At 38.2% G+C, this 288,358-nt stretch overlaps 10 protein-coding genes and 5 long non-coding RNA genes across 26 annotated transcripts; 7 read left to right on the top strand and 8 right to left on the bottom strand.

Moving 5' to 3' along the window:
- Window positions 1–7,669: 7,669 nt before the first annotated feature.
- Window positions 7,670–21,202, bottom strand: LOC141358793 (uncharacterized). 2 transcript variants are annotated; one of them, XR_012365217.1, is made up of 6 exons: window positions 20,614–21,202; window positions 19,214–19,394; window positions 18,308–18,469; window positions 18,161–18,212; window positions 10,266–10,360; window positions 7,670–7,923 (listed from the first exon to the last, which is right to left on the bottom strand). It is a non-coding gene; the product is annotated as an uncharacterized lncRNA (long non-coding RNA). The 2 variants fall into 2 exon arrangements; XR_012365216.1 differs by lacking the exon at window positions 10,266–10,360 and having other exon boundaries at window positions 20,614–21,194.
- A 16,030-nt stretch (window positions 21,203–37,232) lies between these two features.
- On the top strand, window positions 37,233–39,517 carry LOC129416408 (uncharacterized). Of its 2 annotated transcripts, none has more exons than XR_012365235.1 (3): window positions 37,233–37,415; window positions 37,533–37,631; window positions 39,379–39,517. It is a non-coding gene; the product is annotated as an uncharacterized lncRNA (long non-coding RNA). The 2 variants fall into 2 exon arrangements; XR_012365236.1 differs by lacking the exon at window positions 39,379–39,517 and adding an exon at window positions 38,545–39,091.
- A 3,039-nt stretch (window positions 39,518–42,556) lies between these two features.
- LOC129444012 (NACHT, LRR and PYD domains-containing protein 3) lies at window positions 42,557–77,007 on the top strand. 6 transcript variants are annotated; one of them, XM_073860279.1, is made up of 11 exons: window positions 42,557–42,733; window positions 42,873–42,961; window positions 55,940–56,044; window positions 56,265–56,375; window positions 69,760–71,562; window positions 71,667–71,840; window positions 72,188–72,358; window positions 72,721–72,894; window positions 73,258–73,428; window positions 75,405–75,578; window positions 76,218–77,007. In XM_073860279.1, exons 3-11 carry the CDS (start codon window positions 55,950–55,952, stop codon window positions 76,225–76,227), a joined length of 2,883 nt encoding a protein of 960 aa, XP_073716380.1. In that variant the 5' UTR covers window positions 42,557–42,733; window positions 42,873–42,961; window positions 55,940–55,949; the 3' UTR covers window positions 76,228–77,007. The 6 variants fall into 6 exon arrangements, with proteins under 6 accessions (XP_073716380.1, XP_073716384.1, XP_073716378.1 ...); XM_073860283.1 differs by having other exon boundaries at window positions 42,557–42,752; XM_073860277.1 differs by having other exon boundaries at window positions 42,558–42,733; window positions 42,866–42,961.
- Window positions 77,008–85,394: 8,387 nt separating this feature from the next.
- On the bottom strand, window positions 85,395–86,512 carry LOC141353267 (uncharacterized). The gene is made up of 2 exons (XR_012360286.1): window positions 85,964–86,512; window positions 85,395–85,618 (listed from the first exon to the last, which is right to left on the bottom strand). It is a non-coding gene; the product is annotated as an uncharacterized lncRNA (long non-coding RNA).
- Window positions 86,513–113,111: 26,599 nt separating this feature from the next.
- Window positions 113,112–125,183, bottom strand: LOC129444010 (uncharacterized). Its single transcript, XM_073860253.1, has 6 exons — window positions 125,138–125,183; window positions 116,105–116,302; window positions 115,044–116,000; window positions 114,819–114,888; window positions 114,554–114,592; window positions 113,112–113,605 (listed from the first exon to the last, which is right to left on the bottom strand). The coding sequence occupies exons 2-6, from the start codon at window positions 116,298–116,300 to the stop codon at window positions 113,536–113,538; spliced, it is 1,332 nt and encodes a 443-aa protein (XP_073716354.1). The 5' UTR covers window positions 116,301–116,302; window positions 125,138–125,183; the 3' UTR covers window positions 113,112–113,535.
- On the bottom strand, window positions 120,935–123,518 carry LOC141358748 (uncharacterized). Its single transcript, XR_012365155.1, has 2 exons — window positions 123,439–123,518; window positions 120,935–121,194 (listed from the first exon to the last, which is right to left on the bottom strand). It is a non-coding gene; the product is annotated as an uncharacterized lncRNA (long non-coding RNA).
- Window positions 123,669–125,261, bottom strand: LOC129444009 (uncharacterized). The gene is made up of 4 exons (XM_073860029.1): window positions 125,146–125,261; window positions 124,435–124,656; window positions 123,931–124,329; window positions 123,669–123,775 (listed from the first exon to the last, which is right to left on the bottom strand). The coding sequence occupies exons 2-4, from the start codon at window positions 124,640–124,642 to the stop codon at window positions 123,669–123,671; spliced, it is 714 nt and encodes a 237-aa protein (XP_073716130.1). The 5' UTR covers window positions 124,643–124,656; window positions 125,146–125,261.
- A 7,090-nt stretch (window positions 125,262–132,351) lies between these two features.
- Window positions 132,352–134,948, bottom strand: LOC129444008 (uncharacterized). The gene is made up of 3 exons (XR_008644268.2): window positions 134,071–134,948; window positions 133,527–133,855; window positions 132,352–132,619 (listed from the first exon to the last, which is right to left on the bottom strand). It is a non-coding gene; the product is annotated as an uncharacterized lncRNA (long non-coding RNA).
- Window positions 134,949–138,190: 3,242 nt separating this feature from the next.
- Window positions 138,191–155,473, top strand: akt3b (v-akt murine thymoma viral oncogene homolog 3b). 2 transcript variants are annotated; one of them, XM_055204331.2, is made up of 15 exons: window positions 138,191–138,509; window positions 142,904–143,155; window positions 143,699–143,824; window positions 144,137–144,248; window positions 144,393–144,537; window positions 144,731–144,862; window positions 144,968–145,033; window positions 145,152–145,220; window positions 145,317–145,439; window positions 145,511–145,639; window positions 147,534–147,632; window positions 147,743–147,858; window positions 148,089–148,176; window positions 150,611–150,713; window positions 150,958–155,473. In XM_055204331.2, the coding sequence occupies exons 2-15, from the start codon at window positions 143,110–143,112 to the stop codon at window positions 151,035–151,037; spliced, it is 1,434 nt and encodes a 477-aa protein (XP_055060306.1). In that variant the 5' UTR covers window positions 138,191–138,509; window positions 142,904–143,109; the 3' UTR covers window positions 151,038–155,473. The 2 variants fall into 2 exon arrangements, with proteins under 2 accessions (XP_055060306.1, XP_055060307.1); XM_055204332.2 differs by having other exon boundaries at window positions 142,822–143,155.
- Window positions 155,474–156,803: 1,330 nt separating this feature from the next.
- pus10 (pseudouridine synthase 10) lies at window positions 156,804–166,407 on the bottom strand. 2 transcript variants are annotated; one of them, XM_055204329.2, is made up of 18 exons: window positions 166,268–166,407; window positions 165,358–165,484; window positions 165,045–165,275; window positions 164,761–164,847; window positions 164,642–164,676; window positions 164,402–164,513; window positions 164,022–164,083; window positions 163,782–163,827; window positions 163,146–163,210; window positions 161,105–161,190; window positions 160,856–160,981; window positions 160,722–160,778; window positions 160,564–160,640; window positions 159,859–159,914; window positions 159,664–159,781; window positions 159,429–159,571; window positions 158,279–158,378; window positions 156,804–156,928 (listed from the first exon to the last, which is right to left on the bottom strand). In XM_055204329.2, exons 2-18 carry the CDS (start codon window positions 165,481–165,483, stop codon window positions 156,890–156,892), a joined length of 1,566 nt encoding a protein of 521 aa, XP_055060304.2. In that variant the 5' UTR covers window position 165,484; window positions 166,268–166,407; the 3' UTR covers window positions 156,804–156,889. The 2 variants fall into 2 exon arrangements, with proteins under 2 accessions (XP_055060304.2, XP_055060305.2); XM_055204330.2 differs by lacking the exon at window positions 166,268–166,407 and adding an exon at window positions 166,060–166,261.
- Window positions 166,408–166,485: 78 nt separating this feature from the next.
- cct4 (chaperonin containing TCP1, subunit 4 (delta)) lies at window positions 166,486–172,293 on the top strand. The gene is made up of 13 exons (XM_073860355.1): window positions 166,486–166,627; window positions 167,117–167,169; window positions 167,249–167,341; window positions 167,462–167,567; window positions 170,173–170,437; window positions 170,516–170,648; window positions 170,743–170,882; window positions 170,964–171,060; window positions 171,171–171,281; window positions 171,385–171,515; window positions 171,608–171,842; window positions 171,939–172,052; window positions 172,157–172,293. Exons 1-13 carry the CDS (start codon window positions 166,519–166,521, stop codon window positions 172,169–172,171), a joined length of 1,602 nt encoding a protein of 533 aa, XP_073716456.1. The 5' UTR covers window positions 166,486–166,518; the 3' UTR covers window positions 172,172–172,293.
- A 240-nt stretch (window positions 172,294–172,533) lies between these two features.
- fam161a (FAM161 centrosomal protein A) lies at window positions 172,534–182,133 on the top strand. Its single transcript, XM_055204327.2, has 7 exons — window positions 172,534–173,131; window positions 175,783–176,018; window positions 176,099–177,370; window positions 178,329–178,496; window positions 178,775–178,874; window positions 179,017–179,180; window positions 181,667–182,133. The coding sequence occupies exons 1-7, from the start codon at window positions 172,976–172,978 to the stop codon at window positions 181,968–181,970; spliced, it is 2,400 nt and encodes a 799-aa protein (XP_055060302.2). The 5' UTR covers window positions 172,534–172,975; the 3' UTR covers window positions 181,971–182,133.
- A 671-nt stretch (window positions 182,134–182,804) lies between these two features.
- On the top strand, window positions 182,805–196,392 carry xpo1a (exportin 1 (CRM1 homolog, yeast) a). The gene is made up of 24 exons (XM_055204326.2): window positions 182,805–183,334; window positions 183,815–183,944; window positions 184,024–184,125; window positions 184,880–184,952; window positions 185,439–185,500; window positions 185,820–185,864; window positions 185,968–186,149; window positions 187,367–187,415; window positions 187,501–187,620; window positions 188,033–188,161; window positions 188,313–188,471; window positions 188,553–188,750; window positions 190,986–191,124; window positions 191,384–191,565; window positions 191,680–191,836; window positions 191,959–192,257; window positions 192,414–192,597; window positions 192,680–192,786; window positions 192,866–193,060; window positions 193,215–193,383; window positions 193,644–193,778; window positions 193,875–194,034; window positions 194,111–194,207; window positions 195,457–196,392. Exons 2-24 carry the CDS (start codon window positions 183,819–183,821, stop codon window positions 195,601–195,603), a joined length of 3,216 nt encoding a protein of 1,071 aa, XP_055060301.1. The 5' UTR covers window positions 182,805–183,334; window positions 183,815–183,818; the 3' UTR covers window positions 195,604–196,392.
- A 2,367-nt stretch (window positions 196,393–198,759) lies between these two features.
- usp34 (ubiquitin specific peptidase 34) lies at window positions 198,760–255,542 on the top strand. Of its 2 annotated transcripts, none has more exons than XM_073860229.1 (76): window positions 198,760–199,166; window positions 208,062–208,149; window positions 208,316–208,781; window positions 210,028–210,078; window positions 212,012–212,161; window positions 212,281–212,348; window positions 215,123–215,315; window positions 215,396–215,457; window positions 215,561–215,642; window positions 215,858–215,950; window positions 218,108–218,233; window positions 218,388–218,517; window positions 218,665–218,795; window positions 218,880–219,640; window positions 219,718–219,932; window positions 220,008–220,123; window positions 220,214–220,341; window positions 220,428–220,517; window positions 220,701–220,796; window positions 220,878–220,960; window positions 223,158–223,312; window positions 223,399–223,512; window positions 223,606–223,705; window positions 223,834–223,993; window positions 225,568–225,715; window positions 225,910–226,057; window positions 226,141–226,241; window positions 226,328–226,537; window positions 226,624–226,749; window positions 227,240–227,362; window positions 227,452–227,535; window positions 227,622–227,708; window positions 227,799–227,999; window positions 228,078–228,201; window positions 228,281–228,405; window positions 230,289–230,441; window positions 230,532–230,692; window positions 230,795–231,099; window positions 231,183–231,346; window positions 231,425–231,490; window positions 231,617–231,763; window positions 231,841–231,898; window positions 233,283–233,359; window positions 234,142–234,236; window positions 235,175–235,347; window positions 235,450–235,600; window positions 235,691–235,769; window positions 235,883–235,936; window positions 236,016–236,111; window positions 236,201–236,265; window positions 236,344–236,419; window positions 236,526–236,573; window positions 238,060–238,125; window positions 238,312–238,392; window positions 238,487–238,572; window positions 238,928–239,096; window positions 239,264–239,338; window positions 239,416–239,567; window positions 239,679–239,832; window positions 241,552–241,596; window positions 241,680–241,784; window positions 242,104–242,251; window positions 242,426–242,730; window positions 242,876–243,205; window positions 245,347–245,504; window positions 245,706–245,784; window positions 245,862–245,988; window positions 246,144–246,251; window positions 249,155–249,259; window positions 249,550–249,674; window positions 249,753–249,876; window positions 249,955–250,034; window positions 253,250–253,390; window positions 253,478–253,624; window positions 253,700–253,859; window positions 253,960–255,542. In XM_073860229.1, the coding sequence occupies exons 1-76, from the start codon at window positions 199,124–199,126 to the stop codon at window positions 254,646–254,648; spliced, it is 10,905 nt and encodes a 3,634-aa protein (XP_073716330.1). In that variant the 5' UTR covers window positions 198,760–199,123; the 3' UTR covers window positions 254,649–255,542. The 2 variants fall into 2 exon arrangements, with proteins under 2 accessions (XP_073716330.1, XP_073716338.1); XM_073860237.1 differs by having other exon boundaries at window positions 198,761–199,166; window positions 225,568–225,702; window positions 225,918–226,057.
- Window positions 255,543–258,633: 3,091 nt separating this feature from the next.
- Window positions 258,634–283,229, bottom strand: LOC129443991 (protocadherin Fat 4). Of its 2 annotated transcripts, none has more exons than XM_073860209.1 (30): window positions 283,075–283,229; window positions 282,377–282,445; window positions 281,660–281,823; window positions 280,279–280,323; window positions 280,114–280,203; window positions 279,938–280,027; window positions 279,671–279,778; window positions 279,470–279,583; window positions 279,291–279,384; window positions 277,669–277,781; window positions 277,320–277,493; window positions 275,468–275,596; window positions 275,228–275,383; window positions 274,943–275,123; window positions 274,733–274,863; window positions 273,709–274,659; window positions 273,484–273,609; window positions 273,020–273,265; window positions 271,747–271,845; window positions 270,328–270,500; window positions 270,086–270,234; window positions 269,528–269,832; window positions 264,404–264,514; window positions 263,974–264,165; window positions 263,550–263,644; window positions 263,303–263,467; window positions 260,571–260,801; window positions 259,472–259,579; window positions 259,360–259,387; window positions 258,634–259,280 (listed from the first exon to the last, which is right to left on the bottom strand). In XM_073860209.1, the coding sequence occupies exons 1-30, from the start codon at window positions 283,148–283,150 to the stop codon at window positions 259,212–259,214; spliced, it is 4,782 nt and encodes a 1,593-aa protein (XP_073716310.1). In that variant the 5' UTR covers window positions 283,151–283,229; the 3' UTR covers window positions 258,634–259,211. The 2 variants fall into 2 exon arrangements, with proteins under 2 accessions (XP_073716310.1, XP_073716311.1); XM_073860210.1 differs by having other exon boundaries at window positions 259,360–259,384.
- Window positions 283,230–288,358: the final 5,129 nt, after the last annotated feature.

Genomic DNA, 288,358 nt, shown 5'->3' with positions numbered 1-288,358 from the left:
GCAAGTACAATTTTGCCTGTATTATTGGTGTCCCCTTTAAAAATTGTTCTTGAAAAATTTTATGTTTATTGTCCCCCCCAACATTTAGATGAGATTTTCGCCCCTGGGCCTGACAGATTTTGGCTTTTCGGCATAAAACAGGAAGTTGTTCTAACTCAGGCTTATAATGTCCAATCTGACCCATGCTTCACATCTTTGATAAATGTCCTGGCCTAACATGGAATTATTCACATACAGTCTTAGCGCCACCTGCTGACAGCAGGAAATGTCAGATTTTACACTGTGATTTACTGCTCACAGAAATTTAATTAGATCATCATCTTATTTGGTCAGACAGATCGGACTTTGCAATGGTATTGCCATCGGTTGGCAGTGCACATGCGTGCGAGCTCTTCCATTGCTGCTTCCAGCTTTAATTTCCTTGGTATTTTTATGTATTTTATTTCTTGTGTTATGTCTTCTTGTTTATGTGGTTGTGACTATGTATGTTTACTACTCTGTGTTCTCTACGTTCTTTGCAATAAAAAACACTAAAGATCAGTGGTCTCAAAAGATAATTCAGATTTTAGTATGAACTCTTGAAAGTTTAAAGACACCATAAAACCTCTAACAATTCATTAATAATATGAGAGCACTTTATTTCTATTTGTAAATAAAATTAAGACTTATTATGGAATCTGACTAGCCGTATACACCATCCAGCTATAAACTAAAGTAATGGCTAGTGAAAAAAAGGCTTTTCAATCATGCGTGAAAACTGAAAATTTAAATGAACAATGGCAGGACTGACCAGAAGGACACCTCCTCAATACAGTCATGAGTTAACTCTCACATCTTTATTATCATCTGCTCTATGCTATTTTATCAGTCACATTAAATAACATTACATATGAATGTGAGAACATTATATTTAAGATTGCCAACTTTCTCACTCTGAAATATGGGACAAAAGATCACCTTATTTTTCACGACAACAAGGGCGGCGCCATTGTGCTCATTTTGTCAACGTGCTTCCGGCCGCATAGATGAGCAGCTGAGGCAGTGGCTGAAGGCGACGTGTTAAACTTAAAAAGCTCACTTAAGCGCCTTTATGTTTGTTTCTTACCAATTTTAACGGACGGGAAGCCGACTGAGGAACACCCTTATCCCAAGTAATGGTTCGACAACGATGTTCCGGTAACTTTAAACCACGTCGGGTGTTGAAAAGGAGGTCAGTTTCAGGTAAGATATCTTCGCTAAATGTGCTCGTTCGCCTAACGTTAGATTTTTGAAGTCCGTTCTACGAATAAACTTAAGATCAGTAACGTTAGTTTATAAAATGCAACTATTTTTAATGGTTTTAATTCTTGTCCGCCTATATTTTTATATTTACGATAGTACAACGAGTTAGTACATTACATTCTTACAGTAGCCCACGTGATTCTTAAAAGTTACTGAGATTTCAGATGCTAGAATGTCAGTTCATTTCTCATTCATTCAGATATTGATAATGACCTATTAAACAACGTATTATTTAACACTGAAGTTAAAGGCTGTGTGTATAATGTTACTGTCTCTTTTTAATGCATCTCTCTCTTACACTCTGTTCTGTTTAAGTATGGGTGCCATTTATATATTAATTCTCATGATGCAAGTTTCTTTTTAAATGCTAACATAAAAATGTTTATGGTTATATTATTTTCACAGATGCATTGATGTGATGCAGTGGACAACTGAGGATGATACAATCAACATGTTCCTAAACTGTGATGCAGAAACACAATGGGAGGATCCATCCGTCTCTGACCACAACTACACTTTAAAATCACAACTCAACCTGAAGCAACCTACATCTGATATGGGAAAACAATGGTGCAGTTTCCCTGACAGGGCTTATGCTGGTCCCAGGCTAAAATGCATATTTGAGCTACAATAATTTAAAAACACCTTGTACTCACATACCTCAATATATATGAGTGCCATTGTTTTGTCACAAGATACGCACCAGTCTTGTTTTTTGTAGGGTTTGTTTGTAAAAACTAAAATGTCCTAATATAATTAAGGCCTAGTCCTGTAAACCCTGTCTGAGAAACTGCTTCAATGTGTTGAGCTGGCACAAATGCACATAACACTGCTGAGAAACAACCATCTTTGTCAGTTTTACACAGGGTTGACACAGTCGCCAAGCACTTTACCAGTACATACACCAACAGCTTCCAGATATACGCTTGGGATCAGCTCCTGATGACTCTGATGATAAAGCTGTCTCTTAATTTATTGCAGGGTGTTCTTGCTGAAAAGTGAGCTGTTTCTTAGTCCATAGTTATTTTTATAAACCTTTACAATGTGACCTGATTTTACCTGTTGTAAAGTTACATTAAACCTTCATATGTGATCAGATGTCATGCAGTGATATTAAACATTTACAATGTGATCTGTTGTGCATTAATATTAAACCTTTACAATGATCAGATGTTACCTCCCATGCAGTTATATTAAACCTTTAGGTAACACTTTATTATAATGTTCATGATTTAACATTAGTTAATGTATTAACTAACATGAACAAACCATGAGCAATACATTTGTTACAGTATTTATTCATCTTTGTTAATGTTAGTTAATAGAAATAAAGCTGTTCATTGTTTGTTCATGTTAGTTCACGGTGCATTAACTAACGTTAACCAAATTTTAATAAAGTATTAGTAATTGTTGAAATTAACATTAATAAAGATTAATAAATGCTGCACAAGTGCAGTTCATCATTAGTTCATGTTAACTAATGTAGTTAACTAATGTTAATTAATGAACATTATAATAAAGTGTTACCAACCTTTACTATGTGATCAGATGTCATGCAGTTATTTTAAACCTTTACTATGTGATCTGTTGTGCAGTTATATTAAACCTTTACAATGTGATCAGATGCTGTGCAGTTATATTAAACCTTAACTATGTGATCAGATGTTACCTGCCATGCAGCTATATAAACCTTTACAATGTGATTGGATATTATCTATAAGGAATTTCTTAAACCATATGTGAGCTTTTTTGCTTCCACTTAAAAGAATTTAAAGGGCGTTTTGCAGGTAAAATTTTTCAACGAATTTGTGCAATTTGCTTGTTGATAATAAACATTTAAACTGTTATCAATTGTATTTTATGTTGTTGGGTATCACAAAACCCGAAAAAGTATGAAAAAGTACAGCAATTTGCAATGATTCTCCTTTCCCTCACAACGCACTGTATGACGTCACGCTGGGGAGAGAATTGACCAAAGCCGCCTTGAGAGCATTGAGAATGACTATAGAAAGACGAGTAAAGTACAGTTCTGATAGCGCAGATAATAGATAAATACATACATACATACATACATACATACATACATAGATAGATAGATAGATAGATAGATAGATAGATACATAGATAGATAGATAGATAGATAGATAAGATAGATAGACAGATAGATAGACAGACAGACAGATGGATAGGTAAGGGATAATGTAGAGGCAGCCGGTAGTTATTGGGAAATAAGCCCCGACAGTGTGATCAGGACCCGACGCGAAGCGGAGGGTCTTGTATCACACTGAAGGGGCTTATTTCCCAATAACTACCGGCTGCCTCTACATTATCCCGCTAATTACACGGCTACTTGCCACATAAGAAAAAAAACTGGACATGAATATGAATTTGAAACATTTTATTGGCATATTTGTTTTAAATTAACATTTTTATCCTTCCGCGAAACTTTGCACAGATGCATAAAATGATCGTAATACCTTATAAAGATCCTCTGCTTCATACTTGTCTCCATTTTTTCTCTTTGAGAAGTTTTAATCCCCATTCTGTATTTTTTTGTGTGTTGGCTTCGTAGCTGTCATGCTCTATTTTGTCAAGTTCAGTCTCAGTAAGCTGTCTGTCTCTTGTCGTGGTTGTCGAGTGTTTGTCACAAGATGGCGCCACACAGACAGTAATCTTTATTGATCTTTATTGGCGCGGAGCGATATTACTCGTGCAAGTAGTCCGGCTATGCGTTATTATTTTGGAGCGGTTATTATTCGAAAAGAACGAACCTGCAAATTAGACGGTGGGCCGAGGGGAGATTTCGTGTTATCAGACGATCTCTTGTGATGGATAACCCAGTTTTTTTTATGTAACCGCTACGCTTTTCAACAAAGCAAATAAAATTTGTTGCCACTTACACACCTTGCACATTACTATAATATCGCTAACTTTCTCCAGGTTATTTTCCCGGCGAATAGAGCAAGCAGCTACGTTTGGGGTCCGAAGTTCATGACGTATTTGTTGCCTTCATCCAATAGCGTGCGTGGAAAAGTGATGACGCGTGTCAACAAACTGGCGAGTTTCGCTGGAAAGATTGAACTTGTTAACTAATTTTAGCCACTAATGCAGTTTTAATATTCAGTTTGACACAAAATGTGAATGTAGAGGTAACGTTGCCCATTCTTACTGTTTTTATTTTATGTAACCATCTTTGTCATGTCCTGTCATTTTTTTTGTAATCTTTAATAAATACACCGTTCTATTTTTTTACACCGTTCTGATATCTGTTATCGATTGGAAACACAACGTCATAAAGCAAGACAGACAATTATTTTCCCTGCTTTATCATGTTTACTGGAAAGAAATGTCAAAAAATGAAGTGCTGCATGCATGTATTTGAGGATAGTGGACCCACCATTCCCTTCACAGGCACAAGTTGGCAGAAATTGATTTAATCAGTGTTTCTGTGGAAAGACCTTGAATGCAGAGAAAGCATTATACAAGAATACAGGCATATAAGTTACAAAGCCAGGAACCGACAAACAAGTTAATCAAACTAGCTAACACAAGCTACCACAGGCAGTGCTACAGCCATTTCACAAATATCACAAAGATAAAAAGTGCACAAAGGAGAAGAGAGGAAGTTTTTATTGAAGATACTGCAAAGGAAGGTTGGTAGTATATTGTATAGACAGTGAAGAAAGTAGCATGGTTTACAGCAGTATAAATTAAATATGCAATGTTTAAGCAGTAGCCTTTAAATAGCAGAGCAAAAATGCATCAAAGACAAATGGTTTAAGATTAATATAACAGTTACATAGAAAATCCCTGGTGGATGGTGACACACACACACACACACACACATACACATACATTATATATATATATATATATATAGAACAAATGTAGATGCAGTGTATTAACAGTAATATAATAAAAACAACCTACAAAATTTTCCTTTTCAATTATGGCATGATTGGCATCGTTATTATCAACAAAACCAGACATCTGGGGGTCTCACTTATAAATCCTTACTAAAAGTCCACGCACGCAGAAAAGCCAAAAATGGCACATGGCAAAAAATATTAAGACAAAACAAAGCACTGTTTCCTTTATAAATCACATATCACCTGCAATTGTTCATACATGAATCATTCTCAGGTCCCACCCTGCAAGCCCATTCTCCCATTAAGTTCGGTTTTGTATAGATCACAACCTTTGTGTGGGAACTGGCGTATGCACAAAACGGGGCTGGAAATGTGCGTACACCAGTTCCCACACAAAGGTTTTGTTCTATAAAAGAAAAAACTTGAGAGATGGGCTTGCAGGGTGGGACCTGAGGATGATTCATGTATGAACACTTGCAGGTGATCTGTGATTTATAAAGGGAACAGTGCTTTGTTTTATAGGTCTTAATATTTTTTTGCGTATGCCATTTTTGGCTTTTGTGTGTACGTAGACTTTTAGTAAGGATCCTACGCACAGTTTTATAAATGAGACCCCCAAACGATGTGAAATTGGTTTATTACCCATCTTAAGGGAACAGGTGGAAACAATATATGTAGCATGAGTTTTTCACTGCTGAAAGTTACAAATCATTTTTCTTCAATCAGTGATGTGCAGAACCTAAACCTATTGTTTTGCACTTTTTTAGTGGTGGAGGCAGAGGATGGCGAGGCAGCGGCAGTAAAAAAACACAGGCTCTGAGGTCTTAAGCCCATGGTCTTTACACATCCCAGCAGGCCCCACACCTTGCATTATCTGCAAACATAAGAAGTATAAGGTTCAGAAAAACAGCAGTAAAGGGGTTAAAATAAAATTAACAATATAAAACAAGGTATCACTTCACCTGCCCCTACAAAAATTAACCATTGTTTTTCTACAGTTAAAAAAATGGTTACTGTAGTAAAACCATGGTAATCACAAAATAACTATTGTTTTGACAACTATGGTTTTATAGTTAAATCGTGGTTAGTGTAGTAAAACCACAGTTTTGCTGATAGTAATCAATACAACAAAATACATTGGTTACTACACTTTTACCACAATAAAACCATGGTTAATTTTCGTAAGGGTGCTATCGAGATTATACCCGGTACCTCACCACACAAAAACACAAGAACATTAACACACATGGGTAACGTTACAAGCACTTCGGCAAAACAGTCATTGAGGAGAGGCTGTTAACAACGTGAACTTTGACTGTAAACATTGCAGCTTATAAAAACTATAATACTGTGAAGCATAAATTATATAAAAATGTACATTTTCGCTGCTCTAGTTGTCTACACACCCAGCAGCTGTCGAAGTGTGGCTTGCCCACCGGTCATTTTAAAGCGCAGTGGGCGCAAACTTTATGAAATATTACTAGAACATTCGGCTGGGGTGTGTCTCTCTTAAACGGAGATGTAAGAGAAATGAAGACGACACATATACAAATTTTGTGCATGACCGATCGGCGGTAAAAGTTAATATGCACGGAACATCGTTGTTGTACGGAACGGTTAACGTTAGTCTACGCCTACGTAAAACAACACTAACGAGACGCATACATACGTTTGAACAAACCAATGTACACAACAAACATTTTAAATAGATATCAATTAAATCAAATGAATACTTACAATCACACAAAGAATGTCCTTGGCGATGGTCAATTCCGCTGCAGCTCGTGTCTGAATCCGTGTAACAGCTGATCTACTAACCCACGTCTGATTGGTTAATAATAATCCTTTGTCAGTATCTTGCCGCTCTATTGGTTCGACTGATATCCCAGCTAACAAATTTATGTTCTGAGAACGTTTTCCTAACGTTCCGTTTTGGTTGTGGGAACGTTATTTGGAATGTTCCAAAAACGTTAAAATGTCCAGTTTGCTTAACGTTGCTAGAACGTTATTTTATGGTTAGCATAACGTTCCTACAACGTTCTTACAACCTAAATTTCACAAAAAATATAACGTTCTACAAACGTTCACTTGGAACGTTCTAAGAACGTTAAAATGTCCAGTTTGCTTAACGTTGCTAGAACGTTATTTTATGGTTAGCATAACGTTCCTACAACGTTCTTACCACCTAAATTTAATTAAAAATATAACGTCCCACAAACGTTTGTTTGGAACGTTCTAAGAACGTTGAAATGTCCAGTTTGCTTAACGTTGCTAGAACGTTATTTTATGGTTAGCATAACGTTCCTACAACGTTCTTACCACCTAAATCTAATTAAAAATATAACATTCTACAAACATTCATTTGGAACGTTAAAATGTCCAGTTTGCTTAACATTGCTCCCACAACGTTCTTGCTACCAACATTTCTTTTTAAAAATACAACGTTCTGAGAACATTTATTTGGAACATTACAAAGTTTAGATAAAAAAATGTTTTTTGAGCTTAGCAGTGATCCTTCATTCTCTTTTAACATAATTTTATTAAATGATAACATTCCAGGTGCAACGTAACTCATTAACAGATCAAAATGATATAAAATGTAACATAATACTTAATAACATAATACTTACGACAATAAAATATAAATTGACAGCAAAACATAACTAGCTTTAATAAAAACATTGAATCAGTGAGAACTTTATAAATTTGTGTGTGTGTGGGATGTGAGTGCTGAAAACTAGCACTGTCCATGGCCTGTGTCTTCATGCCCCATCTGTAAAGTAAATAGAATAAAATTTATTAGATACAGTGCAATTAGTACGACAAATATAAAATCTTAAATCAAAACAGCTATTATAAACTATAAAATATTAGCTAATCTTTTCAAGTTTTCTGGTATTCAGAAACAATATATTTTATAAAATGTAAGTAGCTATAAAACTGTAATAATTTTTTTTACATTTACACAATTACAAATTAAAACAGATTTTTATGGCATTCATTAAAAATGACAAATAAACATCTAACCAAAATGAATTTCCTTTAAACAAGAGAAACGTACATCTGTCAGTGAACACAAATGCAAATGTTTTCATCTTTACAATGAAACAATTTGCTAATCTATAATTTATTATGCAAGCAAGGCTTTATAGTTAGCTCCTGTTCCAGTATCTTTGTTAAAGGCAGGATAGGCAGGAATTATCTAAAAAAAACTTTTTTATAAATTTGTTTAAACTGTCTTTATACATCAATACATGGGTGAAATTTGAGTACTCTGAAAAGGAGAGTGTGGGAATCGAGTGTCTGTGGACCTCTCACCACTGTTTTAGACACAGCTCATTTTTCCATTCACTCCACCCCTCCCTTCTGGGTTTCTTCTAAAGCCACGCCCCCAAAACACATGAACGCGTGACACCGACAGCTTTGCTGGGAGAAGGATTTACCTCAGACAAGCGGAGAGGAAGGAGCGCGGTGCATGTAATAACATCATGTCACAATCACATGTAATAATACACCTAACTTTATCACTAGGAATATAAACAGATAGGATGCCTTCTAGTACTCACTATTAAGCCAGTGTTTTGCATGGAAGAGTTTCCGTGATGAAAGCATTGTTGACTCTGATGAGGACTACACTCCACAGACAATACCGCTACGTCGCTTCGTCGACTCGAGGAAAAGCCACGTGATATTTACTCTTGTTTGATTGCTTCGTTTATTCCCTTTTTGCCTTGTTTGCCTTCGCTGACTGGATATGCAGGTACTGTGAGTTCTGAATTCACTTTCTGAGAGTTCTGAATGCTCTTTCTCTGCCATGCTTGTGCTCTTTCTAGAGTGCCTCATGCACGTTCAAATCAATCGGGTGTGCGCATGTCTGGGCAGATCCCATAGCAACGGGTGGTGACATGGTCGTGAGAAAGAGTGATATTCGCGCAAGCTAATCATTTGTTTCATCCCGAATGGAAGTAATTAGCTGTGTTTGGGGCGGTCGTGAGAGGTCTACAGACACTCGAGTTTTATACTCTCTTTTTCAGAGTACTTACATTTTAGTTATGTATTTGTATCGAGTATACAATCTTTCCGGCAGATCTGCGAATCTGCAGTGTTTCCGGCTCTGATTTGAGAGACAGTTTGTGCGGATCAGCCGGTTACGAGTTGAGAGATTCTCGAGTCAGAGCAGATTCACAGGTCTCTTGAGTCCGTATTGTTTCCGGCTCCGAGTGAGAATCTCAGGTCAGTTTGCGGCTCTCGCGGATCAGCAGGTCTCTCGAGTTTGCAATGTTTCTGGCTCTGAGTGAGAATCTCGGGTCAGTTCTCGCGCGATCAGACGGTTACGATCAGACTTCGACTCGCCTGAAAAGTCCGCTCCCCTTCTCCCTCTCATAATGGGAGAGGGAGGGTGTTACTGCGCCGAGTCGAAGTACTCCCATAAGTGTTATTACGCCATACAATATAGTTACTCTTTTAAATCCGCTTAGAAAAGCGCTACATTTTATTTTGTACCACCAAACTTGCTCGTATAACTACTCGTCTTAAATAGGAAAAACGTTGATGTGTTTGGTCACTTCTAACTTTATCTCTAAATGGTACCATTGAATGAATGGGGCTAAGCTAAATGCTATCGAAGCGTCGTAGCGCGCTCCAGCGCTTATGTGCACGCACACAGATGATAGAGGTATGTATCAACAATTCTTAGTTAAGGTAATAACATATTTTAATATTGAAAATGAGTAGACTATTCCTTTAAGTAAGCGTTTCGACGTGTGTGCAGGAGGCACTTATTTTAACAAAACGCATGATGCACATGGTTCACATAACGTAACAAACACATATTTTAGAAGAGAAGTCACCGGTCGCCACTGCTTAAATACTTATTTTTGGTCACATGGATAGGATTAAGACATTCAACAGTGTGTACACTCACAATAAAAACAAAACATTGTTCCTTTTTAAAATAACGAATATGCACTTTCAGTCATCTCGTTTTTGTAAACTGAAATAAAACTGTATTTTTGTTATGCATTTTTGCATCTTTGATTTAACTAATGTGTTATTATTAAAAAAAAATGTATAACTTTTTTTATAATTCTGTCATAATTCTGGGGGGTGACTCACTCTTGAATCACGATAAGGAACGTACTTCAAGGTGTCTGCAATGCACTCTTCTTACACCTTAACTGGCACTTTTGGGTGGATCTTTTGGCAGGCCTCTAAAAAGTTTTGCATAAAATAAGTAACATTTAAGTAACAAGCATAAAAAAACTAGCATTTCTTTACAATCTCCTTATTTTGTGAAAACTTGTGGAAATTTTTGGGCAAAAATAATGTGGACCTCAAAGAACAAAATATTTGTCATGATCCCTTTAAAGAAACATTTCTTAAAAGAATAGGTGATGCTTGAGGGCTAATTATAGTTGTGCGTAGGTCCTTCAGCATTAGCTATGTGTTGGTTTTAGGGCTGGGATACACGATTATTTTTTAAACGATCTAGCGATTATTTTTTCCTATGCATCGATTAATCGAACGATTCATTTTATCTGTCCGAGTCGACTTCGATTCGATTCTCGATTATCTCCCCATTAATTAACTAATAGCAATTTATACATGTTGATTTACATATCTGAATGTAAACATTTCAATATATGTTCATTGCTCTTAAAATTTCAAAATAAAAAAAAGACTATACAAGTGCAAAATAATGCATTCTTAGTCAGAGGTAGCATTCAGTAAAGCATTTGCAGCTCATACTGTGCAGTTTAGTAACAGTATAAAAATCTCAAGTTCAAATTACTTTATTTTACATGCATTTATGAGCAAAACCTCTTTAATGTGCCTTTTGATGGTCAGTGTAACTTTTATAACTTTTATTTGTTTAATCCACATTGTTTTCGTGCTTTTCTAGTCCATTTAATGACAGATATAAACACAATTATAGACTTAAGAAGCACATATATTATTAAATCTCTTTCTCTTAAGTTTGTTAAGATAGATTAGGACTCATTTACTGCTGGACAGAGAGTGAATGAAAGCGCAGTCTTCTGGCAACAGTGACATATTTCATTGCTTTCTGTTAAATTGCTCAAAATCATGATTGTTAAAACACACTTGGCATCACATTCATGATTTTATGGTAAAAATGACACTTTTTCGCGTCAATCCACGAGCATTTAAACCATAAACAAAGCACTTTCACTTTAATTGAGCGTGACCAGCGCAGCAGAACCCACGCAGAAACGATTGCAGCACTGTTGCTACAGAGCTGCGAGCTCGCGCTGCTCATGCAGCAGGGTGCATGCTTGTTAACATGGGCGCTGAAAAAAGCACGCGCCCGCACGTACTGCTCACACTTGCTGTGTGAAACCGGCATGGACTGAAGCCACTCGCGTTGCTACTATTCTACGGCGCCACCTTTTTGGGTCTGATGAATCGACGCGCATATTTTGCGTCAACTTATTTTTTGCGTCGACGTCGTTGATTACGTCGACGCGTTGTCCCAGCCCTAGTTGGTTTTCATATATAAATCTGCGTCGACGCGCAAACACAAGCACAGATTCCTGGTGGGCAGTATCCTCGCTAAAACCACAGAAGCATCTCAACCGCAAAAGAAGCAGCTTACTCAGTTAACTCACAAACGAAAAAGAAGACGCAGCTTGTTGTGTATGTTTTGAGAAGACCAGCAGTGATGGAAAAAAATAGGCAACTTTTGGTGCAGTTTGAGTTAAAACACTCCTCAACTTGGCCAATCTTTTTTCTCACCGTCGCAAACGGAAATGCCTACGACACATGTTTTTTATATCTGACAGGAGGGGTTGTAGTGGATCAATCACAGTGCTTGCGGTCCGCGTAGAACTGACGCGCTGTTAACATTTTGGTGAGGTGCACATCAGGCTACAGATAACCTACAGCATGGCTACGGTGTAGACCTTACGCACAACTATAACATAGGCTTTAGAGCAACCCAGGCTCACTCGTGATACATGCCTATGCCTAAATTTCTGCATACCCTGAAATAAGTTACTCCGGGTACAAATCGTTGCAGCTTTAGATTAAATGTCCACTAGAGGCGTACAGGTGGCGACTAACAAAAGGGACAGTATTGAATATTTTAAATCCTTTATGTTTTAGTCAGCTGTGTTTCATTAAAATTAAAAAGCAAAGAGAACAGTGTAAGTCGGTATGCAAACTTTTTTTGCTTTTTCTGTGGAAAATTTTTGGATAATTCTGCGGAATGATTTTAAATATTTAAAAAAATATATAAGAGAATTTAAGCCGTAAATATTGCATCTAAAATAATTACTTTTTAAAGGCTTACAATGAAAATGAAAACACCAAACCAAACAAGTGCTCTGAATTAAATTGGACCAACACGAACCAGATAGATAGAATTATAGTTTGTATATAAAATTACATATATTATTGTTTATAGTGTTATAGTAGAATAAAAAGCTTGTGTTAAAGGGACATTCCACTTTTTCTTTTATATGCTAACTTTTCAGCTTTTCAGTTAAACATTTGATTCTTACCGAGAAAATACGAAGAGTTTGGTTCCAAAACGCAATAAATCCATTTTGACAAATTTCGGTAAAAACGTGTTTTCTATACCAAGAAAGTGACAAGATGAAAACCACTCTTTTCTGTTACAAACTTTCACATAGCATCTTTAGGTTATAAAAACATAAAAAATTCAAATCCATAACTTGATTTTCAAAGATTTATTATAAAAACGAATTCTTTTTTCCACAAAATGCAATAAATCCATGACAGTTTTTTATTTCAAAATGCTATAAATCTATTAAATCAATGTATAAATGTGCATTCATCTTTACCATTTTATATTTATTTAGTTGACTAGTGGTATACAATGATTAAAAAATAAACATTAATGGCATTAACCAAAACACTTACTTTGTTATATTAAGAACACAATGTTTTAGCATGAGAAGCTTGATGCTGTCTGGAGAACAAGCAACCGAGTGCCTCTCGCGGAAATTATTAGATGTTGATGGCGTACGTTTCTTTCCCGTCACAGAAAACCATCACAGGTTTGGCAATGCTATTAAAGTATTATTTTGTTTTGTTTGTTGATCACGAAGTACAAAGTAGATGAGGAAAATTAGGATTCCGTGTACTCAGCGCGCCGCCATTGTTTGTTTACATTGCGTGAATGGTCCGCTGTAATATCAGAAATGGATTTATTGCGTTCTGTAAAAAATGAGGAGTGGCGTTTGTCGCATTTTGGGAAAAAAGGGAGAAAAGATGACAGAATATCACGGCGGGTATTGGATTTTGCGTAAAATTAATTATTTACTTTTAACTACTGACCTGATATAATACTGATTTTGGCAGTAACTCATTTTTTTCAAAAATGGCGTTTATCGCGTTTTGGAACCAAACTCTTCATATACTCTCAAACTGGCACAATAATCAGTGACTCCGCCGATGCAACATGGCTGCAGCAGGCGCAGTGATACCACACACTGCCCGAAAATAGTCCCCTTGGTTACTTTCAATGGCAGGGGACTATTTTCGGGCAGTGGGCAATATCACTACGCCTGCTGCAGCCATGCCACAGCAGCAAAGCCACTGATCACCACGCCAGAATGAGAGCATAGTCCCAACCATATCTGCCCAGAAAACCACAACTTCTAATTTCCGTCGGTCTTAATACACAATGTAATTACAGAAGAGTCAAGTTTTAAATAGGAAAAATATTGAAACTCTTTGGTTATTTTTTAGCACAATGCTAATGGTCTAATCAGATTCAATGGATTGGATCAAATATTTAACTCTAGGGGAGCTGGAAAGTGAGCATATTTTCAAAAAGAGAAGTGGAGTATCCCTTTAATACATTTTTGTTGTGAAATTAGCATGTATGAAGAATTTCATCATCTTTTTTACAACGCAATATAAACCAAGGCTTTGAACCGGTTCAAGGAACGAAAACCAGAAACTTTTGATGTTTTGCAAGGAACAGAAACGAAACCAGAAACTTTCCAAAAATATATGTTCCAGGGGCCGTATTCACAAAGAATTTTATCTTACCACTAAGAGTACTCCTAAATCGCACTAAAAGATTTTAGCTAGGAGTTCTCTCTTAAAAGTTATTCACAACGCCTTTCAGACCTACTTTTAGTAAGGAAAAAATATAACTCTTAAACTAAGAGTGAGTCTTCGTTGCTACGGATGACGTCAATTCTCATGCACGAGCTGCCTCGCAATGACCACGGTGATTGGTTGTTAGATGACAGGGCTGTCATGCAGAACATAACACAGACGCACCAAATAATGGAATTACATCGAAATATGTCTGTGTCCTACACAAAATAATAATAGTAATGCCATCGAAATGCATATATAAAAGAAAAGTCGTGAATGAAATTAAATACCCAAATAAAAACCGCCATTTCCCTAATAATAAAAAACGACATTGCATTAACATTGATTAATTTACATCCTATTAGCCTAAATAGACTACTTAAAGCAAGATATGTTGCCCATATTGAAGAAGCATAATGTATTAAATAGTTGACGGTGGATTATGAACTCGCCAAAACGGAAAAGAAAGCCCAACTGGATGCAGGATCAGTTACTGCTGCTGTCCCAGTTGGTGCTGGAAAAAAGAAACATAATAAAAGGGAAATTCGGCACTGAGATATCAAGCAAAACTAAGCTTGGGAGACAGTGATGCGCGGGTCAATGTACAAAACAACCGGCACCCGACTAACGTTTTCAACTAACCGCCCGCAACTCGGACCGCAAAACATAAAAAATAAATATACCGGACCGGCTCCCTGGCCCGCATTTTTTAAAAAGTAGTTATTGTTTAAAATAGTTAACTGGCATTTTTATTTCAAATGACCCGACCGACCGCGACCCGAATATCATGAAAAAATATTTTTGGATGACCGCAGGCACCCGCTCATTTCGGATCAACCCCGCGTATCACTGGGAGAGGATTTGTTTGCAGATCAATGCAGCATTCCCGCTTGTGTCGCGGACCCCGGACGACTGCGAGAGGCGGTGGTATGCATTACAATCGCAGTCAAGGGTTGAGATTGCAGCCTTTAAACGGGCAAGCATGGCAACAGGTTGGCATACAATATTAAATATTTAATATCATTATTGTTTCATGTAAATCTAAAAACTTCCTGCTTGTCATGAATGAATTATGAAACAAATGTCATAAACAATATGTTTACATTAAAGGGTGCTTTTAAGTATAGGCAATGCTTTTGAGTTGGTGAAACTGTCCATGTTAAGGAGGATCAGCACCTAAGGCATTTTAAGATCCTTTGTGAATAGGTCTCAGTGAGTTAGGAGTCCTCTCGACTTCTTTTAAGCTGTCCCAGACTTAGGTGCTACTTTTAGGGCTAAAATGCTTCGTGAATTACTTTTAGTGAAAAAAATTAGGAGTCCTAAAGTTAGGAGTGACACGCCCATTATTTTAAGGAGTTGCTCCTAAATTCGCCAGTTAGGAGCTACTTTTAGCCTTAAAATTCTTTGTGAATACGGCCCCAGAACAGAACCGTTAATTGAAAATAATGGTAACCGGTTAATAACGTTATTTTTTTAGTTCTTTGACAAGATTTCTGTGCAATTTGACTCTGTGAAGTTCACTTCCGGTCATTGTTGGCTCAGAGAAATGAGAAGCTTGCCACCAGCAGGTAGCCTACTCAAGCCCAAGTCTCTAATGCTCAATCATAAGAGGTAAATATTGTAGGCTCTCAAGTATCTCAAGATGTTTTTTTGTTTATTTTTAATACTAATTAGTGGTGTAACGGATCGCAGTTGGTCAGTGATCTATACAGATCACGACCCACAGTTCAGCTCGCATGCGATTTGCGGATTAATATGCAAATTTAAATAGGGTGAAAGTTGATTATTTGCACGTGTTTCAAAGGCTTGCAAATGTTAACACTTAAGTGATTTTAAACAATTTAACCGCAAAAAGGCGCTAAAATAAAAAAAATTCTGTACACACAGAAGCACATGCATTTGAATGTATCCGGCCCAACTCCAATTAGGGCTGTCACTTTTTATTCGATATTCGAATATGCATTCGAACATGACATGAAATATCCGTATTCGAACAATAAATAAACCATCTGGTTTTTAAAATACCATGTGTAGCGCATTTTTTTAAGTAACACCTCGTAATAGGAAGGAGGCTGAGAGTGGGACCGACGACGGCAACTGTGCGCAAGAGAGGGAATCAAATTGGACCAACATGAACCTCATGTGCATGTCAATATAGAATTATAGTTTGTATATAAAATGACATTTTATTGTTAATATTAAATATTATAGCAGAGTAAAAAGCTTGTGCTAATACGTTCACATTATGAAATTAGCATGTATGAAGATAATTTCATCATTTTTACAACGCAATGTAAACTTTATATTAAACAACAACAGCATTTGTCTTGTAAACGGATTTGAAATGATTATGTGCTGACTGTCACGCGTCACATAGACAACAAGTCTAGTCAAGTCAAGTGAGATCTGCTTAACTTAGCGGTAAGTTAAATTTTTTCTCAAATATCAAAGGGTTTGTGCACTATCATTAAAACCGGTCAAGCAAACAGCACGCGCAGGGTTAATGTACTTGTCAATGACGGCTCACAAACGCGTGGGATAGGCTATGTATGTGTGCTTGTTGTCAAAGATATTGCTTCTCACAAACACGCTCAAGCGCGGGATATGTTTGCTTGTCAATGACGCGCATCAATGATGAGCATTAAATCCGCAGAGTTTTCCGCCGAAATCTGCGGGCGCGAATTTCGTTTGGGCTTCCTGCTGCAGTTTAAGTTATTGTCTGTACCTGTTCTGAATAGTTTTTTTTCATACAAGTTGTTATTCATAAGTTGATAACCTGCTGTTTTAAAAGTAAAAAATAATAATTCAGACAGTCCTGTTTATGACTGTCACTGTTAATAAATTTGTGATTGAATCTCCATTATGGTGTTTTTTTTTTTATGCCCGCGGGGGGCACCTAGATATTCAAATATATTCGGATACATTGCATGATATTCGATATCCGTTCGAATTTGATTTCTCTCAAAAGTGACAGCCCTAACTCCAGTCAAACATGATTGTCCATTTGCCCTTCAAAGATCTGAACTCTTGATGTATAAAATACATTTGGCGAAAACAATAATGTCCTAATGATCAGCCTACTTATTTTTATGTCCCACAGCTGACATGGAACGTTATTAACCGGTTCGGGAACTTTATTTTTTGTTCAAACCGGTTCAGGAACGTCAACTTTAGGGTTGAACCAAAAAACGGAAACTTTAAAATACTGTTTCTGTTCGGAACGAACCAATTGGGAAAAAAATTCAGGTTCAAAGCCCTGATGTAAACTTTATATTAAACAACAACAGCATTTGTCTTGTAAACTGATTTAAAATGATCACGTGCTGACTGTCACATGTCACATAGACGAGTGAAGTAAGATCTGCTTAACTCAGCGGTAAGTTTTATTTCTCAAATATCAATGGTTTGTGTGCTCTATCATTAAAAACGGTCAAGCAAACAGCACGCGCAGGGTTAATGTATATGCACGCGCGCATACATAGGTTATGTATATGTGCTTGTTGTCAGTGACAATTACTTTTCAGAAACACGCTCAAGCGCGGGATGTGTGTGCTTGATTTTTCTCAAAAGTGACAGCCCTAATAAGAAGATCCTTTATAAAGACAGTACATTACGCATATACAGACAGGAGCCATCTTAGAAAACAGCCTCGATAAGTCGAGCAACGAATGTCGTGCTATATACATTTGACACCCCTATAATCCCTCCCACTCTGAAGTGTTGCTAAACTCAATGGAAAAGCTAACCAAGCCAAAGTAAAGTAAGCTGACTCGACCTTACCTGTAGGGTACTATGCAATGGAAAAGCGCCTTTAGGGTGCAAAACCCCTTTAACCATAAAACAGGGTTAAAATGACGTGCTGTCTCTGATATATTACATATAACTACAATATAAAATAGTAAGATTTACATTACCATAACATCTTCACTCTGAAGAGTCGCTCAGCTTCTTCTAACTCAGTCAAGTCTTTTAGAGAGAGTGATAGAGGTAATGTGATTAGTAGCTACTGAATACACTACAGTTTATACATTTAGTACATTACTTAATTAATTGCCATTTACCTTTCATTATGTACCGTGACTGGATAATCCATCCATTCGCTGACCTTTAATAAAAAATACAAAGATAAACTTAATTAACACCTGTCACCGGTATCAACTGGCAGAAATTCACTCTTACCATACAGCATATGTGAAAGAACTCAGAAATTCACTCTGATGGGCCTACAAAAAGAGAAATAATAAAAGGGAAAAACACTGCGATTAGGCAAGGTTTGAGCCAAACATTAGTTGTAATTTTGGTGAGGTAGTATTGACTCCAGCCATGTCAGGCATAAGTGCTTGGCCTGCTTGCAATGTCTGCTTAAACACTGAAACATAACCCTCTCACTAAAATAAAAGTATAACTCTTACATAAAGATAAATATAAGGGATGTCAAAATGCATTAGATATGAACCTTTTAAATATATTAACTAAAGCACACCACCTGTTGCCAGAATGCTGCTTTTATCTATATAATTTACATACAGATGTAACAGTTACATTAACAATGTCTGTGAAAATGTCTGTACACGTTATTTTTCTAGAATTATTTCTCAAGTGACTGTTAGGCAACATAAATGTATTGCCTTTTTTAAACAAATCGTATTTTGTAAATTATGAATTAACTGCATAAGTAAGTGCCTTATTAATCACTGTTCCTTTAAGAACATGATTCATTAGGTTAACCAGAATAATATAAACTGAAAGATTCTGAACAGTTTTGTGCATTGTGCAATAACATTTAATTAAGACGTACTTACAAAAACACCCAAGAAAAATTAAGTATGAAACCATAGTAAACCGCAAGCTACACGATTACTACGACAAAAACTTGCAAACCTCCCCTAACAGTAATGACTAATTAGGCTGTAACAAACTAGACAGCAAGAAACTTGTGCAAAATATATTAAATATTTTAAACTTACTTCTGAAACCCCGCTGTGCTGTTATACTCTTCTCTCAGTCCTGTCAGATTTTCCCGGTTATTTTGTTCTTCTGCGCTTTTGGCCTGAGTGGCGGTTGGCAACTGAAGGGTCATTAGCGCCTCCTACTGGACTGGGTGTGGCGCATTCAATAGGCAGTGGAGGAAATTCTATGTTCTTTTGACTATTTATTATTAATAAAGCAATACATTAACACGATTTAATAATAATAATAATAAAAATTCGCTAAACAAACACTATACTAAAAGATATAAAAGCAACCACAAAATAACATTAGGTTATTTATTTATTTATTAACTTTACCAATCCCTGCACAAATAAAATAAATAAAAATAATAATGTAATTGATTTGTGATTATTAATAATAATCAGTATCAACTTTTCACTGTTTGTTAATATACACAGACTTAGTTGGCAGTTTTCTGATGATGGTAAACTAATGCAGTCATTTTTGTTCAAAGTAATTAAAATAGCTGTTGATTCCCCATAATGATCATACATTTCAAATCTTCTTGAACACTCACTTACATATTTAAAGATGATCTGACCAGATAATTTTTACTTGCTGTATAAAAGCAAAAACCTGTCTGATGGTGATCCTGGGGGGGGTCTTTAGATCACAAAACTAACAGGACTTCATAATATAGCATTTTTAATACAATAATGCAGTGTTTTCTTTGTCATTTTTGACAAATACATCCACAAAGTACCATAACCATATGCCACAGCTTTAAAAATGCATCAGTATCACATGCATGTATGTTTACATACATTTATTAAATATGTGGAAAACAAATATGTATGTCACATATTTAGAATTAATGTTGTCCATATATGCGAGAAACCAATACTATACTGTAATATATGCAGATATATGGTATCATATATTGATGACACCAAATATTTTTTTCACATGTTTGGACATGTTAATATATGTTGCAGGCATATATTGTGTTCTCAGATAAGTCAAATATATGTATATATATATGGAAAACAAGTATGTATGTGACATATTTATAATTAATGTTGTCCAGATATGTGAGAAACCAATACTATACTGTAATATATGCAGATATATGGTATCATATATTGATGGAACCAAATATTTTTTCACATGTTTGGACATATAAATGTACATATATGTTGCAGGCATATATTGTGTTCTCAGATAAGTCAAATATATGTATAGATATATGTCATACTATGTAAAATATAAGTACATATATGGCCATATATTACATTTTTGTATTTTACTTTATTGAAATGCTCTACCTTAAATAATCCGTGTGATATAAATTATAAGGTGACACAATTGAAATAAAGGTAATTAAACAAAGCTAACACTTAATATTCTATAAGAAGAAAAATCATTGCCACTATACCTTTTCTAGAAGTGTTCTGCTGTTGCTGTTTCCAAGACCTTTTTGTTGTTTTGTGCGCATGCGCAAATGGCGATCAGATAAACCTCGGAGGGTTGCACAGTAACATAACCAGGAGTTTTTTTTTACCAGGAGTTGACCAGATAGCTATTTAATTATTTATATACGCATCAAGCTTCAAATGCAATAAATAACTTTTTATTTGATTTTTGTAATTGTTTTGCCAATAAATAAATACATAAATAAGGATATAATTGCAGAAGTACAGGTGTAATATTCTTTTTTAAATATTATCACAACAGCAAAAGAATAGAAGCACAATTACAACACACGCACACACGGACACACAGACACACACACACACACACACACACACTCTGGTTTCCATGTTTTGTGGGGACATTCCATAGACGTAATGCATTTTATACCATACAAACCGTATATTCTATTCCCCTTACCTACCCCATTCCCTAACCCCAACCATCAAAGAAACCCTTCTACTACTTCACATTCACAAGAAACATCATTCTGTTTGATTTATAAGCTTGTTTCCTCATGGGGTCGTCAAAATGTCCCCACAAGGTCACAAAAATACTGGTATTCCTATCTTTGTGGGGACAATTACCAGGTACACAAACACACACACACACACACACACACACACACAAAGAACAAGCTCGTCATTATGAGAACGTTCATCAAGTATGAATAACGTCATTAGGACGTTCCAAGAACATTGTTCTAAGAACGTTTTCTCTCGTCTTTATGAGAACGTTCATCAAGTATGAATAACGTCATTAGGACGTTCCAAGAACATTGTTCTAAGAACGTTTTTCCCCAACATTCCCAGAACGTAAATTCTTACTTATAACGTTCTAAAAACGTTCTAAAAACATTATTTAAATAACGTTTTGTCCTAACATTTACACAACCTTTAAAGAACGTTAGCGAAAGTTGTGGGAACGTTCCCTGTTAGGTGGGATGTCTCTAATCCTGGAAGGTGAGTGAAGCACGTCACGTCTGTTCGCGGGAACCAGCGACCCAAACGCACTCACTTTCTTACAGCCAGTAACGGAATGGCAATCGAGAGAGTCGGGACTTTCACGGGCCGATCTGATAATAGTTATACATTTCGAGTTATATTAGCAACACCGTCTGGCGGCGTGATGTGCGCCGGTTCCCGCAGCCCGCTGGTCAAACTGTGCAGGCAGCCTCTCTGCTCAATAAAGTATATAAAAGTGCTCAACCTGTTCGGCAGGTCCAAACATGTACAGGATTTATAAAAATACGGTGATCAATGAGCGGTTCCTCCTCAAATGGCATAGCCTGTCGTGATGTAAAAAGCCGCCGAACGCCTGTTTATTACAGTATGTATGCGGTCGGATCCGAGTGTGCTGCAGCTGCTGACTGCTGCTGCGTATAAAATGATCGTGTGATTCCTTATAATCGCATAAACAATATAACAAAGCATCCTTTTATTTCACAAAACAATATATTTAAGATATTATTTGATAGACTAGTAAGTGTGGATTAAGGATGTTTAAAAATCTCTAGCCTGGTGGTCAGGACATGAATGGATCAAATCAGCAGATTTGCGAAGTTTTATTTATCTCCACATATATCATAAATAATAATTAGCAAGGTAACTTTGCAGTATAACACATTATATATTTCCTACGATGTATATATGATTTCCAAATTATATACGTAAGTATTAAACAGCAATAAATGTCTCATCTATCTCTATGGCTCTGGCTGAGTCTTTCTCCACTTTTCCCCAACGTGACGTCATCGCAGAATTGCGTTAAAAAAAAACGTTAATAGGGAATGTGGAGTTGACGTCACGATGTGTTGGATTATGTGTAATCCGCCATCTTTGCAGGCACGCGTCCTATCCCGCTGTATTTGAGTTAATGTATTGGAGGTTGTTTTTGTATTTTCTGTCGAGATTTTAATAAACTTCGATATGTTTGGTCAGTACTGCTCGATCAAGCAAGTCACGCGATCGTTCAGGGAGGAAACTGAACAACGGAATACGTTTTTCCAGCTTTTATTCGTGGAAAAAACAAAGGAAGCCGGTGCAGGAGCTGACGAAAAGACGCCGGATCGCGTGGTTTGCAAGCTGTAATCAGGATAAAAACGTTTACTTTTCAAAAAAAATCCCTGCATCAGCGAGAGTGTGTTCGCTGCATTTTCAGTCATTCAGTAATTTGTGATTAATAAAAGCAGAACCACTTAAATTGTCTTGTTTTTATGCTAACACTGTCAAACTAACTTGCAAATGTAAGTTATTGATTGATTCATTCATTCATTTCTGATCACCCTAAACACATGAGTTATAAAAATAAATATTTAGACAATTTTGACGATTGTAACACATATTTTTTATTAAATGCAACTGCTCAAACCCACTGCTTGTGACTCTTTAAATAACAACGTTAGCTAAATATTTAGCAGTTTGTTTGTTTTAATAACTTGGCCAAAACAGAAGTGCCATCGTTTGAACAGATGTTGATTCATCGCGCAGACTACCACGGAGAAATGATTTTATAAAATCATTAAGGTACGTAGGTATTAACACATTGTCAGTAAATAGCTGGTTTGCCAACCATAAGACTCCAAAAGAAGAAGTGTCACTTTACTATAAGCTTGAAGGGATTTATAGCTCTTAAACTCCTGCAAAGTGTAAATAAAGTCCTGCAAAAACAAGGTAATTGACCAGATATGTAAGCGGAGGTCCGTAATCCAGTCTTGGGCTGCTAAATCATATGGATCTATGTTGTTTATTTGTCCAAATAAAGTTTTTTGGCAGTAGCATTTAGTTTCTCCCGATAGGGTCCCTTCTCTTGTTCTTTCAACTTCTCGACATCTTCCGTTTTTCTTCAAATTTACCTAGTTTTAGCTTAACATGCCCAGAATTATATGGCATAGCGGTCGTCGGTGCCTCTAAACATGGCGCCCACGTCCCATAATGCAACACTGCGGTGACGTACATTAACATTCCCTATACCAAAAACGTAAAAAAAGTGGTCTTTAAGACCATTTTTGAGACATTTTAAAAATTATACACATATCTTGAGTGATTTATGTACCCATTAATCGACAGTGGTGGTTAACCTGCAACATACACTTTAAGTCTCCTGATTTGAAGGATTAAGTAGCATGTTTAAATGAATTCTATCATGGTACATTACCACATAAAAACTAAATAGTTGACTGGCTAAGGTGCACATTTGCTTTAAAAAAAAGAGGAAATCACTGTGTAAATATTGGTAGGCATAAGTACTTTAATGATTTTCAATGCTGCTCCATCAACTCCTGACAGGACGAGGTAATTAAATATGCCCCATAGGTTACTTGCCGCGGCCGCATCATATCGTCTATTTACGAGACGATTGATGGGACAATATAAGACTATCCGAGCGTCATATGAAGTTTTAACCGTGCTCCTTATTTAAAACATTTACAGCAGTAGCGATATTTGTCTTTTCACTTAAGTTATAGTGAACTACAAACAATCTTCTAACCACCAAACTAACCACAGAATGCACTCATATTAGCAGCGGAAGTCGGTTGACAAAATGCGGAAGAGCGAAGAATTAAAAAGGGGCGTGGTGGAATAAGGTGAATAGACCCTTTGCAAACACGTGACCTAGACCACGTTACGACGCCATGCTGGACGGCAAAATCACTGACGCACTAGGTTGATTAGTAATAGACGAGCGGGATTTTTGATTAGTTTTAAACAGTTTAAATATATATAACACTAAAATACATGGCTTCTTATATTAAGGAAGTTGTTGTGCCGTTATCGGTCGAGGTAGGGCATTTGGTAGGTCCTTACAAAAAGCGCTATTTAGAGAAGTTAGAGATAGCGGGACTGGATACCGACCCTTACCTTCTTCCTCCTTCAATTTTCACGGACCTTATTAAATCTCAGAGTCTGCCCGACTTCAGCCCGCATGATTTGTACCACTATGTGGTAAACGGGATATCCCCATACACTGGTGCTGATCTTAAGGCTTTTAAAAGTCTGCAGAGCTGCCAACTTCTGAGTTCAGCTTGGAGTGAGATTTTTTTGGGGGGTGGGGGTTTGTGGTAATAATTTTTTATATAAGTCCTAACCATTTGCCAATTGATAATAGTGTGGATTTTAGCTATTTCTGTGTTAAATAGTTGGAAAAGACTGCGTTAAAATAGTTCACAATACAAATCGAATAATATTTTAGAAATTAAATTGAAATAAAAGCTTTTACTGAGTTTAAACGCCTGAGATTTGAGTCTTTACTATTATTTTATACACTTCTATTATGCTTTTCTTCTGATAAAAGTGCCAAAAAAGTTCTTAAAATCTAATGAATAGGCTACAGGGGGCGTATTACAGAAACTTTCTATCTTAGGTCTTAACTTAAGATATGATGTGTTAAGTTAAGACTTTTCACAAATTCATATTACAGAAGCAAATCTTAAATGGATTTAGGATTCTTATCTTATTCCACCAAATCTTACCTCATCTCTAGTTAGGAAATCCCAAATCGCTTAATCATGTTCGGCTATCAACTGTCATGTCTGTTACCAAGCAACCAGCAATGCGTGAGCTGCTGCTACAGTAAACAAAAGAATTGTCCTTTTATTTTCAATGGGCCAGAAAAATACATTTTATTAAATTCATAGTAATCATAGTCTGTGTTTTTTGTATTATTGTTTTAGCACATCATCTATCAGTTACCATTCAATTTAAACATTTAGCAAATGTGACTTACAAAAATTAAAAAAATTATTCTTTCTAAGTGCTAGGATACTATTGTACATTTCAACATTTGATAGAGACATGACAAGAAATAGGTGCTGAGTCAATTGTGTACTGTATTCACTATAATCCCATCAAGTGTTCACGGATAAGATAACTGTTTTTTAATAATGAGGGAGAAATTGAAAGATCGCTCCACTAGTGAGAGACATTGTGATTATGTGAATGTGTGAAGGTAAAAGACATTCAAAGAGTATCCAAAAACAAACATTGATGTTTTTCATCCTCCACTTTGTTAAAAATGTAATGTCATTCTCCCGCAGCTCTATCATAATGTGATTGTTTCAGCTGGCTCTCATTAAAGTTTTAAGTTAGGACACCTGTGAGGTTACCCTAAAGTTATGACTGTTTTTAGGATGTTTTGTCAAGTTAGGATGCTTCTGTAATACCACTTTCCAATCTGCAGTTAAGATAAGATAATGCATTTAGGAACATCATTCTGTAATAGCTTTTGTCTTAAATGAGGTCCTAACTGAAATTACCATGGTTACCAAACAGTTAAGATAAGATTTTAAAGTTAGGACTTTTCTGTAATACGCCCCCAGGTCTCTGTAAAATGTATATCTGCAGATAACAGCAGCTTTGATTCAGTTTATCCACTGAGAAAGAGAAGCGTAAAGTGATGATTTGTGATTGGTGACGGACTAGCTGTCACAATCAAATAAACCAAATGAGTAGTTTATATTAAACTAAAGCAACAGATAATGTGTATGTCAAGACCATATAATTATATTTCGTATATATTATTGTTTAGCCTATATGTGGCGGAGTGACGCTCTACTGCTATTAATGCAAGTTCACCTACTAGCAGAGGAATTTGACTACGCCACCTGGGAACTACCCAGGAAACAAAAATGACCCCTAGGTCACACAGGTTCACTTCTCATATATAATTAAAGGCAGGCAGAGAACATGAGTATCAAAAATACAAAATGTATTAATCTGTAATAAAAAATAGAACAGTTAATTTTTCTTTAAAAGGAGTATGTTACACCTCCAATCAGTTCAAATGTCGAGACAAGATGGATCGCATCACTTCAGATCTCAACAATATTCTTACTGCAAATGATGCGGTAAGTGGCAGCTGGATACAGAATAAATCAAAACAAATATAACAAACAGGGCTGAGGTTACCCACAGGAGTGATCACCGGCGCACGTTGTCAAAGAGCACACTTCATATACACACCACACCGTGAACTTAGATTACAAATCATACACTCCAAAAAGGTGTAACACAGCAAATGTTGGGATAGTACAACCACCACCACCAGATCCTTCACCCGTGGGGACCTCAGCTCCTGAAAAGAAAATTAAACACAAAATAAATATCAAAAATAATATTGGTCAGACATACACAACATAAATCACAAAAATCACAACACACTCCATTACACAAATATTTAAACAAGAACAAAATAAAGAAATACAATTTAAACTAACTAATAACGAATGCAAAAATCCACATACAATTATTCAGAAAAAAAAGAAAAGAAAACAAAAGTTAAGCAGCAGCAGTAAGGCTACAATTGAGACCGACAAACACAGACGCTTAGCTCGAGTATGCTACGCGATTCTCCGCTCAGCAGGACGTTTCCATATAACTGAACACTTCACAGAAACCAGACAGCAGCAACAGTTCCCAGCAAAATACTGTGCAATTTAGCAAAGTTTATGCAGCACACAGCGGCGGTAGAAAATGAAACTAAAGCTGAAATGTATAATCAGCCAAAGTGAAAGGGAGAATCCTACAAAATATAAACAAACATAGCCTGTATCATTGCAGATCCCAGATTACAATTAAAATTCCCCACTAATACCCTTACCTCGACTTACCACAAGCGGATAGATACAAAGTTTTAGGTAGGCTTCAGTATCAAGCCACGGCCAAGCATGCACAGCATTCAGATCACCCACGGTTACGCTGGAATACAGGGACTACACATTACCAAAACCCACCCTTTAATCATCCAGCCATTTTTAAAATAAACCTGACCTTGTGATACAAAAACAGCGCTCACTTACCGGAAAGGGCATTCAACAGCTCCTCGCTAAAGCAACCGTAAAACTACATCAAGAACAGGAGGGCTAGATTGTAGGAACAAAACCACTGCACGGATGGAAAGCCAAGCTGCAATATAGCGCGCAAATCGTTAGTGTTATATGTACAGTGAAGAGTTAGCAGCATGCTACGTAACAACAACAACACATACCGTAAGCCACCATCAACACAGCGAAAAGGGGGAGGGTCCGGACGTGACGCATACCAAGCTAAAGCCAACCAGCTCTAATATAGCCAATACTCACTGCTGATTGGTCATCACGGGTGTCACTCACCACCACTTACCTCATTCATGCTGTTACAATCCACCCCTAGCTTCTGCATCGTCGCCCCGACGATGAGTTACGCAAAAACCTACCCCCTAACCCTTCAATCCCATGGACGAAACAGAGCCCCAACTGCACTATTCACGATACTAGACACAGTACCTTCCCCCACTGACCGTGGGAGGTGGTGTACATTAGGGTGCTGCCCGGCAGTACGTCTTCCAGTCCTCCTCACCACACTTTCCCTTACTACCACAGAACTTACAGGAGGATCCCCAGAACTTAACAGGGGATTCAATACTGGCTGCATGGTTACCCCTGTCCCAGAAATTCCTTCTACTTCCGTAGCTACACCAGACTCTTGAGGGGCAGGCTGGACCGTACCTGGCGGTGCTGAACCACTAGTACCCAGAGCAGTTTCAGACACCAAAACGAATAAATCACCCTCATCCAAGTCGTCCTCCCGTAGCCGCACAGGTTCCACTAATGGCACATCCTGCGGGACAGGGAAATGGCTCCTACAAATCTGTGGCTTTAATAAAGATCGGTGCACATGCTTCAATTTATCTAAATCTGTAGTGGGGGCAATGGTGTACACCACACCTCCCTCTGTGGGTGCCTTGATGACCTGATGCAACACAGAGCTCCACTGGTCATGGATTTTGTTTCGACCTCTCACGCTGTAATCGCGGAGATATACCAACTGACCCTCCTTCAGTACAGATTCTCGTACCTGTAGATCATGGCGTGCTTTTCGGCGATTGGCTGCAACCCCCAACCGCTCACGAGCACCCTCAAAAGCCACCTGCAACCGATCCTGGTGCTCCAGGACCCACCGATGGACACTACCAGCCAGCGGTTCCTCAACCCTACCAAGCAGGAAGTCAACCGGAAGTCTAGGCTCCTGCCCGAACATCAAGTAGTAAGGGCATTCTCCTGTGGTTTGGTGAGGGGTAGTATTATACGCAAACAAAACCTGAGGGAGACAAGATGGCCAATCCCTTTTTTTCGCCACTGGTAAAGTGCACAACAAATCGTGCAACGTCCTATTAAAACGTTCACACTGGCCGTTACCAGCCGGGTGGTATGGTGTAGTGCGCGATTTTTCCACTCCGTATAAACCACAAAGCTGCTGAATGAGAGCCGACTCGAAGTTACGGCCCTGGTCTGAATGGATGCGACTCGGTACGCCTAACCTGCAAAACCATTCATTTACCAAAACCTGCGCCACCGTCTCCGCTCGTTGGTCCCTGGTGGGTACAGCCAAGGTATATTTAGTAAAAATGTCGGTCATGACCAACACATTCTCCAGACCAGAGCTCGAGGGCTCTAACACTGTGAAATCCAATGCTAGGATCTCATTTGGCCGTGCGGCCAACAGATGCCCCATGAAGGCAGCGGGGGCATGCTGAACCCCTTTGGCACACTGGCACCGCTCGCACTCCTGACACCACTGAGCAATATCCACCGACATCCTGGGCCAGTAGCACCGTTGCCACACCAACTGCGTGGTGCGCTCCACCCCCTGGTGCCCATGCAGCTGGTGCAGCTGCGTCAACACCTCAGGCTTCATGGCCGCCGGTAATAGCACCTGCAGGACCTCTTCCCCACCATCTGGGCGATACACCCGACGATAAAGCACACCCTCAATCTCCACCAGGCGGCTCCACTGCCGCAACAAGATCACCGTAGCCCTAGACAGTTTCCTACGTTCTTCAGAACTAGGTGGCAATTTACGCCTCCAGAACACCAGAATCTCTCCAATAACCAAATCGGCCTGCTGCTTAATGGACATATCACTAGTGGAATTACCGGGAAATGATACAATTTGATTTACCTGAGTCACCAATCCCTCTTGGCCACCTTGACGCAAGGCAGCTGGAACAGCAGCACCCAGGTACCAATCCTGAATTTCTGCTACACCAGGGGGGGTTTGACGGGACAGAGCGTCAGCATTGCGATTGCTCTTGCCTGACCTATATTTCAGCTCGAAGTCAAAAGCAGCCAACTGGGCAGCCCAACGCTGTTCCATGGCACCCAACTTGGCTGAGGTCAGGTAGCTAAGGGGGTTATTGTCAGTGTAGACTATACACTTCTGTCCTAATAGATATTCACGAAATTTTTCGGTCATGGCCCACTTGAGCGCAAGAAATTCCAGTTTCATAGAACTGTAATTAGAAGTATTGCGCTCAGTGGGCCTCAAACCTCGACTACCATAAGCGATGGGACGCACCTTACCTTGTTGTTCTTGTGAAAGAACTGCCCCCAACCCTCCATGGCTGGCATCTACCTCCAAAATAAAAGGGAGTGTAAAGTCAGCATAGGCAAGTACAGGGGCTGTTGTCAGTCTACACTTTAACTCCTCAAAGCTACTCTGGCACTCAGTAGACCACGCCTCCGCAAACTCCTGAGACTCACGCTTTGTCCGCTTTGGAGTTGCCAGCTCAGCCACCAATCTGTGAAGGGGGGCGGCCAACTTCGCAAACCCCTCCACAAATCAGCGGTAATAGCTAGCAAACCCCAAAAATGACCGCAACCCTGACACACTAGTCGGCAGCGGCCACTGAGAAACTGCCTCAATCTTACCTGGGTCTGTGGAGACCCCTTCTGACGAGATCACATGACCCAAGTACTGCACCTCTCGTCTGAAAAAGGCACACTTTGACAATTTGGCCTTCAACCTTCCCTACACAACCGATGTAAAACTACCTCCATTCGAGCTAAATGTTGGTCAACTGAGGAGGAAAACACAACAATATCATCAAGGTACAAAAGGAGGGACTGGCACTGTTGGTCCCCAAACAACCGTTCCATCAATCTCTGGAAGGTGCTGGGGGCATTGCACAGCCCGAATGGCATCCGATTCCATTCAAAAAGCCCGAACGGAGTGCAGAAAGCTGTCTTTGGGCGGTCTACCTCACTTACCGGGACCTGATTGTACCCGCTGGCAAGGTCCATGGTGGAGAACCAACAGGCCCCTGCCAGCGAGTCCAACGTCTCCTCAATACGGGGCAGGGGGAAGGCATCCTTCCGTGTCTTTGAATTTAAATGACGGTAGTCCACGCACATGCGTAGACTACCGTCCTTTTTCTTAACCAACACGATAGGTGAAGCGTAAGGACTACAGCTTTCTCGAATTATGCGAGCTTCCAACAACTGGTTAATGTGTGCCTTTACTACCTCGTACTCAGAGGGAGGAATACGCCTGTATCGCTGCCGCACAGGGACCTCATCAAACAAAGGGATCTCGTGTGAAATAAGATTGGTACATCCTAAATCCCCATCATGCAAGGAAAACACAGACGAGTACTTATGCAATAGGGTCCTTACCTTGGATTGCTCCTCCACTGACAGCACAGATAAATCGATTTCACTAATCTGCTCCTGCACCGAAGGGGACGCCTCCACTAATTGAGAACTCACCCTAGCCGAAACCTCCTGAACCTCAGTGACCCCTGGGGGTAAACTAACCACGTAAACGTGATTAATAGTGCCTATAACTGTACTAGCATACATCATTACATCCATTGTGCCTACATTGACCACAGGCACATAGGCTGTACCCCGGTCCACTTGTACCAAAGCAGGAGATGCCAACAAACCGGCTGGAAGACCAGTATCTGGTGGCTCAAAAAGTACCGTACCGCTTGAGTATTGCGCAGAGCATGTTACGGCAACCAATTTCATGGTGCCCCCTGGGATGCGACACGTCCGATGTCCCCGCACCTTAACTCGACCCCCCTGATTTGGACTTGATCGAATTTCAACGTGATGGCAATACTGTAGTGCCTGAAAAACCGAAGTGGGGGCCTGTGACACACCGGGTAAATCAAAAAGACTTGGGCCATGCTGGCCAAAGAGCTCCCGGTAGCAGCGGCTCAGGACATTCATTCCAAGAACCCCAGGAACCTGAGCACACAAACTACCTGGAGGATCTTTGACAACCAGCACTCCGCAACCCAAAATTACCCGCCCACAAAGCTGTACGTCAAGTTCCAAATAACCAATGTAAGGAATTGAGAGACCGTTGGCGGCCCGAAGCTGTAACCAATGGCACGATCTAAGTTGTTCTTGACCCCTCGACCCAAAATTTGTAACGAAACAACTCTCCGTAATGGTGGACACCATAGAGCCAGTGTCCACCAGGCAAGGTACACTCACCCCACCCATACACACGTCGAGTTGCGGACACTTTGACATGAGACGAGACATAAAATCTAAATTACCAAAAACACCCGAGCCTGTCCTTTCCCCGACCAAGCTGTGGCTCTGCAGCTCAGCGGGAACTAGTTTTCCGACGGTTGCCTGGACTGTGACTGCCCACCCCTAGTTGATGCTGTATCTACACGTGAGGCGGGAAAATGGGAAGGCCTCCGTTCCCGATCGCAATCTCTGGCAAAATGACCAGGCTGCTGGCACCTTCTACAAATAATCTGACTCAGCCTAGATGCTTGCGACCGTACAGGGGGATTTTGAATCTGAGCCACACTTTGAGTTAATTGATTTAGTTGTTGCTGCTGCTTTTTCAGCATTTCACGCAATTCACTCAATTCAGAAGTTGACGAGATATTACTATGGGTATGCTGATGTCCCTGTACCCCATACTGAATGCCATACGCAGATGGAACATATTGACTCCGACCACGTGACCCCCCAGGCATTCCCTCACGTTCCCAACGCATAGCTTCACTGCAAACATCTAGTAATTTAATAGTGGGTTGGCGACGGACTAATTGTTTCAGCTCCTGTCGTAAAGCACCATCACTCACATGTTCCACAAATTGATCCCGCAATAAAATGTCTGCATTTGGCATACCATGGGGTGATTGAGATTTCACCTTTTCCAGGAGATTCAACAGGGCCAGGGAGAACTCTAACAAGGTCTCCCCATCCTGTTGTTTCCTGGAAAAAAAGGACTCCTGAAGAGCCACATAAGAACTCGTGCAACCATACAACTCACGCAATGCTTGAATAATTTTGTTTGGATCCTCCCTCTCATCCCTAGGCCGATAACGAATCTCCTCCCTCGCCTCACCCTCCAAATGATCAGCCAAAAAAAATGCCTGATCAGTTGTAGAGAGATGGCGAAGTCGCATACAGGCCTCAGCCTCTTCTACCCATTTATCGATCGTAATGCCGGACCTACCATTACATTTTGGGCAATTACGATCCCGAGGGACAAAGACAAATCGATCTGTCGCTGATGCACCTGCACCAGTGAGTGGGGGATCTCCGGTGGCTGGAATTGGTACATTAGAGGGGCCAGGCGGGGCACTCGCCGCTGGTTCCTGTTGCAATCTTTCATTATCTGCCCTTAACTGGGCAACCAATTCTCTCAACTCACGCAATTCATCATCCATAATGGTAAAACGCACAAGCACTCACCACTAACGATGAAAAGACAAGACACAGTGGGGATGCTCCTCACATTAACTCACAAAATAGAATACTGCTGCCTGGTTTCTGCAAAAAAAGAAAGAGAAAACAAAAACAGACACACAAAATACCAACACTAACCACAAAATGATACTCACGTCTCTGCACTACACAATAGAGACCCTGCCGAGACTACGCCAAATGCGGATAGATAAAAAGTTTAAGGTAGGCTTCAGTATCAAGCCACGGCCAAGCATGCACAGCATTCAGATCACCCACGGTTACGCTGGAATACACCCAGCAAGCAATTTTGCGGCTAATAGACGTCTAGTAGCCGTCTAAACACCCCCCTGACGTCTAGGCTAAAACAAGGCTAATTTTGGGCTGTCAGTGAAAATCTAGTAGACGTCTATCATAGCCCAAGAATAGACTAGTCATCAAATAGACGGCTACTAAACGTCTACATATATACGTCTAATAGACGGTGAATGTGGGTCTAGGCTAATAAAAGGCTAATTTTGGGCTGTCAGTGAAAATCTAGTAGACGTCTATCTTAGCCCAAGAATAGACTAGCCGTTAAATAGACGGCTATTAAATGACTACACGTGTGTGTCTAATAAACAACAAAAGAATGGCTAAAGAATTCTTTTTAATCCATTAAAAAAGGTTCTCATAAACATGTAATCATGCAATTTATTACAAGAAATATTGTTAATACAATAGAAATTCAGATAAGACAAAATTAAAAACTACTTTTAACAAAAAGAATAAAAACAGTAACAAAATAAAAGCATAAATTACAAAATAAAATTTTAAAAATGAAATAACATCTAAACATTAACAAACTATCTTCAGTTCACTTCAACTTATTAATTGTACTAATTTCTATACACCACGTCCTCCCTGGTGCCTGTTTGAAATGCCCCCATTGCATCCTTCACTTCCAGTTCTGTTGCTGCTGGGAAGTTGTTCAACACAACATCTGCCAAATATAAAAAGAATGCATGAGACAAGTATTTTTGCTTTATATTAAATGTGATAGTCATTCTCTTTGGAAAAAGTCATATATAAATATTGACAGGTCAACAACAGTAATCATATCGTTCTCATTACTACAAACACAAGTGCATGTTTCTCTGCGTGTGTTCAATGACATTCTGGAACTAGCAAAAGAGGCTTAAAGGCAGGGTATCTGATTTTGATCCAGAAACATTTTAGTTATGCTGGTTGAAAGTCTCCTCAAGTCTTGATAGCAATCACTATGTTAAGTTGTCTGAATGTGTATTTTTATATATTTGTGTCATCTGTAAAATGCGTAGGACAAAAAAACGTTCAACAAATCATAGAACCCCGACCGAATGCAAGATTTGGACATGGGCCAGTGACCGGTTTAAAGGTATACCGAGATTTTCAGAGTCAAGGTTTTAAAAACCACACACCGTTTTCAATGTATGAACTGTGTTTACACAAAGTGAATTAAATCATGTAATTGAATTCATGTTTACATTTACAACTGAAAGAATATTATCATTTAAAGGCTTTATTTTAAACTGGCATAAATGTTGTTTGTTGTTTAAAAATAAAATGTATTGTGTCCAGTTGAAAAGTTGATGTTTTAATACGCAGACATTTGAAAATAACACATTTTAGTGTCACAATGGCAATACCGTAACACCGTGTTATTTTTGCTTATGGTTATCATCCAGAATCTCATTCCGGCCCATGCCTAATTGGACGCATTACATTTTTGCCCCTCTTCTGTGAACGTGTTTTGCATGCCACTTCACACACAGTTCACGCTAAGTAAAAATAGGGATAATAAAATAAACTTTCCTTCTGAATTGACACTGGATATACAAAAATATAAACATTTTTAAACTACAACAAAAAACATCTGGATGATCAAAGATCAAAAAACCAACTTCACATTGGTAACTTCACTGCTTTTCCGCAAGATGGAAACAGCTACAGGTCTGAAAGGGTTGTTGCAGTGTTTCTTTTGGAAAGGTAGGTATGCAGTGTGATTCTATTTTGATGGATTCAGATTGTATTTTAATGAAACGTGTTGCTTATGTAGTTTGTGTTCCTTTACGAATTAGTGCAATGATATTTATCTTTTCAAATTTCTAAACGTGCTGCATTTAATTCGGATAAAAAACAGTTGTTTATATTGGTTATTTTGGTAATGTTATTCACTTTGTCAGTCTTACTGGTTAATGAGATAGGAGTGTGCTTCTGGTTGGTGCGTGTAGGCTAAAGTTAGTATTTTTCAAAATCAAATACCCTGCCCTTTAAAGGATTAGTCTACCCTTTTGCCATATTAAACTATGTTATTACCTCAACTTAGACAAATGAATACATATCTATCTTTTTTCAATGCGTGCACTGTATAGCGCGTCGTGAATGTGTTAGCATTTAGCCTAGACCCATTCATTCCTATGGTACCAAACAGGGAAGCCAACAAACACTTCCGTGTTTTCCCTATTTAAAGAATGTTACATGAGGAGTTATACCAGTAAGTATGGTGCCACAAAATAAAACTTTTTTTTGGTACCATAGGAATGAATGGGGCTAGGCTAAATGCGAACACATTAACAACACACTGTGCAGTGCACGCATTGAAAAAAGATAGGTATGTATTAATTTGTCTAGGTTGAGTAATAACATAGTTTAATATGGCAAAAGGGTAGACTATTCCTTTAAGATGCCAAGCATAAAATACTCACAATACAATCTTATGGACATAAAACATCTAAACAATATTGTATGGGTGAGTTAACTGTTGTATCGGCAAATTTAATCTGGGGCTTTTAATATTTAGAAAATATTAAGGCAGTACCGGACTGTCGTCTATTACACCTCACATAGCCTAATGTCATATTAAATGTATTATTTTGTGAAACACCATTCAGCCTAAAACTACATACAAACACACTTACCTTTAATAACTGAGAACTGATGTTTTTTCAAATGCTTGCTTCTGCAGTGGACCACCACCACCATTCATGTTGAACTTTGAAATTAATGAATTTTATGGAACTCTAAAATACAAAAGACAATGTCGTTAACATTTGCAGACTTACATATATTTTTGATTTTTTGTGACCACATGAAAGACTGCGTTGACACCACAATGTCTGATTAATATTGCATGTTTATAGAATTTACCTGTCCAGCATTCTTCCGGCACGGTCCCTCAAGTTTCTCCCTCCAGTTTCACACAGCTTTGACACCTGAATAGCACATGCATATGTCAGTAATTGTACAGTAATGTATGCTTCAGTGTACACGTGTTTACCAACCTTTAAGGCTAATGCCCACTGACCTGCAAGTTTTCCCTCACTAACACAATAAAAATCTTTTTTCCAACAAACTGAAGGCCTGTGAGTTAAATCCATATGGAAAAATAGCTTTCCCCCACAATCTATCTCTGTATGCATAATTGTAAAGCATAACTGCCTACATTACTGTAAGCAACGCAGTGATAACTTAGCTAAGTTACTGCTGTTACTAAAAAGCAGCCTACAAATCACTTATGTAAATCTTCAGTGTAACGTTACATAGACTCATTTACCTCCACTATTTTATTACATTGCAGGTTGTACTGTTTAGGTTTTATAATGGGTTACTTACTTTAACGCAAAGTTACCCGCAAGAATGTCGCGATTCCAACAACAAATAAAGTAAATACATTTTAAACACATGTAAAATAAAATAATAAAAAACACTTACAAGTTGTAAGTGTTTTTTATTATTTTATTTTACATGTGTTTAAAATGTATTTACTTTATTTGTTGTTGGAATCGCGACATTCTTGCGGGTAACTTAACGTTAGAGTAAGTAACCCATGTTTTATAAAACCTAAACAGTACAACCTGCAATGTAATAAAATAGTGGAGGTAAATAAGTCTATGTAACGTTACACTGAAGATTACCATTAGTGATTTGTAGGCTGCTTTTTAGTAACAGCAGTAACTTAGCTAAGTTATTACTGTGTTGCTTACAGTAATGTAGGCAGTTGTGCTTTACAATTATGCATACAGAGATTGTGGGGGAAAGCTATTTTTCCATATGGATTTAACTTACAGGCCTTCAGTTTGTTGGTTTTACTGTGTTAGTGAGGGAAAACTTGCAGGTCAGTGGGCATTAACCTTAAAGGTTGGTAAACACGTGTACACTGAAGCATACAATACTGTACAATTACTGACATAGGCATGTGCTATTCAGGTGTCAAAGCTGTGCTAAACTGGAGGGAGAAACTTGAGAGACCGTGCCGGAAGAATGCTGGACAGGTAAATTCTATAAACGTGCAATATTAACAGGCATTGTGGTGTCAACGCAGTCGTTCATGTGGTCACACAAAAAATGTCAGTCTGCAACTGTTAACGACATTGTCTTTTGTATTTTAGAGTTCACTAAAATTCATTAATTTCAAAGTTCAACATGAATGGTGGTGGTCCACTGCAGAAGCAAGCATTTGAAAAAACACCAGTTCTCAGTTATTAAAGGTAAGTGTGTTTGTATGTAGTTTTAGGCTGAATGGTGTTTCACAAAATAATACTTTTAATATGACATTAGGCTATGTGAGGAGTAATTGACAACAGTCCGGTACTGCCTTAATATTTTCTAAATATTAAAAGCCCCAGATTAAATTACTCTTTGCCGATACAACAGTTAACTCACCCATACAATATTGTTTAGTTGTTTTATGTCAATAAGATTGTATTGTGAATATTTTATGCTTGGCATCTTAAAGGAATAGTCTACCCTTTTGTCACATTAAACTATGTTATTACCTCAACCTAGACGAATTAATACATACCTATCTTTTTTCAATGCGTGCACTGCACAGTGTGTTGTTAATGTGTTAGCATTTAGCCTGGCCCCATTCATTCCTATGGTACCAAAAAAAGTTTTATTTTGTGGCACCATACTTACTGGTATAACTCCTCATGTAACATTCTTTAAATAGGGAAAACACGGAAGTGTTTGGTGGCTTCCCTGTTTGGAACCAGTAAGACTGACAAAGTGAATAACATTACCAAAATAACCAATATAAACAACTGTTTTTAATCCGAATTAAATGCAGCACGTTGAGAAATTTGAAAAGATAAAAATCATTGCACTAATTCGTAAAGGAACACAAACTACATAAGCAACACGTTTCATTAAAGTACAATCTGAATCCATCAAAATAGAATCACACTGCATACCTACCTTTCCAAAAGAAACACTGCAACGACCCTTTCAGACCTGTAGCTGTTTCCATCTTGCGGAAAAGCAGTGAAGTTACCAATGTTAATTTGGGTTTTTGCTCTTTGCTCATCCAGATGTTTTTTTGTTGTTTCAAAATGTTTATCGTTTTGTAGCTCCTGTGTCAATTCAGCAGGAAAGTTTATTTGATTCTCCCTATTTTTACAGAGCGTGAACAGGGTGTGAAGTGGCATGCAAAACACGTTCACAGAAGAGGGGCAAAAATTTAATGCGTCCAATTAGGCATGGGCCGGAATGAGAATCTGGATGATAACCATAAGCAAAAATACCACGGTGTTGCGGTATTGCCATTGTGACACTAAAATGTGTTATTTTCAAATGTCTGCGTATTTAAACATCAACTTTTCAACTGGACACAATACATTTTATTTTTAAACAACAAACAACGTTTATGCCAGTTTAAAATAAAGCCTTTAAATGATAATATTCTTTCAGTTGTAAATGTAAACATGAATTCAATTACATGATTTAATTCACTTTGTGTAAACACAGTTCATACATTGAAAACGGTATCACAGAAATTTTTTGTGGTTTTTAAAACCTTGACTCTGAAAATCTCAGTATACCTTTAAACCGGTAACTGGCCCATGTCCAAATATTGCATTCGGTCGGGGTTCAATGATTTGTTGAACGTTTTTTTTGGTCCTACGCCTTTTACAGATGACACAAATATATAAAAATACAAATTAGACAACTTAACATAGTGATTGCTATCAAGACTTGAGGAGACTTTCAACCAGCATAACTAAAATGTTTCTGGATCAAAATCAGATACCCTGCCTTTAAGCCTCTTTTGCTAGTTCCAGAATGTCATTGAACACACGCAGAGAAACATGCACTTGTGTTTGTAGTAATGAGAACGATATGATTACTGTTGTTGACCTGTCAATATTTATATATGACTTTTTCCAAAGAGAATGACTATCACATTTAATATAAAGCAAAAATACTTGTCTCATGCATTCTTTTTATATTTGGCAGATGTTGTGTTGAACAACTTCCCAGCAGCAACAGAACTGGAAGTGAAGGATGCAATGGGGGCATTTCAAACAGGCACCAGGGAGGACGTGGTGTATAGAAATTAGTACAATTAATAAGTTGAAGTGAACTGAAGATAGTTTGTTAAGATGTTAACAAATGTTTAGATGTTATTTCATTTTTAAAATTGTATTTTGTTATTTATGCTTTTATTTTGTTACTGTTTTTATTCTTTTTGTTAAAAGTAGTTTTTCTTCATTTTGTCTTTTCTGAATTTCTATTGTATTAGCAATATTTTTTGTAATAAATTGCATGATTACATGTTTATGAGAACCTTTTTTAATGGATTAAAAAGAATTCTTTAGCCATTCTTTTGTTGTTTATTAGACACACACATGTAGTCATTTAATAGCCGTCTATTTAACGGCTAGTCTATTCTTGGGCTAAGATAGACGTCTACTAGATTTTCACTGACAGCCCAAAATTAGCCTTTTATTAGCCTAGACCCACATTCACCGTCTATTAGACGTATATATGTAGACGTTTAGTAGCCGTCTATTTGATGACTAGTCTATTCTTGGGCTATGATAGACGTCTACTAGATTTTCACTGACAGCCCAAAATTAGCCTTGTTTTAGCCTAGACGTCAGAGGGGTGTTTAGACGGCTACTAGACGTCTATTAGCCGCAAAATTGCTTGCTGGGCTAAAATATAAAAGTTTCAGTACTGCGAGCACTGGTTTAGCTAATTACATCGTGAAAATGGATGTGTGGCGTGAGAGCGTGAGAATGGGGTCAATTGCATTACATATTTAAAACAATAATTACATAGTCTAAGCCTACACCAATCTTGACAAACTATATACCGTTGGAAAGCTCAAAGAATGTAGTTTTAATATATCAACACCATTTTGAAAAAAAAGTATGTAGTAAGAGTCATTTTCTAAAATGTCGCAGATGTGGGATTTTAATGTCATATGTTTTATTAATATTGTATTTAGAAGTGTTTTCAATAATCATTATAGTATGCTGAAGTAAAAGATTGTTTGTGTTTGTCTGAGAGAGTGGAAAGTTACTGAGAGGAAGCAGCCTCTGTGTTTGCAAAAGTTACAAGGTCGTGGTTGGATTAGTGAGGAATTTGCAGGTGGCAACGGTCAAGATAAAGAGAGAGGCTTAAAAAGGAAAAGCAAACCATGTATTAACTAATGCTTTAATATTCACAGGATAAAATATGCAATATATTTCTTACTTAATCAGTATTAATCATTGAATAATTGATATAATAAAGATATGATGTTGTCTTTGATAAATGTGTATTAACCAATGAAATGAAGGTTGCATACAGAATAACCTAATGGGGGGATGGCAGCTCAACCTTGAAGAACAGAATCTCCTGCGCTTGTTCTTTGTGTGTGTGTATTCTTCCCTAACAGATGGTTTTTTAATAATGATTAAAGTGTTTGCTTAGAAGTAGTATTGCAGTAAAAGATTTAATATGTGTTTATCTATCTAAAGAAATTAATGTGTGCCTTATTCATATAACCAATTGTACGAATAATGAAATGTTGTCATGATATTGAAATGTGTTTTACATAATAATCACTTTTATCTTACAGCTTATGTTTTTTATGAATAAATGAATGTTTTATTAATGATTTGTTTTTAAGAAAGCATTATTATATTCTATGTGAAGTCAATCATATGTGAAGTGGAGGAGTACTGGGGAGGAAGTTACGGGCTGCATGGCTCTCAGGGATGAGCGGAGAACAGTTTGTTTTTTCTTTGTCTGTGTGTGTCTATCTTCTCCTGCAGGCTAAAACTGGGTGTGGTGATGGAGTCAGATGTACGAGGGGAACGGCCTTTGTGGGTGGAGATTCTAAGAAGAAAGATCGACGTCATATATTTTATAAATATGCGTGTTATTTTTTGAGCTGGTTGTTCATTGCTTGAGATGACCCAGCGCGCTGTAAAACTTTTTCATATCTGATCAATAAATAACTTAATTTTAATACCGTGGCTTTCCTCTAATTATGAACATGCAATGGACGCCTTAAAGTCCAACACAGACCAACAGGTGGGCCCAAAATGTTATTACATATTTATTTGTAAATATCCCATTAACCTGAAATAACCTCGACAAACTATATATTGTTGGAAAGCTCAGGGAATGTAGTTTTCATATTTCAAGGCCATTTGATGATAGAATTTGTAAAGGGACAGATATTTTGTTAAATGTCACTCACCCCATAGGAATACATATAAATGATTATATATTTATAACACTAATACCCTATAATCTTAAAATAATCTTGACAAACTATATATTGTTGGAAAGCTCTAGGAATGTAGTTTTCATATTCCAAAGCCATTTGATGATGGAAATTTAGTAGGGACAGTCATTTTGTTATTTGTCACTGACCCTGTAGGAGTCCACATGAATTCATATATATTCATAATTCTAATATTCTTCAAAATTAATATATGAATCTTCAAAAATCTTGACAAACTATATATCGTTGGAAAGCTCTAAGAATGTAGTTTTCATATTTCAAAACCTTTTTGCATTAAACACAATGCAGAGACAGTAATTTATTAACTTGTGACAAGATATTGCAACTAACCGTTGACACCTAGTGGCTTTGGTTGGTAAAACCACTAAAAGTGTGACAGAAACTTCATTTTTTGTTATTTTCACCTAAAATTTGGTTCAGAACTATTGAGACTTGTGTCTTTATTGGTGTGGTGTTTTGAGAGTAAAACATTAAAATTTTTATATACATTTGATTAGAGAGTATATACTTTATTGCATTATTTTTATTATTTAAAATAAATTTAAACGGGTATAACTTTTTTGTCATTTAATATTTACAACTGTAAAACAACATCAGTGTAAAACTATAAATTGTCTTCTTTAAAAAGAGACCAAGATTTTGCTTCTAAACCAAAGAATGCCAGAGTTATAGTAATTTTAACATGCAGATCACCTTTTCACCCCCCCCCACTCAAAAGGGGCGGTGACAGTTATAGGGTTAAAGCATAGGTTAAAGTATATCAGCTGGGGGTGGCCTTTAGGAATAGAGCCAATCAGATCAATAGATTGCAGGTTCACCAGTTTCAACCAATCAGAAGCTCGGAACACGCCACAGGAACACGAAAAGTAGAAGTGAAAGTAAACTTGTGTGCAAGCCATCGCCGTAAAAAAAAAACAAGAAAAAAAACTTGTGATCAAGGCTGGCGTCGCCATCTTAGTATAGCGATTAATATGCCCACAAAAACTTGTTTAACTGATTTTAACGTTTTAAAAGCGTGCGCAAACATGTAACTTGCGCGTGGTTCAAGACAGGATAACTCATTTTAACGTGAGTGTAAACCGAAACTGTAATGGCGAGACACGTATCTGATGATCTCTTTACATGTTGTTAGCTGTTCCTGCTGGTACATATCTGTTTTTGTCTCATTCTTATTGCTCTTTAAATGTTTGTTTATTCCAGATGGTAGGTCAGAGTATATCTGGTACAGGTTTCCACATTCATCGCGATTCAGTGGGTGTTTCCGTCTCCTCGTACTGATTTAAATTAACACCTGAGGTATGAATATTTGTGTATAAAGTCATGCAATCACTAAAGTTAAAACCAAAATGTAAAATGTTTAGTTTAGATAACAGCCTGTATTTTACGAGGCTGAATCTAGCTTCTTATTCGCAGCTTCTTATTGACGCTTTTCGTTCCACCTTAAAAGACGCGACCCTTCCGCGTTTGCAGTTTCTTTTTCACGCACAGCTTAGGGACCGTAGCGCAATATCTCTTATTCGTGCTGTTTTGAGCGATCATGTTTCTTTTGTTTCTGTGAGAGTAATATACATTTGAAAATAAACAGAATAACAGAGTTATGAAAGAAAACGGATAGTCAGAATGTAAAGATACACTAAATATGTTGTAAATTTACATTGTTAAACGTGTCATCTTTGGATTGCATTAATGGATCATCTTAATATATATGTCTTTGTGATGTTTGTGTGGGTGCTTGCGTGTGTGTGTGTGGATGTGCGTCTGTGTGTGTGTGTGTGTGTGTGTGTGTGTGCGCGCGGGCGTGCTTGCGAGTATGCGTGCACACACCCGCGTGCATTTGTGTGTGTGTGTGTGAGCAAGGGCGTAGGTTTGATTCTGGCATTGGTGGGGACATAAATAAAATGGTCGCATTGCAAAAACTGTTTATTACCGTTTACTTGAAATAAACAACAGACAACTCAGTGACATCTGACTCGCCACCCCCGGTGCCATCCCAAATTTAATGTACTATAATAAACAATTCGTTATGTCCTAGAGCCTAATAAATAGTAACTGTTAAAGTCTTTGTCAAAAAAAAGAAAATCACTACATATATTTATTCATATTTACTGTATAACAATGAAGAATATGCAATTAATATTTAATTCTTAATTTAATTTTGCCAAAAAAATCCCAGTGTTGAAGTTGGTATGTATATCATGCTGTTTCCTGAACAACGTTTATTAACGTTTCTGTAGTACACATTAAATCTTCTTTTCATTAACAGACAGTTAATCAGTGTGAAAAAATAGTTTAAGTTTAAATGTAACCTTACATTATGTCTACATCTGTGCAAGTAATGACCACAGTGCAGTAATGTAAAGTGTTCAGCAATCATGACATGAATTCATGTTTTTACCATGTTGAGGTTATTTTCTTTCATGGATTAAGGACCCCCTAAATAACCTTGCCACCCCATTAATATAAGGTTGACAAAAGTTTGCAACTCCTCAGGTTAACATGGGATTGTCGTGTATTGGTGAAAACACTGTCCTTGTGCATGAAACAGTTACAGTGGGTATAATAATACTTTCTTCCTCACTTACCTGTAGCCCGAATAATCACACGCGTCTTGTTGAGTGAATTTTGGCGCGTTGTACAAAGTGAAACCATCCTATCACACGTAGCGAGTAAAGGCATAAAGTGATGGGAGTTAGAGCGGCGGGACTCAAGAAATGCTAATCCAATCATATTAGCAATGTGAGTTAGAGAGGCGGGACTAAAGAAATGCAAAGCCAATCATATTAGCGATGTGAGTTACGGAGGCGGGCATTGCAGAGAACGAAAGCTGTTAACCGTTTGTGTACCACATAGAGCGTCATTTTTACAGAACGGGATTCCGAAAGATTTCTAATCTCATTTAAATGATTCCTGAAAAAATAGAAAAATAGAAAAATAGAAAACACAAGAATAATACGGACATCAGTGGTTATATATAAATACAGATTAATTGTTTGGTCAAAATTATTGCTAGGGACAATTCAGTCTTTCCTGAATATTGCTAGGGACATGTCCCTAGCGTCCCACCCAAAATCTACGCCCATGTGTGTGAGCACGCGGGTGTGTGTGTGTGTGTGTGTGTGTGTGAGAGAGAGAGAGAGAGAAAGAAAGAGAGAGAGAGAGAGAGAGAGAGAGAGAGAGAGAGAGAGTGCGCGAGGGTGTGTATGTGTGTGGGGCCGCGCGGGCCGTGTGTGTGTGGGTGTGTGTGTGTGTGTGTGTGTGTGTGTGTGTGTGTGTGTGTGCGGGCGTGTGTGTGTGTGTGTGTGTGTGTGTGTGTGCGCGGGTGCGTGCTTGCTAATGCTTGTTTGTTTGAAGTTTGCAGATGACTCTAGAAATGATGAATCTATACATACAGAAGCTTAGAGAGCCTGTTGCTTCAAACATACAGTACTTATAGATATTTGTAAATAACTCTCTCACTTGCTTCTTATCTATATTATTTGTTTTAATTTCTAATTTTACATTAAATGTTGCTATTTGCTGTTTTATCTATATACTGTTTGTCTGTAAGTACCAAACTAAAATACATTTCTTGTGCAAGTGTGCACAATTGGCAAATAAAGCTTATTTTGATTCTGGTTCTGATACTTATTGTAGCTGTTTATACTTTACAAGACGTAATGACACAACATCAAACTCAATGTGCATTTATTATACAAATTATTTCTTATTACATAGCACTCTCAAATTACTTTAAAGACGAATTGCATTGTCAGCTCAGTTGTTGGCACTATATCTGAGCTGCTTTCTGGGGTGCGTTTAAACTTTCACTGCAGGGTCACACCCAGTGCTGCTGTCTATCCTCGTGAAAAAATCTGATTTATTTACAGGAACATTTTAAAGTTATGGTCCCATAAACTTGGCATTTTTGACAATACAGTTACAGACACTGCATTTTAACCATATTTGAGGTGCAATATCTCAGTTGCCCTCTGGGGTGCGTTCAACACTTCAATGCAGGGTCACACCCAGTCCAAACGTCTATCACCATGCCAAAAATCAGACTTATTTACAGCAGCTTTTTAAAGTTATGGTCACATAAACTTGGTAATCTTGACAACACAGTTAATAGACACCGCATTTTAAACCATATTTGAGCTGCTATATCCCAGTTGCCCTTTGGGGTGTGTTTAATATTTCAATGCAGGGTCACACTCAGTGCCCCTTTCTATCACCATGCCAAACATCAGACTTATTTACAGCAGCATTTTAAAGTTATGGTCCCATAATCTTGGCATTTTTCACAATACAGTAACAGACACTGCATTTTAACCAAATTTATGGTGCTATATCTCAGTTGCCCTCTGGGGTGTGTTTAATATTTCAATGCAGGGTCACACTGAGTCCAAACGTCTATCACCATGCCAAAAATCAGACTTATTTACAGCAGCTTTTTAAAGTTATGGTCACATAAACTTGGTAATTTTGACAATACAGTTAATAGACATTGCATTTTAAACCATATTTGAGCTGCTATATCCCAGTTGCCCTCTGGGGTGCGTTTAATATTTCAATGCAGGGTCACACTCAGTGCCCCTTTCTATCACCATGCCAAACATCAGACTTATTTACAGCAGCATTTTAAAGTTATGGTCCCATAATCTTGGCATTTTTCACAATACAGTAACAGACACTGCATTTTAACCAAATTTATGGTGCTATATCTCAGTTGCCCTCTGGGGTGCGTTTAATATTTCAATGCAGGGTCACACTCAGCCTGCCTATCACCATACCAAAAATCAGACTTATTTATAGCAGCATTTTAAAGTTATGGTCCCATAAACTTGGGCATTTTTGACAAGACAGTTAAAGTAATTGCACTTTAATCAAATTTGAGGTACTATATCCCAGTTGCCCTTTGGGGTGCGTTTAATATTTCAATGCAGGGTCACACTCAGTGCCCCTTTCTATCACCATGCCAAACATCAGACTTATTTACAGCAGCATTTTAAAGTTATGGTCTCATAATCTTGGCATTTTTGACAATACAGTTACAGACACTGCATTTTAACCATATTTGTGGTGCTATATCTCAGTTGTCCTCTGGGGTGCGTTTAATATTTCAATGCAGGGTCACAGTCAGTTCTCCTGTCTATCACCATGCAAAAAGTCATACCTATTTACTGCAGCATTTTAAAGTTATGGTGCCATAAACTTGGCATTTTTTACAATACAGTTACAGGCACGGCATTTTAACCAAATTTGAGGTGCAATATCTCAGTTGGCCTCTGGGGTGCGTTTAATATTTCAATGCAGCGTCACACTCAGTGCTCCTGCCTATCACCATACAAAAAAAATCAGACTTATTTACAGCAGCATTTTAAAGTTATGGTCCCATAAACTTGCCATTTTTGACTAGACAGTTACAGACACTGCATTTTAACCAAATTTGAGGTGCTATATCTCAGTTGGCCTCTGGGGTGCGTTTAATATCTCAATGCATGGTCGCATTCAGTGCTCCTGTCAATCACCATGCCAAACATCAGACTTATTTACAGCAGCATTTTAAAGTTATGGTCCCATAAACTTGCCATTTTTGACAAGACAGTTACAGACACTGCATTTTAACCATATTTGAGGTGCAATATCTCAGTTGGCCTCTGGGGTGCGTTTAATATCTCAATGCAGGGTCACACTCAGTGCTCCTGCCTATCACCATAGGAAAAATCAGACTTATTTACTGCAGCATTTTAAAGTTATGGTCCCATAAACTTGGCATTTTTGACAATACAGTTACAGACACTGCATTTTAACCATATTTGAGGTGCAATATCTCAGTTGGCCTCTGGGGTGCGTTTAATATCTCAATGCAGGGTCACACTCAGTGCCGCGCGGGCCGTGTGTGTGTGTGTGTGTGTGTGTGTGTGTGTGTGTGTGTGTGTGTGTGTGTGTGTGTGTGTGTGTGTGTGTGTGTGCGCGGGTGTGTGCGCGGGTGCGTGCTTGCTAATGCTTGTTTGTTTGAAGTTTGCAGATGACTCTAGAAATGATGAATCTATACATACAGAAGCTTAGAGAGCCTGTTGCTTCAAACATACAGTACTTATAGATATTTGTAAATAACTCTCTCACTTGCTTCTTATCTATATTATTTGTTTTAATTTCTAATTTTACATTAAATGTTGCTATTTGCTGTTTTATCTATATACTGTTTGTCTGTAAGTACCAAACTAAAATACATTTCTTGTGCAAGTGTGCACAATTGGCAAATAAAGCTTATTTTGATTCTGGTTCTGATACTTATTGTAGCTGTTTATACTTTACAAGACGTAATGACACAACATCAAACTCAATGTGCATTTATTATACAAATTATTTCTTATTACATAGCACTCTCAAATTACTTTAAAGACAGTTACAGGCACGGCATTTTAACCAAATTTGAGATGCAATATCTCAGTTGGCCTCTGGGGTGCGTTTAATGTTTCAATGCAGCGTCACACTCAGTGCTCCTGCCTATCACCATACAAATAAAATCAGACTTATTTACAGCAGCATTTTAAAGTTATGGGGCCATAAACTTGGCATTTTTTACAGTGCAGTTGCGGACACTGCATTTTGGCCGAATTTGAGGTGCAGTATCTCGGTTGACCTCTGGGGTGCGTTTAATATCTCAAAGCAGCGTCACACTCAGTGCTCCTGCCTATCACCATAGCAAAAATCAGAATAATTTACAGCAGCATTTTAAAGTTATGGTGCCATAAACTTGGCATTTTTTAAAATACGGTTACAGACACTGCATTTTAACCAAATTTGAGGTGCATTATCTCAGTTGGCCTCTGGGGTGCATTTAATATCTCAATGCAGGGTCACACTCAGTGCTCCTGCCTATCACCATAGCAAAGATCAGAATAATTTACAGCAGCATTTTAAAGTTATGGTGCCATAAACTTGGCATTTTTTACAATACAGTTACAGACACTGCATTTTAACCAAATTTGAGGTGCAATATCTCAGTTGGCCTCTGGGGTGCGTTTAATATTTCAATGCAGCGTCACACTCAGTGCTCCTGCCTATCACCATACAAAAAAAATCAGACTTATTTACAGCAGCATTTTAAAGTTATGGTCCCATAAACTTGCCATTTTTGACTAGACAGTTAAAGTAATTACAGTTTAACCAAATTTGAGGTGCTATACTCAGTTGCCCTCTGGGGTGCGTTTAATATTTCAATGCACAGTCACACTCAGTACTCCTACCTATCAGCATACCAAAAATCAGACTCATTTACAACAGCATTTTAAAGTTATGGTCCCATAATCTTGGCATTTTTGACTAGACAGTTACAGACACTGCATTTTAACCAAATTTGAGGTGCTATATCTCAGTTGGCCTCTGGGGTGCGTTTAACATCTCACTGCAGTGTCACACTCAGTGCTCCTGCCTATCACCATACCAAAAATCAGACTTATTTACAGCAGCTTTTTAAAGTTATGGTCCCATAAACTTGCCATTTTTTACAATACAGTTACAGACACTGCATTTTAACCATAATTGAGGTGCAATATCTGAGTTGTCCTCTGGGGTGCGTTTAATATCTCAATGCAGCCTCACACTCAGTGCTCCTGCCTATCACCATACCAAAAATCAGAATAATTTACAGCAGCATTTTAAAGTTATGGTCCCATAAACTTGGCATTTTTGAAAATACAGTTACAGACACTGCATTTTAACCAAATTTGAGGTGCAATATCTCAGTTGGCCTCTGGGGTGCGTTTAATAACTCAATGCAGGGTCACACTCAGTGCTCCTGCCTATCAACATAGCAAAAATCAGACTTATTTACAGCAGCATTTTAAAGTTATGGTCCCATAAACTTGCCATTGTGACAAGACAGTTACAGACACTGCATTTTAACCAAATTAGAGGTGCAATATCTCAGTTGGCCTCTGGGGTGCGTTTAATATATCAATGCAGAGTCACACTCAGTGCTCCTGTCTATCACCATGCCAAACATCAGACTTATTTACAGCAGCATTTTAAAGTTATGGTCACATAAACTTGGCATTTTTTGACAATACATTTACAGGCATTGCATTTTAACCAAATTTGAGGTGCTATATCTCAGTTGTCCTCTGGGGTGCGTTTAATATTTCAATGCAAGTTTATGGGACCATAAATTTCAAATGCTTTTGTAAATTATTCTGATTTTTGGCATGGTGATAGACAGGAGCACTGACTGTGACCCTGCATTAAAATATTAAACGCACCCCAGAGGACAACTGAGATATAGCACCACAAATATGGTTAAAATGCACTGTCTGTAACTGTATTGTCAAAAAATGGCAAGTTTATGTGACCATAACTTTAAAATGCTGCAGTAAATAGGGCTGTTTTTTGGGGTGGTGATAGACAGGGGGACTTAGTGTGAGGCTGCATTGAAATATTAAACGTACCCCAGAGGGCAACTGAGATATAGCAGCTCAAAAATGGTAAATGTGCAATGTCTATTAACTGTATTGTCAAACAATGGCAAGTTTATGGGACCATAACTTTAAAATGCTGCTGTAAATAAGTCTGATGTTTGGCATGGTGATCGACAGGAGCACTGAGTGTGACCCTGCATTGAAATATTAAACGCACCCCAGAGGTCAACTGGGATATAGCACCTCAATTTAGGTTAAAATGCAGTGTTTGTAACTATTGTCAAAAATTCTAAGTTTATAGGACCATAACATTAAAATGCTGCTGTAAATAAGTCTGATGTTTGGCATGGTGATAGACAGGGGCACTGACTGTGACCCTTTAGTCTAATATTATACGCACCCAAGAGGACAACTGAGATATAGCACCTCAAATATGGTTAAAATGCAATGTCCGTACCTGTATTGTCAAAAATGGCAAGTTTATGGGACCATAACTTTAAGATTTTTCATGAGGATAGACAAGAGCACTGAGTGTGACCCTTCAGTGAAAGTTTAAACGCACCGCAAAAATCAGCTCAGATATAGTGCCTAGAACTGAGCTGACTTTGCACTGAGTCTTTAAAATAAATCGAGAGTGCTATGTCATAAGCAATAATTTGTATAATGAATGGACATTAAAAATTGAGTTTTTGTTGTGTCACAACGTCCTGCAAAGTACAAACAGCCACAACAAGCATCAGAACCAGAATCAAAACTAGCTCCACTGGCCAACCGTGCACACATGCACAAGAAATTCACCCCAGTTTCGTACTTACAGACATACAGCAAACTTAAATGGCAAAAAAGCAAAATTTCATGTAAAATTGAAAATTTAAACAAATAATATAGATAAGAAGCAAGTGAGAGAGTTATTTACAGATATCTAACATACAGATATCTATTTACAGAAGTTCTGTCTATAAAACTGCATATAATGTACATTATACAAAATGTATTTACAGAGTTACCCTGTTAAACCCTATGGGATATTGTAATATTCAATATTTTTAAACAGCAAGGTCTGAGGAAATGTGCTACTGTAACTGCTTAAGGTGAAGATGTCTTGTGGGAAAAATTTTCTGGCACAGCAAATTTGAGAATGGTGAGAGGGAGTGATAGGGGCTCTTTAGGAAATCTACTCTCATTTCCACAGTTTGAAGCAGCCAGCCTCACTTCTGTAGTAGATTCATCATTTCTAGAGTCATCTGCAAACATCAAACAAACACACACACACACACACACACACACACACACGCAAGCAAGCAAGCACACACGCACCCGTGCGCACACACACACACACACACACACACACACACACACACTCACTCACAAGCACGCACACACACACACACACACACACACACACACACACACACACACAAGCACGCCCTGCGCGCGCTCACACACACACACCCACGCAAACATCACAAAGACATACATATTGGGATCATTCATTAATGCAATACAAAGATGACATGTTTAACAATTTAATTTTACATTAACATATTTAGTGTATCTTTACATTCTGACACTATATTTTCTTTCATAACTCTGTTATTCTGTTTATTTTCAAATGTATATTACTCTCAAAGTAACAAAATAAACATAATCACTCAAAACAGCACGAATAAGAGATAATGCGCTACGGTCCCTAAGCTGTGCGTGAAAAAGAAACTGCAAACGCGGAAGGGTCGCGTCTTTTAAGGTGGAACGAAAAGCGTCAATAAGAAGCTGCGAATAAGAAGCTAGATTCAGCCTCGTCTGTATTTTGCGTTCTGAAAATCTGTAAACATCCACAATATCCATCTAAATCAGTAGAAATGTATTTTCTGTTGTAATTGCATCAATAATTAAAGTTATTATAAATGCTGGTAAAGAGAGATGGTCATTTTCCCCCAACTAAATAGGAGGAAGTTTTTATTTCAATTTAAAATAGTCCACTGCTGTTTGTGACTGTAAAAACCCAACTATTTTTTTACTGTGTGTGATTAACTGTTTACTACATAAAATTATCCTACATTATGTAAAGAACATTCTGTGAAAACATATAACCTTGATTTCTTAAATATTTAGTGTCAAAGATTGAAATCAATGTGAAATCAAACTTTGATGTTTGTAATCTCATTATATTATATTATGAGACTTTAACCTGAATTTCACAGACAGGGTCATGTTTATGCACTTATTGTATTGTTTTCTGAGAGCAATCATGAAGTGTTGTGCATTGACCCATCGTCACTGTTATGAGCTGTATCTTTGTCATTGAACAAAATTTATTATAAGAGAAAGTCAGCAATTTTAGTTAAAGGACATTCTTACTTATACAGTCTATCATTATTACACTATCGTTGTCACATTTTCTCTTCATGTTTTGTCACAGTCGAGTCCAGATGGATAAATCAGACCCCAGCTGTGTGTCCATAAAGAGTGACTGGTCTATGGAGCTTCCACCTCGGTTACAGGAACACAATGATCTTGACTTTGGGTAAATGCTACATCAAACATGTTGACCTTATTCAATCATATTTAAATCATTATTTGTTTTGGAATCAAAATTCGTGTGAGGGTATTGTGAACCACTTTTAATACTATTTAGCTGTGTGTGTGTGTGTGTGTGTGTGTGTGTGTGTGTGCGTGCGCGCGTGCGTGCGTGCGTGTGTAATAAAAAGTCTGGACCTGCAATAGATTTTATTCTAATAACAATTGAGGAAAAAACATTGTATCATTGTAGTTTCTCTTCATATTTTGTCACAGTCCAGTCCAGACTGACTGTGACCCTGCATTGAGATATTAAACGCACCCCAGAGGACAACTGAGATATAGCACCACAAATATGGTTAAAATGCACTGTCTGTAACTGTATTGTCAAAAAATGGCAAGTTTATGTGACCATAACTTTAAAATGCTGCAGTAAATAGGGCTGTTTTTTGGGGTGGTGATAGACAGGGGGACTTAGTGTGAGGCTGCATTGAAATATTAAACGTACCCCAGAGGGCAACTGAGATATAGCAGCTCAAAAATGGTAAATGTGCAATGTCTATTAACTGTATTGTCAAACAATGGCAAGTTTATGGGACCATAACTTTAAAATGCTGCTGTAAATAAGTCTGATGTTTGGCATGGTGATCGACAGGAGCACTGAGTGTGACCCTGCATTGAAATATTAAACGCACCCCAGAGGTCAACTGGGATATAGCACCTCAATTTAGGTTAAAATGCAGTGTTTGTAACTATTGTCAAAAATTCTAAGTTTATAGGACCATAACATTAAAATGCTGCTGTAAATAAGTCTGATGTTTGGCATGGTGATAGACAGGGGCACTGACTGTGACCCTTTAGTCTAATATTATACGCACCCAAGAGGACAACTGAGATATAGCACCTCAAATATGGTTAAAATGCAATGTCCGTACCTGTATTGTCAAAAATGGCAAGTTTATGGGACCATAACTTTAAGATTTTTCATGAGGATAGACAAGAGCACTGAGTGTGACCCTTCAGTGAAAGTTTAAACGCACCGCAAAAATCAGCTCAGATATAGTGCCTAGAACTGAGCTGACTTTGCACTGAGTCTTTAAAATAAATCGAGAGTGCTATGTCATAAGCAATAATTTGTATAATGAATGGACATTAAAAATTGAGTTTTTGTTGTGTCATAACGTCTTGTAAAGTATAAACAGCTACAATAAGTATCAGAACCAGAATCAAAATTAGCTTTATTGGCCAATTGTGCACACATGCACAAGAAATTCATCTTAGTTTCGTACTTACAGACATACAGTAAACTTAAATGGCAAAAAAGCAAAATTTCATGTAAAATTGAAAATTTAAACAAATAATATAGATAAGAAGCAAGTGAGAGAGTTATTTACAGATATCTAACATACAGATATCTTACAGAAGTACTGTCTATAAAACTGCATATAATGTACATTATACAAAATGTATTTACAGAGTTACCCTGTTAAACCCTATGGGATATTGTAATATTCAATATTTTTAAACAGCAAGGTCTGAGGAAATGTGCTACTGTAACTGCTTAAGGTGAAGATGTCTTGTGGGAAAAATTTTCTGGCACAGCAAATTTGAGAATGGTGAGAGGGAGTGATAAGAGCTCTTTAGGAAATCTACTCTCATTTCCACAGTTTGAAGCAGCCAGCCTCACTTCTGTAGTAGATTCATCATTTCTAGAGTCATCTGCAAACATCAAACAAACACACACACACACACACACACACACACACGCAAGCAAGCAAGCACACACGCACCCGTGCGCACACACACACACACACACACACACACACACACACACACACACACTCACTCACAAGCACGCACACACACACACACACACACACACACACACACGCACACACACACACACGCACACACACGCACACACACACAAGCACGCCCCGCGCGCGCTCACACACACACACCCACGCAAACATCACAAAGACATACATATTGGGATCATTCATTAATGCAATACAAAGATGACACGTTTAACAATTTAATTTTACATTAACATATTTAGTGTATCTTTACGTTCTGACACTAAATTTTCTTTCATAACTTTGTTATTCTGTTTATTTTCAAATGTATATTACTCTCAAAGTAACAAAATAAACATAATCACTCAAAACAGCACGAATAAGAGATAATGCGCTACGGTCCCTAAGCTGTGCGTGAAAAAGAAACTGCAAACGCGGAAGGGTCGCGTCTTTTAAGGTGGAACGAAAAGCGTCAATAAGAAGCTGCGAATAAGAAGCTAGATTCAGCCTCGTCTGTATTTTGCGTTCTGAAAATCTGTAAACATCCACAATATCCATCTAAATCAGTAGAAATGTATTTTCTGTTGTAATTGCATCAATAATTAAAGTTATTATAAATGCTGGTAAAGAGAGATGGTCATTTTCCCCCAACTAAATAGGAGGAAGTTTTTATTTCAATTTAAAATAGTCCACTGCTGTTTGTGACTGTAAAAACCCAACTATTTTTTTACTGTGTGTGATTAACTGTTTACTACATAAAATTATCCTACATTATGTAAAGAACATTCTGTGAAAACATATAACCTTGATTTCTTAAATATTTAGTGTCAAAGATTGAAATCAATGTGAAATCAAACTTTGATGTTTGTAATCTCATTATATTATATTATGAGACTTTAACCTGAATTTCACAGACAGGGTCATGTTTATGCACTTATTGTATTGTTTTCTGAGAGCAATCATGAAGTGTTGTGCATTGACCCATCGTCACTGTTATGAGCTGTATCTTTGTCATTGAACAAAATTTATTATAAGAGAAAGTCAGCAATTTTAGTTAAAGGACATTCTTACTTATACAGTCTATCATTATTACACTATCGTTGTCACATTTTCTCTTCATGTTTTGTCACAGTCGAGTCCAGATGGATAAATCAGACCCCAGCTGTGTGTCCATAAAGAGTGACTGGTCTATGGAGCTTCCACCTCGGTTACAGGAACACAATGATCTTGACTTTGGGTAAATGCTACATCAAACATGTTGACCTTATTCAATCATATTTAAATCATTATTTGTTTTGGAATCAAAATTCGTGTGAGGGTATTGTGAACCACTTTTAATACTATTTAGCTGTGTGTGTGTGTGTGTGTGTGTGTGTGTGTGTGTGTGTGTGTGTGTGTGTGTGTGTGTGTGTGTGTGTGTGTGTGTGTGTGTGTGTGCGTGCGCGCGTGCGTGCGTGCGTGCGTGCGTAATAAAAAGTCTGGACCTGCAATAGATTTTATTCTAATAACAATTGAGGAAAAAGCATTGTATCATTGTAGTTTTTCTTCATGTTTTGTCACAGTCCAGTCCAGATGGACAGATCAGACCCCAGCTGTGTGTCCATGAAGAGTGACCGGTCTATGGAGCTTCCACCTCGGTTACAGGAACACAATGATCTTGACTTTGGGTAAATGATACACCAAACATGTTAACCTTATTCAATAATTTTTTTTAAAGAGTAATCATTTGTCCTGGAACCACAACTAATGTTTGTTGGGGTTTTGTGTATTATACATGTTTACACAAATATAAAATTGTTTTAAGAGAATTCATTTGAAAGAATAATAATGACATTTAAATATTTCAGTCAGTTATCACTTTCTGATTTTTTTCTTGAATGTTTTCAGGAGTCTCAACAAACTTCAAATATTAGAGTCACCAGAACCCATCTGTGTGTCCATGAACAGTGACCAGTCATTGAATCTTCCACCTATTCAGGAGAAAGGTTCAGATTTTAGGTACAGTAAAGTGAATTACATCAAGACTGTTGTTGGTCAATGAATATATAAACATCAAAATAAAGAACCAAGCCTCTGCTTAAAAAGTAAATAAACCTTTTCTGTCTTCATGCGAAAAATGGGAGTGCATTTTTAAGCAAAATACATATACTAAAATAAATAAACTGTGTAACAATTCCCAGTGTAATGTATGGTTATGGTGAAGGGCTGCCCCCTTGTGGTTGAATGCACTACATTATAGTTGATTAAGGAACCACCTGATCAGTTCAGTAAAAAGTAATGTTGTTGCTGCATCGAGACAGGGGTAGCTGCAGCTTGGAGCAATGGGCGTGGCAGGAGGTAGGGGCGTGGCAGGAGGTAGGGGCGTTGTAAGAGGTTTCTCATTGGTCAAAGGAGCTTCCTCCTGGCAACTGCGTTGGCCAATCAGCCGTAACCATAGTTATACGTCATTTCCTTTAGCTAAAAAGAAATCGTAATTTTCTTTTGAAGGAAAGAAGAAGATGGATATAATACATGTGCGATATAATTTGATGGTCTCTTTGCTTGACGTCTTTTCAGCTTCGGGGATTATTTAATTGTTGTTGACAGATACATGTTACAGTGAGAAAAATTAATGCATTTGCATCGAAGACATCCGAGTCGGCGATTTATGTCGATGTCCCTTCTGTGCTCTCAGTGTTGTTAGACCTTGTGAATATCGCAAGATACAAAGCCATTTGCAAAGCAACAGATTTCGCGCGGTACGCCATGAAGGGGGTCACTGTGCGTTAAGATAAAGAGTTTGATGGCTTCTGTTCGAAGGAATGAGTTTTGAACACAAGCCTTTGATGACAACTTCAATTGTCGTTTCAAAAAAATATTGTAAAAATGACTGAATAAATGTTTTTTGGATAAAATGGTGTTTGTTTTGCTTAATTGATTAATGTCACTTAAAAGAAGTTTATTAAACCGTTTTTACTTCATTTAATAATTATATGGTGAGTGATTGATCAAACACGTATATGCCTTTATACAGCCAAAACATTTGCTGTACCAATTTTATAAAAATAACATTACTTTTAGAGACATTTTTATCTTTAAAATAATAATTTGTTTTTTAATGATTTTTTATTTTATTATTTAGTTCAAATACAGAAATTTCAAGTATAATGCAATAAAAAATGATGAATACAAAGCATTGTAAATACAGCTCAAAATGTGTAAATCGGAGAATAACAAGTATAACATGAAAAATACAAATGAATACAAAAATAAAAGTTTATGAATCAAAGTAGTTATAGATATTTTCAAAAACTTTTTGTTTTGTGATCTCATGTTTGAAAGGGTTTCCAAGTATACTGCGAGGTCTTATAAAAGTTAATATAGGAGGGTTTCTTTTATTTGTGTATTATGCATATAAGACGTCGACAAAATAATTTAATTATATAATTATTTCCAGAAAAATATGGGTTTTGGAAACAAAGTAAAATGTCGTTCTAAATTCTAATACTGGGAATTTCTATTTTAGGAATACCTATTTTGAAGTCAGTTCAAAATGAAATAGAAAAGGGACAATACAAAAATAAATGTTTAATATCTTTAAGTGATGTTTTACAAAAAGTGCATTTATCACAAACATTATGAATGTTTTTAATGATTGATCCTGAAAAAGTTGCGGTGGTGATGACGTCATGTAACCCGCGTTATACAGAAGGTGTCGAAGGTAACGTACTTTTGAATGTATTCTCAATATCATTATTGTTATTTTTACAGTGAAAGAAATGTATTTTGTATAGTGTTATATATGCAGCTAAATATTGTGCTATATGAAGAGTTGCCATTAGGGGGCAACAGTGTTCTATATTAGAGTGAGTTCTGTACTGAATAAAGCAGTAAAAGAATTGAGTGAATCAGCAAACAGCGTGTGAGTGTTGCTCTGTGTGTTACGATAAAATTGTTTATATACATACATCAGCAAGCAACATAATATATAGTGATTAAGTTTATGGCTCGCTTTTATGCGGATAAGGAAGCTTTTCGCGTCCAATTGAAAAGACCTTACGGCACGCCCCATTCCTCGTGGCACGCCCCATTTCTTTCCGACCTCTTGCCACGCCCATTGCTCCAGCCTGCAGTTACCTCTACTTGGCTGCATCACGCGTCTCGGTGTGGTTCTTGAGTGTGCTTGCTACATACACAACAAAATTGGCGACGAGGATTTTAACGACACCTACTTAAAGAGACAACGAGCACTGAAAAGGAGTGGAAAGGAAATTCTCAATAAGAACGTGTAAGTTCAATGTGCCAAAACGATTTCAGAATCTAACAAAAATGTCGATGATTGTATCTATCGCCACGTTTGACGGCAATATTGAGTATTGGGGAACATATGTTGAAAGAGTGGAACTGTATTGTAATGCTAATGCAGTTGCAGATGAAAAAAAAGTGGCTGTTTTGCTGAGTGTTATGGGTGCAAAAACGTACGGATTGCTTCGTAGCCTGTTAACCCCTGAAAAACCAGCGGATAAAACTTTCAAAGAAATCGTGGACATTTTACATGAACATTTGAACCCCAAACCCCTAGTAATTGCAGAAAGGTTTAGATATCATAATCAAAATCAAGCCAAGGGAGAAAGTATTCCCGAATATATGGCAGAACTGCGTAGATTGTCTGAGCATTGTCAGTTTGGGGCTGGATTGGCAGACGCACTGAGAGACAGACTCGTATGTGGAATGCATAATGAGAGCACACAAAAAAGATTGCTGACAGAAAAGGACCTGACATTAGAACGTGCATTGAACATTGCAGTATCAATGGAGACAGCAGCAAAAGATGCATTAGAATTGCAGCAAAAAGCAATAGAATGTGGAGCAAATAAAATGTCACTGAAACCAGAGAAAAAGCAAAAATGTCATCGTTGTGGGAAAATGTCTCATGATGAAAATGATTGTTGGTTCAAGGATAAGGAGTGCAGAAAGTGTCATAAAAAGGGGCACATTGAGAGAGTTTGTAAAACAGTCAAATGGAAGATGCACAAAGACAAAACCCATAAAGTGAAACGTAAAGCCACTAATGTGCATAAGGTGACTGAAAATGAAACAAATACAAGCTCAGATACTGATGACCTGTCCTGTCTTGAACTATACAAAATTAACGATGCAGATCGTAAAGTCATTTGGCTCACTCCAGAAGTGTCAGGAGTTAAACTTAAAATGGAGTTAGATACTGGATCTGCTTTATCTGTTATCTCCACAACTGATTACAAGCGATTGTTCCCAGAAATACCGCTCCAACAGACATCAGTGATATTAAAGACATATACTGGTGAAAAAGTGTCTCCAAAAGGGAAACTAAAAGTAAATGTAAAGTACAACGAGATCATGCAGCAGTTGGATCTGTACGTCCTGGAGAATGGGGGTCCAGCATTATTTGGACGTGAATGGTTGAGGAAAATACCATTAGACTGGCATACCATAAAAAGCTTGAACATGCCATCTCAAGTCACTAACAAAGACACACAAATCACTCTTGCTCAGATTCTTAAAAATGCTGCACCAGTGTTTCAGAAAGGGATTGGAACGCTTAAAGGCATAAAAGCAAGGCTTGAACTGAAAGCGGACACTTCTCCCAAATTCCTAAAAGCTCGTCCACTACCCTATGCACTTCGTCCGAAGGTGGAGACAGAGCTTGACAACTTGGAGAAAACGGGCATCTTAAGAAAGGTGGAGAGGAGTGAGTGGGCAACACCCATAGTCCCAGTGATAAAAAAAGACAAGACAGAGAGTGTGCGAATTTGTGGGGACTTTAAAGTAACTGTCAATCCTGTTCTTCACACAGTACAGTATCCCCTGCCACGCATCGAAGATATATTTGCATCTCTGTCTGGTGGAGAATGCTTCACAAAAATTGACCTTGCTCAAGCCTACCTCCAAATGGAGATGGAGGACAATTCTAAGGAATTGGTGACCATTAACACACATAAAGGGCTCTACCAGTACAACCGTCTTGTTTTTGGAATTGCAACAGCCCCAGCTTTGTGGCAGAAGGCAATGGACCAAGTGTTACAGGATATTCCAGGAACACAGTGTTACCTGGACGATATCATTGTGACAGGTAAAGACGACACAGAACACCTACATAATCTACAACAGGTGCTGTTGCGACTCAGTGAATATGGACTAAGAGCAAATAAAGAAAAATGTGAGTTCTTCAAAAAAACAGATCTCTTACTGCGGCCATGTGATCGACAAAGATGCTCTCCACAAGTCACAGGATAAAATTGAAGCTGTGTTAAATGCACCACGGCCGCAAAATGTGTCTCAACTCCGATCATATCTAGGACTTGTGAACTACTACTACAAGTTCCTTCCGAACATTTCTACTGTGCTACATCCTTTAAATGCATTGTTACAGACAAAAACACAGTGGAATTGGACAGATGGTTGCACGCAAGCTTTTGAAGAGACAAAAAGACTCATAACCTCTGATGTAGTGCTTGCACACTTCAACCCATCTATGCCTATCAAACTTGCATGTGATGCATCACCATATGGAATTGGAGCTGTGCTGTCACATAAGTTACCAGATGGCACAGAAAAACCTATAGCCTTCGCATCCAGATCATTAACAGTAGCAGAACGTAATTATGCACAAATAGACAGAGAAGCACTCAGCCTTGTCTGGGGTGTAAAAAAATTCCACCATTACCTCTATGGTCAAAAATTCACACTGGTCACAGACCATCAGCCCCTGGTCTCAATCTTCAACTGTAGGAAGGGTGTGTCAGCGATGACTTCAGCACGGCTGCAGCGATGGTCACTTTTCTTAGGTCCTCACCAATATGACATTGAGTACAAAAGCACCAAACTACACAGTAATGCTGACGGCTTGTCACGCCTACCACTAAAGATGACAGAGAGGTCAGACACTGTGGATCCAGCTGATGTATTCCATACTACAATTGTGAGCCAGCTACCTGTAACAAATGCACAGATTCAGAAAGAGACCTGCAATGACCCAACACTGTCTAAGATCTTTGAAATCACTGTCAGAGGATGGCCAACACACGGAAACTCACTCTATCCAGCATTTTCATCGAGGAGAGACCAGCTATCTGTGTGCCAAGGAACCTTAATGTGTGGGTTACGAGTTGTGATTCCATCCAAATTGCGGAGCAAAATGCTAGACACTCTGCATGAGGGACATTTCGTCCCCTTGGAATTATAAGGTTCTATCTAACATTTTTGTCAAAATTGAGTTATTCACATTCTTACTCTGTGACAATTTATTTACATTATGTGATGTTTTATTTTAAGTTTTGTACATTTTGGGACGTTTTATTAAAGAAATAAAAAGGTTCTATCTACAAAATCGAACTCTAACTTGGCTCTATAAGGTTCTATCTGAGTGAGCTAATCAGCACTTCGAATGCACAGAAGGGGACCAATCAGGATCAACTTTATGGGGTGGTTTCTCAGACAGAGATTAGTTTAAGCCAGAACTAGAACTTAGTTTCATTAGAAAATATTTAACAAACATGTCTTACTAAAAGTATTACTTGTGTGCATTTTGAGGCTAAACAAAGGGCACTGATGTATTTTAAGATATTTCAGTGCAAGTTGTTTTCAGTTTGGACAGCTCTTACATTTATTTTATTCTAGGACTAGTCTAATCCCTGTCTGTAAAACTGTCCCTATATGTGGCGTTGCCGGCTTTGTCCTTGACGACAGGAAAAATCACAGAAACACAATATCTGTGAGGATTATGGCACGCGAAGCAAAGTTTTTAAGAAACCTTAAGATCGACAGCCCGAATTTTAGGCAAGTTCACCCTACTGTAAAATCCAGCTTAAGCTGGTGAGATGGTTTTAGCTGGTCTCCTAGCTTGGTTTTTGCTGGTATTGCTGGTATAGCAAGCTGGTCTAGCTGTGTTTTGGTCACTTTTTAAGCTGGTCTAGCTGTGTTTTGGTCATTTTTAAGCTGGTCTGGCTGTGTTTTGGTCACTTTTTAAGCTGGTCTAGCTGTGTTTTGGTCACTTTTTAAGCTGATCTAGCTGTGTTTTGGTCACTTTTTAAGCTGGTCTAGCTGGACTTATCTGGTCATGCTGGGAGACCAGCTGACCCGCCAGCTTGACCAGCTTTGCCAGGCTGGTTGGACCAGCTTACACCAGCTACTGCCACCTTAAACCAGCTACCAGCTTATGCTGGTCTTTGCTGGATTTTTCATTAGGGGCAGTCTTTTTTTAGGTCTTGCTGAGGAGATTGTTTTCATAGTTAGACACCACACTAGCCAGCAGTGGTAGCTTCTTAGTTCCTGATATTAAGAGGCAAGCACAAACTAACCTATCCTACCCAAAAAAATTGTGTTTACAGTAGGTTATGATTGTTATGTCAAAATGTAAACATGTGAAAGATTGTTAAAGCAGTTACCTCAGTATTAAAATGATTTCAGAATGATTGTAGCCTGTAGCTGCTCAATCCTACTGAAAAATCCAGCAAAGACCAGCATAAGCTGGTAGCTGGTTTTAGCTGGTTTAAGGTGGCAGTAGCTAAGTCCAGCTAGACCAGCTTAAAAAGTGACCAAAACACAGCTAGACCAGCTTACTACACCAGCAATACCTGCTAAAACCAAGCTGGGAGACCTGCTAAAACCAAGTTTTGAGACCAGCTCAAACCATCACCAGCTTATGCTGGTCTTAGCTGGATTTTTCAGTAGAGAATGGTATAACATGCTAAAACAAAATTGTCTATTTTGTAATGATCCCGACATATACAGGAGGATGGTAGAGAAACTGAGGCAGAAGAGGGAAGAAGCAATGTTGTAAAAGAGCAAAATCAGACTTTTAGAGATAAAAGTGCTAAAAATAAAAATATTAAATGTCATAGAAAGGATTAAAATGTTACTTTCTAACACATGTTAAAAAATTGTAACAACATTAATTTTATATTTAATGTTTAAATAATGTTTTGGCAGATAGAACCTTATAATTCTAAGCGAAAAGTGTTGTTTTAGAATTAGAAGGTTCTATCTGCATTTGACCCCTTCCAAAAATCCACATTTAGAAATTTGAGAGGATTTTGATATTGTATATTTAGAATGCATTTAGGGTCCCTGTTATTTTCATGTTTGAAATAAACTTCTTCCCCATGTAAGTTTTCCTATATGTAATGCAAAAACTTTGAAGCTCAATATCTCAAAACTGCTCAGAACGCAGATAGAACCTTATAATTCCAAGGGGACGATTTGGGAACTGTAAAAATGAAAAACCTGGCACGCAGTTATATGTGGTGGCCAGGGATTGACAAACAGATCGAGGATTTGACAAAGGCTTGCCCTGGATGTGAAAAGGTTCAAAACTCACCACCGCTAGCTCTTCTTCATCCCTGGGACTGGCCTTCAACACCATGGCAAAGAGTACACATCGATTTCGCCGGGCCTTTCAAAGACTCCATGTTTCTAATTGCCGTGGATGCACACTCTAAGTGGCCCGAAGTTCTTCCAATGAAAACAACCACATCAGAAAAGACTGTTTCTGTACTGAGAACAATATTTGCTAGGAACGGGTTGCCTGAGCAGATATGCACTGACAATGGACGACAGTTCGTGTCAGATGAGTTTCAAAAATTCATGAAGCAGAACGGCATCAAACACATCACATCCGCGCCATACCACCCTGCCACAAACGGCTTGGCTGAAAGATTCGTACAGACCTTTAAAAAGGCGATGAAAGCGATGGATAATGACATTATCCCTCTACAACACAAGATAGACAACTTTTTATTCATGTACAGAAGTGCAGTTCACACCACCACTGGTCAAACTCCTGCAATGATGTTCCTCAAGAGGAACTTGCGCTCTCACTTGGACCTAATCAAACCTAATGTAAGGAGATATGTTGAAAACAAACAATTTGCACACATGAATGACAGGCCTGCAAGTACCTTCCAGGTGGGCCAAGATGTCTTAGCACGAGATTACAGGACGGAGAAGTGGAAACCAGGTACAATTACCACTAGAACGGGTCCCTTATCATACACAGTGAAGGTCGGTGACAACACCTGGAGACGTCATGCAGAGCAGTTAGTGGACTGTCAAGTGAAATCTGCTATTGCTCCTCTTTCTGATTCTAATAAAGAGGATGATGCTGTTGACATTGTTACTTCTGCTTCAGTTGAAGTGAATAGCGCTGACCAGCATGACGACACGTCTGAGGTGACAAATTCAGTTGTGTCTGAATCACAGTTAAGTTCACAGAGACGCTACCCTGAAAGATGCAGGAAACCTCCACAGAGACTTGATTTGTAGTAAAAAAAATATATATATATTTTGAACCGCATGTTTGTGAATGTTATATATATATATATATATATATATATATATATATATATATATATATATATATATATATAAATGTTGGTAAACACTGTTATGCTGAAAGCATATACTTGTGCATTACATGTTCTTAGTATGTTTAATCTAAGAAGGGAGGAATTGTAATGTATGGTTATGGTGAAGGGCTGCCCCCTTGTGGTTGAATGCACTATATTATAGTTGATTAAGGAACCACCTGTTCAGTTCAGTAAAAAGTAATGTTGTTGCTGCATCACACGTCTCGGTGTGGTTCTTGAGTGTGCTTGCTACATACACAACACCCAGAATGTAAGGGGACACAACAACTTTAGTACAACAACAAGGTCACCCTTCGCAAACCCTTACGTGCACCCTTTGGGTTAGGCTGATACATTTCACGGAATTTCGACACGAGTTGATCCAAGACAGGCTGGACTTTGTATAGCCTGTCAGTGTCATTGGCTGACCTCGCTGTATTATCACTGAAGTGCATGAGATAACTCGTCAATGCCAGCAAAAGAGTTAATAGCAGCATTAAAATATTTATCTATGAAATTATTCAAAGAACCTGATAAAACCTGATAAAGTGCATTAAAGGCGCAAAAGAGGATGTTTTTCGCAGACTGAGAATCCAAAAACGGTTACTGAGTTTTTTAAATGAGCGCATGCGTAAGAACAGCCTCCCTCCTTCACAGCTCATTTCTAGGGAACGCCTTCCAAAACTCGTGCACGAATATTTGAACGAGTGTTTGTTTACCACCGGCATGCTGTGTCGCGTCAGTGGATTCATATGTGAAATGATATGATAATATGATATGATAATATGATATGATAATAAACACATAAGACGTTAAAACGTTAGATCAGTGAGACGCTAACTTACATTTCAACTAGCATGTAGCAGACTGGTCACTGCCTTACAACTACAGTACAATAACAACATCAATATACCTGAATAACAGTACAACAATAATTATTCCACAAAGAAAGAATAATCACTGTTACCTGTTGAGAAGATTTTTTGTGAACTGCGCGTCTGTCTTGACACCTCTCTGTTCCTTCATTGCTCTCCAGCGTTGAAATGTTTCTCCATTAACGACTCTGGTTACATTAAGTTACGTTCTTCTGACAATTTTCTCCTATTCCCAGCGGCTTTAAAAAGTCTTTCTTTTGCGTCCTACTTCGGGTTTTTTCTCTTCCATGGTGCAAATTCGAGGAGGAAAGCAGGATCAACAATGAAAACAAACCGAAACTTAAGACGGAGTTTCATGCGATATGCGCATACGTCGCCTGTGTAAAGTTACTGGTGCGCGCACGTATCTCACAAGGATCGTAATGGCAGTGATTGACAAGCCAGAGGGCCAGTGATGATTGCGATGACCGCAAGAGCAATTGGCTGATGTTTTTAAGGCCCTATCTTGTGCACAGATGACGTATATTAATATTATTACTTTCAATGCACCTAATAAATAGTCTTTTATCATTTAGTAAAGACAGTTTCAAGTAATATTGCAAAAATGTATAAAACAAACATCCTCTTTTGCACCTTAAAATATATAAAGAAAAGAAATAAAGAAAAACCAAATGTGTAACATATAGTCTAGTAGTTTGGAGGCCTAAAATGTCATAAAGAATAGAATACAACTTTATTGTCCAGCCAAGGCTGGAAAATTGTCTTTGGTCTCACCAGACCTATAAAACATCAAGATACAAAGATTAACATACAGTATAACAACATACCATCATCAATCACATCGGTGCCATACATACATCTCTCCGCCCATCTTATCCCGTTACTGCAGTTGTATACCTACACTCAGTGTACAATATACTTCCTCTCCTGTAACAAACATTCCAGTTAATGTGGTTTATTCATTATATTAATTGCACTGGGTATAAAAGATCGCTTATATATGTTCCTGTTTGCCAAAGGCACCCTGTAACGTCGTCCTGAAGGAAGGAGCTCGAACTCATTGTGGAGGGGGTGTTTGTTGTCACCAATGATGCTCATGGCCTTTCTATTTAAGGCTGTACTATAAAGGACATCAAGTGACTTTTGTTGCCGGCCTATTATCTTTCCTGCTGTTTTGACTATCCTACCTAACTTATTTTTATTTGTAAGTGTTAAGTAACCAAACCAGACTGAGATATTAAACACAAGCATACTCTCTATTAGGCTGACATACACTTTCTCTAAAATGTTTTGGCTAACACCGAACTCCTTCAGTTTCCTAATTAAAAACATTCTCTGTCCGGCTTTTTTACAAATGCAATCAGTGTTTTCTGTGAAACTCAATTTGTCATCCACGTGTGTACCTAGATATTTAAAACTATTTACTATCTCTACTGTTTGATCACATAGGGTAAGCGACAGGGATGGTTCAGAATGATATAAAATCAGTTCCTTTGTTTTCACAACATTGATTGACAGAAAACTGGACCTACTCCATTGCTCCAGCCATGAGACATGAGCAAAATAATCAGACACAGCATCATTCTTATTAAAAAGACCAACTAAGGCCATATCATCCGCATATTTGAATAATTTAAAATTATTATCTTGCAATGTCAACTCATTAGTGTACACAGAAAATAATAAAGGTGATAAAACACAACCCTGAGGTGCTCCTGTGTTTAGGACAATTTCCTCAGATACTGTTCCTCTGACACAAACTCTTTGTGGGCGGTCAGTTAAAAAATCCTTAACCCAATGCACCAGACCCCCATTAACACCTAAGTCCACAAGCCGTTGCAGCAGGATATGGATCTGCATTGTATTAAAAGCAGAATTAAAGTCTATGAATAAAATCCGTGCATACGTGTTATTCTGCTGTAAATGACCAGAAACCATATTAACCATGGTAAGAGTAGCATCCTCGGTTCCCCTATTTGTCCTATAGGCAAATTGTAATGGATCAAGTTGTTCTTTTATGCCTGAAGTAAGATGTTTACTAACAACCCTCTCCATGCATTTAGACAGTGTGGGGGTTAAAGCCACAGGGCGGAAGTCATTCAGGGACTTAGACCTTGGTTTTTTAGGTACTGGTGTTATGATAGATTGTTTCCATGTCTTTGGTACAGTGCAGGTGTTTAATAAAAACTGAAATAGTCTAGTTAAGACTGTCTTTAGCTGACTGGCGCACACCTTCAGAGCACGCCCACCTAAACCATCAGGTCCTGGTGCTTTGTGGGGCTTAATCTGTGAGAGACAAATACCAACTTCCTGTTCTGAAAGCTGAATGATATTATTTCTTTGTACGCCTAGACAGATGTCGTTGCTCTTCTCTTTAAAGTCTGCAATGTCAAATCTTCCATAAAACTGGTTAAGGTCATTCACAAAGGAGGGTGTATCCAGTAAGACGTCATCATCTCTTCCTTTGGTACCTCTTCCCATCATTGTGTTCAATCCCTTCCATGCTTGTCTGGGGTTCCCTGTACAAAACTGGTCCTCCACCTTATTCTTATAGTCTATTTTGGCTCTTTGTATTTTAGCTCTGAGCTCCTTCCTTTTATTTTTAACACCTTCAGTATCTCCCCTCAAAAAAGCCATCTTTTTGTCATTCAGACACCTCTTCATATTTTTTGTCAGCCAGGGCTTGTTATTAGGAAATAATCTTATTTCCTTGGTATGAATTACGGATGTTTCAGAAAATTGTATATACGAAGTGATACAATCTGTCAGTTCGTGTGGGTCTCTACATGAATCAAAGAACATGTCCCAGTCTGTGGTTTCAAAACAGCTCCTTAACTTATCCTCACTCTCTTTGTCCCATACTTTAATTGTCTTAACAATGGGCTTTTCCCTCTTCACGCATTGTCTGTATTTCGGCAATAAATGAATGACATTATGGTCTGATTTACCAATGGGAGGTCTACATATTGCCTTATATGCATCCTCAATATTGCCATAACATAAATCAAGGATGCGTGAAGAACGAGTTGGACAGTCAACATATTGTTGTAACATTGGAAGATATGTTGCTAGAGACAGTGTATTAAAGTCCCCAAGGATAAACACAGGTTGATCAGCTGATCTAGAGAGCGCGGTATTCAAGCTATCCGAAATACACTCGGCTGCCTCTTTGTTATTGGGACCTGGAACATACACTAAAATAATTGTGAGCTGCCCAAATTCGCGGGGTAAATAAAAGGGTCTAAAAGATACCACCAGGATCTCATAGTCTCTTGTGCATGTCTGTTCAACCACAGTAAATTGTGTTGCCCACGTTTTGTCAACAAACATACAGAGCCCCCCGCCAATAGTTTTTTGTGATGTTACCTTATTCCTGTCCGCTCTTATTACGTTGTATCCATCTATATTCACAATATGGTCCTTGTTTAACCAGGTCTCAGTGAAACAGATGAGATTACTACGTCTGAAGTCCTCCTCATGTTTAACACGAAGTGTTACCTCATCCAGCTTGTTGTTAAGTGATCTCATGTTGGATAGAGTGATTACTGGAAGAGGGTGACGACTTCTCCGTCTTCTTAACCGGTTCCTAATTCCTCCTCTTGAGCCTCGCCTTTTCATTTGTTTCCTTTTCTTCCCTCCTTCCTTCAAAGGGCAACTGTTGTAAATGGTCCCAATTTCCGAACTGTTTACGTTATTCCTTAGCGAGAGTAAAACCTCCCGAGAATAGGTGATAGTAGGTATAATCCAAAGTGCAGTATTGTCAGAGTCGATGGCATTGCTTCCAGGTAGTACTAACAGTGCTGCCAGAACGGCGCAGATGGCGGAGAGATTCATGGCGGTAAAGCGCAAAACAGCTAAAAACAGCTAAAAACACAATAAATAAATACTATAAAATAAATACTATAAAATACTAAACCGTTTAGGTCTAATAACATACACAATAATAGTAGTGAGCGGTGAGACACAGGGTCAGCAGCGTAACCGCGCCCCCGGAAGTTTACCGGAAGTTTAAAGCAGGGGGGATTGTAAATTGTAGGAATTTACAATCAGCTCACATTTACAATTACAAACTGTTTCTTTATGAAATTTTGCTCTTTATATCTCAGTACAGTTACCTTTTTAACTATTTTGTTCCTTTAACAGCCCTGACCCTAAATGTGCTGAAGTCTTGAACACATTCAGATCAAATCTACAGAAGAAGTTTGAGTGTTTGTATGAGGGAACATCAATGCAGAGAAACCCAACACTACTGAATGAGATCTACACAGAGCTCTACATCACAGAGAGTGAAAGTGGAGAGATCAATAATGAACATGAAGTGAGACAGATTGAGACACAATCCAGAAGAACAACAACAGAGGAGACACCAATCAAATGTAGTGACATCTTTAAACCTTTACCTGAACAAGACAAACACATCAGAAGTGTGCTGACAAAGGGAGTCGCTGGCATTGGAAAAACAGTCTCTGTACAGAAGTTCATTCTGGACTGGGCTGAAGAGAAAGAGAATCAGGACGTCTACCTCATATTTCCACTTCCTTTCAGAGAGATCAATTTGATGAAGGACAAAACACTCAGTCTTTTAGATCTTCTTCATCTTTTCTTCCCAGAGACAAAAGAAATGGAAATCTTCAGTGATGAATATAAAGTGTTGTTCATCTTTGATGGTTTGGATGAGTGTCGTCTGTCTCTGGATTTTCACAGCAGTGTGAGGTTGTGTGATGTAAGAGAATCAACCTCAGTGGACGTGATGCTGACAAACCTCATCAAGGGGAATCTGTTTCCTTCTGCTCTCATCTGGATCACCTCCAGACCAGCAGCAGCTGATCTCATCCCCTCTGAGTGTGTTGATCGAGTCACAGAGATACGAGGCTTCAGTGATCCACAGAAGGAGGAATACTTCAGGAAGAGAATCAGTGATAAGAGTCTGTCTGATCAAATCATCTCACACCTGAAGTCATCCAGGAGTCTCTACATCATGTGTCACATCCCAGTCTTCTGCTGGATTTCAGTCACTGTTCTAGAGAGAATGTTGAATGAAGCAAAGAGTCAAGAGATCCCCAAGACTCTCACTGAAATGTACACACACTTCCTGATCATTCAGACAAACATCAAACATCAGAAGGACTATGAGAAGAAAGTGAAGGATGAAGAGATGATCTTTAAACTGGGTAAACTGGCGTTTGAGCAGCTTATGAAAGGCAATCTGATCTTCTATGATGAAGACCTGAGAGATTGTGGCATTGATGTATCAGAAGCATCAGTTTACTCAGGATTGTGTACTCAGATCTTCAGAGAGGAGTTTGGTTTGTATCAGGGGAAAGTTTACTGCTTTGTTCATCTGAGCATTCAGGAACATCTAGCAGCTCTATATGTGCTGTATTCATTCCTGTTATATAAGAAGGATCTACTCAATGAATATTTACCGTCAAAATATGCAAACGAGTTCACATGTGACACAATATCAGATCTGCATCAGAGAGCTGTGGATAAATCTCTACAGAGTAAGAATGGACATCTGGATCTTTTCCTCAGATTTCTTCTGGGTCTCTCACTGGAGTCCAATCAGAAACTTCTGCAGGATCTTCTGAAACACAAAGAGAAAATCTCCTGGAGCAAAGAGAAAACTGTTGAGTACATTAAAATCAGAATAAAGGAAAATCCCAAACCAGATAAATCCATCAATCTGTTTCACTCTTTAAATGAACTGGGTGATCAGTCTCTTGTGAAAGAAGTCCAGAAGTATATACAGTCTGGAAATCTTTCAAACAAGAAAATCACCTCTTCTCAGTGGTCAGCAGTGGTTTTCATTTTGCTGACATCAGAGCAGTTGGATGTGTTTAAGTTGAGGAAATATATAAACAGAGCCTACGACAAAGATCACATGACATCAGATGAAGTTCTTCAGAAGCTGCTGCCTGTGGTTGAAGCATCAAGATCAGCTGAGTAAGTCACAATGGGTACAATTATAAAGTGTGTGCGCGTGCATGCTTTGTTTTTTCTGTATTTTGTGAATTTAAATTGTATCTCTAATATTTTGTCGTTCTCAGGCTTACTGATTGTGAACTGTCAGAGAAAAGCTGTTCTGGTCTGACTTCAGTACTAACTTCAAAATCTTCACATCTGAGAAAACTTAAACTGTCTAATAATAATCTAAGTGATTCAGGAGTGAAGCTGATCTGTGATGGACTGAAGACTCCAAACTGTAAACTGGCGGCACTGGTGTAAGATCATAAATGAGTTTCATCACATCTTTAACAGATGACTTTTGTGGGTTTATATCATCACATTTGTCTTCAGTGATTCTTTACTGATATTATTTAATAACACAGTTTTGATTTTACAGTGTTTCCTCCAAGTTTCTCTCTTTTTGTATATAAACAAACAAAACAATAATTTATTTAAAGCTGAGCTTACTTTTGATTTCATTCAGTAATTTAAACACATTTAAAGAAACATTGATAAGCACCATTGATGGGTGATTTTGCTTATTTTTTCCAGAGACTTTAAATCTGAACTTATGTAATGTGTAGTAAAGTGAGAGAGTTCAGTGTGTTATTGTTCTATACAGGTTGTGTGATTGTGGTGTCACAGATGAAGGTTGTGCAGCTTTGGCTTCAGCTCTGATATCAAACTCACATCTGAGAGATCTGAATCTGTCTTATAAACAAATAAGAGATTCAGGAGTGAAGCTGATCTGTGATGGACTGAAGAATCCAAACTGTAAACTGGAGATACTGTGGTAAGATCATAAATGAGTTTCATCACATCTTTAACAGATGACTTTTGTGGGTTTAATCATCACATTTGTATTCAGTGATTCTTTACTGATATTATTTAATAACACAGTTTTGATTTTACAGTGTTTCCTCTCAGTTTCTTTCTTTTTGTATATAAACAAACAAACAAACAAACACAATAATCATTTATTTCAAGCTGAGCTGTCTTTTGATTTCATTCATTAATTTAACCAAATTTAAAGAAACATTGATAAGCACCATTGATGGGTGATTTTGCTTATTTTTTTTTCAGAGACTTTAAATCTGAACTTATGTGATGTGAAGTAAAGTGAGAGAGTTCAGTGTGTGTTATTGTTCTCTACAGGTTGAGGTATTGTGATATCACAGATGAAGGTTGTGCAGCTTTGGCTTCAGCTCTGAGATCAAACACACATCTGAGAGATCTGGATCTGTGTAAGAATAAACAAATAAGTGATTCAGGAGTGAAGCTGATCTGTGATGGACTGAAGAATCCAAACTGTAAAATGGAGAAACTGAAGTAAGATCATAAATGAGTTTCATCACATCTTTAACAGATGACTTTTGTGGGTTTATATCAACACATTTGTTTTGAGTGATTCTTTACTGATATTATTTAATAACACAGTTTTGATTTTTACAGTGTTTCTTCTCAGTTTCTCTCTTTTTGTATATAAACAAACAAACAAACACAACAATCATTTATTTAAAGCTGAGCTGTCTTTTGATTTTATTCATTCATTTAACCAAATTTAAAAAAAAGAAACATTGATAAGCACCATTGATGGGTGATTTTGCTTATTGTTTTCAGAGACTTTAAATCTGAACTTATGTGATGTGTAGTAAAGTGAGAGAGTTCAGTGTGTGTTATTGTTCTCTAAAGGTTGAGGTATTGTGATGTCACAGATGAAGGTTGTGCAGCTTTGGCTTCAGCTCTGAGATCAAACACACATCTGAGAGATCTGGATCTGTCTTATAATAATCTAAGAGATTCAGGAGTGAAGCTGATCTGTGATGGACTGAAGAATCCAAACTGTAAACTGGAGAAACTGAGGTAAGATCATAAATGAGTTTCATCACATCTTAAACAGATGACTTTTGTGGGTTTATATCAACACATTTGTCTTCAGTGATTCTTTACTGATGTTGTTTAATAACACAGTTTTGATTTTTACAGTGTTTCCTCTCAGTTTCTCTCTTTTTGTATATAAACAAACAAAAAACAATCATTTATTTAAAGCTGAGCTGTCTTTTGATTTCATTCATTAATTTAAACACACTTAAAGAAACATTGATAAGCACCATTGATGAGTGATTTTGCTTAATTTTTTTCAGATACTTTAAATCTGAACTTATTAGGGGTGTGACGAGACACTTAATCCACGAGACGAGACGAGACACGAGATTGGGTTCACGAGAACGAGACGAGACGATATTTTTACACTTTTTAAGAAACCCTCGATGATAAAATAAATGAATAAGAAACTGAAATCATGTTATTTTTAAATGTTTTAACTAATCAAGGACTGGCCCTAACAATTATTTTACTAACTGATAATGAAGTAATTTGTTATTTTTGGGTAATAAAAATAGACCCAAGTGAGCAGTAGCCTTTAAAATTACATAATAACGAAGATGCAATAATAATTGGTTCAAATAAAGTATTAAAACCAAGTAACATTAAACAACATTACATTAACAAACACATTACATTTGTGGTCTATAAATAAAAAGCATTATGTATATATTATAACAAATGCCTGCAGGGGGAGATAGTTGACTCGTCTCGCGGACGCTATCTTTATTTTCACTTTAGACGGAGAGAAACGCTTAATTTTTAGCCAAACAATGTTTAAATCCATTTGAATATTTAATGTACGTCCATTTCTTTACAATAGAAATGAACATGCAGACATTAAATCATGTAAACTCTGTGATGGTTTAATCTGCGGAGACTTCACATCTGACACTGATCATCAGACAAACACAATACGTCTCAGACTTCATACGAGCTCCCAAACGAACATTATTGGAAACCCAAACAAAAAAGCAAATGCAGTAAAAGACAGAATATAATGCATGCACTGTGAGAGGCTAATTACACCAACCACTCTTTAAACGCTTGGAAACGCAAGGCGCGACGCACTGCCTTTTTAAAAAAAAAAGAGCAGTGCGAGTCGACGCGGCTTTTAATATTGCTAGGCAACCACCTAGTCAGCTGTCTTGTCAATCAAATATTGAAGCGTGCGCTCTTTTGCTGTTAACTGTCATATTAGCAGAAACTTTAAAAAGATGACGCTTGCTCTGACCTTGTTTGAGGGTGAGAAGTGCACAAACACGCAGGAGAGAGTGAGCGAGTGGAGTCCGGTTCTTCAAAGCAACTGTAAACTTCCCTCACCACAACGTAAGGCCCACATCTCCCCTCATTCGAGTGGACAATGGAAAGACGCGAATGACGTCGGGCGCTTCTCCGCGTCTCAGCGTTCCTTCAAAGGTGCGTGCTGCGGCCGCCGGCAAAAACCGCAAGGCGCTCAGCGCACATAAACAGCGCGCAAACGCTCCATGCCCATAGAATATCATTTAAAAAAGGCGACTGCAACTGCCATAAACGCTTTTGGTGTAACTGGCCCCTAAAAGGGTCAAACAGAAAGCTGTATCCTCCGGAGGTCGCATATGCAGGCTGCATACGTCATTAAGGTTTATTTCAGATCATTAACTGAGCATTACATTCGCAAGTCGTGAGCATATTACAACAATTTGCGATTAACTAAATTATTAGTAAACTTTATAATTGTTAGTAGTCTCTAATAAGACAGTCTTTATGAAGTAAATGCAGTTTAAAAATGCGACCTCCGAAGGATGCAGTCTTTTATTTAAGAAACGGCCAGAAAATCTCGCGAGACACACTTAATCTCGCGATACATATTTAATCTCGCGAGATCTCGTCGCACGAGATCTCGTCACACCCCTAGAACTTATGTGATGTGTAGTAAAGTTAGAGAGTTCAGTGTCTGTTATTGTGCTCTACAGGTTGTGTGGTTGTGGTGTCACAGATGAAGGTTGTGCAGCTTTGGCTTCAGCTCTGAGATCAAACCCATCACATCTGAGAGATCTGAATCTGTCTGGGAATAATCTAAGTGATTCAGGAGTGAAGCTGATCTCAGATTTAAAGGAGGATTCACATTTTAAACTAGAGACACTGAAGTAAGTAAATAATTGTCTTTGTTGTTTTAAGCACATTTTCTGAAGTGATTGTTAAATGATTATTATGATTTTAAATGGACTGGTTATTAAAATTATTAAAGTTTCGTCCCAAATCACACACGTATGGACTATTTTACGTCATTTTCTAGTCACAAAAGTTTAAGTACTGTGTTCACACTAAAAATACCAGAAAAGAAAGTGTATTTTAAGTACCCAGATGGTGCACTTATTTAACAGAAAATTTAAGTGTGCAACGCTGGACACTTTATACACTCAACAGTCGCTGCTTTGCTTATTTAACAGAAGAGAGGCGGGGCTATTAGATGCTGTAAGAGAGCAAAGTTTACCTGCGGAGACACTTCATGAAGTCATGTTGAACAAAACAAATAACATTAAAAGAACTGTACAAATAGATTTTCATTTATTTGCCCTATAATGTGTTTGAATTATTTTGCCCTCGTTTTGTAAACGCTTACATTTACAGTTAGTAAAAAAACATTGTGTTCAATTTGGGATGATGAAAATCCATTCCCTACATGATCAAGTTCATAGTGCATATAGTGTATAGTATGTCATTTGGGACACAGCTTATGATTGGACTTATTTTGATGATGAAGATTATGATAATGATCTCTTTAGGTTCATTTGATGATGACGATGGAGCCACTACAGTGATGTCACAACTCATTCAACAGAATGAACAAACACTGAAGACACATGAGTTCAGATTTCAGTATTAACTCCTGAAAGTATACAGAGACCATAAAACCTCTAACAATACATCATGTAATCTGAGGGAATTTTATTTTTATTTGAAGTAGAAATTCTGACTAGCCGTAAACACCTTCCAGATACCATCAGATCCCTGTATACACTTCACAAACCACAATAGATATGAAGAGTTTTGTTGCAAAACGAGATAAATCCATTTTGTAACATTTTTGTCAAAACATGTTTATTATTACGTTATCATGTTATTATTTTGTTTTATGGTGCTACTTAGCTGTATTTTTTAAGTTATGAAGGTTTAAATAAAAACAAACCAACTGTAGTTGCATTGAAATTAATTGGAATGTACAACCAAAAAACAAGATTTCTGAACAATTAAAAAACAGTGGATATCTCGTTTTGCAATGAAACTCTTCATATTATAATATAATTCAATAATGGATCACATTATAAATCAAATATAGTAAAGTGAATGTGACTGTGAGATGGTTTAAGGTGTGATGATAGGAGACTCATGTTATCTGTCCAGTGAAAGTTATCATCATTAATGATCAAAGGGGAATTATAATAAGTTGGGTAAAGTCTGAGCAAAGTCTCATTTCAAAGATTTGTAAAACTATACATATATAATTCTCAAACAATATTTGCTTTAACATTTCTGTGTTGTAGTATTGTGATAAATCAAAGTTATTTTATATTATTATTATTTGTCATTCTGAGCATAAATGTTATGACCCAAGGCTGTCTAGGGTGAGGGATGTAACATTTAATTGAGAAAATTTTCCTTTTGGGTGTGTGCGGTTGGATGGCAGGAGACAGACACAGGAATAAACTGAAAATTATTTATTAAATGTGAACAAGTGAACAAAGTGACAAAAGGTGGGAATAATAATGATAATAATAATAATAATAAGAAAACAATAATGAGAATAGCAAAATAATATTTACAATATTTACAGGCAGTGGCGGAGCCAGAGGGGTGTCCAGGGTGGCACTGGACACCCTTGAAATGTCACTGGCCACCACGTGTGCCACCCCAAATTTAATGCGCTACTTTCACTTAATCGCTATGTTTATTTTCGCCGTGCGGCAGCGCAGCACATTGTTAAAAACAAACATTATGAATATTAACCCTCCCTGCAGTCGCGGCGCAAACTCTTTATTTTTCAATCACTGCGCAAAGAGACTTGGATTACTCTGCTGATTTTGGACATGCAGATATGATTTATACATCATTTAAAACGTTAAAGTGTCATTTTTTGTGTGTCTATAAAAACTGAATGTTGTGCTTTTCACAAAATTAAGAAAATATACATAATGCGCGTTCTGTTATCTCTCCATCAGTGACGTATTTTCAAAAACGCGTCCGTAAATTACTGTAACGAATACTTTTTATATCATCAGAAGATAAATGTCATGTCTACATAATGCTTGAAATCTCTTTAAAATTATGTAAGTGAAGTCGTACATTGCTAATACTAGAGCCTACATGATTTCACCGTATATGTGGAAGTGTGGTAATTTTCTTGTGGACTGAATAAAGTCTAAGATTGTCTGTTCTTTTAACAACAAAACCCAGCACCATGTTTTCATTCTTGATGTGATCTTTATAGGCTACTGTATAATTGTTAATTCAACTGGATTGCCACATTGAACTTGAAAGCGTGACGCGCATATCCGTGCTCGTGCACAGCCAGAGCTTAAACAACTTCATGTTCGCGTCTTTTTTGCTTAAACGGACAAATGCTCATATGTCAAAATAGCTGTTTTGGTGATTTTCATAAACATTTGGTTACTGTACGTCTTAAACATTTTATTGCATTCGGTCTTAGCCTAACCTGTTGAAGTCTGTCATTAAAGTTAATTAAATATCAAAAGAAAAAAGAAAACTTTTGCATCTTCTGTATCTTCGTAAATAAAGATTAATCCAAACATCCTTTTTGTTGAGCACTGCTATTTGAAGTAAGTTTAAGGTTTATCATGGAGTTTAGATTTCCTGATCTTTTGCTTCATTAAAGGGATAGTTCACAAAATGAAAATACTGTCATCATTTTTACATCCTCATGTTGTTCCAAACCTGTACGAATTTCTTTTTTCCAATGAACACAAAAGAAGATATTTTGATGGTATGCACACAGCTGTTAACCATTGACTTCCATAGTAGGAATAAAAACAACATGATGGAATTCAATGGATTGTGTGCCTACCATCATTTATCAAAATATCTTCTTTTGTGTTTATTAAAACAAAATACAGGTCTAGAACACACAAGGGTGAGTAAATGATGACAGAATTTAAATTTTGGGGTGAATCCCTTTAACAAACAGTAAATCAAATGTAAGAAATACAGTAGAAAGATTTAAAATTCACCCTTATTATGTTTACATAATGCAATCAAAAGATTCATTTATGCTTTCTTGATACATGATTACACGTCATTTTCTTTTATGGACTATGGACCTCCTAAAGTACCTTTGGCCACCCCATTAAAAAAATTCTAGTTCCGCCACTGTTTACAGGGGTTGAAACACAAAACACAGAACCAAAGGAAAGGGGACGAGAGTGGTGCTAAATCAACGAAAGAAACAAAACAAAACGAAGCTAACTATTTTTAAAGACCTCTAAACTAACTAAAGAAAATAAAAATAAAACAAAAAGGTCTTCAGCGTATACACGCCCCAACTAAACTACACTAGCTAGCTAAAAGTCGGGAAAAAACATACAAGGGTGGCACTCACTCCTAAACTAGTGTGTCTAATACAAAAATTAATATTTCCCTGCGTGTGCACAATAGCCGCTTTTGCACTATCGGGCCTGTGCGAGCCAGGGCTTCAAACGGGCCTCACGGAGCCAATAGCCTCAGACCTCCAGCTGTGTAGCCAAAATCACGACGCGTTTGCATTGTCAAGCCAATAGCGCCACAGCGCTTCAGAAAACCCCGCCCTTAAAGCTCCACTGTGTAGGATCTACTCCCATCAAGCGGTGAAAGTCTATATGACAACCAACTGAATATTACTTTCTAGCCCCCCCCCATTCGGAACGCGTTTTAACTCGTACGGTGGCCCGGCCGTGTCATGCCAAGGTTAACATGGCTTCCAGTAGCTACAAAGCAAAAGCAATGAAAAAAAATGAACAATTTGCAATGTCATTTGCGTGTGATCCATCAAAGCACACAGATTTATGTTAAACATGGAAAAAGTCTGATTGTCATGATATGTCCGCTTAAAATCACATACAAAAAGCAACCATAAACGTAGCTTAGACACTTCTTTTTTCATCGACGCGAGGAAAAATATCACACGGGCTGTTAAACTTGGTATTAAGATGTGTTTTCGTCGATCAGATCACAAGTGGACGAGAGAGACACATTACGTTTACACTTGGTGTTTAAATCCGTCTCTTTTTGTCCATTTTCGACCGCTTCTCTTCAGATTACTGAGGAGATGGTCTGTGGACGAGTCCCTCTGTCATTTAATCATGAGCTAGAGTAATGACGGGTTTAAATGGACGCGAACTAATATGTCAGAGTCCAATGCTTATGTTTAAGTAAACGTTACATGTCCGTGTATATGTAAGAGCTTTCTCTGATATTGGTGAAACAAGATCGCTCAACTTTCACACGCTTGTAAAATGAAACGAAAGACGCGCAGATCAGACGCTTTTATCAATGAAAGGCTAAAAATAGCGCTGTACGCCGTGTGTTTCTGTTAGAGGTCAGAAAAGATGAAAAACATTTATCTCAGTACCTCAGGTTACATAAATGGGCGGAGAGACGGCGTGTGTCTGTTCCAAGACATTAAACCACATGCATGTTTACACTAACAAGTGTTACGCATACCCATGCTATAGTTAGCCAAGGAACTATAAAACTTCAAGTTTACAAACTGTATAGATGTAAACGAATATGCTGAATTACCTGTGGTGAAGATAGAAAGTAACTTAGCAACTTCATTGTCCAATAAGCCCCATCTTGGAAAACTAACTCCAATATTGACTTTGGTCTTGATGTTTTTCCTGTCCCGTTGTCGTTTAAAATCCCTGTTTCGCTTCCTTGGCGACTTGTTTTAATGTCCTCGAGAATAGTTCTTCAACAGGCTTTCAAAGCATTAGATCGCAGGTTTATCACGGCGTGTGGCCGAAGGATTCAGTCTAACGCAGGTCGCATATCCTCTGCTGCATACGTCATCAAGCCTGGTTTATTTAAATGAACTGAGCATTACATTCGCAAGTCATAAGCATATTACATCAATTTACAATTAACTAAGAATAAATGTCAGCTTTATAATTGTTAATATTCTGAAATAAGACACATGCAACCTCCGGAGGCTTCAGCTCGCGGCCAGCTTGAGTGTACTCTGAAAGCGCGAAAGGCGGAGCTTGAATTTCAGGAATGTCCCTCGTCGGCGAATGTATTTCAAAGATGGAGGCACAACATGGATTCAGCCAGAGAGCGACTCGACCGTATGTATTTTAAATAGCAGATTCTACACTTACGAGAATACTTTGATTAGTGGGGTGGAAGTAATTACACATGAATGAGCACATACTTTTGGAAGAAAACATGGGTTTTTGCTAAGAATTAACTAAAAAAAGTACACACTGGAGCTTTAATACGCCTACCTGGAGTAACGTCACACAACTCCGCCTGTTTTACTGTGAGGAAGTCACTTCAATCTGACAGGAGACGGGAGTGAGATCGCATCATCATTCAACAAACAAAGAACATAACTGAGGCGGCTGTTTGCACGGTGAAAGCCAAGATGAGAAGATAGATGTTTGCTCCATCCGCGGTGTTACTCTTGAAGTTTATGTTGGCTGCACACGAGCGATCTCAGGACGGGACAATATCAGATCAATAAGCTTTATGAAGTAGGATAATTACAAATAAAGCATTCACCTAATGTGCCATTATACTATATACACAATATTTTAAAGAATATAACGAGTCCTAGTTTTACATTTATGTAAAATAATCTTATTTTAAAACATGCACGTGTGTCTAAATATGTAACGTTAAGTTTGTAATAGTTCTATGGTGATGTAAACATACTTACACATTATAAGATATCTTTGATATCTTTAATCATGAAAACGTTAGTTGAGCATCACATGAAACACAAGGTAACTGTCTAATAGCTATTTCAATAATGTGTCAATCAATAAATACTTTTGTCTATAAAGAACTGCCTCGAATAGCTGGATAGGACTGAAAATCACTTTACTTGCATCTCAAAAATCAAAACGTTTTGAGAAATCATTAGAAAATGTACTCGTTAAGAATCAACTCTGAATATACACAAGTATTTAAAAAGCTATGTTACAGTGGTTAAGTTAATGATGGTTATATTTACCATTTTCCCAGCAAACACAGAACGCTCCCCTAACGTTATTTTTAGGTTTTATTTTTTGCAACCATAAAATAACGTTCCCATAACGTTGTAGGGTGGTTATTTTTAAATAACCTAAAAATAACTTATACAGAACGCTACTTTTTGGTTCTTTTTTGGTTATTTTTTTGGAACCATTAAATAACGTTCCCATAACGTTGCAGGGTGGTTATTTTTAAAATAACCTAAAAATAACTTATACAGAACGTTATTTTTTGGTTCTTTTTTGGTTCTTTTTTTGGAACCATAAAATAACGTTCCCATAACGTTGCAGGGTGGTTATTTTTAAAATAACCTAAAAATAACTTATACAGAACGCCACTTTTTGGTTCTTTTTTGGTTACTTTTTTGGAACCATAAAATAACGTTCCCATAACGTTGCAGGGTGGTTATTTTTAAAATAACCTAAAAATAACTTATACAGAACGTTATTTTTTGGTTCTTTTTTGGTTCTTTTTTTGGAACCATAAAATAACGTTCCCATAACGTTGCAGGGTGGTTATTTTTAAAATAACCTAAAAATAACTTATACAGAACGTTATTTTTTGGTTCTTTTTTGGTTCTTTTTTTGGAACCATAAAATAACGTTCCCATAACGTTGCAGGGTGGTTATTTTTAAAATAACCTAAAAATAACTTATACAGAACGTTATTTTTTGGTTCTTTTTTGGTTCTTTTTTTGGAACCATAAAATAACGTTCCCATAACGTTGCAGGGTGGTTATTTTTAAAATAACCTTAAAATAACTTATACAGAACGTTATTTTTTGGTTCTTTTTTGGTTCTTTTTTTGGAACCATAAAATAACGTTCCCATAACGTTGCAGGGTGGTTATTTTTAAAATAACCTAAAAATAACTTATACAGAACGTTATTTTTTGGTTCTTTTTTGGTTCTTTTTTTGGAACCATAAAATAACGTTCCCATAACGTTGCAGGGTGGTTATTTTTAAAATAACCTAAAAATAACTTATACAGAACGTTATTTTTTGGTTCTTTTTTGGTTCTTTTTTTGGAACCATAAAATAACGTTCCCATAACGTTGCAGGGTGGTTATTTTTAAAATAACCTAAAAATAACTTATACAGAACGTTATTTTTTGGTTCTTTTTTTGGTTCTTTTTTTGGAACCATAAAATAACGTTCCCATAACGTTGCAGGGTGGTTATTTTTAAAATAACCTAAAAATAACTTATACAGAACGTTATTTTTGGTTATTTTTTGGTTTTCTGGAACCATAAAATAACCTAAAAATAACTTATACATAACGTTCTCTAATGGTTATTTTTTGGTTATGTGTTTTTTTAGGAAATGAAGTGAATGCATAATTAAACCCATTATTCCTTTAGTGTGCACGTCTAATATGCGCGTGCTTGTCTGCACGAGCTTACCGCCTTCTTCACGAGTACCCGCTTTATCTTGTGCTCAGGAAAAGTCGTTAATTTAAAAAATAACGGTCCTTTCGTTTTTACCTCAGAGACTAACATTATTTTAGCGGTTCTTTTGTCTCTTTCTTGATTTAGTAAGTTAAATATGTGAGAAGAAATATATATACGAGTGATTTCCAATCGATTTGAGGAGAATTTGAGGAGAATATAATGTTAGAAACTTTTTATTGTTGTAAAAACGGATAGCCGACTAACTGTGGTAAGATCTTTTAACCTAAAGTGACTGATTTATTTCTCATTGCGTTTTAACTTCAGAGTATATCATTCTAGCGATTTCTTTTTTGTTTCTTCATTAGTAGCTTAAATATGTGAAAACGAAAATATATTTTAATTATTTCCATGAAGAGAATATGAAGTTAGAAGCTTTTGATTATTGTAAAAACTGAGAGAGAGATGCTGATTGTTGTTACTTAATAATGGAGAGGCGGCTGCTGTAAGGTCTGTTAAACTAAAGTGAATTACATGTTTATATATTTTCAATAAATATCTGTTTTAACTCTTCTTTATTGTGTTGAAGTCACTATTATATATTTGATAAAATATGTTATCTAAATACATAATATGTGATGTGTTGAGGTATTTTTATATAAAATAACCTGTGTTATATAATGGTATAATATTTTAATAGACATTTTTTCCAGTAATAGCATAATTTAATTATTATAGATTTTGTATTAAATAAATTATTTTATTCCTCCTTATACGGAAATGTGTTTTACTTATTTTGTCAGGAAATACTTCGGAGTCAATTGCAAGTTAACAGAGTTTATTTAGAAAAATAAGAGAGATGGAGAGCAAAGTCACTGGTAGATCCACACACGGCATACACCCTCGACTCACTCTGGATGAAATCACTACTGTGGGAATGAAGCACGCCCACAGTAGGAAGAGTGAGTCGGCACTACAAAAAATCCAGTACAGATCTGAAGAGAGAGAGAGCCACCCACGCTCTCCGTCGAGAACACCAGCACTGTCACCCACACGACAGAGGGATGAAACACGCCGCCCTGACGGCGGATGACAGGCGGAGATGGAAGATGGTAAATCCAAGTTCACCGACGGAGTAATCCACTGAAGAATCCTGATGCAGATGTAGCCACCCGGAAGTAACTGGTATACCGCCTAATAACGAAGCGAACCAGTAGATCCGAGAGACAGACAGTCATTAGAGTCAATGTAATCCACAATCGTGAAATTGTATAATCCACTCACGGGTGATGAAGTCAGCCGGTGGGAAACAGAGACAGCTGGTGTACCGCCTAATGACGAAGCGAACCAGTTGATCCGAGAAACAAACAGTCAATAGAGTGAAGTGTGATCCACAAGCGAGCGGTCCAGGCGAAGACGCGCCTCCGGATGCCGTAATCCAAACCTGGGGTAACTAGAAGAGGAAACAGGGAAACGTCCGACAAGACAAGGCAGAGTAGCAAGACTTTGACCAAACAAATGAGCGCGCAACGAAAGACAGGACTACGTGCAATATAAAGGAAAAGGTAAACGAGACACCACCGGTGAACAATCATCGAAACAAGGGGGCGGAGTTAGTGAACACACGAGGAACCGGCACCACAGGTAAACAAACACACACACACATATATCCCACACACAGCCATCGATCACCCAGCAGTCATGACATATTTTATATAGATATGATAGATAAAAAACAACCAAAACACAGCATGGGATGTACTAATAGACGTGCCGTACTTTTGTAAGCCTTCACTTCTTCACTGAGGCTGGAGTCTTGCGCGCTCTGTCAGTGCGTGCACGGAGCCCCGGCAACGCGCCCTCGCGCCCTGGTGAGATCATTATTCTAACGTTCTCCTAACGTTAGTTTTTGGTTCTCAAAACGTTCCCCTAACGTTAGTTTTTGGTTCCCATAACGTTATTTTCCAAGGTTTGTTTTTGGTTAGCCAGGAAAGTTTTCTTTACAGAAATAGAACGTTATTTTTAGGTTATTTTAACGTTTTCCTAACGTTATTCTAACGTTCTCCTAACGTTATTCTAACGTTCTCCTAACGTTAGGAAAACGTTAAAATAACCTAAAAATAACGTTCTATTTCTGTAAAGAAAACTTTCCTGGCTAACCAAAAACAAACCTTGGAAAATAACGTTATGGGAACCAAAAACTAACGTTAGGGGAACGTTTTGGGAACCAAAAATTGTTAGCTGGGTTGTTGCATCTTACCATTTCTGTGTTTCAGATGTGATCCTTATTAATCAATCATTTTCAACAAACTGACAAGCAGTCGTAGTAATAATAACGCGGTACTTTATGTACATATGAAGTTTATATCAGTGCACAGACAGGTGTATTTAAAGACATCTTCTCCGGACGGATTTCAACATCCATGGCTCCTGTCGTCTCATCATCATCATCTTCGTTTCATCTCCTGCTCTTGCATCTGTTGCTGTGTCATCTCTCATATACAAAATAAAAACTCCTGGATGACAAACTGAAAGCTTTACGTTGGCATTTTTCTGTAAAACGGACACAAAAGAAAGCAGCACATGTGACGTTTTGTATAAAGGGTTTGTAAATACACATACAGTATACCGACATATATGAATGTAGCAAACTTTATAAGAGTTTAATTAATCTCCAAAATACCAGAAAGCATGGCTATGACTATAATAAAACCATGGTTACTTTTTCTAAGGTCTGACTAAAAAATTCAACAGAGATGACACTATAACACAAAAAACACCCATGTAAGACACTTCTACAATCATTATTTGTATTTTAAGTGTTTTGTATGCAAACGTAATGTAGCATTTGTATTTTAAGTGTTTTGTATGCAAAGGTTATGTAGCATGTTAACTCACCGACTGTAGATACCATCGTGACTCGATCGCTTAATACATGGAGTGATGGACGATGAAATGATGATTCAACACACATCTTTAATTTCTCAGCGCTGTTGCACTTTAAACACTTTGTTCTGTGCCCGAAACTTTATAAACTTCTCCCGAACCGGTAGCGGTGTGCGCCGGATCCTTAGCGTGGCGAGTTCGGCGTTGTAACGCGTGTTTGTTTTTTACATATGCAGATCATTTTCTTCAGTCCGAAGTACAAACATAGCAGGCATCTTCCGTGAAACAGTAAATTACTGGTGATCCCGGTTATTTTTAAAGTTTTAAATCTGCAGACAGATGAATGCGCATCTTGCCAGAGTTCAGATAAACTCCGCCTTTGACCTTTACCACTCCCCTAGCCCCGAGAAGCCCGCTCTGGCCCAACGATTTCGGCGGGCCAGAAAAGCCGGGCCTTAAGCACCAACGAAGCACCAGTGAAGCACGATCATGCCCCGGAAGTGACAATGCAAACGCCCCAGGCCTCGGCAGGCACTGGCACGCCCGCTTGAAGCCCGATAGTGCAAATGTATGTCGTGCGACAATCTTACCTGTCCGCTTTTCCCCGGCATGGGGAAATGAAACGCCAGAACATTCAGGACAAAACAACGGGGTAAATGAGATAACGAAAACAAAAATGAACTGACATACACAGGCGGGGTAAATGTACACAGTAACAGACGGGTGTATAATAATTGTACAGTTAATACAGTAGTTGAGCCGCAATGACTGATGCGCGTTTGAACTGGCGTCCTTTTTAAAACTGTTGGAGAATGGAGATTGGTGGAACCTGATGTGACGTCATTTATATACTGCAATGATTGACATGTTGATGGTCCAACCGGGAAACTGGGTGGATCTGGAGAGAGAGACAGCGGAGAGAGAGCGAGAGAGAGAGAGAGAGACAACAACAAAGACACACCTACACTGACGTAACAATATTAATATTTGTATTTGGTGTTTATTATGTTTATTCCAGCTTTAAATTATACAACCACGAAGGCCTTCTCCAACCGCACAGCAATTCTATCTAACTGCCTATTATACGTCATTCTGAGATTGATACAGTGCCAAAACCAGTTACTGTTAAGTTAGCACTTCTGAACATCCGTTCACTAAAGAACAAATCCTTTTTAGTTAATGATCTTATCACCACTAACAACCTGGACTTTATGTTTCTAAATGAAACCTGGTTATATGACAGCTGCAGCGCTACAGTCACACCCGTCGCTATGGGCGGGCCATAGGGGGCCGGGCCCGCCTTCAAAGACGCTTGTTCTGGCTTTGCCTATTTTAGTGGTTTTGCTCCCCCTGCTGGTAGTTTTATATTCTGCAGAATAAATATGTTTTATTCAGTTTCCGGGGTTCTATCAGAACAACAAGCAAGCACATGGTAGCACACTCTTAATTTGCTGTGTCAGTCCATCAGATTAACAACGCTTATCGAGGCACTGTCTGTAAGTGGAGTTTGATTGTTCTTGATTATGTTAATATATTATGTTTATGATGTAGTACATGTAGTACATGTAGATGTTTTCATGATATGGCATTGGGAAATTTACATTGTGTAATCATTTAATTGTCTTTGGTGAACATTATTGGATTAGACATTTTCTATGTGGCATTTTATTTATGTATTCCTTTTGTTTTATATTGTTTTACAGTTTTACACATTTATTCAGTAAATCAAAACGACGACTCCGGTGTCAAGAATGGTGTTTATTGAGTGGATGTGTTTAGCTTGCTGGGTATGAAGCCAGTACAGTAAAAAGACAAGCTTCATACAAGTGCTGTTTATCATGGAAGCTGGATTTCACCTGCTATTGTCATCTACGGCATAGAGGCTAACACGACAACTGCAGAGTATCCACACAGTCAAATCTTTCAAGCTCATATTTTTGACCAGTCATGGAAGATGACAAAAGTAATTCAGCTTTATCTCGACGTTCCGTGACTTCCAGCAAGTCCACGGTCAGCATAGCAGCGGCTAAAGCAAGGGCAAAGGCAGAAGCTGCACAGGCAAGGGCCTCATTTGCAAAGAGGGAAATGGAAATTAAAATAGAGAAAGCTCGCCTTGAAGCGACATTAGACGTAATGGAAAAAGAGAGAGAGGCAGAAGCTGCAATGGCAGAGGCGGCAGTCATGGAAGCCGCTGTTACAGATCTAGAGGTAAAAAGATCACATCATAGTACAACTATCCACCTTCCACAGCAAAGTCCTAGGCAACGTACTGAAGAGTATGTAAAACAACATAGTGAACCTAGTGACAATGTTCCAGAGAATCCAAAGCCTGAATTACCCCAAAAATTAGAGGATGATAGAGAGAAAAAACCTTCTTCACCAGTGTATCATGTTCTGTCCTCTTGGAATGCAAGTCAATGCAGTTGCAGTGAGAAAAGGCAGCAGAGTAAACCACCATATTTCCACTCTCCACATAGCTTCTCACACCATTCTAACAGTTCAGCTGCTTCCTTGCACCATCCTAGACGAGACACTAATCATCCTGCTCATCACTCTAATCACGATGCAGCCACATATGAATTAGCTAAGGTTTTAGCAAGAAACCAGCTAGTGACATCGGGGCTTAACAAATTTGATGACCGTCCTGAAAACTATCTGGCCTGGAAATCATCATTTCTCAACGCTACCAAGAGCCTTACAGCAGGTGAGGAATTTGATTTGTTGATTAGATGGCTGGGGAGAGATTCAGCAGATCATGCCCGTCGAATTAAGTCTGTGAATGTGAGGGATTTACCTGCTGGTCTTGAACTCATCTGGGAGAGGCTAGATATGACTTATGGATCTCCAGAAGCTATTGAAAAAGCTCTCTTTACAAAAATAGAGACTTTTCCAAAAATATCTGCTAAAGACCATGATAAGCTTCGGGAATTAGGAGACCTGCTTTCAGAAATTGAAGCAGCTAAGAATGGCGGTGATCTACCTGGGCTCACTTATCTAGATACAGAAGGAGTTAATCCTATTGTGCAAAAGTTACCCTTTGGACTTCAAGATAAGTGGATGATGCAGGGTTCACACTAGAGATGCGCGGTTGGCGGTTACAGCCGCGGACTCCGCGGATAAACCGCGGATCGGGCGGATGACGTGACGAAAAATAATATTTTAATTAAATTCGGGTGGGTGGCGGATCGACTGCTTGTTATTAGCTGTGTCCTTTAAAGCATGCGACTTTAAACGGTGAGCACTCTGTCTTTCAAGGTGGCAGGCTCAGAAGTTCGCGAAGAGAACTGAAATGAGACGGTCTAGCCTTCTGAGGACCCATAATTTGGGTCACCTGTTGCACGCGCCCCCAGTAGCGCCCATCGCGCCTGCCAGCAATAAACAGCGGAGACATTTCTGACTTATTAAAATAAATATGTAATCAGAAAAATATGAATTTATTTTAGAAAATATGACACATTGATATAGATTAAACTATTCAACAACAGAATATCAAATAATCAACCTTAGAAATATACGCAACATAAACCGAATAATAGTAACACAAAACATAACTTATAATACTAAAACAGTGACAAGAAAAAGTTACACTTTTATTTAATAAAGGTTTTAATTGTTTGGGATAACCTCGGCTGTTAAGGATCCATTCGTTCTATCATTAACAGCGCGGAGAAATGAGGACGCATTTTGACACAGCTCTTATCAACGCCGGCGAAGGAGGTACGTGGCAAACTCAAAAAAATGAGAATTAAAAACAAAGGAAATAAAATGTCAGAAAAGGGTTGCCTGGAATAAGTTTTACAAAGTGGTAAATCAGGATGATACCAGTGCAGACTATGTAATTTGTGCGTTAAATTTAGGCTATTTATTTATTTATTTTTGTCCCATATCATGTGCGCCGATCGGAGACTGGTATTTATGATTTAAAAAGAAAGCATTCAAGTGAACAGTACTAAACGAACTTGAAGCAAAAATAAATTTCAGCAAATGCAAACTTCAATCAAATGCTTATTGCATTAATTTTTAAATGTGTGCGAGGTCCGTGCACGTCCTCCGCTAGCAACACAGAAATTGCTGAAATTGCTAAAAGCGCAATCGGCTAAACGAGCATTAAATATTAAATGACGTTGAGTTTATTGTTTTTATTAATTTATATTCACATCACTTATGACCTTATCAACAAAACATTGATTAAAATTAAGAGACAAATTATCTGAAACGAAATTAATTTTAAAGTAGAAAACAAAACTTAAATTAAACTCGAAAATAATGTCTGACCCATACAATTCTCCCTTCATATTGGCCTTTACAACGCCCTATATGGCGTTTAAAATTACAGTCTATCTTTCGTAATAAGCTAACTAAATTTAAACAAAACATAAACACATTACAACAATATTCAAACCCAACAATACTCAAACATATATATAAAATAGACATTATCTATGATGATACATGTTAAAACAATCCGATATAGCGTGTATAATAGCTGGTTGGTAGATGTTTACTATTTTTGTCAAAACCTCCGTTGCAAACCTCCATTTACCTGAATAAAATAATTTTTACTTTGAAAATGATGCGCTGTCACGTTAACATCAGCTGTTCGTTTACATAAGACTCCGTCTACATGTACACTCAGCGCAACGTCTGAGTTCTCAAACTAAAACAGGGTCTGCAGCGTTGACGATCGAATCCGTTTATGAGGGTCGAAAACGGTGATGTAGTGTAGATGAAAGGCGTACACTTAGCAAAAGTAACGCGTTTTAAAGGATAAACGCATTAATGTAAACATAGCCTGAGTTCACTGCTTATATTCTAGGGCTTTCTAGTCTCGCGGCTGTCATCAGCAGCGGCTGTCATCAGCAGCGCCTTGCATCGCCTAGTCAGCGGATGGCGGGCGGGTGCGGTTTTGAAAACTGGTCAGAAACGTTGGTGCGGATGGATGGCGGACGGATGATGAGTTTTGTGATGCGGTTGCGGATGAAATAATAGCCCATCCGCGCATCTCTAGTTCACACTAAAAGTACACTAAAGGAGTTTCTTTCCCACCATTCTCCTTCTTTGTGGAATTTGTGTGTGCAGAAGCGAGAGCGCGCAATGATCCAAGCTTCAATTTTACTTCGCTTTCCATAAACCCTGGTGGGAAGATCAGGTATAATGAAAGTCATGTTCCTAAACCTGTTTTAGTCCATAAAACAGATGTAAAGTCCTTCTCTAATCTCTCTCATGCCAAGAGTCTTCAAAGAGGAATCGACGAGGTTGAGAAGCAATGTCCAATACATCGTAAACCTCATCCTCTCAAGAAATGCAGAGGCTTCAGAGAAAAGCCATTAGAGGAACGAAAAAAGATCTTAAGAGAGCTATCCGTTTGTTACAGATGCTGCTCATCTAACAAACATGTGGCTAAGAATTGTGATGTGTCAATTAAATGTTCTGAATGTGAGAGTGACAATCACCTGGCTGCTCTTCATCCAGGCTCAGCGCCGTGGCGTTCTAATTCCACACCTCCTTCACAGCATGGCGGGGAGGAAGAGGAGTCTTGTAGTGGAGATGTGTCATCAAAGTGCACCAAGATTTGTGGCAAAGGCTTTAGTGAGAAGTCATGCTCTAAAATATGCCTGGTGAATGTTTATCCTGCTGGCAGTCCTGACCTGGGGAGGCGGATTTACACCATTATAGATGAGCAAAGCAATAGATCCTTGGCCAGGTCAGAATTTTTTGACATGTTCAACGTGCAAGGAACTTCTGCGATGTACACATTAAAGACGTGTGCAGGAGTAGTCCTAGCAACTGGAAGAAGAGCTCAAGGGTTCATCATTGAGTCCGCAGATGGTGAGATCAATTTTCCACTTCCTACTCTCATCGAATGCAATAGCATGCCAGATAACAGAGATGAAATACCAACCGCAGTTGCTGCCCTGCATCACAATCACCTAAAAGACATAGCAGACAAGATACCACCTATTGATCCAAATGCTGAGATACTGCTTCTCTTGGGAAGAGACATAATAAGAGCACATAAAGTCCGCAAACAACTCAACGGTCCTCATGATGCTCCATATGCCCAAAAATTGGACCTTGGTTGGGTCATAGTGGGAAACGTGTGTCTAGGAAAGTGTCACAAGCCCTCTCTGGTGAATTGCATGAGAACACACATCTTAGAGAATGGCAGACCAAGCTACTTCAGACCATGCAATAATCACATTGTACTGAAGGAGACGTTTAATGAGAAAAGCCAGTTCCAGAACTCTAGCCTATCAAGCTGCAGACTTGGTCAGACAGTGTTTCAGCAGACCAAAGATGATAATAAATTTGCACCTTCAGTTGAGGATCAGTTATTCATGGACATCATGGATAAGGAATTCTTCAAGGACTCAAGTAACAGCTGGGTAGCACCATTGCCATTTCGTGAGCCAAGGAGACGCTTGCCCAACAACAGAGAGTATGCAGTAAGACGTTTCATGTCTCTTCGTCGCAACCTTGACAAACGACCAAAGATGAGAGATGACTTCACGGAATTCATACAGAGAATACTTGACAATAACCATGCAGAGCTAGCTCCTCCTTTACAGGATGGTCAAGAGTGTTGGTATCTTCCGTCATTTGGTGTGTACCATCCAAAAAAACCAGACCAAATACGAGTTGTATTTGACTCTAGTGCACAGTTTGATGGAGTATCTCTCAATGATGTACTGCCGTCAGGCCCAGACCTAAACAATAGCCTGCTAGGAGTCCTCATAAGATTTCGAAAGGATCCTGTCGCCATCACAGCCGACATACAGCAGATGTTTCACTGCTTTATGGTCCGGGAGGACTGTCGTGATGTTTTACGCTTTCTATGGCATCGTGACAATGATCTGACCAAAGAGGTTGTGGACTACAGGATGCGAGTTCACGTATTCGGAAACAGCCCTTCACCATCAGTGGCAATTTATGGAATTCGCTGAGCTGCCAGAGAAGAAGAGAAAGAATATGGCACTGATGTAAGGGAAATTCATTGAACAAGATTTCTATGTAGATGATGCCTTAAAGTCATTTCCTACGGAGGAAGAGGCAATCGATGTGCTTAAAAGAGCACAAGAGGCACTAGCTTCTTCAAACCTCAGGCTTCATAAAATTGCTGCGAACAGAGCCAAAGTAATGAATGCCTTTCCAAATGAAGATTTGGCTAAGGACATCAAATGCCTTGACCTCTCCACGGATGACTTACCTGATCAGCGAAGCTTGGGCATACAGTGGAACCTAATGTCGGATACGTTCACATTCCGAGTGCCTGACATTGAAAAACCATACACACGTAGAGGAGTTCTGTCGACAGTGAATAGTTTGTTCGATCCCCTCGGATTCCTAGCCCCTATCACAATCCAGGGTCGTCTACTATTAAGAGAACTCTCATCGCAGACACATGAGTGGGACACACCATTGCCTGAAAACAGACATGAAGAGTGGACACGGTGGTGTCATTCGCTGCAAGACCTAAGAAGTCTGAACATTCCACGCATGTATGTATCCATTCCTCTTTCTGAAGCCAAACACACTGAAAGGTTGGCTCCAAAGCCTGATCTCTCTGTTCCTAGGCTGGAACTATGTGCTGCAGTCCTGGCTGTTGAACTGACTGAACTCATTACAGAAGAGATTAATCTAAAGCCAGATGGTATAAGGTTCTACACAGATAGTAGAGTAGTGTTAGGCTACATCTATAATGAGTCAAGACGGTTCCATGTATATGTGAGCAACAGAGTGCAGCGCATTCGGCAGTCTTCTCAGCCTGAACAATGGAGGTATGTTTTCTCTGAGCAAAATCCTGCCGATCATGGCTCTCGTTCTGTTTCATCTTCCAAGCTTGAGGCCACTACCTGGCTCACAGGACCTTCATTTTTGCACTGTCCATCAGAGCAACTCTTTGATCACCCAAACTCATACAATCTTGTTGACCCAGAGGAAGATGTTGAAGTTCGCCCAGAGTTTAAAGTCTTGTCTACCCAGATCGAGGTGAATCAGTTAGGTACCAAAAGATTTGAGCAATTCTCAGACTGGAGAACAGTCGTCAGAGCTGTAGCACGGCTTCATCACATTGCTCATTGTTTTACAGGACCAAGCAATGATAGTCGTTGCACTGGTTGGCATTGGTGCTCAAAGGGCTTATCTGTAAGCGACCTCCTGAAAGCAGAGGAAATCATTATCAAAAGTGTACAACATGAAGTGTATGCAGATGAGCTGAAATGTATCACTTCTACAAGTGAAATTCCGTCACATAGTCCACTTTTGAAGTTGAATCCAATCATCGATGGCAATGGTTTGCTAAGAGTTGGTGGACGCATCAGACAAGCAGAGCTAGGAGATAAGGAAACAAATCCCCTCATTATCCCGGCTCACCATCACATCACAGTCCTACTGGTCCGACATTTTCATGAACGTGTGCAGCATCAGGGCAGACATCTTACGGAGGGCACCATAAGATCCAATGGTTTTTGGATAATTGGGGCTAAACGATGCGTTAGCAGTATTATCCGTAGGTGTGTTACATGCCGTAAACTAAGAGGCAAGATGGAGGAACAACAAATGGCCGACCTGCCAGCTGAAAGGCTACAAATGGATCCACCCTTTTCCTTTGTCGGCCTCGATGTTTTTGGGCCATGGGAGGTGATCTCACGCCGCACAAGGGGTGGCCAAGCTAATAGCAAAAGGTGGGCAGTGTTGTTCACTTGCATGTGTACCAGAGGAGTTCACATAGAGGTGATTGAGTCAATGACTTCCTCAAGTCTTATTAACGCTCTCAGAAGATTCTTTTCTATTAGAGGTCCTGCCAAGCAGCTGCGGTCCGACTGTGGGACAAATTTTTTAGTGGTGCCTCTAAAGAGCTTAACATGAGTGAGAATGAACAAACAGAGGTGAGAGAATACCTACTTGAGCAAAGATGTTCCTGGGTTTTTAACCCACCACACTCTTCACATATGGGTGGTGCCTGGGAACGTATGATTGGGATGACAAGGCGAATTCTGGATTCAATGCTCTTGCAAAACAAGTACTCACAGCTTACTCATGAAGTCTTAGTGACATTCATGTCTGAGGTCACAGCCATCATTAATCCACGGCCTCTCGTCCCAGTCTCCACAGATCCTGAATTCCCTTTTATCCTAACACCATCTATGCTTCTGACACAAAAGTCCGGTAATCTCCCGACTCCACAAGAAGATTTCAGTAAGAAAGACATGATCATGTGCCAATGGAAACAGGTTCAAACATTAGCAGAAACATTCTGGAATAGGTGGAGGAAAGAGTATCTTGGAACATTTCAGAATCGTCGCAAGTGGTTTCACAAACATCCAAACATCAAAGAGGGTGACGTTGTACTGCTCAAAGACAAACAAGTCAAAAGAAATGAGTGGCCGATGGGGATAATTGTGGAGGCTGTTCCCAGTTCAGACGGTATTGTGAGGAAAGTGGAGGTGAAAACTGTTCAGCATGGGACAACAAAAATCTATCACAGACCTATATCTGAGTTAGTATAACTCGTGTCTTCAGATCAGGCTGTTTAATCTAGTAATTGCTAGTGTATATGGTATCTTTGAGATACCAGACGGGGAGTGTTCTGGCTTTGCCTATTTTAGTGGTTTTGCTCCCCCTGCTGGTAGTTTTATATTCTGCAGAATAAATATGTTTTATTCAGTTTCTGGGGTTCTATCAGAACAACAAGCAAGCACATGGTAGCACACTCTTAATTTGCTGTGTCAGTCCATCAGATTAACAACGCTTATTGAGGCACTGTCTGTAAGTGGAGTTTGATTGTTCTTGATTATGTTAATATATTATGTAGTACATGTAGTACATGTAGATGTTTTCATGATATGGCATTGGGAAATTTACATTGTGTAATCATTTAATTGTCTTTGGTGAACATTATTGGATTAGACATTTCCTATGTGGCATTTTATTTATGTATTTCTTTTGTTTTATATTGTTTTACAGTTTTACACATTTATTCAGTAAATCACAACGACGACTCCGGTGTCAAGACTGTTTATTGAGTGGATGTGTTTAGCTTGCTGGGTACGAAGCCAGTACAACGCCTGTGCCCCCCCCCCCCAGTATTTAAAAAATACTGTAATTTTAAATGATCATAGTTGCTAATTTTGTGTTGCATTAATGTTGTATTCTTTATAATTAAAACATTAAAAATATAAAAAACAATGGTGTGATTTTGTTTGATTGATGGGAATACTTGAGTGGAGGCAGCGCTGTCGTCTCTCCCTTCCCTCCTGTCAGTACAGCGGCAGGCGGCGTTTCTCTGAGCAGAACCTCCTCATTAATAAAGTGTCCACTCGGAATTAAACTTGTGAGTGAGGTCCTTGTTCCTTTTTTAACCATTTGCGGATAATATCCATCTTAAAGCAGTATAGCTAAACTCATCCAGTTTAAAAAAAGTGCGGTAACTGTTGAGCGGCTACACTGACGTAGGCTACGTCACGTACGTGTCGTACATAGCCTCGTGGTAGGCTGTTGCAGTGTAGGTTCAAAGTCTGCGTGCGTGAGTGTGTGTGTGTGTGTGTGTGTGTGTGTGTGTGTGTGTGTGTGTGTGTGTGTGTGTGTGTGTGTGTGTGTGTGTGTGTGTGTGTGTGTGTGTGTGTGTGCGCACGTGTCTCATGGCAATGCATATCCCTCTGTTGACTGAATTAAAATCCACTGTTAGACAGAGCCCTCTGGGGTTACATGTAAGAGGTTGTATAGATTTATGGATATTCATAAAGTTGCTTCTATAGGTAATGTGGTGTAGGCTATCTGGTCATATTGCTGATGGTTATGTTTAACGTGATGATTACGTGCTGCGCGAATAGATTATATATTATTATAAGTATACGTACTGTAGGCTAATAATAAGTGTGCCCACCCATGCATTCATATGCCCCCCTTAAGACTGAGGTCTGGCGACGGGTCTGGCTACAGTCCTCAATGAATCAGCCCCACCCAACTTTACCTTTATAAATGTCTGTAGAGTTAGAAGGGGTGGAGGAATAGCTGCTTTTTTCAAAGATGCCTTTCAATGCAAGCAAGTGTTACTTGGTGATTACCAGTCTTTTGAATATTTGTGTATTGCTCTAAAAGGTACACCACGCATTCTGTTTACAATTATTTATAGACCTCCCAAATACACCTCAGCATTTGTTGATGAATTCACAGAACTTTTACCAACAATTTCCTCTGAATTTGATTATTTTGCTATTGCTGGAGATTTTTATATTCATATAGACAATGCAGAAAACAATACTGCAATTGAACTGTATTGCAATTGAACTGTTAAATGTTTTGACACTTTTGATCTGACCCAGCATGTGCAAGGTCCTACACACAATAGGGGACACACTCTTGATCTGCTCATTAGCAAGGGTCTAAACATTTCATCCACTGTAATCAAGGATGAAGCGCTACCTGACCATTTCTGTGTTTACTTTGATTTATTGATCTGTCCTGCCACTGATGCTAGATCTGTCTATGTCAAAAAAAGGTTCATAAATGAGAAAACCAGTGAGTTATTTATGAATGCTATATCAATGTTGCCAAACATATCGTCAGACTTTGTTGATGTTCTCCTTGAAAACTTTAACATAAAGGTTAAAGATGCCATTGATGGTATAGCTCCAGTAAAGGTCAAGGTGATCACTGGCAGACGTAAAGCACCCTGGAGAAACACAACAGCAGTACAGCGCATGAAAAGAACATGTAGAAAAGCTGAACGTATGTGGCAGAAAACAAAACTTGAAGTACATTATAGCATCTATAAGGACAGTCTTTGTGCTTTCAATATAGAACTAGGCACAGCTAGACAGACCTTCTTTTCAAACATTATAAACAACAACATAAACAACACTCACACTCTTTTTGCTACTGTAGAGGGACTAACAAACCCCCCAAATGAAGTTCCTAGTGAAATGCTCTCTGACAACAAATGCAATGAGTTTGCAACCTTTTTCTCTGAGAAGATCAGTAATATCAGAATGACGATCAATACGGCCTCATATTGTACTGTGGTCAGTCAGATATCATTGCAACAACCTCAGAAATTAGCCATTCTCTCAGAATTTGACGTAATTGATATAAAAACCTTGGAAGAAACAGTACAACATCTTAAAGCATCAACTTGCAGCCTTGACACGCTCCCCACATCTTTTCTCAAAAAGGTACTTAACTGCTTAGAAACTGACCTCTTAAAAATAGTAAACACCTCTCTGATATCAGGCAGTTTTCATTCATTAAAAACAGTCATTAAAAACAGCAGTTGTTAGGCCTCTCCTTAAAAAGAGTAACCTAGACAAAACCATACTTAGCAACTACAGAACAATCTCAAATCTTCTGTTTATAGGCAAGATCATTGAAAAGGTTGTTTTCAATAAGCTGAACAAATTCAAATTTAAACTCAAATGGCCATCTGGACAATTTTCAATCTGGCTTCTGTCAGCATCACAGCACAGAGACAATGCTCATTAAGATAATAAATGATATTCGCTTAAAGGGCCATTTCACCGATAGGAACATTAATCTTTATGGAAAGTGAGTCATATTTGTAGTCAAAATGTAACATAAATGTAGAATTGTGTGCCTATTTGACCGAGAAAAGACAAAATGTGACTTTAGAGCACATTTGTATGAAAAACTACAACTCCCATTATGCACCACAATGCACAGCTCTGCAAGCCACTCCCATTAATCGGAACACGGCTCAGATATGATATTGTGTACATAAATGCCACGTTAGTAAAACAAAGAAAATAGCCACCACCACTGTGTCTGACAGACACCAATCATGACTTACTTTTAAACGTGATGTTACATTGTGTTACACACAATAACACTCTGGCCTGGTGTGTAGCAAAGTCTTATTCAAACAGTAACGTGCGGTTTCAGATCCGCAGTACAAATGTCTTTTCAAGTAGTTAAAAAAGGGTATGCATTTTAAATGTTTATTTAGTTTTACCAATTTTCTTTTTGTCTCTTGTTTACTTTAATTACATCTGTGTAATATCAGCCTCACTGCTCTCACAATATAGACATATAAAACACCGCTCAGATATGCTATTGTGTATATAAATGCCACCTTAGTATAACAAAGAAAATTGAAACACTCACACTTTAGTTAGACGTCCGTTTATCCCTGCATCCTGCACACAAACGCGTCCCCTGCATAATATCTCCACATACGCGCTGCCTCAGCTCTTGGAGCTTGTGCTCGTAAGCCGAAACACGTCTTTGAAATAAGCACGCGCCCAGAAACATTAACAAAACAAACGTTCATATCCTTATCTGATCCAGAAATCTTAAACCGAAAGCACACAGCGCGAGTCTGTCCAAGCTCATATACTCTGCAGTGCGTTTGCTCGTCGAAGCAAACGCGTATGTGAAATAAACATGTCCAAACGCGCGCAAAGTTGCCTCGAAACCTTCACCAAACGAACGCCCATGTCCTTATCTGATGCAGAAATGTTATAAAGAGGGCACACAGCGAGAGAACAGGCAAGCTTCTCTACGCAGCAGAGGCCGATGGTTGCGGTGTCTTCCCCCGGCTCCTCTACCCAGCCGACGCCCAGGCTCCGGCTTCTCCTCGGGCTTCTGTTCCTACATCTGCCTGAGCGCTTTGCTGTATTGTGGCTCATAAAGGTGCAATGAACAGCGGATTAGAGCATCACGCTTGCGAAATCACCCTCTTCTATATTATATTGATTAACTTCCACTGTTATTGTAACATAAAGTCTGACTCGCTCCACAACTTCTGTTTAGCTTAGCTTAGCATAAAGATGGCGGCTGATCGTTTTTTCCCGTCTGTGTTCGTATATTTTCGTAAGTCCCACCCACTGATCTGTAATTGGTCTGAAGCGTGAAAGGGTCCCACCCATAGCCCCCACCTTGGAAAAATGAGGAATGAGTGTCTGTAGTCTTTCACACTCAATAGAGATACAGGATTTCCTTCTTTCAATGACGCAAAATGACGATTTTTACATCATTGAAAGAAGGAAGTGCCTCACTGAAATCAGTATTTCTCCCGTCTCAGGGAAAACTGAGGGAATGATGCACGACCATTCAAAAACATGACTGGGGTTCTAACGGTACAAAGCTTAATGCAAATGGGTGAAGTTTCCCTTTAAACTCTGATTCAGGTAAAATATCAGTGCTGGTGCTACTAGATCTTAGTGCTGCCTTTGACACAGTAGATCACACCATACTCATACATAGACTGGAAAACTTGGTAGGGCTCTCTGGGATGGTCCTCAAATGGTTTAAATCATACCTAGAAGGAAGAGGTTACTATGTGAACATAGGTAACCATAAATCTGAGTGGACATCCATGACATGTGGAGTCCCACAGGGTTAAATTCTTGCACCGCTTCTGTTTAATTTGTATATGCTCCCACTTGGTCAAATACTGAAAAAACAAACAAATTGCTTACCACAGCTATGCAGATGACACCCAGATATACTTAGCCCTGTCACCCAATGACTACAGCCCCATTGACACTCTATGTAAATGCATTGATGAAATTAACTGTTGGATGCGTCAAAACTTCCTCCAGTTAAACAAAGACAAAACTGAAGTCATTGTATTTGGAAATAAAGATAAGACTTTCAAGGTTAACACATACCTTGACTCTAGGGGTCTAAAGACACAAAATAAAGTCAGAAATCTTGGTGTTATTTTAGAGTCTGACCTTAATTTCAGTAGTCACGTGAAAGCGATAAGCAAATCAGCTTACTACCATCTCAGAAATATTGCCAGAATTAGCTGTTTTGTCTCAAGACAGGACTTAGAGAAACTTGTTCATGCTTTCATCACCAGCAGGGTGGATTACTGCAATGGACTTCTTACTAGGATCCCCAAAAAGACCATTAGACAGCTGCAGCTCATACAAAACACTGCTGCCAGAATTCTGACAAGAACCAAAAAATCTGAGCACATTACTCCAATCCTCAGGTCCTTACACTGGCTTTCTGTTACATTTAGAATAGATTTTAATGTATTGTTACTCATTTATAAATCACTTCAAGGCTTAGGACCCAAATACATGACAGATATGCTAACTGAATATAAACCTAAAAGATTACTCAGATCATTAGGATCAGGTCAGTTAGAAATACCAAGGGTTCACTCAAAACAAGGTGCGTCAGCATTTAGTTATTATGCCACCTGTAGCTGGAATCAGCTTCCAAAAAAGATCAGATGTGCTTCAACAGTAAACACTTTTAAATCTAGATTAAAAACACATCTGTTTAACTCTGCATTTACTGAATGAGCACTGTGCTGCTTCACACTGACTGCACTTTTAACTCAAGTCAGTTTTACTTTTGTTTTATTCTTTTTTAATGTTTAATGTTTGTGTTTTTATTAAAATCACATTTATTTTCTTTAATTGTTATTTTAAATTCTCATGTATCTTTGTTTTTATTGTGATTTTATTGTGTATCTATTATTTTTACATTTTCTTTTTTCTCTTTTATATATTGTTTTATCATTTCTATGTAAAGCACTTTGAATGACCTCTGTGTATGAAATGTGCTATACAAATAAACTTGCCTTGCCTTGCCTAATAAATTATAGTGTAACACTGTATACTGTATGTAATGGAGGCCAGCTACTCAGGGGTTTTGAACTACTCTTCTTCGAGGGTCAGATTTTAAAATTGTAAATATGATGCCGGCCAAACCTTTTATATATTTTTTACTTTGACATGTATATATTTATATGAGTTTTATCATTTTGAAATCCATTCAGCTGCTCTCCGCATAGCTTAGCACAATCCATTGATTCTGGTTAGACCATTAGCATCACGCTCAAATATGACCAAAGAGTTCCGATATTTTTGGTATTCGATATGTCTAGGAACTATACTCTCATTCTGGTATAATAAGGACTTTGCTGCCGTACCATGGCTGCAGCAGGTGCAATGATATTACGCAGTGCCCGAAAATAGTCCCCTGCCATTGAAAGTATTCAAGGGGACTATTTTCGGGCAGTGCGTAATATCACTGTGCCTTCTGCAGCCATGTTACATCAGGAAAGTCACTGATTATTACACCAGAATGAGATTATAGTTCATAGCCATACCTGCCTAGAAAATCGCAACTTTTAATTTTTCGTCTGTCTTAGTACACAATGTAACTACATGAGAGTCAAGTTTTAAATAGGAAAAATATCGAAACTCTTTGGTTATTTTTTAGCTCAGTGCTAATGGTCTGATCAGATTCAATGGACTGTGCTAAGCTATGCTAAAACTGCTAGTGCCAGACCCGGACATCAGCTGAATGAATTCTAAAACGGTAAGAATCAAATGTTAAACTTTAGGGGAGCTGGAAAATGAGCATATTTTCAAAAAAAGTGGAGTGTCCCTTTAAGAAACCATTTGTTTCTTTGGACTCTAATATAGTGTAATACTATAATAATTATACTATGATGTTTTTCCATTATGGCATAAAAGATGCTCCACCTCCTCCTGTTACCGGGTAAGTGAACAATGAAAATATCATCATTATAAATCTATTCATATTTATTGAAATGCTAAAATACAAATATAGATGAAATGGTTCAATCTTAAAAAGCTTTGAGTTCAAACTTCCTTGCGCCTTCTGTGTGCAGTCTTAAAAATAATCAAACTTTTTATTTTATTTTGAAGATTGTAGTATTATAAGTCAGATTAATGTTTGTTTTTATTTAAACTGTAAATGTGGTAAATCAGATATTGACAATTTTACTATGATTTTATTCTCTGACATGATCTTACTCAGTCAGTATTAAAGATGTCATTTTTATATTTTTTTACAGAATATCTTTACATTAGGATGATTTTATGTAGAAAACAGTAAACCACAAATAAATACTTTGAATGGGTTTTTACAGGCAGGGTTATAATATCTACATTTTATGAAGCTAAAGGTTTTCAGGGAACGGCTTAATACAAAGCAAATCATGTTGATTACTGTACTGTATTTTTCTTACATTTAACACATTTTTAATACATTTTAAATTTACATTTGCACAATAAAACATCTGCTAGCTACAGTACAGGTTTTTGACTAAATACTGATACATAATGAGCAACAAATAATAGGTCTGTATTATTAAATTGCAAACAAAGATTTTGAAAAGCTAGGTTGGCTTGTATGTTCGGAGCCCAATGAATGCGGTAAGGTGCCTGACTTCATATTGTTTCATAGGGACAAAAATTGCTATTGGTGGCCGTGGAGTAAATGAATTGTATTTAGCGACTAAAACATTGCATTTGAATGTAAACACATTTAGATTTAAAATTACGGCACAACTGCATGTCGGTATGTAAGACGATCATTGGTTCTTGCATGTCTGTTTCGTTCCAACGCAAATGACGACTAGTCATGAGTAATTACTTCAATTGGTACACAGCAGAATCCCCAGAGTTAAATGAACACTGCTGGGTGTACATGAAAAGTTTGGTTCCAAAACGCAATAAATCCGTTTACACTAATTTGGGTAAAACGTGTTTTCTGTACCAAGAAAGTAACAAGACAAAAACGTCTTGGTTACGTATGTAACCCACGTTCCCTGGGGGAAGGGAACGGAGACGTCATGTCGTGACCGACGAATTGGGAACTCGCTTAGAGAGACCAATCTGCTTCGTAAACTACTAAAACGCCAATGAACTTGGCATTGAGTTATTTGCATAATGCTGGCGCCGCCCCGCCAGGTGCGTATATAAGCCGCAGGTGCAAATATGGAAATTAGCTTCGTTTCGCTGAGAAAGCCGGAAAGTGTGACCAGCCGATAAACAGCAGGGAGCAGCCTTCAGGGAACGTGGGTTACATACGTAACCGAGACGTTCCCTTTCAGTCGGTCACTACGACGTCACGTCGTGACCGACGAATTGGGAATCCCTACCAAAACGCCACTAAGGGCTGACCTCTTCCAGTGTCTGCGTAAAGCCCTCCGGTTCCACTTAAGGATAAAGAGAATTAGGTTTTAAGGCAGAAGGCCGGGCACTAGATGTTCCTTTAACCCCACAGTAGTGCCAGCGACTGGGAAGCGCCCTATCTGAGCGGTATAGGAACGCTGCGGAAGCCACCGCCCCGCCCCGCCCCGTTAAGGGCTATTGGTGGGCGAAAGTCAACCGTAGTTGAAGTATAAATGACAGCCGTGGCTGTGTAAGCAAAGCAGTGGGCTAGTAGGATTAACCCCACGGAAAAATACTCACAAAGGAACCCGGTGGGACGCAATGTGGATGCCCGAGCCAAACACAGGTTCGCGAGGATGCAGCTAGTGAGAGGCTGGCAGCGGATGCTCCGCAACATCAGGCTGCCAAGGCAGCGGAGGAAGACAAATCAAATTATTACACATTTTTGCCTTGATGGCCTTCCATACTGAGCTCAGTTTGGAGCAGCAGTCGGAGGCTGCAAGCCGACCTGCGAGCCTGTTTTCTGTGCTTCCCCTAACGAGGAAACAACACGAGAGGAGACAGGCTCGACACGAACACTGTAAAATCTAATGAACGTGTTAGATGTCGCCCAACAAGCAGCTCTGCAGATGTCTGTTAGCGAGGAACCGCGAGCGCCCAAGATGAGGCAACACTTCTAGTAGAGTGAGCTCTCAATTTAAATGGACAAGGAATGCCCTGCAGATTATAAGCAAGGGCGATAGTATCAACTATCCAATGAGACATCCTCTGCTTAGTGACAGCTTTCCCTCTCTGCTGACCACCGTAACAAACAAAGAGCTGATCTGAAGTCCTGAGGCTTTGTGTGCGATGCACGTAGAGGCGTAACGCTCGTACGGGGCATAATAAAGCCATGGTTGGGTCTGCCTCCTTCGGGGGCATCGCTTGCAAGCTCACCACCTGATCTCTGAAAGGAGTGGTGGGAACTTTGGGCACGTAGCCTGGCCTGGGTCTGAGTGTTCCGCTCGAGACATCAGGACCAAACTGAAGGCATGAATCGTTGATGGAGAATGCATGAAGGTCACCTACCCTCTTAACAGAGGCCAATGCGAGCAAGGTCAGAGTTTTCATTGATAAAAACTTCAGACTCACAGACTGCAAAGGCTCGAACGGGGGTCCCCGCAGGGCTTTCAGCACCATGGACAGGTCCCAAAGAGGAATAGAGGGAGGGCGCGAGGGGTTTAGCCCACGAGCGCCTCTTAAAAACCTAATAACTAAGTTGTGCTGGCCGACTGATCTGCCGTTAATAAGTGAGTGATGAGCAGAAATAGCAGCGATATCAACTTTAATGGTGGAGGGTGACAGCCTACCATCTAATCGGTGTTGAAGGTATGTAAGCACGATTTTAATGGGGCATTCTCGGGGGTCCTCGCGTTGCGAAGAGCACCAATCGACGAAAAGGTTCCATTTAAGCGCATAAGCCCGTCTTGTGGACGAAGCACGAGCCACGGCGATGGTGTTAGATACCGCTAGCGATAAATCACCTAAACCTCACCAACCATACGTGGAGATCCCACAGGTCAGGGCGCGGGTGCCACAACTTCTTCCAAATTAGCTGGACCGTCTGGGGGTGGAGTCGTCATTCTCCGGGGCGCGCAGCTCGGGAAAGCGCGTCTGCTGCTGTATTGAGCGAACCCGGAATGTGAATGGCACAAAGGGACCTCAGATGCTTCTGACTCCAAAGGAGGAGATGACGGGCGAGATGCGACATGTGACGAGAGCGCAAACCGCGTTGACGGTTGATATACACAACGGTCGCAGTGTTGTCGGTGCGTACTAGTACATCCTTCCCTCCCAGCTCCGTAGCAAAGCGTACGAGTCCCAGATATACAGCCCACAACTCGCGGCAATTCATATGCCAGTGCAGCTGGGGTGCTGTCCACACCCCCGAGGCTGCAAGCTCGTTGTACGTGGCTCCCCACCCCGTGTTGGATGCATCTGTGTGTACAACAGCATGCCAAGAGATCTGTTTCATGGAAACCCCTGCTCTCAGAAACGCAGGGTCTGACCACGGGGTGAATGTTAGACGACACGCAGATGTAATGGTTACACGGTGAATGCCGGCGCGCCACGCTCTCCTCGGGAGTCGATCGTGAAGCCAACGCTGAAGCGGTCTCATATGGAGCAGCCCGAGCGGTGTCACAGCCGCGGCTGCTGCCATATGTCCCAGGAGCTTCTGAAATTGTTTCAGAGGGACCGCGTTCTTCCCTCGGAAAGAACCGAGGCAAGTCAGAATCGACTGGATGGGCGCTTCTGTTAAACGTGCCGATAAATCGATCGAGTCCAGTTCCATCCCGAGAAAAGAGATCCTCTGCGTGGGGCAAAGTTTGCTCTTTTCCCAGTTGACCCGAAGACCCAGACGGGCGAGATGCCGAAGCGTTAAGTCTCTGTGCTCACAAAGCGTTTGCCGAGAATGCGCTATTATAAGCCAATCGTCGAGGTAAGCCAATATGCGAACACCGCTCTCTCTCAGGGGCTTTAACGCCGCTTCCACTACTTTGTGAATACACGGGGAGAGAGAGACAGCCTGAATGGTAGTACTTTGTACTGGTATGCCCGCCCCTCGAACGCAAAGCGCAGAAACGGTCTGTGGCGAGGGAGAATGGACACATGAAAGTACACGACTTTCAGATCTATTGCTGCAAACCAATCTTTGGGGCGTATTGACTGAAATATCAGTTTCGGTGTTAACATTCTGAAGGATAGTTTTTGGAGAGATCGGTTCAGAATGCGCAAATCCAAGATCGGTCGTAACCCACCGCCCTTTTTTGGAACTATGAAACACGGTCTGTAAAACCCTGAGCTCATCTCGGCTGGAGGGACCGGCTCGATCGCGTCCTTCGCCAGGAGGACATCGAGTTCTGCACGCAGTACATGTGCATCGGACACCTTCACTGTAGTGAAACGAATGCCCAAGAATTTGGGTGTGTGCCGGTTGAATTGAATTTTGTAGCCGAGGCGGATCGTGCGTAATAACCAATGGGACGGGCTGGTAAGCTGAAGCCAAGCTTCCAGAGACCGTGCGAGGGGAATTAACGGCACAACCGGAGAGCTTGCGGTGGGGCAGACGAGCGGAACAGGTGAGACTGCCGGTGCGCGCGCCGTAGGAGCGCACGCAACTACAGTGTGTGTGTGTGTGTGTTGTGACACTGACATGAGACTGCTGAGGGTGCTGGTGGTCCGGTCTCCGCAGTGGAGAGCTCGGACTCCTCAGGACACCCGCTGGCGATGGAGGAGAGAGAGGATGAGCAGATGAATGCCCGCTCACGGCTCTCTCGATCCTCTGAAGACCTGGAGAAGGAATAGGAATGCACTCTTTTTGTGGTTTTGTGGGTGCCGGCTGAGAAGCCGGCGGAACAGAAACAAAACGAAACCAAAGATTCTCCACCCGGCCCTCCTCCGGGGGAAGGAGGGCCGGGTCTCCCGAAGAGTGATCCCATCCGATTCCAGGTCGCCCGTCTCAGGGCCGCTTAGATCCCCGTTTGCCACCACGGGAAGCGGGTGGGGCGGGCTGTCGACGGCTGTTCCCCCTCCGTTGCCTGGATGATGTCCTGGGGGGGGGGCGGAGGCAGCCGCCGCAGGGTGCCCTCAGCGAGGAGCAGACTGGGCAGCCAGTGCTGGTGGACGACTGGAGCGTCCAGGAATTTATTCTTGTCCGCTTCCGTCATGTAAGCCAGACATAACCCTAGGTGGCGTTCTTGGACCACGAGTGTAGACATTGCATGACCAATCGCCTGCGCCGTCACCTTCGTTGCGCGGAGAGCCAAATCAGTGGCAGCCCGGAGCTCCGAGAAGACGGGTGAGTCGTGCCCTCCCTCATGCAGATCTCATAAGGCCTTAGCTTGGTGGACCTGCAGCAAAGCCATTGCATGCAGAGCCGAAGCCGCCTCTCAACAAGCCTAATGGGCAGCGCCCGTTAAACCGGACAACTGTCTACAAGCCCGAGAGGGAAGGGTTGGGCGGTCCTTCCAGGAGGCAGCGGTGGTCAGACACAGCTGCATCGCGACCCCCCGCTCCACAGGGGGGATCCCCGTGTAACCCTTAGCGGCTCCATTGGTGAGGGAGGTGAGGGGGGAGGGCTGAATCGGCCATAACCGGGTAGAGTACGGCGACTTCCAAGTCCATGACAGCTCCTCGTGCACCTCGAGGAAGAAAGGTACTGGTGGAGAGGGCTGTGAAGCCTGGGAAGCTCCGAAGAACCAATCATCCAGGCGGGACGGTTCGGGTTGAGGGGGGTTAACCCACTTTAACCCTACGGTCTCCGCCGCTCGAGAGAGCACAGCCACCATCTCCGGGTCAATCTCCGGCGTCACGACCCGACCAGAGGGAGGAAGAACGTCAGAGTCAGCTTCGGAAAGAGGGGCTCCACCCTCTGTTGTTGCGGTCGAAGCAGGTCCAGAGGGAGGCACAACGGATTCTACAGCGCTCGTAGAACACGATGCTGCAGTCTCCACAGGCACCTCTACCGGCTGAGGACGAATCCCCCGACCGGTTCAGCACTGTTAGACGCAGATCGTCCTTAGAGAGCTTCGCGGCCGCTCCGTGGCGGGGGTCAGAACTTACCGGACGCGGACGCCGTTCCCGTAGAAACGACAACCGCCTGCGTAAATCCAGAAGGGACATCTCCTCCACATGCTCGATGCCCAAGCATGAAAGACAGCGCTCGTGACCGTCCTTTGGACCCATGTACTTCCCGCATCCAAAAACACACGGACGAAAAGCCATCCTGCAAAGGACGCTGATCTCCGGATATACGAGAGAGTGGCTGCCTTTAACAAGGCACAAAGCTCTCCGTATCACTCTTTTAGGGAAATTCACTCTAGATGCTCAGTTGATGATGCGCACAGGGATCAGCAACGCACTCACTAAAACTCAAAACAAAAAAGATGCAGAGTAGTGGAAAAACTGCAGCGTCCGCTGTGGTACTGCTTGTCCAACCAACTTCAGCAATCGTTTCCCACCAGAGCAGAGAGTAGCTTCTCAGTAGCAGATATTGCCGGTTTTCAAAGTGAAAAAGCTAATTTCCATATTTGCACCTGCGGCTTATATACGCACCTGGCGGGGCGGCGCCAGCATTATGCAAATATCTCAATGCCAAGTTCATTGGCTTTTTAGTAGTTTACGAAGCAGATTGGTCTCTCTAAGCGAGTTCCCAATTCGTTGGTCACGACGTGACGTCGTAGTGACCGACTGAAAGGGAACCACTATTTTCTGTTACAAACTTTCACATAGCATCTTTATAATAACATTCCAAATTAAAATCATACTTTGATTTTCAAAAATGTATTTTAAAAACAGTTTTTTTTCTGCAAATGCAATAAATCCAAGTTTTTTTCAAAATGCTATAAATCTATTGAATCAATATATAAATGTGCATTCATCTTTGCCATGTTATATTAATTTAGTTAACTAGTGGTATACACTGATTAAAGAATCATTCCGGTATTTAACACTTTGAGTCTCATTTCTGGTTTGTTTTGGATGAACTACAGTGATGGACACTGGATTTTGACAATGGGTCGTCTCTTGACTTTTTGACTCGTTTAGAAGCGTCTCTTGACTGCTTCAGGATGGAAGTTAAGGGCCATGCACAAACATGTCATTAAAACAACACTTAACGTTCATTTTCAAAACTGTGCTACTCACCGAGTGGTTTGTGATGTTTGTTGATGATTAAATACTTAATATTAAAACCTTAATATATTACTTTACACAAGTACCAAGAGCACTGCCTTTCCCTGGTGGTTCATCGAACAGAATTAAACCCAACACTAAAAGATCTGAAAGTCCCAGAGCTAGAGATCATTTTTGACTGAGTAAAAGGCTATGTTTCACACACAACTAGGTCTACATAACTAATGAGAACTACAAGCTGCATAAAAAACTACTATTCCAACTACTTTACTAACATAATAATTATATTATACTGGAGAAAAATGCAAAGGAAAAGTATACAACTTTATAGATTTGTTTTGGAAGAGTTTTGTTTTGACACGGAAGGGGTAACAGATTGTGGATGCTGAGAGTTTTTAGCAGCTCTAGTGCCATAGGCCCTGCCCCAAATGGCGCACTTCATGTGGACTTTCTGTCTAGTGGACTTAAATTGCGCATACTCGCCTAGTCTACGAGTCCGTAGGGGTTTCCCATCTGTCATTTTTACACTTTGAAGTGTGCTCATCAGCGCCCCCTTTGCCCCCTTGATGCGGTCTCCGGCGAATCCTGCACTGCAGCAGGCTTTGCGCACTTTACCAACCCAGAAGTCCTTGCGAAAGAACAATCATAGGCCCTGTCCCAAATGGCACACTCTGGACTTTGATGACATCACGTAGTCCAGACTTTAGGGACCCTTGATGCGAGTCCACGTGGGTGCACCGGAGTCGTATTTTGGGACAGACTCAAGCATCACACCGGAAATAGGTAGGAAAGTTGCCCGTCAGTGTGAACTCCTCCCTTCCTTCGTCTGATTGGTCTGATTGCCCTTTCGCAAAGACTTCTGGGTTGGTAAAGTGCGCGAAGCCTGCTGCAGTGCGGGCTTCGCTGAAGGCCACATCAAGGGGGCAAAGGAGGCGCTGATGAGCACACTTCAAAGCGTAAAAGGGACAGATGGGACACCCTACGGACTCGTAGACTAAGCGAGAACGCGCAATTTAAGGCCACGAGACCGAAAGTCTACATGAAGTGCGCCATTTGGGACAGGGCCAAACCAATCCGACGACGGAAGGAAGGAGTTCACACTGACGGGCAATCTTCTTATTTCCGGCGTGACGCTTGAGTCTGTCCCAAAATACGACTCCGGTGCACCCACGTGGACTCACATCAAAGTCTGAACTCTATGATGTCATCAAAGTGTGGACTCTGAGGAGGACCACAAGTCCATTGTGTGCCATTTGGGACAGTGCCATTGAAAGCGGAGCTGGAAGGCAGGTGAAGTTCTGAACACCCTTCAAACTCAGTGATTAGCTTTTGTTGGTAGCAGTGCTTGTCTTCTCTTTGATATAAACACAAGTCAAAAGGTCAAACACTTGTTGCCTGTTATTGCCACAGAAAGAGACAGAAGGTGCACAGAAGGGCGTAGAGTGACCTCTGCTGGTTGAGCTTCCACATAGCAAGAAGGGCTATAAATATGTTACAAAACTAAAATGTGAATTAAATAATAGAAACGTATAAATAATTAAGCTACCTACTATCCTAAGATACATATAAAATGAGTTCACTTGTCTTAATCTGAAGTTACAGGTCACCAATGGTCTTACAAATGTTTAATTCTCCAGACAGAGTTATTATTTTATTAGATTTAATTTTATTTCAGGTAACTAAAGTGTTTTTTCACACCCGGTGCTAATTTAATTGTACTAAAAAACGTTATATTAGTTCAGTTTTAGTCTATAACCACCTCGCCAACTATATAGTTACTTTTATTTTGAAAGTGTTACCGGTTACTCTCATTTCCAAAAAAGGAATAGATCATAAGACTTCCGCTTTTGGTTTATAAACGAAAAACAAATGTACTGTAATTTTGTATTTGTTTTTTCTTTTTTGAAACAAAAAACTGAAAAATGCCCTCCTGAAAAAAAAACAGCATACTAGCAATAACAGCATATGTTTGCTAGTGAACACCAGCTAAACCAGCACCAGCATTAGCACCAGCTAAACCAGCACCAAACCAGCATTAGCACCAGCTAAACCAGCACCAAACCAGCATTAGCACCAGCTAAACCAGCACCAAACCAGTATTAGTACCAGCTAAACCAGCACCAAACCAGCATTAAAGGAATAGTCTACTCATTTTCAATTAAGAAATTTATATCAATTAATCATGAAATGGCCCTAATATGTCACTAAACATTAAGAAATCATTTTCATTTTAAATATTTATATCACTGACAACAGTGGTCCGGCCAGGATATTGTCATTTAAAAAGTGGAGTTGCAGCCCTCAACTGATGTTTATGTTGTCATTTTGTGTATTGGCCACCAGTTGTGTGATTGCAGTACCAGTTTTAGCCACAAGTTTTGTGATTGTAATACCAGTTTTGGCCACAATCCTATACTGTTCCTTTAACTAAGAATTGTTGACACATCCCTCTATTATCTGTGTGCGTGCACGTAAGCGCTGGAGCGCGCTGCGACGCTTCGATAGCATTTAGCTTAGCCCCATTCATTCAATTGTACCATTTAGAGATAAAGTTAGAAGTGACCAAACACATCAACGTTTTTCCTATTTAAGACGCGTAGTTATACGAGCAAGTTTGGTGGTACAAAATAAAACGTAGCGCTTTTCTAAGCGGATTTAAAAGAGGAACTATATTTTATGGCGTAATAGCACTTTTGGGAGTACTTCGACTCGCCTGAAAAGTCCGCTCCCCTTCTCACTCTCATAATGGGAGAGGGAGGGTGTTACTGCGCAGAGTCGAAGTACTCCCAAAAGTGCTATTACGCCATACAATATAGTTCCTCTTTTAAATCCGCTTAGAAAAGCGCTACGTTTTATTTTGTACCACCAAACTTGCTCTTATAACTACTCGTCTTAAATAGGAAAAACGTTGATGTGTTTGGTCACTTCTAACTTTATCTCTAAATGGTACAATTGAATGAATGGGGCTAAGCTAAATGCTATCGAAGCGTCGCAGCGCGCTCCAGCGCTTACGTGCACGCACACAGATGACAGAGGGATGTATCAACAATTCTTAGTTAAGGTAATAACATATTTTAATATTGAAAATGAGTAGACTATTCCTTTAACACCAGCTAAACCAGCACCAAATCAGTATTAGCACCAGCTAAACCAGCACCAAACCAGCATTAGCACCAGCATACCATGTTGGTCGTACCAGCAAGACCAGCATATGTTGTGTTTTGGTGCTGGTATGCTGGTGACCACCAGCTAAACCAGCATCAAACCAGCATAATTCCCATGCTGGTCCATGCTGGTTTGATGCTGTTTTTTTCAGCAGGGCGGTATTTTCGTTTTATAATTACAAACGAATTACGGATTATCCAGAGATCCCCTGACTCCATTACTTGTTGCTTTTGATGTTTGTGAATGTAAAAACTATACGAACATCATAAGTAGACCCCAGGAAACCGTATAAAACAATGAAAACAACAGATTCATTGCCCATTTAAATGTAAAGTTGTGTGAAGGAGGTCAAAGGATTGAAACATTCACAATGCAAACATTGTTTATTCAGAAAAAAAAATGTAAAGTGTAGTGTTTTATAATCTATTTTAATAAAACAATGACATCTGAAGGACTCTTTCATTAATAATGTTTTCAAAATATTCTGCCAAATATGTTAAGAGAATTTAAGAAGTCTAAGAGCTGATAAATGTGTTTATTAGTTTTAAAATTCCTGTGTTGCTTTCTGCATCACCCTCATAGCATCAACTATAACACTGTAAAAAAAATGCAGCATGAAGTTAAAACAACTTGGATTTGCAAGTCAATTCAAGCAACTATTTTAAATTTTTACTTGCGATAAGTTGACATAACTTTCAAAAACAAGTTGAAATTGTTTAACTTAATTTTTGAAGTTAAATTAACAAAAAATATATTTTTTTAATGCTGCATTTTATTACATTGTACAGTAACACGTTAGATAAAAATGACTGGATTGTTCTATCTAATGGGGTGCGGAAAATTTTAGGCACAGTCAGCAAAGTAACTCGAGGAAACCACGGAGTGACACTCCTCCGCAAATGAGAAGTCCATCCTGCAGACACAAAAAATAAAGTCAATATCTCATTTACCACAAACAAACATTCATCAGACTTCTCTGGACACAACTTGTCAAGTTATGACACAGAAACAGTAATAATGAGATACGGCTTTTGGTTAGAGATTTCTTGTATAAGGAAACAGGAAGCATTGATGCTCCCTCATTATTGTGTTGTATCATTGGAAATTTTAAGGAACGAATATGCACTGTAAGGATTTTGCAATTGAGACAGCCCTTAAAATTGCCTTTTTTCGTTTGGATCACAAGTGGATGACACTAAAGACAGGTGTAAACAGGGTGTAATCCGATTTGAGCTCATCCACTTTCGACCACATTGAATGTGTTTGAGCAGCCACAAAAGACCGCCACTCTCCGCCAGTGTTGGGGGTAACGCATTACAAGTAACACGCATTACGTAAAAATATTACTTTTCTGAAGTAACGATTAAATTAACGCATTACTTTATAAATGTACACATTAATATTTGAGTTACTTTTTTCAAAAAGTAATGCAAATTACTTTTCAATTTAATTAATTCAATTAAAAATAAAATATTGTACTGAATTTAACTGAACATATTAACGTAGAATTACGCACTCTGTGCGCCTGAGCGGGAACAGTTTAAGTCAGAAATGGAGATGGTAGACCAGAGCTTGACATTTTTGCGATCATAAAAAACACACGCAACATCAACTTAAACTCGTCATTTCTCCCATTTCTGTTTTAACGACTCGCTCATAGACCATCCCTTCAAAGTAATCAGGACAGAAGTGGTCGAAAGTGGACAAAAGAGACAGATTAAAATACAAGGTGTTAACGGACACGTGTCTCTCTACCAAAACGCATCTTAATACCAGGTATAAACAGGTATAATTCTATAAAAGAATGAAAAGATTTTACAACAACAGTTTTCTATATCTATAATAATATTTGTTAACATACTTTTCTGGAAGAAGATGGGAGCCTGGAGCATCATTTATGCTGTAAGAAAATATAAACAGGACACTTTATTGCTATTGGTCTAAATAAAGTCCTGATATTGATGTGACCCGACAAAACTACATTTAGGCTACACTTTGTCATTTAGCAGATGCTTTTATCCAAAGAGTCTTCAAATTGAGACACAAAGTTACAGTAAAACAACATGTGACGTTAATCCCAATGAAATCAGTATGTGGTGTAAAGAGGAGCATTTGTGCAAACGTACTGATTGCTTATTTTTGTGATCAGGGTCTTCAGACAGCCAACATCGTCCTTGATGTCATCATCGGTCAGAGCTGTGAAAGACAAAATCTACTTTGAAAAAAGCAAGTGATTTTGCTTTTATTCAATATTTTTACTGTTGGTTCTGAAATAGCGATCAATAAATTCAGCGAGAATCTTCCATGAATTCTGTTGTGTTTTTAGTTTAGTGATCATTCAGGGTACTCACCACTGCAACTCATGCGGCAGATGTTCAGACTTTGGTTTGATCCAGAATCGCAGGCCACGCGGTCGTTCAGCTGGAAGATTCCCAACAGGTGAAACACATTAGGTGAAACACCTCCTTGTATCAGGGAAGGAGATCTTCTTCCCCTTGGTTTTCCACCTGGGTTGCTCACATTTGATGGAGCAGGTTTTCCATCTGGATGGCTCACATTTGATGGAGCAGGTTTTCCACCTGAGTGGCTCACATTTGATGGAGCAAGTTTTCCACCTGAGTGGCTCACATTTGATGGAGCAGGTTTTCCACCTGAGTGGCTCACATTTGATGGAGCAGGTTTTCCATCTGGATGGCTCACATTTGATGGAGCAGGTTTTCCACCTGAGTGGCTCACATTTGATGGAGCAGGTTTTCCACCTGAGTGGCTCACATTTGATGGAGCAGGTTTTCCACCTGAGTGGCTCACATTTGATGGAGCAGGTTTTCCACCTGGACGGGTCACATTTGATGGAGCAGGTCTTCCATCTGGATGGCTCACATTTGATGGAGCAGGTTTTCCACCTGAGTGGCTCACATTTGATGGAGCAGGTTTTCCACCTGGACGGGTCACATTTGATGGAGCAGGTCTTCCATCTGGATGGCTCACATTTGATGGAGCAGGTTTTCCACCTGAGTGGCTCACATTTGATGGAGCAGGTTTTCCACCTGGTTTGTTCACATTTGATGGAGCAGGTTTTCCACCGGGTTTGCTCACATTTGATGGAGCAGGTTTTCCACCTGGTTTGTTCACATTTGATGGAGCAGGTTTTCCACCTGGACGGGTCACATTTGATGGAGCAGGTCTTCCACCTGGACGGGTCACATTTGATTCAATTGGTTTTGGGAGTGGCTGCTCTGAATTTGATATCTGGATGGTGGTGATAACGCTGGTGTTGAACCTTGAAGTTCGATTCACAGAACAAACAACTGAAAGAAAAACAGGAGAACACTTGGAATGGGAGGCTTCATTTACTGACATTTTTACACTGTCCAAAATGCAATTCTGCAGCATTTACCATCACGACACTTACGTTTGGCGACGAGGTCCCGAGTCGTATTGCATCCAGTCATATTTTGAATGATGTTTGCGGTCATATTTACTCCAAAAGCTGCGTCCAGCTCAGCCTTCAGCTCACATTTAGTCACAATCCGTCCTTCATTCACACTGGACCCCAGCAGAACAAGACCCAAAACTGCCAATATCTTTAGTGGGAGAATTTTCTCCATCTCTTCCAGTAGATTAAACACAATGAAGAAATGCAAAAATGTAAAGAACCAAACCGTTAGTGGTTTCACTTACAGATGGCTTTCTCCATCCTAACAGTGAGTACAGTGTTTTCAAAGATGCACATCTAAACACACTCTCTCCCTGGTTAATACTTTCCATATCAGGAATCTATTACCATCGTCCCATCAGATCTATCCCAGCTAACAGAGAAGAACGTTCCTTAAATGCTTCCAATGCTTAAAACAACTCTTTGATTTACTTTTTGGCTTGTTATGTAAAGTATAAAGAAACATTGCATTTTAAATATATTATTATAAAATATTATTTCTGAATGTTCAATAAAAATATTGCTGTAGAAAACACCATTTTACTTATTAGATGTTTTGTTTAATGTAAAGTCACAATTATGGTGATCAGTGTTTGTTTTAGTTATAAATAAAATGCCAGATGGTTTTCTTTATCCTTGTATTTTCAAAAATGCAAATCTTAACACACTCTCTCCATTGTTAATACTTTGCATATCAGGAATCTGCCACCATTATCCTATCGGATCTATGTGGGTAACAAAAAAATTCCAAAGTAACTCAAAGCGCATAACACCCACGGTTCTTTGGAACAAGGTTGCGTGCCTGAGACTAAATGTTTATAGGACTTAATTCAGTGTTTATGTTGATTTAATATGACTGATCAGGGTAAGACCTTAAGAAGATGCTTAAAGGAATAGTTCACCCAAAAATGAAAAATACGTCATAATTTCCTCACCCTTATATTGTTGTAAACCTGTATGAGTTTCTTCACAAAAGAAGATATTTTGATAAATGATGGAATTTTCATTTTTGGGTGTCAAACGTACATAATAAAGAGATGAAAAGTGACTTTACCAGTAGATGCAGATCTATAGTCGTCTCTCTTGCTCGAATCTGCTGTTTGTTTCCAGCGTCCGCTGTGAGTTGAACGGATGAGAGAGGGGTTTATATACAGAAGTAAAGATGAGACGTCATGATCACAGAACATCATGAACTGACTAAACCTGTTTATTTATCCCCACGTGACTGAATTTTATCCGACAAAGATACATTACCTAATTTTTACCAAACAATACAATACACTCTTTTTTTGATGTGATGCTATGGAGACATGCAGACACTATTGTATGAGAAAATAATTTGTCATCACACCATATATCGACTGTTTTGAAACTTGATAGTGTGATTAAAAGGCTTTTGTCGTGTTTAAGCTTTATTGTTTGACCCGGTGCAGTACTGTACTGTATTTGGATGACATAAATGTGTAGTTGTGTGGTATGATCTTTTCAAAGATCTTATGATCTTTTTCTGATATTTTCTATCTCATGCTCTGGAAATGTTTCCATTTGTGTTGGAAAAAGTAATATATAAAACATACATCATAACACATTAGACTATTTTCTCAAGTTGAAATGTTATGAACCGTCAGTATTCATATTGAGGAATGTTGCTGATTTTCAAGACAGCACACAGCATGCATTGCAACATAAACAAATGATGCGGTTAGTATTGAAGCTTTAACCTGTGTTTGGTGACTTTATGCTGTTATGTTGCCACTGTTATTTGTTGTGTCAACATGATTCATTTTGATCTTTTGTTTGTTGTCGTCCGTTAATTCCTAAAGTTTCATGTCTGTTTCAAAATATTGCAGGTAAAGCATTTGTTTTGCAATGTGTTATGTAGTTCTGTGAAAACCCATCTAAAGGCATTGTTTTGTAATTTGCTGTTTTCTACATAAAATCATACATAATGTGAAAAACATTCTTTGAAAATATTAAGACTGAAATCTAACTTTGATGTTTCTAATCTCATTATTAGATTATCGGACTTTAGTCTGGATTTCACAGACAGTGTCATATATAAATTATACGCAAGCATGAAAACGAATTGAAATGTTCTCGTACTAATAAAGTTTGAAAAAACCTTTAAAAGTGAACTAGCTCATAAACAAACAATATCCAAATGCAGTTTTTAAAAAAACACAACACTGCAACTGTTTCCTCTTCATCATTTTATCACATTATCCTCATAGTGAAGCAAAACAAGACCTGACAATGGACAAAGGGAACATGAAAGTCAATGCATAGACGTAATGGGAAACAAAAGACCGCAAGGAGGAAACAGAAAAAATGAACAGAAATACAAACTAAAGTTCATAAAAATTTACATTTGGCATGTGATTCTATAAGAATGCAGAATCAAACTCGTGACCTTTACGATGCTAACGCAATGCTCAACCAGTTGAGCTACAGAAACACTAATCACACCCAATACTAAACCTCACTTATTTTAAACATTCCGTTTTAAAAAAGCATTCTGACACCAGCTCAAAAAAAAATCATCAATTGCATTGTGTCCTCCTCACTCAGTAAACTGTCAATTACAGAATCATCAGCAAATTTTAAAATGTGTCTATTTTTAAATCTACTTATATAATCATTTGTGTACAAAATAAACAATAAAGGGGATCTGATGACACACCCCTGAGGTGACCCAGTAGTTAACACCAACCATTCAGAACAACAATCATTTAACACTTGGTGTTCTCTGTACAAAAAAATCTAAGATCCACCCTAGCAAACTGTAATTTAGCTCAAATTCATTTATGAGTTTCTCAACTAAAATATGTGGCTGAATGGTATTTAAAATGTTTTTGGCTTATCCAAGTGCTGAAACACTAAGTGTAAGAGAGTTGCTACTGCATCCTCTACACCTTGCTTAGCCCTACAGGCAAATTGAAGGAGACCTAACAAACTCTGAGATCTTTGCATAATTTCTCTCTTTACTAAGTTTTCAAAACATTTCATCACTAGATGTTCTGTTTTTTGTTGAACCTTTGTCAATTTTCTACCCCTGTGGGGCTAGACAATAAAGCTTTTGAATTTAAATTGAATTAAAAGGCAACAGAATATGAAAAGGGCATCTACTCCAAGTTAATATTTTTGGGGGCGTGGACAAGGAGACCAACACTTGTTTTTTTTTTTTTGCTTCCGACGGCCATGTATCTATGGTTTGAATGTATGGGTTTTTTATCACTGCCCATTGTATCTGTCAAGGCAACGCTATCCATATACATATTTTACGAGTTGGCTAATTCATATTAATTCATACGACCACATTCGTTTGGTACGATTTGCCTTGCCCCTATGATGTTGGGGTTAGGTGCGGGGTTAGGGGTTCAGTTTCGTACACTCTCAGAAATAAAGGTACAAAAGTTGTCACTGGGACAGTACCCTTTCAAAAAGGTACACCTTTGTACCCAAAGAGTGCATATTGGTACTTTGAACTGCCAAAATGTACTTTTAAAGGAACATATTTGTACCTAAATGATACATATTAGGACCTTTCTTAAAGGGTACTGCCCCAGTGACAGCTTTGTCCCTTTTTTTTTGACAGTGTAGTTGTTTTTTCATGAGAATCGTACAAATTTAGACAATAAACTTTATATGAATTTTTTCGAATTAGCCAACTCTTAAAATATGTATGATTTCTCGTGAGATCAGGCTGGTCAAGATCTTTCTCTCTGTTTTCCTGGTCCTGTACTTTTATTTTGAAGTTTTGTTGTCCATGTTTGTAGTTCTCTGTAGTTCTTTTGTTCATTGGTCCTCGTGTTGATTGTTTCCCATGTGTGTCTTGTTACCCTGATTACTCTGTGTAATCTGTGTTTCTATTGTTCTTTGTTGAGTATTGTTTCATGTAATGTGGTTTTCGCAGTTCCTGGTTGATTCCTGGTTTTATTAAAATCACTTGCATTTGAATCTGCTGCCTAACCTCCTCATCATTACAGTATCTCGGTGGCGGTTAAATTCTTCTTTGTTTTAAGACTAATTTGAGCAGTGCACCACCCCTCCAACTTAAACATTAAAGGAATAGTTCCAAAAAATGAAAATTAACCATATAATTTCTTCACGTTAATCTCATGCTAGGTATATGTGACTTCTTTTTCTAAGCCGACCACATTTAGAGTTATATTAAATAATTTCCTGGCTCTTCCTACCTTTGGGATTTAATAGTAACTGATTTTCTTGAGTCCATCTACTGTATCATCTAAAAAAAAAGGAATCCACTGACTCCAGAGAAGTAATATATGTGTACTAAGGTGAAACGATACATTTGTGAGAGTATTTTGAGTGTATTTAGTGATAGATCACATTCGAATGTAAACACATTTAGATTAAAAAGGCTCCATGTACTAAGATGATCATTAGTTCTTGCATGTCTCATGTTTCGTTGAATAGGCTTGACGCAAATTACTATATGAGACTCGTGAGAACCAGTGATAGGGCAATTTTCTTCACTTAATCACTTATAATTATCAAACCAAAAATCTAAATTCTTTAGACATGCACCACCTAAGTTTTCTTAGGTAAACTTAGTTTTAGGTTAAATAGCAATTACAACTGTGTATTACAAGTCCCACATCTTGATATTGCATAATCTTATTTTAACAGTGGTGTTTTAATGCTGAATGTAAAGTGACAAATGCAAAGCCTTTCTGCAAACATCCAAAAGACTTTTTAAAGGTCATAAGATTTGTACACTTGTGTGTGTGCATAATTAGTTATGAAATAAGAGTGTTTTTTAAATAAAAGCAATGACATCTGAAGGCCTTTTCCATTAATAATGTTTTATTAATAGTTTTCCAAATATGTTAAAAAAACTGAAGAGGTCTAAGAGCTTATAAATGTGCATGTTAGTTTTAAAATTCCTGTGTTGCTTTCTGCATCACCATCATAGCGTTGCAGTAACACCTATAAAAACGATTGGATTGTTAAATCTCATATGGCACTGACAATTTTAGGCACAGTCCGCAAAGTAACTTGAGGAATCCACGGAGTGACACTCCTTTGCGAATAAGAAGTCCAGCCTGCAGACACAAAACAAAATCAATATCTCGTTTACAACAAACAAACATTCATCAGACTTAAAACACGGCATGTCAGGTTATGACACAGAAACCGTAATAGAAAAGGTCTGCAGAAAAAGTCACGTGATTTTTTGTATAAAGGGAACATCAATGCTCCCTGATTTTGCGTTGCATTACGGGAATTTTGAGGATTGAATATTTCAATTCACTGGAAGGATTTTGCGAATTACAGGGAGTGCAGAACTATTAGGCAAGTTGTATTTTTGAGGATTACTTTTGTTATTGTACAACTACAGTGCTCTTGGTCAATTCAAAATGTTAACAAACCCTCAAACCTGAACATTTAAGTAGTAAAAGTGAAATTTTGGCTTTCTTAAGAGAATATTTCTATGTACATCATTATTAGGCAACTATCAGTGTGCAGAATTATTAGGCAACTAAATGAAATACAAAGATTTTACCATCTCACTTGTTTTTTTTTTCAACTGTTAAAGTGAGAATAATAAACAAACTCTACATTTACAAAAAAAATTAATAAACCAATAAAAAATAAAAAAATATATAGACTCAGTGACCAATATAGCCACCCTTCTTTTCGATAACAGTCACAAGCCTTCCATTCACGGATTCAGTCAGTTTCTTGATCTGGTCTGAACCAACATTTTGTGCAGCCAACCACAGCCTCCCAGACATTGTTCAGAGAGGTGTACAGTTTACCTTCACTGTAAATGTCCTGCTTAAGAAGGGATCAAAAGGTCTCAATAGGGTTTAAGTCAGGTGAAGAAGGGGCCATGGCATTAGTTTTTCATCTCTAAGGCCTTTACTGGCCAGCCATGCAGTGGAGTACTTGTGATGTATGTGATGGAGGGTTGTCTTGCAGGATAATCAGTCTTCTTGAGGGATGCGGACTTTTTGCTGTGCCACTGCTTGAAGAAAGTGTCTTCTAAAAATTGGCAGTAGGTCTGAGAGTTGTTTTTTATTTCCATTTTCAACCCCAAAAGGTCCAACTAGCTCATGTTTAATAATACCTGTCTGTGCCTGCCTGCCTGTAATGTAGAAGACACTTTCTTCAAGCAGTGGTACAGGAAAAAGTTTGTATCTTTCAAGAAGACTGATTATTTTGTAAGACAACACTCCATCACATACATCACAAGTACTCCACTGCATGGCTGGCCAGTAAAGGCCTTAGAGATGAAAAACTAATGCCATGGCCCCTTCTTCACCTGACTTAAACCCTATTGAGACCTTTTGATCCCTTCTTAAGCAGGACATTTACAGTGAAGGTAAACCGTACACCTCTCTGAACAGTGTCTGGGAGGCTGTGGTTGCGTCTGCACAAAATGTTGGTTCAGACCAGATCAAGAAACTGACTGAATCCGTGAATGGAAGGCTTGTGACTGTTATCGAAAAGAAGGGTGGCTATATTGGTCACTGAGTCTATATATTCTTTTTATTTTTTATTGTTTTATTAATTTTTTTGTAAATGTAGAGTTTGTTTATTATTCTCACTTTAACAGTTGAAAAAAAAACACGTGAGATGGTAAAATCTTTGTTTTTCATTTAGTTGCCTAATAATTCTGCACACTAATAGTTGCCTAATAATGATGTACATAGAAATATTCTCTTAATAAAGCCAAAATTTCACTTTTACTACTTAAATGTTCAAGTTTGAGGGTTTGTTAACATTTTGAATTGACCAAGAGCACTGTAGTTGTACAATAACAAAAGTAATCCTCAAAAATACAACTTGCCTAATAATTCTGCACTCCCTGTAGATAGCCCTTAAAATGGCCTTTTGGTCGATCGGATCACAAGTGGATGACACTAAAGACAGGTGTAAAACGTTTTGAGCGCATCCACTTTCGACCACATTCAGAGGTAGTCGAAAATGACATTCGCATTGGATTGCTTTGTGGTCTAGTGTTTGGACAGCCACAAAATCCTGCTCCTGCCTATTGATCTATTGTAATACTGAGCACAATGTTTTTACATCTGATTTCTAGCGTGAACCCACAGATTGTCATTGATAAAACAAAGGTGGCTAATCTCCAAAACACATCTTAATACCAGGTAATAACAGGGCCTGAGACGCAACATATGACAATACACAACACGCACATTACTGAATATTCATAAGATTTTACTGAGTTTTATATATATATATATATATGTATTTATATTTCGGTATTTGATCAAATGTTTATTTACAATCATTTTGCATTAAATATATTAATGTTAACTTACTGTTCAGGAAGAAGATGGGAGTGCGGAGCAGCAGTTGTACTGTAAGAAAAGATAAACAGAACATGAGCACTTTATTATACTGTCTGCCATTGATCTAAATAAAGTCCTGCTGATGATGATGTGACAAGACAAAATTTATGCTACACTTAGTCATTTTTATCCAAAGGGTCTTCGAATTGAGGAACAAAGTTACAGTATAAACAACACGTGATGTTATCACAATGAAAGCATTATGTGGTGTAAAGAGGAGCATTTGCGCAAACGTACGTATTGCTTATTTTTGTGATCAGGGTCTCCAGACATTCAGCATCATCCATGATGTCATCATCGGTCAGAGCTGTGAAAGACAAAATCTACTTTGAAAAAAGCAAGTGATTTTGCTTTTATTCAATATTTTTACTGTTGGTTCTGAAATAGCGATCAGTAAATTTAGTGAGAATCTTTTATGAATTCTGTTGTGTTTTTAGTTTAGTGAACATTTAGGGTACTCACCACTGCAACTCATGCGGCAAATGTTCAGACTTTGGTTCGATCCAGAATCGCAGGCCACACGGTCGCTCAGCTGGAAGATTCCTAACAGGTGTATGACAACTGAGCTAGTGGGTGGGACCTGTTTTTTTCCTCCTTTTGGTTTCCGGGGAGATCTTCTTCCCTTTGGTTTTCCAACTAGACGGCCCACGTTTGATTTACCATGTCTTTCACCTTGACGTCCCTCATTTGATCCACCATGTTTTTCACCTGAATGGTCCTCATTTGATGGAGCAGGTATTTCATCTGAACCGTCCTCATTTGATTCAATTGGTTTTTGTTGTGGCTGATTTGAATTTGATAACTGGATGGTGGTGATAACGCTGGTGTTGAACCTTGAAGTCCGGTTCAAAGAACAGACAACTGAAAAGAAATACAAGAGAACACTTGAAATGGGAAGCTTCTCTTACTTACATTTATACCATTTCCAAAATGCAATTCTGCAGCATTTATCATCACAACACTTACGTTTGGCGATGAGGTCCACAGTCATATTGCATTGAGTCATATTGTTGATCATGTTTGCGGTCATGTTTGCGGTCATATTTACTCCGAAAGCTAAGTCCAGCTCAGCCTTCAGCTCACATTTAGTCAAAATCCGTCCCTCATTCACACTTGACCCCAGCAGAATAAGAGCCAAAGCTGCCAATATCTTCAGTGGGAGAATTTTCTCCATCTCTTCCAGTAGATTAAACACAATGGAGAAATGCAAAAATCTAAAGAACCAAACCGTTGTTTCACTTACAGCTAGTTTTCTCCATCCTAACAGTCAATACAGTATTTTCAAAGATGCACATTTAAACAAACTCTCTCCCTTGTTAATATTTTCCATATCAGTAATCTATTACCATCATCCAATCAGATCTATCCCAGCTAACAGAGAAAAGTTCTAAGAAGGTTCCTTAAACGTTTCCAATGCTTAAAACAACTTTTTTTCTAGATTTACTTTTTTGCTTGCTATGTAAATTATAAAGAAACATTGCATTTTAAATATATTATTATAAATTATTATTTCTGAATGTTCAATAAAAATATAGCTGTACAAAACACAATGTACTTATTAGATGTTCATGTTTTGCTTCATTTAAAGTCACCATTATGGTGATCAGTGTTTGTTTTAGTTGTAAATAAAATGGCAGATGTACATTATAAAGAGATAAAGAGACTTTACCAGTAGATGTAGATCTATAGTCGTCTCTCTTGCTCGAATCTGCTGTTTGTTTCCAGTGCCTGCTGTGTGTGGAACGGATGAGAGAGGGGTTTATATACAGAAGAAAAAACAGAGACGTCATGATGTCTAAACATCATGAACTGCATAAACCTGTTCAATTTTCACCACATGACTGAATTTCAGCTGACAAAGATGCATTCGAATCATTTTTACCAAACAGCACAATACACTCTATGATGTGATGTAATGAAGACATGCAGACACTACTGTATGAGAGATTAATTTGCCATATCCACTGCTTTGAAGCTTGACAGTGAGATTTTATCTGTTTATAATCTCTCATATAAACAGTGACATTTTCTATCTCATGCCCTGGAAATGTTTCCATTTGTGTCTGAAAATTCTTTTTTTTATAAATAATATTATGAAAGTTAGGCCTCCTCCCCCAATATAAGGATGTGTATATACACAGTAAAATGTGAAAGCTGCTCTACTTAAAAAAACTAAGGTAACACCTAAAAAAAGAAGTTTCATAAATTAAAATGTTCTCACTTTAAGTGGACAATTTAAGTTGAAATAAACGTCAAATTTTTAGGCTTTACCAGTTGAAGTAATTTGTTTAAGTTGATCCAACTTTTACTTTATACTTTTGAGGCACACATACTAAGAGATGTGAATTACTTAGAATGTACATAAATAAACGCATTAGACTATTTTCTACAGTCGAACTGGCATGAACCTACAGTATTGGTATTGAGCAATGTTGCTTATTTGCAATATAGCACACAGCCTGCATGCAACAAAAAAAGTTTTGTAGCTTTAGCCTGTGTTATATTTTTGGTGATGTATTGTTACCACTGTTATTTGTTGTGTCAACATGATTCATTTTGATCTTTTGTTTGTTGTCATCCATGTTTTCATGTCCGTTTTGCAGGTAATGCACTTGTTTTGCAATGGGTTATGTAGTTCTGTGAAAACCCACAAGTCATTGTTTTGTGTTACTGTTTTCTTCCTGCATAATGTAAAAATCATCCCCGAGTAAGAATAAAAATCTAACTTTGATGCTCCTAATCTCATTATAAGATTATCAGACTTTAGTGTGGATTTCACATACCGGGTCATATAAATTATATGCAAGAATAAAAAAAAATTGAAAATGTCTTTTTCTAATAAAGTTTGGAAAAAACTTTAGTTGTGAACTAACTCATAAACAAACAATATCCAAATGCAGTTTAATAAAAAACAAAACACTGCAACTGTTCCTCTTTATTATTATCACATTATCATAATGAAGCAAAACAAGACCTGACAATGGACAAAAGAAACATGAAGGCTAACAGTAATAGACATAATGGGAAAGCAAAAGGCAGCAGGGAGGAAACAGAAAAAACTGACAGAAATACAAACTAAAGTTCATATAACATTAACATTTGGCATGTGCTTCTATACGAATGCGGAATCAAACTCATGTATGAATGAGGTACAGGAACACGTAACAAAAGGCTAATCATAATAACCCACCATACTAAACCTCTGAGCGTAGTAGTTACTGTGCCTTTAAAAAGAGCACCTATTATCTGATTTACGATTTTACATTTTCCTTTGGTAATGTAAGTTTTCTTGGACTTCAACAAACACACAGATTATAGGCAACAGTTTACTTTCTGGGCCTGTTGACGTGGACACGACGTACACACTCACAGCCTGTAAGTAGTCTATGTTTTCATATTTGAAGAATTTACTACTGACAAACAATGTTTTGAGCAATGCAGAGTAGCGCTTGTTGTTTGTCGTTTCTACGATCACAAATGCAGACATGGTTTTAATGATTTAGTATCCTTATCTTACCAATCTGTTACGTTCTGCTCAAGCCACGCCGGCAAAGTTGTCCAGCTTGGTCATCTGCATTTTCTGGATTAGATTCGGCTCATATTAATAACGTAGTAAAGACGATATTAACTTGTGTCAGTATTGGGAGCTAATCTTCCAAACATGGTAAGGAGCGTCACTTTTCTGGGTGAAGACAGGCCAATCAGAGGTATTTAGGACAATTACAATGTTCTGGTTAGCTGGCAAATCAAGGCATTTCAGGGAGGCAGGGTATAGAGGAGCAACAATAACACATTACATATTACACCAAATACATGCAATAATGTTGTTTTAGCAACGTAATATGTGCTCTTTAACCCTGGAGAACCCACGGGTCAAATTTGGCCAATGTAAATTGCTGCTTATAAAAGTGTTCTTGTGTTCTCCAGGGTTAAAAATTCAATGAAAGAAAGCAGTACTACTATTACAATTAGACTGGTATGTAAGCAATAAGGTAGAGGCTGTGCTGTATTCGCCTAACAACGCCCTCAGCCGTTACTTATTCACGATACAGCACTTGCTTCGAGTACCTTATTGCTTTTATAAAACGGTTACCGCACAATATTAAAATAAAAAATGTACTAGTGCAACTTTCATGAAGTTAAATCAATAAAAGCATTCCTTCCGCTAGAAAAAATAGTCCCTGACCGTGAATCCAAAGTTCCAATGTGTAATATGCATGAAAGCTTAAATAAAAACAACAAACTATGTTCTTAAACTGATATATGTGGTTGCTAAGGGTGTTGCTAAGGGGCAGTGATAAATATAACCTTAAGGTGAAGCGGTCATAGCCATGTTTTATCGTGAATGAATCAGAATCAAGGATTGGAACTAACCGTTTTATAATAATGTACAAAAATACTTCTTGGTTAGTTATCAGGGCTTTATTATAATTTACACTATGTAATACACTATGCAAAGAAAACAATTCTGTAAAAAAAAATGTTAAAGTCGGGAAATGCCACACAAAAAACGGTTTGTCATTATTTTTTGTCTAAAGAAAATTAAAAAATACTTCACATTTTTAGGCTTTACCAGTTGAAGTAATTTGATTAGGTTGATACAACTTTTACCTTTTACAGTGTACTTTTTAGTCACACATACTTGGAAATGTACTTTGAACGAAACTCATTAGGCTATTTTCTTAAGTTTAACTGGTATAAACTGGTATTTAACTACAAATTTAATGTGTGAAGAATTTTAGAAAATAGCTACACTCTTAAAAAAAATTATGTGTTCAATTTTTACACATTTTTGTGTCATAACACAGCATGTGTCATTTCGTGTTAAAATAAATTAAATGTTAAAAAATAACACAAAAATGTGTTTTTCCAATAATAACACGGAGATGTTTTTAGAGTATCGTATTTTAATATTAATAAATGCAAACCGAACTAGAATCTGATTTTTTTTATAGTTTCTATTAAAATTACTTGTATAATAATTGTGAACAAAATAAAGTTGTTTTAAATAAAGAGAAAATAATGTGTGTATCTATCAGTAAGACACGAGCCCAATCTTGCTATAGTTTTCTAAAAATAACTCTATGATTCATACATGTGAAGGTTTTGCTGGACTCAGTTTCGACTGCACACAGTTTCGATTGCATTTTCTGTTGTTAACGAACCCATTCTCATGAGCTGCGTTGCATGTTTTTTGAAAAGTCGTGCAATGTATACTGCAAAGTCCAATTTTGCGTGCATATGATAGCCTACGCCAGTCCTTCCCGTTCACTTAATACCACATATCATTTTATTGGTCTCTTAATTATTTCTATTTTCAGGGGTTGGGGTAAGAACAACTTCTGTTACATTATCAATGCAGTTGTAATATGCACATATGCTCTACAAACATATATGTTTTCTCTTATTAATCTCCTGTTAATGATGACAAATTATATATTGCTCTATATCATACAGATTCGATTTTTTTCTATTTGTAAAAAATAATGAACATTATTTTATTATAAATACCGTTTTCTCAAAGTTTATGTTCAGTATATAATGTAGGCATATTCATGTTCAGTATATAATGAGGCAAATAAACATTTGCTTTAAAAGCACTTTAATCTGTGTATAAATAAATAAAAAATAATTAAGGTATAAATAAATACTCATTTCCGTAATATTAATATTTATTAAAGCAATTATAATATTTCCTTCAAATGTTCACTATTTGAGATGCTGTATATTTATATTGGAGCTTTTATAACCAACTGTAAACGTTTTTGCCTTATATATGTCTCTTTTAATATCTGGTCAGGGTGACATGACGAAAATGTGCTCATTGTTAATCGTGTAGTATGACACATAATGTAATAAATACCCTATTTTAAAATACACAATTGGACAAATCATGTGAGAAGAACACAAACAATAAAAGATCCAGCAGAATGACGTCATGGCTATTTATAAAATAATTGTTAATGATCTCGGTACATTCTCAGAACTCAGAGAACCGGCTACTGGGAAAGACAGCCAACAGCATTCAGTGTCAGATTACAGGGCCGTCGTTTCTCAATTCCAAGAATGAAATTAACAGATTTGTATTTTCGCAGAGACCGCGGTCTTGCCGGGAAACCTTGGAAGAACGAACTCGAAAGGACAGAAAAAATAATTTCAACATCGCAACATTCATGACATCATAAACACCGTTATTTACAATATTTATCAATATTGTTTATTGCAGGTCATTGCTGCATTGCTTTTTAAATGCATACATGCAAATCAAATGTAGGCATAGGCTACCAATGTTGCAAATGCTGCCAATTAGGAAACATACAATGTCAATTTCAGCATTTCCGCGTGCTTGTTCCCTTATTAAAATGTTTACAAGCAAATGACTACTTTTACCAGCCCCCCCTGCTTAAAAAATAATAGAAACCATCACATAAATTCTAATGCCACCTCCAGTTGCTTTAGTAAAGTTATATGGTCATTCATATTTATTTATCACTCTTTTTATTAAGGTACTGTATACACTGAAAAAAAACGGTTCGTTCAGTTTACTAAATTATTTTAAGGTAAGTGGTCGCAATCAATTTATTCAAGCTACATTTAAACAAACAAAAAAATTAAAGAAACAAAACAAAAAAAACTTTTGTTTAAATGTAGCTTAAATAAATTGATTGCAACCACTTACCTTAAAAAGTTTTGTAATTGAATGAATCTTTATTTTTCAGAAAAAAAAAGAGGAATTGTGTTTAATGTGTATAATGTGACCCCTCCCCCCTCCCACACACACACACACAAACAATTTTCTGACTAAAATGGTTTCTTCAAGGTTAAATTCAGTATTTAATGTGAGTATTTAGTATCGGATTAGCTTTTAATTATATAATTTTATTCTGTTTTTAATACTGCATACAATTTTCTGGTTGTATTAATAGACTGAGAAATAATTATGTACAGTAAAAGCGGCAAATCTTAGTGGAATGGTGGCCTATAAGTTTCTAGTACTGTGTACAGTAAACACATTTGTAACTGTAAAGGTGAATTAACACATAGTAACATCTTTATATGGATAGTAGTTCCTGTTTGGAGCTTATGTCAGTGGAAAAACATTGTTTTTTACAGATGTATATCTAATGATTCCAGGTCAGCACTATGCATTGTGTACACTATGCAACATATAAACTAAAAATGCAGCATAGTTAAAACATCAAGTTTTGCAAGTCAATTCAACCTACTATTTTAAGTTTTGGGTTGTGAAAATGTGACATAACTTATAACATCAAGTTGGAATTTTTAAGTTAAATTAACATAAAAATATCTATTAGTATTTAAAAGTATACATATTGATACCAAATGTACACATATATGTACCTAATGGTACATAATTGGACCTTTTTAAAGGGTACTGCCCCAGTGACAGGTACATATTTTGACAATTTTTTCCAACAGTGTATATATAATTTCATTAAAGAGCACCTATTACATTGTTACATTGTTGTTGTGATTGACCTGAATACCTCTGAGGAGTGAGGACAGTTGGAATTAGAAATGTGACGCTCCAAAGCAATATTGACAAGAGTTAATATCATCTTTACTACCTTATGAATACGAGCTGAATCTGATCCAGACAATGCGGATGACCAAGCAGAGGTGCGTTTCCCGAACAACGACATAACTCGCTGCTGAACCAACAAAGTACGATACATAGTTGGAGAAACTAAATACCTCGTCACAACTGTTTCCCAAAAGCATAGTAACTTTGTCGCACATTCGTGTTTGAACCATATTGGTTTAACAACATAGTTGATGATGTCATGTGGGAGGTGAAGCACTTATTAATCTGTGCAAAACAATTTAATGGCAGATTACTGCTGTATATAACGTATATTGCATTGGAAGTGATTTTGTTATCGTGATTTATTTATCTGTTGTTTATTTTCAACATATTTAATTCGTGTGCAAGTTCCCTCTTACGTCACTCCTCCCAGGAATTCCCCAGTGTCTTAAAGCTCGTAGGACTACGCACATGCACAGTTTTCTAATCCAGCGCTTTAATTTTTTTACAAACTTAAAGGAACACGCCCAGATTTTGGGGATTTAGTTTATTTACTTTAGTTGACATACTAAAACATTAAAACCACCTATCTGGATCTGTGATCGTAGAAACAACAAAGCGCTACTCTGCACTGCACAAAACTTTTGAATCGTTTGAATCATGGTTTAGTCAGTGGTAAATTATTTAAATATGAAAACATAGACTACTTACAGGCTGTGAGTCAATAGCGGGAGGAATTATGATAATGACCATCGTGTCCACGTCAACAGGCGTTGTCATGCGAATTTTTCGCTTGAGTTGAATATTTTGAAATTAGGCGAAGACGGTTTTGAGGCGAATAGCGTATGTTTTCGCGGCAAACGCGCCGCCCATATTGCGTCATTCGCATCACTCCACACCAGGACACGTCTGATCGCAAATTGCTGAACTCGCGTATGGTGTAAACCCACAGTTACACACCAAAGAAAAGGTAAAATCGTGAATCGGATAATTGGTGCTCTTTAATTATTCACTAAGAAAAATGTCATTGTATTTTGAAGTGTTTCATGTGTCACGCATTTTGCACACTGTTATGTTTGTTTAAACACACAAGCAGGTAAAGTGATTTTGTGGCATATATGACATTATCAGTCACATATGAGCACATGAATCTACAAGGATAACACAACCAGATTTATTATGAATAAGCCATTAGGTCATAAACCGTTAGACATTTTATTTTTAAAATATTATCAGATCTAAATCAAACTTCTTCCAAATCCATAAGTGTTTGGTTGATACACTTGATGCTATAATGATTTTGACAAACGTTCATCATAATGCTTAACTCTTAAAGATGGGTATTGCACAAAGATGCCACAGAAGAACCATTTCTTATCTTTTTATAGTCTGTTGAACCCAGAAAATAAAATTGTTCTTCTAAGCATCTTTATTTTTAAGAGTGTGGCGTCTGGTGCTTGTTATGTGGCTTTGATGTATGTGCTAATCTGGGGTCATCAGCCAACCAAAGACTGCAGGGCAAGAAGATCAAAACTTCTCTGGTAACTTTCTCCTGCACTCGATTCCTTCAGCCACGTGGGATGCTCCAAAAACCCCTGTGTCGACCTAAAAAGAAAAATGACTTTATCAGAAATATTTTTCGTATTATCTACACTACAGCATGTAGGTTTAAACGCTACAATGCTCAGTCCATAGAGCACATGTGATTGTTTACAATGTGAGCAAATGCCATTATCGTGAAAGGGAATCCTAATAGACCCACACACGTGACCAAATAGCCTGCGCGTGCATTTTGGCAACAGAAATGGTGTTATTCCCCATTGGTTCTAACGTGTTAGCAACTCAGAAAGTTTAACAGCATCAAAATGTCTGGTTGTTGCGTTTGGTTGCACTAATATAATATACTAATATGTGGATATATGGATCTGGCCACTTTATATTTGGCCATCTGCTATTACTATTACTCCACTAGTAGACGGATCTGGTAGCTGTGTTGAAAAAGTTGACTTTTTCACAGCTGATTCTTGCCATACTTCCTTTGCAAAGATGCGCGCGCATACGCTGCCACGTCATCATTGTGTACAAACAGTAAAAGGGTCTATAGATTCATATATTATATCGACCTCTGTGCTTAAGTGCGCCCCTAGTGTCCATTGAGTGAACTACAGAGCACGAAACAGATTGAGAACTGACTGATAAAAATGTTATAAGAATGTTCTTAATTCCTAAAAAGAAAAAAGCAGAAATAAATGGTTCCTATAGCTATAGTCACTGGGGCAGTACCCTTAGAAATGGTCCTAATATATACCATTTAGGTACTGCTATACAGTACATTTGTTACCAATATTTACTTTTGAGGCACTAAAATGCACTTCTTGGTACCAGAATGTACCTCTGAGGTATTATTAAATCGATTAGGTACAGCGGTGTACTTTTTTTAAAGGATCCCATTTAAAAAAAAAAAAATCTGAAATTGTAGAGTTAAGTAAATGTGTGTGTCTCTTTTGTTCACCTGTACATGTGTGAGCTAAAGGTGTGAACTCTCGCAAGCTGACCTGGATACAGTCCTTGTACGTCTCGACCCTGACGCCGAGCACTGGACATACACAGAATAACCGAAATACATTAAACAAATACACAAACAATCTAATACTGCACACAGTAAACTATGATCAGACAGAAACACGATCCAAACATGCATGATTGGATTTGAAGTTTAAAGATGAGGACTGAGCTGTTGCACTTGCATGTGTGTTTGTTGATGTGTTTTGGTATCCTGTGTTTCTTTAAACTCATGCAACCTCAAGGCAACACCTGACCCGGCCATTCTTCACTGGACCCCTGCATAACAATATACACAGGTCAAATGTATAAGAAATGCTATATATCTATAATCATTATGTTGTTGTTTTTTATTTAATGTTTGATCCTGTTAGCATTACTTTCTTCTTTATGTTGTTTTGAACAGTGAGTCACTCGCAAACAAATCAAATGCAAAACCTTCATCTGACAAATACAACTAGAACTCATTTGAAAGACAAAGCAAGTCATCTTACCTGTTCTGCATGTAGGTTTATGTGCAATATGAGTGGCTGAAACTCACACAGGTTTTGGACTAGTCATGTTACCTGAGCAGGTAATCTGATACAGACTGAGACACTGATGCTTCCTGTGGGATCCGGCTGAATGAATATCAGGAAAACAAACTTTTTTTTAATACAGTGCCCCTCAAAACTATCATTTTACACTGAATATATGTACGGAAAAAATATAAGAAACACATTAACCTGCCATGTGTCTGGGTGTGGATCTCATTACTCATTATTGTCTGAATAAAAGGCTTATGGTTTCAGACAGGACTGCGGTCTACTTTGAGTACAAAGTTGATATACTTCAACCACCAGTCTTTGTCTGTACCTCACAACTCACTACAGGTAAAAATGAACCTCATGCACATATAGCTTAGTTTGTTGATCCCAGGGAATGTATACTGAATGCACTGAAAGTTTATTGTGACCTCGAAATTAGCTTTCCGGTTCACTTTGTTTTGTTGTGGCCATGGCATATTAGCTTGGGAACATGAAAATATATAGTGGCCACAAAAAATGAATACGTGGAAACACCATAGACATTCTACTGTATGGTGTTTCCACCAATTAGGGCATGACATGTTAACTCGTGGGAACATGAAAATATGCTGTGTCCACAAGATCATTTTGTAGAGGTAACAACAAATTTAATGTCGTGGACACAACATTTATGTTACAGACACAAGACTGAAACGTCATTGAAGTTTACAGTGCTTCGTTTCGGGGCTTTCCTCGTTGATCCTAAATTCAGTTTGGTGACTGCGAAGGGACCTGTCCGGTTCATTTAGTTTTGTCGTAGCCATGGCATATTAACTTGGGCACTGTAAAAAAAAAGCAGCATGAAGTTAAAACAACTTGGTTTGCAAGTCAATTCAACCTACTTTTTAAGTAGTTGTAATAAGTTGACATAACTTATTAAGTATCATAAGAATATATGTTGAGTTTACATATATTTTACAGTGTGGGAGCGTGAAAATATGTAGTGGCCACAAAATATAAATTTGTGGGGACACAACATAGTATGTTAATAAAATATGCCGTGGCCACAAGATCATTTTTGTAGATGGCCACTCTACGTCATCAACACAAGAACAGTGGACGCATGGAAGTACCCGGATGTGATATCGAAGATGCAGTGAATGCAGACTTGAGCGTTCCTAACCCGCTTGAAGTCCCATAAGACATTGAAGCAAAACGATGGGTGAGGAAGGAGTTGCTACCCATACCTATATTTTTAACTTATACCACGGGTCTGTTGAATGCTGCATTCTGATTGGCTGAGACATGTTCTATGGGTGTTGATTATTTTTCTGTAAACCGCACACCTAACTTGTTAAAAATAGGCACCAGAGCAATGTTTGTGGTAACCGTGGTATAAGCGGAATAATTGACTCCGGTCCTTTGAATTATTTGAAAATAATGCACACCTGCGGTGTAACGGCACTCCGCTGCGCATCGTGCCGCATTACCACCTTGGTGTGCATTATTTTCTTATAATTCAATGGCCCGTCGTCAATTATTCCTTACATATTCTTTAGGCATAATCCAAACTCTTTGGTTGTTTTTGGCGCGATGCTAATGGTCTAGTCGGATTCAATGGATTGTGCTAAGCTATGCTAGAAGTGGTAGCACCAGACCCAGAGATCAGATGAATGGATTACAAAATGGTAAGAATCAAATGTTTAACAGGGAAGTTGGAAAATGAGCATATTTTCAAAAAAAGTGGACTGTCCCTTTATGGCATTTGCAACATTATGCCTATATATTTTTATTTTTGCATTTAAAATGACAAAATACAGCAATAACATGCATTAAAACAATGTTTATAAATGTTGTGTTTATCATGTTATGAATGTTGTGATGTTGAATGTAGTTAATTATGCTGAGAAGGTTCGGTAACCAACAGGAAGATCACAGCACTTCTCAACAATTCTCACAATTTCACAACTAAGAAACAGCATTATGTCGTGGCCCTGTGATGTGATGTTGGGCCCTCGATATCCTATGTTGAGGGAATAACATCCTCTTCTTGTGGCCACGACATTTTTGTTGAGGGAACGACATCAGACACAAGACTTTAACGTCATTGAAGTGCCTTATTTCTGGGCTTCCCTCGTTAATCCAAAGTTCAGAACAATCTTAGGCTATATTTTCTTTTATCATTTAAATTCTCATTTTCTTATAATTCTGATAATTCAAGTTTTTAAGTGATTACTTTTGGGAATTTGTAAAGTTACACAAATGGTTGTTTGACATTTAAATAAAAAGCACATAATTACACAACTTTTAATAATCTTTTATTCTAGATGGGCAGGTGCTCCCACTTTGTCGAGCAAATGCATTTTAGGACCAAATTGTTGTATAGTTCTAATGCCATACAGAATAAATGAGGATTGAGACGCAAAAGCCGCTAAACGTCACATTTGTCAAAAATGAGATAATGATATTAACCGAATACTCCCAGTATAATCCCGCTCTCAGTATAAAGTTATAAGAACGGTCCTTGTAAGTTCCCAACATTCCCAAAAACATTATGCCAGCATAAAAATGTCTCGAAAGTAGTTCCCCAACAAAGAGGCTTTAAAAATAGATAGCAAGCTAAAAGTCAAGAGTCCAAAAACAAACACTGATCAGTGATCACCATAATGGTGACTTTAAACAAAACATCAGCATTTAAACCTGATAAGTGCTTAGTGTTTTCTACCACAATATTTTTACAGAACATTCAGAAATAAAGTTTTAAAATATAAGTTTGCAGGCAGAATTCATAAAGAGGTGGTTTTCCCGTTTGGACAGCTCTTACATTTATTTTAGTCTAGGACTAGTCTAATCCCTGTCCGGGAAACCGCTTCTAAGAGTCTGATAAAAAAGTCAATTTACAAAAAAAGTCAGACGCATTAAACAGGTTTTGTATATGTGCTCTTCAAATACAGTTTAATCCTGGTATAAACAGATGTTAACAGAATACCTTCAACACAGTGTTAGTATAATTTATTCATATATTGTCGCCGTTATGTTGTGAGATTTTTTCTGATTTATTTTGCTGCTAATTAAATTATTTCATTCTTTTGTTCATTGTAAAATTAAACAAAAAGATCTCAAGACAAGCAGGTTAAGATCTTTATTATTTTTATTTTAAGAAACGTTTAAATGTTCATGAATGCATTCAAAGTTTATAAAAATGTATAATGTAAATAAACAAGAGTTCAAGAATCCTTCTATGGGCATCAACAGAATATATTAAATTTTTTTAAAGAAAATTCACAAAAGATCGTTCTGAATCTGATCCATGGCTTAGGATCATATCGAGGGCACAGTATAACATGACGCCAGTTTCCAGTGTTGAACGCAAGAGGGAGACATCCGGCAAATGTATAAAAGAAATCCTATAAACTATGCCCACCACGTGCACTTAAAAGGTGTATAAATTTTTTATAGAAATTATTTTTCATTTTAATACATTGGTGGGGGCTTTGCAATAAGTGGGTTATTTTTAGTAATCTTATTTTCTGTCATCAGACTGGCTTCTATTGTCTGGGACAGGACGTATTTATTAAATTAGACAAAGGGCCTCATATCCCCACAATAACGTTCCAGGATATAAACGGGGAAATTTACTGTAGCTTGTGTGTGTATTAATGGCATAATTATTAAATTAAATTAATAAATTATTAAAGCAAATTAAGTGTTTTATGAATTGAGTGTTCATTAGAGGTCTATGTTTGGGATTTTAGGGAATTCTATCACTTTTCATTCATTTACACACTGTAACGAGTCCAACAAAAGCGACAAAGCCAGGAAGAAGGGGAGAAGGGGGAGCGTCCGGTAAAACGGGCGCTGGTGTGACGTCGAGAGGTTTCCTCTGAATGGCTGGAGCTTTACCAATCCTACTACCGCAAAGGTCCTTCTCTGTAATATTAATTAGCTCGTACTGACGCCGCTTGCTATTCATCCAATACACGACGGTCGGCTTATGAATATTAACAAGCTCCCTCTGACGCTTTTCGAACTTTGAATGGAATTAAATATCCTTGCATTCTGAATATTAATTAGCTCCTTGCTGACGTTCTTTAATATTCATCCAATAGAAAAGTTCGTCTCGTGAATATTAACAACGGATCCCTGGCGGTAGTGGGATTTGGGTAAATTCGCGTGTTGGAGACGGGGTGCGCCGTCACCGCGCTTTCTGCATCGGGTTACGCCATTCATCCAGGGTCATTCAGTTCACCGGGGGTAACGCAGCAGTAACGGCGAGCGGACAAACACGATGGATACATCACGGGCGCGCGTGCCACCGTTTTCCTCATGAACCGACCGGCGGCAGCAGCAGCATCTGCGTGCGGGTTTGGGCTTATCTCTTACCGGGCTGGCGTGAAACCGATCCCGTCTGGCGGATCGTCTGCCAGGTACGTGTTGTTTATTTTCCCACCATCGCGGCGTCGTTTCTGCTCGGCAGCATCACGGGCAAGGCAAGGCCGCGCGCCAGCATCCGCGCCTGAGCATCACTGGCGGGCGTGGATGCTGACGCTCGGCCGTGCCCGTGATGCTGCTGGACGTATGAAGCTCTAATGAAATATTCACAACGTTATCAACACAATAAACGCATTCAAGCGGCATGTTATTGATGTACGTCCACCATTTTACGCATTCCGTGCGCAAACAAGAGAGAGCGCACGCATTTCGCGTGTGTTTGTATTGTCATACAGCCGTGTTTTCCATGCACACTCTATATGTGCACATTGATGTTTTATACATGCAGACCCCCGGCAAGCTGCTAGCCCGTTGTATTGTATTTATTATAATCATTATAATGATGATAAATTATGTAACAGCAGCTCGATATGACACCACACGCCCTTGGACACAAAAGCCGCCGCTTCATTGTGTGTTTATTGTGAACTCGTCCTGTTAATTGCTGTCAGATCCGTGTGTGTGTGTGTGTGTGTGTGTGTGTGTGTGTGTGTGTGTGTGTGTGTGTGTGTATGTGTGTGTTTGTTTGTGATGAAGATGTTGGGGCGCAGGGATGCCCAACCGTGTCCGCCATTGTTTTTGTTGACATTGCCTATGGCTTGAGTTTTTGTAGACATCAGTAATTATTTTTATTACATGAATAATAAGAGAGGTTTACTGTATAAGCCTCAAGTGTGTATGTGATGGTGTGTTATGATGATAAGGTTGTTTACACAGACTCACACCTCATTTTGGGGGGTTGCCACAATGACAATGGCAACATCTTACAATGGAAAACGTATAGCTTACAGCATATTGCTAAACATTTTACAATTTTTACATTACTATGTGAAAATAACCCTGTTTGGTCGCAGTTAACATGGATTAATAGATAACTATTTGCTTTATTGATAAGTTAAATGAGTGTTTGATGTTTTGGATGACATAACAAGTGCATGATGATGCCTAGATGTTCCTTTAATATTTGACTTTATGCATTTAACCAAGACTCACAAGACAGTTCTGAGGTTCTAATGTTGATTCAATGATTCAGATGTTGACAGAGATTCTGTTGTTGATTTTACAGTAGCTACGTTTACATGCAACCAAATAATCCCTTTATAGTCATATTCATGGCTCAATCCTATTAAAAAGCCTTCATGTAAACACCTTAATCAATACGATTAAGGACGATCAGATGCAAATTTGGATCATATTGAAAGGGGTGGTGTAGTCTGATCTGTAATCCGATCATCAGGAGAAAAGTATGCATGTAAACGCGTGAATTGTAGTATTTTGTCAATAGGATGTACAAATTCATTGTGCAGGTGCGCACAATTTTGCTCAAGTTAAGGTCTTATATTTACATATCACAATTCTCGTCACAGAAACACGCAATAGCAAGGCACGCATTTTTAAGGTAATGGGTTTTAAGGTAATGAGTGATATGCGAATCTGGCAACCCTGGCTTTGCGCTTGCCCAAACGTTCGGTTCGGATTATATAGAATGTACATGCAAACAAACATTTTAATCAATGTTTAGGGTGCATGTAAACTGTACTGTCGTAACCTTCAATCATATTAAATTCAGTCAGATTGACAACATTTTGTGCATGTAAACATAGCTAGCCAGTGGTTCTCAAGTTTGATTCTAAGATAATTCAAAGGTTGATTTATTTATTTTTTATTCTGTTGTTGATTCTAAAGGGATTCAGATCTGATTCTTGAAAGATTGATTACGATATGAATCAAATTAATTATGATTCTGTTGTTGATTCCACACTGATTCTCAAGCTTGATTCTAAAGGGATTCAAAACTGATTCTTGAAAGATTTATTCCGATATGATTCTGTTGTTGATTATGATTCTGTTGTTGATTCTACAGTGATTCTCAAGATTGATTCTAAGATGATTAAAAACTGATTCATGAAAGGTTGATTCTAATATGATTCAAAAGTTGATTAGGATTCTGTTGTTGATTCTACAGTGATTCTCAAGCTAGATTCTAACGGGATTAAAAAGTGATTCTTGAAAGATTGATTCTGATATGATTCTGTTGTTGATTGTGATTCTGTTGTTGATTCCACACTGATTCTGAAGCTTGATTCTAATAGGATTTAAAACTGATTCCCAAAATATTGATTCCAATATGATTTAGAAGTTAATTATGATTCTGTTGTTGATTCCACACTGATTCTCAAGCTTGATTCTAAGATGATTCAAAACTGGTTCTTGAAAGATTGATTTCGATATGACTCAAAAGTTGATTATGATTTTGTTTTTGATTCTACGGTGATTCTCAAGCTTGATTCTAAGATGATTCAAAACTGATTCTTGAAAGATTGATTCTAATATGATTCAAAAGTTGATTGTGATTCTGTTGTTGATTCCACACTGATTCTCAAGATTGATTCTAAAGGGATTCAAAACTGATTCTTGAAAGATTTATTCCGATATGATTCAAAAGTTGATTATGATTCTGTTGTTGATTCTACGATGATTCTCAAGATTTATTCTAAGATTATTCAAAACTGATTCATGAAAGGTTGATTCTAATATGATTCAAAAGTTGATTATGATTCTGTTGTTGATTTCTACAGTGATTCTCAAGCTAGATTCTAACGGGATTCAAAAGTGATTCTTGAAAGATTGATTCTAATATGATTCAAAAGTTGATTGTGATTCTGTTGTTGATTCCACACTGATTCTGAAGCTTGATTCTAATAGGATTCAAAACTAATTCCCAAAATATTGATTTCAATATGGTTTAGAAGTTAATTATGATTCTGTTGTTGATTCCACACTGATTCTCAAGCTTGATTCTAAGATGATTCAAAACTGGTTCTTGTAAGATTGATTCCGAATCTATGACTCAAAAGGTGATTATGATTCTGTTGTTGATTCTACTGTGATTCTCAAGCTTGATTCTAAGATGATTCAAAAGTTGGTTATGATTCTGTTGTTGATTCTACAGTGATTCTCAAGATTGATTCTAAGATGATTTAAAATTGATTCTTGAAAGCTGATTCTTATATTTTTCAAAAGTTGATTATGATTTTATGATTGATTCTATAGTGATTCTCAAGATTGATTCCAAGATGATTCAAAAGTGATTCGTGAAAGATTGATTCTTATATGATTCAAAAGTTGATTATGATTTTACGATTGATTCTACAGTGATTCTCAAGTTTGATTCTAAAGGGATTCAAAACTGATTCTCAAAAGTTAATTATGATTCTGTTGTTGATTCTAGAGTGATTCTCAAGCTTGATTCTAAAGGGAATTAAAACTGATTCTTGAAAGATTGATTTCAAAAGTTGATTCAACAGTGATCATCAAGCTTGATTCTAAAGGGGATTCTAAACCGATTCTTGAAAGATTGATGCTGATATTATTTGAAAGTGACTGTGATTCTATTGTTGATTCTGCTATGATTTCAAGCGTAAAGGTTGTTTAAGTTTTAGTTGATTCAATGATGCCTTTGAGTTTACTTAAATCTATAGTTCCCCTAAAAATTAACATTTTGTCATTTGTCCCCCTCAAGTCGTTCAAACCCCTGATGGCTTCCTTTTAAAGAACAAAAAGGCCTTTTAGCCTTTTCTGTTTACGATGAGAAAAGAATGTGAGGGCCTAATCTCAAGCATCATACATTTTTATATAATTCATCATTTAATGAAAGTCTTAACATGTGACTGAACTGCGTTGTTGACACAGTTTATGATGCTTATGTTCAAATAATGCATAACAACTAACACAACAGTGACATCTACAGCATTGGGGTAGAACGGTTAACTGCGCTGTTTGCTTGATGTTTTAGTTTGTGAATCACCAAACTCATTCGTCAGGACCCTTGAAATGTACAGCACAAGTCATGTGGAGTTACATTATAGCACTTTTGTGTCCTTAAAAGCTTGAGAAGAAGCGGTCACCATCCATTCCCATTGTAAACAAAGAGGGGAAGCAACATATTAGGAAAGACATCGGGGGTTGAACAATATAAGGCTGAGTAAACGTCAACATTTTCATTTTAGAGTGAACTTTCTGATTCTGAGCTTAATTTACGGTTCCTTATTTGATTACGTGGTTTTGAGACTGATTACAAAGATCTAATGCCTCAGATTCCAAAAAAGAGGCCCAGTGAAACGGCTCGCTTTGTTGTCTCAGGGCCGTGCTGTCACAGCATCCAGCGTGAGGGAGGAAGAGAAGGGCCACGGGAAGGGGTGGGAAATGTTTCCCCGCTCCTAACAATGACTTTATTTCTCATGGAAGTGTGTGTGTGTGTGGTGGTCGGAGGGGGAGAAGTGGAAATGAATGATCCATGTGTGTGTGCGTGTTTGTTGTTTCCGTCCAGGCTGACTCACCACCCGAGTGTTTGAAAGGTCCCGTGAGAGTGAAAGTGAAGAGAGGCTGAGACGTTACATCACAACGTGGCAGAGAAAGTGAGAGACGAGGAGAACTGAGTGAGACGTGCGAGAGACGAGGACAAAACAACAAGCAGGAAGTAAAGCTCTGGAGTCTTTGACCCCCTGACCTTTGAACTCTAGCCTCAGAGCCAACATGAATGACCAGAACGTAGTAAAAGAGGGTTGGGTTCAGAAAAGAGGTAAGAAATCTATAAAACGGTTGATAATACTCTATAGAAATCTCTAAATATAGCTGCTCTTCATCTGCTTGGTTTTATCTTGTTAAAGGGGTCATATTATACGATTTTTTTTCAAGATGTAAAATAAGTCTTTGGTGTCCCCAGAGTGGATATGTGACATTTTAGCATCAAACACCCCACATATTATTTATTATATCATGTTAAAATTGCCACGTTGTAGGTGCGGGAATTTTTTTTGGGTGTGTCCTTTAAAATGCAAATGAGCTGATGAAATGTAAACACTGATCACCATAATGATGGTGGTTTGTTGCAATTGAAACTCAATTACCAAAACTAAATTACTGGGTTGATCTTTTTTATGTTTTATAGGTTGATAGATGCATTGTGGACCCAATTATAGCACTTAAATGTGGAAAAAGTCAAATTTTTACGCTATGACCCCTTAAATATTTTTACATGTATGGTGTCATGTTATTAAAGATTTTGAATGAGTTTGCATGCTTTCTCACGCATGTTTTGATTGGTCTGATCATGGTGTTTCAGGTGAATACATTAAGAACTGGAGACCACGGTACTTCCTGTTAAAGACGGATGGATCATTTATCGGATATAAAGAAAAGCCGCAGGATGCTGATTTGGCGTATCCTCTCAACAACTTCTCTGTGGCCAGTGAGCGTCTCTTACTTTATTCAACACCATTGTTTTTGAAGTATTACAAGTATTTTATTTCTAGGAGAATGGATATCACACTTTGTTTTTCAGATCAATGACTCATTGCATTCAAAGAAAACTGATTAAATATGAACGTCACGATGCTGCTGATGTCATCAACATGAGTCGGACTCAAATATTAAAAATGACATCATAACAGCATACATGTATTTCTGTGGCAATGTTTGGAAAATAACATTAATGTATTAGGTTATCCGTGCACATTATTCACAGCGTACTCCTTAAAGTTTCCACTTCTGTTTTATTTAGAGTGTCAGCTGATGAAGACCGAGAGGCCGAAGCCCAACACCTTCATCATCAGATGCCTGCAGTGGACCACTGTGATTGAACGCACATTTCATGTAGACACACCCGATGAGAGGTATTTTAATCAGAAAGCTGATATATGTTTAAGCTGGTTTGTGTTTACGTTAAAAATAGTCCAACGTTTAATGAGACATTTAGAAACTTTGTGAGGTTGAACTGATCCTTGTACTTATTGCGCTTGTCTTGTCTTGATAAAAAGGGATGAGTGGGTCGAGGCTATTCAGATGGTGGCGGACAAGCTCGCCAAACAGGAAGAAGAGGGAATCTTGTGTAGCCCCATCTCTCAGGTTGAAAACGTCAACGAGGAAGAGATGGACACGTCAACCAGTCATCACAAACGTAAGGTAGATAAAGAAAATGTAAATTCAAATCACAGCAGGACGCACTGAATTGTTAAAAAAAAAGTGGTGCCGTGACCCGGATGCAAATGCAAGCTGAATTGTTGTTTTGAATCCTTCTTGGAGTGGGTCATTTGTACATAAATTAATAGATATTTTTTATTAACATACTGAATCATTCTGATGTTTTCTTCAACAGACAATGAGTGACTTTGACTATCTAAAGTTATTGGGTAAAGGCACATTCGGGAAGGTGATTTTGGTGCGAGAGAAAGCCAGCGGAACGTATTATGCAATGAAGATCCTGAAAAAGGAGGTTATTATTGCTAAGGTACAAGACTTGACACTATTCCCAAAATAAATGTGTATTGAAGATTTGTTTTACATAAATCTCTCACACTTTCTCTCTCTCTTTCTCTCTCTCTCTCTCTGTTAGGATGAAGTGGCTCACACACTTACAGAGAGCAGAGTTCTTAAAAATACTAGACATCCATTTTTAACAGTAAGTGTCCAGTGCTATCTTTCATTTTTAGCACAGTTTAAATGTATTTTTTTGCATCTGTTAGCTATAAAGAAGTACAAAAATATACAAAAGTATTATTTGTTATTTTTTCCTGTAGTCGCTGAAGTATTCGTTTCAGACGAAGGATCGATTATGTTTTGTTATGGAATATGTAAATGGAGGAGAGGTAAAAATCGTACTTTGCTTAAATTTGTTTTAAATTGTATCTATTAAATTTCCTTTCTAACTTTTGAATGTACTCTCATTTGTATTATTATTGCAGCTGTTTTTTCATCTGTCGAGGGAACGTGTGTTTTCGGAGGATAGAACTCGCTTCTATGGTGCTGAAATAGTTTCTGCATTAGACTACCTGCACTCGGCAAAGATCGTTTACCGTGATCTAAAGGTGATTAAACATTAAATTTTCACTTTTTAAGCAATATCACCAATATAACCAAACAAAACTGTGCATTACAGCTGGAAAACCTAATGTTGGATAAGGACGGTCACATAAAGATCACAGATTTCGGTCTGTGTAAGGAGGGCATCACGGACGCCGCCACTATGAAAACATTCTGCGGGACACCAGAATATTTGGCCCCTGAGGTACAGGACACAAAACACTTCTTTGGTCGGTCCAGAATAAATGTCATTTTTGTAATGACTGTTTTATTACATCATGCTTGGAGAGAGTTTAGTATGAACAGGGCCACATTTCACTGGTGCTCTTTTAATGTTTGTATAAAAATAGCCACACACTGCGGGTGTGTAGACATGAATGAGGAGCTTGTGGTATAAATAGAAATGTACCCGCAGTTATCATTTTGAAAACATTTTTGTTGATATTAGAGAGGTTCCATTTTAATGACAATATGACATTTTATCATATATAATAAATGATGGTATTGGGAATATGTGTTGTAACTATGATGTCATGATGATCAAAACTCTATGATGTAATCATACTGGTTTGATGAGTCATATATCCACATCCCATGATTTGATTTATTAATCATTCAGGATTTAAAAATGATCAAATAACTATAATCAGGATTTGGAGTATAATAAATGTTTTATTAGCTATTGAAGAATAATGTGGCTGATTGACTGTTGTTTCATTATTTCAAGAATAATAGGACTGATAATTGATCACGCAATAATGTACATATTTGATAATTGACTAGGTTTTGAAAGAGTAATTATCAGTCGGGTTTAGAAGAATACTGTTGCTGACCGATTATTGACCAGGTATAGAGAGAATAATATGACTGATTATTGATCGGATATTGGAGAATGTGACTGATTCTTGAAGATTGTGACTGATTATGGAAGTATTAAATGATAGTTATTAATATAATAAATAATGTGACTGACTGATTATTGATTAGATATCGAAGAATATGACTGATTGAATATGGCATTGATTAGGGACAACTCGTCGTGAGATGATATTTTTCTGCCATCGACATGATGTTTGCTTATTCCTTAAACATATCTGTGATTCAATTTAGGGATATATCAGTCGATACCATTGAACGGATATTGAAGAATCATGTGACTAATTATTGGCAGATATTGGAAAATTTGAATGATTATTGATCAGACTTTGGAGAATAACATGGCAGATTATTGATCAGATTTTGGAGAATAATATAACCGATTATTGACCAGATTTTTGAGAATAATATGACAGATTATTGATCAAATTTTGGAGAATAATGTAACCGATTATTGATCAGGTTTTGGAGAATAATGTGGCCGATTATTGACCAGGTTTTGGAGAATAATGTGGCTGATTTTATTGACCAGGTTTTGGAGAATAATGTGGCCGATTATTGACCAGGTTTTGGAGAATAATGTGACCGTTTTTGATCAGATTTTGGAGAATAATGTGAGCTATTATTGATCAGATTTGGGAGAATAACATGGCAGATTATTGATCAGATTTTGGAGAATAATGTTACCGATTATTGATCAGATTTTGGAGAATAATGTGACCGACTACTGATCAAATTCTGGAGAATAATGTGAGCGATTATTGACCAGGTTTTGGAGAATTATGAGGCTGATTTTTGACCAGGTTTTGGAGAATAATGTGGCCGATTTTATTGACCAGATTTTGGAGAATAATGTAACCGATTATTGATCAGATTTTGGAGAATAATGTGACCGACTATTGATCAAATTCTGGAGAATAATGTGAGCGATTATTGACCAGGTTTTGGAGAATAATGTGGCCGATTTTATTGACCAGGTTTTGGAGAATAATGTGGCCGATTTTATTGACCAGGTTTTGGGGAATAATGTGGCCGATTTTATTGACCAGGTTTTGGAGAATAATGTGGCCGATTATTGACTAGGTTTTGGAGAATAATGTGGCCGATTATTGACCAGGTTTTGGAGAATAATGTAGCCGATTATTGATCAGATTTTGGAGAATAATGTGGCCGAATATTGACCAGGTTTTGGAGAATAATGTGACTGATTGATTGTTGACCAGGTATTGGAGGACAATGACTATGGGAGAGCAGTGGACTGGTGGGGTTTGGGAGTTGTTATGTACGAGATGATGTGTGGACGCCTTCCCTTTTATAATCAGGTATGGACACTATTGCAAAAGTAATATTATTGATATATTGACATTTCTTGTGTGATGCATGAGTAATTTGTTCTGTCTTGATTAGCTGTTAATGTTCACATGTTCTTCAGGACCACGAAAAGCTATTTGAGTTGATTTTGATGGAAGAGATAAAATTTCCCAGAACCCTCTCTGCTGATGCCAAGTCATTACTGTCCGGATTACTTATCAAAGACCCCAACAAGAGGTGCGTATGTGTGTGTGCCATCCAATAATTCAGACATAAGTTTCCTGTTATATATATGTGTTTGTTAATAAGGATTTATGACAATCTAACAAAATTTCATCCAAAAATTGTAATTCTTGAAATAAGGTGAGTAGGCTAATTGACAGAATTGAATTAAACTAGATTAAATAGTTTTAATATAAGTAATATGAGACCTGGTAAATGTTAAACTGTAAACTTGTTTTCTGAAGGCTCGGGGGTGGTCCGGATGATGCTAAAGACATCATGGGACACAGTTTCTTCAATGCGGTGGACTGGCAAGATGTCTATGACAAAAAGGTACAACTAAAGACAGCAGCTAAGAATACACATTAATACATTTCTGTTAATATGTTTCCAAAATCATTACATTTTCTATTTGTTGTAATTTTTTATTGCTTTTCAGTGTGTTCTTAGAGTTTTGGACCCCAGTGTATAGAATCTTTTAATTTATTAACATTTTATACATTTATGTTATACTTATACACATGTATACATTTTGCTAACATTAGTGTAGATATGGTTACATGTGTACATTTATATAGTTATATTAGGTATGGGATGGTATGAAAATTTCATATCATGATTATTGTGACCAAAGTTATCACGGTTATCAATATTATCATGGTTTTATTCAAATGAGATGGAAATGTTCAATAGAACTGATAAACACACTAAAAACATTTTTTAAAAAGTTTTATTTTTGAAAATCACAATTTAATATTTCATGTCTATAAAATGATTTCTGTAGTAAAAAAAATCTGTCTAATAAGTTTACTGTGAATGAATACATTATTCCTTAAATGCGTTTTTGTGCAAAAAAAACTATGTTGCATGTGCGCGCCTGCGTCAAACTGATTCTGTCTGGACAGGATTTAACGCGAGTTTTCAAAATCACGGTAATCAAACACGGTTGTAATGATAATTACATTTTAAACGATAATACTAATCGTCAGGACATTTTATCGTGGTTAATTGTGAAACCGGTAATCGTCCCATCCCTAAGTTATATATAAATTTTTACGTGTTCAAACATTAGTACGGTTAGGGTCACATGCGTACGTTTGGATGGTTAAGCATGCGTTTTACGTTTTATGCATTAGTACGGTTACGGTCGCATGGGTACATTCGGTTGGTTATGCATGCGTTTTACGTTGTATGGTTAGGGTCGTATGTGTACATTCAGATGGTTATGCATGCGTTTTACATTTTCATCCATTAGTACGATTAGGGATGCATGCGTACGTTTTGATTAGTTATGCATGCGTTTTACATTTACATGCATTAGTACAGTTAAGGTCGCATGCGTACGTTTGGATGGTTAGGCATGCGTTTTACATTTTCATGCATTAGTACGGTTAGGGCTGCATGTGTAGATTCATTCATTATACTTGCGTTTTACATTTTTATTCATTAGTAGGGTAACGGTCGGATGCATACGTTTGGATGGTTATGCATGCATTTGAAATTTTCATGCATTAGTACGGTTAGGGCTCCATGCATACGTTTTTTCGTTGGTTATGCATGCATTTTACATTTTCATCCATTAATATGGTTACGGTCGTATGCGTACGTTTGGATGGTTATGCATGCGTTTAACGTTTTCATGCATTAGTACAGTTAGGGCTGCATGCGTACATTCGGTTGGTTATGCCTGCGTTTTACGGTTAGGGTTGTATGCGTACGTTCGGACGGTTATGCATGCCATTAGTACGATTACATTTTCATCCATTAGTACGATTAGGCTTGCATGCGTACGTTTTGATTAGTTATGCATGCGTTTTACATTTACATGCATTAGTACGGTTAAGGTCGCATGCGTACGTTTGGATGGTTAAGCATGCGTTTTACGTTTTTATGCATTAGTACGGTTACGGTCGTATGCGTACGTTTGGATGGTTATGCATGTGTTTTACATTTTTATGCATTAGTACAGTTACAATCCGATACGTACGTTTTGGATGGTTATGTATGCGTTTAACATTTTCATGCATTAGTACAGTTAGGGCTGCATGCCTACATTCGGTTGGTTATGCCTGCGTTTTATGGTTACGGTCGGATACGTACGTTTGGATGGTTAAGCATGCGTTTTACGTTTTTATGCATTAGTACGGTTACGGTCGGATGCGTAGGTTTAGATAGTTATGCATGCGTTTTACATTTTCATGCATTAACACGGTTACGGTTGGATGCGTACGTTTGGATGATTAAGCATGCGTTTTACGTTTTTATCCATTAGTACAGTTAGGGCTGCATGCATGCATACCTTTGTTCGTTGGTTATGCATGCGTTGTACATTTTCATCCATTAATATGGTTACGGTTGTATGCGTACGTTTGGATGGTTAAGCATGCGTTTAACGTTTTCATGCATTAGTACAGTTAGGGCTGCATGCGTACATTCGGTTGGTTATGCCTGCGTTTTACGGTTAGGGTTGTATGCGTACGTTCGGATGGTTATGCATACGTTTTACATTTTTATCCATTAGTACGGTTAGGGTCACATGCATACGTTCGAATAGTTATTCATGCATTTAACATTTTCCCCCATTATATGGATAGTTGTATGTACATGTATACACCTGTAATACATTTATGTGCACATATATGTGCTGTATACAGGATTTGTATACATTTATACGAACATTTGATCTTTACATTAGTTTAATGCTTTGCAATTCTCTTAAATGAGATGTGATGCTAATATAATTCTCTCGTTCTTTCTCTCTTGTCAGCTGGTTCCTCCCTTCATGCCACAAGTGTCATCTGAAACTGACACCAGATATTTTGATGAGGAGTTCACAGCACAGACCATCACCATCACACCACCAGAGAAGTGTGAGTGCACCGCTTCCTCTCTCGCCTTTCCTGTTGACTGCTTCCTCATGGCACAGGAAGAGGAAGTTGCATTCAGCTCAGTGCCAAACACAATACAAGAGGCGCTTGTTTTCTCATTGTACTGAGCATATTGTTGTGAAAATCTCTCTGCCACTGTTAGGAAATCATTTTTTCATTCAGAACGAATGGAAAATTAATTCAGTAGTCTTGCAGATAAGTTAACGATTTCCCTTCTCTTCTGCAGATGACGAGGACGGAATGGACTCGGAAGAACGGCGACCACATTTCCCACAATTCTCTTATTCGGCGAGCGGGCGGGAGTGATGTCACGAAATAACGCCGTCATTCACCTGAGGCCGGTGGAGGAAACCACCGTAGCCATGCTAGAAAGAGCCCACCCCTCATATTCCCTTCGATTCAATACTGATAGACATAGGGAGTCGGTTTTGTTGCTTTCTGTTTGTTTTTTGGTTTAATTTGTTGATGTGGGACTTAAAAAGGGGTTTTGCACAGGGTGAGACTTAAGCTAGTCAACCCACATTAAAAAGTCTTGTACACTTTCAGCTTGTTGTTTACAGACCATGGACAGTGTTTTGGGGGGAATATGATCAGTATTGTTGATGACCTGATTTTTTTTTGCACTTGCTTATAAGAGCCGTAATGGGGAACAAACCAAAAATGTTGCCTTATGTGTGTGGATCTCCTCTGTCAGACGGACAGATGGACGGATGGACAGACAGACAGACAGACATGTAGTTAGGGTTATTAGAAGCAGCACTAGTTCAGTTCCAGTGAGGCTCAATTGTTTTTTTATTTAACGCACACATTCTCCTTCGGAGGTGTCGAAGGGTCTCGTTCCTTTTTCGTGCTTTCGGTATACGTTGGAGAAAGTGTTTCGCAGGATGCTAGTGTTGTTGTTTTCGTTTATTTTATCCTCACGCTCTGAAATAAAGGTTTAAGTTGCAAATACACAACATTACAAACAGCTGCCGTTACTGTTTAATCTCTCAGGCAATCCAGAACACGACTGAATCTCACCAAAATGTCCATCTTTCACGCCAAAATTACATTTTATGTAAATAATACAATTACTGTACATAATATCTCAAAATTCACCAAAACCGACTGTAAATAACGTATGCATCATTGCAGTATTTAAATGACTTGACATTATGTAATTCTAAAAACAGTACAGTAATGAAAATTTAAATGTGAAATCCCTTACAAAAAGTAACCAACTATAGTAACCATGGTTTTAATTGTAGTAAGGGATGGGACCGTGGCACATTTTGGTGAGATTCACTCAAAATCTATACCCACCGCTGGGTGAAACCCACCCAAATATGACATTTATCGTCTTGTCCTTACTCGCTCATCTCTGATCAACTAAAACAGACAGCCTAAGAACCGAATGAAGTGCAGTCCAAAACGGAGAAAGCATAGTTAAAGGAATAATTCAGCCGAAAATTATTTTTTTGTGCTGTTTTACTCGCCTTTACGCCATCCTAGCTGTGTATGACTTCCTTATTTCAGCCAAACACAGTCAGAGTTATATTAAAAAATATCCTGGCTCTTTCAAGCTTTATAATGGCATTGGATAGTGCCCCATTTTTAAAGCTCTAAAAATGCATCTGTCCATCAAAAACTAATTTATAAAGTTATTAAATGGGTGAAGTGATGGTTTTTGATGGATGGGTTTTTGGAGCTTTAAAATTGGGCACCATCACACAGAGTTTTATTAAAGGGATAGTTCACCCAAAAATTACAATTCTTTCATCATTTACTCGCTCTCATGTTGTTACAAACCTGTATAAATTTCTTTGTTCTGATGAACACGAAGGAGGATATTTTGAGTAATGTTCATGAGCCCCATTCACTTCCATAGTATTCTTTTTTCCTACTGTGAAAGTGAAGGGGCTCATGATTGGTTTGGTTACAAACATTCTTAAAATATTTTCCATTGCGTTCACCGGAACGGGGAGATTTGTGTAGGTTTGTAACAACATGAGAGGGAGTAAATGATGAAAGAATTTTTATTTTTGGGTGAACGACCCCTTTAAATAAATAATAGCCTGACTCTTTCAAGCTTTATAATGGCATTGGATAGTGCCCCATTTTTAAAGCTCTAAAAATGCATTCAGTCCATCAAAAACTAATTTATAAAGTTATTAAATGGGTGAAGCAATGGTTTTCGATGGATGGATGGGTTTATGGAGCCTTAAAATTGGGCTGAGTTATATTAAAGGGATAGTTCACCCGAGGGTGACAATTCTTTCGTCATTTGCTCGCTCTCGTGTTGTTGCAAACCTGTATGGGTGTCTTTGTTCTGGTGAGCACGAAGGAAGATATTTTGAGTAATGTTCATGAGCCCCATTCACTTCCATAGTATTCTTTTTTCCTACTATGAAAGTGAAGGGGCTCATGATTGGTTTGGTTACAAACATTCTTAAAGTGTTTTCCATTGCGTTCACCGGAGCAGGGAAATTTGTGTAGGTTTGTGGCAGCATGGGAGGGAGTGGGTGATGAGGGAATTTTTATTTTTGGATGAACGATCCCTTTAAATAAATAATAGCCTGACTCTTTCAAGCTTTATAATGTTGGATAGTGCCCCATTTTTTAAAGCTCTAAAAATGCATTCAATCCATCAAAAACTAATTTATAAAGTTATTAAATGGGTGAAGTGATGGTTTTCGATGGATGGATGGGTTTTTGGAGCTTTAAAATTTGGCTGAGTTATATTAAAGGGATAGTTCACCCAAAAATTACAGTTCTTTCATCATTTACTCGTTCTCATGTTGTTGCAAACCTGTGTGGGTTTCTTTGTTCTGATGAGCACGGGGGGGGATATTTTGAGGAATGTTAATGAGCCCCATTCACTTCCATAGTATTCTTTTTCCTAGTATGAAAGTGAATGGGGCTCATGATCGGTTTGGTTACAAACATTCTTCAAGATATTTTACATTGTGTTCACCAGAACAAGGAAATGTATGCAGGTTTGTGGGAACATTAGAGCGAGTAAATGATGACAGAATTTTTATTTTGAGGTGAACGATCCCTTTAAATAATATCCTGACTCTTTCAAGCTTTATAATGGCATTGGATAGTGCCCCATTTTTAAAGCTCTAAAAATGCCTCCATCCATCAAACACTAATTTATACAGTTATTACATGGGTGAAGTGATGGTTTTCTATGGATGGATGGGTTTTTGGAGCTTTAAAATAGGGCTTAGTTATATTAAAGAGAGATTTCACCTAAAAGAGATAATTCTTTTATCATTTGTTCGCTCTCGTGTTGTTACGGGCCTGTGTGGGTGTCTTTGTTCTGATGAACACGGAGGGTTACAAACATTCTTCAAAATATTTTCCATTGTGTTCATCAGAACAAAGAAATTTGTGCAGGTTTGTAACAACATGAGAGCGGGCAAATGATGACAGAATTTACGTTTTTGGGAGAGTTGTCCCTTTAAAAAATATCCTGACTCTTTAAAATTCATAATGGCATTGGATGGTGCCCCATTTTTACAGCTCTAAAAATGCATCACTTCATCAAAAACGAATCCACACAGTTATAAAATGTTAATTAAATTCTGAAGGGATGCATGGATGGATGTGCTTTTTGGAGCTTTAAAATGGGGCACTATCCAATGGCATTAAAAACAGTCTGGATACAGTATAATTAAAAATAACTCCAACTGTGTTTGGCTAAAAGTTATATACACCTATGATAACTTGAGTGTGAATAAAACATGGGTCAATTTTCATTTCCATGTCATTTTGGGTGGTGTTTGACCTTTACTGTACAGAGCAACAGGTATGTTATCTCTCTCACCAGCACAGAGAGAGATGAATCAACCACTGACCCTCACCGCAAAGAGTTAGATTCATGTTGGACCAGAAGATGTATATACAAACCTCTTTATCTCTTTTTACCATTATCGTAACTTTAAGTTGTTTGCTTTGAAAAGTTGCCGTCTCCATAGCCTTGGAAATCGTACGCGTGATGTCTACGTTTGGAATCAATACAGAGTCAAATCACAAATTCATTATATGTGCAACTGAGCCATGCAATATTAGTGTGAATGACCCCTGACTCCGCCCCACCCTGCCGTGTGATGTATATATGCAACATCATCTGTTTGTTACGCGACCCGTGTGACAGTTATTGTGTGTGACTGTGCAGATGTGAATTATCGGACGACAACATTTTAAGAAGAAAAAAACGGGAGAAATGTTTCCTTAAAAGACAAACTCTTTGAAGGGCATGTATTATATGGATGTTTGTTTCCATAAAGATGAGTTGCTATGGTTTCGATCCCATCCCATCTGTACCTGATCCAGTAAACGTTGTGGGAACTGCCGAATGAAATGTCTGTGTGTGATTGTACGTCAACGTTTCAATTGTTATTTTTACGCCGTGACGTATTTGGTCTGGCTAACAGCAAATCCTCATTAGGTTTTTTAATGTTTTTTTTTTTTTTTTTGAATGACAAGAGTTTTTTGTTTGCTTGTTTCGTTTCAGCGTACTTTTGTACTATAGATGTAATTTAGTTGTATTTATTTTCGTATGTTATAGGATGAAGGACGGTGTTGGCCGTGTTTCTCTCTCTCTCTCTTTCCCTCTCATTATTATTTTTTATAACTTTCCTTTAGTCGTTGGCTGTTTCGTTTCATACCAAAACATTAGGGCAAGTGAACTGTAGAGGACTTGCTTTGCCATTTGGTAGTATTTATTTTAAGTTATATTAAAATGTTCAAATTTCTAGACGTTTCAATGTGTACTTTATTCCTAGACGTGTTGTCTCTTTATTGCTCTGTCCAATATAAAGCTAATCAAAGAAAAATAATAAATACATTTTTTTAGAAGTCCCTAAAAAGTAAACTAAATAAAATGGAGTGCCGCATGAATTATTTATTTTTGTAGGAAAAATGCAGAAGTGAGATAGCATTTTAGCACTTCCGGTTCCATCGTCCTGAAATTAATGAGTTTTTTGATTGGGTTTTGGCTAATCTCTTAAAAAAGATCTTGGGTTAAATTTTTTTTAATATGATAAGACACACCAGTAATACCCCCACTCATAACTTTAAAAAGCTTTAAAGTGTCTTTAAACAGGTTGCAACGTGGGACGTTTGTCGCGGACTTTTAACATCATCACGCATAAAGATCTCAAATACAACGCAAAATAGGCACAATTCCCAACAAAGATTCATCCATAGAGTATTTTCTGTTTAGACCCTTATTTTATTTTATATTTAGACTTCAAAATTCATAAAAGATCTGTGAATATTATCTGAGTCAAAACGTGTAAGTGTCATAAACTTTTGATGAAGGGGGCGTATCATGAAAATCTGACTTTTTTCATGTTTAATTGCTACAATTGGGTCTCCAGTGCTTCTATCAACCTACAAAATGTGATAAAGAACAAACCAGTTACTTATTTTTAGTAAACTATTCTCTGCAAGCATATGAAAAAATAGCTCATTGAAATTTGGCTCCCCTTGTGATGTCAGAAGGGGATAATACCACCCCTTAATCTGCACTATCCAACCACGGCGGCACTGCCATTTAATGCACAGATTAGCTAATTTGCATTTTAAGGGACACACCCAAAAACATTTTTGCTCATTTAGCTATATGATATTTTGAGCTAAAACTTCACATGTGCACTTTGAGGACACCAAAGATTTATTTGACATCTTAAAAAGTCTCATAAATGTCCCCTTTAAAGAGCTTATTATTTGCGATAATTCAAGTGTCTATAGGGAAAAAATGAATGGGCTTTTTTCCTTGCGGCACTCATTTAATCTTTTCTAAAAAATAAAATATATAATGTGGCCATAGCATTTGCACCAAAGTGTTGAACTTATAATCGTTTTTTTTTTTGTCACATTTTTGTTAATTTGTTACATTTTGTCAGATAATATATTAAATAGAAAGATGACAATAACTACAACAAAATTGTTCAGTAAAGCATATGATGCATTAATGTTTCTATTGATTAATCTATAACAGATAATGCAACAAAACTCATTACAAACTAACATTAAACAACAGTATGACATATATACAGTATATATAAATAAATCATGATGTGCAACAATAGAGGTTTTTATTAACACTGTAAAGCTTAAGATCAACTCCAAAACTTTTCCATAACCTTTGGTTAAAGTCGCCAACGTCAATCTGGAATCTGAGGAGGCCAGTCAATATCTACAGACTGCAACAAGAGAGAGAAGAGAGATCTTACATTTGTGAAATCCACACTAGTTTCATTATCTGATTATAATACTTGGAGCAGCAAATTTTGATTTCAATCACTGATATGATCTTATTCAGTCAATATTAAAGACATCAAGATTATATGTTTACAGAATGTTCTTTACATTATGTAGGATGAATTTATGTAGAAAACATTAACTCACAAAAAAATGACATTAGCTGGGTTTTCACAAACTACATTACATATCTGAAACATACAAGTGTCAATACTATGCAGTGCTATGAAACTTCACTGTAATTTTATGATCTAAATACTTAAAGGTGCCAAAGAATACAGTGCAATAATCTGTTAAATTGTTCTCTGATATCTACATAGAATGTATTTGGCTTTATTAAGTGCAAAAAAGTTGTCCATTTACAACCCTAGGATTTGCCTTTAGAATGAAGTGGTCTATTATTACCTTATTTAAAAGGGAAATAAATATTAATGTTGAGCTCTGCTCTGATTGGCTGTTTCTCAGAGCGGCTCCTTTCAGTAGCTCTATGTGTGTGTGTGTAAACAAATCTAAAGTTTGAGTCTGTATCAGACGAAGATACAGAATTTGAGGAATAATCAATTGTTTGGAGATTGTAAATGAACATTTGTAAGTGGTAAGTTTGTGTTTTTCAGTATGGACCTGCCAAACGTAACTGTAACGTCAATAGTAGAACTTCAGCTTAAACGCTAGCATATAGCATTAACTAGCATTTAGCGCTAACTCAGCAGTCACAACTTTGTTTTTAGCATTGTGTACTTAATTGAATAATTTAAAGGTGCAGTGTGTAATTTTTAGAAGGATCTCTTGACAGAAATGCAAAATAATATACAAAACTATATTATGAGGGGTGTATAAAGACCTTTCATAATGAACCGTTATGTGTTTATTACCTTAGAACGAGATGTTTTTATCTACATACACAGAGGGTCCCCTTACATGGAAGTCGCCATTTTGTGCCGCCATGTTTCTACAGAAGCCCTTTACGGACAAACTTTTTTACTAAGTTGTCTCCAACAATGACATGTTTATCTGTTGGGGGCTACTGTAGCTTTTCTATGTGTTTAAAATTTACACACTGCACCTTTAATGTTGGGGCGTACATCATAACTGTAACATCACAGTCTGTGTTATGTTAAGATCGGTCTGTTTTCCAGCTGTCTTTTGTATGCATGAGGTTTACATAAGAATATGGAAACAATCGTGTTTGAGACTCAGGATATGTCATTACAATGTACACAACCCTTATATTATTCATCTATGTCTAGGTTAATTTAGTTTTACATTCTACAGCACCTTTAAGAAAAACAAACCTCAACATCGAGCTCCAGAATATCTGCGTCAGTCTTCATGAGGTCACAGAGGTTGGGTTTGGTACGACCAAAATCTCCATGCACAAACTCTTTAATGTAACTGCAGAATTGCTTGTTAAGGTAAACAAAGTCTCTTTGTCTAGGTTTTGACATTTTTAATCGTTCAGGACTTAATCATTAAAAAAAGTGATTCCCACATCAAGAGTAATTTCCTGATATAGACCTGATGTAAACAACATTGGTCCAGAAGCACTTCCTGTTTCTGTTTTTCAACAACCAATTGAAAATTTAGACTTAAATCAAAATAAATGTGACCTAAAAAACCCCCCTAAAAACAACAGGAAGTGCTTCTGGACCAGTGTTGTTTACACCTTCATAATGGTCTATCGAAATATGTCACCCTGGACACAAAGAGTCTCGTAAGAGTCAATCCTCTGAAAGCGGACTAAATAAGCTTTTCATTGATGTATCGTTTGTTTGGATAGGATCAAGATACGATTTTTGAAAATTTACAATCTGCACTGCAAAAAATGATTTTCAAGAAAACATTTTCTATCTAAAAATTCTTAAATTAAGATGCTTTTTCTTAATGAGCAAAACAACCCAAGAAAATAAGTGTAGTTTTATTACCATAAATATACAATTTTATTAATATTGTGCATAAAATGGGCAAAAAAATCTGCCAATGGGGTACGCAAATTTTTCTTGAATTTAGTGTTTAAGAAAAATTTTCAAGATTTTTTGCTTACCCCATTGGCAGATTTTTTTGCTCATTTTATGCACAAAATCACTTAAATTTGATATTTTTGGTCTAAAAACTAGACTTATGTTCTTGGGTCGTTTTGCTCATTACGAAAAAGCATCTTATTTTAAGAATTTTTCGATATTTTTACAAAAATACTAAGAATTCATTTTTTTGCAGTGTGAGTGTGCAAAAAATAATAATAATAATTTTGCCTTTAAAGTTGTCCAAATTAAGTACTTAGTATCACATATTACTGCTTATGACTGATTTTGTGGTTCAGGGTTACATTTAATATACAATAGATAAATATTATTACTATTTTCATATAGTCATGACAATTTACTGCTCCAGGCAAACGTCCCAGGATAAAAGGCAAAAAGCTGAATTCATGTATTGTAAGGATACGTCCCGGCCTGTGTACAGAGTTTTAAGGTGAAGTGGTGCGTGTCCAGGTAAGTGGCACTCATTGAGTGTATGACTCTCTGTCGGACCGCCAGCGGGCGGCGATGAAGAACTCGCAGTGGAGTCTTCTGAGCGATCTTCAAGTTCTGCACACACACACACAGACCTGATTGATCACAACCTGAAATCTTTCAATGCTTGTCAATCATTCAATGGTTTGGAAAACACTCGGCAAGACCTTGGTGTTCCCCAGAAATTCCAGGTCGGTGTTGGAAATGGTTTTCTGTGTCCAAATGAGGGCGCTGTAGGTCTTCGTCTTCTCCTCCTCACCTTCTTTCATGCGACTTGTCGCTTCCCTTCAAACACAAGAACCGTGCAGTTTGTTGTAAACATTTTTGAACATACAACACAAATATGTGACACATAAACTCACCTAGTGACGATCTGGAGGTCTCGTACTCGTATTTTGTCAGATGACTGATTGATTGTCTGCAAAATAAGAAAAAAGACAATAAATTATAAATTACTGCAAAAAAAGATTTTTAATAATTTTTTTTAGTATTTTTGTCTTGTTTTCAGTAAAAATATCTTAAAATTCTTAAATTAAGATGCTTTTTCTTGACGAGCAAAGCAACCCAAGAAAATAAGTCTAGTTTTTAGACCAAAAATAACAAATTTAAGTGATTTTGTGCATGAAACAAGCAAAACAATCTGCCAATGGGGTAAGCACATTTTTCTTGAATTCTCTTGAATTTATTGTGTTAAAGAAAAATTTTCAAGATTTTTTTGCTTACCCTATTGGCAGATTTTTTTGCGTGTTTCATGCACAAAATCACTTAAATTTGATAATTTTTAAATGTGATATATTTTACTGAAAACAAAATATTAAGATTTTTTTTCTTAACTGCAAAAAATGATTTTCAAGAAAAAAAAACGTACACAATAAGACTTTACAGTAAAAATATCTAAACATTCTTAAATTAAGATGCATGACTAAAATAACGTTGTAAACATGCCTGCCTAGCGCTGCTTATCAGATTTTATCACTTGCAATCTGAGATTTCTGACAGTCGATAGTAAAGGTTGGATTCCATAACAAAATGTATAAGCAGTGTAAACAAATCCATAAAGTTTTTACCTCTTGCATTTGCTTGATCTCAGTTCTGTTAAATTTCACTCTATGAGGGTTCAGCAGCTCCATAGCGAAGGGTCGACCTGAGAAACAAATATATTATCACATCAATACAAATCTCACTTCTGCAATATATAATAAATTAGCTAAAGATCATGTCCTACCATTTCCCAGAGTTCTCACGTCCACGTCCTCTCGTCCTGATGATGAGAAGTTAAAACCTGCACAGAAGAGAGACTGTTAAAACAATAAGATCAGATTTTAGATAATATCAGACACTAGAATCAGATTATCATACCATCAGCTCTGAATGAGGACAGCAGAGGAGCAGCAATGAGTTCCTCCACAGATCCATCCATACGTCTTTCTCCGTCGATCACCCATGGCGTCTGAGGAAGCTCTCTCGAGAACTTATTATATCGACCTACACACCAACAAAAAAGACTTTTTGTATTTGTTTCTCTACCACAGTGTACGGTGTATGGATATATATATATATATATATATATATATATATATATATATATATATATATATTTGGACGTACCTGCTATAAAGATAGATGTGTGAAGACATGTGGTGTCCAGGGCTGTACATTTAGAGCTTGGTTTCTTTGGTGGACTGGGGTAATGCCTACAGATGATAAACCAAATATGTGACCCTGTCCCACAAAACTTAACTCTTATGCTGCGTTCACACCAGCTGCGGTAGAGGTGTCAAGCGTGAGTGATTTCAGTGTAAAGTCAATGTGAAGATGCGTTGACGCATGTCTGGAGGTCTCGCGGCGCGTATGAGCCGTTTAGTGAAGTAGGATAGACGCGATTCCGCCTCATTCGCAGGTCTAGTTTGCGCAAATGGCGCGAATTGAGCGTTGCCGCGGCAAACAGGCAAGTTGAAAAATTCATTTTGGCAGAAAAACGAGCCTTGAAACCAATCATGAGCTTGCTCTAGTAGTGACATGATTACAGGATACGAGTGGAGTCGTAGAAGCCCCTCCCATGACGTGAATTTCCGCGTGAATGTCTCCATGACTAGAATTTCAAGTGCGAATGAAGCGAGTAAACTCAAAATGTTCAAGCAGCCAACTAGAAGCGGTAGAAGCGAATTTGATGCCTCAGACGCGACTGGTGTGAACACACGTTCAGACCAGCCGTGGTAGAGGCAGATTTCAACGTTAAGTCAATGTAAAGACGCGTTGACGCACGTCTGGAGGTCTCGCAGTGCGAATGAGACTTTGAAAAATGTGAACTTTGGCGGAAAAACAAGCCTTGTAAACCAATCATGAGCTTGCTCTAGTAGTGACATGATTACAGGAAGCTAGCGGACTCCCAGAAGCCCCTCCCATGACGCAAATTTCTGAATGTCTCGATGACTAGAATTTCACATGCGGCTTTCACGCACAAATGAAGCGAGTAAACTCAAAATGTCCAAACGGGAAACTAGACGCGGTAGACGCGAATTTGACACCTCAAACGCGGCTGGTACAGACCCACGGTTAGGCGTCAAGCACAAGTGATTTCAATGTTAAGTCAATGTGAAGACGCGTTGACGCGCGTTCTTGAGGTCTGGCGGCGCGAAAGAGGCATTTAGTGCGGCGTGGTAGACGTGATTCCACCTCGTTAGCGCGAATGGCGCAAATTGAGTGTTGCTGCAGCAAACGTGCGAGTTGAAAAATTTTAACTTTGGCTGCGAAACGTGCCGTGTAAACCAATCATGAGCTTGCTCTAGTAGTGACGTGATTACAGGATGCGAGCAGAGACATAGAAGCCCCTCCATGACGTGAATTTCCTCGTGAATGTTTCCATGACTAGAATTTCATGTGCGAATGAAGTGAGTAAACTCATAATGTTCAAGCGGCCAACTAGAAGCGGTAGAAGCGAATTTGACGCCTCAGGCGCGACTGGTGTGAACCCACGTTCAGACCAGCCGCGGTAGAGGCAGATTTCAATGTTAAGTCAACGTGAAGACGCGTTGACGCGCGTCTGGAGGTCTCGCAGTGCGAATGAGAGTTTGAAAAATGTGAACTTTGGTGGAAAAACACGCAGCGTTAACCAATCAGGAGCTTGCTCTAGTAGTGACGTGATTATAAAAACGCCAGCGCAGAAGCCCCTCCCATGAAGTGAATTTCCGCGTGAATGTCTCGATGACTAGAATTTCACGTGCGGCTTTCAAGTGCAACTGAAGCGAGTTAACTCAAAATGTTCAAGCGGCAAACTAGATGCGGTAGATGCGATTTTTATGCCTCAAATGCGGCTGGTGTGAACTCATGATTAGTCTTAAGTTGCACGGGTATATTTGTAGCAATATATATATATATATAGTAATACGGGTTGCTAAGGACTTCATTTGGGCAACTTTAAAGGCGATTTTCTTAATATTTAGATTTTTGCACCCTCAGACTCCAGATTTTCAAATAGTTGCATTTTGGCCAAACATTGTCCTATCCTAACAAACCATTCATCAATGGAAAGCTAATTTCTTTCTTTTTTTTATTAACCCTTATGACAGGCTTTGTGGTCCAGGGTCACATATTTGAAAAAGACACACCACCTAAAACGTAGAGAGGTCATGTACTTGGTCAAACCTACTTGGTAAACTTCTCATCAGAGATCTTCTCCAAAGCTTTGACCACCGCCATCCTGGTGAAGATGGACTGACAAGAGAAAGAGAAATCAGACCCTTTACATCTTTAAAACGCCAACATGAAACACACTGTCAATGCACTTCAAGTCTTGAACATGTTTCCTGGTGTAAACCAATATGTGTCCCTGCCTATGAAAAGCCAAATTAAGTCATAAAATCATCCTATATAATATAAAGAACATGCTGGGAAAATATAACCTTAATATATTGACTGGGTAAGATTGAAATCAATGACTGAAATCAAACTTTGATGTTACAAATCTCACCATTTAAAGGGGGAGTGCACAATGTTGACATTTGAAATCACCTAAACAAACACGCCCCTACCCCAATAGAATCTGGACCTTCTTTTTATAAACTCGCCCCACACATACGCAAACCAAACAAAGATGTTGGTTAGTAGACACGCCCCTTAATGCTGATTGGCTACAAGTGTGTTTTGGTAATCGGCCCGACTCCCTTTTCCAAAGTGTTTTCAAACATTGTGCACTCCGCCTTTAAATGATAAGACTTTAGCCTGGATTTAAAATGGGTCATAAATCTAACAGGAAATAATGTCATACTGTACAGTTCAAGCATACCGCTTTGTTTTTGGTGGGTTTAAAACAGTCCGGACATGTGGTTGCCCTGCAAAATCGAGAGAAAACATAATCTGCATTTGTTATTATAGCAATAAACCACACGGCATCATGCATTACTGTGATTTTATCACAAGGATATTACAGAACTGACAAACGTGTGAGTTTATAATCACAGACAAAATTCTCAGTTAGATTTGGTCTGTTTATGTTTTTATCACTTTAACCTCTTACAATACTTACAGGAAATGACAATCCTCTTCAGTTTCTGGGTGCGTAAAGCCAACGCTCACTTCAAACGGACTCTATAGATCAGAGAATGCAACTATTATGAGAAATACATACATTAACCTGCAGAAAATGTGACTCTGTCTGTGAAATCCAGGTTAATGTTTTATAATCTAATGATGAAATTAGGAGCATCAACGTGTGATTACAATTTTTGATATGGCCTTACTCTGTCAACATTAAACATATCATGGTTGTTTTTTCACAAAATGATCTTTACATCACATAGAACGATTTTAGGTAGAAAACTTCAAGTAAGTCACAAAACAATGACTTTAGCTGGGTTTCATAGACAGGGTCACAAATGTTAAGAAAAAATGTGAGGAAAAACTCACATTGGCCAGCACAGCAGCTCCCAGTTCCTGACAGATCTTTCCTTGTATCGCCCACTTGAACGCATCCTTTACCTGAATGACATCATCTTTTCCCAAACACATGCTTTTTTGCCTGAAAAAAACAACCACAACAACACCACAACGTCTCTGAATATTGTTTGACTTCACATTGACATGATTCTAGTTGCTGTCTGTGTTGCCGCTAGGGATGATGGGAAATGTGTACTGGTCACCGCATACCTGACTTCCTGCTTGACATGCAACCAACAAGAATGCTAGGGAGAGAGAGAGATATATATATTAATAATATTATATAAGATAAATATTATAAACTGGTCACTTGGGGAGGATGTGTTCACCTCTCTGACAGACAGCTGAGCAGGCAAAGAAACGGTCAGCACGAGACTTTCAAACAAGTACTGCTCTTTTTTTACAGCATCTGACACCTGAAAACATAAATATAAATGCATAGATGTTTAACAGCATTAAAAGTGGATTTAATAAATTTGGCAGATGCTTTTATCCCAAGCATACATCAATATGTGTGTGTCCCATGGGGATCGAACCCACAACCTTAGAGCTGCTAATGCAATGCTCTACAACCATTTGAGCTACCGGATACATAAGGCAAGTCAATGAATACCTGTTTGACAAAAGTGGGATCACAAAACTCCTGCAGTACTCCAAGACAGATCGGACAAATGTCCGAGTCTGTTTGAGGTTCTCCTGAAGGGATCGAATCATCTGCGCTGATATCATCCTCCACTTTCATGCGTTTGTTTGGTGGATCTTCCGTCTCACCCTGACCAGAGGCATCATGGGATTGCTGGCAGTTTTCTTCCCGGATGAAGGTGAGAAGCTCTTTGTGCAAGTCCTACATCACAAAAATGGACATTAATGCTATAGATTGATAATATTGTAGTTTTAGAAGAGGCCTGAACATGGTGGATAGTGACCCCGTGGGATTGTCTATATGAGGAGCAGGTTCCCACACAGCAGAAGCGTAAGACGCATCTCGCGCAGCATCCGGCAGCCAACAGCTTTCTTATGATTGGCCGATCTTTCTCTTTGAGGTTAAGCATACTGCAGAGAAAAAGAGAGAATGATCGTTGTTTGATTGAGGATTGATAGCAATGTGGTTGCTAGGGTGTTTAAAGAGGGTGTATGGACATAAATAGATGGTTGCTAGGGTGTTCTGGGTGACTGCATACAAGAGATTATGGTCTTTATATACCTATCCAATGTACTTCAAAGAATAACATGGTACATGTCCAAAAACACATGTACCAAAAAAATGTAAATAAAAAACATCATTATATAGTATCATGCTTAATACTATTCCTAAATGACAAATACTGTAGTATACTTTAGTATTTACTATAGTAAACTGTGGCTAAATATCAAGATACTGCCAGTAGTGTTTTTGAACTAAAGTGTACTGTAGTATTTACTAAAGTTTATCAATTCATTATAGTTAATACTATAGTATACATTAAAAAGTGTGGTTATTATTACTATAATATACTACAATTGACTACAGTTACTATAGTAAATACTAAGTACGCTACAGTATTTTTTCATGTTGTTAGCATGCTAATGTTTGAAAATAATATTGATCAAAATAACAGACGGTCATTAAAAGCCTTAATTAATCTTACCTTAACTGAATGACATTTATTCTTTTAAATCAGAAAAACAAAGACCACCGGCTTCTTTGAAGCGTGCACTTGCACGTGTTTATAAACAAAACTAGCCTTCAAAATGTCCTATTGTAACAAGATTTTTATGTTTAAATTATTCTAAAGCATGCAATATATATTTATATATATATACAACGAAACACAACAGAAGTCGGCTCCTACATACATTTTCTGTCAAATCTGTCAGGCAGGCATATTTTCAACCACCCCGTGACGTCATCCTCGCGCGCAATCGCAACTCGCCGGGTCCTTTTTGCTTGCCGTCGCGACCGGTGGATCTGGAAGGTTCTGTTGGTGATCTCAAAGCAGAACTTCATCTTTACCCATCCGAGCCATAAACGTGGCCTGGAGACACCGGGAACCGTCCATCCCTACCTTCGTTCTGTGAATAATAAAATATTATAACTATTATTAAGAATGTTTGACGCGGCGGCCGCAGGGAGCGGATCTAAAAACAAAGGAGGTGCGTATGTGGACCGGGACAAACCCGCCCAGATCCGCTTCAGCAACATCAGCGCGGGGAAAGGTGAGAGATGAGCCCGGCATTAGGCATCTTCAGTCAGTACCGACACTGACAGTCATGTGCATGTATTCATTGTGCTTGCGCACACGTTGTGTGTAAATATAGATGCAGTATTCATCTGTTAACGTTTACTAATGTGACAGTTCTGCATAACAATTGTTTTAATTTAAGCAAACGGACATTATATTATTAATTAGTAGTAATGTAAAGCCAAGTCATGCTTACTTCCTGAATTTATCTCCTTATAAGGTGTCGAGGCTTTTATTTGGTCCTTTATTTGAGAGCACGCAATATGACATAATGAAATCCACAACAAGTGTACAATCCACATAAACAGTATCACTTAGGAATTATTTAGAATAAAGTATTATATTATAGTTTTCTTTAATTTTACAAAGCACAAATATTTAAAATCGTGTCCATTATTGACCATCGTCATGTTATGGGCGTGGCAGCTGGTGTAAAGATTGACTTTGTCTTTTTGACTGACAGCTGTCGCTGATGCCATCAGAACGAGTCTGGGCCCTAGAGGCATGGATAAAATGGTAAAGTTCACACCGTTATCTACTGCTCAAATGAATCACTGTTGTGTGTTTGCTCAATTAATGTTTGTTTTCTCTGCAGATTCAGGATGAAAAGGGAGATGTTACGATCACTAATGATGGAGCCACCATCCTCAAACAGATGCAGGTGCTGCATCCTGCGGCAAAAATGATGAGTCAAGGGTGAAGGTTCTGGCTGAAGTTGTATATAAGCGTAACCTGCTTAAGTTCTTCCATATGTCGAAGGTCAGATAGTTTGGATGATTATGATGTATTTGTTTGTGTGTTGAAGATGGTGGAGCTGTCTAAAGCTCAGGACATAGAGGCTGGTGATGGCACCACATCGGTGGCCGTGATCGCTGGATCTCTTCTTGATGCCTGTTCTAAACTGCTACAGAGAGGTAAAGTCACGTTGTAATCCGTGTTTTTTATACGGACTATGGGCTCACTGGATCACACAAGCAAGATGTTTTATTTAAATGAATTAATGGGATGGACCAAAATGTTGGCCGCTGAAAATTTTGGTCCGACATCTGTTTATGGCATTTTCAGCTGTGTGAATGTTGGTGCATCTCTTTAAAAGAATAGGCTAAAAAAGGCTGCTTGGTCTGTTTCGTCAATGCTTAACACTCAGATTTCAGTCTCAGTGTGAATATTTTATTGTTTTGAATCTGAAATTCAACAATTTAATGAAAAAGTATGATTAATTAGGGGTGTAAATCGGACAGTTCTTTGTGATACGATACCGTATCGATTATCTTCGCCAGCGATGCAGTGTTTGCGGATGCAATTATGGTTTGATGCGATTAATTTGTCTAGTTAAGCAGTTACATTTTTAATAACTCACAAATGCAACCAAAATTTATAACATGAACGTTTAATTAAACTTTTAAAAAAATGTCCCAATTGCAACAGCAAAACTACAAAAAATTTTAAAAAGAGAAAAGTGAATAATGAGAGGGGAAAATTTCACAATAAAATCAAGCTTATGATGGCAATAGTCAAACTCTTTAGTGTTTCAGATGGTGCGGGCAAAGGTTTTCTGCCAATCTGTTTGCCCAATCAGTTTTTAAATACAAAATAATTCCAAACCCACGATTTGCGTCCGCTTACAGTCACGACGACATCTGCCTCTTTTGCTGTGTTTTCACTGCTACAACCATTTTGTTGCTGCATTGCATTCACTTGCAGAGATTAGCAAACTAAAATGTGCGCTTTGGTGGAAATGCATAGATGGACGTTACATCAAGAAATTAGGGCACATAGTGTCAAAATAAAGGTACCTCATATCGATATAGTATGTGTGGCATCATTGCATCTTAATGTTAGAAATTGATCCATATCGATGTATTGTTACACCCCTATTATTAATGCAATTATACAAAAACTTAACATAGTTATTTTCATTCACTTTTTGGCCAAATGGGTGATTCTCACGAAATCCAGTGTCCATTCTTACGAAATCCGTGTCCAGACTCAAATTTATAAAAAGCCCTTGAAGCCAATTTTTTTGCACATATAAGATTAAGGTCTGAACTTACTATAACCATTTTTTAAGAGGATTTAAAACATATTTCCTATAAAATTATTTACAATTACAATATCATTACCGCAACATGATATTACATTAAATATATGCGTTTACAAACTCATGTTTCGGTAATGAGAACTAAAAAGTAGTCTAGGTACTATGACAAACAAAATTGAAATTTTTATCTGGAGAGATAAAATAAGAACAACTTACCTGACAGCCATCTTGAGTGTCACAGTCAATTATGTCCCTTCCAACAAATTTTTTTGTGAAAATGTTAGTTCCTTGAGGGCTTAAACAATGATTGAAAATTGTTACGGAGGATGAGAAAATTGTTCTTGGACACATTTATATTCCTTATTATTGTCTCTACATTTACCAATAATCACTAAATCCCACATGTTTCTTTACTGTAAATGTTTATAGTATAACATGCACTGAAGCTTTTTATTTTTTAGATTTTTTAATTATAAATATTTCCATGTCAAAGAACCCAAATCCAGTCATGGACACGTTGCAGTAATGACATTTTTCTCTTAAATTTGGAAAAAACAACAAATTGGTTTATTTGATGTCATTTGAAATCATGTGCAAAATAGTACATGAAGAGATGTTTGTAACTGTATGCTGCTTATTTTGATAGACTTACTTAGCATTTACTTTTTTTATCAAAATGTTCACGACACCTCATAAGTCTAATTTCGCGAGAATAACCCAAATGCATTCAAAATATTTGGTTTCGGTCAAGCATTTTGATTTTGGTGCATCACTACATATTGGTTTGGTGGACAAATTAATTAATAAATTAAATTAATAAATAACTTGTAATTGTCTGCACCGATTCACATATTTTTCCTGAAAATGCATAATTTTAAATAGTTAAAGAAAAATGTATATTCTCATTTTGAAGACACATGGAAATCATCAAAATGGTGGCATCAAAAGGTTTAAAAGGATTTTCAAAGCACAATTTTAGACACACTTTGAGGAACCAAAATTATCCACAAGTTTCCTGCATCAAAAGTGGGTGCGTCTTCCGGTTCGAAAGTAACCCAACGGGACGCATAGCGGAATGTGACACTCATTCATTCATTAGTTGACAGTAACTAAAGATATAGCGATCCATTCTTGCTAACGTCTAACGATGTGGGAACACAACCTCAACGAAATAACCAGTAGATGGTTGGGTACGGGTTATCCCGTGTTGGCTTCTTATCCACGAAGTGAAACAAGCACACACACAAGTGTTTTGGGGGTGTTTTTAAGTTTTAGTTCTTCAGCCATATTCTGTTTGATTTGTCATATTTGGGAGGTGATGGTTACTGTGCAGCAGAAACTCTTTGATTTAGTTTTAGGCTTATGTTCAAAACACTTGCGTTTAAGCCACTGACTTGGTTTATTCCGGTTATATTTACAACTTGTGGATAAAAGCAAGCATGTCATGTTGAATGGAGACTGTCTGTTTTTCTTGACAGGAATCCATCCCACCATCATCTCTGAGTCTTTCCAGAAGGCGGTAGATAAAGGTGTGGAGATCCTCACCTCCATCAGTACGCCAGTGCTGCTGAGTGACAGAGAGACTCTTCTGAACAGCGCCACCACATCTCTGTGCTCCAAAGTGGTGTCGCAATACTCCAGCCTGCTCGCTCCCATGAGTGTGGACGCGGTCATGAGGGTCATCGACCCTGCCACAGCCACCAGCGTCGATCTTCACAACATTAACATCGTGAAGAAACTCGGGTGAGGTGCACTTGCCTGTAGGCTTGAACTTTATCCGAATAGAGGAGAAAAATCTTACGTTTGTTGCCGTGTTTGCAGAGGGACCATTGATGACTGTGAGCTGATAGATGGTCTTGTGTTGACTCAGAAGGTGATGAACACAGGAGTGTCCCGTGTGGAGAAGGCCAAAATCGGCCTTATTCAGTTCTGCCTCTCCCCTCCAAAAACTGATGTATGTCTGTACATGATTTTTCTAAGTGTTTGTTTTAAGCTCAGAGATTATTTATGGGTTTGTGTGACTCTCTTGTTGTTGTGTTTGCGGACAGATGGACAACCAGATCGTTGTGTCGGACTACGCTCAGATGGACCGTGTGTTGCGTGAGGAGAGAGCTTACATCCTCAACCTGATCAAACAGATTAAGAAAGCCGGCTGCAATGTGCTGCTCATCCAGAAATCAATCCTGAGGTACATAATCACCGATCATGTTTATATCAGCAGTGTTAGTGTCAAATGTACTTAAGATGTATGTGAATGCATGTTTAATAGAGATGCTGTGAGTGATCTGGCCCTTCACTTTCTCAATAAAATGAAGATTATGGTAGTCAAAGACATCGAGAGGGACGAGATTGAGTTCATCTGCAAGGTACGACCGGCAAGAGAGCACTCGGATGTGAAAGAGAGTTCATAATGTCACCAAATGTTTTTTGCATTATGTATTTTTGCAAACTGTGTTTCGTCTTTTTCTGTTGTCAGACTATCGGCACCAAACCCATAGCTCACATTGACCATTTCACCCCAGAGATGCTGGGTACAGCTGAGCTGGCAGAAGAGGTCAGTCTTGATGGTTCAGGGAAACTGGTGAAGGTAAGTTTGCTGACTTTAACCTTTCGTAACCTTGTTTACATAGACAGAGAGAGGGAGTCTGAATGATACATGAACTCACTGATGTATATTTGTATGTCTGCAGATCACAGGTTGTACTAATCCTGGAAAGACCGTAACCATTGTGGTCCGTGGATCCAACAAGCTGGTGATCGAGGAGGCCGAGCGATCCATTCACGATGCCCTCTGCGTCATCCGCTGCCTTGTTAAAAAGAGGTGACTAAATCACCCACAACAGCTCTCAGCATCACAGTTAGTTTTCCCTTCATTGACATGACCTTGCATTTATTCTTCCTGTTGTCCGGCAGAGCTCTGATTGCTGGCGGTGGAGCACCAGAGATCGAGCTGGCGGTGAGATTGGCAGAATATTCCCGTACTCTGGGTGGCATGGAGGCGTACTGCGTGCGTGCATATGCCGATGCCCTCGAGATCATTCCCTCCACTTTGGCAGAGAACGCTGGTCTTAATCCTATCTCCACAGTAACAGAGCTGCGTAATAGGCACGCACAAGGAGAGAAGACAGCTGGGATTAATGTCCGCAAGGTGAGACAACAAATCTAACGCTCGATAGTGCCACCTACTGAAACAAATCTATCATTGCAAGTAAATGAGAATCTATTTAACTTGTGTGTCATTCAGGGTGGGATCTCTAACATCCTTGAGGAGCTTGTTGTTCAGCCTCTGCTGGTCTCCATCAGTGCCCTCACCCTCGCCACGGAAACGGTCCGCAGCATCCTCAAGATTGATGATCTTGTGAGTGATTTATGTCCAGTGCATCGGTTTTGCATAAAGACCCCATTAAGTTGATAATGCATGTGTGTATGATAAAAAATATGCCAATTTTTCTTGTTTTCCAGGTGAATACCCGATAAAGTGTGCTTAAGTGTTATTACTGAAGGAAGTCCCGCAAGCACCCCGCTAAGAAACACTGACCCGCCGCTTTCTTTAGCTGTTACCTGGTGTAATTTAATAAAACTTGTTTTTGACACGATAACCTCTGCTTTTTGGTGTTTGCTTTATTTAGATAGAAGGTTTGGTAAGTGATTTACCTGGTTGTGGTCATGGCTTAAAAATTAAAATAGGTCAGTAGTTGTAATCTTATTAGCTAATCACTTTATCCTATCAGAGACTGTGCACAAAGTCTGTGAAATATAACTGTCTTTAAATGTTTATAATTTAAACTTCTAAATATGACCTAAAGTAATTTATAATGTTGAAACGTACTAATGTTTGTCTCAATGGTTTTCCGTAAAGTAAGCTATTTAGAAAAATATTTATCCACAAAACGCATTGTAAAAATTGTATATAGTGTCTGTTAGATGCAGTTAAAACTGTTTATTATTTGTGGGTCCCTTTACAAGTTTATCAAACATTGTAAATAAGATAAAAATGAAGAATGCTATCATTTGAAAAAGGTATTATTTTACCATTGTAACGGTAGTATTTTTATTGTCAGACGGTTTTAACCAATAAACATGACAAACACTTGCATATAGCAAATACAAATAATATTAAAAAGCCGTGGTTTTACTGACGTGCGCGCCCGCAGCTCTAACGTCACTTCAGCGTCTGGACGCTACCGCAGTCGTCAAGGAGACGCGCATCTGTTACGGCGGGAGTGTCGGGCGGTCCTTCATTCAAGCATTTATTCATTGAGTTATGAGTGAGGAAGAAATATGGAGAAGTGTCACCGAGCTAACGTGCTGGTGACGTCCTGTCTGAAGACGCCGGTAGACCCGCGCACTAAAGCTCCGTTAGCTCAGTACGAAAGGGAGAGATCACTGCCGCGCGCACCCGAGGGACTCACCGGCAACACGGACTATGAGAGAGAGGTAGAGGCGGCTAAAAGTTTGTAAACTGCACTTCTATTTGATGCTTATTTACTTGTAAAAAAAAATTTAAGAAGTGCGTTAGCGTATTCTTTTATTAATACACAGGCTACTAACAGAAAAAATGCAAAGACTGCTAATTTACCAAATTCGTGAATGTGAGATGTGGGTTAAATTTGCGTCGCTAGACATAAAGCTCTACTGGGGCACAGGCCCACATTATTTTTCCTATTCCTTTTTTTTAAATGCCTGCTACGTGCAAAATATACACATTTCGTTGGTTAACCCACTATTTCTACACTGCAACAAGAACTGGTAAAGATAAACATGTATGTATGGGTAAAAATATTAAGTAGGCCTACTTAACATGAACATTATTGTTTAAAGCATAAGTTGCATACAATGTTTGGAAAAATAACAGCAGAAAAAATATTTTCTAAACTTATGAAAGCATTTAAAGTAATTTTATTACACTATGATAATATTTCAAGACTTAGTCTTTCATTTACTTAGTCAGTAGTTAATGCAGTAAATATAAATTACACATATATCTGTTGATTTTCTCATCAATAATGCAATTCTAGACTTGACAGGTTTTCCTGAGACTTTTTCCTCTGATATCTGAGACCTGACTGGATGACTCAAATTCATCATCTCTCCTTTGCTAACGCACTGCTTCCCGTGTTTTGAACAAAACATTTCTGATGTCCACCTACAGGAGCCAATATTGATAAAAATACGGTTATCATTATTATTTAGAAACTTACTTTAGTTTTGTCATATATCATTTCATTAAATCACCTGAACTTTTGTGCTCGGCTGAACAAAGGTGCACGCTTCAGTGCATTGCTTTTATGTTGCATATATCAGAATATAGACCAGAATACACTGGCAAGTTAACTGCTAAAACCTAAAAATGAGATTTACCAGTATAGCAGTTGTTTTGTACCAGTTAATTTATTTATTTTAGCCAATAAGATTATTTAAAAAGGCTTTATAATGGTTTTAAAGATAACAGTAAGAACTGAGGTGGCTAACCCCAGACAGCAAACGACTGCCGGATCCATGCCAAAGTCGGCAGCTTCGATATTGAAGTATTAACCACAAGCATATGCACCACATTTTTAAAAATGTGAGTTATGATCAGGCCTGTAATAAGGAGCACCACACTAATTGAGGTGGTACTGATGTGAGAGGTCTTGAATGGTTTTTCTGTAGCTCAGTTGAAGCACTGTGTACGTAATGCAAATGTCAGGGGTTTGATTCCCAGGAAACGCCCTTACTGATAAACCATACCTAAAATATTGTAAATTGCTTTGGATTAAAGTGTCTGCTAAATGCATAAATGTAAATGCAGAATTGCCCCTATGGTTGTGCATGGTTAAACTTTGTGAGACAAAACCTTCCTTTAGGTAACTAAAATGTAAAAGTAATCCTAAACTGTTTTTACAGGTAGTCATTAAATTAACCATTATAAACAATAACTTTATTAGTATGCAGTTTTTCAGCATGTGCATGTGTGTAAAACGGTGATGCTTATGTTGAGTACAGTGAAGAACTGTGTGAATCTCATGTCTGAATGAAGAACACAATCTGCCATCTGCTCCTAAAGCTGACAGACCTACAGATTAACAGCTTACACACACACACACACACACACACACACAAACACGCACACGTCACCTTATATTACAAACATTACTGACCGCTCACACAACTGTTTTTCGCAGAGGAATTGCACAAGAAGGGGACTTATATATGAAATACAAGCCAACCAATATTCTTTAGCTTAATTCATGAAGCATGGAAAAAATAATTTTTGGGCATTGACCTTCCTCATAGATCTCTAAAGGCTAAAGTATGGCCCATTTTTGGCGCGTTCGCGAGGGTCCACTTACAGTTCGCACAACGCAATTTATGTCATCAGAAGAGTGTGCACGTACTGTACGCGCACCGCCAGGTTTTTGTAAACCCAAATACATTGTAAGTGTAGGTCATGCATGTGCCCACAGGAGAATGTAAATGTATCTGATTTTGTCGCAATGTGCATGCGTCGAACATATGAATCAAATCAACTATATTTTGCAAGGTTGTGATTTGACCGTGCGCGTATGTTCGATTACACTTTAAAGCCCGGGATACACTGCACGATTATTGGCTGTCCCAGACGAAAGATTGCCATCGTGAAATTATCGTCGCGATTTCTGTGATCGTAGCTCTCCATCGGTGGTCCTATGTCGTACAGTGAGAGAGGTTCAAAGACGGCCGTTTTCCCGGTCTTGCGTCCAAAGATAGCCTATGATAGTTTTCTGACAGTGTCAGAAATTCGGCATGATCACCGCACAGTGTGTTTGCTGCTACGACCTGCGCGCCAGTATTTGTTTACCACGAGAGCATGCTGGTAACGTTGCGCAACGTGTGACGCTGCCGCCGAAGCTTCCGTATCAGAGTTTAAACGATACATGTCGCACAGTGTGATAAGGTAATGATCTTATAAGAGGACAAAAATCGTGCAGTGTATTCCAGGCTTAAAACAGACTACTCCGGACTATAGCATAGAAGACCTTACTGGGCCCCACAACATCAAAGGGCTCATGAGATTTGTATTGTAATGTAGATTTTATTAAACAATATTTTGCTGTTTATTTTATTAGATAGAATATGATTCAGGATCTGATCTGGACGTTGACCCTCCTAACAAAGACAGCAATCCTGTGACGATCAAAAAATACAGTGTGCCAGGCAATAACATCGACTTTAAGCAACTTTACTTCTCCAACCAAGAGTACTACCATAAACTAGAGCAGCTAAAGAAAGCTCATCTTCAAACAATGGCTGAACTCGAACTTATGTATCGCAAGAAACTGCAGCTCAATGATCAAACTCACCGGTAAGTTGACTTACCTTATCAGAATACCGGTATCATTAACATTTGGTTCAACTGCAGATTTACTTTATTTTTTTATACAGTTCACATCAGGAAAGGTCGAGTCCGATGTTTACTGGCAGTATGAGAAAGGCCCAGTCTGCTTTGGAGCTGCGGCGCAAATCAAACCTCTCAGACCTGCCTGTTGAGGAGCACATTGCTGACTTTGGCCAAGAAGACCAGAGCCACTACAATGCAGAAAAAGAACCCATCCTCTCCCCGAAAGAGCACATAAAGAACATGTGGCAGGACTTCAGAGTGCAACCGCTTTCTATACCTCAACAGTCTCCATTTTCATCCTCACTTCAGAGTCTGCCACGAGACTACCGGGCCACCAACAAACCTAGTGGTAAGGTCAGGGGTCAACAGAAGAAACAGAAGCAAGCTGAAGACGACAGTTGGCATCCGAGAGTCACGGTTCCCCAACCTTTCCAGATGACACTTCGTGAGGCAGAACGACGAAGAAAGGGCATAAAGTCACGTTCTGAAATCGAACGAGAAAACGAAGACCTCAGGCGCCAACTGGAGGAGATCACAGAATGCCAGCGAAAGTTCCGTGCCAGCCCGGTGCCTGCACATGTACGCCTTCCGCTTTATGAGGAGCTACACGAGAAAGAAGAGGAGCGCAGGCAGCTTCATCGAGAGACAGAGCAGCAACGTCTCCACGCCTCTCAGAGACCTTTCAGCTTCCTGGAGCGTGAGCGGCTGAAGAAAGAGCAAAAAGAGGCAGAGCTTCGTGAACAAATGCTCATACTGGACAAAGAGGAAGAGAAGAGAAGGAAACGTCCGTTCAGGGCCAAACCTGTTCCTCGGGCAGTGAAGGAGGCAGCGCTGGGTGAACAGCAAAAAGAAGAGGAACTCTATCGGTTGATAAAGATGCAGATGCGGGCAGAAGAGCTGCTTCACAGTGCATCCATGCCACCCAGCATGTTAGCACGTCGCATTAGCGAGAGACAAGCACATAAAGCTGCCCAGGAAGACAAGCAAGTCTGCAGACCCAAGATCATCACAGAAGTTCCAGACTTTGATGCCAGTTATAGGAAGTTTCGGAAACAGCTGGAGAAACGGAGGGACGTACGGCCTTTGACGGCATGCGAACCCTTTAAACTGCGCACAGCTACTATTGCTTCACACAAGGAACGCATCATGGCAGATATCGAGGCAGGGAAGCAAAGTCCAAAACCAACACGTTGGCCATTTGTAAGCACCCCGGCTCTGTCGCCCTCATCATCTCTTTGTTCCTCAGTGTCTGGAAGTCAGGAATACTTGTCCGCTAAGTTCACGGATGCAGCCAAAAAGCGACAAGAAGCTGTGAGGTAACCATGATGCCAACGGAACAAATTCTGTACACTTAGTCCTGTTCTATAACTTAGAACATTCTTAGTGAACCTTAGTGCACCTCTTTTTGGGTCTAGTTGAAGTTTGTGGAACCAGAGATGTACATTTTCCATCCAGTGTCTCCCATTGCTATCGCATAAATCCAGCAGTAAAGACTTCAAATACTGTGAGTGGGAACCCTGATGTGCTTGCGGTAGTTGTGTTTGTGTTAGGATCCTGAATCTTTGTGCTGCCTTCAAGTCCATCATAGAAAGTTTCTACTAACAACTTTACCCTGAAAGACACAGCAAGCTTTTTAAACACTAGTACAACAAAATCAACCACATTTACTTTGTTAATTATGGCTAATAACAAGTTGCTTTTCATCAGAACTCAAATCAAAGCTCAAGTTTTTTCACTGGCAACACTGAAGTAGTGGTTATGTACTTTTGTCTTGTAAATACGAAAATTCCAGTCTGATTTGACGGCAGTATTTGTCCACTGTGCAATCCCAGAATCCAAAACCCTGTCCCTGCTGGCTTACTGTTACATCACAACTGGTGTCGCTTAGGTTAAGGACACACCAAGCCGACGCCAACAAAGTTGGCACAGACTGTGGGGTCGGCTCATATTCCCTGCATGCTGGCAACGTTTGTGTTCAAATTCGCCCTGACACACCAAACATACCTTGTCCTTTTTGTGCCTGCGTGAGATAACTTTTCGAACCACCAGGTGGCAGTAGTTGGTATTCATTTTCCAAAATGTGAAACTGCTTACCAGTTTCACACAATTCTTGGTTACCACAGATAAATTCTTCAAATATACTTAATATGAGCCATATCTTAAATTAAGTGAGACGACATTGAAAACCTGCCCGACAGTCGTCTTGGTGTGCACCTAGCTTTACTGAAAAGTTTCATGTGCTTAGACATCAGCTCTTTTTACCCCTCTGAGTAGAAAAGTCCTAGAGCAGAGAAAGAAGGCAGAAGAAGAGGATGAGAAGTGGAAGGAGAAGCAAAAACAGAGAGAGAGGAGACTACAAAGAGTGATCTCAAAGCGAGCCCAGGCGAATGACCCGCACGTTGCCCTGGCTCAAACAAGCCAGTGTAAACTCAAAGAGTTTAGGTAACCTCTAAAACACTGAGGGGATATTGATTAATCACATTTGTGTATAACCTGGGTTAACTACAATTCAACTACACATCTGCCTCTAATGTTTAATATACTTACATTTTGACACGAAATTAGTCAATATAAAAAGTGGACAGTAGGTCACCGCTGCTTAGGACAAGTAGCCAAATATTTAAGAATAGGATGGACCCAAGTTAAAGGAGGAAAGACAATACTACAGTACATGAAAAAAGCAAGCCATTGCAAATGTTACACATTGTACATGTTAACAGAAAACAAGATATCCAAAGACGTCGAGAGTATCAGGAAGAGATGAGAGCAATCCAGGAGCGAGTTAAAGGGAGACCCTTGCTGTTGGAGCAGGTAGCACAGGTGAGCTCTGTCTTTTATACAGTTGGCCTTAATCTTATATTCTGTTTGGTCAACTATAAATATTTCTTGTGGATACCATGACCCTATACCTAACAGACATATGATGATAAAGATGTAAGGCTCTCTCTTTTGTGTATCTCAGATGAATGCTAAGAGGGCAGCAGAAAAGCTCTACTCTGATACTTTGCATGGATGTGGTCTGAATGAATCGTTTGTTAGCAAAAACGCTCCTAGAGGCCTAAAGCCAAGACAGGACACTTCAAGCCCTGCTGCCATCTCAGACAGCCAGACTCCTCCCACATCCAGGTATGACTGATTAGGAATTACACTCTGTTCATTAATATTGAAGACTACATAATAACAATTTATACAAAAGATATAATGGCATAATCTATACATTCAATTATCACTATACATCCATACCGGGTGTGCCTCATAAGTCTTGAAAAGTGAAGCCGCTGGCTCATTGATTGCCCCCTGGTGGCTGGCTGCAGTACAAGTCATAAACCTCGCCCGAATGGGACTCATTTGAATAAAAAATAAATAAATAAAAAATATTTAAACTTCCAATAAAAGTTTCCAAAAGATGGCTTTGGTCCTTTCAGGTAGTTGATATCACGCTGATATATGTTCAATTGTTCATTTTTGTGATACGTTTTATTTTAGCTATATTTGATGCTAGCAGGGCATGTCCTTATGATTGTCGTGGTTGAATTGGGCGCACAAGCGTTTGGGCGGAAGTTTGATATCGCGGCTCTGCCTCTGGCTCCACGGACGACTCTTTCTGCTTATGCCTTGGCTCCAAACTGACGTTTTTATGTAACATGGCGGCGACCATGGTCGGACATTTTTGGCTTCAATTCATTACAATGGAGGGAGGCAACGTCGCGTCGTCTCATTTTTACAGTCTATAGTCCATACATATTAATTAATTTTAAAGTAACAATGAAACGGAAGTAGCGATTGTCTTATTTTCCCCATCGTGACATATATCTGAGTGAAACGGCTTCTTAAAGGAACAGTATGTAGGATTGTGTCCAAAACTGGTACTGCAATCACAAAACTTGTGGCTAAAACTGGTACTGCAATCACATAACTGGGGGCCAATACACAACATGACAACATAAACATCAGTTGAGGGCTGCAACTCCACTTTTTAAATGACAATATCCTGGCCAGACCACTGTTGTCAGTGATATAAGTATTTGAAATGAAAATGATTTCTTAATGTCTAGTGACATATCAGGACAATTTTATGATTAATTGATAAACATTTCTTACATACTGTTCCTTTAAATTAGAAAAAAGGTAGGGCGGGACTAGCCTGACGTTGTCATACTCAATTCTAGTCAGAATTTGAGTCTGATACCGCTCCATTGAGCTATAATTATGAGGCGTGTCTCAACCGGAAAATGCCTCTGCACTCAATTGGATAGACCTACGACCAATCAGAGCAACGGAGTGTGTGACGTATGTTGAAATTACGTCTTTGCAGCCTGACCAAACTGCTAGTTATTTCGCTACAATGACACTAACATTGTGATTATACTGAGTTAGCGAATGTACATCAACACCTACAATGTTTACAACATTTCGTTTATATCACAACATGAAGTATTTACTAAGTCATAGAGTAAGACTATCTCTTACCATTTGTACGTTAACTTCATCCACGACGATACCCATTACGTTGGCTTGAAAATATTGGAGCCTAGCATGTCCCTCCACTTATTCAGCAACCACGATTCCGGGCTTCCGAAAAGAAGCTGGCAACGACCGCTAATTATATCCATCTTGTCGTGCACGCTGAGTTGCATCGCCGTGATAACATTAGCCATTTCAGTTGCGACCAACTTTTGCCGAATAGGAAGGACGGCAAAAACATCAATAAATGCCCTGCTCGCGTTTCTCTGTTCCTCTTTTAAAATCAATGCTCTGTTGATATCTTTTAGAACAGACTCAATGTCAGAATCCACACAGCTGAACTCTACAGCGGCAGCCATTCAACACACGCGCTCTTTGGTGACGTGGTTCATTACGTTACTGTTGATTATCTGTCCATCATCGTATAAAGCCCGCCCTGACAATTTGATTGGTTCGACCAGCATTTGTCCAAGCATAGTAGCTCCTCAACGCAGAAACCCCAGACCGATATTCCCGTTTTCAAAATCTTGTGGGCGGGGGGAAGATCGGCTGGCACCCAGGCTAGGGCGGGACTTGAATTTGTTTATCGAGAATTGATTGGATCGTTGGAAGTTGAGTAATGTTGCTATTTGCTTATCTTTAACCAGCCTCTACCCTCACACCATTCCTCATAACTGGACGTAAAGAGAGATCGTTTTGAGGAGGGGAGGATGTTTGCATATTTTATTAAAGATTATGAGGGCACATGAATTTTTATAAAATAATGGAGCTCACAGATAAATAATTCGTAAAAAAATGCCACAATATTCCAAAATAAATTCAAGTTTTTGATTTCAATTTTATTGTGACTTTAAAATTTTTATTGGGGGGTTTCCCGGATAGGGTTTATACTAGTCCCAGACTAAAATGCATGTTTGAGCTGCCTTAATTTAAAAACAACTTGCGCTAACATATATCAGTGGCATTGTTTTGTCTCAAGATGCACACCATTTATGTTTTTTTGTAAGGTATGTTTGTAAAATCTACATAAATGTCTTAATATAAATGGATTAATCTAAACCCTGTCTGGAAAATTGCCCCAAAATGTATATCTGTTTTTGTTTTAAGTTTCTGAATTGGTTTAATTATTTTTCTCATAATGAAAACAGAAACGAAGATCCCCTGGAATATGGAAACCTGCAGGATTCTCTCCATGATGATTACCCTGATGATTATGAGGAGTATGACCATGAAGTGGAGGAGGACCACTTGGACAAAGATGAAAAACCAAACGAATATCATGACAGTGATGAAGAAAATGGGGATGATACAGACCACTCATTTGATGATGAGCTGAATGTTGATGAAGAGCAGGAAGACCATGATGACATCATCAGTAAGCGCAGCAAAGGAAGCGACAGTAACAACAGTCACCATAGCAACAGAAGCAGATCAGGAAGTATTGGTTCATGATAAAGAAAAAATGAGAGAATCAGAAAATGGATGAACATGAGTGAATGTATTCATGTTGTTAGTCTCACTTGTGCCCCTTGTGGAGATATATGGTGGTTTTTTTCTAAAATATATGTGTTTATCTTTGTTTTGAATATTTTTAATAAAATTTCAATTGAACAACCATCAGCGCGCTGTTATGTATAAAAGGTAAATCTGTCAAAACATTTCAAGGTCACATTTCACAAGTCAACAGAAACAAAAACGATCTGCAATTGGTTTTGCATTGTAATACTAACGTTGACGTTATAAGATTATGTTATGAATTTCGTGTGTTATATTTACACTGTATTACATTAGCTCTTGTTATTATTTTATTGTTAATGTGATGTATTAGAGAATACTAGTAAAAAAAGTAATAAATTAACTCACTATTACGATTTTATCATCGTGTTTCGGTTTCTTTTAGTTATAAAATATATATACAAGCATATTAAAACGTTTTAAACACGAGGTACGGTCTAAAAATACACACCACGGTCAGTTACTGTTTGTACATCGCAGGCAAAGTCTCAGTAATTTTCCACACTCCACGCGCGGTCCAACCCACATCACGCTGCGATGAAAAACCCGCCTCATACATGAAACCAAGGGCAAACGACGCTATGGGAGGACTTAACGCTGACCGACAGCGCCGCCGTCCAATCGCATACAAGAGATGCGCGAGACGCTCCCTCACCAGCCAATCCGCTGCGGAGGAGGGCGTGTTCGCAGTCCGAATTTTACGCGGCGCTACGGCCTGAAAACTAAACCGAGATGGAATACACCAGTCTGAACCGGTTTCAACCAGTCTTGCGTGTGATGCATAAGACTGGAGAAGAGCTGGGTCACAGACCTCGCGCAGATATCTGCTTTATAAACAACGTTTTTCTGTACTAGACAAACGATTAACTACCAATAAACTAACGATTGTTTTTTCAAGCTGCTCTTGTGACACGGAATGAGCAGATAAAGCGAGTTTGTGGACGAGATAGATGAACCAGCACGGGCTGCTGACTGAAAAAGGACTCGGATTGAATTGCTGAAGAAAATCATTAAAATAACGACACAAATACTTCATTTGAGGGTGTTTCATACATTCTGTGTTCTGCTCTGTATAGTGTGCGCTAAGTAGTGTGCTAGCACGTTAGTTAGCCTTTGAAGTGAACTTGCTGGATGCTCGCGTTGACTTGTTTTACACACTGCTGCCGCGTGAAATGAGATAAAACATACTTTGTTCTCGGTGCTTATTTCTGTTTTGATGCGCATTTTCCCGTTGCCTGACTCTCCTTATCCAAGTTTGTATTGGTTTCATTTCGGCGAAGTAAGGAGCATTGGTTAAACAGGTAAGTTGAAGGGTGTGTATTCAGAGTGCTTGTGATATTTGTGTCATAAACTACTAATCAGTGAGATAAGCCAGTTGAATGAAGTGCTAGTTTGCTGCTGGTGGTGCGCAAAAACGAAAACGAGTTTTGTCACTTACTGCGCGCCGTTACTGTATTTGCTGGCTCACGTGCAGCTCCCGTTAAAGTATTTTCGTCTTTTGTGTATTTTATGTATTCAGTAACGCGTGAGCGCATATGCTCAATACTTTACTCGTAGTAAAACACGCACGATGAATTAATAAATAAATTGAAGACACTTTTAACAGTGATTTCAGTAATAAATGTCCCAGGTTGGGTTATAGGTAGTCCTTCACAATCAATTCATGCTTAAATATTGCGTTTTAAGGAGGAAAGTTTCAGCCACGTGTTATGAGCCATTGAAATAATTGACGTGATATTTGCTAAAAGTGTGTTCATTATCTTTTCAACCCCTTCCTGCAGCTCTATGCCGGCAGATATGACCATGTTGGCGGATCACACAGCACGACAGCTGCTAGATTTCAGTCAGAAGTTAGACATCAACCTGCTGGACAATGTCGTCAACTCCATGTACTATGATGTCGGATCTCAGGTAAGCGTTTGTTTACAACCACTGAGACATTTCTGAACATCTATAGACGGGTGTGTCAAAAAGTTACTTTTTATTTTAGCAAAGACTGGCACAAGAAGTCCTCACCAACCTGAAGGATCACCCAGATGCCTGGACCAGAGTTGACACCATATTGGAGTTCTCCCAGAACATGAAAACCAAGGTATGCCAACATTGGTGTATGTGTGTTAATGCATAATGCCAAGCAAACGTGCATTAAGGCCTACCACTGAGAGAAAATATGTTTTCTAAACGGATCGAAAGCTCTGGCCAATCAGGCGATGACTTTGCAGGCAGCTTTTGCGCATGAAGGCATCTCCACGAAAAGGGATTCGGACAGGCTTCATTGGAAGCGTAACGGAATTATATTCGAATTATACATCGAGAGAGTTTTTTACTATAACCAATTACATGTATATAAAACTACAACACAATTTTTTGGCTAGAAATGCATTCAAAAGTGAATATTAAACTTTTGAACGTTTCTCGCCCACCATTTTGTTTTTTCCAGCTTGATGTTGCACGACCAATTGTACACGCATACACACGCATAGCATTGTGGGACATGAAAGGCAGCAAAGGATACATCTATGCTGCCTTTAAAAAAACTTTAGGGTTGCGTTCAGTCCCGACAAAACGTTGCACAACATTTTTAAATCGAAAGGGTGGTGCGTTGAACTCCTTGATCTGATGACGCAAGTGTTGCAACTATGGCAGCTGAAAAGGGCAAATGTTGCATACTGTTTTAAGCTTAAATGTGAATTCGGACGTGCCTTGATGCCTTCCTGTCTTGGAATGCAGCCTCTGAAGGCAGCGCTTTATAGCTTTCATACACGGCCAAAATCTCTTGCATTAAGCAAATGGATAATTTATTCTGCTGATGTTCGATTTTAACATAATTGCTTCTTGCATTGCAGTACTACGCTCTTCAGATACTGGAGACTGTGATCAAAACACGCTGGAAAATTCTTCCACGTAATCAATGTGAAGGTGAGGGACACTTTGGTGTAAGAATAATTTAAAGGGAAATAAAAATGAAACTAGTCCTCATTCTTTATGTACTCCACATTTTTTGGTGTGTCCCAAGGAGTTAAGAACATTTAATTTAAAGTGTTTATTATTTCAAATGCATACATGAGAACTCTTTAGGGAGGTTTCCTGGACCGGGCTTATCCTAATCCCAGACTAAAATGCTGCCTTAGTTTAAAACCATCTTGCACTGACATATCTGAACATATATCAGTGCCATTGTTTTGTTTACACCAGTATAGTTTTTTGTAAGAAACTACTTGAATGTCCCAATATAACTAAGGCCTAGTCCTGGATTAATCTGAACCCTGTCTGGAAAACTTCTTTCAGTACTGTTTTTATGACCTAAAATCCAGGAATATGTTTTGTGACTTCATTTTGAAACTTGTATTGCTGTACATGCATAAAATTAAATTGTTTGTGCACAAATAACTTCTCTGTTCACAGGAATCAAAAAGTATGTTGTGGGGCTTATCATTAAGACTTCTTCTGATTCAAACAGCGTAGAGGTAAGACAAAACCGTAAGCCACATCTACGTTTAATAGGTTTTGGAATCGCAATTACTTTTAGATGAAAATCTTTTTAAAGTTTCATTCACTTTCTCTTTCCTGAAAAATGTATGATGCATTGAAAAGTTTCTTAAAATTAAATCGTGCGGTGCCTAAAGCGTCTCACCTCTGCTGTATATATTATCTGTGTCTTGCAGCTGCAAGTTTATTTAACACCCTTTCTCTCTTCCTAAAAATCACACATACATGGTTGACAAGTGACAGTGTTTTGTACAACATAAAATGGATCCATTCTCATTCCTCTGTTCACTTTTACAGAAGGAGGGAGTTTACATAGCAAAGCTAAACATGATCCTGGTGCAGGTAGGCATCGTATAATTAACTTCGGGCATTTTGTGTTTGTAAATGTGACATTGTGAGATGTTGACATTCCTCTCTTCTAAATATTTGTTGTGTTGCTTTGCAGATTCTGAAGCAGGAATGGCCGAAGCACTGGCCCACGTTCATTAGTGACATTGTGGGTGCGAGTCGTACCAGTGAGAGTCTCTGTCAAAACAACATGATCATCCTGAAGCTTCTCAGCGAGGAGGTCTTTGACTTTTCCAGTGGACAGATGACTCAGGTCAAAGCCAAACACCTGAAGGACAGGTATTACTCACCGCCATCAGACACCTGCTACTAACATCTGTTTTGTGTAAAAGGATCACCTACTAACCTATCAATAAACCATTTATCAACATGCAGTAAAAATAAATCTGTAATGTATCAAGTCCTACATTCAAAACCCCCACTGGTGTAGTGTTAACACATAATATGAATGTTAATAGCAGTAAGATGTATTAAGCACCAGGGTTCCCACGGGTTTTTGAAAGTTTGTGAATCTGGGGGGGTCCAAGGCCCTGTGAAGTTTTTGAAAGTATGCATACATAGATACAGGTCATTGAAAGTGATTGAATCCATTTTATGCAAGAAGTTTTCTGAAAAAAAAATGTTATTCCCTGTGTAGTGTAGGATAATATCATAAAAACTTTAGACTTTTTATGCACACGTGCTAAACTGTTCACTTTAAATGCTTATATCGTCTTTATGCGAATGTTGATTCATACCAAAATGCTTTTTTGCATAGTTGTGTTTGACACGTGAAAACGTCTCGGGTTACGTATGTGACTGTTGTTCCCTGAGAAGGGAACGAGACGCTGCGTCTTCCTTGCCATACTTCCTGCGTCCCTGTAACGCCGTCTTTGGCAATATTTCAGATAGCGATATACTTCCTGGCTCCTGCGTCAGCATGTCTTTGTCGTTAAGCCTTAACATTGGTTGAATTTGATATACACATTCAGACGCACTTACCCCTGGCGTCCCCAAAGTGTCACCGCAGTGACGCAGCACGAGTTCCCTCGAAAGGGAACTGTAACAGTGTATATTAAAAGGTAATACAATGTAACCTTGCTCTTACATGTAACCTTGTCCCCACATTTAGTCCTTGAATTTGAGAGAATATTGAATTTGAAATGAACTAAGATGTGGGAACCCTGTAAGCACGGAGTATAGTTTTTTTTTTTTTTTTCATTTACGCGAATGTATGTGCATGGTCAAAAGCAAAGTATAAAATAAGTTTATTTGAGTTGTACGTCTACGCAGACGTTAGACAAATGCGCATTGTGACAAAATACAATGCATCTCTGGTAGGCGCATGTACGACCCTCGCGAGTAATGTACCATACTTCGTCTTTTTCTTGTCCAAATGTGACTGGGTCATCTCAGATGCGTGCTAATGTGTGGTGTTTATGGTAGTGTGAAAGGTCGAGATATGTGCATGCTTCATTTGCATGTATTAAATATTTTTCTGTTTCTCTCTTTTTCAGCATGTGCAATGAATTTTCACAAATATTTCAGCTCTGCCAGTTTGTGATGGTACGTGACAAACATATTTTTAACAGCTTAAATCTGCTTTCTCTGTACATTTTTAACTCCTGTAATGTCATGCCCTGTTCAACAGGAGAATTCCCAGAATGCTCCTCTGGTTCACGCCACGTTGGAGACTCTTCTTCGTTTCCTAAACTGGATTCCACTGGGCTACATTTTTGAGACCAAACTCATCAGCACACTAGTGTACAAGGTAACAAAACTTATAAACCTGTTGAAGTGTCCGGTCCCTATATTATCAAGTATAAATATGAAACAAAATATTAAGAGTAATAACGTCATCAGGTCTGCACAGTGACTTTTTTCAAAGCTTTCTGTATCAAAATTGATTCAGGATCTGTGCTCCAACAATTAACAACCCCAAAACTCAGGAATTGATCTTTAGATTAACTTTCACTCCTCTGACAAAGGCGCACTTGCATTGGTTCAGCTTGCCTGTGCGTAAGAAAGAGAGGAAGATTATTTGGACTGCCGGCTGTTTGCATTTACACTTTGCTCAAAGCTTTGTGTCCAAGCTGATGGTCCTACAAATATAATCAAATAAATGTGTATGTCTATAGAAGAAATGTAACATGTATTTAACGCCGGTCTTCGTTCTCCTTCAGTTTCTGAACGTTCCGATGTTCAGGAACGTGACTCTGAAGTGTCTGACGGAGATTGCGGGGGTCAGCGTCAGTCAGTATGAGGAGCAGTTTGTCAGCCTGTTTACCCTTACCATGGTGCAGCTCAAACAGGTACGCAAACTCGCATCTAAAAATTTAATCATTCCTAATTTGTACTTGGGCATACGGCAAGATTGAGATTGTAAGACATTGGTGTGGTATTTAAATCATGATTGATTACCCTGCGAAAAGCTGTTTATTTAGCATTAACTGTAACCAACAGATGCTGCCACTCAACACAAATATTCGCCTGGCATATGCGAATGGGAAAGACGATGAGCAAAACTTCATCCAGAACCTCAGTCTGTTTCTCTGCACCTTCCTCAAAGAGCACGGACAACTGATAGAGAAGAGGCTAAACCTCAGAGAAAACCTCATGGAGGTACACACACACATAGACTTAATCGCAGATCAATGAGATGATGTTGACACACACATGAAAACGTGACTTCTGTATGTGTAGGCACTGCATTACATGTTAATGGTGTCAGAAGTGGAAGAGACCGAGATCTTCAAGATCTGTCTGGAGTATTGGAACCACCTGGCTGCTGAGCTCTACAGGGAGAGCCCCTTCTCCACGTCAACCTCGCCGCTCCTCTCCACCAGCCAGCACTTCGACGTGCCGCCCCGCAGACACCTGTACCTTCCGGTGCTCTCCAAGGTCAGTCGCAGAGAATGTCTGAGGGGTGTTGAACTTGACAGGTGTCTCAAATAGGTTTGCTAAGGGGCGGAGGGTTTCTGGAAAATTGCCGGGAACTTAATCTGGGGATTTTTGGAAATTTATGGGAATTATTTGGAAATGTATAGAAACTATATCATATACAAACATAAATAATCATTTGTTGGGCATAAGCAGACATGCAAAGTAATTCAAATGTTAAAGAATACTTAAACTCATCAAGCCTGGAATTTTTTGATCAAAAATCATTTAGAAATATGAATTGGCATGTTTTGAAAGAATGTAGGGCTGTGACGATACATCGCGTTCCCCGTAAAAAAGACCTACTTGAAACCGATTCTGAATCGCAAGGCTCCGATTCTGTGTTTCATGCACAGCTTGTGCGTGTACTACGGCTCTGTGATCAGTAGGAAGTCCTTATCAATCTAAAATCAAATTTTTTGAGTCATTTATAATGTGAATTTTAAAAAGCAACACTCAAACACAATCATTCAAAATATTTTTATTATCATGAAATACCTGAAACAATCTGAAGAACAGCGATATAAATATCCATTTAGACATTTCCTTGAATAGCATTTGTAATGCTACTTCTTCTGTGACACAAATGGCGTTTCTACACGAGAAAACCCCCTGGCTTTTGGATGTGGCGGCTTTTCACCTTAAATTATTAAAATTCATTCATTGAGAAAACGTGCATTTGCACGATTAATCGTCACAGCCCTAGAAGAATGCATGTACATGCAAGGGGTGTGGCCTCAATGGCCCTTTAGTAAGCTGTGTGCATGTGACTGAGGAATGTGCAAGGTAGATATTTAAATGAAATTGCATTAAATGCTGTTTTAAACAAAGTTATGCTGCAAGAACTACATTTAATTGCCCTGTTATAGGCAACTTTGTCTATTTTATTTTTTCAAATTTCCAGTTTATTCACTTCAATTCCTGTATTTTCCGGACTATGAGTTGCTCCGGAGTATAAGGCGTCTCAGTAAAAAAATGCGTCATGAAGAGAAAAAAAAAATGTATAAGTCACCCTGGACTAAGTCACATTTATTTAGAAAATTATTTCACAAAATCCAAGCCCAAGAACACACATTTAATCTGGAGAGGCACGTGATTCAACTAAACAATAGCACACTGAACAACAGGCTGAGTAGGTGTCTACATGTTAGCGTAACACATTAAGAGGCTGTTTACACTTGGCATTAACATGTGTTTTCGTCGATCGGATCACATGTGGACGACATTAATGCCAGGTGTAAACGGTGTTCAAAACGTTTTGAGCTCGTCCACTTTCGACCACTTTCAACCACATCCAGAGGTGGTCGAAACCACTTTCGATCGGATCGCTTTGGAGCTGCGGAACGCACATGTGGTTGAATGCGTTCGAACAGCCACACGCGACCGCGTTCTCTCCGCCCATTTATCTAATCTGAGGTATTAAACACAAGTTTTACGTCTTTTTTTACTTCTGGCGTGAACATTCGGTGAACAGCGCTATTTTTAGCCTTTCATTGATAAAACTAAGCGGCTGATCTCCGTAGTTTCGTTTTGAAAGCGTGTGAAAGTTGTGCGATCCTATTTCATCAATTGCGCTGAAAATTCAAAGAAAGCTCTTACATACTCATGTACAAAACACTGTGCAGCATGTTTACTTGCTAAACAAGCAGTGCACTCCGACATAATATTAGCTTGCGTCCATATAAACTCATAATTACTCCCGCTCGGGTTTGAATGACAGCAGAGAGACTCGCCCACCGTCTCACAGACCACCCCCTCATAGTATTCAGCACAGAAGTGGTCGAAAGTGGACAAAAGAGACGGATTTAAATACCAGGTGTAAACGTAATGTGTCTCTCTCGTCCACTTGTGATCCGATCAATGAAAACACATCTTAATACCAAGTGTAAACAGCCCCTAAGGGTTATTCAGCTAACGTAAACAATAGCAAACAGAACATACAGGCTGAATTGGTGTCCGCAGCATATAGCGCCCTTTCGCGGCTGTAGACGGTAATGTTTCCTCTTGGTTCATGTTAGTCAGTATGAATTAATTTTGACATATAAATCGCACCTGACTATAAGTCGCAGTACCAGGCAAACTATGAAAAAAAATTGTGAAAGATCGAGAATTTTGCAACCCTAGTCTCAAATCTTTGGGAACAGATTCAACATAGGCTTATTTTTCTGACACTGGATGCATGTTTGACCCATTCAGGTACGTCTGCTGATGGTGAGTCGCATGGCCAAACCAGAGGAGGTTCTAGTGGTGGAGAATGACCAGGGCGAGGTGGTGAGAGAGTTCATGAAAGACACAGACTCCATCAACCTCTACAAGAACATGAGGGAGACTTTGGGTAATCACCAAAGGCACATTCATCTACCCTAGATGTTTCCAGGACAGGGTTTATCCTAGTCCTAGATTAAAATGCATGTTTGAGCTGCCCTAATTAAAAAAACATCTTGCACTGAAATATCTTAACATGTATCAAGTGCCATTGTTTTGTTTACACAAGTATGTTTGTAAAAACTACTAACTAAGGCCTAGTACAGGATTAAACCTTGCCCCTAGATGTTTAGATCTAATGGTTCTTTCTCTCTTTTTTTTTTCTCCAGTCTATTTGACTCATCTGGATTATGCTGATACAGAGAGGATAATGACAGAGAAGCTTCATAATCAGGTGAATGGTACCGAGTGGTCATGGAGGAACCTGAACATGCTGTGCTGGGCCATTGGCTCCATCAGTGGTGCCATGCATGAGGAGGATGAGAAGAGATTCCTCGTCACAGTCATTAAGGTCTTTATTCACCGTTTATGTAGCCTCCCCAAAATACACTTTATTTTTTAATGTCTTTTGTCGTATGGATGTTTGTGAATCCCATTCTCTGATTGGTGTTTGTCTCTGCTTCAGGATCTGCTGGGTCTGTGTGAACAAAAAAGGGGGAAAGACAACAAGGCCATTATCGCATCCAACATCATGTACATTGTTGGCCAGTACCCACGATTCCTCAGGGCCCACTGGAAGTTCCTCAAGACCGTTGTTAACAAGCTCTTTGAGTTCATGCATGGTGAGAAAAACCACTATCTGTGCTTTTATTTGGGGCTGCTGAACCCCAAAATGTCTGTGCATGTATATGTTTAAAGCGTTTTCCCAAATTTGGTATTAATCGGGCAGTGTCTTCTGTTTCAGAGACCCATGACGGTGTGCAGGACATGGCGTGTGACACGTTCATCAAGATCGCCCAGAAATGCAGGAGGCATTTTGTGCAGGTGCAGGTGGGCGAGGTGATGCCCTTCATCGATGAGATCCTCAACAACATCAACACCATCATCTGTGACCTGCAGCCGCAGCAGGTACACACGTTTTACGAGGCCGTGGGCTACATGATCGGAGCGCAGACGGACCAGACCGTGCAGGAGCACCTGATAGAGAAATACATGCTCCTTCCCAACCAGGTGTGGGACAGCATCATTCAACAGGCCACTAAGGTAAGCATCATGCATTATGAAGTTCAGTTATCTTTGGTAGAAAGAAAGGGGTGAGTTTTTACACCTTACAAGATCAGTCAAGGTGGGGGTCGCATGGACAGGGCTAATTTTAGTGTTTTTATAGGGCTGATAATATTGATGTGCTGTTTTTGTCAGAATGTGGACATCCTGAAGGACGCCGAAACCGTGCGTCAGCTGGGCAGCATCCTGAAGACCAACGTGAGAGCGTGTAAGGCTGTGGGCCACCCGTTTGTCCTGCAGCTGGGCCGCATTTATCTGGACATGCTGAATGTGTACAAGTGCCTGAGCGAGAATATATCATCTGCCGTCCAGACCAACGGTGAGACGTGCGCGACATAACATCTGACTTGTGTCTGGCATAATAATGCGTTAAGTTGAAACCAATTTCGTTTTGTCTGCAGGTGAGATGGTGACCAAGCAGCCTCTGATCAGGAGCATGCGAACGGTGAAGAGAGAAACTCTGAAACTTATTTCTGGATGGGTCAGCCGTTCCAATGACCCTCAAATGGTTAGTTCTCCTGATCCCAGATCAGGTTATGCAAGCCGTGAATAGAAATGCCAGATATTAAATATTTTTGTGTTCTCAGGTCGGAGAGAACTTTGTTCCACCTTTGCTTGAGGCAGTTCTTATTGACTACCAAAGAAATGTTCCTGCTGCACGGGAACCAGAGGTACTCAGCACCATGGCAACCATCGTCAATAAGCTCGGAAGTCATATAACAGCCGAGATTCCCAAAATCTTCGATGCTGTGTTTGAATGCACCCTCGACATGATCAACAAGGTTAGACATTTATCATATATAACTCCCTGTGTATATTAATGGTGTAGAGTGTTATCAGAGAACTGAAAGTGTCGGTTGTACAATGTGAATCACTGTGACTGATCTGTGGTCAGTTTTTAAAGAAAGTATTTTAACTTATCTCTCTCTCTCGTAGAACTTTGAGGAGTATCCTGAGCACAGGACGCATTTCTTCTACCTACTCCAGGCCGTCACCTCTCAGTGTTTCCCAGCTTACCTGTCCATCCCACCTGCACAGTTCAAACTCGTGCTGGACTCCATCATCTGGGCCTTCAAACACACCATGAGGAATGTTGCCGACACAGGTGGGCGGAGAGAACATTGTTAGGTTTAAAGCATTGTATTTGTACATGAATGCATCTAGTCAAGCTCAATTTCATGCATTGTTGTGTTCTAAAAAGTACAATGCCATTACAACATTCAGTGAATATTTTCAACACGTCGTAACAGGAGAAAATATTTGCGTCTGCATTTGCATACTTGCGTAGACAACATTTTTGTCCTTGCATTTCAACTCAAACTTGAAAGTCATGAATTAAAACGCTCACTGTCTTTGTGTCTCCAGGGCTTCAGATCCTGTTCACCATGCTGCAGAATATCGCGCAGGAAGAGACGGCCGCCCAAAGCTTTTATCAGACGTACTTCTGCGACATCCTGCAGCACATCTTCTCTGTTGTCACGGATACATCTCACACGGCCGGTCAGTTGCTATGCAAAGAGACCGTGGCACATTCACACTGTATTCATTATTTTATTGACTGGATAATTGCTGATTTAAATTGTTTATGATGGACAGGTTTGACTATGCATGCATCCATCCTCGCCTACATGTTCAACCTGGTGGAGGAGGGTAAAATCAGCGTAGCGCTGAACACCAGCACCACCGTCAACAATCAAGTCTACGTGCAGGAGTTCGTGGCCAACCTGCTTAAGACCGCCTTCCCGCATCTACAAGAGTAAGCCCTTATAGAAAAGCACATAGATGTGTTGCTGTTCTTACTGATGTTAACATTTGGTGTTTTTGTGTGTTAGCGCCCAGGTAAAGGTGTTTGTCACGGGTCTCTTCAGCTTGAATCAGGACATTCCTGCGTTTAAAGAGCACCTCAGGGACTTCCTGGTGCAGATCAAGGTATGACACTTCCCTCAAGATTTTGACTTGTTTCTGTAATGAAAGACTAGTACGCTGATATAATTTTATAAGATGAGCAGGGCTTAGGAAACTAACTTTGACCAAGCATCATTAGATGTACTTGCAGGCACTACAAATGTCACATTGATTAGACAGAAACAGGGTTCACACGGGTCCTTGAAAGTTTGTGAATCTGGGAGGAAAAATTCAAGGACATATACATGGATACAGGTCATTAAAAGTGCTTGAATCTATTTCATGCAAGTAGTTTTCTGAAAAAAATCCATATTCCTGTGTAGTGTAGGATAATATCGTAAAAATTCTAGACTTTTTAAGCACACTAGACTTTTTTTAAGCTTTTTTGCATAGTTGTGTTTGACACATGAAAACATCTCTGGTTACGCTGTTGTTCCTTGAGAAGGGAATGAGACGCTGCGTCTCCCTTGCCATACTTCCTGCATCCCTGTAACGCCGCCTTTGGCAATATTTCAGATAGCGATATACTTCCTGACTCCTACATCACCCTGTCTTTGTTGTTAAGCCTCACCATTGGTTAAATTTTGATATACACATTCAGACACACTTACCCCTGGAGGCGTCCCCAAAGTGTCACCGCGGTGACGCAGCGCGAGTTTCCTCGAAAGGGAACTTTAACAATGTATCTTAAAAGGTAACACAATGTAACCTTGCTCTCACTTGAAATGTGTTCCCACATTTAGTCCTTGAATTTGAGGGTATTGGACCTGGAAAGTCCTTGAAAGGTCCTTGAATTTGAAGTTAAAGGTGCAGTGTGTAAATTTTAGTGGCATCCAGTGGTGAGGTTGCGAATTGCAACCAACGGCTCAGTCCACTGCTCACCCTCATTTTGAAACACATAAAGAAGCTATGGTACACGACACTGGAAAACATGTAATTGACAGAGACAATTTAGTAAAAAAAAGTTTGTCCGTTAAGGGCTTCTGTAGAAAATTAACATGGTGGCACAAAATGGCGACCTCCACGTAAGGGGACCCTCTGTGTATGTAGATAAAAATGTCTCATTCTAAGGTAATAAAAACATAACAGTTCATTATAAAAAGGTCTTTATACACCCCTGATAATATAGCTTTATTATTTTGCATTTCTGTCAAGAGATCCTTCTAAAAATTACATACTGCACCTTTAACTAAGTAGTTAATTTACCCTGCAGAAAGTACATGAATCAAAACTAAAAGCTACCATCACTCACTGGCATTTTGTCTGATTGCAGGAATTTGCGGGCGAGGACTCCACAGATTTGTTTTTGGAGGAAAGAGAAACTGCTCTGCGTCAGGCTCAGGAAGAGAAGCACAAACTCCAGATGTCCGTTCCTGGAATCCTCAATCCCCACGAGCTACCGGAGGAGATGTGCGAATAAGCACCTGTACAGTTTAATGCTCTTGAAGGAAATTTGTGTGCGCGCGTGTGTATAGAGGTTCAATGAGGGAAACAAAAAAGATGAATCCAAATGGTGGATGTTTGTCGACCAAATCAATGCCAATGTGTGAAAGAACAATGTCATTCGTTCCATTCATTCCCCATTTTTGGGTTTTATATAGAAGAAACAGTTACGGTGTATCTCTTGTATATCAACTCGCTGAAAATCATTCATCTCTGTTTCTGTTTGGTATTTTGCTTTTCTGTTAACAGCTCATGACGAATCAAACATTTTAATGCCCTTGACCTTTTCATCTATTTGTGAATATGTAATATACGGTAAGACAGGCCAATGAATACAGACCATTGCTGCACAGGAGGAGAGCGTTTCTGGGATAGGGCCTTGTTGAGCTGTGCGGCAGCATGGCTCGTATGTACTACAGCAAATGAATGTGATGGTTTCGGATGAGTAGCTGTAATGCTCTTCTGTTCTTTCTGGGGGAATTTGTAGTACGTAATTTTTTTTCGGTTGCAGTATTTGTGAAAGAGCAAAGTTCATGCTATATAGAGTATTTTTTTGCATAACAATGGAAGGGTCTGTTCATATCCTATTTGTAAAGCTGTGTATTAGTACTATGGAAACAAAGTTGGTTATTTTTACAAAGCGTTTGTTTGTTTGTTTGTTTTTTTTAATCATATAGGACTCATTTAACTTAAGAACCTTGTCAATTGTGCACATTCTAAGGACTGTATATTTCTGTAAATATACAATTGAACCTTTTTGCATTAATTTTGTGTCATTCATTATCCAATTTAGATTTGCTGCTATGATTTAACGCTTTATTATCGTGGTCATGAAAAAACTTAAAATTATCAGGAAATGTAAAAAATTTCTGGAACATAACGAAAAATTTATTTTTTAGTTTTGCGCGGTCGTAAAACTATTAGTTGGTATATATGCCAGTTTTTACCACGGGCCTGTGGAATGCTTTATTCTGACTATAAGGATTTTCTTTTTCTGGGTGGATCATCAAGACTATTGGTCCCCCTAGAAGTCAATCAGGTGTGTTGCGCAATGCATTTTTTTTTAAAGTGGAGAAGGCGGTTCTTTTCTAAAATTTGAGAAAATCCTCTGCTACACCTTTAAGGTTTTATTTAAAATAATAATATTCAAAGATATTTAGGATAAATTTAAAGGGGACATTTCACAAGATTTTAAAGATGTAAAATAAATCTTTGGTGTCCCCAGAGTGTGAAGTTCTAGCATTAAACGCCACATAGATAATTGATTATAATGGGTTAAAATTGCCACTTTGTAGGTTTGACCAAAAATTTGCCATTTTGGGGTGTGTCCTTTAAAATGCAAATGAGCTGATCTCTGCACTAAAGGTACATTCACATTAAAAGCGACTTTGACGCTGTGTGTCGCTCATCTCTTTCAAAAGAGTCGTTCCTGTATCTGGTTGTCATAAACAAATGAGTAACGTCCACTCCAGTAACTGATGAGAGACTCATAACTCCCCTGCTTCATTCTCATTGGTAGTCGCTGCTGAATGTCGTTCATATTTTGCCGCGCGACTGGACACACCCCATCCAGTTGCCAACGGTTACTGTCGCTCATGTAGCCAACTTCCATTGAAATCAATGAGATCACGTCGCTCTGCTACTGTTAGTCGCTGTTAGTCTGAATGCAGCTTAAATGGCAGTGCCGTGGTATTATCCCCTTCTGACATCACAAGGGGGCCAGATTTCATTTATCTATTTTTTTTTTCAAATGTTTGCAGAGAATGATTTACCAAAACTAAGTTACTGGGATGTTCTTCTTCACATTTTCTAGGTTGATAGATCAGGGGCACGTTCAATCTCACACCGGTGCGCAACGTTTTGCTACGGTTTCCGGGTTGAACGACATGTTTCCTTGAAACAGTGTGCAACGGAATGCAACAGGTTTTAGAAGCGTTTTCTCTTGTTTGGTGGGTGTGTCAGAAATGTCAGCCCAATCAGCGGCAAGATGTATAAAACCACGCTCGCTCAATGGGTTCAAGTTGGAAAGTTGTCTTTTATTCTGGACGGCAAGTTCAGTGACTGTAACATCAAGGGTATTTTACAGTATTAGCCTAAACACACATTTATAACGATTTCATCAGGCTTCAGAAACATTTAAAAAAGAACACAAAGAATGGCCTCTCAGCTACCGTAGTTGCAACTCTTGCGTCATCACAACAGGGTGTTCAATGCATCGCCGTTTCAGTTTAATAAACGCTGTGCAACGTTTTGTCGGGGCTGAACGCAGCCCTGATTTTCATGATATGTCCCCTTTAAAAGTTGACTGATAACCAGGAAATCACAAAAATAAAACTAGAAAGAGAAACGAAATAATGCTAGTTCCTGACCCCTTTAAATAGCATTTCGATTGTGTACTAAAAAGGAACAAGTTGTGGTTCGTTGAGAACCCTGAAAACCCATTTTTGGAGGTCCACACCATCCCTTTTGTTGAAGATATTTAGGATTTTTTTGGAGACCTCAGGCCTTGACTCGTTCATAATCAGAGGCACAGTAATAAATCTTTGTATTGAAATCTTTCATAGTGATTTAAGTGACGGATTTGGTCCATATAAGGTCATTGGTTTTGTGTCACGTGTCACATTACATATTAAAATAAAATATATGTTTTCCCTATAACATGAACTTTATCTAGGCCCATAATTTACAAAGAAATAACTGTCCACAATAAACGAGGCTAATGTTCAAATTAAAGTCCACGTGCTTGACCGCGAGATATCGCGAGATTTTCTAAAGCAGGCCGAACGAGTCGGGAAGAAAGCGTGACGGGCGAAAAGAGGGTTGTGGCGAGAAGGGATACAGCTACGGCCATAATCCCGCCGGATGAGCGCTGTTTCTCATCTTAATCCTACCTCCAAACCCAACATTTTACGACATTTCGGCCGAAGCTGTATCGCTGTTGTTTATTCAAATCCTACCCCTAAACTCAACATCTCGCGATATTTGGCCGTAGCTGTATCCCCTCTAGCCAGAACCCGAAAACATTCGATGTGTATCAAACGGCTCCTCCCACGTTCCATGTAAGGTTTCCGAAAAAAGCCGAACGGACCACAAAAAGACAAAGCGATAACACCCGACCGCTGCCTGTTTGCCACGGAGCGACAGCGAGACTTCCCGAAACAACCCGAACGTTTCCGAAACCACCCGACGGAAACAACCGAAGTGTAACTCCCGTCTCTGTTCATCATGGCTACCGTATGCACTAGTCTGCACAGTAACGCTCTGCTCGGAGATTGAGTCTCCGTTTTCTTTCAGTGCCTCACATTTACTCTCTCCATCCTCGACATTTCGACAAAAAGTCCCGCTTGCATGAGCCCAAGCGTCCCCGGTTGTGTTGTCTCACGAAAACGAGCCTTCATCAAGCATTTCGTCGGGCCTTAAACACCCCCTTAAAAAGGGAAAACGGGCAACATTTTATTTCGCCCATGACCTGGTCACACTTTTCGCCTTTATGAACCATGTGTGAGAACTGCGCCGAGCTGCTGGAGGTGCTCAATGAGAGTAAGTCGACGGCATTTTTTGTTGTTTTGTGTGTTTGTTGTGTTGCCGGAGTTGTTTGCAGCTCAAGTTGTTAGCGTGACTGTCCGAGCATGCGGCTCTTTGCTTCGCGTCAGCGCTGATGTTTATATTTAATATCGTTGATTTCAACACATACTGTATTTAAAACAGCTGTTTAGGCCCCTATGTGTGTCACCAATTGTTTTATTTTTATGTGTTATCGTTAATTCAATGATATTTGAACGTGTTAGCCGCGTCCATACATTTCAATGCTACACCGTTAAACAAAATCCGATGTAAAATCTGCTTTCTGATATGCACGAAATGCTATAAACATATTTATTTGTGTGCTAAAAAGCAGTTTGGTTTGATATGTTTGGAGACTGATGGGAAGTTGAGCTGACATTAGCACTAGCATTAGCCTGAGCTCAAAGTGTTGACACATTGTCATCCTTCAAAATACACTCGGATCAGCATCTGAACAAACAACACAATTCACACCACCGTTTATTTCTGTTTTATGAGACCTAAAGTGACCTGACACTAATGTTTGGACGGGTTTTTGCGGTCTTTGGCCTGGTGATGGCTGGCTGCAGGATTCAGCCAGTGTTTATTTGTGTGTGTGTGTGTGTTTGTGTGTTTGTGCTTTGTTAGTTGTCTTATGCGGATGGATGGGGTTTCTGAATCAGTACCATCGGCTTGGCATGTAAATTCAGGCAATGATACAATAGTTGTGGCACAAATTAGATCAATGCAGTGTCCTTTTACAACAAAATGTAGTGATGGGAAAACCATGGTTCTTGTTATAAACTGTAGGAGTAACACCAAAAAGCTTGGTCTGCCACAGTGTTGCAATGGTACATTACCAAAAAAGAAAAAGCATTATCATAATAATATCTAAAATACAAAACATTGTAATACTTCTGTCTTTTATAACATGAATTATACACAATTAATAACATTAGTTAGTTTTAGTAATGTAAAGGTCATGGGTTTGATGCCCTGGGGGCACACACACATAATAAAGTATATAGCTTGAATGCATAAATGTAATGTTTAGTTTTTACGTAACATTGTGGTGCCACCATAGTACATGTCCTGAAATGTACGATATTATTGTTGGTTTTGGTCGTTGTTTTAATGTACTTCATGAAATGTATTTCATGTATAATGTAAAAGTATTATGTATTGCATTAAAATGTATTTAATAATTCACCATGGGAAATGACCACTTTTAGACAATGTTGTCTTATTTTTGAATCCACATTAGAAAGTATTTTAATTTTTTGACAGCAGCACACAGTTATTGGCCAACACAGATATAAAATGGTGGATATAGGCAAATTTTCTGCGTGAAAGTGTCTTAGTTTAGCCAATGTTGTTGTGTCAGGCTAGTATGGATAGTCAAACTGTAGGGGTGTGATGAGACACCAACTCCACGAGACGAGACACAAGATTGGGTTCAAGAGAATGAGACACAAAGAAATTAATTATAAAATACAAGTTTTATTCAACTGAAATCACATAATGTTGAAATATTTTGGTAACACTTTACAAAAAGGTTGTATTAGTAAACTTTTTTTGTAAAAAGTCGTAATCTCGATTATTTAACATAATTACTTTATGACTTCGAAAACATGGTTTTATTTAACCTTTTTATTAAGTAAGTGTTGCAACAGGCTACACGTGTCAAAGCGCGTGGTGCCTTACAAACACATTGTTCCAGCAACACGCAATTTATATTTAAATTGCACAATAATTGTTTTACTTTGATTATCTTGTCTTCAAAACAATTAATTAGAGAGCCCTAGTAAACATTAGTAAATGCATTAACTAACATGAACAAACAATGAACAATACAGTTTTTCAGCACATATTATCTCTTGTTAATGTTAGTTAATGTTAATACAGTTATTTGTGTTAATTGATAAAAGTTAACAGTAACAACGCTTGGTTTTATAAATGTATCAATAAATGCTGAAATTAACTTGAACTAAGATTAATAAATGCTATAGAAGTATTGTTCATGTTAGCTAAGGCATTAACTAACCGTTAACAAATTCAATCTTGTTGTAAAGTGTAACCAATGTTTGAAATAATCTTGGACTGTCACTACTAATTATTTTGGTAATTGATAATAAAGTAATTTGGGCAGTAACCTTTAAGATGACGTTTATAATAATGATGTGGCAATAATTATTGATTCAAATAAAGTATCACAACTAACTAAACACATGTTTTACATGGTAAACATTGTGTTTTCAACAAACACATTAAAATGTATGTAATTAAACCAAGCGTGTCGCACATGCCCCGAAAAGTCAAGCCAAAATGTCCCCCCCAGTGACTGGTCCCACTAGTACAGGTCATAAACCCCGCCTCCCTCATGTTTTTCAATGGAACTTCAGACCATAAGTTTGTTTTTAGTTAGTTATTTAATACTATAAAAACAGTGGTGTGACGTCATGATTGACAGCTGTGATATGCACATTCTGCGAGGGAGGGGCCTTGATTTTGTGGCTTTACTTCCTGCTCACTACTGCGCGCAGGACTGGTCCCAAAATCGCTACTGCGCAAACTCAAGAACCAAGATGTTAGCGCCATATCAGGACACTGGCGGCTTCACTGTTCACCAATGGAAGAGAGCGAACGGGCGTCGTCCATCTTTTTTTTACATTCTATGAATAAAACCAACATAATGCATTATAACAATTTCGTGCGGAGGGCCCCAGTGGCCTGGCGATTGTTATTTTACTTTCATTTTACATTGAGAAAATGCTTACTTCTGGCCAAAAGAAGTTAAAATCCACTTAATCTTTAATATTTGTCCCCTTTCCAATAGAAATTGTACGGCCACTGTAATTCTTGAGCAAGAACATGCAGACCTTAAATTATGAGCGAGGGATTAAACTGCTCAAACATAACGCGCCTCCAACTTTATATTAATTCCCAAACAAATATTATTAGAAATCCAAACAAAAAAGCACAGTTAAAGACAGAATATTATAACGCATGCACTGTAAATGGTTTTGCCACAAACTAAACTTTATGCTGATATCACGAGACGGCATTTCAGCTCAACAAGAAATCTAGTGATTTTGGTGCAGACGCACTTTCGGCAACTCGAGTTTGAATCTAGGCTCGAGGTCCTTTGCCGGTTTTGTACCTTTCTCTACACCCTGCAGGGAGCTACACTGCGACCAAAATGGTCGCATATGCGACCTTTTGAACTGCCGTTGCGACCCTAATTTTTAATGGGTCGCAAATGTGCGACCTAATGTTTTAGACAATATTCTATGATTTACTATGAGCATTTATTAAAAAATAAATGTGGATATTAAGAATAAGTTTTATAACGTGCTCTGAGCCATCAACTGGCTTCATTTTGCGTGAAAGCACGTCGTGTCTCTCCCTATCAGTGTGCGTTTGCGTGCTCAGCTGTTTCTCAATGAATTAGGTGCGACGCAAGCGCAGTGTCTTCCATGTTTCTGAACTTGAGCAGAGGTCTTTCTTCACTGAGGACGCGGGACCCGTATGGTTCCGGGTTTATATTTTAAATGGTCTGTCGGGTCCGGTTAGGTCCTAGTTTAATTACTTTGGGTCCCAAGTCTGATTAATGTTGTGTTTATAACCCGAGTCGATCGGAAATCGGCCATGATCGCTACCGCGCTAAAGCTCGAGTCGAGTGCATTTTCAGCGTGCCTTCGGTTTCTATGGCGATGGTTCTTGTTACGACCACGCGCTGCATTTGCTTTCTCACATTTTTTTAATAATCTTATTATTAATAAACCATATCTTTTCTAAAACCATATCCATATTAAGTTTGGACAGAGATTGTAGCAAAAAGCAGTGCTAATGTCAAGCCCATTGCACTGAACGAGCAAAGCAATGTAAAGTCTGTCACCGGGACAGTAAGTAGACTTTTAAATCTGAAATAATGAGTGGATTAAGCTTTTTAAATCGGCAAGAGAGAAATAGAAAGATAGACACTTTTACTGCTTCTGCTCTATCTAATAGAAATTATTACCATTATAACATCAGTCATAACATCAGTCACATTTTTAATCTATAGACCTGCACTGTCTATTAATATACTATACATAGTATTGTATTATATTGAGTTTGATAAAAGGGGTCTATTGCTTCATATATCAGTGCAAAAACAGTAAGTGTTTTCGTGGTGCTTTGACAAACAGTGTCAGCTTTGTTAATGGCAAAGAAAGTTTGGGGTGGTTAGATTGATGAAATATAATGTGAAATTAATATTAATTTTCAATAAATCAAAGTATTGTGTTGTGTCACACGTTATTAGTTCTTCGTCACATGTATAGTAGTAGACCATTATTTGTCAGTGGGTAATAATTGCCCTTTTCACCGGCTACCACCACCAATGGCGCTTTTCCATTGCAAAGTACCCCACGGTTTAGTTTAGTTTGGGTCGGGTCAGCTCACCTCACTTTGGCTTGGTTAGCTTTTCCATCGAGTTTAGTATCACTTCGCAGTGGTAGGGATTATAGGCGTGTCATTATATTTGCGCTGCCTGCTGTGAAATCATACAAGTGAGAGCGTGGTTGTACATTCCCATTCATTTATTTATTTATCAGTCCGACACAAAATTAAAATTTACCACCACAAACAGATGTTTGCACATCGCATTTATAACTATACCTCTGTCTCACATGACAGTGTCTGTACAAACACCCGCGGCGTCAGCCGACGGCGCTCCGCGGAGCCTCATTTAGGTTGCATTTAAGCTATATAATGCTGACGTGCTCGTCGCAAATGTTCCGCCACAAACTGCAAGTCTGGAAAAAACTGTTATGGTGTCCCGGATTCTCAACATGTGGATGTTTTTCATCGCTAAAAGGGAGTTTGGGAACTTATAGCAGAGCAGATGACAACATGTTTGCTCGAGGCAGCGCAAGCTAGCATTGAGGTAAAGCTAATGTTTACAGTATAGCGATGACGTGACGATTTTCTCAGACCAATCAGTGATCTACAGTGTTTTCACGTCACATTTGGTATCAGCTCGGGTCGCTTGGAACCCCAACCGAGGTGGTACGAAAAAAAGTATCGGGTACTACGTACTGCACCCAATGGAAAAGCTTCCAAAAGTAAGCTGACCTGACCCAAACTAAACTAAACCGTGGGGTACTATGCAATGGAAAAGCGCCACAAGTAAATTTCAGATCTGTGGAAAACACTGCAACATTTAAGAAAACAAGGCGTCATGTGGTTTAAAAGATGGCAAATAAAATAAAAAGCATATCTGTATGCAATACAGTTTCATTATTGTTCATTATTATCCAGAGCGCCTTAATATAACTTGAAAAAAATATGTGCGACCAAATCATATTTTGCGCCAGTAACTGAAAAAGTTGGTAGCGCAAGTGCCACCAGTGGAAAAGGTTAGTGTAGTTCCCTGCCCTGTATTTCCTGTCTTCTCCTGACATACTGTCTATCAAATAAGGGCAAAATATTAGCAGAATATAACTTAAAAAAAAATCTTGTGTCGTTTTAATATCATGAGATCTCGTGGCACGACCCATCATCACATCACACCCCTATCAAACAGTGAATATCTGTATGTTTATTTTGCCAATACAGTGCACAGTTTTGACTAAATCTTGTTTTATTTAGTAATTCAAGACCTTGGAGCATTTTTGGGCCTCTTGCGTTGTTGAGTTTGAAGTTTACCAGCTTCGACAACAGATCATATCATAACGCCATCAAACTACCCTACAGTCCGGTCTGAGCACAATGCCCGGGGTTGTTACTGTAAAACTGTGTGGAAATGGCAAAAAAAAAACGACAGGAAAGTTCTTTCAAAGAAAGAAAGAGAGCAGAAAACCTCATCTAGGTCAAGGCAAGCCAGCTGCTCGATTGAACTTTACAACCCCAAGGTAGTTTTCCCAAGTTTCCCAACAACCTCGTTGCCGTGGAAACGATTAATTGTGCACTGTGTGTGTGTGTTGTCGGGTAGGAGGGAGTTGTTCATGTGCACACACAGACACACACAGCTGGAGATATTAGATGTCTGAATACTGCAGACTAGAGATTCATTTGATCACTTTATAACAATCCCTTTCGGTTTAAGATATCCAGCAGTGTGAACCTATGAGATTTGCTTATGTGAAATAAAAATTGACATTTATTTTTACCAGTCTTTGATGCGCTTTACTTGTTGTTCGTCAGATTTTGGGTAGTTAAAAAAACGTCACTTATAGAGTTCCGCAGGGATGACAGATTTTTCTATTTAGCAGTTTTGCACTTCCAGCTCCTTAGTCCCGATGTGAATGTTTTTTTTAATGGGGTTTTGGGTAAACTAGTTTAATAAGATCTTGGGTTAATGTAAGCTATGTATTTTCACATTTAATTCTACCATATAAAACACACAAGTAATACCGCCACACGTGATTCTGTAACGTGTCTTTATTTCTAGTAAACGCATTTAGACTACAAAATTCATAAAAGTTGTAAAAAAAAACGTGTAAGTGAACAAAAAGTAAACTTTTGTTAAATAAACACAGAGCATATTTTTTGCGAGAATGCTTTTTTGAGGGAACCAGTGTCCTGGTAACTTCGAGTTGGTCTACAAAAATATGTCATCCCTGTGGCACTCTAGTATGGCTTGTGTTTAGTGAATTGAATGAACCCATAAAGCTGCAATGTGTGACTTCTTTTAGTTTACAACATACATAAACAAACATCAAAGAGAGTTCAAAACTGTGCTTAAAACTTTCTTTCTATGTTATCCTTATTTACTATGGTAAGCCTATAATAATACATAATTTTTTTCCTTGCCGAAAATGACAATTGTTACGCTAGATAAGACCCTTATGCCTTGGTTGGAATCGTTTAGAGCCTTTTGAAGCGGTGTTGAAACGGCAATTTTAAATTGCATTGCACTGTGAACTGTTGATTTTAGGGATGCTCCGATGAGGATTTTTGCAGCCGATACCAAGAACCGATTTGTTGTCTTCATGATCGTCCGATACCAATGCTCAATACTGATTCTTCAAGCTAATATTCAAGCTCTTTGATGACTGTATTTATTAACATTTTGTAGATAAAGTAATACCACAGAATGTTGCCTTAGTTTTAGTGCTGCCTCACGATTAGTCGCAACTAATATTTTGCAGAATAAAAGTTTTGTTTACATAATATATGTGTGTGTGTACTATGTATTATAATTATGTATATATAAATACACACACACACACACACATATATATACATGTATAATTTTAAGAAAAATATATTTATATAATAAATATTTATATTTATAAATAATAAAAATTATATATAAATATCAGTGTTTCCTGCAGAAAATGTGTTAGTTAAGGTGGTAGGGTAGGGTGGTCGGGGCCGGGGCCAGGGGATGGCAATCAAAGGGGCATCATGATGAAAATATTTTTATTAAAAACACTCAAATAAAACTTAATTTTAAAGAAATTATGACAGAAAATTAACACATACTAGATTATTAATGAATTAAATATTTTTAACGGATACTTCTAATGGGAAGTGAAAGGGTTAATAAACACAAACTGAAGCAGATGTTGTAGGCCTTTTGTGCAGCAATTTTTTTTTTTTTTTTTGACGACCTAGTTAAGGTGGTAGGGTTTCCCAACTTTGGTGGGCCGCCCGAACTGCAAAGTGCTGCGGGAAACTCTGAATATAAACATGTATATACACATGCAAATGTTTCTTAATTATATATGTGTGTGTGTGACGTGTGTGTGTTTATATATATACATAATTATTATACACAGTACACACACACATATTATTTAAACAAAAAAAATGTATTCTGCAAACGATTAGTCGTGACTAATCGTGAGGCAGCACTAATTAGTTTATTTACTTGCAGTAATATTGTTTTAATAATAATCAAATAACTAAGCTCAACAAATATTTCTTCTACAAAGAGAAATTTAATATGCCTTGATTATTATGTTTGTTAAAATGTGTAACTGGTATGTGGATTAACCGTTTCTCGCCATGAATATAGCCAATAGCCATAGATGCTGAAATGGCATAAAGAATTAAGTAAGTTGTAATTGTATGTTTCAAACAGAGATGCGATAGAAAAAAAGTTAAGGGTTTAATATGAAATATTTAACTATAAAATTTTACTGTGCAACACTTCGAATTATGCATTTTATGATTGAAGGGTTTTATGATTTTCACCTCTAAACTCATCGCAAACAACTCGATTCAGCATAAAATTACACTGTTTGCTTTGTGTTTGATTGTGAGTTGTGTAGGGATCGACCGATATGGATTTTTCAGTGCCGATGCTGATACAAATTTTTGTTTCATCAGCCTTAGCCGATGACCGATTCAGGCTGCCGATTTTCTTGAGCCGATATTTGGAGCTGATACTGCTTTTGCTCACTCAATTTACATCATAAAAATTATGTAAAAAAGCCAAAAGAGATGTTATTAGTTTGGACAGTTCTTACTTTTTTTAGTCTTGGATTAGTCTAATCTCTGTTCTGGAAACCGCCCCATAGAGATAAGAAATTAAAACCCACTTTGTTCAGCTATGATCAGCTGTTAGGCTAAGCTTTCGATGTTGTCATAGAAAGGTTGGTTGTTTTTAGTCACATGACCTGCAATCGCTTGCGGCTTCCAGCACTCTGTCTGTAAATAATGCGGGAAAAAATCGGCGAACACGGCAGCCAAGTATCGGCCGATGCCGATACACATAAAACTCGCAAATATCGGCCCGATATATCGGCCGGCCGATATATCGGTCTATCACTAGAGTTGTGTTTTAAGATGTGTAACAGCATTTCTGAGTCTTGGCTCTGGATGTTTTAAAGCTGTACTGACCACAGACGTGGTCATGTACTAGTTTTTATTAACGTTATCTCTCTTTCTCTCTCTCAGTCTCGGATTCAGACAGCTCAGACGGCCTGCAGCTGAAGAAAGAACATGCCTTAAGAGTATTCACTTACATCAGCACGTGGACACAGAGGTCTTTACTCATTTATTCGCTCATTTATGCACTTATTCATTCTTTCATGCAATTATGCATTTATTGATTCATGCATTTGTCAAACATGCATCAAATTTTTCATGCATCTATGCTTCATTCTGCCACAGTTTTTCATGATTTACATTTATTCTCTGTTCGCTTACAGGCAATGTCTGTGCTGTTTTAAAGAATACAAACACCTCGAGGTATTTAGCCAGCTCGTCTATGCCCTCATTAACCTGGTTATTGCCCAAGTGACCAACCTTAGGGACCGTCTACGTAGTGGCCATGGCAACAGTAGGACTGAGGGGGCGGGGTCAGAATGGGACTCCGCCCAACCACAGCCATCTCCCGGTGAGGACGAGCCTTTGAATGTGGAAAGGGACTCGGCTGAGGAGGATGGTGGAAACGAGGAAGGAGAGGAGAACCAAAAGCAGTGCGTCAAACCGGACCCCCTGCCCAGGATCAGTGAGCCCACGTCAAGCGAGAGCGGGAATGAGAGCAGCCTGGAACTTTTTCCTTCCTGGACCACGGAAGATCAGGAGAAACTGCTGCTGTGTGCTGCCAAGATCTTTCAGATCCAGTTCCCCCTGTACACGGCCTACAAACACAACACGCACCCCACTATAGAGGTACCAAACATACAAACACACCACAATACTGTAGAGGTAACAAACACATGCCTTACTGTAAAGGGTAATGCGGACAAACTTTCAAAATAGTTGCCAAAAATGCTTTTCATTCAGCCAGTATTTTTTTCATGGTTGCATGAGAATGCCAAGAAGCAATCACACGCCTAACTTGTGTCCTCTGTTTGTTATTTTGTTGCATTAAAGAAAAAAACATTTGTTTGCAAAATTTGGTTGCAAAATTTTCCCAATGAGTCAAGTTTATTCAGGCTAAACTCGCCGTACACTGTGCGTGAAAAATGACTTCAGAATTTGTAAGTGGATAACAGCAAAAATCTCACGTTCGGATTGTTGGTAATATAGTATATACTTCACAGGGATTTTATCAATAAACAATTTTTTTGTCTGTGGAGTGTTAAAGGGACATTTCACTTTTTTTTGAAAATATGCTAATTTTCCAGCTCCCTAGAGTTAAACATTTGATTCTTAACGTTTTGGAATCCATTCAGCTGATGTCCGGGTCTGGCAGTACCCCTTTTAGCATAGCTTAGCACAATTCATTGAATTTGATTATACCATAAGCATCACGCTCAAAAATTACCAAAGAGTTTCAATATTTTTTCTATTTAAAACTTGACTCTTCTGTAGTTACATTGTGTACTAAGACCAACGGAAAATTAAAATTTGTGATTTTTTTAGGCCGATATGTCTAGGAACTATACTCTCATTCTGGAGTAATAATCAACGACTTTGCTGCCGTAACATGGCTGCAGCAGGTGCAATGATATTACGCACTGCCCGAAAATAGAGTCTCCTGCAATTGAAAGTTATCAAGGGGACTATTTTCGGGCGCTGCATAATATCATTGCGCCTGCTGCAAAAAAAATATTTTTAGCAACATCATATGACTCCTTTAAAATATGAAACGTAAAATGAAAATTGCGCCGACTTATGATGTCTATAGAAGCATATTTAGTTGGTAAACATGCACAGTTACTCAACCTTGATGCATTCTTACAAGGTTTTTTGTAACGTTCAAAACCATGCTGAAAAAAAACACACATACATCACAAACCTCAGCATAGACACAAAGATGTTTTACACTTTTAGGGCTTCATTATGTTTTAATAACTTTAGTATTTCTTCAAAATCTACATTTCTTAGTAAAAGAGCTTCTTTTATTGAAAAGCTGATATGAAGTTTTTATTGGGGTCACATTTTTTTTAATGTGTTCTGTTTTTTTCTTCAGGATATTTCGGCACAAGAAAGCAATATCCTCGGCTCTTTCTGTGATATGAATGTAAGTCTCTCTCTCACACACATATTCAAAGATGGATAGCTGAATTACACAGTTTAGACCAAACTTATTTACACTGTAGATGATCTGTAGTTTGAATTGAATTTTACATCACCGACACCCCTAAAAAATCACTACAATCTTGCGCCAAGCGCGAGTGATTTCAATGTTAAAGGGGCCATGGCACAAGACTTTTTAAAGACGTCAAATAAATCTTTGGTGTTCCCAGAGCACTTATGTGAAGTTTTAGCTCAATATATCATATAGATAATTTATTATAACATGTTTAAATTGCCACTTTGTAGGTGTGTGCAAAAATGTGCTGTGATTGGATAGTGCAGATTAAGGGGCGGTATTATTATAATAAGAGCTCCTTGTGACATCATAAGGAGAGCCATATTTCAACAACGTATTTTCTCATGTGCTTGTAGAGAATGGCTCACCAAAACTAAGTTACTGGGTTGATCTTTTTCACATTTTCTAGGTTGATAGAAGCACTGGAGAACCAAATCATAGTACTTAAACATGGAAATAGTCAGATTTTCATGCCATTGCCCCTTTAAGTTAATGTGAAGACGTGATGACGCACGTCTGGAGTTCTCGTGGCGCGTATGAGGCCTTTAGTGTGGCACGGTAGACGCAATTCCGCCTCAATCGCGCGTCTATTTCGCACAAATTGCACGATTTGAGCGTTAATGTCTCGATGACTAGAATTTCATGCATGAATGAAGCGAGTAAACTCAAAACTAGACGCGGTAGACGCGATTTTGACGCCTCAAACGTGGCTGGTGTGAACCCACGGTAAGGAGGTAATAAAATCGTAATATTGAGTAATTCGCCTTCACAGTTGTCCAAATGAATGCAACACACATTACTAATGATAAATACATTTTTGATATATTTTCTGTAGGAAATTTACAAAATATCTTAAAATAGCACTTCTATCCTAATGATTTTTGGCCTTTAAAAAAATACATAATTTTGACCCATATAATGTATTTTTGGTGTTGATACAAATATACCCGTGCTACTTAGGACTGGTTTTGTGGTCCAGTGTCACTTATAAGGATAAATGACATAAATTACATAATTTTAGCTAGGGGGCGATTAGGCATGGGCCGATAACCGGCTTCAAGGTATACCGAGGTTTTAAACAGTCAAGGTTTCAAAACCACTTAAATATTCTGTGATACCGTCTCCAAGGTATGAGCTGTGTTTATACAAAATTCATTAAATCATTAAGTCATCTGATTGATTTGATGTTTACATTTAATATACATTACAAACATATTATATGTTTTTTGAAAGCATATTATAATTTAAAGGCTTTCAATTTACCTGGCATTTAAAAAAATAACACATTTTAGTGTTGCAATGGCAATACCGTAACACCGTGAAACCGTGGTATTTTTGCTAAAGGTTATCATACCGCCAGAATCTTATACCGGCCCATGCCTAGGGGCGATATAACATAAGGAAATTATCTGTCTGTTATCAACAAGATTTATTTTTTAAAATGTGTTTATTTCTGCTAATAAGTTAGACTTTAGATATATTTTAGTTAGTATTTTTTAAATTAATGATTGACACAAAGGTGCACAACAGAACAACGCTATGAGCCTTGTTTTTGTATGTGCCATTGATCAAATAAAACTTATAGAAGTTGCTCATACTCATCAATTTTAAGCCATGTTTACATAACTAGTTTATAGCCTAAATGTGTTGGTTTAAATTTCATCCACAATTTCAATGAAATTAGTTTTTTTCTATTGGGACATTTAAGGTCTAATGCATTTTCTCTCTGTTTCCTGACATCTTCAAATGATTGCATTCAAATGTCATGTCAATCTTATGGCTCTTATGTCTTATGGCTCTACATTCATGCATTTGAGATTTGGGTGGAGTTTGTTGTGATGTGTGCATGTGTTTGTTTCAGGACGTGGAGGTTCCTCTGCACCTGCTGCGATATGTTTGTATGTTCTGCGGGAAACACGGCCTCTCCCTAATGAAAGACTGTTTCGAGTTTGGTGCTCCTGATACTCTTCTCTTCCCCATTGCACATGCCTTCATCACCATTGTCTCTAACGTGAGTCAACAAACAATAAATAGCTAACTATTGCAGATAGAGCATACCTGTAGCCAACCAGAGAAGACCATTTCATGCCTACATTTTTAAAAACATGCATTTTTGTTTTTTTTTTACAGATCAGAATATGGTTGCACATTCCCGCTGTGATGCAGCACATCATCCCTTTTCGCACTTATGTTATCAGGTATTGATATGTTTGCATATTCCCACTTCAAACAAACACATTGCATTGTCTCAGGTGTCAATAATGTTTTCTTTTTTTATTGTGTTGACCCTGAAATTTTCAATATTAATCAGAGAAACGTGTTAAGAGAACATGAATAATTCATCATTAATTGTAATGCTTGGGTATCTAAGAATAAAGATCTCTGTATTAGCATCTTCACCCCTTTCCATTCATAAAAAACATCAAACCACGTTTAATCTGTGTCTGTTCAACCGAATCTCTGACTGCTCCACTAAGAGGAAATAAATGAGAGACCGTCAGAACAAAAACACGTTGCTAGGTAGAGCATCCCTCACCATAGCAACAAAGGCTACTGCTCTCCCCAGACGACCTTGGCTGGAGCCAGACGGCTGGCGGCAGAACCGAGAAAACGCCGGTCATGTGACTCGAGCCAGACAGGATTTGAGCAGAGACACAGCAGTGTGCATTACCGGATGCAGGCTGAACATTTACATTACATTACATTTATTCATTTAGCAGAAGCTTTTATACAAATTGAGATTTAAGTACAGTTGAGATCACGAGAGAGGAGCCAACAATAAGCAAAGTCTACAATGAAGTATTTTTTGTGATGGAACAATGAGCAAATCTTTTTGATTTATATCATTTTGAATACAATTTTTGGCATTGCTGGAAGGATGGATACTGTTGATTAGGGCTACACGATTCTGGAAAAATGAGGATCTTTTTCGTGTTAAATGAAGATCATGATTTTCCCACAATTCTAAATCAGAACTTAACAAAATAACATATTTTACTAGAGATTCTGACAAAAATGAATTGCAGCAATCTCTTTAAATATGTTTAGTTGGTTTGAATTATAATTTTTTTTTAAATCTAAAAGATTTAGACTCACTAATAAATGTTTTATTACTGGGTGAAAGAAGTTGTTGCCTTAGATAGTAAATGGTGAACTATTATCCCAGTACTTCTGTGTTATTTTTATTTTGAGTACTGTTTATAATGCAGAAAAAATATTATAAGTTTAAAAAGAGCTGTTCGAAACTTATACATCAGGGTTTTCCAACCTTAGTTATCAATCACAGGACCTACCTAGATTGGTATAATCTATCTCAAGAGTAGTTTTTCTTTTCATTTTCTTATAAAAGGAGTAAATAGTAAAGCCTTCCTTAGTTCAAACAGATAGCCACGCGGCCAGTATGAATGCACCACTTGCGCATCCGTGAAAGCCAATAACAATGAACGAGAGCTTCATCTGTGCTTGTAACGCGTCATTAAAACGAGTGAACCAATGAACAATTGGCATTGCAACCAACTGTTTTAAAAAAAACTTTTACATGATGATGGCTCTCTTTGTTTAATTTCAGTCAAAGGTTAATAGACTGATTAAACGGCCTGTCACAATGATTAAATAATTGACTCATCGCAATTGTTTGACGGTGATTTCAGATCACCCCAATGATTGCACATCTCTCTAAAAGCACAAGGGGGAGCTGCAGCGCCTGTGCATCGTATTAGATAGCGCTCCTTAACTGACAGTGTCACATGCCAAAGCTATTCAATACAGTGGAAAAAACGGCATTTAAAGAAATGCTGCAAAACTTTGATAAGCAGTATGAACTGCCAGGGCAAACAGTCAAACATACAAAACAGCAATTCCAAATTTAGGGAATGAAGAGACTTTATTGTGTTTATTTAATTGTCTAAATCATCACAATTGATTAGACAATTAAACATCAGACAAATTTCATAATCGTGACAGCCCTACTGACGAATTTTTAAAATTTAGGAATGAGATTGTGTGGGTGTTTGAATCGAGATTGTGATCTTTTTTCAATTAATTGTTCAGCCCTACTGTTGATCTAGCATCATTCTATCTCTATAGCTTCTAAAGCTAGAAGAATAGTTTCATTTTTACGCATTCGTGAGGGTCTGCGTACAAGGCACGTGACGCAAATTTTGCCATAAGAACAGTACGCACGCACTGGCTATGTACATGTATGAGTCAAATAAACTATGCTTTGCTAGGCTGTGCGTTCGACCGTACACGTATAAAACAAACTATACTCCAGGCTTAAGTGTCAAAGGTCATTGCGCTTCCAATACAAGACAGTGAATGGTAATAATGTTTAAAGACGCACAGATTGCTAAAAAAAATATTTGACAATATTGTTTGGTGATGCATCGAAATTTTTGCTGAAATTACTATTATCGGTTTTCAGCCGAAAGAAAAAACGACCCAAAAATTTAAGCCGTTATCACAGCAATTATGCCAAAAATGTAAAATGTCAATTTCAGTCAGGTGCATCCATAATTTTCAGTTTTGACCCAGAGTTTTCATTTAGGAGCATCACTACTAATTTCAACAAGTCACTAAGTAATTTTGACTATGTGAAATTATATACAATAGTGTATGTAACTTATGGCCATGTGCAATGCCGTAAAAAGGTTTATGGCTTATTTTTTGCAAACTAGGTCAATCATTTTTTTTTTAACTATCCCATCCTTCAATAACAAGCTCTTTACAAAGCCTGCATTATGTTACTGATTCACAAAACAATTTGTGCTAAAATGTGTCCCAGAACCTGATAAGCTCAGTCTGGATTTGTAACAATGTTTCGCACATGGTCTGGTAAATTTACCCACATATTACTGTTCGTTCTTTTAGTGTCTTTCAGACCAGTCACATCTGGCAACATGTCGGTGAGGTGCAAAAAGACCCACTAAGGATAAAGGAAGATAGATTATGTAATTCCTCTCTTTCTTTTTAGATATCTGTGTAAGTTGTCAGATCAGGAGTTGCGTCAGAGCGCAGCGAGGAACATGGCCGATCTGATGTGGAGCACGGTGAAGGAACCGTTGGACAGCGCGCTGTGTTTCGACAGGGAGAGTTTGGATCTGGCCTTCAAATACTTCATGAGTCCAACGCTCACCATGAGACTCGCAGGACTCAGCCAGATCACGGTATGAAACACTCATATGCACACAAATGTACATGCGTTTGTCATTCTCTAATCTCTTATTTGCATGCTTGTATTTTGCAGAATCAGCTGCACACCTTCAATGACGTCTGTAACAATGAGTCCCTGGTGTCTGACACTGAGACGTGAGTCTTTATACTTAATATCATCATCGGACACCGCTCGACCAATCAAATTAGAGAATCGAAACTAATTGTGACGAAACATCGTTTATGTTTCTTTTCTCAGGTCAATAGCAAAGGAACTCGCCGACTGGCTTATCAACAACAACGTTGTAGAGCACATATTTGGACCAAATTTGCACATTGAGGTAAGTTTGTGATCCTGCTTCAACTTGCTTGTTAATAAGAGAAAACGGGTGTAAAATCCCTCATATTTGTGTCTTGGGACCGGGATATCATAGAGACTAGAAGCATGTTTACCTTTACCATGGTCAAGAATCACTCACATTTATTTTTGGATTTACTTTGGTTTCTTTGGTTGAACATTATTTTTTGTAGAGATTTATGACTGTGTGTGTTGTAGATCATTAAACAGTGCCAAGTGATCCTGAACTTCCTGGCCTCAGAGGGACGGTTAAGCACTCAACATGTGGACTGTATATGGGCGGCAGCTCAGGTACACTCACTCACACAAACCGGCTTGCATATTTTGATCAGATCAAAAATCCACACATGATCGGTTTAAAAGAAATCTACGTCCTCATGAAAAAGCAAAAACGCGCTGTCAAGAGCATGCCACATCAGCAGGCGGCGATATAACCCAAATCGTAAAGCCAACTTGGCCAATCAGGGGCTTAACAAAAGTGGCGTCGCAAGGCAAAAACCCCGGTTTAACTGTCTACACGACAACACTGCAACCGGCGTTTTTTTAAATCTTAACCCTGGCAGGGGTTCTCAAAAATGTTTGGTTTCAGTGCCCTGATACTGCGTTTTCGTGTGGACGAACGGACGAACCGCATAAGTTATAAAAATACCCGTGTACGTGCGGACTAGGCCTTAGATCTGAAAACCTGAGGTCCAAGCCGGTTCGAGTCTAAAGGTTTCACGTGTGCATGAGACACAGGTCGGGTATAATATTAGCATGTCGGGTAATTTAAAATGAATGTTTTTGCCAAATGGACCTGAGAAGACCCAAACTATCTTGCGTGTGTGCATCTAGTCTTTTTCCAACCCATTATCTGTTTGCCAAGAGTGCTTGTGACATCGTGTGGTTGGCAGAAGGTTAGTTTTCGATGAGCCTGACCTGTCAATCAATTTTGAATGCACACTTGGTAGTGTCATTATCAGATAACAAATGAAAATAAATGGAGCACCGGGCCAAATTGGATGCGAGGCCAATGGCATTTCTATCTGTCTGACTGCACACACGTCAGTGCCATTTACATTTGGGTTCAGGTCTAATCTTTCAGGTCGGTCTTTCTTTAAAAAAAAAAAAGGTTTACGGGTTTGGGTAAAAACCTTTGACCTTTCATGATTTGAAGTGATCTGGATTAGGGTTGTGCTGATAGACGATAGTATCGTGTATCAACCATCGTCAGACATATTGTCTATTGTTATCATCATCCTAGTTTCGCATTTACATGCGCATTGCGTTCTTTTCCTCGCATGAGAGGGTTTGTGGGATACACTTTGCGCGAGAGAGCTTGTAACGCGTACGCACCTGGATATAATGCACGCGTCTTGGACTCTTGCTCAGACCTGAATGCACGCTGCTGAACTCCTTCATGCACCTGAAGTTGTAATGCGCATGGGCGGGGCCGGGGTGTGGCAATCAAAGGGTTGGGGCGTACGCGTCATGATAAAAATGAAAATATTTTTATTAAAACACTGAAATAAAACTTAATTTTGAAGAAAGTATGACAGAAAATGAATACATACTAGATTAATAATGAATTAAATGTTTTAACAGATACCTCTAACGGGAATAGCTGCGTGGTGAAGTGAAACTAAAGGGTTAATAAACACAAACTAAAGCAGATGTTGTAGAATGTCTGGCGAACGATGATAGATAGCGCGAAGATTGTAAAAACTGATTATTTCCCACTATTAATTACATTATCTTAAAGGAGTGTAACTACTGTAGCATGTAAATAATGCACATAAATAAAGTAAGCAAGAGCGCTCAACAATTATATCTAATTAACTGACACCTAGCTAGCAGGTTGCTCAAACAACAAAATCACCAGCTAACTTACTTTAAAATCGCAAGATCTATAGACTAATACAATAACAGGGTTAAATAAACCCAAAACATAAATCCACTTACAGTTCTCACGGATACGCGTTTTATCAACTGGCTATCCTCCAAGCAGTGACGAACCACGTATTTCTCTTATTTCGGCCGTGTGGCGCGCGTGCCCACTTGCGGTGTGAAACGCGTCCGCGCTATTCTCCGAGATGCACTTGACGGCCTTTTGTGCAGCAAAAGTATAATTTTTTGGGCGACCTAGTTAAGGCGGTAGGGTTTCCCAGCTTAGGCGGGCCGCACGAACTGCAAAGTGCTGCGGGAAACCCTGGAGTAAGTTAGCTTCTTTTTGTCCACCATCAAGTGACTTGAGTGAAATGAGTGAAAAATTAACAAATAAATAAATGAGTTAACCATTGCCCCGCCCTCTGATACTATCGTGTATTGGCGATCTCACAGGTGGATGATAGGACGATCTCAAAATGGGGCATATCCCCCAACACCAATCTGGATGACACTTCTTGATAAATTAAGCATGCAATGTCATGTGACATGTTTTTTTACTAAACACTCTCTCTATCTTTTCAGCTGAAGCACTGCAGTCGCTACATCCATGATCTCTTCCCTTCCCTCATAAAGAACCTCGACCCGGTTCCTCTACGGCACGTGCTCAGTCTGGTGTCCGGCTTACACCCCAGTGCGCACACAGAGCAGGTATGACACGCTCGATCTGTTTTGGATTTTATATTTTTCATCTTGTAAACATGGCAATCTTGGTGCAAGATGCTGATATTTTCCAGATGTAAAGTGGAATGTTTCTTTTTTTTGCTAAACTCTGCATTCGGTTTGATTGTTTGTGTGTTCGCAGACGCTGTATCTGGCATCAATGTTGATCAAGGCCTTATGGAATAATGCCCTGGCAGCCAAAACTCAGCTATCCAAACAGAGCTCCTTCGCCTCGCTGCTTAACACCAACATTCCCATGGGCAACAAGAAAGGTCAGGACTTCAAGAGACCTTCACATTTATCACTGTTTTTCTCAGACATGGATTGTTACATTTATACATTTGGCAGATGCTTTTATCCAAAGTACATTACAGTGCATTGTTTTCTGGTTCAAATGTCAGTGATATGTTTTTCTCCAGGTTCTCCTGCAGGAAGTCCAGAAAGCAGTGACAACAGCGACACGCATCACAGTGGAGGAAGTGACATGGAGATGGACGAGCCAATCATGAGCAGCGGTAAACGAGGACAACAGAGGCTGTCAGACACCGAGGTAACTCGAGCACGAACATTTGTATATGTGAGTGTTAAAAAGTGTCGGTCAGGTACGTTAAATGTTTAATTTGCTGTATGGCAGGAGTCCCTGCAGGGCAGCTCGGATGAGACGGCCAACAGCGGAGAGGAGGGCAGCAGCAGCGGTCGCAGCGAAGCGTCCAGTAACGAGGCCGGATCCAGCAGAGCCAGCCAATCGGCAGGCAGCCCGGGGAGCGAGCTGCACTCTGACGACATGGCCGACAGCGAGGCCCTTAAAGAAGAAGAAGAAGAGGAGGAGGAAGAAGAGGATGATGATGAGGATGATGAAGACGACGATGAAGACGATGATGATGACAGACCTGCCGTGGCATCAGAGGGAAGCCCACAAAAAGAAAGCAGAGATACCTCCACATCAGAACTACGCAAACGTAAAGCAGGGGAAGCTCTCGGAGATGTCCAGGGTCCTCCGGAACGAACCGGAATTCCGCCTGGCATCCCCGGCAACATTACCTCCGGTCCCGCACTTTCCAAACCCAAATCGGTCCCCTTCTCTCCAGAGACAGCCGCTGCCATGGTAGCCTCGTCGTCTTCGTCCCTTAGAATTCTTGATCCGTGCACCTCTTCATCCATGTGTCTGGAGGGAACGTCCGGAGAGCAGGCTGACCCCTCTTCACATTCCCAGAATCCCCAGCAACCACAGCAAGACATGGGCCCATCCCAGGAGCCTTCCTGTTTGCCACGACCATCAGACTTCCTGACGGAGGCCATGGGCAATGAGCTCTTCAATTGCAGACGCTTCATCAGCCCACAACAACATCATCATCACCATCATCACCACCATCATCATCATCACCACCATGACGGGTGAGGCTGCTTTTCCTATGCGACATTACCTATTTTCTGTGACATGCCCTCGAAATAAACGCAGTCTCTTTTTGCAGTCATATGGTAGAGGACATGCTGAGCGCAGACGACGTAAGCTGTAGCAGTTCCCAGGTCAGCGCAAAGTCCGAGAAGAACATGGCGGATTTCGACGGAGAGGAATCCGGGTGCGAGGAAGAGCTGGTCCAGATCAATTCACACGCCGAGCTCAGCTCACACCTGCAGCAACACCTGCCCAACTTGGCCTCCATATACCATGAACACCTGGTGCAAGGTAAATACACAGCACTTAAACACTTCTCTTGTTAAAAGTCATGTGAGATGATGATGTGAACATCATCCACTCCAGGTCCGGCGGTGCACAAACATCAGTATTCCAGCCATGCTGTGACTGACATCAACTTGGACAACGTCTGCAAGAAAGGCAACACTCTTCTGTGGGACCTTGTCCAGGATGACAATGCAGTACGTTTTACTCATGGCATGCTAAAATATTTGGTGCACACCTCCGTCTGATTGGTTAACTTGTCTCTGTCTTATTCCCATGCCAATTAGATCCACCTATCAGAGGGCTTGATCAATGAAGCAGAGAAGCTGTTGTGTTCTTTGGTCTGTTGGTTTACTGACCGCCAGATCCGCATGCGTTTCATTGAGGGCTGTCTGGAGAACCTCGCTAACCACCGGTGAGTCCCTCACGAGGTTGTGCGTGAGGTTCGGTTCTCTTTCTCGGGTCATGTAGTTTGATTGGTTTATTTTTGTTGGTCCATAGGTCGGTGGTGGTGTCCTTGCGTTTGCTGCCTAAGCTTTTTGGAACCTTTCAGCAGTTTGGCTCCAGCTACGACACTCATTGGATAACCATGTAAGCTCCGCCCACCTCCCTCAATTGTGACTAATAATTGCTTGGTCTTTGTATGGTTTATACAGGTTTTGTATTCACTTACTGAAATTGTCACGTCTACGAACTTTAATGTTGCATCTTGTAATAACATAAGTAGAGTTGTTGAGGAAGGATGATGATGATGATGGTGATGGTGTGCTGCAGGTGGGCTGAGAAGGAGCTTCACATGATGAAGCTCTTCTTTGATAATCTCTTGCACTATATCCAGGAAGTGAGAGAGCAACACCACAAATTCGCTCTGTAAGTGGGTTTGAATCTCATTAAGGGTGTGTATACGTTTGAATAAAGTGTATGTGTGTTAACATCAGTCGTGTGTCACAGGTACAGTCACAGTGCAGAGGTGCAAGTGCGTCTGCAGTTTCTCAGCTGCGTGTTTTCAACGCTTGGATCACCTGACCACTTCAGTGAGTCTAAGGTTTTTCCTTTATGCCAGAAACATTCCTCTTGTGTGATTAAAATTGGATTTTCCTTCTATGATGGTTGAACTTCTATATAATTTGTATCATGTTATGTTGTCGTTTGTGATAAAAGATGGCAATAAACTTGCAAGTTACTAGCCGTATTCATTCACCAAGGTCAGTTATAACTCCATGTAGTCTCAGCCTCACTGACCGTTGGCTGAACTTCTGATGCATACAGAAGTCGTCCTCTGGTAAAATTACACAGGAATTTCGGGAGACCCGTGTGTCGCCATCTTTAAATACCAGTGTTGTTTTTAGCGGCGTCTAGTGGTGAGACTGTGAATTGCAACCAGCGGCTCCATCCACTGCTCACCCCTCTATGGCCCTGTCCCAAATGGCACACTCCGACTTATGGACTTCCTCAGAGTCCACGCTTTGACATCATGCAGTGCAGATTTTAGGGACCCTTGAACTGAGTCCACGAGGGCGCACCGGTGTCATATTTTGGGGCAGACTCGGAAATCGGAAGAGAAGTTGCCCATCAGTGTGAACTCCTCCCTTCCGGCGTCTGATTGCTTTTTCGCAAGGACTTCTGCGTTGATAAAACGCACGAACCCTGCTGCAGTGCGGGCTTCGCCGAAGACCACATCAAGGGTTCAAAGGGGGCGCTGATGAGCACACTTCGGAGCGTAAAATGACAGATGAGACACCCTACGGACTCGTAGACTAAGCGAGTACGCGCAATTTAAGGCCACGAGACCAAAGGTCCACATGAAGTGCGCCATTTGGGACAGGGCCTATTTCCAAACGCATACAAAAGCCACAGTAGCCACCACAGGACAAACACATCATCGTCTGAGACAACACAGTGCCAAACACGCTCTATAGAGCAGTTTGTCCATTTTGGGCTACTGTAGAAACATGATGGCAACTTCCATGGAAGATTTGGCCGTTTTAGCAGTAACAACATAAACAAGCTGCGTTCGTGGTCAACACATAACTTCCGGTAAACTCCGCTAAGAATCAATAACAACAAAGTACTTTAAACATAGTTTGTTTATATAACAAGCAAAATAAACAACACGTAGATTACCTAGGAAACCAAAACATTTGCTGTTTTCGACGAGGTAGAGTACAGTTTAGCAACTAGTCGTACCGTTAAAAAACTGAAACCAGAAGTAAAGTTCGGACCAAACGCGTATTGCGTCACCGCACGTGCGTCCGGTGAAGCTGTCTATAAATTGCTCATTCTAAGGTAATAAAAACAATACATTTTGATCTTGAACCTTTAACGGATTGCACGGAAATAACACAAAGCCGCCTGATCGAAGATGAAAACTGACATTGTTGATAGTACGCTTCATCAAGATCAAATATTAAATATTGACAAGCGCTCTTTATATGTCTATGACATTATTAGGCATCGTTTATAGGTGGAGATCTGAAACTGCTCAGCTGCGCACAAGTTCAAGAATATTTGCGATTTATAGATTTCAAATCTGAAAGAAAGGGGTACGCGCGTTTTCTCATTTTTGATAAATGATCGGAAGATCAAATGTAGGATGATTTTTACGCAGCATTTTATAAATGAGGCCCCTGATTGGATGCCCGAAGTATCGTTCATTTTTGTACGTTTGTGCGAACGTAAGCGCACAGTCGAATGCACATCCTTGCAAAGTAGCGTTTATTTCACGCGTACACAGACGTTTAAAAGGACACTCCACTTTTTTGGAAAACCGGGTAATTTTCCAGCTGCCCTAGAGTTAAACATTAGATTTTTACAGTTTTGAAATCATTCAGTTGACCTTCGGGTCTGCCGGTACCACTTTTAGCATAGCTTAGCATAATCCATTGAATATGATTAGACCATTAGCATTGCGCTCAAAAAATAACCAAAGAGTTTCTGTATTTTTTTCTATTTAAAACTTGACTCTTCTGTAGTTACATTGTGTACCAAAACCGACGGAAAATTGGTAACTTTGGCTAATGCAGCTATGGTACGGCAGCAAAGTCCTTGATTATTACGCCATTACTCTTTGGTTATTTTTTAGCGCAATGCTAATGGTCTAATCAGATTTTATGGATTATGCTAAACTATGCTAAAAGTGTACTGTAATACTGTAAGCGGGTATGCTTAAAAACTACTTATTTTGGATCCTGACTATTTAACATTATACTCCTGCGTGTGTTTGTGTATTAGGGTTGAGTCTGGAGCAGGTGGATATCCTGTGGCACTGTTTAGTGGAGGACTCGGAGTGTTACGACGACGCCTTGCACTGGTTTTTAAATCAGGTCCGAAGTAAAGACCAGCATGCCATGGGCATGGAGACCTATAAGCATCTGTTTCTCGAGAAGGTGTGACCTCTTTTTATTTTCTACACCTTTACTGGTGCCCAAGAATTGGTCTCTCATCACCTGCTCCCTCATTCTCTCTCTCTCAGATGCCTCAGCTGAAACCAGAGACGATCAGCATGACCGGGCTCAATTTGTTTCAGCATCTGTGTAATCTGGCTCGTCTGGCCACGAGTGCTTACGACAGCAGCTCAAACTGCGAGGTTACACATCTGGTTTAGTTTCCTTCATATTTGTCTGTGTTCACCCTGTTGTCTATTTATACATGTTACTACTATCTCTGTGTGTATGTGTAGTTGTGTGGTATGGATCAGCTGTGGGGAATCGCGTTGAGGGCTCAGTCTGCCGACATCAGCCGAGCTGCTATCCAGTATATCAACTCCTATTACATCAGCGGTCAGTAGATTTCATACTATATAATATAATTTATTTGAATATTTTGCGTTTTTGTGAGATGTTTGTGTATATAACCCTTTCCTCAAGACATGTGTAAGCAGGTGTGTGATGTGTTTCTTTGTTTGTAGGTAAAACGGGTCTAGAAAAGGAGCAGGAGTTCATCAGTAAGTGTATGGAGAGTTTAATGATGGCGTCTGCTAACCTGGAGAAAGACGCTCACTCCAGTCTCACAATCATAGAGAGAGGACTACTGCTCCTCAAAACACACCTGGAGGCCTTCAGACGCAGGTATACACAAACACTATTATAAACTAAATGCATCTACGGGGGTTCCATTAAAGAAATTTTAGACTTAAATAAAAAAAGTTTGAAAATTTACCCAAGTCATCCAAGATGTTTGTCTTTCTTTGTTCAGTCGAGAAGAAATTGCGTTTTTGGAGGAAAACATTCCAGGATTTTTCTCCATGTAGTGGACTTAAGTGGACCTTAACAGTTTACAGTTTCAATGGCGCATTAAAGGGCTCTAAATGATCCCAAATGAGGCAAAAGAGTCTTATCTAGCAAAACGATAGTTATTTTTGCCCAAGTACTTTTTAACCACAACTTCTCATCTTGCACAAGCCTTGTGATGCGCCTGCGTGATCTTACGTATTACGTAATCACGTCGAAAGGTCACGCATCATGTATGCGAAACGACCGCTCCAGTGTTTATAAGTGTGAAGAAAGAGGACCGTTCGGCTGTTGTTGTATGTGGAATGATACTAATTAATGTCTTTGTGTCTATTTATTGTATAAAATAGTGTGCGTTTCACATATGTAACGCGTGACCTTTCGACGTTATTAAAGGGATCGTTCACCCAAAAATAAAAAAATGTCATTAATGACTCACCCTCATGTCGTTTGAAACGCGTAAGACGTCCGTTCATCTTCGTAACACAGTTTAAGATGTTTTATATGTATGCCAAGAGCTTGTTGATCCTTCATTGAAAATCTATGTACGGTATACTGTCCATGTTCAGAAAGGTAAAAAACAACATCAGAGTAGTCCATGTGACATCAGTGGGTCAGTAAGAATGTGTTGAAGCATCAAAAATAAATTTTGGTCCAAAAATTATGACACTATTCAGCATTGTCTTCCGCGTCAGTTGCGAAGCGCATATGCTAGACTAAAGTCACGTGACTGCAGTGATGCGGATTACGTACGACGCGACTGACGTGTAATCTGGTGCGCCCCATCTGTTTTTTTTTTTGTGCGCGCCCGGGCTTCGTTTACAGTCTGAGGGAGAGGCACGGTGTAAGTTTGAAAAAAAAAACTTTGCAAACATGTCTGAGGATAACACGCCGTCCGTGTCACTGCAGTCACGTGACTTTAGTCTTGCGCATGCGCTTCACAACAGATGCGGAAGAGAAGACAATGTTGTAATTTTTGTTATTTTTGGACCAAAATGTATTTTTGATGCTTCAACACATTCTAACTGACTCACTGATGTCACATATACTACTTTAATGAGGTTTTTATTACCTTTCTGGACTTGGACGATATACCGTACATAGATTTTCAGTGAAGGGTCAACAAACTCTCAGACTAAATATAAAACATCTTAAACTGTGTTCCGAAGATGAACGGAGGTCTTATGAGTTTGGAACGACATGAGGGTGAGTCATTAATGACATTATTTTCATTTTTGGGTGAACTATCCCTTTAAGGCTGTGCTGGTGCGTCACACGACAAGTAGCGGTTTTATTTGCAATCGCCCATAGTTCCAGAAACACCATAACACAAATGGTTACTGACCCATCTCATCAAAAAGCTGATTGTGTTAGTGTCGGTCTGCTCAGATCTTGTGTATGTGTGTGTGCAGGTTTGCATATCACCTGAGGCAGTGGCAAATCGAGGGGACGGGCATCAGCAGTCATTTGAAAGCTCTCAGCGACAAACAGTCTCTTCCACTCCGAATCGTGTGTCAGCCTGCAGGACTGCCTGACAAGATGACCATGACATCATCATCGGTACCTGCTCAGGCATGGGGGCGGGTTTATATTAATATTCATGCATTTTATCCAAAGCGATTTACATTGAGCTCCCTGGGGACGATTCCATAACCTTTGCGTTGTTAATGCAACGTTAATCTTGTCACCTCACATGAGTTCTGTAATCAGATTTAGATTTCAGAGTTTTAATTATTCTTGTGTTGTGTGCACAGATGACCATTGAGATGTACCCCAGCGATCAGGTGGCTGACCTGAGGGCAGAGGTCACTCACTGGTACGAGAACCTTCAGAAAGATCAACTCAGTCAGCAGGCCCAGCTGCAGGAGTTTGGCCAAACCAGTCGTCAACAAGACTTCCCAGGTACACACACGTCACACAGGCTTTTTGATGTTATTCTTTAAGGGAACAAATTGTGCCTGATGTCTGGATGTGTTTACGTGTAGGTGGGCTGATGGGTCCAGTTCGCATGATCTCGTCCGGACACGAGCTGACCACCGACTACGATGAAAAAACTCTTCATGAGCTCGGCTTCAAAGACATGCAGGTAACCCGTAAGCGATTATGCCCAAAGCCTAAAGTGACGAGAGATCGTTCGTTCGCTTTAGACCCGTTTCTGTGTCATTGCATCAGATGGTGTTCGTGTCTCTGGGTGCTCCGAGGAGAGAGAGGAAGGGTGAGGGGGTTCAGCTGCCGGCCTCGTGTTTGCCGCCTCCTCAGAAGGAGCACATCCCTATGCTGCTGCTCCTGCAGGAGCCACACCTCACCACACTCTTCGACCTGCTGGAGATGCTGGCCTGCTTCAAACCACCCGGTCCAGACAGACCCCAACATAGCACTGAGGTACGGCTCGGCCATGCCGAATCCAAAGCAGACCATGATTGATTCTGGTTTCATCTGATAATGTTTTTGCGTTTGGTCTTCTGCAGAGCGTTCGCTGTGAGGAGCTTCACCTCCATGCTGAGAATCTGTCTCGCCGCGTGTGGGAGCTGCTCATGCTTCTGCCCACCTGTCCCAGCATGCTTCAGGCCTTCCAGAACATCTCAGATGACACGGTCAGTCACGTGACATCACTAACAGCCTCTTGACCTACTCCAGGACATACTATATTGTAGGGCTGTTACGGTTATGAAATTTGGCTGACTGTTAATTGTCTAATAAATTGTGACTGTGACGACGATTAATTGTCTGTTTTATTGCTCTGACAATTACTTCTCATACTTTTTTCTTTGTTTATGAATTAATTTTCACACATTGTTGTGATTATTTAAATTAAACCTTTTGCAAGGTTTACCTGGCAGTAAATATGAATACACATAACACATATTTAAAAGTAATCTGATTCTGTCTCGTTTATACATGGGCTGCAGCTCCCCCTTGTGTTTTTTAAAGAAATGTGCAATCATTGCGGTGATCTGAATCATCCCGATGAGGTCAAACAATCATGATGAGATGATTATTTAATCATTGTGACAGCCCTACCATATTGTCCTGAAAATCTTCATTTGTATCTCACAAGAATTATTATCATGCCTTCTGTTTAAGGGATCCGACGGTTTGTGCTGGAAGGATCTTTTGAGAATCAAGAGCGCCCATAAGCTGCTCTACGCGTTGGAAATAATAGAGGCTCTCGGCAAACCAAACCGCAGGATTCACCGCGAATCTACAGTACTTACATGCACTTACAGTATATTCAGCATCGCTCTCGTGATGTAAACATGTTTGAAGCTGAATGTGTGCGTGTGTGTGCGTTTCAGGGCAGCTACAGTGATCTGTATCCAGACTCGGATGATTCCAGCGAAGAACAGATCGAGAACAGCAAGAACACGTGGAGCTGCAAGGTACCCACATCTGTCACATGACACTCCCAAAAGTGAAATTTTAGTGCCCGATATCTCTGAAAAAAATCTTCCTGTGTCTTTTGTAGTTTGTGTCATCTGGAGGTCTTCAGCTTCTGCTAGATATTTTTAACTCGGCGATCCTAGAGCCGAAAGAGCAGGAATTCTGGACGGTGGTGAGTGTCTTTGGATAAACCTGACAAATATGACCACAAAATCACATAAAATAAATTTTTAAATGTTTTATAATGTTTTTGTCACTGTAGTGGTTGTTGGACTGTCTTGCCTGTCTGCTGAAGCTGATCTGTCAGTTTGCCGTGGACCCGGCCGATTTGGATTTGGCGTATCACGATGTCTTCGCTTGGTCCGGGCTCACCGACACACAAAGGAAAAGAGCGTGGCCGGGGAAGTCTCGAAAAACCACCGTGGATCATGGGAAGAACCTACACATACCCCGTCTTACGGAGGTGTGTGACAACATCAAGCTTTTCATTATATGTTTTTTTCCGTGTATTTGCTGTGGCTCATTTTAAGATTTCCCTCAGGTGTTTCTGAGTCTCGTTCAAGGCACCAACCTCATCCAGCGGCTCATTAACTTGGCTTACACGTACGACAATCTGGCACACAGGGTTCTGAAGGCCCAATCAGATCACAGGTCCAGACACGAGGGTAAGCGCCTTATTTGTTGGATTTTTGATTCATTTGGTATTGTAATAGTGTGTAAAATTGTGTGTGTGTGTTTTCACAGTGACTCATTACTCAATGTGGCTGCTGGTAAGTTGGGCTCACTGCTGTTCTGTGGTGAAGTCCAGCCTGGCCGACAGTGAACAGCTACACGATTGGCTGAAGAAGCTCACGCTGCTCATACCTGAGGTACGTCACAATTAAAGCACAAAGTTCTCATTACTGTCATATATCCAGAAGTTACAGCAGTATACCGTAATAAAATTTAATTAAAACTCGATACTCAATAAAATCAATAATGAAATTCGTTGTGTTTAGTCGGACTGTGATGTCACGTGCTCCTGCACCACCATTGCCTGGGTTTAAATGATGTGCACGGATTAATGCAATCAGTTTTAAGAAGGTTGCTCTTGCTTCTCTTTTGTCCACCAAATAAAGTGACAAATCAATAAATCAGTAAACTACTGCCCAGCCCCCCGATAATATCGTGTATTGTCGATCTCACAGGCTGACGATAGGTTGATCTTAAAATGGGGTATATCAACGTCTAAAGTTGAAGATTAAAATGAGTTTATTAATCTGTTTCAAAATTTCCTCAACAGCACATCCCTGAAGACTCAGTTCATTTTGTTTACTTATATTTTGACATTTAAAGGTGTTTTACTATTTAAAAGCTGCATGCATTTTTTTAAAATATCAAAATCCAAAAGATTATTAGTAAATCGCAGTTTTCTAGTTAATCTAGTCAATAATCGTAAAAAAAAAATTCCCAAATGTTTTTCCGATTAATCTTGCAAATATTTTATTTAAAAAATTGTTTTAACTTTATTTATTAAAACAATTTATTAAAACAATTGCCCGATTAATCGAAAAATAAATAAATAAATAAATAATTGACTGATTAAGCAAAACTAAATAAGTAATCCCCCGATTAAGGCAAAATAAATAACTGCTCGATTAAGCGGAAACAAATAATCGCCCGATTAAGCGGAAATAAATAATCGCCCGATTAAGCAAAAAATAAAGAAATAATCACCAGATTAAGCGAAAAATCTAAATAATAAATAATCGCCAGATTAAGCGAATAATAAAATAGATAGATAAATAGTCGGCCAATTAAGCAAAAGTAAATAAATAATTGCTCGATTAAGCTAAAATAAACAAATAATCACCAGATTAAGCAAAAAATAAAAATTAATAAATAAACAATTGCCCGATTAATAAAGTTTGAAAATAATCGTTAGTTACAACCCTACTCTGAAGGTCTCTTTACTCTAGTGCTGCCTCACGATTAGTCGTGACTAACCGTTTGCAGAATAAAAGTTTTTGTTTACATAATAAATGTGTGTGTACTGTGTATAATAATTATGTTTTATAAATACACACACATAAATGTATAATTTTAAGAAAAAAAATATTTATATAATAAATATTTATATTTGTATATAATATAGATTATATATAAATATTAAAGCGTAACTAAACCCCTGGTCAGAGCCTGACTCCACCCACTGGCAATATTTGAAAAATGCAAGAAAAGTAGGCAGATCCCAACTGAGATAGAGGGGACGACCTAGCTCGTACCAAGTGTGTGATGAGATCGTAACAAGGGCGTGGTAAGCTTGAAACTGCTTACGTCACGAGTCATTTTTGGGACCCAACATCCAATAGGAAAATGCAACTGCAGTAGCCACTGTTCAACCTGAAGAGGGCAGCACTCAGACGTTTTTACACCATATATTGTAGTATTGAAACACTTTATATCCAAATGTCAAAAAACTTACTAAAATCAATGAACAGCACTAATAAAGCATCATTCTTACAGATCAGTAACTAAAAAAAGTTGGATTAGGGTTTAGTTACTCTTTAACATGTATATACACATGCAAATGTTTCTTAATTATATACATGCATGTGTGTATGTGTATTTATACATAATCATTATACACAATACACCCACATAAATTATGTAAACAAAAACTTTTATTCTGCAAATGAATAGTCGCGACTAATCGTGAGGCAGCACTACTTTACTCATAGCGACTCACAAACTGTGTGGTGTGTTTTTATAGACGGCGGTACGTCAGGAGGCGTGCAGTGGTCTGTATAAGCTCTCTCTGTCTGGACTCGAGGGTGGAGAATCCATCAATAGATCCTTCCTGCTTCTCGCTGCATCCACGCTATTAAAGTTCCTGCCAGACGCACAAGCTCTCAAACCAATCAGAGTGAGTACACGCACATCTCACACTACCCCAGGCTCGCATTGTGCCCATATTAACCCCTCATGTTAAAATATGGCATGTTTGTGTGTGTAGGTGGAGGATTTTGAAGAAGAGGCATTGTTCAGGACCGGCTGTAAGGAATACTTCTGGCTGCTCTGTAAACTCATTGACAACATCCACGTAAAAGACGCCAGTCAGACCACCTTGCTGGACCTGGACGCGCTGGCCCGACACCTCGCTGACTGCATCCGCAGGTCACTCACATGAACATCAGTGTCCAGCACTACAATTGACCAATAAGATTTAAGGTTGAAAAACCTCGGTCCTTCTAACTGATAATTGTTTTCTACTTACAGTCGTGAGATTTTGGACCAACAGGACGGGGCGATCGAGGACGACGGTCTAACTGGTCTGCTGCGGCTGGCCACCAGCGTCCTGAAGCACAAGCCTCCGTTTAAGTTCTCACGGGAAGGTCAGGAGTTCCTGAGAGACACGTATGACCTGCTCTTTCTGTTGCCCAGCCTGAAGGACCGACAGCAGCCCAAATGCAAAAGTCCTGCGGCCCGCGCCGCAGCATACGACCTGTTAGTGGAGGTGGTTAAGGGCTCGGTGGAGAATTACAGATTGCTGCACAACTGGGTCATGTCGCAACACATGCAGGGTGAGCAGTATGCACACGCTGAGAGAAATGATGTATGAATGTTTTCATAAACACATTATGAACTGTGTGTGTTATTTTTGTAGCGTCTCATGCTCCGTATAAGTGGGATTACTGGCCCCATGATGATGTCAGAGCCGAGTGTCGCTTCGTAGGGCTGACCAACCTGGGCGCCACATGTTACCTGGCGTCCACCATCCAACAACTCTATATGATCCCAGAGGCCAGACAGGCGGTCTTTACTGCCAAAGTCAGTACAACACACAAAATCTTTACTTTTTGTTTGGATTTGTGCCTTATTCTGATTATTTTGTCTGTTTGCTTTTAGTATTTAGAGGATATAAAGCATAAGACCACACTGCTGGAGCTGCAGAAAATGTTTACGTATCTCATGGTATGTATTTCACATAAAGGGTGCTCACGTAAGGCATGACGTTGTGTACAAAAACAGCTAGACTGATTGCATCCAAATGAAAAAAAAAAACTATTGAAGGAGGTACATGCATTTGTGTGCACGCAGGAAAGCGAGAGGAAAGCGTATAACCCTCGTCCGTTCTGTAAGACCTACACCATGGACAAGCAGCCGCTGAACACGGGAGAACAAAAAGACATGACAGAGTTCTTCACAGACCTCATCACCAAAATAGAGGAGATGTCTCAGGACCTGGTATGACACCCATGTGTTTGCAGTGTTTTTGTGAGAATCGCCAGTCCACTGGACTAATGGTTGTGTGTTTGTTTCAGAAAAACACAGTCAAAACATTGTTTGGAGGCGTCATCACCAACAACGTTGTTTCACTGGTAAGAAAACTGATGTGATTAAAGGTGCAGTGTGGAAATTTTAGAAAGGATCTCTTGACAGAAATGCAATCTGATATACATTACTATATTATCAGTGGTGTTGAAAGATTTAACATAATTTTTATATTATTATATTTATATTAAATATTAACATATTTATATCCTTAGAATGAGACATTTTTATCTATATATCTACGTCCCCTTACATGGAAGTCGCCATTTTGCGTTTCTACAGTAGTCCTAAACTATAGAGCTCGTTTTAGCACTACGTTGTCGCAGACGACGGCATGTTTGTCCTGTGTTGTCTACCGCACTGCACTGCAAAAAATAATTTTCTTAGTATTTTTGTCTTGTTTTCAGTAAAAAATCTAAAAATTCAAATATTAAGATCTATTTTCTTGATGAGCAAAATGACCTAGGAAAATAAGTCTAGTTTTAGACAAAAAAATATAAACTAAGTAAATTTGTGCTTAAAACATGCAAAATAAGATTTTTTTTAAAATAATTTTTAAATAAGTTAACTTTTTTCATAAACACTTAATTCAAGAAAATTGTTCTTAATCCATTGGCAGATTTTTTGCCTGTTTTCGCTTAAATTTTATATTTTTTGCCTAAAAACTAGACTTATTTTCATGTGTCGTTTTGCTCATCAAGAAAAAGCATCTTTCAGTAAAAATATCTAAAATAAGAACATTTTTCTTTAAATAAGTTAACTTTTTTCATAAACACTTAATTCAAGAAAATTGTTCTTAATCCATTGGCAGATTTTTTTGCCTGTTTTCGCTTAAATTTTATATTTTTTGTCTAAAAACTAGACTTATTTTCTTGGGTCGTTTTGCTCATCAAGAAAAAGCATCTTTCAGTAAAAATATCTAAAATAAGAACATTTTTCTTTAAATAAGTTTACTTTTTTCATAAACACTTAATTCAAGAAAATTGTTCTTATTCCATTGGCAGATTTTTTTGCTTGTTTTAAACACAAATTCCCTTAAATTGTATATTTTTTCCTAAAAGCTAGACTTATTTTCCTAGGTCATTTTGTTCATCAAGAAAATACAGAATTTTTAGATATTTTTACAGAAAACAAGACAAAAATAAGTAAGAAAGTCAGTGCTAAAATCTACACATTGCACCTTTAATGCTTATAACTCCTTATGTTAGCAACTCTTGCCACTGGTGTTATATTTAAACTTACCTAGATGGGATTTAATACTTGAAAATTAATTATATAAACAAAAATGATGATTCTCCCTCGCCACTCTGTGTTTTCTCTGCTGTCTTATAGCAAAAACCAGATGCATTGATCACATATGAGCACATCTAAAGAGATTTATGAGGTGTAGTTTATATTTCTTGATGTTAATTCGTGTCTGGGTATTCACTGGATTGTGATCATGTGAGTCAGACGGCCGAGGAGTTTTATACAGTGAGGTGTCAAGTGGCTGATATGAAGAACATCTATGTAAGTTTTTCTCCTTGTCACACCTTCATGTTTACTTTATGTTAAGGGAGACCGGGGCTAGTTTCCACACTTTTACTCAAGCCAATATTTCTCATGGTGGGTGTATTTTTAGAAGTCTAAGTTTACATTTAACATTTGAAATACTTTGAAACCTGTCTGACCTATACAGATACACTGGTTTTGAAATATAGTTTAACTTTTGTCTTGTTGCATACCTGACCCTTACCAGAATATGTGTGAATGAAAATATGAATGTAACTTTTGAGACTGAATTGACAAAAATATCAGATTTTATTTTGATACCAACATTCAAATCCAGAATATACAACATTTTGTAGTTGGACCTTTGATGTGCACAACATGAATGAGTCACATGCAGTTAGTGCTTTATTCACAAAATATATTGCCTTTAACTAAAGCAAGAGTGATGACTAAGTTACTGTCATGGTTTGAGTCATTTTTCAAAGGAATTATACAAAACCATAACAATTAAGATTTACTTACTTACTCATTTTAGCATATTCATACTTATGAATGAAATTATGTCATTGCTTCATTTTTAAATGAAAGGCTTAACTAAATCACTCCCATTATAAAAACTCTTGCCTGTGATTCTGTTTTCTTGCCTAGTGTGGAATTTATAAACTGTTTGTACATTTTTTTATATTTTGTCACACCGCCCAGCCCAATAAAAAACTCCCTTAATGACACCAAATACACCTTTAACTCTTTTGTGTTCTCTCTCTCTCTCTCTCTGTCTCTCTCTGTTTCTCTCTCTCCAGGAGTCTCTGGATGAGGTGACTATTAAAGACACATTGGAAGGTGATAACATGTACACCTGCTCACAGTGTGGGAAGAAAGTACGCGCTGAGAAAAGGTACTATCTCACTTTCTCTTTCTATCTCTCAATCACTCACACACTTGCATACACACACACACACACACACGTTATCTCAATCTTGAACTTTTTCTCAAACTCTTCCCTTCTCACACTCTTTCTCTCAATCTCTTGCTTTTTATTTCTCCCACTATCTCTCTTTATCTCTCTCATTCTATCTCTCAATCACCAACACACTTGCATGCGCACACACGTTATCTCAATCTCCAACTCTTTCTCTCTCACGCTTTTTATCTCAATCTCTCTTTCTATCTCTCAATCAATCACACACTTGCATGCGTGCACACAAACACACACACACACACGTTATCTCAATCTCGAACTTTTGCTCCAACTCTTTCGCTCTCACGTTTCTTATCTCAATCTCTCTTTTATCTCTCAATCAATTACACACTTGCACGCGCGCGCGCACACACACACACACACACACACACACACACACACACACACACACACACACACACACACACACACACACATGTTATCTCAGTCTCGAACTTTTGCTTCAACTCTTTCCCTCTCACGCTTTTTATCTCAATCTCTCTTTTATCTCTCAATCAATTACACACTTGCACGCGCGCGCGCGCACACACACACACACACACACACACACACACACACACACACACACACACACACACACACACACACACACACACACACACACACACATGTTATCTCAGTCTCGAACTTTTGCTTCAACTCTTTCCCTCTCACGCTTTTTATCTCAATCTCTCTTTCTATCTCTCAATCAATTACACACTTGCACGCGCACACACACACCCACATTATCTCAATCTCAAACTTTTGCTCCAACTCTTCCCCTCTCACACTCATTCTCTCCCTCTTTATCTCTCCTACTTTCTCTCTTTATCTTACTCTCTCTAAATTTATCTCTCTCTGTGTCTCTCTTTCAGGGCATGTTTCAAAAAGCTTCCCAGGATCTTGAGTTTCAACACCATGCGTTACACGTTCAACATGGTCACCATGATGAAGGAGAAAGTCAACACACACTTTTCTTTCCCTCTGAGACTCGACATGACGCTCTACACAGAGGACTTCCTCATGGCCAAGGGTGACAGAAAAGAAGGTAGGACAGGATCCTTCTGGAAGATCTTTATTGTTTGAATAGTTAACTAGTAGTCATGTGACTTTGTCTACTACAGTCAACTAATCATGACCAAATTGTCAGGTTTCCGTGACGAGGGTGACACGAAGCCGGCGGAGAGTTACGAGTATGACCTCATCGGAGTGACGGTGCACACGGGCACAGCTGATGGCGGCCATTATTACAGTTTCGTCAGGGACATCGTGAACCCGCATGCTTACCGCAATAACAAATGGTGGTTATTTACTCTTTTGAATACAAACATATGACCCTGGACCACAAAAACACGTTTGATGTTAAGTGCTGACATCACTTCCTGTTACAGGTACCTATTCAATGACGCAGAGGTGAAACCGTTTGATTCTGCACAGTTGGCCTCTGAGTGCTTCGGTGGAGAAATGACAGTATGTACTTGAATATATTTTTACACATGAGACCATCCAATAGACTTATTGCATTGAAGCGTGTAAAAGTGAGTTAAATCTGATTTTTTTTTAATTGAATTGTTTAATTTCAGACAAAAACGTATGACTCTGTCACTGACAAGTTCATGGATTTCTCCTTTGAAAAGGTCAGTGATATATTTTCTTCACTTTTTCTCTAAAAGTAGTCTTAAAACTGGATTAACATCTGATTTTGTCTCTCTGTAGACCCACAGTGCATACATGCTGTTTTATAAGCGAGTGGAGGTGGAGGAAGAAAATGGGAAAGATTTTAACTTTGACATTTCTCCTGATCTTCTGGAGGTATCAATCATATTATCACCACCTTAAAACTGCACTGCATATGTCTGTTAATGTCGGGGTATGTGATGGCATCTCTCTGTGTTTCATAGTGGATCTGGCATGATAACATGCAGTTCCTCCAGGACAAAAACATCTTTGAACACACGTACTTCGGGTGAGAATACACTTCCTGAACCTTTTATGTATTGAAAGAATATATTGAATTTTTAATTCATTTTTGTTTGTCCTTTAGTTTCATGTGGCAGCTGTGCAGCAGTATTCCCAGCACTTTACCAGACCCTAAATCTGTGTCCCTCATGACGGCTAAAGTGAGTTTTTATATTGCATCTGTTAAAAAAGCATCTTTACCCCAATAGGCTTTCAGATTCATTGGGAGACTCTTAAAGTGATTGTTTTCCTCTCTTTCTATCACAGCTCAGCACATCGTTTGTTCTGGAAACTTTTATTCACTCCAAAGAAAAGGTAAGACAATATTGTCAGCACTTATTGATGCCACTTAACTGTTTCCCTGTCAGTTGCCCACCAGCATTTTTTATGATTTTCACAAAAGTTTAATGCCGTCCAGAAAATGTTCTTCTTTAAATATATAAACATACAATATTTCAAACGAAAGATGGGCAGTTTTCTTAACTCTTTCACCGCCAGCGTTTTTAAAAAAAGTTGACAGCCAGCGCCAGCGTTTTTCATGTTTTTCACAAAAGTTTAATGCCTTCCAGAAAATGTTCTTCTTCAAATATATAAACATACAATATACCAAATGAAAGAACAGACCCTCTGCTTTCAAACAAAAAAAATGTTTCTTCCTACCTTCAGTAGTTCTTTTGTAATCAGCTTTTGAATATGGGTAGGTTTCTGCAAAAACACCACATTTTGAGCAAAAAGCAGAGATAATTCCATTTTTGTGACAGACTTTTCATAGAGAGCCCATTCAGAGCGATCTTTAAAACAGACACGGACATGCAGCAGCTTGCCATAGGGCAATACTTCCGGGTTTAAAAAGTTGCGGAAGGGGGCCACCTAGTGGATAATAGCAGTATTGCGGAAAGACGGAAATACTCGTCATTGGCGGGGAAGCGTTTTCTCTTCATTGACGAGATATCTTGTCAATGGCGGGGAAAGAGTTCAAAAATACCAAATTTGGAGCAAAAAGCTGAGATAAATTTTGTAAAGGACTTTTGTTAGAGATCAGATTCAGAGCGATGATCAAAAACTACATAGAGTTTTTACTATTTTTGAACCAGTGGATGCTTTAGTGTTTAAAAGCGCCACCTAGTGGACAATTGCAGTAATATGGATTGCCGTAAAAACTCGTCATTGGCTCTTATGCTGTGTTCAGACCAGCTGGGGTAGAGGTGTCAAGCGTGAGTGATTTCAATGTTAAGTCAATGTGAAGATGCGTTGACGCGGGTCTGGAGGTCTTGCGGCGCGAATGAGGCGTTTAGCGCGACTCCTTCGCGCGTCTAGTTTGCGCAAATTGAGCGTTGCCGCGCCAAACGCGCGAGTTGAAAATGTTTAGCTTTGGCGGAAAAATGCGCCACGTTAACCAATCAGGAGATTGCTCTAGTAGTGACATGATTACAGAAAGCGAGCAGAGTCGCAGAAGCCCCTCCCATTACGCGACTTTCCGCGTGAATATCTCAATGACTAGAATTTTACACACATCTTTCACACGCTAATAAAGTGAGTAAACTCAAAATGTTCAAGTTGCAAAATAGACGCGGTAGTCGCGATATTGACGCCTCAAACGCGGCTGGTGTGAACCCACGGTAAATTGACAAGATAACTTGTTAATGGCGGAGAAAGAGTTAATTGGCTTTTCCTGTATAATTTAATAATAAAGTGCTTACTGTTAGTCATAGTTTAACATTTTGTTTTAAGCCTGGCCGTCATGGATGATAGTTAAATATGCATGTCATTATGATCAGTAAACATTGTTTGTGTCCTTCAGCCCACAATGCTGCAGTGGATCGAACTTTTGACCAAACAGTTCAACAACAGCCAAGCTGCTTGCGAGGTAAAGTTTCCCTGCATCCATTGCATTCATATTCCTATATCCAAGCAACTTCCTGTCGTCTTTGTTGAGCGTTTTCCACTCACCTCCGTCATATGTAGTATTTTAAAATACACTGAGCTCTTTTGTAATTGTCACATGTTAGTATCAGCAGTATGTATGATTCATGTATGTGATGATGTCTGCGAGTGGTTTTTGGATCAGATGGCGGATGACAACTGGTGGCCCATGCAGATTCTCATCAAGTGTCCCAATCAGATCGTCCGGCAGGTTAGTGTGTGCTCATTAATGTGTTCAGTAGCCAAACCTTCCTCCTTTTGGTGCACATACCCAATGAAGTATGTTGTCCTTTGTAATGTTTCAGATGTTCCAGAGGTTGTGCATCCATGTGATCCAGAGGTTGAGGCCAGTCCACGCTCACCTTTACCTGCAGCCGGGCATGGAGGATGGGTGTGTGATTCTCTTTGTGTCTCTTTTATTATAGAGCATGCTTTATTTAAAGGGGACATATTATGCAAAATCCACGTTTTGACATAAATGTGTGTTGGCAGTGTGTGAACACAACCACTCTACAATAAAAAAAAAAATTTAATTCCTATTTTGGCAAACCTTTCTTCCAAGACATTCGTTTTTTATTCTTTTGTGAATGTGACCTCACATTGAAAAGCCCCGCCCATTGCCACCGACCACCTAATTTTTTTACCCAAAAGCACGTTTAGTTGCATTAGCACTAAAACATGCTAATAACGATTTTTTTATCCAAAAGTGCTCTTCATATGAATCTTTCTGCCATTTGTGTCTACAGCTCTGATGACATGGACGGGCCGGTGGAGGACATCGGCAGTCGCTCCTGTGTGACGCGATTTGTCAAAACGCTGCTGTCAATCATGGAGCATGGAGTGAAGCCTCATAGCAAACATCTCACCGAATACTTCGCCTTCCTTTATGAGTTCGCCAAAATGGGCGAAGAGGAGGTAACGTCACTTCTTTTTGTGTATGGCTAACCAGTAACGCCAAGATTGATCCAGAACTGCATGTGTGCAAGCATATCATCACAAAATACATTATATGTGAATGTATCAATTAATTATTATCTAGTAAATTTAAAATTTAATACAAGGTTTACTTTTGTCCATGGCAGAGCCAGTTCCTGTTGTCTCTTCAAGCCATTTCTATAATGGTCCATTTCTACATGGGAACTAAAGGACCTGAAAATGTGAGTGGTTGAACAGATGTTCTCTCATCTCCTCCTAAACAATGACATCATCAGTGACATCATTCTTTCTCTCTCAGCCTCAAGTGGAGGTGTTGTCTGAGGAAGAGGAGGGCGAGGAAGACGAAGAGGAGGACATCCTCTCGCTGGCCGAGGAGAAGTACCGACCCGCCGCTCTGGAGAAGATGATCGCTCTCATAGCTCTGCTAGTAGAGCAGTCCAGATCCGAGAGGTTCGCACAGACTAAAACATTTTGTGTATTTAGACATGCAAAAAGTCTCTATCACTGAGATACTGAGAGGATGATGCTCGTCTTTGTGATCATGTCATTGTTTATCCACAGACACTTGACCTTGTCTCAGAGTGACATGGCTGCGCTGACTGGAGGAAAAGGTTTTCCTTTCTTGTTCCAGCACATCAGAGACAGTATCAACATCAGACAAACCTGCAACCTCATATTCAGCCTCTGCAGATACAACAACCGCCTGGCAGAACATGTGAGAAACACACACACACACACACCTTATTAAATAAGTGTATACTCTGAACTTAAACCTTGCTTTGTCATTTTAAGAGCTTACTGACCATGACACACAGACATAAAGGTCTGTGAGTGTCCTTTCTGTGATGTCATTTCCTGTTTTTATAGTTTTGTTGTCGCATGACAGCAAAGGTTACACCAAGGGTTTTCAAGCTGGGGTCAGGGGTCCCCAGAAGGTTCAAAGAGGTCCCCAGAAAAGTTTAGAGAAAAAAAGACAAAAATTGTAAAAATCTACTATATAGCCAATTATCTATATCTAACAGAGGTTAAATGTTTTTATAAAAAATTATAAATGTGTATATATATTTTATGATGGGGTCCCTCGCAAAATTTTTATCATATTTCGGGGTCCTTGCCATCAAAAAGTTAGAAAACCCTTGGGTAGAGCTGGGTAACGATTCATCGCAACTAATCGGTTACAGAATAAAAGTTTTTGTTTACATCATATATGTGTCTGTGTACTGTGTATTATAATTATGTATATAATAAATCAATAAATACACACACATACATGTTTAATTTTAGGAAAATTTTTATTTATATATTAAGTAATAGTATATTTAGTGCTGGGCAAAGATTAATCGCGATTAATCGCATACAAAATAAAAGTGATTTTTAGCATACCGTAATATAGAAATGCACCATTATAGAAATGGCTTCCAGAGACAACAGGAACTGGCTGTGTGTAATTATTATGTATATATAAATACTAGGGCTGGGCATAGATTAATCTAGATTAATCTAGATTAATCTCATACAAAATAAAAGTAATTTTTTGCATAATATATGAGTTTGTGATGTGTGTAAATATTATGTATATTTATACACACACACATACATAAAACATTTCTTAAATTTATGTATATTTAAATATCGTTTTTTATTTATAAATAATTTTGAATATATATATAAAAATATAAATAAATATATATACACACGTGTAAATGTTTCTTAAATACATACATGAATGTGTATGTATTTATATATACATAATAATTACACACAGCACAAACTCATATGTCATGCAAAAAATTACTTTTATTTTGTATGAGATTAATATATGCCCAGCTCTAATAAAAACGTGTGTGTGTGTGTGTGGATATATATTTATTTATTTATTTATTTATTTTAAAAAATATATACAAATAAAAAATTCTGAAATGTGTTTATGTATTATATTTGTGTGTTTAAATATTCATAATAATTACACACAGCACACATACACACATATGATGCAAAAAAATAACTTTTGTTTTATATGCGATTAATCTCAATTAATCTTTGCCCAGCACTAATTTTTATATATAATATAAATTATTAATAAATATAAAATGTATATAGACATGTAAATATTTCTTAAATATATGCATGCATGTGTTACATATACATAATTATTATACACAGTATACACACATATATGATGTAAACAAAAACCTTTATTCAGTAACCGATTAGTTGCGAATAATAATTATGCAGCCTTCCCCTGGTTTACACCATAGTTAATTTTTGATTCTGTGACCCAAAAAATTTTTTTAATGATTTTATTACAAACTGTCTTGTAGGAATTGCGTTTTTCATATGTTGTTGAATACTTTTATGCATACAAAAAGAGAAAATAAGCTTCACATCCTTGACAGATTGTTTATAAATCTCATGATGTTTTCTTTTGGTGTAGATCGTGTCAATGCTGTTTACCTCGATAGCTAAACTGACACCAGAGGTGAGATCAACACAGTGGTATACATTTTCATTTTGTCTCTGTAACAAACACAACTTGACACATTATTCATGTTCGTATCTCAGGCAGCAAATCCCTTCTTTAAGTTGTTGACGATGCTGATGGAGTTCGCTGCCGGTCCTCCTGGAATGCCCTCATTTGCCTCCTACATCCTGCAGAGGATCTGGGAGGTACGCCAATCTGAATTCAAATATAACCTCTCCTCATTCCAGGCAAAATCACACCATAGTTTTCTATTTGAAAAGATTAAGCTGTTGGCGTAACGCCACTGCGTGCCACACAAGAATGGCGAGTATTGTGGGTACAAAGGGTGCGGTCTGTAGTATTCAAGGAAGTCTTGCCTCCCCCAGACTTTGATGTTATTGGTTTTGGGTTTGAAGCTAACATGTTGGCAGCATTGGGCACCTGTGGCAGGACAGGTGCCAGTATGGGTTGAAATGGGGTCTGCGAGAGTGCCACCATGCTGATCTTAATGTCTTTGCTTCTCAGGTTATAGAGTACAACCCATCGCAGTGTTTGGACTGGTTGGCGGTTCAGACTCCCCGTAATAAGCTGGCTCACAGCTGGGTCCTGCAGAACATGGAGAACTGGGTGGAGAGATTTCTGCTGGCGCACAACTACCCGCGTGTCCGAACCTGTGAGAATACACGTCTCTACTAACAAAACACACACATGCAGATACAAACAAAAACTAAAAAGTATCTGGATGCCCTATAAGTTACATTTAAGTGTGCAAACTTAACATAAAACATCTTGTCTTGTATCAGGTTGTTCATTATTTGCATTATATCCTGAACATTTTCTGTCTCAGCTGCTGCGTATCTCCTGGTGTCCCTCATCCCGAGTAACTCCTTCCGTCAGATGTTTCGTTCCACGCGTTCTCTTCACATCCCGACACGAGACCTTCCTCTGAGTCCCGACACGACGGTCGTATTGCACCAGGTTTACAACCTGCTACTGGGTCTGCTGGGCCGGGCCAAACTCTACGTGGATGTGCCGGTGCACGGGACCACCAAACTGGTCCAGTATTTCAGCTTCATGACTTACTGTCTCATCTCCAAAACTGAGAAGCTCATGTTCTCCAGTTACTTCATGGACCTCTGGAACCTCTTCCAGGTATATCAAAAAAAAATTTTTTTTTTAATTTTACAGAAAATAAATGTCAAAAAAAGTTGATTTATAAGCCTTGAAACCTGAAATTTAGAGTAAATTCATTATTTCAAATTCATATAATTTCTTAATTTGTTCGTTCACCCCACAGCCCAAGTTATCAGAACCTGCGATCGCCACGAATCACAACAAACAGGCCCTTCTGTCTTTCTGGTACAACGTTTGCATGGACTGCAGTGAGAACGTGCGGCTGATCGTCCAGAACCCCGTCGTCACCAAAAACATCGCCTTCAACTACATCCTAGCGGATCACGATGATCAGGAGGTGGTTCTGTTCAACCGTGGCATGCTGCCGGCGTACTACGCCATCCTGCGCATGTGCTGCGAGCAGTCACCCGCCTTTACCCGTCAGTTGGCGTCCCACCAGAACATCCAGTGGGCCTTCAAAAACCTTACACCCCATGCCAGCCAGTACCCCGGGGTGGGTACATTCTCTTTAGTCGTTTATCTGTTACTTGATATACTGTGTGTTATGGGTAGCAATTATAGGAGCCGTTGACGTTTTTAACCAAAACGTTTTTAAGCAAAAACGGGAAATGTTGCATTTTGGCGGTTCGTTAACACAACAATGTTTTTGGGTCCTGAAACTGCAGACATTTAGAAAGTGCATACGTGTTCAGCCTACAGGTAAGTACTTGACAATGTGCAAGTACTTGACAACCATACCAACAATGGCCTCCTACCATTTATGATAAAGTTTATACACGTGTCTCCAAAAAAGTTTAAAAAATGTTGCCTATTTAAAGGGACAGTAAGTAGGGTTTTAAGTGTTTTGTTCATCAAAATCAATGTCTTTATTCATAAATATGTACTCGTTGATGTCAAATGACCTCTGCCAGTGATCTGACTTTTCTTTGTAAACATAGAATTTCTTCTCTTTACTTACATTGAACGGGTAAGTCCGAGGAGGCTTCCATATCGTTCCGCTGTATTGATAAACTATAATAGCAGAGAGGGACAAAAAGCACTAGCCTCCCAACACGTTTCCACAACGCGTTTTCATTCAGAACACGTGAACTAGCTGAAATGGACAAGGAGATCAGTGATTACATACTGGCTACCGTAGTTGCAACACGCATTTGGAAAAGCGAGGCGCTGGAGAGCACTGTTCGTTTGAATGCTAAATACAATTTCACCACTAGGTGGGGGTAAATCCTACTTATTGTCCCTTTAATATTCCAGGGTCACTTGTAGTAATAAACCTACCTCATCGTCTATCCAAACATAATTGTTTAATGCATTACCGTATCGATTGTTTGTATTTATGGCTCTGTTGAAGAATGCTTATGTGGGCAGGTGTATAGCGTTTCTTTACAAAGTAACATCGCCGACTACTGGCCTGGCACGCATAATACAGCGCTTTATAGTCGTTTTTAGGATCTGTGTAAACAAGGATCGTTTTGATTTGATTTTTTTTCAATTGTTTCTTTTTAATACAATCGTTGATGTGTAAACCTGCCCCTAGATATCTTACGCCCTGATCACACGAACACAGGTATTTTCAAAATTGTAGCTATTTCTCTCCGGTAGGCTTGCCGCGATAGTCTGTGAAACGGTGTTTACCGGTGCTTCAGCCTCTCACCGGTTAGATCACTTGACCACCGCGACACCGTCTTTCACCGTCGTTTTGATATTTTCGTGTAATTAAATCATTTAGTATTTAGAGAGAGCAAACACTAACAACTGAATGTGTCTGCTGCCTGAATTCAGCGGAGCGTAACGCGCGTCACGTCACAGAGCAGCCGGTGTCAGGTTTAATTTATTTCTGTCAGTGTGCGAGGCGAGCTGACCGACCAGACGATGGCAGAAGCCGCGTGCTTACTCGTTTTTGTTATAATATACATATATGATGTTTAATATAAGCGAGATCGTTTTTTTGGTGTTTTTTATCAAGAAAAATAATAAACCCATCATTCAAGCAGCGCTTTATGGAGAAGTAGCCGGTTGCTCTGCTTGGGACTGGTGGGTTCTGTGAGAATTACCTGCGCACATTGATTCAAGCACTTAATTAAACCAGCTGTTGGACTTGCATTGCACGCAAATTCATACGCGATTTACCGCAGCGTACGCAAGCACTACATTTAAACAGCATAATTCAAAAGTGAAAGTAAAATGTGCACGTCTGCATGCGCATTTATAAGCCCCTCCCACCCAGTGATATCGGGATCATCGGGTTTGTGATGCGCCGATTAACCGGTGGGAAAATTCTGTCACCGCGGCAACCCTACTCTCCGGTTTAACCGTTTGTCCACACACAAACGCAGTATTAGGTTACTGAAACTAAACTTGCTAGGGTTTTTTTAACGTTTTTGGCTTGTGACGTTGTGAGACTCTGCAATGGCTTCTGATTGGCCAACATGGCTTTACGGTTAGGGATGTACCGCCATCTGTTGGTTTGGCATGCTATTGACAGTGCTTCATGCCGTGGTATAAAAATACCCATGACTAGGCCTAAGATAACACTATTTTTTGATCATGTATGTTATTGAATTTCGCTGGCCCATTCAGAGATTTTTCATGAAGTTTAAGGTTGATTCAGTTGTATTGTGTGTGTCTGTGCAGGCGGTGGAGGAGCTTTTTAATCTCATGCAGCTGTTCGTGGCTCAGAGGCCTGACATGAGAGAGGAGGAGCTGGAAGATATCAAGCAGTTTAAGAAGACCACCATCAGCTGTTACCTGCGATGTCTGGACGGCCGCTCCTGCTGGACCACACTCATCAGGTATGACAAAAACTTACGCTTTTCTAAATCCTCAGCTTTATTCATCAGTGTATGTTGTTACAAAGAAACATTTCGCATCAAACAAAGTGTAATACTTTCAATCTACTTCCTGATGGATCAAGTCATGTCCCATCCAAAGTCATCTTGCATGCGTCAATTACATGATCTTCAACTGAATCTCTCTCTCTCGCTCTCTCGCAGTGCCTTCCGTATATTGCTGGAGAACGATGAGGATCGGCTGCTGGTGGTTTTTAACAGAGGATTGATTCTCATGACTGAGGTATACACAATGTGTTTTATTTTATAACTGTGTATTATTGATATACACTGTACGTATTAAATATGTCTGTGTCTGAGTCGTTCAACACCCTTCACATGATGTACCATGAGGCCACAGCGTGTCATGTGACGGGTGATCTTGTGGAGCTGCTCTCCATCTTCCTGTCTGTTTTAAAGGCGACGCGACCCTACCTGCAGCGCAAAGGTAACACGTTACCCATAATGCACCACACATTCGAAACATTGATTCATCTTTTTGCACATCATTAATTGAAAAATCTAAATCACCTCCGATTGAACTACATCCAGTAACATAACTGTGTTTTGGTCTGTTCATGAAGTGTTGTTTTCTCTTTGTAGATGTGAAGCAGGCTTTGATTCAATGGCAGGAGAGAATTGATTTCGCTCATAAGCTGTTAACGCTGCTAAACTCCTACAGTCCTCCAGAACTGCGCAACGCCTGTCTTGGTGAGTCTCCTGCATGCGAATGCGCAGAAGTGCTTAAATACAATTACAATAGCATCTTAAAACTATTAAAATAAATTGCAACAATGACTAATACTTGGACTATTTTATCCTGCTAAATTGAGCCATTGCTCTTTTTTAAAAACTTTGTTTTAACTAGTTGCCGGCCAGCGCCAGCATTTTTTTAAATGATTTCCACAAAAGTTTAATGCCTTCCAAAAAATTTTATTCTTTTAAATATATATACATACAATATATAAACAAACAGACCCTTGGTAAAAATCAATAATGACATTCGTTATCAACGAATAACGGCTTCTCATCGTGCAACCAATTTGTTTAAAAGCGAGGCAACGTTGCCCGGACCGCAGTGTTGCCAGGTTGTTTTAGGGTTTTCATAAAAGCAGTAATGAACCACAAACTAATCATCTGTTTTAGAGTAAGAGGGAAATCCAGTTTTTTATAACCGTAACAACGCACACATATATCACTTTCATATCATAATGGCTTATTTATTTTGTTATGTTAATGGAAAAATTTCCTCACCTGCTCATTCCTGAAGACTCCTTTTGTTTGTTTATATTTTGACATTTAAAGATGTTTTACTATTTAAAAGCTGCACAACTTTTTTTATTTAAGGCTTAAAGTACAATTCTACACATGAATACACTAAGTTAGTGCCTTATTTAGCTATAATAAGTGAAAAAGTATTTTTATCCGATTAGTCGATTAATAGAAAATAATCACCCGATTAATCGTTTATGAAAATACCCATTAGTTGCAGCCCTACTATTAATAATGATTAACCATTAGTTTGTACATCAATATTTGCCAATCACACAGGAGCTTTATCATAAATGGTGTAGGACAATTTAAAGATTTTAAAATTCGGTATGTTGTCTTATATATTTCTGTATTATTTATTAAAAATTGTCACTGGCCAACACTTACAGTGCTGATCCATTTTGCTGTCGATTTTAATGTTTTTATTAGTTTTATGTTTGATTAGTTACTATTAGTAGGAGTAGGAGATTTAAAAGTAAATTCTAAATATTAAAAATGAAATATATTAAGTAAATAAATTTAAACGTGTATGACCTTGTCTTAAGACATGTGCAGCTATTTATGGAAATGAGGTCAGATGTGAACTGAGTTCATGCTTTTAATGAATGTTAATTAATGCATTCTTGCGTAACCATAGTCAGGAGTCGCCTTCTTTTCCTTGTAAAGAATGAATTGTGTTTTCATGATAAATGGCTGTAGTTCTCAGAACAAGAGCAGGTAATGTTCTTCATGTTAAAATGCGGTAATGACTTCCTGATTAGCAACTTGTGGGTCGTTTCAGTTTTTAACACTAGATAGTGCTCACTACGCTTTCTAGCTTTATCTCCTGTCATGTCAACAGGTCACGTTTACATTCACAAACTCATTCAGGTCAAACGAGTTCAAACAGATGAGATGTGAATTTGTGTCAAAAATAAAGCTTTGTAACAATAATTGTTTATTAAAGAAATAAACTTAATGCTTTTTATTTGTTTGTATATTATAGAAAGTTTAATTGAACTTGAATTTAATTTACTTAGCAAAATGCTACATGCTGTTGTTTTTAGCTTAAGTGAATATTTAATATTAAATTTAGCATAGTAGTTTTTGATGTAATATTTCAATTAAATTGAAGAATCCTGTACTCAAAAGGATTATTATTATTATTATTATTATTATTATTATTATTATTATTAAAGCAAATTATAAAATATATAATTAAAGAAATTAGTAATTATCATTAGTAAATAAATTAAATATGTATAACTTAGTTTTTGGTGTTAATGAATGCATTCAAGCTATATGTTTTATCAGTATGTCTACGCGTGTTCCTTGGGAATCAAACCCATAACCTTTGTACCGCTCAACTTGAGCAATTAGAAGTAGACCGAATTGTTATTATAGTCAATTATATACTATAATCAAGTATATAATTATTTTAGAAATGTGACAACATAATATGCGAGTAAAATGTAAATAATCTTTAAAATAGTCTCTAATTACTGTAGTCTGTGCATACGGTACTTAAACAAAAGTGACCCCCCTCCTGGCAAATTGAGTCACAATGAGCAAATTTATTAGTTACCTGTAGATGGTGTTTTATGTATATAGAGTACTGTGCAAAAGTCTTAGACCACCACAAACAGGCTTGTTGTTTTAGAAGTTTTAATGTCCATCCATATTTATTTTTCATTCTATTTTATTAAGATGCAAACAGAAAATACAGGAAATATGTACACAAAAATAAAAAATTATAGTTTCAGGACTAAATGTCTTCTTTAGGCATCGTATGTGTGTAGTGTGACCTCTCTTGGCACTAAACACATCTTGAGCGTTTTTGAGTAAAAAGATTAATTTCTTTAAAATTAGAAATTAGAATTTCATTTTATTTAGGTTTAAGAGATCCTACAGTTTCCTGCTACTGCTGAAGTGGAAGAAGAGTTTATCATAAAAATTCGACACATCAGTTTACATTTTTATACAGTTTTTAATACTATATACACATTTCCTGAATTTTCTATTAGGTATTCTATTAAAGAGACTCAGAAATAATTATATATGATCACTGTAATTGCAAAAACAGTTCTGCCATGATGGCCTAAGACTTTTGTTTTTTGAACAGTACTGTATGTGTGTGTGTATGTATATATATATAATATAATCTAAAGCTACTGTACCGGCATCTATAGCAAACTACTACTGGTGTTGCCCAAACCTGTATGGGGATGCACCCTACATGGAGCCGAAAAGTTTGAGCTCAAAATGATACCGTATGCATTCTTCTCATTTAGACAGAACGGGTCACAAATATAAAGCAAATTATCATATAAGTGTGATTGAATTGTGACTGATCTGATCCTCAGATGTCCTAAAGGAACTGGTGCTCCTGAGTCCTCATGACTTCCTGCACACGCTCGTACCCTTCCTGCAGCACAACCACTGTACCTATCATCACAGCAACATTCCCAGTGAGTAAAACCAGCACACGTACAGCCTTAACATCTTAATATAACTTTCCATCAGATTAAAGGGCGGGGCTTCATATCCATCCTGGCAGGTCGAAGCCTGATTGATAGAATTAGGGCGGGGCTACATTCGTGTCCAAGTAGACAGAGCTCTGATTGAGGTTGAGGGTCTTAGATTTTAGGTAATATAACAATGTTTAGGTGACAGGAATTACATTTCTTACTGTTTTACTATTATGTTGTTTCCCTGGTGTGTTATTGTGTCATATAACGTTATTGTTGTGTGTTTATAGTGTCATTCGGGCCGTATCTGCCTTGTAGAGAAAACATCAAGTTGATGGGAGGGAAGAACAACATTCGACCTCCTCGACCTGAGCTCAACATGTGCCTGCTGCCGTCCATGGTGGAAACCAGCAAGGTGTGTTATGTGCGAGAGAAACGAGGCCACGGCGAGATTTACTTCACAGATCTGATTATATGATTGTGTTTCCTGTAGGGTAAAGATGAAGTGTACGACAGGATGTTGTTGGACTACTTCCTGTCGTATCATCAGTTCATTCACCTGCTCTGTAGAGTCGCCATTAACTGTGAGAAATTCACAGAGACCCTCATCAAACTCAGTGAGCTCCTTTACTCCTACCTTTCACATTTCTACGTCCTCCTACGTATTCTTCACATGTTTTTTAACCCGTCTACAGGTGTACTGATCGCTTACGAAGGACTTCCTCTGCACCTGGCTCTCTTTCCAAAACTGTGGACTGAACTCGCACAGTCTCAGGTAAATCCCGTTTCTTTCCCATCCTTCTCCAGATCATAAAATTAAGGATTTTAGCTGGGAATCGAACCCATGAAGTGATTTACTTACGAAACTATACGAACATCAAATGTGATAGATTTTGTTTTACTGACGATATTGTGGAAAGTCCTGGCCGAAAACAAAACCATTCAGTGTATATAAACAGTAATTTAAAAGCAGTTTAAAAGCCAAAACATTTCGTTTGTGTTTGCAATTATGTATGCGTGTAAATGAACCCTAATTGTTTGTCACGCCATGCCATTCTGGTAATTGAATTTGGTAGCAGTTTGCCAGACAAAATTCTTGCGATTTTAACAATGGCAACAATGGGGCAGTGCTTTACCTCATGAATGAGGGAGTGAATTAAGACACACCTTATTAAAAATCACTTTCAGAGTTCAAAGGTGTCAAATTGTGTGCTTGCATGGCATAAAACATATGGGACCCTGGTTGCACGGGTATATTTGTAGCGAAAGCCAACAATATATTGTATGGATCAAAATGGCTCAGATTTTTTTTGTCAAAAATCATTAGCACATTAAAGGTCCCGTTCTTTCTGTGTTTTTGAAGCTTTGATTGTGTTTATAGTGGGTAATATAACGTGTTCATGTTTCACATGTAAAAAAACATGCTATTTTTCCACACAATTGACTTATCTTTATAGCGCCGTTTTCAATGTCCCTCCTTCAGAAATATGTATCGAGTTCTGATTGTTTAGTGTGCTGTGATTCGATAGCAGCTTAGCTTAGCAGAGCCGTTAGCTTAGCTGGCGACTGATGTATTCCTATGGGCGGAGTTTAGTCAAAAAACTGTTCTAGTGATGTCATTAATGCAGGAAGTAGAGAGCTGTAGTCCAAACCGGCCATTCGCTGTAGGCGTCGAAAGAGGAATTCTGTTAAAGTAAAAATATCGCCTGACTGAACTTTGAGCTGTCGTCATTTTACAGGTATAATTTATGCTATTATAGCAACATTACACACTAACTAGGGTATAAAAAATTGGATCAGGAAGAACGTGAAGAATATATTTATCATTAATAATATGTGTTCATTTGGAAAGCTTTAAAGGCAATTTTCTCAATATTTCGATTATTTTGCACGCTCAGATTCCACTTTTTCAATTTGCTGTATTTTGGCCAATTATTGTCCTACAACAAACCATACATCGATGCAAAGCTCATTTATTTATTACTCTACATTGGTAACATAGTTTGACAGTAACATAATTGACTAATCCGGACAACAGGAAAGCTATATAAGATTATAATAATTATATTTTTATTGCCTGTATTGTCTTGTGATCCATGTAAATGAGTATCAGATTATTAAAATAATAAAAATATCAATATTTGAAAAAAATGACTTCATCAATTATATAATTACATATATATGAATATAAGACAATAAGGATCTGTCCCATATGGCAAAAAAAAAATTCTCTGGTCAAAAATATGTTAATGTACTTTCTTACTATGAATACGTATGAATACATATAAATACGGAAATACGTATAAGCCGCATCATTCAAAAATGCGTCATTAAGACAAAATAACATATAGTCACAATGAACTATACGTCACGTTTATTTAGAAAATTATTTCACAAAATCCAAGTCGAAGAACAGACATTTAATCTGGAAAGGCGAGTTATTCAACTAAACAATAGCAGACAGAACAGCAGGCTGAATAGATGTCTGTACGTTAAAGTAAATTATCAGTTATTTAAACAATAAACCATAGCATACGGAAGGTTGAATAGTCTAAATCAGTGTTTTTCAAACTTGTTCAGCCCAAGGACCACTTTATCTTCCAGGACCACCTAACAGAATCTCACTCTAACACGCCCCCAAAAAACAACAAAATATGAAGGATAAGCTAAATTTAAGTTTAATATGCAACTGTTTCAAGTCAAAAACTAATTTTTTCAACACAAATGCAATGCTATGTTCAGAAATTATTATATGAATTTTATTTTATTTGAACAAGTAAATGTGAAATGAGTTGCAGCTTAATATGAACAACAAACTGCACATGTGAAAAAAACTGCAATTAAACATACTATAACAGCCTATAGGTCCCACTTAATGTCATTCCAAAGAGCCCTTAGTTTAAAACTGAGGTCGTGGGTATATGAAGTCTATGGTTGTAACTATGGTAACAATAAAATGCTGAAAAAATGTTCCCCTTAATGTCCAAAATCACTGAAATTACAGGGATTTTACACATGAAACAAAAACAAGTACATTAAAAAACTAATAGATCTGTGGATTTTAGCTGCTTTCAGTTGACGCTTGATCCTTCTTTTGACTCCTCTTTGGTTTAGCCACCGATCCATTTTTACGTTATTAAAACAGAAAGGCAAAAACTGATATCACAGTTTTGCAAGTGCATTAAAAATCTACTTAAATAGGTGACGATTGTATAAAAGGTCATCTTTTGGGGGACCACACTTTGAGAATTACTGGTCTAAATTAACCGAACAAGCCAACTAGCGTGAAGTTTGCATACTCATCATCCCACATCACTGAATCCATTGAATTACATAAATACAGAAGCAGCATATAGCGGACTCTTTAATGTTGTCTCTTGCCTCATAAATGTCAAAATTAATTCATACTGAATTGCTGAATTGCTACAATGCATTTTGTAGAAAGTAATTAAATATATTTTTGAATTTGAAAACATATATTTCAAAATGTTTTTCAGGGGCAACAAATACATTTCTGATTTTACAACTCATATGACAAAAAAAAAAATTCTTGGCCAAAATATTAAAGTTTATAAAGTATTTTTTTTTTGCAGTTGAAAATATATTTAATTTGAACCTTTTTAAACCTGTTATATTTACAGGTCATAACACAAAGTTTTTCTTCCAATGTGACGTGAATATAAATATATATAAATATACATTTATTTTAAAAAATGTCCCAAAAATATATTGGTGAAAAAGACATATTTAAGCAAATATATATATATATTTGGCCTTTTTGGTAAATTTGAAAATAAATGTTTGCTGTATGTGTAAGCTGCTAGCCTTACCTTATTTTTTTCTAACATTGGAAAGTATTTGAAGTATTTAAACTCTCATTGTTGAAAGATAATTGCTAGCGCTGTTTTGATTCTAATTAAGGAGGTATAAATATTTGTTCAAGTTGATTTACTTCCTTAATCATTCTTTTATACATTTCTTGTTCCTCAGTGTGCGATGGCTCAGTCGTGCGTGAAGCTGTTATGTGAAGACCCAGCGTTCGGCGAGTACATGAAATGCATCCTAATGGATGAGAGGTCTTTCCTCAACAACAACGTCGCTTACTCTTTCCTGACCTGCTTCTTGCACAAAGTAAACACACGCACGTTAATCAAACTCAATACTAAGTTCACAAAACCACTCTAGAAATTAAACTTGATATTTGTGCCATGTGTATAGGTGCAGGTCCAAGTGTTATCAGGCCAAAGTTGTTCCAACCTCATCAACGTGTTGGTCACCAACCTTCTGAACGAGTACCACAGCCTTCAGCCCGAACTGACCAATCAGAGAGCAGAGATCAGCAAAACCAGCAGCCTCCTCAATGCAGTCAGTATTGTGACGTCTTTTTAGTTCTTACTTTAACTCTTAACTCATACTTTTCTCGTTCTGTCTCTAACTCAGGATCTGCGGGCGCTGGTGCTGATTCTGTCGGTTTACACCCCTCAGCAGTTTGACCCGGCTTTAGGTCCGGCTTTACAGGAGCTGCTGTCCAAATGCAAACTGTGCCTGCAGCACCATGCCACTTTAGAGATGGAGGCTAAGGAACGCAAAGACGAAAAAGGTGAACATGAGATGTGCCTAATGATAATAAACACTCACTGGCCACTTTAGCATGTTGTTGTATACGCATAATTAATGTCCTTTTTCTATCCATCTCTCAGTGGATGAGGAGGGCGTCACCCCCGTTAAACGCAGAAGGGTGAGCAGCAGTGCCGACGATCGTCCAGCAGATGGCGGCCGTAGCACTCCCTCGACCTCCTCATTGGCTCCCTGCTCGGAGCAGAAGGCGGAGCCGGGCGAGGCGTTAACGCCGACCAGCACTTCAGACACCGAGACCCGAGACTCCTCCCTCATCGACCCGGGAACCGAAAACGACCCGCCCTCTCCCGACAGCGCGTCCCTGGAGGAGAAAAAAATGGACGCTTCGTCGTCGTCTTCATCATCGTCTTCGTCGTCTTCATCGTCCTCTCTCCCCGAGACGTTTAGTCGGACAGGTGAATCTCAACAACCCCAGATAGCGGGAAGAGAGGAAGAGGAGGAGGAAGTTCGAAGAAAAGAGCCACGGGAGCAAGACACCGAACCCGAACGAGAGGAAGTCCCGTCCACTTCCGCAGAATCGGCGCTGCTACTCTCCAACCTTTCGGATGCTGCTGCCGAGGGGCAGAGCTGCTCGCTCCAAGAGGCGGAGTCTGAGGGATATGGACACGCCCTTTCACAAGGAGTGTTGAATCCTGCAGCGCAACAGCAGGATAGTTTAGAAATGCTTTGTCGCACGGTCGAGGCCACCATCGCTGTGGTTGCCAAACTGTCAAACGGCGGGAAAGGAGGCTCACGGCCCTCGGCTTTGTGATGTCACAAACCTTCGGTTTTGTCTTTTTTTTAATGTGTAATTCAAATCAAATTTTGTTTGCTGCCCTCGCTCATCAACTGTTTTGTTTTTGCCGTGGTGCTCTGAATGTTAGCGGTTACCACCGCAGGTTCCAACTCCAGGGTACTCGCGGGGACAGATGTGAAAAATAAACGCTAGCGGTTGAGGGCATTCGTTTTTTTAAACCTTTTGTTGGTTCGTTTGTTTTTGAAGTGGTTTGTTTTTGAGGCTGCAGTGTAACAGGGAAAAGGTTTACAGCGTTTTAGTCCCGTCAGTGCATAATTTAATTTGCCTTTTTATTCACGTGTATTATTATCGATCGTCTTCTGTGCCAGTTTTGTACTTGCAGGCATGAGGCTAAAGTGGCCTCAGTGTTTTTTCCCTGTGGTGGATATCAAAAACTATGTTTACTTGTACACTGAACCGAAGAAAGAACCACGAGAACATTGATTCTGTTAAGAATCTTCTAGATGTCGCCTGGCTTTGTAAATGAGAGGGTAAAATATATATGTCTATATATAAGTTTATATATATACATATATAAATGCATAAATATATTTCTGTATGATATATGTATACAGTATATATCCATTGAAGCGCAGTATACTGTATATATAAATCTACTGTATATATACCTATGTTGTGTATATAGAAACTTGAGGTGCTTTTTTTCAGGCAGAAAACATTTGTGGCCTGAGTATTGCACATTTGCTGGAAGAGTCGGAGCTCTATTTTATTTACCAAAATACATTCCATAATCTATTGGATGTCATTTTTTGCGTTCTCTGTATTTGATTTTTTCCGTTTTGATTTATTTTAATATAGGATATAACTTAATAAAATTTTAATATGATTTAATTATGAACTGAGTCCAAAGCAGGCTGTTGGGTGATTTCTTTCCAGTGCCGAGTCATGAATGAGCTTTATGAAGTTGTATACTAAGGCTTTGTCTAAATACTCACACTTGACTACTTACTTGGCATTATTTTTTGTGTGATCCTGTCATAAGTTGCACGTGTACATTGGTAGCAATAGCCAACAATAACTTGTGTTGATTTTCTTTAATCGAATATCTGGAACAAATCAGATTTGGGGCAGAACAGACCTGCTTTTAAACAACAACAAAAAAACCTGTTTCTTCCAACCTTCATCAGTTCTCTTTTATCACCTCTCATACATGTGTAGGTTTCTTCAAAAACATGTAATTGCATTTTTGTAAAGGACTTTTTATAGAGATCAGATTCAAAACATACACGGACATACAGGTTTTATAAGTTGCGCCATCTGGTGGATAATAGCAGTATTGCAGATTGACGAGGTAACTCGTCAATGGCGGGGAAAGATTTAAGGTATATAGGTTTTAAAAAGTAAAGATTTCAAAGCCACTAAAATTTTCTGTCATACCGTTTTCTAGGTATGAGCTGTGTTGACACACAATTAATTAAATCATTAAAGGTATATTATACTTTTTTTCTGATGAACACGAAAGAAGAGATAATTTGAGAAATTATGGTAAACACACAGCAGATAGTGACCACTGAATTCCATAGTAGGAAAAAAGTATTGTGATAAATGATGAAGAAAATATTTTGATAAATGATGGTAAGCACACAGTTGATGGTACCCATTAAATTCCATCATATTTTTTATTTCTTCTATGAAAGTCAATGTACACTATGTTTACCAACATTTCTCAAAATATCTTCTTTTGTGTTCATCAGAAAAAAGAAATTCATACAGGTTTAGAAAAACATGAGGATGAATAAATGATGACAGAGTTTTCATTTTAAAGTGAACCGTCCCTTTAAGGGGTGTGTACACCAATGCATTTTAACACAGCTGAAACATTTTTTTTTCAGCTTAGTGCTTTGGTTACTGTAATACTTCTGATTTGTTCATCAGTCGCTAACTAATCACCACTGTGATTGGACGGCCTAGTGAGAAGTGACATTGACGAGCTGAGCTTTTCACCCAAAGTTGAATATTTTTAAACTCTGGGTGCTCAGCGCTAAGCACGGAAAAACGCAGAGCGCGGGCATTCATGGTGAAAACAAAAAAAATGTCAGCTACGGTTTTTTTTCATTGCAGCTTTTCAGTGAAAAACAATTGAAAACATACGCCCTAAATAACCTGTATTGATCGCTACTGTAACACATGAAACGAGAAACACTGAAGCTGTAAATTTGTTCTTATTTCAAGTTGTAATTAACTTTTCATGCTTGGAAAAATGCTTTCCGGACTGTCCCATGGAAAACGATGAGTTCAGATTCAGAGCAATCCTCAAAACATACACAGAAATACTGGTTTTATAAGTTGCGCCATCTGGTGGATAATGGCGTTATTGTTGATTGACAAACAAACACTGCAAAAAATGATTTTTAAGAAAAAAAATTCTTAGTATTTTTGTCTTGTTTTTTGTCTAATAATTCTTAAATTAAGATGTATTTTCTTGATGAGCAAAACGACCCAAGAAAATAAGTCTAGTTTTTAGACCAAAAATATCAAATTTAAGTGATTTTGTGCATAAAACAAGCAAAAAAATATGCCAATTGGGTAAGAAAATTTTTCTTGAATTTAGTGTTTAAGAATTTTTTTCTTGATGAGAGTAAAATGATCTAAAGAAAAAGTAAACCAATGGGGTAAGAATTTTTACGTTTTTTTCTATGTTTTTTTACGTTATGTTTAAGAAAAAAGTACTTAAAGATTTTTTTCACACCACTGGCAGATTTTTTTGTCTAAAAACTTGACCCATTTTTTTAGGTTATTTTGGTAATAATCAAGAAAATGCATCTATATATAGGAATTTTTAGATTTTTTACTGAAAACAAGACAAAGGTATTTGGACAAAGCCTAATGGTGCATTCGCACCAAAAGCAGAAGAGGTGGCAAGCACAAGTGATTTACATGTTAAGTCATTGCAAAGATGCGAACAGGCATCCTGCGGCACGGTAAGCGTGAATGGCGCGTTCCGCGCAAATTGAGCGATGCCGCGTAATCCGAAAAATATGAACTTTGGCGGATTTTTGCGCTGCGTTAACCAATCAGAAGCTTGCTCTAGCAGTGTCGCGATTACAGGAAGCGAGTGGAGGCAGAAAACAAAACAATGGAGGACAATCATCATCGCTACACAAGACGACATGGTACTTTTACAGGAATTAAAAGGATCTTGTTTGGAAGAAAGTGAGTAAGGAGGTCGAACAATCTGGTAAGTTTACTCAAATTGAGCTATGTAAGCCCTTCCCATGAGGCAAATTTATGCTTGAATGTCTCGAATGACTAGAATTTCATGCTCAAGTAAACTCAAAATGTTCAAGCGCCCAACTTGCGTTTTTGCCGCCTCTTCCGCGTCTGGTGTGAAAGCACAGTACCTCTAGTTTTTAAGTATGCAACAGTATGAATTCAGTAGCAAAACACTTTAGACCAGTAGCATGCAAAAAATGATTTTCAAGAAAACATCAAGAAAAAGCATATGAATTTAAGAATTTTTAGATATTTTTACTGAAAACATAACGAGCCCCTAAGGTGACTTTGGAGTAAAAAAATCTAAAGTTTAGTTTCATGTGCTTCAACTTTATTGAATTTTTGCTCCATGTCCCCTTGCTTAGGGGCTCCATAAAAACAAGACAAAAATACTAAGTAAAATTTTTCTTGAAAGTCATTTTTTGCGCAGTGTACTAATCACATTGCAAAAAAAATCTTAAATTAACATGCATTTTCTTGATGATCAAAATACCTAAGAAATTAATTAAGCCAATGGGTTAAGAATTTTTTCTTGAATTAAAGTGTTGTTTTTTTTCTTGAGAAAAGTACTTTTTTCTCACCCCACTGATGTTTTGTCTAAAAACTAGACTTATTTTCTAAGGTCATTTTGATAATCAAGAAAATGCATCTACATTTAAGAATTTTTAGATATTTGCACTATTTTTTCATTGCAGTTATCCTGAAAATAACAGTTCATTTGCATTAATTGTATGTAAAAACATTAACGTTTAATGAATCAAAGTAAATTACAAAAAACATTTGTGCCTAATATTTCTGATCGTCACATTAGAAAAAAAAGTGCAATGTAAAATAAAGCATGTAGTGTCTTTGGTTGCATAAATTCGGCATAAGCTTATAATTCATAATAGTAGAATTGTAGTAGACCAGCTTTACTGTTTTATGGCATCATCAGATTAAACGTTAAGGTGACAATCTGAATAATCCATTAGACATGCACACAAATGGCTTTTTTAGAATATAATTATTCTCATGGCTATTTACATTTTTGAAGACAAATTTGCTCGCTGATACACAAGTGTAGTCGAGAACGTTAAAGTGCAAAAGCTTATTGTTCATTGAAATAAAGCTTGTTGGATATCCAAGCGCCTGGGGATGTATACATTTGGATATCAGGTTGCAAGAAAATACAGTAGCTGAATAGATGGTGTGAAGCGCTTACAGGTAAGAAAAATGATAAAACAAAGATCTGATTTGTGTTAAAGAAACATGATGTCTATTATGTTATTGACAGCTGTTGACAAGTTTTGAAACAGCAGGGTGTTTTCAAAGGGAGGAGGTGATGCTCTCGTTTCCGTCATTGTTTTGGTTTTCTCGTCTGGGATGAACCTGCTCCTGGATAACAATGCATAGATGTTACAACAATATAGATTCATTTTGAATAAAAAATTTATTCAAGTGCAAGTTGCTTTACCTCTTTGGTATCTAAAACTGAGTTTCTGCTAAAAAAATAAATAAAAAAAATCATTAATTTGCTAAAAAAACAAATATTTGGCAAATATTACATGCATGTTTCTTGCACTTACGTGTATGGGTTAAAGGCGTCAGACTGGAAGGGTCCCTCGTTTAATTGGTCGTGTTTGCTGAAATTGAAGGTCTCTTTCTCTGAATCTGTGTCCTTCATTTTTCTAGATCTAAGGAAGCAAAAAAAATCAATATATTCCCACACCTTACTTAACTTCAAGTTCAAGGACCTTTCAAGGACTTTCCAGGTCCAATACCCTTAAATTCAAGGACTAAATGTGGGGTTACATCGTGTTACCTTTTAAGATACATTGTTACAGTTCCCTTTCGAGGGAACTCGTGCTGCGTCACTGCGGTGACACTTTGGGGACGCCTCCAGGGGTAAGTGCGTCTGAATGTGTATATCAAATTCAACCAATGGTGACGCTTAATGACAAAGACAGGGTGACGCGGGAGCCAGGAAGTTTATCGCTATCTTAAATATTGCCAAAGACGGTGTTACAGGGACGCAGGAAGTATGGCAAAAGAGATGCAGCGTCTTGTTCCCTTCTCAGGGAACAACAGTTACATACGCAACCCGAGACGTTTTCATTTGTAATGCAAAAAAGCATTTTGGTATAAATCAACATTCACATACAAAAGATATAAGCATTTAAAGCGAACAGTTTAGCACGTGTGCATAAAACGTCTAGAATTTTTTTGATACTATCCTACACTACACAGGGAATAATATGGATTATTTCCAGAAAACTACTTGCATAAAATAGATTCAAGCACTTTCAATTGCATTGGGGACCCATCCAAGATGGCGTCCAGCCTCAATAGGCCACATCAGTCTATGAGGCGTCTACAATGTCTATGGATACCACCCACAATCGCATGATGTTTTTGTGATGGCTCCACTTAGTGCTGTTATGTTGAAGTTTGATGTCTTGGTACAAAAATAAAGCTTTATAATCTTGTATAATCATTTTGTCTGTGTCCATTGCACATCGTGACATTTTACTTCCTGTGTGGTTTGGGGTCAGTATGTCTACCTTGAATTGTTTTGACATTTTTTTGTGTAAATACAGATATGAGAATGTTCTTTTCATGAGAAATGATTTTATGTAAATCACAAAAAAATGACTGTAGCTGGGTTTTACACCAGTAATAACTCACTTAATCCCAAAGACGGTCGCCAGCACTATAAGTGCCACAAGAGAGACTCCCAGGACAGCGCCGAGGGCAATGACAACAACATCATTGGAATCTCCAGAACCCTCTCCAGAACCTCCTCCAGTATCTCCTCCAGTACCTCCTCCAGTACCTTCCTCTACCTCCACATCCACACCATTACCAAACACCTTCTCCAGTTCTGCTGTGACAGCGGCCTCTTCCCTCTTTAGCTTCCTGTGGAACATAGAAAGAGTAAAATAACAACCAAACACCTGAGGGCCCTGACTAAGCAATGTTCGTTATTTGAGTTGTAAAAGTATAAAGTTGTTTGCTTTTTATGGTACCTTTAGTATTGTAATTTCTCTATGTGAAATGTCTGTAAAGGTTATGTGCACTCTCCGAAAAAAGTTGCATAAGTTATTTCTGGGATGGTACCTTTTAAAATTTTGAGGTACAAAAGTGTACTTTTTTAAAAGGTACTGCCACAGGGACAACTTTGTACCTCCTTGTATCTTTTTGTTCTGAAAGTCTGGTTATGTTTACATCACATACCACCTTGGTATTTCTGTGCATTAAAAAGTGACATGGTTTATGTTTACAAATGTATGAAGATTAGATTCAAACCAGATAAAACTAGTAAATGGTTATTTTAGCAAAAAAATTACTTTCGAGGTACTTTTGTCTTATTTATACTGAAAACATCTAAAAATTCTTAAATTAAGAGGCTTTTTCTTGATAAGTAAGATGACCTAAGAAAATAAGTCTAGTCTTTAGGCAAAAAATAAACAATTTAAGTGAATTTGTACTTAAAACAATAAAAAAAATCTGCCAAGTCTGAAAGTTGAATTTTTATTTATTTTTTTGGATTGGGTTTCTTGGAGAAAAAAAACTTTAAAATATTACTTCAAGTGGAAAAAGCTTACATTTTAGGCAAAGTAATTATTTTTACAAGTTTTTCATCTTAAATCTTTCAATTAAAGTAAGAAAAATTTAAGTTCTTATAAACTTAAATATTTTTAGTGTTACACTGCAAAAAATTATTTTCAAGAAAAAAAATCTTAGTATTTTTGTCTTGTTTTCAGTAAAAATATCTAAAAATTCTTAAATTAAGATGCTTTTTCTTGATGACGACCCAAGAAAATAAGTCTAGTTTTTAGACCAAAAGTGTCAAGTTTGGGTGATTTTGTGCATAAAACAGGCGGATGAATCTGCCAATGGGGTAAGCAAAAAAATCTTGAACATTTTTCTTAAACACTTAATTCAAGAAAAATTCAAGAAAAATGTGCTTTATGTTTTGCTCAAATGTTTATGTTTTATGCACAAAATCACTTAAATTTTATCTTGATTTGAAAACACGACACAATTACTAAAAAACTTTTTTCTTGAAAATCATTTTTTGCAGTGTACCAGATGTAGACACAAACACAGAAAATCCTGCACACTATCTTTTTGCAAAACCATATCAAAATGATTTTATTTGCAATGTTTTGATCGTTCTGATGCCTGATGAAGATCATACAATCGAAATGTTGCTAATAAAAACAATTCTGTATTTGTGTCTACATTTGGACTTCATTGTCTTCTTTTACACACCTACCGATCAACTACAGGTGTGCGACATTGATTTTTTTAAGCAGATCTAACTTTCACTTTTAACAGTGTAAACTTTACTTTTGGTTATAGAACAAATATACAATTTTAATGCTTAAAAAAGTAAAAATATCTGCCAATGGGGTAAGAAAAAAAACATTTATTTGAATAAACTCAATTTATTTTTCTTACCCCATTGGGAGATATTTTTTACTTGTTTTAAGCATAAACCTCTTAAATTTCATATTTTTTTCAGTAAACAACACTTAAAAGCCACTTTACTTAGCAAGTAAATGTATCTCAATTTAAGAATTTTTTAATATTTTTACTAAAAACACAACAACAATACTAAATAAGACATTAATGTTTTGCAGTGCAAGTAAAAACATTAGCAATGTGTTGTTTAAAAATGAATATAAACTTTCTTTGCCGTATTAAAGATCTGAAAACATTGCATCTTTTTGTTAGTTTGTCCGGTTTTAATTTTCTCATAAAAATAATGTTTTTATTTGCATTTATTTGCAAAGAAATTTAGCAGAAATTTTGTCATTAGTTCATATAAATAAATTGTAAAGTTACACTGCAAAAAATAATTTTCAAGAAAAAAATTTCTTAGTATTTTTGTCTTGTTTTCAGTAAAAAATCTAAAAAAAATTTAAATTAGGATGCTTTTTCTTGATGAGCAAAACGACCCAAGAAAAAGTCTAGTTTTTAGACCAAAAACATGAAAATTTTTCTTAAACACCAAATTCAAGAAAAACTAGCTAACCCCCCGGCATTTTTCTTTGCTCGTTTCATTCATAAAATCACTTAAATGTGATATTTTTGGTCTAAAAAGACTAGACTCATTTTCTTGGGTCGTTTTGCTCATCAGCATCCTAATTTAAGAATTTTTAGATATTTTTACTGAAAACAAGACAAAAATACTAAGAATTTTTCTTGAAAACCATTTTTTGCAGTGTAGAAAGACTGAAAATAATCTTGATCTCTTCATTTTTTTAGCAGCTGTATAGGCTGTATTTGTAGCTACTTTTATAACTGTATTTACTGTAAAGACCGAGCTGTGCTGTGCTACATATGGTACATTTAAATGTGCATACAGTATAGGCTGGATTTCAAGTTAAACTGATACTCGTGCATCTTACTCTTTGACATCCTTGGCAGGGACGACAGTACCATCGCCCTCAATGGCGATAAAGCTGACGAATGTTTTGATGCTTGAATCTCTGAGACTGAATGGCATCTTAATTTCACTCTCAGCTGCTACACCGAGAATCTTCACAGTCCAGCCGAGAGCTTTCTTCAGAGAACTGAATGAAAATCACATCAAGGTTATGAGGTACAAAATACACAAGCACGAAAAACGAAAAAAAAAGTGAGTTCATTGCTCACTCTTGAATCTCTTCAGTTTTTTTCTCCACGGTAAAGACGGGCTGGTTAAGAGAGATCACCACCACGCTGCCAGTTGCTGTGTCTTTAACCTTTACCTGTTGATGCCAAACACAATTATAAACTGTCGACTACCACAGAAAAAAATTTTTTAACTCACCTCGCAGTTTATAAGAACAAAAATCATGTGAGCAAGAAAACCCTGAAGGTTAAAAGGCTGTCTTGTTAAAGTATGATGTATATTAAAATGTGTCTAATATGTGATATTATTACTGTAATGTTTCTCTAAATAAAAGTCAATTTTTTATGTAACAAAGCTTACTGAGCTATCCTTTCAAAGTTATTGACAGATCGTCACAGATTCTTAAAATGATACGAAACAGACAAAAATCTCATATGTCAGGATGTTTGTCGTGTGTTTGCTCACCCGCACTGTTGTAGTCGCAGACAGTCCATGTTTATCTGTGACTTTAACCGTATAACTGTCGTGAGATCCCCCAAAACTGGACGCATCCAGCACATAGAGTTGACCGGTGATACTGTCCACCTCCAACAGTGTGGTGGGATCCTGGAGGGAGTACTGCAGATCTGAACTCTCACCGACGTCAGGGTCAGATGCCTGATAAACACACAACGTTCAAAATTGTGTTCATTACAATATATCCAGCCAAATAAGGTAAGATATCATTACATTTTATGCAAAGTGACTTAGCGTGCATCACTACGTGTGTTCCTGGGCTTGAACCCATGATCTTTTGCGCTGTTAATGCAATGCTTTATCATTGAGCTATACAGGAGCATCATTCATATCTATAACATACATGGTGCTGCATGAGTAATGTACTCATAATGCGTACCTGAACTTTCACTATGTGGGATTTGTAAGGAGAGATGGTGAATATTTCTGCCTCGTACATTCCGGCACCAAACACGGGCGCTTCGTTCACGTTCTCCACCTGAACTCTGACCTGAAGGTTAAGAGAAATTGAAATGAGCCTTTAGTCAATAGTTAAAAAAGTACAATAATAACCTAGACTTTAAAGGGATAAAGGGACCAAAAATAAAAGCAAATGACCTTATGATTGACTCACCCTCAAGCCATCCTCAATGTATAGGATTATCTTTTCTGACGAACACGAGTTACGTTAAAGGTGCAGTGTGTAATTTTTAGAATGATCTCTTGACAGAAATGCAAAATAAAATACAACACTATATTATTAGGGGTGTATAAAGACCTTTTTATAATGAATGGTTATGTGTTTATTGCATTAGAATGAGACGTTTTATCTACATACACAGAGGGTCCCCTTACATGGAGGCCGCCATTTTGTGCAGCCGTGTTTCTACAGAAGCCCTTAACAGACAAACTTTTTGTCTCCAACGATGACATGTTTGTCAGGTGGCGGCTACTGTAGCTTCTCTATGTGTTTCAAAAGCAAGAGGTAAGCAGAGGACTAAGCCATTGGTTGCAATTCACAACCTCACCACTAGGTGACGCTAAAATTTACACACTGCACCTTTAAAAAATGATCTGGTTGTTCCAAGCTTCACAATGGTAGCAATGGTGCTTCGGTTTGAAGCCCACAACATTCTTCACAGAAGTAATCCAATGGGTTAATAAAGGCCTTCTGAAGGCTATCAATGCGATTTTTTAAGAAACGTATTGATATATAAATCTAGTTTCCGGTAATGTCCAAAAGTGTGTTTCCAGTGTATGACATACTATGTATCAGACATAGTGGTATACCCTGCTGAAAAAACCAACATCAAACCAGCATGGGAATTATGCTGGTCTATGCTGGTTTAGCTGGTGTTCAGATGCTGTTTTTTTGTCAGCAGGGTAGTGACAAAAGCATAAACTTTAATCTGTATTAAAAACCCTGATAAATTTGCTGATGTAATTAATCAGCAACAATGTTGATATTGTCATTCAAATAGGAAATAAACGGTGTATGCAGGCAAATTAAATTATTTTTGTATTATAAATCACTACCTACGTACATCAGTAATCTTAAGCAGTGGTTCTCACTCTTTTTTGGCGTGTGGCCCCCCTTATGTACGGTGCATCTCATTGTGCCCCCCCCCAGAAAATGTATGACATAAAACATAGCAAAACTTAAAATTTTAATTAAACAAAACATATTTAATTATACATTGTAGTGATGTATGTTTGTAAGGTTTAATTATGTTAAAATAAATAAAAATAAATTATGTATTTTATAAAATATCATAAAACTGGGGACTACTGGCACCATCCCATAGCCCCGAGATTGATAACCACTGATCTCACTGATTCAAACTTAAAACATTTGACAATCTTTTAAAACAATCTATTTAAAATTACGTAATAATAAACGCAACTTTGAATAGCACCACCACGCTTGCAGTGTCTGTTTCTGATCATTTACCCACACATTTAATTGTAGATTTTTTATTTTCCTCAATTGCAAGTTTAACGTTAATCCCTAGCTGAGATTTAAAATAGATTTTAAAGTAATGGAGCAGCAGGATTAAAGGTAATCTAGGTTTACTGTAAAATTTAAACCTGAATCAAAATGACGGTTAAATTGTAACCCTGATTATTTTTAAACAAGATTTAAAAGTTAAAACAGAATGATTAAATAAGCCTCAGATTTAAGCCCAATTCTTGTTGGTCCAACCCACCCTATGTCTCGTACGCTACGTGCTACATCATACGCTGGAAACGCACTCTCACGTAAACGCGCGTCGATCGTTACCAGAAGCTAGTTATTTTTACAATTGTCAAAAGATTGATCGCGATTAATCGCATACAAAATAAAAGTTTTTGCATAATGTGTGTGTGTGCACTGTGTAATTATTTTGTATATATAAATAAACACACACGCATGATTTTGATATATTTTATATTATATATAAATAAATAAATACATAAATAACTTTTTTTAAAATATATACATGCATCAGGGTTCCCACACTTTAGTTAACCTCAAATTCAAGGACTTTTCAGGTCCAATACCCTCAAATTCTAGGACTAAATGTGGGAACACATTTCAAGTGAGTGCAATGTTACACCGTGTTACCTTTAAAGATACATTGTTACAGTTCCCTTTTGAGGGAACTGACGCTGCGTCACTGCGGTGACACTCTGGGGACGCCTCCAGGGGTAAGTGTGTCTAAATGTATATCAAATTCAACCAATGGTGAGGCTTAACGACAAAGACAGGGTGACACGGGAGTCAGGAAGCATATCGCTATTTGAAATATTGCCAAAGACGACATTACAGGGATGCAGGAAGTATGGCAATGGAGACGCAGCGTCTCATTCCCTTCTCAGGGAACAACAGTTACATACGTAACCCGAGATGTTTTCATTTGTCAAACACAACTATGCAAAAAAGCATTTTAGTATGAATCAACATTAGCATACAGAAGATATAAGCATTTAAAGTGAACAGTTTAGCTTAAAAAGTCTTTAAAAAGTTAAAATTGTATCTGTATCTATGTACGTATATTTTTCCCAGGGTCTTGAACCCCCCCCCCAGATTCACAAACTTTCAAGGATTTCAAGGACCTGTGGGAACCCTCATGTATGTAAGTATTAATATATAAATAATAATTACACACAATACACACACATATAAATATATTATGCACACACAAACTTTTATTTTGTATGCGATTAATCACGATTAATCTTCATTTTAGTTAGTATTAGGGGTGTCCTCGACTAAGGATTTACATATTCGAATCAGAATTGTTGAATGTTTCCATAGTCGACCGATAGTCGAATCATCTGTGTGTGTGTGCATTGGTTATGAGGGGGTCAGACCAGGTACAAATTGGTAACTTTTATTTTCTTTCACAAGCAGCACACATAAACAAGTTTCTGATAAAGTGACCAAAACTGTCTTTCAATTGATTAACAAAGACAAAACTGACGATGCATTATATACGTTTAAGGTAAAATGTAAGGCAACATTTGTTTAATTATTCATAACATTTTAAAGCCACGATCTACAGAACAAAACAAAAAAAACTTTTTGATAACTAAACCTAAAAATATAACAAAGGTGATCCTGTCTTGGAAAACCCGCCTACAATTCAGTGTTTTTATTTAATTTGCAGATTTAGCGCGTCAAAGTCATGACCAAAAAAAAAAAACGACAATGAGAAATGACAAAAAAATTGTGATTGTTACTGCAAATTATAAAAACTAAGCTTTATATACAATTCATTAAACATTAATTTATAAGAAGAAAAACACTGAAATTAATGATTTTATAGACACTACGCGTTATTATTTAGCAAAGAAATAATTGCTTGCTTTGACTTTGATCATCTCTGTATTCACTTTAGATACAAAAAAGGATTGATTTGATGATGTTATTTATTTCAGGAATCTCTTTTCTATCATTTGAAAGTGAACACCGACTATTAAATCACAAGAAAGACAGTCGTGTCAGGCATAAATATAGGTTCGGTGCAGATATTTTCCGTTTCATCACCGAAATTTAAAGAAACGGCTTACCTGTTTTGGAGTTTAACTTTTGACAAGATAACAATATGTTTTAAATACATTTTACAAACGTATACCCGTCGAAAAACATCTGTTTTTTAATGTTTAGTTTGATGAACTCCTAAATATGAGACGCAGAGCTTAGCGCGTTCGGCTAAATTGCATGCGCAAGCATAGCCAGCACGTAATAGCGCAATATCGATACAACGAAAAGCAATCCAAAATTTACAGACTTAAATTAGATCAGAATTTAAGTTTATAATAAATACATTTTTTTTTAAATAAAGTAAGATCAGAAGTAACAAAGTGCAGAACAAATGTGCAAAATGCCTGAAGTGCACGGAAACAAAACACAAGCCAAATAGATAAATCAGATAACCCAGAGTGATTTATAAATAATAAAAAGAACGAAAGTATAGCCAGAATTGCCAGCTTTGTCTTTTAAATGTAGAAATAAAGAGGCAATGGTTTTTTACCACTTATGGACGTGTAGCTGGGTCACAGGAGATGTCGGATTTATTAACGCATTTTAAAAATATTTATTGAAAGCTGCTACATCACATATTATTTGCAGCATTATAATAATATGCTGTATATTAATATATTGTGAGAAAGCTGTTATGTGAAGTCAGATAATGTGTGCACCCATATACGGCCAAAATGAAAGGATCCTCATTTCATAACGCATCTGCGACGATTCGACTGTGAGATTTGTAGTCGAATCAGGCTTGTCCTATCGATGCATCGAATCTTCGACTATTCGGGGTCACCCCTAGTTAGTATAGTTTTAAATATTGATATTTTTCTTTATTAACCCCCTAAATCTGTGTGCATTACTTTTGTAAAGAATGAACTTTTTTGGGCTTGAAATCAGAAGCACCATTTACTACCATTATAAAGCCAGGACATTTTCTAATATAACTCTGATTGTGTTCATCTGAAAAAGTTAAGTGTATACTTCGAGGATGTCTTGAGGGTGAGTAAATTATGGGGTAATTTTCATTTTTGGGTGAAGTATCCCTTTAAAGCTGCTTACAGTGAATTGCTTTTCTTTATGCAAATATGTTTGTAATTATGCAAGCTCACGCTACAGTGTCTCAAAATAACCCAGAATGCAATTGTAGAAATAATACTATAGTAGAAACTAGGACCTGCCAGGGCTATTTAGCTCAGATCCTGAGGGCATTTAGGATGGCTTGTCAGTGACATGTTTGTTTGATCAAGCTCAGCAGAAGACTGACCCTTATAGACCGGAGATAATCCATAGTATATTAGATCTTCCCGCTGTTGTGACAGATAAGAATCTTAAAAATTTTGCACCGTTGAACCTTGCTAAGCAAGTTAGTTCAACTGTTGACATGTTTATCTCACTAATAACATGTAGTTTAATCGCTTAGACATTTAAAGGAGACTTGAATAATTTGCTTCTGGCGTTTCTTTAAACACACTTTCATTTTGCTTTTACTGTGTCTTGGAGTAATACCGTGGTTTCTGCAGTATTCCGGGGACTTCTGGAGTCTGTGGCTTGTACTCTAAGCATGTACCACTCCTCTTTCTCCTTGTCCAGCGGCACCAGAGCTTTGATGGTCCCGTCCGCGTCCACCGAGAAGACGTCTTCATGCGACATCATACTGTATCTTACCGTAACCTCCGAACTTCCTGTGACCGCCTTGACCACGCCCACTTTAGTGGCCGCAGGTTCGTTCTCTTTAACCAAAAAGTTGTAGGAGCTCGCAAAATCCAGGCCGTCGGTCACTGACGTCATTTTGAAGTAGATCAAAACTTCAGCTGTAGAGTAAATAAAACTATTCATAGTAATGGTAGTAGATGTTTTCTTAACAATGCATGCCAGTGTAATTAGGGTCCCGCCTGCCGGACTGGTTCTGCTTTTTATGAAAACAGCCAGTCTAATAGCATTCAAGTGATGAGTCAGATTTTCACAGGAAACACTGTTTATTAACCAGCACCTGATTATGAATGCTTACATTCTTTATATAAAACAGGAAGCTAATCCAGATGCGTACGTGTGAGTAGATTATACCTGTAGCCGATTCCGGCGGCGTTCCGTGATCCGTCGCACGAGCGGTGAGGTTGACCAAAGTGTCCTCTATGAGCTCGCTGAGGTCAGAGGTCAATGTGATCTCTCCTGTTTTGGCATCCAGCGAGACCATTGAAGATCCTTCGGAGAAGCTACGATGAAACAGTTCACGTTTTGTGTTTCATGCATGTGCGATTTCACACAAGAAAGATGAACTGAAGTAAATGAATGTTTTATTTGCTGACCTGAAGGATATGAGCGAGTTGTCTCCAGCGTCTTTATCTGTAGCTACGAGCGTCAACAGCACGTCTCCAACTTTGGCGTTTTTAACCAGAATGCTTTTGCTGTAGGTTTTAGAGCTGAAGACAGGAGGGTTGTCATTGACATCTGTGACCTTGACCCTCAATGTGGTGATGTTCTGCAGAAAAAAGTAACCAGACCAAAAGTCTTATTTCTTTTTTGCCGAAAATCATTAAGATATTGAGGCTGTTTACACTTGGTATTAAGATGTGTTTTCATCGAGCGGATCACAAGTGGACGAGAGAGACACATTACATTTACACCTGGTATTTAAATCCGTCTCTTTTGTCCACTTTCGACCGCTTCTGTGCTGAATACTGTGAGGGGGTGGTCTGTGAGACGGTGGGCGAGTCTCTCTGCTGTCATTCAAACCCGAGCAGGAATAAATGAGTTTATATGGACGCAAATATTATGTCGGAGGCCACTGCATGTTTAGCAAGTAAACATGCTGCACAGAGTTTGAGTTTGTATGTAAGAGCTTTCTTTGAATTTTCAGCGCAATTGATGAAATAGGATCCCGCAACTTTCACACGCTTTTAAAACGAAACTATGGAGATCGGCCGCTTTGGTTTTATCAATAAAAGGCTAAAAATAGCGCTGTTCACCGTATGTTCACGCCACAAGTCAAAAAAGCCGTAAAATTTGTGTTTAATACCTCAGATTAGATAAATGGGCGGAGAGAAGGCGGTCGCGTGTGGCTGTTCGAACACATTCAACCACATGTGCGTTCCGCAACTCCAAAGCGATCCGATCGAAAGTGGTTTCGACTACCTCTGAATGTGGTTGAAAGTGGTCGAAAGTGGACGAGCTCAAAACGTTTTGAACACCGTTTACACCTGGCATTAACGTCGTCCACTTGTGATCCGATCGACGAAAACGCATGTTAATGCCAAGTGTAAACAGCCTCATTAAGTGCAGATTATGTTCCATTAACATATTTTGTAAATTTCCTACTGTAAATATATTTATAAAAAATATTTATCATTAACTCTTTCACCGCCATTGACGAGATATCTCGTCAATTAAGAGAAAACGAAAAGTTAATAATATGTGTTGGTAAGGACTTCATTTGGACAACTTCAATATTGTTTTTGTGCACACTCATATTCCAGATTTTCAAATATCTGCCAATATTGTCCTAACAAACCATACATCAATTGAAAGCTTATTTATTGATGTATAAATCAATCACTTTAAAAAAATTGACCCTATGAATGGTTTTGTTGTCCAGGGTCACATATGGGTAGTAAGATAGCTGGAAAATTAGAACAATAACTTTGTAATGAGATTTTACTATGAAATAGTAAATACTGTCCACACACATATACATCATGTATTAGTGCAAAGAAAACAAAAAGCAATACATGTCCTTGTGGTATCCCATGATCCCTTGCAATAATGATCAGGTCATACACGTCCTGTGTCTCTCGATCGATCTCTCCAACAGCTAATAGAGTTCCATCCTAAAGGAAAAAACTTCTGTGAAATCCAGGCTAAAGTCTCAAAAATTTTAAGATTTGCAGCGTCAAAGTTTGATTTTACTACATTTTTGACATAAACTTACTCTGCCAATCTTAAAGACAAGGGGATATTTTTTACAGAATGTTCTTTATATTATGTAGGATGTTTTTTTTTAAATCACAAACTGGGTAAAACATTTCTAGAATAACTAAAAATGTTGATCTCCTTGCATGTCCATTCATTTTAAATAATTAAAGAGTCTGGTGTCGCCTCCTGTACCATGTCAATGTACACTACCGGTCAAAGGTTTTGATACACTTGACTGAAATGTTAACTATGATCTTAAAAATCAGTTAATCTGAAGATGGTTGAAAATGCTTGAAATTACTTTTGTAGGCAATATACCTGTGCCAACCTGCTTCATTTCTTTAAATTTAATTTAAAAATATAATTTTTTAAATGGATGACTTTGAAAAACAGCAAATAAGAGCCAAGATTTAATATGAACTCCTTCGTAAGGGAAAGTTTCTTTAAAAAATTAAAATTTCTAGGCAACGGGTAGTGTATTATGTCATTTTTTCTATGGGGGGGGGGGCTGGGGTGGTCCCTGACCTCCCATAAGCATTAAGGGACCCCCTATAAAGCATAAAAATATAAATTGGGGTCGCCTGTTTTTTATTTAAATAAAATACTATACTATACAATAAAAAAAATTAAAATACACCATGAATTTAAAAGTCTTGTACTGTGCTGCCACAAAGCGATATTGTTCATTATTTTTTCCTAAATTCACAATAAACTAATCCAAACGATTTTTTTGTCTGAAATTAATGTAAACTCTCAAGTGCGCCTCATGCTGTTTTCTGGAGGAATTGACAGATTGTTAGGCTTAGGATTGGAAAATTCTTCTCAAACTATTATTTCACATTAATTTGAGAGGTAAAAAACAAAAGTTTGAGTTAAGGGTAATTTGGGGTTTCTTTGATTAAAACATTGATTCAGGACCACCATAAAATTTTGATCCATAATCACATCTTACTTTGTGAAATCATGGCGACCCTACTGGGGGTGGGTCTTAGCTAGGGGACCCCCATAATTTTTGACATAATTAAAACGCTGATAATGTCATCAAATTATGTTTGTTTACTAACTGTATGTATATAAATGTCTTCTCACCTCTTTGAAACTAAACAGGTCGCTGGTGGTAGAGATGGTGACCCGTCCGTTGTCTCCAATGTCCGAGTCTATGGCTGCGACGACACACACTTCTGCGGGCGATGAAGACGAATACGTACCTTCCCTGATCTCAGTGCGCTCTGGGAGAGGAAGGAATTCTGGGTTGTTGTCGTTTACGTCCAGAACTTTGATGTTGACCTGAGCCGTGGCGCTCAGACCATCGACGGGTTGATCTACTGCTATTACCTGAGAAAGACGAACCGAGAGACTCGCAATGAATATCCAAGAATCCTTGTTGCACTTCAATTTTTAAGTTTAATCAACTTGAAATTACAATTAGTTTCAACTTTCTTGCCTAGTAAGGAGTTGCTATAAATTATAAAAATAAAGTGGAAATAACGTTAATTTTAAATAATTAAGTGCTATTTTTTTAAAGATTTGGATTATTTGGAGATGGATTGTACCTGTAGTGTATAACTGTCCTTAGTTTCTCTATCCAGCATGGCATTGTTCCCGAGCAGTACTATACCTTGACTGTTGATTGTGAAAGTATCGATATCCAAGAGGAAGTGACCCTTAGTAAACCCACCCTGAGAGGAAAGAGAAAAGCTAGAACTAACTAAAATAAACATTTGTCGACACACCTTGAATGTAAATTAAAAAACTTTTCTATAGTTTCAATACGTTACCTCATCTTCATCTGTAACCTCCAATGAAACCAGAGCGGCACCGCTTGCCAGATTCTCATAGACCTCCACATCGTACTGGTCCATGCTGAACTTGGGGGCTTTATCATTCACGTCCTCTACCCACACAATGACGACTGCACTTCCGGTAAGTACGGGTGTTCCTCCATCTTGTCCCTCCACCTGTAGGGTATACCTCTTCGCTTTGCCATAATCCAGCTTCTCGGCAACACGTATAGAACCACTCGCAGAGTCTATGGTAAAGACGGGTGATGTGGAGGCAGGCTCCTGTTTGATGATTTGATAGGTCACGACGGCATTTTGACCCTCGTCTTTGTCGTCGGCAGTTACGTCCACCACGTCCGTACCCACCGCCGCATGCTCGGACACCGTGGCCTCATACTGTTGCTTGGAGAATACGGGAGCGTTGTCGTTGATGTCGGTTATCGAGACAGTCAAAGTGGTGGTTGTGGAGCTCGATGGACGACCTTGGTCTTGGGCGGTGATCTCTAAGCTGTACTCATCCTGGTCCTCTCTGTCAAGAGGAGCCGCCACAGTTATCACTCCCGTTTCCTGGTGGATGCTAAATCTTCCGGCACCTCCCAGAAGAGTGTACCTCACTTCACCGTTCAGTCCTTCGTCTGCGTCTGTGGCTTGGACGGATGTTACGTTATCTCCTATCACAAGATCTTCTGCTATTGTAACCGGTGCGGGGTTCGGTGTAAACACTGGACTGTTGTCGTTGATGTCCAAGACGTTGACCAGAACCGATGCCTCATCCCTGTTGGTTCCATCCGATATAGACAGCTGGACAGTGTAGCTGCTCTTCAACTCATAGTCTAGTTTGACTTTGGTCGAAAGTACACCCGTATCCTTATCTATGGAGAACTTGTCAGCTTCGCTATCAACCGTTAAGATCACAGGAACAACCGGGTCAATGGACAGGAAATCCACCTGTGGATGATAGAGCCTCTTTAGTGACTTGTTCACATAATGCCAATTTCTTTGACCTGTAAGGAGCATGTACCTTTACGATGTTTGCCCCTGACTGTTCTTCTTCTACCTGGCCCTCATACGTCTTCTGAAGGAACTGAGGATGGGAATCTCCGGGTGCCTTGATATGTACGAGCGCAGATGTTGATCTGCTTACCGCGCCCCCTGAAGGTGTAAAATTCGTGAGATGGCAATAATCTATTTGTATACCATCATCAGACATCGATCCTAAAAAACAGCTTACCATCTTTTGCAGTCACATACAGTGCAAACTCAAGGATTTTGTTTTCCATCAGTGGAATTGTTTTATCCAGTTTGATTTCCCCAATGTTCAAATCAATGCCAAAAAAACCTTCCTCGTTTCCAAATTCAATGGCATAGCTGATTTGTCCATTTGGACCTTCATCCAGGTCTGTCGCCTCAACCTATAAAACGTCATAAAACTTTCCGTAAATTACAGAAACCTACTATTATATTTATTGTGTTGGAAAAAGATAAGATGACTCTAATCAAAACAGTTTCACAGCACCTTGGCAACCAGCATTCCAATAGTCTGATTGCTGTAAACTTTGCCCTCATATTTGGGCGTAGTAAACTGCGGACTGTTGTCATTCTCATCCAGGACAATGATGTTTACGTCGGCTCTCGCTGTGTTGGTGGAAGGAGGTTTGTCGCGTGCTTCAACCTATAATTTTTTGGAGACAACAATAGCATGAATACTTTATAGTCATGCTTGATAATGAAAGTAAGCTGTAAAGGTTTCACCTACTTGAAAAGTAAAACTGTTTGTGGTTTCTCTGTCCAGCTCCACAGAACTCTTAACCAGAACAATTCCATCAGTGCTGATATAAAACGGGACGGAGTCTGGAATAATATGGAAAGTGCCTTCAAACCCACCCTGGAGTGAAAAAAAACATGGTTTTAAAAGTTTTAATGTTACAAGTTTTATAAATACTGGTGTGAATGTCTATTTAATGCCAAATTCCTCCCACAAAAAATCTTTATGCATTAATTTCTTTATATAAAATATCTTAAATATTTTTCTGAGTAAATTAAGCAATTCCATACAAATATCAACCACATCACGAAAAAATAAAGTTTTGATCAAATACTGATATCTCACAATATTTGGTTGCTAAAATACCATACAAAGTTAAGTTTTTTAAACATTTTTTAAAAATTATTTTCCATAGTAAGGTTAAGTATAGCTTTCAAAATTGTCACATCCATTGAAATCTCACATCCATAACACTGTTTTTCCTTAAAATAAGTACACAAAAATTTAATATTTTATGTTTTTATGAAGAGCCAACCTTCCTCCATTTGTGGAGTATTTTGTTGAGGTATTTTATTTAATTCACAAAATAATAAGGTTCATTAGTTAACATTAGTTAATTACATTAGTTAACATGAACTAATAATGAAATGCACTTATACAGCAATTATTAATCTTTGTTAATGTTAATTTCAACAATTACTAATACATTATTAAAATCTTGTTAACATTAGTTACTGCACTGTTAACTAACATAACCAAACAATTAAAAGCTTTATTTCTATTAACTAACATTAACAAAGATTAATCAATATTGTAACAAATGTATTGTACATGGTTTGTTCATGTAAGGTAATACATTAACTAATGTTAACTGATGAACCTTATTGTAAAGTGTTACCCAAGTAATTTGTCTCCCAAAAAGTGTGTCCTTTTTTGTCACATCCATACCACATGTCAAGTTAAGTCAATTTTATTTATTTACCGCTTTATGAATTGAAACAAAGAATACTATTATTATTCTTATTATTATATTTTATTATTATTATATTCCTGAGACCCGGGATTTGGTTTGTCTTTTTTAGATTTCTACCAGCTATTTTGGGGTTAGGAAAACCAATAAATATAATAACCAAATATTTTTAAGCAGTGTATTTGTCCATGTTTGTGTACAACAGGTTCCAGTAACACAGAATTAAGTATTATGGTACAAACATAAAAAAATTTGTATAGTGTGTAGATAGATATATGTAAGAAATAACTGAGGACGGGCCATTGAATTATTAGAAAATAATGCACACCAAAGGTGGTAATGTACCGAGACCCTAAGATGACATTGGAGTAAAAAAATCTAAAGTTTAGTTTCATGTGCACACGTGAAACTTTCATGTGTTCACGCGAAACCTTCATGTATAGGATTTTTTAAAAAGTTTAGTTTCGCGTGTGCACGTGAAAATATCGCATGCTCACGTTAAACTTTCGATTTCACATGTGCACGCGATAGTTTAACGTGCGCGTGCGAAAGTTTCACGTGAACACACAAAACTAAACTTTATTTAATTTTTGCTTCATGTCCCCTTAGGGGCTCCGTAGTAATGTGTTACACCACGGTTGTGCATTATTTCAAGCAATTCAATTCGGAGTCAATTATTCTGCTTATACCACGCTTTCCACAAACATTGCTCTGGTGGTTATTTTAATACATTTGACAGGGTAGGTGTGCACTTTACAGGACAATAATCAACACCCGTGAAACATTTCTCAACCAATCAGAATAAAGCATTCAACAGACCCGTGGAATAAACCTGTTTATATTTAACAGTGATTTTTCAGGACATCACAGTACCGTATCTGGATCCGTGACTCTTGTTTGAAACACAACTTGATCCTGTGGAGAATTTTCTGGAATGTTGGCTATATATTGATCCTGCTCAAATTTTGGTGGGTTGTCGTCCACATCCAGTACAGTGACAGATACCACAGCGTTAGCTGTCTTACTGCCATCGTTCTGCTGAGCTGCCTGGTTTCAAAGAAAATTAAAGTTATGAGTTATGTTCTGTCTGTAAAGAGAAGGATTTTAAGATGTCTACATAACACTTTCCCCCGGTTTCACAGACAATGCTTAAGGCTAGTCCTAGACTAAGAAACATGTTTGAACTGTCTCAACTGAAAATAACTTTTATAACTTCTTATACCTGTATGTAAACAGTTATCTGATCTATTTCCTCTCTGTCCAGTGCTGTTGTCACGGAGATGACACCACTGTTAGGGTTGATTTCAAAGTTGGCCTGATATTTCTGTGGAATGACTGAAACAGAAATATGAAAATATTTGTTATTACGAGAAGCTGAGCTCAGATCATTCAAAGTGTTGGTACACTTCTTCATCGTTAACACTTTACATTAAGGTTGTATTTGTTAGCATTAGTTACAGTAATGCATGAGCTAAAAATAACTAACAATGAACAATATTTAGCATTTATTTTTTCAGCATTTAATAATAAAATTTTTAATTAAAAGTTGTATCTGTTACGTTTGTTAGTGGTGTTATTTATTTTCTCTTTCTCTCTTTGCACTAAATGTCAGTGCTGTGGTTGGATAGTGCAGATTAAGGGGTGGTATTATAATAATAAGGTCCCCTTTTGACATCACAAGGGGAGACAAATTTCAATGACCTATTTTTCACATGCTTGCAGAGAATGATTTACCAAAACATTTCATTTTCTAGGATGAACGAAGCAATGGGGATCCAATTATAGCACTTAAACATGAAAAAAGTCAGATTTTCATGATATGTCCCTTTTAATGTTAACCTTATTGTAAACTATTACCCTTTTTTAAATATTTAATAAGTCTTTTCAAAGTAAATGTCAAAGTCAATCTTTTAAATACATGACTTTTTTGGACTCAACATAAAATATAATTGACCACATCTTAGGTCATTTTGTTTGTGACGTCATTTCTATAAAAGTATGCTATTTTGTCTATATTATTTGGTTTTACATGAAAATGTTTGCCTTTTTACCATGCTAAATGCTTAGCAGACTCGATGAATAATGCAGTGCATAATTCTTAATGTATCAAATCATTTTTTAGTATTTTAATAAAATTTGTATATAAATCTTTGCAAAAATAAATCTTTTCATTAAAAAGGTTCACTTTACATTAGTTTCAATGCCTACTGCATTTTTGTCAAATCAACAAATATTTTCATGTTACTTTAACTTAAAAAATAATGTTAAACAATTTCAATTTGAATTCATAAATTATGTCAACTTTTTAAAAGCCAAAACTTAAAATAGTAGGTTAAATTGACTTACAAAACCAAGTTTGTGCTGCATTTTTCACAGTATACACAAATACAAAAATAAATCTTGTGTAAAAAGTCCAGTGTTTTACTTAAACCGTATTAGCGTGTATCAGTGTATACACATCCTGGCCATTTTAAAATCCATACACTGTAAAAAATACTTTGCTGCCTTTAAATATTTTGTTAAATCAACTCAGATTTACAAGTCATGCCAACTTACTATTATTTATCTTGACAAGACATGTGTTGTTACAACTATATTTTATAAGTTATAACTACTCATCTGTAGTCAAGATAAACAATAGAAAGTTAGAAAGTTGAAATGACTTGTAAATCTGAGTTGATTTAACAAAAGACTTTAAGGCAGCAAAGTATTTTTTTACAGTGGATTGCATATAACAAATAGCAAAATTATACAACATCTATCATAAAACTGTAACATAAATCTAAAGCAGGTTGCTTAGATGGAAATGAATGACATGGAAGAACGTAATAAATTAGTCAGTACCTGCTTGTATGCTATAAAGTACAGGCTCATTAATGCCTTTGTCTCCATCTTGGGCTTTTATGTCCTCGGGAATGACAGCTGAAAAGTGCCCTACCTGTTAACAGATAAGAAAGGTGAGATTTGGGCAGAAATCCATTTAAACTATTGATCTTCTAGTGCTCCAAAGCAATTGTCAGTACCTGATTTTCCTCTATGGATGCTTTGTAGAGACTTTGATCAAAATAAGGGTTTAGGTTGTCATAATCTTTGACTGTTATTGTAACTATTGCAGTGTCCCTCTCCCCTCCTGGATCCTGCAAACCAAATGTTTAATAAGTATAATAATATGCAGAACGGAAAGCAATGATAGGACAAAAAAGCAGCCAGCTGTAGATCTTTACTTTGGCTTCCACGGTGAAGGTGTACATGTCAAAGACATTGAAGTTTAGATGTTCCATCAACATAATGGTCCCATCGTTTCCCACCCTAAATTCAGTTGGTGCTGGTTGCTGTTGAGGACAGGGGTATCATGAATTAAAAAGGGCTTTATTACATTCATAGTACAGAGAAAACCCAATCTTCCTATTTATATTAACTAAACATGTTTGTAATGGCTTCGCTTTGTTTTTAAATACTCATTAAATATATCAGACTTGTTCATAACTCACCACTATGGAATATGTTACAATGTTGTTATTTGGAGAGACATCAGCATCATCAGCTTGTACCCGGAGCACAGATGAACCCACGGACTGCGCCTATATAGTGAAAATTAAGCGATTAACTTAAAGTAGCAAATTCTGTAATGTGTTGTAAATAAAGATTCGAGAAACTGAGAGCCCACCTCTGACACTGTGGCAGTGTATGTTTTGCTCTGAAAAATCGGTGCATTGTCGTTGATATCCAGAACTGTCAGTTTGCGTGTGTTTTTAATCTGAAAGGCAAAATGCTGACTTTAGAGGCATCAGTATGTTTTGTCATGCATGATTAAATTTTATAATAAACATACCTGTCCGTTTGTGCAGGTGACTGAATACAACAAATCTCCCCCTGACTAGATGAAGAAAACATAAATATATGAATTTACTTTCTTTCTAGCATAATTAATAATAATAATAAAATATATAGAATTTGAAAAGAAAATTAAAATGGGTAAGAAATAATTTTTTTTAACCCAATTTATCACTTGATGCCAGATTTATGTTACAGTAAAGTCTGTATTACATTAAACATCCCTCTTACTACAATAAAGTGTAATCTGTAAGGAATAATGCATAGGCAGCGAGGGTCTTGTATTAAACTGAAGGGTCTTATTTCGTGATAACAAATGGGTGTCTGTACATTCTCCTGCTTGGCTATTTACCTCGTAAGAAGGTAAGGGACATAAATCAGGGTTCCCACACCTTAGTTAACTTCAAATTCAAGGACCTTTCAAGGACTTTTCAGTTCCAATTCCCTCAAATTCAAGGACTAAATGTGGGAACACATTTCAAGTAAGAGCAAGGTTACATCGTGTTACTGTTTAAAATACACTGTTACAGTTCCCTTTCGAGGGAACTCGCGCTGCGTCACTGCAGTGACATTTTGGGGACGCCTCCAGGGGTAAGTGTGTGTGAATGTGTAAATCAAATTCAACCAATATTGAGGCTTAACAACAAAGACAGGGTGACGCGGGGGCCAGGAAGTATGTCGCTATCTGAAATATTGCCAAAGACGGCGTTACAGGGACGCAGGAAGTATGACAAGGGAGACGCAGCGTCTCTTTCCCTTCTCAGGAGACAGTTACATACGTAACACGAGACGTTTTCATGTGTCAAACACAACTATGCAAAAAAGCATTTTGGTATGAATCAACATTCGCATACAGAAAATATAAGCAAGTGTGCTTAAAAATTACTTTAATGATATTACCCTACACTACACAGGGAATAATATGGGAACAGGGATTAATAATAATAATATTTTTTCCCAGAAAACTTGCATAAAATAGATTCAAGCACTTTCAATGACCTGTATCTATGTATGTATATTTTACAAAACATTTTTCCCAGGGTTTTGAATTTTTTCCACCAGATTCACAAACTTCCAAGGATTTCAAGGCCCGTGGGAACCCGGATAAATATTGATTTGGAATATTTTATTAGCTCATTTTTAACGAATGAAGACCTGAAGTAAAAACCAATTTATTTTTGGTTTAAAGACAAGACAAACCTGCAAATGTCGCGACTGGCCAATCAGAATCAAGCATTCCAACAAGATGTGTAATAAGTATATATAATATAATAATAAGTACTAATCTCGTAAGTGTAGCTTGTTTACGTTTTGTGCATGCTGTAGTTTAGTTTTATTCTGCAAGGTGCACAAAATGTAGCATTAAAAGGAAATCGAACCTCCGATAGCATTTCAGCATCCAGTGGTTTGGTGGTGCGTACGGTTGCAGTTGAGTCTCCATCAGAGTAAACCAGTGTCAGGTACGTCACACCAATGGGAAAGTATAGTGCCTCCAGGATGAGGCGATCCTCAGGCTGGATATTATTTAAAATCTCTACATCTCCTGTAGGCCACATACATATTCATAGCGGTTGTGTAGGTTATATTACAGAGAAATAGTGTAAGAAAAGACACATTTGACACATTTTAAAGTCCAAAATATTAAGTCAATAAAGTGATTTTTATTATTTTTATGTAGAACTTTACTTTACTGTCATTACACTGAACACAACAATGTACTACTTATAGCAATAATAAGAACAACATTAGTTATAACAATAGTAATGATTTATAATAAGAATAATTTCACAAACGTCCCTACTGAAAAATCCAATCAAGACCAGCATAAGTTGGTTTTAGCTGGTCTCCCAGCTTGGTTTTAGCTGGTGTAGCAAGCTGTGTTTTGGTCACTTTTTAAACTGGACTAGCTGGACTTAGCTGGTCAGATTGGAAGACCAGCTGATCCACCAGCTTGACCAGCTTTGCCAGGCTGGGAGGACCATCTTAATCCAGCTACTGCCACCTTAAACCAGCTAAAATGCTGGTCTTAGCTGAATTTTTCAGTAGGGGTTACAAAATGTTGATTTTTAAATTGCATTTTTTCAATATTGTCTGACCTTCATATCCCTCCTGGACACTCCCTACAGTGCTGTCACTTCCGTATGTACAGCTGACGTCCGATGTGCCTTAAAAAACACGGAATTGATTTCAGGACATGAACAGATAAAGCCCTAAATTCAGATGCATGCACAATGTATTAAACATTGGAAGAAAAATAATTTTCTTTGGCGTTTTAAAATCTTTTTTTAATGTATTTTCCTTTAAAATTGTGATGTTTTGTTTGGTGTCAACGTTTTTCCATACTAAGCATGTAAAATAGGAGTAGAGCAAGGGCACTTAACAATCTGAAGATTAAAGTAGAAAATGAAAACTTCACAAAAAAATGCAAATGAGGTGATTTTGGAGACATGACTTTACTCTCGCATTACATTTCATCCGAACCTGTTGGACTTCCTTGTTTAACAAGAAAACCTTTGAACTTAACTTAATTTTGCTAGTTGTAGTTCTTGGTACTTGCAATTAATTCTATAAATGACACGAAGGCAACTCCCTGTTTAATTAACACACAAAAATGTCCTTGTCCCAGCTTCTTCCAAGCAATGACTTTTAACCTAGACGTAGCCTGTTTGTCACATAACATTGACCACAAATTAATGTGCTCATTCTGGTTTAATCTTTGTTTTTAAATATGATCAAAATGTCTTATATCCTAAAACCTACATTTTCAAGCTTGTTATAAATAAATGTGACTTACCGACAGAACTCCGTACACTTTGGACATGAAGGCAAGCTAAACTAAATAAGAAAAAGAGTACGGTCGTCGTTTCCATACTTCCCTGTCTTGACCAACGAAGCCTGTGTTCAAAAGAACGAGTACACCTTGTGTATTATGTGATCTAGGTGCTGTCCTTTATTGCATGCAATAAACTGTTATGGCCTCTGTTAGATAGTAATAAAGTGTCAAAGGTTCTTTATCCAATAATGGAGATGTGATCTTTAACCATACAACACATGAGATTATTGGCTGAAAATGTTTCTAACTAGCTCTTTTATAGCTTAATTGTGTTTTTAAATAGAAATAAATATATATAAAACGATCTTTTACATGCAGTTACAGTAAAGAGCTGTAAAATTGACGTGTAGGCCATATTATATCTTAGAGAATTTGGACTTTAAAAAATTTCTCTTTGATCGCAGGTTTGATATCTTAAATCTGAGCATGATTTGAGACACTGATGATGATCTGAACATTGATAATGTAAAAATGTGAGAAGTAGAAGTCTTCATTTGTTTTCGTTAAATATTAAATAAAAGCTATTTGTTTCTGGGTAATTTGAACACTTGACTGATGAGAAACTCATCTGAGTATTCTTCTGACGTAATGTATTTAATGTAGCTAATGCCAACACGATCACAAATTATCTTATCGCTACTTATACAAGCTATGAGCCAGATTTATCATCTTTCCATTTACTGTATTACACGAGCTATTTCGGTGACACCTTATCCACACCTCCACACCTAAACAAAGGTTGTGTTTTATGCATAAAAAAGCCCTCCCTGAGTCACCACCAGTAATATTTTATATAGCATATTTCTCTTTCACAAAAGATGTGACCTCTTTCGGATGAAACACCGATAAAGCTCTGCTCTCCACTTGCTTTTGAGAAATCTGACAAAAAGTAATTCGAATGCCTTTTTAAACTGCGATACAGTTTGTTCTTTTTTTAAACGTATGCGTTTTTTATTATTCTTGTTATGTACAGTACAAGTTCTGTCATTTGAATGCAGTCGTTATAGTACGTACTGTACATGGTATTTTGGACATTTGGTCACTCGCACCCAGTATCACTGCAGATTGTTGTAGCATTGCTAGTGTGAAAAGTTTTCTAAATAAGCATTGCACAAAAAGCTAGGGAGGGAGTGTGTGTGTTTTTGATTATATCCTGTCAATCAAGTGTATACTATACTTACCCCACTCCTGTGATTATAATGCTACCATTTCACCACTACCTTAACTCCACCTATATTTCTTTTCATCGGTCTTAATTATACTTTATCCATTTTACGTCATAGCGCTTTAACCAGACAGGAAAGATTTTTAAACATACAAATTAGTATCTTTCATTTTAATTAGCGTCTAATATGTTCTATTGAACTATTTTGTTTTCTGTATTCTAGTTTCATGTAGGCTACATATACCAAACTTTGCATATAGTTTCACAGCTATAACCTACGCCTTATACAATGGTCACTTCCTAATTTATTACAAAAATGAGAAATGGGCACACAGGCATAAATAATAAAAATAAGGAAAACATGACATATGATCACAGAAAATGATTTATCTTATGTAAGAAACTTGCCTTTTGATCTAAAATCTCATCTTAGCGACTTTTTACTATAGCTTTACTATTCGTGAATATCTAGAAATTTCGAACTTTACTAACTATAAACTTTAAAAATTGTCAGTGATAATTACATTGATAACTACCTTTAATTTTTCTTTCTATACAATGTGCATCTGCGACACAATTATAGATTTACGTGCATTAAGCTAATTCCAGTTTTTCAGTCATGGGGTCTCATTATGCAATTATGTAATAATGCTAAGGAATTTTTTGTAATATTTGCTTCAGGGCACGAGGCGGTGCATGATAATCAGAAATGATGAACTTTAAACGAATAAACTAAAAATTTATCGAAATATCCCTTGCGTGTTGTTGCAACACAGTCTCAAGGCAAGTCGTGTTATAGTAACAAAACTTTTTATTAATTTATTCGTGTTTGATGACCCGAATTTCCGCTGTTTTTCATGTCTCCAGAGACGAATGTCTATTTCGTGCTTCCCAGCATGAATTTCTATCAATGGCTGTTCGTGTCTGTGGCACGACTTTCTTTATCGTGTCATTTTATATTTTGTTTTCACATCGTTCTTTTCTATTTTTAAATCCTTGCCGCTTGGGGTTTGGGTTAGATTCCGGGTTTGCGTTAGGATGTTATTTTATGCATTTGTTTCTACATGTTTTCGTCCGCTGGAGTTGGGGTTAGAGTTGGGGTTTGGGTTAGGAAGTCGCAGAAAGTGATTCTTACCCAAACCCCAAGCGACAATGGTCAAAAAATAGAAAACAACGATGAGAAAACAAAATATAAAATGACACGATAAAGGCCACAGACACGAAACAGCCATTGATAGAAATTCGTGCTGGGAAGGACGAAAAGACATTCGTCTCCAGAGACACGAAAAACAGCGAAAATTCGTGTCATCAAACACAAATAAATTAATCAAAATTTTCGTTACTATAACACGACTTGCCTTGAGACTGGGTTGGTCAGTAACACTATTTTCTTGCATACTACAAGTCACTACAATGTAGAAAAAGCGAGACTGCTAGCGCGTGTATGCCCGCGAATGTCATCAAAATATGAGTCCTAAGGGAAATGATGCTAATCGAACTTTAAAGAGGAAGAATACACGGTAAAAATAACATTAAACAAATTACTTCCGCCACTGTTTTAAGTAACACATTTTTAGGGAGTCTGAATCCTGCCGAATAGACTAAGAAACGTTAACTAGAAATATTATAGTTTAACTCCAGTTAGTGTCATGAACATAGCCAGTTTCTGGATACTATATTTAACTATTAATAAAAACTATGGTTAAACTATATTTTATTTGCGTATGAAAGAAAGTCAGGTACATCGAAGGATTTAAAGGTTTAGATAATGACTTCTACATTCTGGTATAATAGCCTAAGTGAGGCAGACTGGATGTCAAGCAGTGGGGCTATTTGAATGGTATGCTAAATGTGGATGCTCCATCTTAATCTAAGTTCAAAGTGACTTGTGATAAAACCTGCTGGATCAGCTTTACAGAATGACTTAAACAATTAGAGAGGTGATGAAAAAATGAGAGGAGGAACCAGAAAAGGGGAGAGTCCATTCTTTTTCACATGGCACCTGTCGATTATGAAAAAATATCAATAATGGTGGGTTGTACCAATAGCATAGGTGTGGCTGGAGGTGGAGGTCATTGTTATGGATATAAAAATGATGGGTCGCAACACAAAGAGCAGTAAAGTTGCATCTGTTTCTCCAACAACAGAGCTTCTGGTAAGATTCATTATGATGCACTTCTGACTTTGATTATATTTTAATCTGTATTATTTTTGGAATATCAATCTCTTTTTTATGTTTTATTCTTTTTTTCATTTGAATTTAGTTATTTGTAAAATGGCTTATACATTTTATTCATTGAAAACAATTAATCAATGCAATGTATAGTTACTTGTTTGTTTGCACATTCCTCTAAGAATCCTTTTTTGTTGAGGTCCAGCTACATACACAGGCAACATTCGTTGTTGGATTACTAAGGAAAATAAGATTCAAAAGAAAAGGGAATTGCTTGTGTGCAATATTCCCAGGTTTCACAGTGTGAAGAGATCGCACAGGATCGGTACTAAATTGATGTGTTTTCACACAAAAATTCACTTGTTAGTCTGGTTAATCTGACACAACAATGGGAAAAGGCAATGGAAGCAATGGAAAAGGACATGTGGCTTAAAAAAGTCAAAATTTATTCTATTCCAAAGCGATGTATGTGTTAGGTTCACTAGAGAAGTGCATGAAGTGATGCACCCATCATGCCTAGTCTACAATATACTGTTCAAGCTTTTGGAGGCAATTTCTGGGGTTTGCTTTCATTGGTCATTCATCAAATCAATGGATTTCATCAGTGGATCAATGGTTTCCATGATCTTATCATTGGATTTTTTTCTTCACTGATACCACAGAGTGTTTTAACTTTCTAATCAATGCAAGATATTGGGCAAAAATGTATGCAGGACTAAACTGTGTTGAAAAAAGTGGGTACATTTTTTTTTTAAATATTGGTTATATATTTAGAAGTAACACTTCATAATAATGGTTGTATTAGATTTAGATTTTGTATGAACAAGGAGTCCTGCAACAGATGTATGACTTAACAGAGAAATAACAGAGACAGCCGGAATAACTGACACTAAATCTCTAAGATGCTTGAAACATCTAACATGTAAGGCTACATTAAAGGTTTTAAAGCCAAATGGTGGTCAAATACTGATTGATGAAGCCAAATATTGATTCGATTTTTGGGTGCATTATTTCTGTTTTTTGTATCTTAGACAAAAAAGTTTCATCTTTATAATTTTTCTGTCATTATTTACAGGTATCGAGGAGAAATGGCGAATATTCCTGTGAAGATGCTGGTACTTTTGACTCTAGTTCTTCTGGTGTCCAGTATGAGCGAGGGAAAGGTTCGGGTAAAATTGGAGATGTCTCTAGATGAATCTCAAGAGGAATCATCAAAAAAAGACAGAAGAAGCACTGATCTCATTGACAGTGGTAACACAGCTTCAACTTTCTTTCATGTTACATTCTCTGTCTATCTGTGTCTCTTCAGGATGTTTAATCCATTTAAACAAGGTCAATCTTATTAAGATTTATTCAGAAAATACATAGGCGGATTTTAGGGGGGTATGGGGGGCCACTGCACTCCCAGACCAGAGCCAATATGATTTTGTCTGAGCTATAATTCATATTTTCTCACTTTATTTGTATATTTTTCATTCATTAAACCATATTTGAAAACAGGAAAGTCTTACTCCCTCGCTAATCTTAAGTAAAACATTTTTGGATAGGTTATAGTGGTCTAGATCTTGTCTATTTTTATGAATAATGGATGTTTATTGAATTAGATCTGTTTTCCGCATGTTATTTTATTATGTTGCCATGTTTATTTCACACAAAAAATGCAAAAAAGCTTAATACAATAATTTATTTCACAAAGGTCAATCTAGTAAGGATTCATCTAGTGAAGACAAAACTAGTTCTGATGATCACTCTGACAGCAGTGAGTAACAGAGCTGAACTTTTCCTTTCATATTCACTCCTCTGTTTTGTTTCTGTTAAGTCTTAAAGATGCTATGTTACCATGATATATTTCACATAAAAATGCTAAAAAATGTTTAATCACAATTATTTCTTTCACAAAGGTCAAT

Source organism: Misgurnus anguillicaudatus, chromosome 3 (assembly GCF_027580225.2).
Source record: "Misgurnus anguillicaudatus chromosome 3, ASM2758022v2, whole genome shotgun sequence".
Classification (NCBI taxonomy): domain Eukaryota; kingdom Metazoa; phylum Chordata; class Actinopteri; order Cypriniformes; family Cobitidae; genus Misgurnus; species Misgurnus anguillicaudatus.
The sequence above is the reverse complement of the archived record's forward strand: the minus strand, read 5'-3'. Positions and strand labels throughout refer to the sequence as shown.

Coding starts and splice junctions, on each gene's coding strand:
- xpo1a (XM_055204326.2), top strand. CDS start 183,819: ATGCCGGCAGATATGACCATGTTGGCGGATCACACAGCACGACAGCTG. Junction 184,953..185,438: donor TCCACGTAATCAATGTGAAG/GTGAGGGACACT, acceptor CTCTGTTCACAG/GAATCAAAAAGTATGTTGTG. Junction 192,258..192,413: donor TCATTCAACAGGCCACTAAG/GTAAGCATCATG, acceptor TGTTTTTGTCAG/AATGTGGACATCCTGAAGGA.
- akt3b (XM_055204331.2), top strand. CDS start 143,110: ATGAATGACCAGAACGTAGTAAAAGAGGGTTGGGTTCAGAAAAGAG. Junction 144,538..144,730: donor CCAGTCATCACAAACGTAAG/GTAGATAAAGAA, acceptor TTTCTTCAACAG/ACAATGAGTGACTTTGACTA. Junction 150,714..150,957: donor CATCACACCACCAGAGAAGT/GTGAGTGCACCG, acceptor TCTCTTCTGCAG/ATGACGAGGACGGAATGGAC.
- LOC129444012 (XM_073860271.1), top strand. CDS start 55,520: ATGGATAAATCAGACCCCAGCTGTGTGTCCATAAAGAGTGACTGGTCT. Junction 56,376..69,759: donor GAGAAAGGTTCAGATTTTAG/GTACAGTAAAGT, acceptor TTCCTTTAACAG/CCCTGACCCTAAATGTGCTG. Junction 72,359..72,720: donor TGTAAACTGGAGATACTGTG/GTAAGATCATAA, acceptor TGTTCTCTACAG/GTTGAGGTATTGTGATATCA.
- LOC129444009 (XM_073860029.1), bottom strand. CDS start 124,642: ATGGAGAAAATTCTCCCACTGAAGATATTGGCAGCTTTGGCTCTTATT. Junction 124,330..124,434: donor TGTGGACCTCATCGCCAAAC/GTAAGTGTTGTG, acceptor ATTTCTTTTCAG/TTGTCTGTTCTTTGAACCGG. Junction 123,776..123,930: donor TTGCCGCATGAGTTGCAGTG/GTGAGTACCCTA, acceptor TGTCTTTCACAG/CTCTGACCGATGATGACATC.
- fam161a (XM_055204327.2), top strand. CDS start 172,976: ATGGAGAAGTGTCACCGAGCTAACGTGCTGGTGACGTCCTGTCTGAAG. Junction 177,371..178,328: donor AAGCGACAAGAAGCTGTGAG/GTAACCATGATG, acceptor CCCTCTGAGTAG/AAAAGTCCTAGAGCAGAGAA. Junction 178,875..179,016: donor TGTTGGAGCAGGTAGCACAG/GTGAGCTCTGTC, acceptor TGTGTATCTCAG/ATGAATGCTAAGAGGGCAGC.
- usp34 (XM_073860229.1), top strand. CDS start 199,124: ATGTGTGAGAACTGCGCCGAGCTGCTGGAGGTGCTCAATGAGA. Junction 219,933..220,007: donor CCATGAACACCTGGTGCAAG/GTAAATACACAG, acceptor CATCCACTCCAG/GTCCGGCGGTGCACAAACAT. Junction 245,785..245,861: donor GATTGATTCTCATGACTGAG/GTATACACAATG, acceptor TCTGTGTCTGAG/TCGTTCAACACCCTTCACAT.
- pus10 (XM_055204329.2), bottom strand. CDS start 165,483: ATGCTTAACCTCAAAGAGAAAGATCGGCCAATCATAAGAAAGCTGTTG. Junction 161,191..163,145: donor TCTGATGAGAAGTTTACCAA/GTAGGTTTGACC, acceptor TATCATCTGTAG/GCATTACCCCAGTCCACCAA. Junction 160,779..160,855: donor GTCCTCATTCAGAGCTGATG/GTATGATAATCT, acceptor TCTTCTGTGCAG/GTTTTAACTTCTCATCATCA.
- LOC129444010 (XM_073860253.1), bottom strand. CDS start 116,300: ATGGAGAAAATTCTCCCACTAAAGATATTGGCAGTTTTGGGTCTTGTT. Junction 116,001..116,104: donor TCGGGACCTCGTCGCCAAAC/GTAAGTGTCGTG, acceptor TTTTTCTTTCAG/TTGTTTGTTCTGTGAATCGA. Junction 114,889..115,043: donor CTGCCGCATGAGTTGCAGTG/GTGAGTACCCTG, acceptor TGTCTTTCACAG/CTCTGACCGATGATGACATC.
- cct4 (XM_073860355.1), top strand. CDS start 166,519: ATGTTTGACGCGGCGGCCGCAGGGAGCGGATCTAAAAACAAAGGAGGT. Junction 167,568..170,172: donor TTCTAAACTGCTACAGAGAG/GTAAAGTCACGT, acceptor TTTTCTTGACAG/GAATCCATCCCACCATCATC. Junction 171,282..171,384: donor GTTCAGGGAAACTGGTGAAG/GTAAGTTTGCTG, acceptor GTATGTCTGCAG/ATCACAGGTTGTACTAATCC.
- LOC129443991 (XM_073860209.1), bottom strand. CDS start 283,150: ATGGAAACGACGACCGTACTCTTTTTCTTATTTAGTTTAGCTTGCCTT. Junction 277,494..277,668: donor AGATAACTGTTTACATACAG/GTATAAGAAGTT, acceptor CTTTGAAACCAG/GCAGCTCAGCAGAACGATGG. Junction 270,501..271,746: donor ATGGGATACCACAAGGACAT/GTATTGCTTTTT, acceptor TTTTTTCTGCAG/AACATCACCACATTGAGGGT.